The following is a 276,106-nucleotide window of genomic DNA, read 5'->3' on the forward strand; positions in this document are numbered from 1 at the left end:
GGAAAGAAGGCATTTTCCCAGCTTAGGCGTTAATTAAGACCAGTCAAAGAAAGCTGCTTCAAAAGGGAAAAGGAAGCCAGCAGTAAGCACGGCTGCAACTGCTTTTCATAGGGTTTAGCAATGACATGTGTGGCAGACAAAATCATAGCAGGCATTAACTCAACAATGTTAGTTCAAAGGGTACAGTGAAAAAGTTGGAGGCAAAACTGAAGTTACTGCATAATAGAATTGTTTCGCTAGCAGATTTGTCAGCAACAGCACAGGACAAAGAAACTTGCTTAGCAGAACATGATAGTCTTGAGAACTGTAATCACTGGTTTAAAGATAAAATCAAAGGCCTGGAGAGCAAAGCAGAAGAAGACGTAGAAATATGCATTGGTAACTCTCCTGAAGGTGAGAGGTTTGCATCCCTGTGAAGTGGTGCATAAAGAAGCTGCTGCACACCACAGGCTACTCGTGCCCCCTTATTTTCGCTGGCTGGAAGCCTGCAGGAGCATGCAGCAGCACTGATGGCTTTCCTGTGCATCCCATCAGCAGAGGAGTTCTGGGAACTGGGCAGTAGAGTTTATCCTTTACAGAAACAAAACCAAAAGAAGCTGAGCACAGTCTACCTCATACCTCTGTAAATATTTTAGACACTTTCAAAAACGGGTTTGTCTATCAGCTGAGGTGTCATAATAGGGCTGGTATTACATTCTTGACATGCATTTTTGGTCTCGCTGTTGTTCAGGCTGTCTCTGATCCAGCTGTCTGAGAAAGCAGCTGGTAATTTTCTGTTTCTTTGATGGGCAGTTCAAGCTCTCTCTTCAAAAATTTCTTAAATCCCTTAATCTGAGATAAGCAGCACGTATACATTTCTTCAAGACAATGGTGACTACAGGGAAGTTTCCTAAAACCAAGATAAATATCAGTCCTTGCTTGATTCCAAACCGTCATTTGACACAGTGAACGACAGAGTAAATGAGTGGTAACTTACTGCTATGAAATGCAGCCCTTGGAGAGCTGTGACTGGCACACATTCTCAGCAAGGCTTTAGTGTCAAAAATGTATGAGTAGGTAACACACAGAGTGCTGCTCACATTTTGGAGTGAAGGTGATGTTACCAGCACGCTGCTGCTTTCAGTTCATGCATGTTTGCTGGGTTACTGAAGTAAATGACATACACAGACCAGCAGGAGTTGCTGCGTGCCAGCAGGTAAATGCCCTGTGCTCAGTGCCCTCCTCTGCAAAGGGGAATTGATGTTTCTGCAGCATTCTGTGCAGTCAGTTTTAACACATCACATCATCGCGAAGAACTTCTTTACTGTTTTTGTGATTAACACAGGACTTGAAGCACTTAAAAGATCAATCTTTCTAAGGACACCAAAAGCATTTGTGGCTGTTGCAAGGATTTCGGGTTATCTGTCTCATTGTATCTGTATAGCAGGTACAGGCACTGGCTTAAAACTTGCTTCTGTACTGACTGTTAGTAGTAATGAAGGATCAGGTGAAAAGAATTATTATAGATGCACTGGATTTCTTGTATTACTGGCATACCTCCTAAGAAAAGAAGTGGCTTTCAGGGGCTGTCTGCATGGTGCTTTGTAGGTACATGCCTATTTGTTCTACCTGCAGCTGGCTGCACAGACCTGGCTTGTGTTCAGCATTTTCAACATTAAAGGCAGAGAACGGGTTACTGCTTTCTGTGAAGTGATGCTCTCTGTGCTGAGTGTGGTGGCAGGGACTGCTCTAGTGGGAAGGCCGTAAGAGCTGGGGCTGAGCACTGACTGCAGGGAGTCAGGCCAAAGACTTATGGGGATGGTGCCCATAGGCCCATGGATCGATCCTCTCATTCTCACACTCAAGCTGCCCCTTTAAGACACTGATCTACAAATGATGTGAGTCTGCAACAAGCTCCAAGAGCAGCAACCGGTTCTATATTTCAATCACCAGCATCTCATTTTAAGGCTTATTTATCACACTGCTGATCAAAGCACCACTGCCAAGTTAGCACTTAGGGGAGGGCACTTGGATGTGGTGGTGGTGGCACCACCTAAGCTCTAACTCATGTTACACTCACCCGAGCACACTGTTTATCCCAAGAACTATTTCCTATTGTGTTTTTTATTTTTGAGAAAACTGATGTCATTTTAAACTTTGTTAGTGATTATTTACTTATTTATTTATTTTAAGTTACTGAGAGTTCAGCCTGCCCTGATGGTCAAGCCCTGTTGTGTGCTGACTGTGTCTGAGCCCTGACAAAAACCACCAGTCCCAAGTGTAGAACATTCAGTTCATGTTCCTGCCGCGTGATCCGTCACCATGATAAAGCTTGTTCCAAATGCAGATTTAGGATCTGTGTAGCAGGACAAAATGCTGCTCAGAGATACTGAGCTGGTAACCCAGTTTTTGTGGTGCTACCCACACTGTAGAGGTATCCTGTGCTATGGGAAGCCACCAGCTGACCATATCTTGTGGGCCTTCAGGATTAGGCACATGATGCATTCAACACATGGGCCTCTGTGAAAGCATGCACGAATGGTCATGCTGCCTCAGGCTGCCGAGTCCTTAGCTGTCTCTGTACCTTCTTCTCTATGTATGCAACTGGACAGCAAAAAGGAGTTGCAATTTTGTGTTGTGAAAATTCTATATTGGAGAATAAGGCCCTGAATGTTATTTCACAGAATCATAGAAACATTTGAGTTGGAAAGGATGACTTTTAAGGGTCATCTAGTCAAATTTACACAGTGATAGGACAAGGGAGAATGGTCTTAAACTGTGACAGGGGAGGTCTAGGTTAGATATTAGGAGGAAGTTTTTCACCCAGAGGATGGTGACACACTGGAACAGGTTGCCCAAGGAGGCTGTGGATGCCCCATACCTGCAGGCATTCAAGGCCAGGCTGGATGTGGCTCTGGGCAGCCTGGTCTGGTGGTTGGCAACCCTGCACATAGCAGGGGGTTGAAACTGGATGAGCACTGTGGTCTTTTTCAACCCAGGCCATTCTGTGATTCTATGGTGATATGAATTCCTCCTTAATGAACAGGGACACCTACAGCTCCACCAGTGCTCAAAGCCCCATTCAGTCTGAGCTTGAATGTCTCCAAGGATGAGGCATCCACCACATCTGTGGGCAACCTTTGTCATTCTGCATTTCATAGAACTGCTTAACAAGAGGGACAAAAGGAGGCCCTTAAATGTCTCTCACAAAGTGGAACCCTTCAAAGTGGTCCTAAATGGTCCTAGTTAGGTTCAAACCTCTGATGAGAATGGCAGGAAGCATCACCCTACATCTGTCTCTGACATGAGAACAAATTGCAGCCACTGCACAGCCAAATTGTCACAGCTAGTGTCTGCACGTAGCTCAGACTCAAGGAAATTTGCAATTCCAACAGCAGATGGCACAATCCTAACACTTAAATCAGTCCACAAAGCAACCGTGGGGAAATATTTCCCAGGATACAAATCTGAAAGCTCCTGGAAGAGTCCTACGGAGTAAGTCTGCTGGTTTGGCAACACAAGTCGACTGCCTTTGGAAACATTACGTTTTCTCTTCATGGGAAATTATTTATAAAAGAAATGGCATTTCTGAAACAACTTGGTAGCAGTGGAGTTTATTTCAAGGCTCTCAGGTATGGCTGTCATTTTAAATGTAATTACTATAATTACTATTTTGTTTTATTTTCCTGCATCCATGTATCACAAGGCACTATTTGAATTGTCATTATACAAAGTAGAAACAATTTATAGTGGCCACAGGTATAAAGGAATTATGTTCAGTGAAAGGGAAGTGAAACTCTACAACTATTTGATTGAACATCAATCTGTTTCCACGCAGTTCTAACCCTTTTGTGTTTCTTAGTAAACATCCAGTATCTTACAGAATTAGGCACAAGCAAAATAGCAAAATGTTTCTAATGTTTGGAATGTTGTGACCCAAGCAAGATATATCAGCTCCCAAAGCCCCAGCCCCTGAACATGTGAGTGCCGCAAACGTAGCATTTGGATTCCATTATCATCAATGGGGTTGTTAAGCAAATGTTCTTGTTTTGGCACTCATTATACAAACACATAGAATATGACCTAGAGATTTTCCCTTAATGGGCAGTATGGGAAGTCTGGACATACAATTCAGGATGACCATTTCTTGAGGTTTAAGGATTTAAGAAGAAGCAAATCCATCTTTTTGATATGCTAAGAAATTGCTAGAGGAACTGTCTGGTGGTTGGATCAGGAAACTGTGAGTCAAGGCGTCTGTTCCCCACTTTGCCAATGAATCATTTCCTCTCCTTTGAATCCCGCAAAACACCCAGACAGAATCTGTCCCCAAGTAAAACAAACCCTTTACCAGCTTCAACCCTCATGCAACTCCCAGGCTCCTGTTTGTAGTAGAAACTCTAGTGTGTGTTAGAACTGGAAAGCTTTAAACATAACTGAGACGACTGCGTTGTGGTCCCATATGTGAATTCGCCCTCCAAGATTTCACTGAGTCCAGATCTGTGCTATCAGCCTCCCTGTGACAGCACACAGAAGCAGTCACCTCAGCATGGTCTGTGTTTCTGCAGGCTTTGCAAAAGTGCAGAGAAAAATACTTTTGCAATGCTAAGAAGCTGATCATTTATATTAGCAATGTGAAAGGACTGGAGTGTCCAACTCAGCTAAGAATCTGGGTGATTTTCTTGCAGTTAGAAGGGCTGCTGTATTCAGATAGCGATTCAAACCACATATGTGATGTCTTTTTATTGGGATAGGATGAATTGTTTTCTCGAGCAGTGTATCTTTCTCTGTTGTTCATAAAAGGAAATGTCAAGCCATTTTAATCTCAACATATTGCCCCAGATCAGTGCTTGAATGGGTGATATCAACCAATGCTGCAGTCCCACTATACTCCTCTATGTCCCTGTCTCATTCCCCAGGTATCAGACCACGTTAAGCACCAACTTGTCAAGTATAACTAAAGTGTATTTGCCACTGCATTGTACTGTCAAAAACTGCAATTGCTGCTGATGTGTTTGCAGCTGTTGCACATTCCCTGACTCCACCGTGGCTTTACCGAGGACCATACAGCTTCTCAGTTTGGTAATATTTGTTCTGGAACTAGCATTTTCCCAGAGGCAGAGAACCAGTGTGATGCTTTAGTATCCAGCTCGTCTATCATCCTGTCCCACTGCTAATCAACCAAACAAAAATATGCACACTCAGAGATAACGAGGACTAAGGGTCTTGCAGTTATTTTCCACAAGGATTCCAGGCATTCTTATATTTGCAGTAATTCCCAGAAGTTTACTTCCCATCTCCTTGCACAAGAAGAGCAGCTCTCTATAACAGTCAGAGAAAATACCAGTTCTGAGTTGAATGTCGCAGCACAAAATGTCTTGAACCCTTAGTAACCAGTGGAGGAAGAGAAACAATTTCAGACGAGGAAAAAAAGAAAGAAACAATGCTTTAAACATGGAACTCTTGATGGTCTATTCTTTCCTTCCATTGTTTGTCTTAAAAACAATTAAAACATGATCCTTTTCACAAAGAAAAGAATTTTCAGTTTCATTTGCCCATTTGACTGTAAGAATTCAGTCAGTGTTGGCCTGATGCGTTCCAACTCGTGCATTTTTTTTTTCTGCTTATCTGTCATCAGAGGTTGTTGTGGTTTGGGTATGTGGAGGTAGATACACAGGCTGTAGATGTTTACATCGGATCTAACTGTTTTCAGTTCTGCTTCCTAATGTTTCTGCTGCATGGTATTTCTTATCCTCATATAGAGTAGGCGTAATGAACAGCACCCTGGCAATACTTGTGTCACCCTGCTGATAACAAGTGGTCATCAGCTCTGGTGTAGATAAATGCTTTGCAAATGCCTAAAATCAGGTGGGGGTAAGTCTTGTGCTCCAAGCTTGATGCTATAAGCCCTGATTCAACAAAGCACTTCATGATAGCAGAAAACAAAACCTAAACTGAGACACTTCTCTTGGTTGCAGCCTCAGTTACTTAAGGAATGAGCAGTAATTGAAAATCAGAGCAGTTAGACTTTCACAAGGCTCATGTTGGATTTCCACCATGTGAACTTTCTACTCCATTACAACAAAAGTTTTCTTCCTTCAGTTTCACCCCCCAAGCAGATTTATTTCCAGCCCCTCCTGGCATTTGCTCTCTCTGTCCAAGTCACACATGCTGTGACCCAAAACTGGGGCCAGCCAAGCCTGAGGCCTACTGGGCCATGCGGACTTGTGGCTTTTTGCCACTACTCTAATCCTTTTGTTTCATTTCTGTTTAGCACGAAGGTCTTCCTAGATGAAAACTTTGCTTGAGAATGTCCAGACTGCATAAATACAGAGCAGTGGGATGACAACTTCACGTTATTGGGCTTTAGTCTGTAAACAGTGCAGGGGCCAGCAGCAGGCGTATCACTGTCTCTCCCCCCAAGAGCCTCTTCGAGCTGAGCAGAGAGAGTCTATCAACAAAACATCTGACTTTTGTTTTCTCCCTTTCATGTCTTTTTCATTTTTGAGGAAACCTCAACTCACAAATTAAAACAGTGCAAGACTGTGTTGTGGTACATGCAATTAAACCAGCTAAAATTGGTGAGCAGCACGGCACTAATTACTGTTGCATCCGTTTTCAGCAAAACTAAGTGATCTTTAATGTGTTCTTATTTTTTAATGAAAGATCAGCATAAGTAATTGTACAAATATGGAGGAGTAAACCTTGCAGTTAGACTAATTATTTTTCTTTAGTCATCTTGGACCTCTGAGGCAGAGACCTAATCAACCCTTTTACAAAGAAGGAAGTTACTACACTCACCTCCAGAATGTGGCCAATGCTTTTGCTGGAAATAATAAATGAGAATAGTGATCTTATTATTGATGTGCTTATGGTGTGAAGATGTCAGAGGAGATGTCAAATACTCAAATCAAATAGACGTGCCTTGTCTATACGTGTCCATTGAGAAGCAGAGAAATACGATTACTGAATTGAAAGCAAGAATTGCTGCAACCCTACAGGTGCTCAGTGCACAGATTAAGTGGAAATTGATAACACTGGCAATACAGGAACACAAACATGATGCTTTTTTTCCCTCTATTTCAACAATTCAGATTCTATTCCCTGCTGATCAATAAGATCAGTGGAGATGTAATACTTAGTGTTGCACAAAACAGGTACTGTTAGTTGGTAGAATCATAGAATCACAGACTCATCAAGGTTGGAAAAGAAAGGTCTCCAAGACTATCTATTGTAACCATCCACCTACCACCAGTGTTACCCACTAACCATGTCCCTAAGTACCACATCTACAAATTTCTTAAACTGTGGGTGCCTGAAACTATTCTTCGTTTCACACAACTAATTAACTAATAAAACAAATACACAAATTAAGCTCATTAGTAGCTACATGGCTGTAATTAAGAATTAAATTTAATTCCAGTGGCTGTGATTTCCATGGCCAAGGTGACTGTATTAAAGAACTGAGTAGGGTTGGGTCAGCATTACCAAAAATAATGCTCAGCGATTTTCTGGTATAAAATATATTATTTTCCATAACTCCAGGTCAGACTTTCATTTCCTTGTATCAAGTACTTAATGCTACATTCACAAGTGCATTTTCACTTGGTTGTACTCTGGTATTTTCTATAAAATGAATGGCTGCATATGTCCATGTACAAAAATTCACATCACCATTTCACCCCATTTGCACTCAGCAGCTCCACACATCACGTTTGATTAGTAGATTTTTATATAATTAGGAATTAATATTTTACTTTATTAATGTGACAGTTGCAGTAAATTGCAGGCTGGAAAACAGATGTGTTGTATCTCTGTGTTAACAACTTTCTGAAACGCTCAGTGGTAATGTAAATAAATGCTTTTTGGTTTCTCAGAATAGGAGGCTCTTTCAGCTGGAGGCAGAAGTGCTTCTATAGGGCTGCTGAGAAGTGTTCGTTTAAACTCTTTGACAATTTCTCAGTAAGAAATGAGAGAATTAGATGATCTATGTTTTCTTTATGTATTTTTTCTTCTATTAAGTTTTGTATAAATTAAAATAGCACTGTACAATTACCAGTCTTAGCCTGCTCTAACCTGAATAACTTTCCATTATTCTAAAGCCATATCAAGGTCAATTTGCCTGCAGTTCACGTTTCTGATTTTTAAGTAATCACAATATAATGAGTAATTAAGAACTACAAGCCTTGTGAAAAAAAGATCTACAAATTCCATACAAGTATTAAACACCCTGCTTGCATAATTCCCCAGGTTTCACAATTCTCGAGCATTTCTCCTTTATGTAAGACAACAACTGAGTCAGAGACCTCGACACATTCTGTTACAAGCTCGTTTGGTGCATAGTCCCTGTTTGCTTTCTGACCACAGTCGTAAGGCAATCTACATCCAATTAAATCTCTCAGCCTGCAGATCAGATATTCATTACACGCCCCTGATGACTGCATGCCGCGTAGTTGCAAAACGTCTTGGTAAATCTTATTTGAATGGATGAGTTGTTGAGTTAAAAAGTGATGTAAAGTGTAGTCCTGCCCTTCCATCTGCTATGCTTCATGGCACGCTTTGGAGAATTATCTGCTGGGGAGATGAGGCTCAGCTTTCCCCATAGCACCTAAGTGGTAGTGACTGAGAATTTGGGGTCACACTCAGACTCAGTAGTTATTGTACAAGCAAGGTGCCAGCTGAGGTAGCCAGAATTTAGGCAGTTTATACTGAAGCCAGTATTCCCTTGACATTCATTTCAGTTTTATTTATCTTGTGGGTAATAAGGCTTCTGCCCAGAGAAGGGAATGATTACAAAATCCCAGAATAAGGCCTTGTGCATGGCAGCGGCCATAGATACAGGGAAAGCATGGTTTTGTGTGAGTTTATGATGCATGCATTGGCTGTAAAACTTACATTTCCATGAGCATCGGTGCGCTGCAATGCCATTGATAACCGGTATGTCTGATGCAGAGATCATGTGAAACTTTTTGTTTCGATGATACTATAGAGGTGGGAGTGAGCTTTGAGTGAAGTAACCTTGCTTCTTCATGCAAGGTGAAATCACAGGGTCCGGTAAATTGCCTGCACCAGATTTCTGCATTACATAAAATCTCATCTCTGTCATTCTCAGTACATTTCCAATGGAAGTGAAGATCATGCTCACTGACCTGCCTTTGGGTGTGAACTGCGTTGAAAGCAATTGCAGCTGTTGATGATGATCCCTGAAAAACCTGTCCCTCACTTTTCACTTTTCACAAGAGCAAGCAGATAAAGGCAACGATTTGGGCTTCCCATCCAGAGTCTGCAGGAGTGCTGAACCAGCAAGTACCCATGATAGTGTAACTGATCTCCAGCTCAATTCATTAAAGACACGTTTACTGTTAAGTACATCCCCTCTTGGGTTTTTTTTTTACTGTTGTGGGTTTTTTTTTGTCTTTTTGTTTGTTTGTGTGGACAACAAGGGACTGAAATCCAGAGGGTAATTTCAGCTTTGTTTCTGCAGGAATTAGTCCACAAGAGACTGTGCCACACAGCTTAGATAATTCCTCTCTCAACGCATTCTCTTTCAGCATCCATGTGGGAAGCCAGAAAAATGGGAAGTGCTCATAGGTTTGCTGGTAGGGCTCCCCTTCATAAACTGCTCCTTCATTCTAGCAAGCTTAAAAGGAATGGGAAATCAGCTTTGCAATTGAGTTCACCCCTCCTCAGAGATGGGGCACAGAAAAACGGATCCCTCTTTCCACCACCGGAAAGAAAAACACAATTCTTAGCAATGAGAAAAATAATGAGGGAGAAGCCCCTTATCTACTCCAGCATAACTGAGTGGGTCAGATCCTTCAGTCAGGTGTTGCAACTAAAAACCTGCTTTGGAAACAGCGAATCTATTTGCAGATCTGGGTTGAGTCTGGACAAAAATGTTTACCTTCAAAGTGCAGGAATACTTCTTGAAAGTATTACTTTGCTGTTTCTTCTTGGTATTGGCCAACCATAACTCTTCACCTTTCGTTATAAAAAGCCATTTTGGATCTTGAAATTTACAAAATTTACCATAGAAAGCTTTTTTGAGGGCTAAGTTCCGACTCCCCCAAAAGTCTTGAAACATTTGGTTGTAGATTAAAAATATTTTAGATGATGACAAAAGTCATTTTGTTCTGCAGAAGGCCCCTTGTTACTCTTTTGTTGTTGTTGGTTTTGGTTCAACGCAAGCCAAGTCTTCCACTGTAGTCGTTTGTCCTACTTGTCAATAAACAGGAAACGTTTTCTTTTAATACTCATCAATATGAGACAGACGAAAAGTTGCAGAACACCCCCACAATTAAAAAGAGGAATGAATTGCCTCACAGTCAGAAAGGTTGAAGAAGACCTCACTTGTTTTCCTCTTACAAATAGTGTGAAGTGAAATCAGGAAATGAGAATCTGAGAGAGAAGCGGCTGAGGTCCTGATTTTATTTCCCTGAAGTTACTAACTTTAAGCAATGCAGGACCCATGTGTGTGAGTGAGCTCATTTATGAAAGGAAGGGGCATGGGATTTGTCCATAATGATGGTAAAGAAACAGATTTAAATAGGAGTTATTTAGTGAAGAGCCACATAGAGCTTCAATGAAACTCCCAGACAGATACTGCAGAGTCCCAAAACCTCACTCCCACCTGAGAGAGAGAAGGAGGCTGTGGCACCTGCGCACACAAAGTGGAAGTTTTACTTACTTGAATCTTTGGGTGTTGTGCTCTTCTGTGAGCTGCTGGTGGACATCCCTCGGCAGTCAGGAAGGCATTCACTGGATACAGTCCTGCCCACATTTAGACATCCACTTCATGCTGCATCACCTTTCCATCCCTTTCCATCACATTCATGTGCTCATCTGCTAATCCTTGCCAATGCTACCGACCTCGTTGTCCATTGCAAAGAAGTCAGTACTTCAGCAGTTCACTACCTGCTTGATGGCTAGCTTGGGGAATAGGGAGTACAAGGCACTATACAGCATGGAAATCAACACTGGCACAAATAAGAGTAGTAGTCTGATTGATTGTTTCTTTATAATACTCTTTAATAATACCAATATAGCACTTTCTAGGGATCCATTCTTTTTCTGCTCGCCTTTTTAAATTCACAACATTTTTGAAATGCAAATTTCAATTCAGGAAACACTTTTATTTCTTCAAGGACTTTTAACATGCTGTAACCTGTGGGAAAATGGTGGGGGTGGGGAGGTGGGAGGGTGGGGGGGGTGGAAGGAGAATCCATTTACATTTTGCTTGTAGAACTGAGAGGATAAAAACTGCAAACTGACCCAGGGCAGGAATGAGCGATGGCCAACCTGTGGGGCTCTGTACACTTTGCAAGTATAATTGCATCCTCTGTTAGTAGTGCTGCTGCTCAGTGTAACGTCTACACTGTAGATGTTCTGTATAGCAAAGGAAAAATCACAGCAGCCCCGGTGTTGCTTTGCTTAAACCAGAAGCTTTGCACTGATACCCTGCAAATGGCAATGCTGCTCTCCTAAAGCAAGCTTGCCAAGGCTGGGAGTGCCAGCTTTTCTGAGAGCTGAGTAAGTTTTGCCCTTTCATCCCACCTTGGCTGCATGTTGTAAAAATGCAGATGCCTTGGAAATTGCCTCCAGGTGTTGAGTGATCTGAATTTCACCAAAAAAACCCCTAAACCTTAATCTAAGATAGATGACCTTGTTTTCAGCAGAGGATCTTTCTGCATGTGGAAGAGGACTGGAAAGGGTCTTTCCTGCATTACCTTGTTGCAGCTGTAGTGCTTCTTTTGGTGGTCTCTGACAATCCTCAAGTCAAATGCACCTTAGAGCGCAAGGCTGGTTTGGGTGTTTTGAGGAGATACATGTAAATTAACAGAAAACTCTCCAGTCCCAGCACTTTTTGATGACTTAGTCCTGGCACCACAGTGCTCAGTGTGGAGGATAATAGCTGTTTTTGAGGAATGCAGAGTTCATAAAGTGATACGGTGTCTCCCCACAGCAAACAGCAACAGAGGCTTGCCCTTTGGCTCTCCGTTTTCTTTGTGAAGCAAAAGCACTTAGCTTTTCTGTCTCAATTTCTTCAACTAGAAAAATAAAAGACAGTGTTATTTAGTTTTCTCTTGGGAGCGCTGTGCTGGTTGATTTATTAACGCTGATGAAGTCTGGGTCTTTATGTAGAGGCTTGCTCAAATGCATGGGTTTCTAATCTTTTGGCTTGTCTGGGAGACATTGAGTGAAGTGAATTTTATATTTGGACCAAATGTAAAATATAGTTAATGTCTGTAAGTATCAAAACTTCTTTATATATATATGTATTATTAAAACATTAAAAAAGAGGGCAGCAAAAACCAGAAACTGGTGGGGTATTTGGCTGTGTTTTAGTGAAACTAATGTAGTAGTGCCTGCTTTGATAGAAGTGGATGTAGTTCTCAGTGAGTTGTTAGGGTGTTGGTCAGAGATATTTGATCTAATTTTACCCTTCCTGTGCTTCATCTTTGATAACAGTTGCTTACAAATGCCAAAAAGCACGAATAAGGCGTGATTGTGAAGCAAGGGATATTTGGGCCTCATGAAAATCTGGTTAAGAGACATTGTCAGATTTTTCTTTGAGTTGAATCTCTGACTGCAACCTGATGTGTTCCATTAGAAAATTCACGTGTAACGTATTTATGTCAACTGAAGATGGAGTCCCAAATATACCCCAAAATTCATCATTGTTTTTGCAGCCTTGAAACTTGTCCTCAGATTCTTATTATTGAAATGGAAAGCATGGCTGCATATTTTTCTCTGTTCACAGGACTGTGTTTAGTCAGTACATCACAGTGCGTGCAATCATTTGCCATCACTTCACCGTGACATAATTTTAGTTTCATTTTAAGCGCTGTCATGGTTTGGAACACAGCATAGATAAGTTGATTTTCACCTTGAAGATGCATGCTTGGCTCATTTGAATGAGCAGTCGAACCCACGAAAAATACTAAATCTGTGAGCTATTGCAAAACTAATTAAAAACACATTGCAAATCATTTTATGCTTTTGGTGAGCTTTTTGAGACACTGAAAATGACAAAATTTGCCAACAGTACGTGAGTATTCTGGATATTTCTTTTGCACTGAATGTATTAACTTATGAAATTTACTTCTCAGAAAAGGTGGTCAGGCACTGGAATGGACTGCCCAGGGAGGTAGTGGAGTCACCGACCCTGGGGGTGTTCAAGGAACGACTGGATGTTGTGTTGAGGGACATGGTTTAGTGGGTGCTATTGGTAATAGGTGAAGGGTTGGACTGGGTGATCCTTTAGGTCTTTTCCAACCATGGTGATTCTATGATTCTATGAAATAATTCCATGTAACAGCAGCCATGCAATACTTACTGTGGTCCCAGGTTCAGTAGTGCTGGAAACCACACACTGTAGATGTGGTTTCACTGTAGGTTTAGGGAATGGCAAAACTGTAGTCAGGCTATATGGGAATGTTTTTCCCCCAGTATAAAGTGCCCAAGGATTACTATCTGTTTAATATTTGGGAGGCAAGAAACACTTCCAGCATTTGGAAAGAACAAAGAACATCCTTTTGGGATAGCTGAGATGAGATGCTAAATCTTCCAACACACTTCCACTTCTTCTTCTCCTATTACAGCAGACACTGAGGGTAGCAGTTGGGTCCTTGTACATCACCACCATCAGGAACAAAACACATTAACTGGATGTTGCTAATGAGCAGTGAGTGAGCACTGGAATAGGAAGCTGTGTTGACATTTGAAAGATCCCAGTTACGAGGTTCCGTGTTGCCTAATTGCGAGGGCTGTGTGGGAAGCGCTACTTCGGTGTCTCTGTCTAGTATGGACATGACCGGCAGGAATACTCTACCCCTGTGGAATGTCAGTTACTGGAGGAAACAATTATCCTTTCTGAATATTCAGAATATGTCAGAACGTTCTTCCCTTTTCCCTTTTAGGGCTCATCAAAGCTGTTGAGTGTGTCAACATCATTCCACCTACTTGGAGGTGCTCTGGAATATCTGATTCACAGGTATTTTGCTTGTTTGGCATTGAGCCTTGTGCAGCCAGTGCTGTCTTGAGCCTTTGCAAGTAATTCAGGTGAAAATGGAGTTTGCCAACAAAGGGGTGAGCATCCAGGCCTGGCAGTGGAAAAAAGGAGCTGGGAGGTAGGAAGGGAAGAGGTGGGATGGGCAGACAGGAGTGGCAGGCAGGGAGCTGAGGGCATCAAGCTTGCTGCTTCCACCAAGACACAAGGTTGGAGGCAGCAATTGCTGATGTTGCTTTCAGAAGTGACCACACAAACTCACTTGTGATAGGAGCACCCTATCACACACACCCAGACCTCTGGCATAATCTAAGCAGGTAACATGGCCAAGGTTGTTTTACTGCCTTTAGCACCCTGCCAAGCATGGCACAGCATTCAGTGCCAGTGCTCCACTGACCGCGAGGAGAGAAATAAAGCATGTAGGCTGGTTTATCATATCCAAAGGCTGAAAGGGTACTTTACTTCTTAGACCAAAATAATGCAAGGTTCTATTTCTTGGGCCTTGAGGCCTTCTGGCACTGTCTAGTTGTCAAATACGTAACATTTCCTTCCTCTCCAAAACAGGCTGCCCATATCCAAATTGCCTGTAGCCCTGGACTATGCTCATTCCCAAAGAATGTGCCTGGGTGAAGGCTAGCTGGCCTAGGACAACAGCACGTGGGGGTCTTCTTTATGAATTTAACAATGCAGGCAATCAGGTTCTGGGCCTGGGTTCTGGCATTCATTTACTAGCAGAAGTATAGCCAGTGAGTAGTAACAAAAGGATCACCCAGTCAACTTGTCTGATTGCATATCGTGGGTTATTATGTCTCACCTTGCTTCTCTTTCATAGGGGTTTGCCTAGAGCATCTCTACTAGGAAGACATCCAATCTTGATCTGAAAACATCAAGAGACAGAGAATCCGACTCTTCTTTTGGTAAGTAGTTCCCAGGATTAATTGCTCTTACTATTAATAATGCATGCCTGGGTTTCTCTGTATGAATTTGTTTGGCTTCAGCTTCTAGCTGTTGATTCCTGCTATACTTTCTCCACTAGATGAAGGAGATCTTTTGCATATGCTATTATCTTCTTGTGGTGGTACCTGTACACTTTAATCAAGTCACGTCTCCATCTTTTTGATAAAATGAGCAGAGAGATCCCTTCCAGGCTTTCACTGGAGAGAGGCATTTTCTCTCATCCTCTCTCTTGTCTAATCTACAACTTTTCCCACTTTAAACACAGGCACCAGAACTTTTTACACTATGCCAGTATTAGGCTTACTAGAGCAGTGGAGAGAGATAAGATCAGCTCCCCACTCCTACTCAGTGCTTCCTTGTTTATACATCCATGAATCACATTATCTCCTTTTGCTTTACACTGAGAGCTCATGTTGCTGCTCTTAAATCCAGTCTGCAGTCCTTGATTTCCAGGTCTGCAAAGGGTAAAATCCACACTGCTCTAATTCTTTTCTCAAACACGAGATTCCCAGAGAGCTGGTGGATCCCCCATCCTTGGGGACACCAAAGGTCAGGCTGGATGGGGCTCTGAGCACTGATGGTGCTGTAGGTGTCCCTGTTCAGTGCAGGGGAGGGGGACCTGATGGCCTTGAAGGGTCCCTTCCAACTGAAACAATTCTATGATATCCTTACTGCTGTAACCAGTGAACGCGTTGCCTCCTCCCCACTGCTACTGACAGCGCTTTCTCATCTTTAAAAAAAAAAAAAGAAGAATAGATCAAGTCTAACCTGTCTTTCCAACAGAGATTTTATGCTCATTAAAATCTGAGAACTATGGCAAGGATTTCAGCTCGATAGGCAGAAAGTATCTCATTCATCCCAAAGGTAAGTGTAGTCTACATGTCTAAGCCAGCATTATGATTTTTCTTTTAAAACAAAATCACAGCTACTCTTTGAAGGGCTGTGATTGTGCAATCACCAGGGCAAGAAAAGACACAAAGCAAACTGATCTGACACATGGTTTGTTTTAAGAGATGTAGAATGAAATAACAGACCTGAAACATCTCTGTTTGTGATCCTTAACATCTTTGTTCTTGTTGATTCTGATCTTGTTGATCCTCTGCTCAGGAAAATGTTTTAGGATTTGTCATGTGCTGATATTTTGTGTTGGTGATTCTTTCCATGTAAAGGGGAGGTTGCATTGATGCCATAACACTTAGAAATCAGTACTGTGGGCTTTTTAACAGGGGACAAGCCTCTAAATATCTACAGGCATTTGTGGCTAGCCAAGAATTACAGTGTGAAACCACCTGTAATACATAGAGATGCATGAAAGAGGAAAGTACATTGAAGCTGATGTGAAGCTGCCGATTACTCTGAACAACGCACTTCATATTACAGCCCAAGAGCTCACAAGCTCTGCCATTAAACAGGCCTTGATCACTCTGAGCAATGATGACATTTGCCCCTGAAACGACTCTGAGAGACTGATCAAGGATGATGTAGTTGCTATTGTCAGATGTTTACCCCCCAGATTATACGGTTATTATTCCCAAGGAGTTGGGGGGGTACACCCCACAGCTCTCAGGAAGAGGGATGGCTTACCTGGACACGTACTCTTGGTGAGGGTTCAGCACAATGTGAGGATGCCCGTGGGAACCTGTACCTCTGCAATATGCATTTTAGCGTGGTTTATTTGTGCTGTCCCCATAACACACCCATTGCTGTGGGATGTGGATGCCTTTCAGTGATGTACTAAATGAATAATCTACTTGTCATGCGTGTTTCTGACTCAGTTTTGCAGTCGAAAAGGAAAAGTCATCCCTCCCTGATGGCACATTGCTGCGTGGACACTCTACACTCACTATAAAACAACCAAGTAACGTCAATTCTGGTTTAAACAAACATAATTAAACAGCATAGACATGAAAATCTCTGTTAATAATAATTTGGCCACAAGGTATACCATAAGCAAAGCGTGGATTTCTTCTGTCAGTGCAGTTGTAGCTGTCCTGGTGGCTGGGTGGCAGTGAGGTGTGTTGGCCGTGGGAAACCTCACCTGAGGTGTTCCCAGGCAGAAGAGTGAAATGAGCCTGAGGATCTGTTGGGACACTGGTCATAAACCTCACTGTGCCAGATGTTACCTTCTAAAGTGTTGGTGTCTGCTCAGGGTTTGGAAAACAGTTGGAAAACTTGGTCATATTCCTCAGTTGCTTAAAAAAATTGTTATTTTATAATTCCTCTACTGAAAGTGGCACCAAAACAGTCAGCGGCAAAATATCAGCTGCCAGTCCCAGACGTGGCCAGGGAGCTGGGGTGGGTTTTCTGTAAAGGGAGAGAATAGAAAAAAAGTGGCCAGCAGAGGTCAGATGCGGTTTTGAACTCTCTGAGAGCAGAAGGTATCCAGAGATATTCACAGGGCTTTGTACTGTCTATTAGCATTCAGGATGGAGTGTTGTTCGGTGTTTGTCTGCAGAGCAGGGCTGCCTGTCCCTGAGCCGTTTCGCTTTACTGACAGCTGTGATTATATTTCCACCATTATGGTGTTTTCTGTGTTTCACTTCTTAAGTACATTTTGTAATGTTAAATCTCATACTGTAGTTGAGAGATGACAAATAGGCTGTGTGGAAAGTCATAAATAATAAACAACTTATAGAAGGTTCCCTCTCTTATTCCCTCATTCTTTCTCTCTTTCTTTCATTCTCTTTCTTCTTTTCTTTCTTTCCTTCTGTATTATGAACTCGGGTACAGTGGATGACAGTTACACCCACAGATTCACCCTCCCTAAAACCATTCACAGTTAGACTTGCCACTGCATGTTGCTCTCCTTTCCGAAGCTGAACAAATTGCACAAAAAGAGCTGAAAAACTTATGCTTCCTTTCAAGAGTTCTCCATCTGGCCCTGTAGCCAAGGCTGAGTTATTCTCAATTTAGGCATTCTGCAGACAGGGAGAACAGCACACATTGCACAGAGGTGGGAAACTCAGGTGGGCTATTTGCAGGTGATAAATGATGCTGTGAGTGTCCTAACAGGAAAGATATTTGTTCAAACTGGCCTTCCCCACTAAACCATGTTCTGTTGGTGTTACACAGTTTCCTGATGGACCAACGCACGTGTCCTAAAGAACTAGAGGAATTAAGAGGAATTAATCTGGATTATTAGACTTCCTAGGACATGTTTTTCTGCTACAGGTTTCAAAGCAGCAGAGAAAGAGTATTCAGAGTTGAATGTCTCAGAAAGTAAGGTTCAGTATCTAGGAATTATGGAGCCCCTGCAAGGTCAAGGGGAGAGAGAAAGGAAAAGGCAAGACCAGTTAGTTCCCAGTGGACTAATTAGCAGCTCTTGTAGGGAGCTCAAAGAGGAAAAACAGGTCATTCTCGCTTGCAAAGGAATTGTCATTCCTCTGAAAATGTTATATATACACATGGAATAGAGTACCGTCCACAGGCCTCAAAATACTTTGGGAGTACTTAGTGAAAGTGAGCAGGAGACCAAACAGACATCATAGAACAAACAAACAAATACACTTGGTCACTGAAGATACCTTAGCATATTTTCTGTCAGAAGAGAGGCAATATTGTGGGGATGCAAAGTAAATTCAACTGTCTTTCTAGAATCCCTTTGCAGATGGAGGGTAATAAAAAGAATTCTCTCCTCTTCCTTGCATGGTTTAGGGTTGCTGCACACTGTTTGAACAGCTGCACTTGCAGCCACCTTCAGGGATGGGACAAGTCAGCGGAGCAGGAAGCAATCCAAGTATAGATCATTCAAAAGTGACGGAAGGGATGAGCTATTGGTTTTCCTGACTGATAAATCCTTGTTTCTGTTTGGGATCTTGAACTTGCTGTCGTGACTGAGGAGTTTCAGCAACTTACGACAGTGCTCAGCACATTTGTCATACAGCAAAAAAGCTCCTTCCTAGCCAGGTTCAAATTTCCTCTTATCCAAATCTCTGCCTTTAAGCTCCCAGTGGACATGTCTCATGGAGCAAACTCCACTGCTCTGTGGCTTGGGTGACTTGCTAGTTGCTGATTCCCTTCAGGTTCCTAACTGGGGAGTTCCTATTTCAGCGACGTTAGTGTGAATTCGTGTCTGCACAAATAGTGTCACAGAATGATAGAACAGAATCATATAAGTTGGAAAAGACTACTTAGATCATCTAGTCCAACCATCAACCCATCCCCACCATGCTCACAGAACCGTGTGGCATAACTTCTTGTACACAGCAAGGGGACATAGCATGTGAGTATTCTTCCCCTTGTTACCACTCAGTAAATGCACGACATACAGCCTTGGAGGACTTGCATAGGATAAAAGCTGAATATTTGTAATTTTCCCACATATTTAGCAGTCTTAAAGATGTAATGTTCAAAGTCATTATTTATTGCCTCAAGTGATTCAAGAAAGCAGGAATTCTTCCACAAGAGGGAAGCTGTTTCAGTCTACCATCATGTTGCTGCATGACTGAAGTCAGGGTAATTCCCCACACAGCAAGCACCCCCCACATCAAGTACTCTTGCAGAGGGAACTCCAAAACACACTGCTTATTCTCTGCAGGCAATCTTACTGATAGACTGCAAATATCTCTATGGAGCCGTGTTTTAATTAGATCTGTAACTGGCGCATGACAGCAAATTTTGGCATGTTGGGTTGGATCTGCTGTGGTGCTGCCCACATTGCCTCAAATGATTCTATGATTCTAAAGGTGAATGTTAAAATTAGATAAGAAGTTTATTGCCCAGAAAAGCAGCTGATATTTAGGTAGTAAATGTTACATATCTGAATTTAAGCAGAATGAGACCTGTCTCTGTCTCTTAGTCCTTCTTGGAAGCAGTGGCACAGCTCCCAGGGATGACTTAAATGCACTAAGAGCTCTCCAGGGCAGGTAGTGAGTTTTTGGAGCCACATAGATATCTATCTACAGGAGCACATGGCAAGTCCAGCACTTGAACACACCGACAGATTTTTCCCTGGGTTTCTGAGTTTTGGAGCATGTTTTATTCTCAGAGATTAAAAAATAAGAAAAGGAAATCCACATTGCTTAGAAAGGAGTATTTATGACTGTTGCAGTATTTCCTTCAGCTTACCTATTGAAGGCCAGCAGACAGAACAGTCCTAGATTGGAGCAGTCCTACTGGTTCTTCCCCTCTGCTTCTCCTCACTCATCTCCAGGAGTCAACCACAGACCTTCCCAGTTCCCCCAGTGCACATCTGAAAAGCTAGTTGCACCAGTCAGTAGACACCTCTTCTGTCAATGCCTGTTTTAAAACCAAAGTGTTCATCAATTCTCTCTGGCTGGTCCCTTGCCATTACATTTTCCTTCCTCCTAGAAATCTAACTCAAAATAGAGGCTAAAAAAACGGCAAAGGTTGTCCAACCCCTTCCTCTCACCCCCTGCATTTACATTTATAGAGTGAGTCACTGTGTTGAGAGTTTGTAGGCTCTAGGATAACCTCCAGGACCTGAGGGAACTGCACAGACCCCCCCCAGGAGAAAGGTAAGCTGGAGGACTGACATCACATCACCACGTTTGTTGTCTTTCCAGGGCAATATAGGCTATTGAATCCTGGTTTTAAAGCAGTCACCTAGAAACCTGGAGAAACATTTTTTTTTCTTTAAACACGTTGGTCAGGTATAAGTTGAATTTCCCACATATACAGTGAACATTCTTTCAGGATAAAGAAAATGAGAATGCTTAGCCTGCACAGGAAGATGTGCTGAGAAAGCTTTATCCCAAAACATTGTCTGAAGGCCACCTAAAAAAGAGCAAAGTTCTAGTTCCAAGAAAAGCGTTAGAATAACAGTACAGCTGTGCAGTCTGTTTTACTGCGTATTTCACATATATTCAAAGTCTGTGCCAACCTAACAAGTCTTCAAAGACTTCAAAGCCGTTTGCGGTGAGCTACATTGAGTACTGGCAATATAGATAGTATGGATATCTAGATTCTGGCACCATCATTTGGATACTAAATCTAAATGAAAGTTCTAAATCAAAATCCTTGAGTTGATCTTGGTCATATTTCAGAGATGTCTTAAAATCTGCATCTGGGTTCTGATCCGAAGTGTACCACCATGCTCCCATTGTAAACGCCACATGCACCAAGGTGTATGTCATGATTTAAACAGCAGTTGGGAAGGAAAGAAGAGGGTGTTTTTCAAATGGCTAACATAGATAAATACACACTTTCTATGTACAGGTAAATCCTTTTATCCTATTGAGCAATGTTATATTTATGTAACAACTAAAAGGTTATTTTGCATCATAAAAGAGGGCTAAAAAGGCAAAACCAAACAGAGCTGACCATAGCTGAAAAACAGGAAAGCCACTAGGAAAAGAGAAAAAAGGAATTCTGGTTGTTTTACATAACAGATGGCAGCATAACAGAAAGCAGCTGATGCTGGTCGCCTAAGGGAATTTTCCTGTGTCAGAAAAAAAATAACATTTAGGATATACAGAAACAACCCCCCCCATTAAATGAGTTTCATAAAAAGAGTGTTTTATTTACATATACATGTATGGGCATAGATATATAGCTGCACATGAACTTGTGCATAGTTATGTAGATATCTGTGTTTGGAAGGAAAAGGGGCTAAGAAAAATGACAGTGATAATTTTCTTACCTGCTTCACAGTGTTTACTGCTCCTTTCTTCAGAGCACCTCATTGCTTTTAGTGTCTCTAAAGATCAACCTGGGAACAAGGAAGAAGAGAGGAATAAGACAGAACATGAAGGCACGTGACTTGATTCACCTCTCCAGGAGGTTTCACAGGGCTAAGTATCATAGAAACTGGCTTGGATATCTGATCTACAGTGTACAAAGGAAGATACGTCACAGCAAGAAAGCCCGAAAAAGGACAGCACAGAAGAGAGAAAGACAAGAAAATATCTTTCAGCAGCATGTACTACTACTGCTTAGAGCCTGATGGGCTCAAGTCATTTGAGGATGCACACATACAAACGTTTGCCCCGTGTATGCAAGGGCTTCTTGTACTGCCCTTTGGAGTATAAAGGAGAAATAACTGCTGAGAAGTGCCTCTTGTCTCAGCCCAGAGCATACGTCTAGTAGGATGGTAAATAATGATGATTTCTCCTGAGTACATCGCAATTATTATTAACTGGATTTGTTATTCACTAAAAGCTACATGAAGGAATTTTTCAAGCATTGGCCTAAATCCACTGTTGATGAAATCAGTGTGATATTTTTTTCCTCCATGGATTTGGATGGTAGCATAGGATCATAGAATGTTTTGGGTTGGAAGGGACCTTTAAGATCATGTAGTTCCAACCCCCTGCTATAGGCAGGAACACCTCCCTCTAGACAAGGTTGCTCACAGCCCCATCCACCCTGGCCTTGAATGCTTCCAGGGAGGGGGCATCCACAGCCTCTCTGGACAACCTGTTCCAGTGTCTCACCACTCTCACAGGAAAGGAAAGGATTTCTTCCAGATATGCAGTCAAATTAAGCCCTAAAGCTTTTGGAGAAAATAAAAATAAAACAAAACCCACAAAAAACATCCAAAGAAGAATTTTTACCTTATTGAGAATTATATTTCTTTGAAGAAAGGTGATGTTTTAACAGCCTGAGAAGAAAACCAATGGGATCAGAATAAAAATCTTGATATCAGCACTCCTAAGTGGAAATTCCACCTGTCTCAAGAAGCAGCCTGTGGAACGCCCTACTCAAAACTGTTTAATTTACAGGAGAGTTTTCAGCTCAGTGACTTTCATCCCAGATCTTATCCATTGCCAAGATAAGGGAAGGACACAGGCGGGTGTTGTGGCTGGCTATTTCCAAGTAGAAAGGATGTAGCAGAGCAGAAAACAACTGTTTTGTGGTATTTCCCTCTCCCCCCTCCAACCCCCCCCCCCCCCCCCCCCCACACACACACACACACATTTGTTAATGTTTCCTTTCATTTTTCCCCCCTTTTAATTCACTTGTCTGCTCAGTTATTTTGTTGTTTGCTTTTATTGTTTGGTCGATTTTGTTTTGTCTTTTCAATTCAACCAATCTTAATGGAAAGCCACCTGGTAACAGCATTGTGGTTGGTTTTGAGTGCCATGGCTGACAACAGTGATGTTAGTTTTCTGAAAAGAAGGGGAAGAAAAGATTGTAGGATGGACAATTTCTGTTAAGGCTCTCAAAAAGCTGGTTAATTTACTTGCTTAAATATACTGACTATCAAATTGTCCTCTTAAGAGTTAATATAAATCACAACGGTGGTGCTGAGCACCGTGTGTGCTGCCATTGTCAATTGCAGCCATGAGCAGGGATGTTCTTTGCTCTTTAATTCGCTTTTTCTCATGAAAAGATGATTGACACAAACCATGCCATGTTTGCTCAGAGGGTGATGAGTCACTGGCACAAGTTGCACAGAGTGGCTGTGGGTGCCCCATCTCTGGAGGTACTCAAGGCCAGGTTAAGTGGGTCCTGGGCAGCCTGAGCTGGTGGGGGGCAACCAGCCCATGGCAGGGGGCTGGGGCTGGGTGGGCTTTGAGGTCCATTCCAGCCCAAGCCATTCTATGATTCTATGATCACAGTGAGTCAGGTCAGTGGAGCAAGTGTAGGCTGGCAAATGCTATTCATTGTAGATCCTAAAGAAAATCTTCACAGTATATTGAATGGCTGCAGAAATGAATGTTGCAGAGGCTGCCATCTGGACATAACAGTCAACAAGTGTACTCTGGTATTTGAGTGGATAGGATGTGATAAGAATGACTATTATTTTCCTGGGTTACTGCAGATGCTTTGGATAGAGTTTCAGTTCTCACATTGTATGCTCCAGCTGCCATTGTGGCTGTGGTGCAACATCTGTAGAACCATCAGCCACAAGGAATTGCAAGCATCCCCTGAAATGAGGAGCTCTATAAGGAAAAACAGCACTAGAAAGCATTCAGCACACAATAACTCTACATACTTTATGCAGATATTAAGGAGGTTACTTGAGTACGAGTTGGACAAAAGACTAAGAATACAAGGGAAGAAGAACCTTCTAGCTGGGAGGATGTCTGAGGGTGATAGCTTCAAAATCCACCAGCACATCACTGCGATTCTGTAGGACTACCGTAAGGTCATTCAAGCAAATGGTCTTGATTTTATTTCCAGTGAAAAACTTGATGGAAAGATGTTTGTGCAATGGCGATGGTTGACTCTTCTACATAAATGAAATCACTGTTCTTCTACATAGATGAAAGACTGTTTTGGGGGCAGTTCACTGAGAAATGCTCAGCCTTAATGAGTGACAATGAATTATTTCCACTTTGTCACATCTGTCACAGATGATGTTTTCCAGTTTGCTTTTCAGTTCCCTTTATGACACCCACCATTAGCACACACTACAAGGGCTACTCAGATAAATCTCTTGCCATCTTCGGTATGTCAGATAGTAAAATCCTTGCTTTTTAACCATGTTTAGACACATCCATGTCTCACATATATATCCATGTCACATATATTTTAGCTCTTTGCTGCTCGATCACACTCCAGCATTTTAATCTCCAAGAGAAACATCTGTTCTATCAGATAAAGCAAATAGAGAAAGCACTGAAAATGGAAGTCAATGAATTTGTCCTGCATGGAAAGTGGAGAAGGTGAGCCAGCAGTTCTTCACAATTCCTAACTCTAATGTACAGTCTGAATTCTCACAGTAAGAAGCTAACAACTCCATCTGTCAATTGTTCTGCTGTCATTTGGCATTACCTACTTGGTCATCTTGTGTTGGGCCTCTGCGAACACTGAAATCCCCAGATGTATAATTTAAGCGTGGCTTTCCACCTACATTTCAGTCACTTGAGATATCCTGTGGGGTTGAAGTCAGGATGACAAACTCAGATGTCTGTGCATCCTGTCTCTCCTTTGACACAGCAGCGATCAAACCGGCTCTGCTCTCAGAAGACATTGCCTGAGGCTTACACAGCCTGTGGACATCAGACCTGGCTTGCTAGCAGGGTGACTGTAGCTCCTTGGTTGTGAGTGGGGTTGAATCACATTTCCCTGTCCTCCACTGTTCAGGGGCAAGAAGCTGAACCCACACAGAGGGAATGTAGCTAGTCATAGTGAGATGACTTGTAGGGAAACAGTCTCTCCTTTCAGCTTCCACCAGAGAGGGCCAGATTACCAGAGTCATTCTTATTGGGCTTCTCCTTTCCCCTCTTCCCTGTTCTTCCTGCTTTTCTCTTAGCTGATCTTTTATTTCAAGGCCTTGTGTGTAGGATTGCTTTTGAGTGTTGCTGTTCATTACTGTTATTGTTGCGATACGATGCTATAGACATAGTCCTTGTCCAGGCACAAGGTCTGCTTACATACACTGCTTCAACAGCTTCTCATTTCTAGAATTTATTTGAGTACTTGGGGGCTGAATGATCTGTGGGTTTTCTGAAGGAAACACGACCATAACCCAGGATGACACCAGCCCTTTCCATACTTTGCACAAGCTTTGCAGAATCAGGAGAAATTATATACAGTCCTGGGCACTGCTCATTTTGGTTTGGATCCAGTCCCTCTAGTGTGCCCCTGCAATGAGGTTTGGTGGTTTAAGCACAGTTTAAGAACCGGAGATGTCTGATCCCAGCTATGCTAGCCCTTGTGTGGCCCTGGATGTAGCCATGAACCTCCATGTGTCAGCCTCCCCAGCTGAAAAATGGAGCTGTAGCTCCTGCTCACCTCCATGTAGGTGTTGGAAAGGTGGATTAGTTTGCATTTGTGAGGGACTTCTGGTATGTAGAGTACTTAATAAGTGCTGAATGTAGTTAGGATGACTATAACCTTCTACGGAGACAATGCATGGTCTTTTCACTGCAGTAGGCATTATTGCTGGTGTTCCTAGAGCAGCCAAGCAAAACCATAGTCCAGTATCTGATAGACATCCAGCAGAAGGCAACCAACCTCTGCTCCAAAAAGAGAGGAAGGGAAGGGAAGGGAAGGGAAGGGAAGGGAAGGGAAGGGAAGGGAAGGGAAGGGAAGGGAAGGGAAGGGAAGGGAAGGGAAGGGAAGGGAAGGGAAGGGAAGGGAAGGGAAGGGAAGGGAAGGGAAGGGAAGGGAAGGGAAGGGAAGGGAAGGGAAGGGAAGGGAAGGGAAGGGAAGGGAAGGGAAGGGAAGGGAAGGGAAGGGAAGGGAAACTGGCCCAGGAGGCATCCAGGCATACCTGGAAGAGCAGCCCTTGCCCATGGCAAAGCAGCAGACTCGGATTTCATGGAGGCTATAATTTTGCTTGCTGCTGCTGCTAGATCCTAATAACTGAGCTGAGAAGGGATTTTTTATGCCGTCCGAGGCATTCCTGATCCCCCTCCACATCTAGTGAAAACTTAATAGCGTGAGAAAATGCCTTCCTGTAGCGTCTTGTAAACCACATGGAGACCAGCAACAGATGGAGGGGCACGACCGAGGGGCTCTGCAAAGATGCTGCTGGTCCTCAGCATTCCCCATGGGGGATGGAAGCTCAAAGAAACAGCACCTTTGTAGGGTGAAGCCTTGAGTCAGCGAGGGTGAGAAAATGCAGAGGATGCTAAATGGGTGCTCCGAGGAACGTACATAAAGGGAGAGGGAGAGCTGCTCTTCCATAGCTGCTGCCTCGTACAGATGGTAGCAGTTAAGATTCCTGCAGGAGCCAGGAGCTGCAAAGTTAGCACATCTGGAAAGTTTCCCGATGCCTGAAGTCAGGCCGTGGCAAACAATGCTCGCTGGGCTGAGCTCCGCTCGGGTGCTTTTATTGCACTTGGACTGATTTCAAGCTCTGCTCCGTGATTAATTGTGCTTTTAAAAATAAAGTTCAAAACACTTCCCAGGAAGTCTGGGGAAGGCAGAGAGCTTCGGTAGCACCAGGAGCTCAGTGCTCAGTGCAGTTTTCATTAACTGCAGCTTGCATTAGCTGCAGCTTCATTTGAGATAGCATCATCTTTCAACCCCATTTCATCATGGAGAGACCAGTGTCAGGACTCAGAAAAGGAGGACAGAACAGTGGGTATTTTCCATCTGCATATTAAGATGGAAGAAGGTTAGGACTCTTTACTATATTAACAAGTATATGTTTGGGATAGAGGAGGTGCTGGTTCTAATGATGGAGGAACACAGATTGCATTGCCTGAGAAGAGCTGGTGGGGACTGAGCAGAGACTTGGAAAACAGGATCATGGTTATTCATGAACACATAACAAAAGAGTCTGTGAAGGGTGGTTGCACCTCATCCACTACCCACCCTTCTGGGACATCTGCATGAGACAGCATGGACTAGAACTCACATATCCATAGAAACACTCTACTGCAAGGATTGCACAGGATTGCACTGGCACCCAGAGGTGCTGCAGGTGTCTCTGAGGATCCTGGCTGGTGATGCTCTGAGCAAGCATCTTCTTCCCTGCAAAAGACAGTGGTCATTTTTTACACAAACAACAGAAGATGATGTGCAAAACCAGTGGAAAATACCACAGGAAGGCAGCAAGCAGGGGGCTGCAGAAGCCCTGTGCTTGTCTTGGCAGTATCCACACCAGGACAGCCCAGCACATGCAGCTCCCAGGGTAGGTTATAAAGATGCAACACAAAAAACCCCACGGGGCTTTGTTGCCACCAAGCATTCCTGTACATGTCACAGTGAAGTGCAAATGGGGTTCCAGATGCCTGAGAACCAGACAGTAGATTTGTTATCCTGTGGGCTTGTGGCGGGCTCTCAGCATCCTTGGGCTTCTGGCATTTACCTCCTCTATCTGGTATGTCTGAAATAACACCCAGATTGGTAACAGTTGAAGCAGGCACACTTACACTGCTGGCTGATTTTACAGAGCATTATTCCATCTCTTCCCACCCCTTCTGCTTCCTCCACTACACTTACTTTGCATCATGTCTCACTTTAGGACCTGGTTCTGCAAATAACTCTTTGCTTAACTCGAAAATGTTGCAAGTCACTGTGGTACAATCAGAAGTGCAGCTGGCTCCATGTAAATCTCATCAGACACAACAGGGATGTGCACCCCAAACTGCAGGACCTGGTCAGGATGCTCTCCTCTGAGCTCATACTCCCAAGGCTTTTTTTGGCTATCGTTAGTTTGAGGATGCTCTGTTTTCAACACTGCCGTATAAGGCAGCACCCCAGAGCTGATGTCCTGGGGTACCTGCAAGGACAATGCTTGGAACACCATCAGGAAAGCTCACCTCATTCCTCTGCTCCAATGGCATGGTGTGTATGGAGGGCTGGGATGACACTGCTGGCCAACAGCAGCTTCCTCTCTATGAAGCAGTGTATTTTTAGCTAGTTGTCCATCATGCACTCTTACCAAGGTGAGCTCTGCAGTGGCTGGACAACACTCCTTTGGAAATGTTTTTCTGCTTCAGATCCCTACTCTGAGCTTTTGTCTTTGTGCAGCAGTAATACCACCGTTGTGCTGACAGTCACAGCACAAATAACCCCAGTGACTGCCCAGAAGGAGGACACTCAGCTTTTCTCCTTCATCCCTCAGATACCTGCAGCCCCAAAAGCACAAGTCTCTGAGGATTGAGGCTACTTTACATTTACATCAAATAATGGATTAATAAGGAAGGGATTTTCCCAAAGCTCAAATCAAGCATCTTAACCAGAGGCATTATATCAGCGATCACCACACACATGTAAAATTGCAGGTGGAGCAAGCCTGCACATGGAAATACCACTCTTTGCAAGCAAGAATTTACCATGTTTCTTTTAGGGATTTTTTGTTTTGTTTTGTTTTTTTCTCATATTCCTTCTATCATTCTGCTGCTGTGCTGGGTCTTCCGACCAAATTTCATCATATGATGAGCAAGGAATACAGGTGGGAAAGTCTCCATGTTGCTGCCTTCCCACACAGAGTGGGAGCAGCACTGATGCCACCACTCACAGTGTCACACGTTCACCTGTGAGTCAGTGACATACCCAGCTGATCCTATTGTGGCCTGTGCGTGATCAGGGCTGGTTCAGATACTCTTTTTTTCCCTGCTCCTTCTGATTCAGTGCCTGATTTAGATGGCCGACAACTTCACGTTGCCATTAGTCACAGTCCGGCTGTTCATCAGCTTTCCAGGAGTGGGGAAAGGACAGACGGTTGGAGGCAGAAGACTTGTCCTCTTCTGGGTGACACAGAGCATTTGGTGGACAAGCCTGGGAAGAATCAATCACTGTGTGATTTCTTGGCACCTCAGAAGGGAGCCCAAGGCCTGCTGATAACATCTGCCTCTGTATTTCAAACAGGAGGTGTCCCCAAAGGGGTCTTCATAGAAACATAGAATTGTTTTAGTTGGAAGGGATCCTTAAAGGTCACCTGGTCCAACTTCCCTGCAATGAATAGAGACACCTACAGCTCCATCAGGGTGCTCAGAGCCCCACCCAGCCTGGCCTTGAGTGTCTCCAAGGATGGGTCATACACTGCATCTCTGGGCCTTCCAGTGCCTCGCTATTCTTATCATAGAAAACTTTTCCATATATCCAAAGTAATTTCTCCTCTTTTAGTTTGAAACCATTTCCCCTCATCTGCTCAAACCTATTTAACCAAATTTGAGAACCCCACCTGAGCAGCAGGAGCTGCCAGCCTGATAATGGGGCCCATTGGGCCTGTGTTGGTTCTCCGGCCTCAAGCAGCTTCTCGACATCTGGTGAAGATTTCCCCATTTTCAGGAAGTTCTGCTGCCTTCTTACCGACAGCAGCCAGCTGGCTCATCCACCGCAGCACACAGAAATGAGATATCCTAACCACACGCCCGCATTTCTTTCATGATGTTTACCTGGGATTTGAGCCAGATTGGCACTGAAAACTGGTTTCTGAGACCAGAGTTTGGGACAGTGATAATCTAATCTGACCTCCTGTGTAACCCAGGTCAGGGAGTTTAATATGATAATTCCTGCAAGGGAGAAATTAGCCTTCCTGGCTTCTCAGTGGACTCTTCTCAGCCTAGCAATTTGTGGTTGAATTAGATATATTCAGACTGAAGCAATGATGATTTTTCATCTCCCTTAGTGGATAAGGGTCTGGTTTGTTGCATTAGATTTTCTCCCCAGCTACTTTCAAGCAATGTTCAATAGCTAAATCGAATTACAGAAATTACACCCTACATAGTAGAGGTATAATTTGTGTATGGATCAAGATATTGCAGCACTAATAGTTTAACCATGCAAATTCTTGGGTAAAAGGGACAATGGTTACAAATGTGATGACTTCTTGCAGATGACTGTGAGCTATTTCTGCACACTGTGATTCAGAGGCAGTAGGAATTGGGTGCAGATAATATGGGGGAATTTTATGACTTCCTCCTCCACCTCACTGCCCTGACCCTGCTTCTCTCCTGCCTCCAATTCCGATATTATTTTGGTTATATACCTACTTGCGAGCATCCTGATACTTCTATCAGGATACTGGCCATGTTTGGCAGAATATCCACTTCTGACAATTAAGTAATATTCTCCCATAGTGAATATTTTTATCAGGGGATCTCATCTCTGGCATCATGTGAAAATGAAAGGCAAATAGGCTGGAGAAAGGAGAAGGCTGAACGTTCAAGTCCTCAGAGATCTCAATCTGATTCCACCTCTTGTTAAATGGCCAACAGATCACTCTTGGCCTTCCAGCTGAAAGTTGTTCCAGAGACTGCTCTGTGCAGTGGCTTGAGAGCAGTGAGTCCCTAAGGAAATATAACACCACAATTCTACAGCTGTATGTGCATGCTTTGTGTGTATCTCCATGCACATATATATATATATATATATATATATATATATATATATATATATGCATGGTGCACACAAACAGATCTCTGCATATATCTGAGCTGCTTCAATTTGAATTAAGTGCTTCCAGCAGGAGAAGGTGGAAAAATCTCTTACTAAGCAAATATACAGAGCCCAAAGCTACCCTTAATACATCCATGTCCTCCTCTTTTACTGTGTCACGGACAAAACTCCATTCCAGTCCATGAAACCACTGCTGTATCTTACCTGGCCAGAGAAAGAGCATGCATCAAAAGCCAGGCAAGGACAGAGCAGTGGGTGCCTTCTGCTTTTGCATTCACCTTTTTGCTCTTTCTCCTTGTTCTTCATCTCATTTCCCTTCCCATGGTCAAATGGGCTGAGTGGGTCTCAGGTCATCTGTGTCTAACAGAGTACAAGGAAATCCTGTTGCAATATATAGGACATATTTTGGTCCTGTAGGTTTTGTGACATTCACGGAAGGAAGTGTCATTTTACTTACAATTGAAACTACCTAAATAAAACCAGGCTGTGCTTTTCCCAGCAGTCACTGCCTGTGGCTCACTGAATAAGAAGCTCTCAATAAAACAACAGGCTCAGCCTGGAGAGCAACAGTCAGCTGGAATGAATGGGAATCAAAACCAGGCTGTTAGTATTTTGTTGCTTTTTTTTTCCTTGGCGGCAGATAAATTTGCCCCCATGCAGACTAAATCAGAGCCAAGATTTGTTCCGGAATTCTGAGATCACTTCTTTGCCTCTTCATACTTTTTCATTTCTTGACAGGGTTTTATTTTTCATAATATCAACCCAGTAAGCAAAGAGCCTGTGGAGACCTGCTCACATGGAGAACAGAGGGGAAAACCCAAACCCAAACCAGTATTGCTGCTTTGCTAATGGCACAGAGGCTCAGATAACAAGTATGGCTGCTGGATATTTAGGCTCTGCATGTAGCTCACCTTTCCTGGCTTCCCTTGCAACTTAAAATGACACACACTTTCTCTTTCCCAAGGCATTTTTGTTGTCTTTCCCCCCTTTCCCCCCTCACCATGTGTGGCTGAAGAAACTAAATATATATACATGTAAATGTATATCAAGATATATATATATATATATATCTTTAAAGATATATATATAATTATATAATATTATTTAAAAATATATATATATATCTTGAAGGAACCAATAGACACCAACACTCCACTGGATTTTAGGCAGGAATTACAAGGCCTTCCTATGGAGTTGTTCGACCTCTTACTAACAGAATGGGGAAGAAGGGAGGTTGGGGTATTTTGTTCTGCATGGTACAACTTTGAATCTGGAACTGGAGCTAATTTCTTTGCTGAAATCAGCACCCCAGCAGATGGGTCTGCATTGTTACCCCAGCTGTACATATGGATGTGTAGTAAAGCTGTGTATATAAAGATGTGTAGTATAGGAAAAGGAAGGACTTTGGAAATGGAAGAACTGTTATACTGTCTGAGGCCTGTACTTGCTTTTCCTGGTGTACTTGCTCATCCCCAAAGAGCAGCAGAGCTTGGACTGTCACAGTGGTTTCTTGGCTGTGGCTGCCTAGAGCTGCTGTGGATAGCCCGCCTTTGGGCTAGGTTGAATAGGGCTTTGGGTAACCTGATCTGCTGGAAGGTGTCCCTACCCATGGCAATGAGGAAGGATTAGATGATGTGTAAGGTCCCTTCCAACCAAAACCATTCTATGGTTCGGTGCCTCCTGTTTCTGTCCCTGGTGGCTGAGCCATTACTGTGCATAGTAATGCCACTACGGGGGGTTCCACTGTGGTCCTCACACCAGGCTGCATGGTTGTGTCACCCATGGCTGTTTTAAGAACAAATCTAGAAGAGAAAAATATTTAAGGATCATTACCTGGCACGTTTCCTTTGGCAGAAAACTGGGTGTAGAAGTTCCTGCCCTATCAATCACCCTCTGGCTCTTGTTTGTTCATCTTTGATGTCTTCTCAAGGGTGGCACTCGGCTGGCAGGCTGTGCTTATCCATGGTGTCATTGGAAGCATCCCTTGGAAAGAAAATTACATACTGAACATGAGGAAAAAGGAAGATATTTTGCATCTCATTGCATAGCAAGCTTTCTCCTTACTGATCTCCGAGGGGGAGCTGTAGACTGTTTGCACTGCGCTTGTTACCAGTCCCCAGGCAATACGTCCTGCAGAGGTCCTTCAATAAAATTAAGGGTTTTGCCTTCTTTACCAGAACTGCTGACAAGCATTTTGTATTGTCCTGCCTATCCAAGATTTTCACAGTTCTGTGTCCCATAGGCTCACAAATTAATGCGTGTATTGATCCTCATAGAAAAAAATGTTTTTAAGAAAACAAGAGTGGCTCTTTCTGCACTCAGTTTTGCCAGTTTTCAAACTGTACTGGGCTCTGAGTATCTTCTCTTTTGAAGATACATTCATTTGTGTATTTAGAACTGCTACAGACACACTGATGGCAGCCAGACTCGGGCCTGAAATCCTGTTTTGGGGGATGCAGCATCACTCCTCTGTGGAAATAACAGCAGCTCTGTGGGCATCTTGAAACCACGGAGTCCTAGAAGGCTTTTCCTTCTCTCTTTCCAGAAGATTGCAGCACTGCGTTACAACAGCTGCAGCCACTGACATTAGCTGGGGATAGGACTGCTGCCAGAGATCTGGTGATGATTTTCACTCCATGTTTCTGGAGTTTGTTACCTTATAAAAGAAGCAATCAGCTTTCTTGTAATAGGGCAGGGCTTTACATTACTGCAGCATTTTCTACTTCCAAATCACTTTACAAGCATTAAGTGGTGCATCGTCACAGCACACCTCCGGGGGACTGTGGATAGGTTTTATCTTAATGTTATAGTTGCATTTAGTCAAACAAACAGGAAACAATTTTCTCATCAACTCTTCATTTTCTGGCCCTCGGGTTAGACCCACAGGCACAGTCCCATCCTCTGTCTGGTCTGGGGCTTGTCTCTAATCAGCCTGAGATGGCACTGATGCAGAAAAACAGCCCAGGGAATAATCCAGGGGCAAGCCACAAATATCAACACCAGGCTGCAGAGTGGCCACATGTCATAGTTTACCTTCGTGTGTAAATGTTTAAGCCAGTGGCTCTTGAGCATTTGCAACCTTCTCTTTTCAGACCATCCTACGCTGTGCAGAGAATTTTGCAACCGCAGCTCGTCCTCTCTGACTGAAGAGCTTGTTTTAAAGGCACATCACTCATTCTAGTTTACAGACACACAGTAAAGCCAATAACAAGTGACTTGATGACAAAATGTCATAGTAATCTCTCCCAAAACATATTTTCGGGCTCTAATAACTACATGGCCAAGGGTGAAGAGCACAGCTCTTAATTTGTTTTCAGTGACCACGCTATGTATTCTTATTCACCTGACTGTGTCAACGTGCTCATATGCTCATGTGAGATACTGTTCTAGTTCTTTCAATTTTACTCAGAATGTCCGCATCCCAGAAGCTCCCAAAGAACCTTGTTCTTGACAAAGCACATTCACTGTTTACATTATTCTGCACTGTGAATTTTTGTGGTGGTTAGAAACCTTAATGAGTCACCAAGGCTACAGCTTTGAGTCCCACCCTGGTTTCTCATACTTGCTGGCCACATGCACTGCAGTAAAATACATTGGGTTCATTTTCACACTGCATTTCCCAGAGGCTTTGTGTAAATAGAAGGACATCAAATGCCCCCGACTCTCCCAATTGCTTTCATAAAGCTAAAATTCAGGAAGCTAGACTGCTTGTTCTCTATGCGTCTTATGTCAATAGCTTCTTAGTAAGAGATTTTTAAGAAGGCCTATGACTTACTTGAAAAGAAAACCCCACAATGGGATGGAAGTTTGTGATTGTCAGGGCCTCTCTAATCTGAAAATCATGGTGCATAGGCTGAAAGGTTAAATACATGAATACTGTCCAGCTTTTCATTTAACACGGGCCAAATGTCACGTCTGAAAACAGGACAGTGCTGTTGTCCTTGCTTCTTGGCCAGCCTACACCCGTATACCTGTAAAGCACATAAGGCAAAGACTGAATGTCCCAAACAGCAGCCACAGCAGTCAGTGAACTTACAAACATTGGTAGAAAACATCTCCACATCAGTGGATTTCTTGCTTATGAAAGGTCATTTATGTATCAGATTTCCTGCTGCTGTTAAGAATTATGATAGTAATCCTACATGAATTGTTTTTTAGTGTTTCAACTGCAGCTAACCATCAGGCAGGCAAGATAGTGCAAGCCACATGGATGGAGCTGGCCTGTGATCTCACTCCATTACACAACAGTTGGAGGGGCCCCAGCAGTGTAACGCTGCACAGAACAAGATCCAAGGAGTTTGGGGCTTATAGACAGTCACAAGGAATTATTTTAAGTCATGGGAGAGAGAATGGGAATGAACGGGATTTCAAAGTCTGGATTACCCATAAGGCCAGCAAAGTACATTCCTATAACCAGCAACTGTATGAAGGCATCATACTTGGCTCATTTCCTTTTATCTTGCCTCTAAGCAATCATAATCTCAGATCTGTTCTACCCATGTTTCAATAAAATGTGACTACGGGGCCTGATCCTTACTGAGGAGGCAGCTCCTATGAAACCAGCAGGTCTGTGAACACCAGCCAGGGCTCAGGCCGGCTCTGTCCTGGACCGTGAGCCACTATTTCCATTACATTATCTTTTTCTTCCACTGACTTTTTTTCCACCTTAAAGGCATTTATATTTCAGTCATAAAGCATGTTCACATTCCTACGTGTTCTAAAACAAGTCTCTTCCAAAAGGTTCGTATTTTAAGGTTCCATTCAGTTTTCTGATGAAATGAATATGCCTGTTCATAGGAAACCACTGTGGAGGGCAGGCTAGGCTTAACTCCACCAAATTCAGTCTGGGTTTATGTTGGCACTGAGCACTTGCTGTGGATGAGGCAATGGCAGAGTGAAGGCAGGGGGAAGTACCAAGGACCTGGAAGACACAGGAGGAGGAAAAGAGAAACAAGGGCTCTGTGAAATGAGATTCTCATCCTGGCCATAGAAAAGCAAAGAAGAAAATAGCATTGCTAGTCTCCTGCTTTCTGGGACTCTTACCCAAGACACGCAAAAGATATTTTCCTCTTTAAGCCTTTGCCAATCCTTATATTTCACTCATTCTAACAGCTCAGGTTTTAGAAAAGTACTAATGCAAGACTTGCTATCATGCCCAAAGCACTGGTAGGAAGACAAATTCAGCGTCTGAGGGAAAGGTCTTTGTAAACCAGTCAGGAGCCCACATATACTTTTCTCAACAAGACAGCCGCCCTGGCATTACAACCAGAATCCTTTAGGCCACAGCAGAGATCTATCTGTTGCTCAGTATCTGCATTTTTGTGCCGTTTGGCTGGATTTAGGATGAGGTCTCACTTTTTCTTACTGGCCTTTGGCCTTCACTATGACATGTACAGTCTCTGAAAGAGACTTCTTCCATCTGTGTTCTCAGTGCTCTGCAGGGCTTTCATATTTACTGAAATAGATCCTTGTACTCCTGCACTTCTCTCAGAGCCTGCACACAGCAGCCCCCTGGGGTTGTTTTGGTTATCTGTATACTTTTCTCCTTGAATTAGATGACTTCGCCTTTCCTAGACAGATTGCACAAGCTGTTTCTTACCCAGACACCATGAGTCTTTCCACCCCCAGAAATTGCCACACAGCTCCTTGCTGAGCATCTCTTTCCCATAAATAATACATTCTCAGATTTCTTAAATTCTCAGTCATTTTCCTTGATTCAGCTACGTCAGTGACCTCTGTTATGGTAGCAGTGTCTTTTCAAATCAGTGTATCTGCGGTATGAATCCCATTTCATATCTTTTTTCTTATTTTATAAATAAAAATATGTACTGTACTCCCTCACATGTGGAGCAGCAAAATTGCCATGATGTTTTTATGCCCTATTAAGAGCTTTGACCTACCTTAGCACCAGCCAGCTCCCATTGCCTCTTACTCAGCGGTTTCCATGGACAGGGTGCAGGCGAGCTCTGTCCCTGAAGCTCGTGAGTTTGTGTCATGTATGAGGGAATGGGAGAGGACAGGAGGAAACTCATCCCACCTAGCTGAAGTACTGCAGTTATAAACCCAATTACTCAGCCTTTTGTAACCACTGTTTAACATAATTCCTGTCTTGTGTCACTCCCGTGTCTCTGACACAAGACCAGGTTCACTGTGAATATGATGACTTGAGTGAAGTTACAGTATGTGCGGTCATAGAACCATAGAATCTTAAAATCAGTTGAGTTGGAAGTGACCCTTAAAGGCCATCTAGTCCAACTCCCCAGCAATGAACAGCGGCATGTACAGCTCCATCAAATGTTCAGATCCCCCATCCAGCCTGACCTTGGGTGTCACCAGGGATGGGGCATCCACCACTGCTCTGGGCAACCTGTGCCAATCATCCTCATGGTAGGGATCATCTTAATGGGAATGGTGGCAAATATAAGATTCCTATGCTCAGTCCAACAAAATCCAGTGGAAACAATGAGGGTAGGAGCAGATGCACATGATATCCAGCCAGGTTTTACCAGAAAAAACACTGGATGGTAAGTTATCAGAAAGATTAACCCTGTGTTCACTTTTTTTCCACAAAACAGAGTTGTCTACAGAAGATGATCTTCATATCTGCAATGCCATCCTTTCCACAACATCTTTTACCCTGTGCAAAGGCTGCCCTATCTCATGCTGGTCTGTACACTCAGTAACACCTTTGACTTACCTTAGCACCAGCCATAGAATGGCTTTCAATCTCCATTCTGTGGGCTGTTGCTGTTGCCTTCAATCATCTCAGGCTGCCCAGGGCCCCATCCAACCTAACCTTGAGCACCTCCAGGACATCCACAGCTTCTCTAGGCATCCTGTGTCAATGCCTCACCACCCTCTGAGTAAAAACTTTCCTAACATCTAACCTAAATTTCCCCTCTTTTAGTTTAAAGCCATTCACCTTTGTCCTGTTGCTATCCAGACCATGTAAGGAATTGCTCACCTTCCTGCTCACAAGCTCCCTTCAAGTACTGGAAGGCCACAATGAGGAATATTTGCTTTGCTCAACCGTTTTGCTCTTACTGGATCTGAGGACTGAAGTCACCTCCCTGTGTCACTCCGCTTGTTACAGCTGCAATGCGACATCACTGTGTTCATGATTAGAGGCCTCTATTTTCCCACATCTCTGCTTTCTGCCATCCCGTATCCCAACCTGCTCTGTCCCCACATGGATGAGCATCCTCCTGACCCCATCTCCTCCATGCTGGCAGCCCATGATCCTGCTGCACTCCAGCATTTGAGCCTTGCAATATTTGCAGCCCTGCAAAACACCATCTGAGTTCGCTGCTCCGCACACCTTTGCTCTTGGGTTCAAAGATCAAAATGAAAAGTAGTTGCAAGTGAAAGATTAAAACAAGACGCTCATACCCTCGTGTACTTCTACCCATGTCCTTGATACGAATCGATCTTTCCGTCCCTCTTGATACGCCGCCAGTTGGCCCTTTGTACTGTGTGGGATGCAGAGATCAAAACAGGCAGATTTAATGAGCTCACTTCTAACAGTATTTTGAAGTCGCCTTTTTGTAGTGTGTCTCCTAAGTTCTCTCTGGCTATACTTTGCATTTGTCTCATTAGAAACGTGCTTTTCCTGTCAGGCCGCTGACAATGCAGGGAAGCTACTCTTGGAAGCTGACTCCCAGTCTGTGTCTAAGCACACATTTGCACACACACAGATTCATACACGTTGATTCTTTAGCAAAATTTGGGATCTCATAGGTCATTTCAGTGACAGGAAGAAACTGAAGATGAGTTCGACTCTCTTTATACCTGCTGGTTTGCTACACGAAAGTGCAAAGTCTGCTTCGCTGAGCACAGGAGCAGTAAGGTACAGATTTATTTTGGTCTTAGTTCTCAAAATGTCTGAACACTTCCTAGGTCAGCTCCCTAGTGCCCATGGCACATGGCTATGGTTTCTCTGCTCTCCTTCCTTTCCCATGGGCTCCTGGCCTGGTCTGCTCCTCAGCCTAGGTTCTATCCCTTGCTCTATGTGCCCATACAGGATCAGAATGTTCCCCAAAAATCATACAATTACAGAATGTCTTAGATTGGAAGGGACCTTAAAGATCAATCAATTCCAACCACCTGCCATGGGGATGGGTGCCACTCACCAGCTCAGGCTGCCCAGGGCCCCATGCAACCTGGCCCTGAGCACATCCAGGGATGGAGCAACCACAGCTTCTCTGGGCATCCATTCCAGTGCCTCACCACTCCCCCCAAAAAAAAAATTTCTTCCTGACATCTAACCTAAATCTCTGTCTTTTAATTTAAAGTATCTTCACTGGGATCTGTCAACTTCCCATGTAATCATTGCCTCTTTCGGTGCTTACATTTGGCTTTTGAAGTTCCTGATTTCCTACAAGGCCCAGCTTTTTGGTGCTGAAAGGAGCTAGAGACCTCTCACCCAAGAGGCAGATTGGACACAAGCCTCCTGAAATGAAGCTGGGACAGGACAGCACCAAATCTCTGCATCCCTGTGTGGTGGCTAAGATGGATGTCCACAACCCCAAACCATCAGCGAGCTGAACATACCAGAATTTGGTCAGGTCTGAGCCACAGATTTAATAAGGATAATGGCCCATACTCTAAAGAGCTTGAATTTATCAACACTTGGAGTGTGCTGTGCTGTCAGACTCAATTATTACTGTTACGCATCATGCTGTTCTTTGCCGTCACTCACAAATTGTTTCATCCTATCCTGCAGTGAGCTGGGGCTGGAGATAAATTGTGTTTTGTGAGCACACAAAGGCTACATACTCAAAGGCACATTAGATATCACAGCCATGCACACCACAGCGTTTTACACTTTGGATTTTTTTGCATTGCAAATGTGTATGCTGTAACCAGACTTGTTTCATTCTTGTTTTCACAAAGACACTGAGCTTGTATTTCCAATTGGAAGTAGAACCTTCTCCAGTGATACATTTCTTGACTTCTCCAGTTTGGCAGCGTATTTTAAAATGCACACCAGATTTGTAGGATTATTTTTTTCCAGAATCAGTGTTAGGCCAACTAAAGAGGTAAAATGATTTCTTTCTTCCTACTAAATAACTTCCTTGCCTCGTACAGACAAAAATCAGTTTATCCTCTTCTGTCACCTTGAGAGCTCACGTGTGCCTTGCCAAACAGCACTCCTAAATCCTTTCAGAGTTCCTGCTTTTCAGAGACAGCCTTGCCCTGCAGATGGTCAGCTTCCTTTGCTGTGAATTCTGTAATTTTCCATCTCTCTAATTTAAAACGCTGGATGTTTGAATCATCTTGATTTATCTCTCTCTTCAAATGATTCTAGATGACAACCTTATCTTCATCATTATTTATCATTCTGTCAGTCTTGGTGTCATCTACAGTAAATTAACTCAGCAGTGTTTCTTATATTTGCTTCCAGAGAGCTGTAGAAAATGTTGAGCAGCACTATATAATGAAGCCAGCATTTCATCATTAAATGATTCCCCGGTGACAATCACTTTTTGAGACCTGTCAATTAGCATGTTTTGACCCAATTAACGTTCATTTTATTGACATGACATAGAGTTCTTTTTAATTACAATGCTGCTGGAGTACCAGTCTTTAAAAATCCCTGTTTGCCACTACCACTCAGCTCCGCAGTGCCTCTGGTAATGAAATCAAACTACTTTGAAAAAGACAGTGAACCATGTGTCTGACATAATTATCTGCTTATCATTTCTTACTTTGCTAATTGAATCTTGCTAATGGAAGCATTCCCATTATCTTGCCTGAGAGCAGCAGGGTAGCTGGCCTGTAGTTCCTCAAATAATCTTGACTGCCATGTGTGACTGCCTTCACACGGGCCCATTTCCAGCCCCCTGGAACTTCCCAGCTTTTCCAGTGCTTATCATTAGCATGCCAAGTTTCCTTCCCCAAACTTCTTTATGGCTCCTGAGTTCAAGTTGCCTGGACCTGCTGATTCTCAGCTGTGCTCACCAGCGTGCTGTTAACCAACTTAGAAGCTAAATAAACTGACCGTTCTCTTGCCAATACTGAAGTATTTGTTGAATGTTTTCACTTTCTTCCATGGAATTCCCAAAAACCAAGGCAGTTTTGGATTGCAGTTTTACAAGGAAGTTATGAAGTCTGGTCCCTGTGCCAAGTTCCCCATTCATGTAGGGTGTTTTTGTCTGGCTCAGCCCTATCTGGGTATAAGCCTGTTGGCAAGTAGAGCTGGCAGAGATGCGCTGTGATATAATCAGGTGGCTTTATGATACAATCCCTTTCACAAACTGCTCACGCTTAAAAGTGACTGGTTTGTTTGCTTCCATGGGAAAGACTCAGAGAACATCATTCCTCTGGAAGGATGGAACTTCCTTCCAATTTCCAGCCTAAACCTATTCATGACGAGTCTATAACTGTTTTGGCAGCACTAACATTTTCCTTTTCTTAAGTAGTCTTTTCCATCCCAGGCATGGACTCCATATTATACAATACAGGCTTCGATGTGAACAGTTAAAGACCCAGGGTGTTTTGGTTTCTCCACGTCTAACAGAATGCTTGTTCTTCCAACCATTGTTCCAGTCTGAATTCCTCTTTCTTGAACTTAAAGTGATCAAATGAGGTTTCATCAAATCTCTACATAACGGTACTGACATTTCCCTATTATTGCTGGAAATGTTTCATTTGGTATGTCCCACTTCTCTCTCAAATGCCCTATTATATGTGTTCTCGCTTCTTGTTACGGGGTGGAGATGGCAAGAGAATTCCAAAAACTTTATACGATACAACTGTAGGCTGCATTTTCTAAAAGCTCCACAGGATCTCTGACGACTGATCTCACTTGAAAGGGGATTTCAGCTCTAGTGAAGTTCTGCACAGCACTGAGGCACATGGCTTACATCGCTCCAAATTCAGATTCTGCTAAGTCTCTTCCTGCACCTTCAGGTGCCTAAAGCATCTCAACTTCAGTAGTTCTAAAAAAGGACTTTAGTCTGTAGGTTACTTAAACATTTTTGAACGTATTCCCTCAGAGGTCACGCAGTGGGCATGGTGTGCTGCCCTAAGAGCACTGTAAGCGGGATGCATCAGTAGTGACTAACTAGGATTGTATGGAAAGTCTTTAAAGTATTTGACTGGTAAAATCATCAGTAGAATTTTCCTTAAATAGTCTTATACCAGAAAAAAACAATCAGAAGATTGAAGTACAGTGAACTGGTGGTTAATGGAGCATGCGTAGAACCTTCAAACTTCTTGTCTACACCTTCTCTGGGATTTTACTGCCTGCTATTTTCATGATACTGACTTTGTTTTTTTTTAATGTCGTGCTTATCACCACACACCCAGCAGAAAATGCCCTTTGCTACATTTGTCAAGGATTTGGGTCCCTGTCCCAGAAAGGGAACAGCCAAAAATGCTGATAGGGATGAGTGTGAGGAGGGGGTGGTCACAACACGAGAATGGCTTACGTGTGACTGAGTTCACCTGCTGGGAGAAGCAGCTGAGGGCTTTGAGATGCACATCTGTAAAATTATGAAGAAAGAATGTGAGCAGAGAAGAAATTCCTGTACACTGGACAGTGTAAAGAAGTGATGTAGTGGATGGCAACCCTGCCCAAAACAGGGATGTTGGAACTAAATGATCTCTGAGGTTTCTTTCAACCCAAGCCATTCTACGATTCTATCATATGATTTTATTGCAATTACAGGATCGAAATGAAGCCAAGAGATGCAAACTCAAAACACACAGAATGAAATATTTCTTTACTTGGTGATTCCCAAAGCAATAGGCACATGTAGGCTGATAGAGTACTTGGGTGAAGCTATCACTGTGCACTTGTATTTTCCTTGTACTTTCCCTGGGTGTCCATTTTTAGTCCATATTAGAAACACGATTGTAAGCTAGCTGGGCCTTTGGTTGGAGCTGGCACCACCATTTTCTATTTGTGTGCAATGTGGGTGTGTCTTAGTTTCATCTGGGATGGAATTGTTTTCTTTAGAGTGTCTGGTATGATGCTATGCTTTTGGTTCTAAGAGAAAAACAATGCTGATAGCACACCAATGTTTATAGTTGCTGCTAAGAATTTTTTGTACAGAGCCAAGGCCATTCTCAGTGATGTAGGGATGGTTTTGAAAAAGTGATGGATCTTTTCCTGTGTTTTCAACTCAAACATTCATATTTTAGAAATAAAGACAACTGTTAGCTATGCTTGTGTTCAGGACATGGAGAAATCACATTATTTTTTACACAGGACTTTTAATGGCCCTAAGATAACTAACCAACCCATAATTAACTTTATGGCACTATTTTTCAAAGCAGACAATCAAACTTTAACTACACTTATATTAAAATGATGGTATGAAGCCTCTGCTCTAATAAGGTTAAATATCTATTAGCAATTTCAAGCATTTAATTAGACTAGTTGTTCAGGTTAATAGATCTGCTTGCATTTCTATAGTGTCCTCCATCAATTTATCTTTGCAAAGAGCAATTAATTAAGCCTTATGCTTCTCCTGAGGGTCAGCTAATAGTATTATATCACTAATATGCGGCTCAAAGTGGTTTGACAGTTTTATCATGCTTCCCTGAGGAAGTAAAAGTGGTTGTACACCAACCTTGTGCACCTCTGCCTGGTGCCAAAAGTTAGGTGACAATGATCTATCCAAAAGTAAGGTGCTCACAGTTATGATAAAATAATCAGTGATGTCAAGCTTAGTGTGGGGACTGTATATACGGGGAAATCTGGTCACCTGTGGGTGGGCATAACTGGGATGCAATGGTGTCAGGGAAAAACTTTCTATGGGATTATGGATATGGCTACCTAAATACTCTTGGCCTTGCAGATTGTGCTCCCCAGGAAGTCACGAGTTAGTGTTCCCCTTCAACTAGCTGTGAAGTCCAGAAATTTCTCACACAACAGTGCCTTCACCACTTGTGAGATGCAGCCATCTCTCACAGTACTGTCTCTAGCTTTCTGCAATTTCTTACACTGTTTGTTATCATCTTCAGCAGTTTCTTATGCCATGACCTGTGGTTTCCCTTGCCTTGCTTAGTTAGCCTCACCTCAAGCCACAGTCAACTCAAGGACCTGGTCATTTGCCTGCAGGCCTAACATAAGACATTAAGGAAGTCCAGAGAAACCACACCATGGCATCAGAGACTTCTTCAATACCTCAGCCAGTGCAAAACCACCACTGGTCAAGGAGCTGGCAGAATCCTTAGCAAAGAGAGAGAAAGGCTGAGTGTGACTTTGTCATCAATATGAACACATAAAAATTCAAGTCTTACTATGCAGCTTTAAGGCTCCAGTCTCCTCCATTTCTTCCAGCACCAATAAGTACTTGAATCTCTTCACTCTGATCTGCTAATGAGAATCTAAGGTGCATGGCGTGGGATGTAGGGAGTGCTTGCAAAGAGTGCAAAGATGATTTAATGGAGGGGTCTTGAGTACAAGGTGATACATAACCTGCAAAACAAGTTTAATGAAATGTTTAAATTGCTGTGAGTTATGTAACCACATTAAAACATTAGCATCAACACTAAAACAGTGAACAGAAGCAAGGATTTCTGTAGCTGAGACACCCAAACAATGCTAAAAATGCAACCTCCTCCATGACATTACTGCATATGCAAAAGACAAGAAAAATCCAGTAGAATTCTCAGTACAGTTGGGAAATTGAACTGTGCATTAGTATCTGGTTGAACAAAGAGTGCACGGTTCTCATCTTTTTCTGCATCACAGAAAGGAGGAATAGGATGGAGGAAGGAGCTGACCCCCACCTGACTGACCTGCCTGAGCCAGAGCTTCCCATAAAAGAGGGAATGAGACACCCAATGTCCCTTCACCAGTGCATGAGTGGCTCCTAACAGCTACCCAAGAAGACCACTTCTCCCCCAGTCAGAAGTTCTCCCATGTGGCCAAGGCCTTTTTGCAATCTGTCTGCCTCACTGGCATAAGTTTACTCCATTTGGATTGGATTGATTTGCACTGATGAGATGTGAGAGGATGGAGATCAAAGCCTTCGGGTTTTACAAATTTCATTTTGGAAAAAACATTTCCTGCACAGTTAGCAGCACATATTTCAGTCTCTTTGCCTAAATCTACATTCTTTTCCCTGCTCAGAGCTCAATGCTATGGCTTTTACTTGAACGTCCCCATACATGGGCTGCTGATTTACATCGCTGCTACAAAGGGGCAGTGGTCATGTAAGATCAATTTGCCATATGGAGACATACAGGGAGAGTCCTCGTGGGCTGAAGCTGCCATCAGAGATGAGCCCTTTCTGCCCTGTGAAAATCTAATTTCAAAGCAGGAAATTCTTTAGAATAATCAGCTCTGAGTCCCAACTGAGAGCTGACTAATAAATATTTAACTGTGCATAGTAGCAGAAGATTAAGAGCAGGTGTGATCTAGCAAAGCAGCTATACCTGGAGAGAACATATGACACCCACAGAGAACTGATGTTCTCCCTCTTCTCAGGAGCTGCCCCTACATCTCAACACCTGCCATACAAACACTCTCAGTGAAGTCACAGTACTTAGAGCACAGGGAGGTGACAGTACTTCAGGAGATGGTCAGACAGAGAAAGAGCATGTGCAGTATTGTTCCTTGATGTGAATATGAACTACCACCAAGTTTGGGATTGAAGCATCACTATGGGGTTGTTATGGGAACTGGGCAGAATGTTTTCATTAAGGTGCACAAATTCAGTGTCTTTTATTTGAGCGTTTCAAATAAGGACTTCAGGTCTGGAGTTTGAAATTTTATCCAGTCATAGTATTTATTATTTCCTTCTCCCTGACTTTCATTCCAAGGCCTTAATTTTTTGGACTCAGTTTGCTTACTTTCTAAGCAGACTAATCATTAATCTTTAATTTTGGTGATATTCAGCAGATATTTCTATAAGATTTTATTTAGTTATAACTATCAAGTGTTTTCACAATTAATTCAAGGAAAATCAGAACTCAGGAATTTAATTTCCTAGCACAAAAGTCATAGTTACTTGGGGAAACCTTTATGTCCTTACGACTTGCTGGCCAGGAACACGGGATGTTTGTGGTCGCGGCCCAGAGGTGGCTGTCTGGCTCCGTCTCACTGCAGTTTCACCTCCAGCCACCGAAATACTGAGTTACAGCAGCTGATAATGAGAGTCATGCAAAGGATATTACAACCAAGGAGGCACTTTAGGCACAGCTCCTGGTGGACAGCAGAAGCAGGACACGAGTATATCTGCATAATTCTTAATTAACTACAAAAAAGTGACTGGCTCCCTTTTCCCCCACCCCACCTTCCCTCTTATTTCCCAGACCATAAACCAAATCTTCAGCAGGTATAAACTGGCACAGGCCCTCTGACTTCAAAGGAGCTGCCTTGGTTTGAACCAGCAGAAATTCTGACGCCATATGGCCCTCATTATGTTAATGTGAGGCCCAAAGGATGCAATGCAATAATAAAAAGGAAATACTGTGTGATCCATCATAGCTTTGGCACTCAAGGCAAGACTTTCAAAGGTATTCAGGCACCAAGAGAAGCAGACAGGTGTGTAGGAGATTGTTCTGCCTTCCATTTCCCCATGACAAAAATCCACTTCCTTTCCATCCCAAACCAGGCTGGAGAGTCACTGCACATGGACAAGAGATTGCTCACTCCAAGTGACCATGGAGAGCCATTTTGTTGTCATCACTGTGGAAAGAAGTGATATTTTTTCTACATGGTTCAACAACTCAGCCTAGTGCTGCACCAGGGGCTGCCAGCAGCTGTGCGGGCATGGGCAGCACCAGAGCAAGGCTTGGGCAGCAGGTAAGGGCCCCAGCATGATGAATGACTCAAAGCAAGCTCCGACCATGCAGCCATACAGCATATGGAGCTGCAGGAGGAGATTCAGGAGGATGGGTGCTATGCTCTCAGAAGATGGAAACCTACTGCACCCAGTTCCCCCAGGCCTACTGGTATGGAAACCTTCAAGAGCATGGAAACTTCCTTTGAGTGTAAATCCAAACAACAAACCACTGTTATTCTTGGACATCGATGTTACATTTTCCTCATATTTTCCATCGCATGGATCATTAAAAACAAATTATTGCATTAAGGTGTTTGAAGTGTGGATGCTCCATGCAGCACGTGTTTGTTTCCTTGTCAGGAGTTTCCTGCTGATCTGGTTTTATGTTGTCTTTATGTAAAATTTTCACCAAGGACCAAAATAGGCTTCAAATAGTTTTAGAAGTGTTCTCCCATCTCAGGCTGTTGTTTTATTGGGTTTTTTTGTTCATTTGTTTTTTGTTTTTGCTTTTTAAAGCCCTGTAATCTTTGCCTTGCCAAGTAATGGAGGAAGATTGCTGAGAGAATACTCACATTGTCCTAAAGGAGTGGGAAACAGATTGCTCGTGCAGCTTGAGTTATAGCCCATGGAATAATTTTCACAGACATTTTTCATTGCTCTACTGCCTTTATATTGGTGATCTCTAGTAGTGTGCTCATAGAATCACCAAGATTGGAAAAGACCACAGAGCTCATCCAGTCTAACCATCCACCTACCACCGCTACTGCCCACTGCCCACGTCCCTCAGTGCCACATCTCCACATGTCTTGAACACCTCCAGGGATGGCGATTCCCCCACTATGAAACCATGGTCTGACTCATTTTAGTGATTGCAACTAATTTGACACATGCAAGCAATACTTGCCCTCTGGCATAAATATGTGCAAGATCAGAACGTTAACACCTAGCCAGTGTGATTTAGGAAAAATCTCACGTATGAGTCCCTGTAGTAGCTTATTATTTCTATAAAGTACCCAAAGTTCATTTACACTGTGCAGCAGGGAGCAACAAAAATCTGCCTTTAAAAATCCACAGAATGTAAGACTTATGTTCAACTGAAAAAGAATGTGGAAAGAAAATATTTTTATAGCAAATTCCTCAAATACTTATCAGGTGAGGCATCAAAACCAAGACCTTAAACAAGCTCTTAATTCCCCAGTGAGGTATTTAAACAGTGCTGGACAACAGCATTGCTTATTGGCATCCTTTCTGAAAGTCAAACCACAGAGATAGGTTCTTACAAAACCCTAAATTTAGGCATTCATTGGAAAGTTTTCACTGCTGCTTCCATTTTGTGATATGCCATCCTTATGTTTGGGTAGAGGATTCCCATCTAATTAGCACAAATCATAGAATGGCTTGGGTTGGAATGGACCTCAAAGATCATCTAGTTCAATTCCATTGCCATGGGCAGGTTTGCTGACCACCAGATCAGACTGACCAGGGCCCCATCCAACCCAACCTTGATCACCTTCAGGGATGGGGCACCCACAACCTCTCTGGGCAGCTGCTGCAATGTCCAGCTGTTGAGTCCTCATTAATTCTCTAACTTCCCTGGTTTTACAAAACACAGACTAACACTTCACTGACTATTTAAGGTGGGCCTGAACAATGACAGCTCACTTGCAAAGTGTAGGTGTATGAAAAAGACTTTTTTGCATTTCTCATCTTTTTGCTACCGCTTTCCTTCCCTCGTCTTATGTCACAGTCTCTGCAGAGAGCTCTGTGACGAAATCCTTAGTACAGCAACGTAAAGGACTCATGAAGAAAAGGGATAACCATGTGGCCTTACCAGAAGGTTTCTCCATAGCACAATCCTTCACCAAACATCAGACATTTCCTCCTGGCTTGCCTTGAGGCCCCTGAGATTTGTAAACTCTGTGGGTAAGGATGGGCTGAATTTTGGGCACTTGTAACCTCAGTGAGAGACTGTGGTTGGGTTCAGATCAGACACAGGAGCTTCACTTTTGGTTGGCATCAACCCTGGAGGAACTTGCCCCAGTAACTGCACAGAGGAAGATGAGACTTCTGAATGGGAAGCAACAGCAGAGCTTCTCAGATGGAGCAAATCAAAGGTTTGGTGGGGTCAGGAGGGGTTGTTTTATGCAGGAGGGTAATGTTGGGCTGAAGAATAATTGATTTCAGACTGCTTTTGTACTATTGCTTTTGGCTGCTGTAAAACCGTTGCTTTTAGGTTGACCTCTCAGGGTTCATCTGGTGCTGCCCTGCCTCTTTATTAGTCACTATTAGTAATTGTAGCCTGCAGCAATGGGGCAAAGGAGCATGGGGGAGAAATAAAACATAGGAGGAGGCAGGGAAAGAAGGGCTTTGCTCAGGAGGGTCTGCCATGACGTAGCCTCTGAGGGGGCCCATTGGGCTTCCCAAAAGGCTTCTCATCCTTTTCTGCAGAGTGGGAACATGGCAGAGGGATCTGGGATTGTGACCACCAGAATGGTGAGAATGTATCATGAGCCATTAAGAGGAGCTATTGTGGTAAAGGTTCCTTGTGGGAGCAGCAAATGGTAGCTTTGATAAGCTCAGAGGACTCAGAGCAGTGGGAGAAGCAGCTGAGAGCCTTCTGAGTTTGCTTCTGTGGGCATAGATGTAACGCCCTGGGGTTTACCCTGAAGCCAGGCAGTGGAGTGGATGTTCCTACAACAAATTCCAGATGTTTTTCAACCCTTCTAGTGTATTGTTTGCATAATGCTAAGTGCTGACTACCACCCTGATGGACACGTTGTTTGGTTTCCCTGACATATGCATGAAGAACTTGTAGGTGATAGCACCTACATCAGGGCCATAGCAGGAGGCTGGGGAAAAAGAGAGAACCACCAGTTTCTGTGTGTTTGCTTCCATTTAAAATGAAAGTTTGGGGTGCAACAGACGTGGGATGTGCGATACAACCCGTCAGTGCTATAGCTTTGCTTTCTTGGCTGGGAGATGATCCTGCTTTAAAGGCTCAGATCAAAGTCTGTTGCAAGCTTGGTTCTGGGCTGATGTCATGAGCTGATAGATCTGGTCTTGCCATAAAGGTGTCAGACAGCTCTCATCTGGGTCTCCAGGGAACAGCACGGCCCACAGGTTGTCCAATGGGACATGACCCTTAAGCAGCTCCTAATTTTTCATTACAGAGTGGAAGCTCTTGGTGGGGACCAGACTGGAGGCTGGTAAAGTCATGCACAGCAAGTGTGGCAGACAGGCTGATCACTTCCTTTGGTCACATTCCTCAGTGGTTGGTGCTCAGTGCATCCCAGCATGGTCCTTTATCCCTCACCAGAGGCATCAGGGGATGCTGTTTGCCTCCAGATGCAAAAAAAGAAATCTATGTAGTGCAATTCCCAGGGAGGACTTCAACAACTGCTTCTAACAAGAATGGTCTTTTTAAAGCAAGCTGCAAGCGCTGCCATTATAAATAAAAGTTGTACTACAGTAACAGCTTCTTTGCATTACACTGCTCCAGCATGCCATAAATAACACCCTGCTTAGCACATTGCCAAAGCAGAACTCTTAAGCGGAAAAGATTCTGCATTTTCTAAATGTTGCTTCCTATAGCTATGGCTGTACCAGCTTAATTACAACGTGCTCACACATGTGTTACTGTATGTTCACATACAAGTCTCTAAAATTTAATTTGGAAAATTTCTGTATGCAAGAAAATGTCATTCCTGCCTGGATGTGAGGAAAAAAAAAAAAAGGGTCATACATTTACTGAACTTGCAACTGCTCTATTTCTTCCTCCCAAATCTAATTGTTTAGCTTTTTCTTTTCATGCTTGCAAATTGCTCTGTGCAGCTGGTTTTATTTAAGAGGTTAGTATTTAAAAGTTGAAATAAGGACGTATTGCATGCATTACCCCACAGCTCACAGTCCTAGTCCTGTATATCATGCACAGCAGCTCAGACTGTTAATCATAGGTGAGGGTTAAAAGAAGACAAACTGCGTGCAACTGCAGTGAGATGAATGAGGATATGGCCAGACAGAGCAGCTTAGAGCTGTAGAAGTAGTTCCTGTCCCACTGGATGGGATGGCTATGTGCACATAGCAAAATAGGTTAGCTTGGAGCATCCCTTTGCACTGCAGTAAGTGAAAAGCACGTGTGGAAGCAATGTTGCAGGTAAGGAAACACTCAGACTCCATCAGATCATGTGCTTGGCTTCATTGCTCAGTATGAAACAGGATCTGGAGCGACCCTTTTGGGAGGTCACAGAATCACTGAATGGCTTGGGTTGGAAGGGACCCCAGGAGCGGCCTAGTTCCAGCCCTCCTGCTATGGGCAGCAGTTCAGGCTGCCCAGGGTCCATCCAACCTGGCAATGAATGCCTCCAGGGATGGGACATCCACAGCTTCCCCTCCTTTTCACCCACTCTCTGGAATTGTGCAAACATGTACGTAGACTGCAGGGTTAAAACAACGATAAACAATTTGTCCTTCATCAGGATCATGCATGTTGCAGATGATCTAGGCGTGGTGGTAAAAATGCTCCACAAGACAGCCTGTATCCAAAACAATCTCTCTCTCCAGTTTGTCCAGTTGTGCTCACTCATAGCGGGAGCACTTGCAAACAGGCTGCCTCGCCCTTGGCAGAACAGTTGGTCAGGAGGACTTGGGGTGTGCAGCCCCATCCCTGTTCTGTTTAGCACCATCCAAGGATCTGGTAATGGAAAAGGAATGAAAGGAATCGGTGTCTTCTGGCAGAATTAATCCCAGGAGGATTTGCAGTCTGTGAGCAAGGTCTGGTGAATGTGAGCACCCAGGGCACGCACAGAGCTCGGCTCACCCCAGCTTTCAGAAGGCAGCGAGAAGGACTCTCCTTAACAGCTGTGAGAGCTGAGGTTTGTCATTTAAAAATGCTCACAAACAGGAAGGAAGGAAGGTAGGAGGGTAGGAGGGTAGGAAGGAGGGAAGGAAGGAGGGAAGGAAGGAAGGAAGGAAGGAAGGAAGGAAGGAAGGAAGGAAGGAAGGAAGGAAGGTAGGAGGGTAGGAGGGTAGGAAGGAGGGAAGGAAGGAAGGAAGGAAGGAAGGAAGGAAGGAAGGAAGGAAGGAAGGAAGGAAGGAAGGAAGGAAGGAAGGAAGGAAGGAAGGAAGGAAGGAAGGAAGGAAGGAAGGAAGGAAGGAAGGAAGGAAGGAAGGAAGGAAGGAAGGAAGGAAGGAAGGAAGGAAGGAAGGAAGGAAGGAAGGAAGGAAGGAAGGAAGGAAGGAAGGAAGGAAGGAAGGAAGGAAGGAAGGAAGGAAGGAAGGAAGGAAGGAAGGAAGGAAGGAAGGAAGGAAGGAAGGAAGGAAGGAAGGAAGGAAGGAAGGAAGGAAGGAAGGAAGGAAGGAAGGAAGGAAGGAAGGAAGGAAGGAAGGAAGGAAGGAAGGAAGGAAGGAAGGAAGGAAGGAAGGAAGGAAGGAAGGAAGGAAGGAAGGAAGGAAGGAAGGAAGGAAGGAAGGAAGGAAGGAAGGAAGGAAGGAAGGAAGGAAGGAAGGAAGGAAGGAAGGAAGGAAGGAAGGAAGGAAGGAAGGAAGGAAGGAAGGAAGGAAGGAAGGAAGGAAGGAAGGAAGGAAGGAAGGGAGGGAGGGAGGGAGGGAGGGAGGGAGGGAGGGAGGGAGGGAGGGAGGGAGGGAGGGAGGGAGGGAGGGAGGGAGGCCTCCTATGTTTTCCTATGGTGGCCACTTTGCATAGGCCTGCAGAAGAGTCCCTGAGAGAGCTGTTGGCTTGAAAAGTCCTTCTGCCCTCTGGAGAAAATCAGATCAATACTAAACCTTGGATCCTGCCCTACTTCTCATTTTCCCACCCTGCTTCATGCCTCGCTGCTCTCTGGGATCCATTCCTAATGGGAGCTTTCCATGGACAAATGCCAGCTCTCAGTATGACCCGTGTGATGATTTGAGGTTACAGCCTAGAGGTTGGAGAGGGCGGCCAGTGAGGGTCAGGGTCACATCATCACTGGGGATGGGATCCATGCAACCCAGCCCAGTGGCTGGTAACACTGTCAGTAGCAGGGGGCTCAGAGCGAGGTGATCTTCCTAGTCCCTTCCAAACTAAGCCATTATATAATTCTATGATAATTTGTTCCTCCCTGGGCCACGTGCAGAATATGAGAGGCTGTTTCCGCCCTTCGCTTTCTTTCCTTTAGCACTCAACAATCACTCATGAACTACCTCTGTTCAGTGGCTCGTTCCAATGATATCTGCACAGTTGTTTCATTCCAGATATCCACAGATCCATTAATACTGCACCATATCTGGGATGCTGGCCTCAGACTCACATACATGAAATGATTCATGATCAGAAACACTAGAAGCAAAAAGACAACTGAGGCATTCGTGTTTTCTTTTCAGTAACCTGTCCGGGACTACAGCACTGCTAAATTAGCAGCGGGATCATCCTCAGCCTTCAGTGAACACACATTGCCAGTTACAGGTCAAACATTAATTCAAGAAATCAAATGCAAGTGTGAGCAGTTCAAACAAAGAAGCTTCCCGGTTCAAAGCCCAGCACAGACCTTGCTTTGTCAGCCCTACATTTTTTTACAGTTGGCTTTGCTCTGCTCCTTATAGCTGTACGTTACCGTAATAAAGTGGTGGTTAAATGTTCTGAATAATTGTTGGGCATTTCCAGGCTGTGAAATGCTGTTTCATTACAGTGCAATTCAATTTGTTAAAGATGGGAAAAGAATAATAATTAAAAAAACCAAACAAAAACAAAAAAAAAAAACCCACCTGAAAGCTACTAGAGAATATGGATCACCATACTCTACTGCTGGGTCCCCCATTGAAAACCTACTGCCAACACTCTTCTGACAGGGCTGCTCTTAAATTTGGACTGGTTCAACTGGAGACTGATGGACTGGAAAGTACATTTGAAGTAAATACACCCCTATGCTTTCCAGTAGCCCATATCTCTCAGTTACGCAAACTACCAGCAGCAGAGCATGGATGTGCAATTTTGGAACAGAGGGGAAAAAAAGGCAATTACATTAAAACAATAAAAAACAAACAGTGAGAGGGAGCTTAACTAGCGGGTAGGCTTGTGGCCTTAATGTTCCCCAGATCTACAGATAGAACCTCTGAACACCAGGCTCTGCGCGAGAAGCAAGGAGAATTTTCTATAATTATCCTCATTAGTACCTGTCTCTTCAAAACTCTTCCTTTTGTTTTTAGCAGAAAAATATGAGGCTTGAGCTGACTGGTGTATTCTCTATCACAGAATCTTCCCTAACAGCCTACCTCATCTGCTATTGTTTGCTGTTTATTGGGAGCGTTGTCTTAGCGTCTGTGGGAGGTCAAAATATGTGCAGCACTAATTTCAGGGGTCGGTAACAGGTTTTAATGGGGAAAAAAACCCACATCCAGTTAGAAAAGCAGACAGGCTGCCAAGCAAGAAGTGTGAGTTGAGTTTGTATGCCTGAAAGCCTCTCTGCTTTATCAGTCAGTCTAATAAAAGATTGCCAGCCCCCCAATTATTTACCAAACAAGTGCTCTGCATGGCTGAGAGCTTGCAGTTTATGTAGATGCTTAATAGACAATGGGATGAATATTATGACATCACTGACAGGATGAGAGGGAATGGCCCCAAGTTGCTCCAGGGGAGGTTCAGGTTGGTTATTAAGAATAACCTCACTGCAAGAGCAGTGAGGCATTGACACAGGCTGCCCGGCGGGTGGGGGAGTCACTGTCCCCGGAGGTGTTGAAGAAATGTGGAAATGTGGCAGTGAGGAATGTGGTTAGCAGGCAATAATGGTGGTAGCTGGACAGTTGGGTCAGATGATCTTAGTGGTCTTTTGCAATCTCAGTGATTCTATTGCCCAGAGAGGTTGTGAATACCCTCCTGCCTGCAAGCATTCCATGCCAGGTGGAATGGGGCTGTGAGCAACCTGGTCTAGAGAGAGGTGCCCCTGCCTATAGCAGGGGGTTGGAACTACATGATCTTAAAAGTCCCTTTCAACCCAAACCATTCTATGATTCTATGACCATAGTAGAGAAAAGAAATGAAAGAAAGGTGGATTTTCATGTCAGTAATGAAGCCCATTGCTACTGTGCTGGAATGAAGTGATTCCACAAGAAGGAGTAAGTTTGTGTCTCGTTTAATGGAAGAAGGGCAAACTGAAGCTCACTGTAAAAGTGGATGATGTGTTTTAAAGCAACTGATTGGTTTCATGAAAAAAAAAGAAGAAAGTGCAGTTCCTGCCTTGCTCTGGTCCAAACTTTGCAGCGGGTTGGTGCGTTAGAGCAACAGTAGAACTCTTTGTCTGGCTTGGTTGAGTCATGCAATTATAACAACAGTAAGTACCTAGCAACAGCCTCAATAAACACCCATTTATTTGATTAATCAGCCGTTTTGAAACAGGTTTGGTAAACATTACCCTTTCACTTCTGGATTACTTCATTAAGAAAGCTGCCCGCTGAGGCTGCTCCCTACACGATGAATAACCACCAATGTCCTGCCCACCTTGGGCAGGTGGGCTGAGCTTTCCCAGGTAGTTCCACAGTACAGAGAGCAGGTACAGGTCAGGGAAGCATTTACTGTGGGGTTTCTAGCTATGAGTTCATGATAAAACTGTTGATGATTATATGCACTCTCAGTAAGTGCATAAGAATCCAGTAACTATGAGAGCAAGGTAGAAAAAAAGAAGCAGCAGAAGCTTAGTTTCCATGAATGTAAACATTTGCACATGATATTTAAGGATAGCTTACAGTGGCTGATATGTACTTTAAGTACTGAAAGGTGCTCAGAGAGCTCACAGACTGCAAGAAGTGTTTACTGTGAACTGGAATCTGGGAACAAATGGAAAGTTTTGTTATCGTGAAAGATATCAAGATTATTTCCAAAGTAACCCTTGATGCAGCCCTGTGAAAGGGAGGCTGTGAAGTCTAGTTAAAAAGCATATATATGCATATATATAGAAAGAAAAATGCATGTAAAAACATTTCTATATATATGCATATAGGGACTGGAGGTGCCCACTTAATGAGAATGATGAGGATGAAGCTGTTTCCCATTATTTCCCAAGCTTTCTTGCATAGCAGTGAGAGAACTGAACCAAAGGGACGGGGAAACTTCATTTCACAGGAAAATGTCCCTGTTGAACTGAACCTCTGTCCTCTTGCCCTCAGGTAAATGCTCCATCTGGCTATATGGTTGAATGGCCTTTGCTCAGCCTTTCCAGCTGACACCGTTCTGTTCTGCATAAAATAATTAAACATAGATCTCTACTTGTTTCAGTCATGATAAAAAACTACAGAGCTGCTTTTGCATCCAGGTGTTCGGTGTTTGTTTTGTTTTGTTTTTCATTCTGCTGTCATAAAGCCACTTAAATATGCATTATTTATCATCAGTATAGTGAGATTATCTCCAGTATTAAATTACTGTACAGCAGCAGAGTTCACTTCTTTCCCTCTTGATTCTCAACATTCAAAGAAATAAACTCCTTTTATGACTACGTTCGCAGCCCAGGGATTGTGCCTGTCATTGAAGCAATACAGTCTGCTTTCAGATAAGATCTAGATCTAGCCTTGCTCAGCAGCGAGGAAAAGCAGACGTAGTCCTCTCTCCTGCAAAACATCATCGCCCGCCTGCTGCAGGGTGAGGCACTCAGGTGCCTCCTGATCTTCCCGCTTATCTCAGCCTGTCATCACACCTCCTTGTGTTTCCCATGCGTCACCTTTATGCAGCGTCAACAGAGAGCCATGCAGCGTGCTTCCGTGAAGGCACACCGAGAATAACGTAAAGGAAAAACCACACATTAAAACCCAAGCAGGGAGATGTTTTGGAGTCTCCATCCTTAAGGATTTTCCAAAAGCTGATGTGAAAGTGGGTAACTGGGGCAAGTTTTGTGGGGCATGCTGATCTTTTATTAGGCCAACTGATAAGGATGGAAGAACGCCTTGGACAACCTCACCTAACTTTGAAGCTGGTTCCGCTCTGAGCAGAGGTTGTGCTTGATGGTTCCAGAACTCCCTTCCAAATTATATGTGTTTTTTTTAATAATTTGATTAAAATTGGATTGCAAAACTGACACCCAAAATGCCACAGATGACAACATGCATTGCTGTGTTCTACCACAAAGACCAGTGATTTATAGGTTGGTTAGATGTGGCAGGGGCCTCTGCCTATTGGGCGTTAGGGATCCCAGCGAGCCCCACCTGGGGCTCCGTTTTTGGCACTGAACAGCACCATCTTATGACACATCCTAGCAGGCATGGTGAGGATGGACTGATGGTTGGATCTGATGATTTTAGATGTCTTTTCCAACCTTAATGATTCTGTGATTTTATGAGTGGGTACAGAAGTGATGGGTTTGATGGTAGGACTAGATGATACTGGAGGTTGTTTCCAACCCTAATAATTCCATGGTTCTAAAAGGAAAAGAAAAAAAGCCTTTTGGAACTTGTTCTGTGGTTATCACAGCTGTTTTCACAGCATACCACGACCTGAATAAACACACACATTACCACAGCACACGCAGGAAAACAAACACTCACAGGTACATTCTGGTTGGGACAAAGAACAAAAACCAAAATGAGGCTGTGCAGTGCAGGAATCTACTTGCTGCTACTGTTCCTCCCTGCAGAGGATGTTTGCAAAGGGACAGGCATAAAAACCTACGAAAGTAAAAAGAGGGGGATGGGTGTGTGATTGCTTTTCCTAAAAGAAGTCAGTTATAAAATATAAAATTTAAAAGATGAGGAAAGTCAATAGTAAATCAAAAGAAGCAAGAATTCTTTTAGCAAACATTGAAACACTCCTGTTTTAGTTGTTGACTAATGAGGAGTCATTAACGACTGTTGTTCAATGCATGGAGTGGCCTATGCATGTCAGGGCAGATGCCAAGTTCAGCGCGGCTTTGAGAAGTAATACCTGGGAGCTGCACTTCCATCACGTGATTTTTCAGTGGAAAAAAAGAAGTCTAAAAGCACATCACACTGAAATAAAAGCTCTTTCTTAGGAGATTATGATAGAATCCAGATAAAGTCAAACCTGAAATGAAATTCTCCCAGTTAGCTTCAAAGCACCAAAATCGGAGGGTGGAAAGTTCCTAAATCACAGGAACTAGCCGGAACTTGTTAGGTTCATGACTGATAGCCACAAAGTTCAGCTGATCTTCCATAGAACAAATAAAGCAAATTTCCCTTCAGGGGGTTCTATTTACCTGACCTTTCAGATTGCATTATTGCCTATTGTAATGTATTTAACTTCCATTCATGAGTCACTCTCAGACTTTACTGCTTTTCAGCTAAACAAACAACAAATATACCAAATTTCTGTCCACAAATAAAGAAGGGACTTTGAACAGAACACTTTTATCAATGAAACGTATTACACATGACTATATTGATGCCAGTCATGTTTCCACTGAAGCTGAAAGGAGTAAGAGCAGGCCAACATTTGATGATCGTTTTCCAAGGCTCAAACATCACCTGAACCTAACAGATTGTATCAATTGTAGCATCTTTACTAATTGGCTATGATACAACTTCCTTCATAAAATGTGTATACTAATAGATTAAAACATTTTAAAAGTAAGAAGAGTGTATAGAATATATGTGAAAGTAATATCTATTTCAGATAGCTCTGATGGGTCCTTTGCATGCAGCTCCAGTCTTCTGCAGGTACAGGTAAATTAGATATTGGTCACTTCTCCTGGACTGCTAGGAGCCTGATTGTACACTGCTGCTGTTTGACCTCTCATGTCAAGACTTGGCTGCAACTCAGCAATAGATGTTATTTCTTAATAGTATTTCTAATGGTATTTCAGTCTTTTGACACAGCTAGAAGCCATACAGCAGCAAGGTGGAGGCCTCCTGTTGTGAAAATGAGATGGGAGCCTGGAAGTCCTACAGCATCCTCCATAATCTGTTATGTGCTATATAAAATACTGCGGTATACGCACTGACATAATGCCATGAGCTATGCACCTAGCACTCTTTACTCTCTGAGGTCATAAAAATAAATAAATAAATCTCCGTGTAAACCTGTGCTAAGAGAAAATCACTGGGCAAATTCCTTAGTAGCTCATCCTGGTGCCGCAGACAAACAGTAGGCTGGCAATGGATGCAGTGTTCCTCACATAGCTCATTACTTCCCATTTTGACACCAGATGCCATTTCTGAATGGTGTTTGGTGCACCAGATGAAAGCAGGAGCAGGACTTGCTCTCTGCTCTGCCTTTGAGCACAGAGGTGAGGAGCCCTTGGGGAGCCGGAACACTGCTCCAGGCCATGACAGCATCTGGGCTGACTTGCCATAGCACCTCAATGCCCATAAAGCTTGGGTGTAGTCACTGTCAGACACTGCCATACCCTCAGTAAAAACTCTACAGTGACTTTAACAGGAGCAGACTAAGAGCTGGAGGTGAGTGGTTTGCAAAATCTCACATTATTCCACTCGTGGATTGCCTCCAAAAGCCTTTTAAGGAAGCTCCCGGGCTGACTGAGGCTCAGGTACCTACCCATCTCCTTTAGCAGGTTTTGCAGCTTCCCAGGAACAAAATGTTTCCAGGGCTGGATGGTTGTTGGCAGTCAGTCCCACCAACTGGAAGCAACTGGGCAAATGGCCTGGCAGCGACCACAGTGCCTGCTTCAAGTGGCTGCTGTGAAAGGCCAAAAACGTGAAAAAGTGAGGAAAGGACTTTCTTTCCTTCTCACTACCACAGTAAAATCGCCTGGGTTTATGCCTCATCCCTCAGGCTTTTTGTCACACCTTTTCTGATGTTCTCAGCCTTCCCACCTGCTAAACGCCTATCTGCTGGCACACGACAGACTGACAGCACATCTTTTTGTAGTTGCTCACACCGGGGAAAAAAAGCCTCCAGTTGCTGAAAGATGCTTTAATTGAATTTAGTGAAAGCAATCCTGAACAACCGTGCTGGAAAGATTGGGCTTGCATTTGTTGCAGAAGACAGAAAGGCAGAGGAGTAGGCCCAGAACGCAAGCCATGTCTAGTCAATGGAAATAATTCACACTTTATATTTTTTAAGTGCCTAATTTCACATTTTCAAATGACTTCAATTTTTAAATCACTTAACAGATTGCCTCCGGTTTTGGATTATCTCTTTAGTCTCTATTAATAAATAAACCAGGCCAGGGACCATGTGCTGGCCCTGAGGCACAGCGGGCAGCGCAGCTCCCATCCATATGGCTGAGCTGTGCTGCCTCTTTGTGAAAAGCACAGGGAACAGTCCCCAGCCTGTGGTGTTCACTGAGCAGAAACAACGTTCAGATGCTTGTAATATATGTTCTCAGGAGCACAGATGGAAAAAAAAGTTGAGATTTCTCATTTATTTACATGAAAAGTTAGCTCGTTAATTTTCCACTTGTGCACTTGAGGGGGTGGAGGTGCACACTCAGAGTACAAGGTCTAGGAAAACCCAACCAAGTATAAATAATCCTGAAATTTAACACCTGCACAGCCACTGATGCTTTTAGCCCACAAAACTGTTTTATGTATTTTAATCCTTCATGTGTGATTTTGTTAGCATCCTCCAATGGTCAAGGACCAGGACAGTTTCTCCCACAGGACAAGATGATCTCGATAAAACATTAGGAAGAAACAAAGCCTAGAGAGACCATTATTTTGCTGTTGATTCTCCACTAAAAACCACCATGAGTCAGACAGCTTCAGCCTTGATATGAATAGGGGTGTAGGCAGGTGACATTGGTTAGCTTTTGTAGGCAGGCTCACACAACCAAAGTTCATGGGCAGGTTCCTGATGTGTCTGGCTCTCAGGAGGCACTTAGAAAAGCAGAAATGATACACTGTTCTGCCCAAAATCTTTTCCACTGGATTTATCCATCTGTAGCCTGGAAAGCAATTAACAAGTTCCATTACTCCCAAAACAGGTAACAGGCACTTGGAGTGCTGAGCACACCTCAACACTTAGTTCTCAGCTATAACCACTCTTTGGGCTTCATAAGGGCTGACAGCTTGGAGATGCACTATCTATCATAGAATGGCTTGAAATCAAACTCTATGGACATGGCTGCCAACCACGAGATCACATAATCTGCTCTTGCTTTGCATAATTCACCCCAAAAAAGCCTTACTGAACATATATAATTATACTTAATGGATTACAATCTGGTTGCAGAAGCAGGTCTTAGAGAAATTCAATAGGGAAAAACAATAAAGAGCCAGATTACAGCTCATGTAATTGACAGTATATGGCATTGACTTCCAAGTGTTTAATATAGGGCTCTGCATGTGCAGAACAAAAATAGAGTTCTCTCCCACTTGGCCACACTAGCTTGAAGTGTAGAAAATCAGGACTTCAGCCCCAAAAAATCAGGTTTAGATATCTTATGTATTAGCTAGAATAGGAGCTATCACATCTGCCAAATGAGCTGAAAGAGAAGCTGCCCCTCATCTCCCCATGTGGGCTTGCCAAGAGTCCCAGTACGAGCATCCCCTGTGTTCCTCACCATGTGTGTGGTCAGAAAGCAGCCAGAGGCTTTGGGCTGAGCTCTGCAGGCTGCTGCAGCCTGCCACAAACAGCCATGCACCCTGCCCAGTGTGAGCAGAGACCGTGTCTCCATTGCAAACAGCACAGAAGCACAGCCCCTGTCCTGCAATGTGGTAGAGCTGTGAGACAAGCAGTACTGGTTGGAGACACTTGAATCTCATCAATCTGCTCTTTTTATCTCATCCTTACAAGATTCCTGTCTGTGTTAGAAGTATTCTGAGAGTTGACAGTGAGTTTAACTGGTCTTTTTCAACATACAAAGCTCTATCCCTATTCAGTCATCTAATAGGGGCTATACTAAGACTGCAGCCTTCCATCAGTATAGGTACGAACGGAGCCTGTTTACTTTTCCTATTGCTATGAAATTCATGGGAAATAGAGAACTTTGCAACTGCTACCCACAAATGTTTCTGAGCTGGCCATATGAATGCAAGGTTTTGTGTGGTTATGCTACCTGGCTCATCAACACAAGGTTACCATATCAGTCAGTATATATTTCCTAGGGCGGAAGTATTTCTCAATCATGTTCATTTAATCCACTTCACCGTATTTCTAATCTCTGTCAGCGTAGGAGGGCATCCTGAAGTGCTCCTGTACATAACAAGTATATGCAGTGACAATGTGACAGTGCTGTTAAACCATACTAGAATCATGGAAATGCTTGCAGTTGTCCTGCAAATCAATGCAGCTGGAATTTGTGTCAAAAAATAAACCAACCTATTTTGCACGGAGTCCAGCTTGCTCTTCCCCCAGATGCATTGTCCAGAAGAAGCAGTGAAGGTAGGCATACATGTGACTCCATCAGCCAAGCATGTTCCCAAAGACAGAGGACAGGACAAAGGCACAGGTTTTAGTGATTAAGACATTTGGAATTGGTATTACATTTCTCCAGAATTCTTGCTCCTTAAGGACTTAGGACAACCTTTTGGCCTTCCACATCCTTGGATAAGCAGAACCATGCAAGAATAACATGAACATGAGAACCTGTGTAGCACAGACTGACTCGGTCTGAACTCTCTGGACTTCAAAAGCCTCACACTGCACAACAACCGCAGGACAGACAGACGGGAAATGGTAGTGGGCACAGTGGCTGCTGGTGTGAGGTTGCTCTCCTGCCCCCTCAGCAGTTTTTGTTTTTTTCCCAGCCTTCCTCTGATTCATCAGAAAAAATAAAAGTCACAGAATGGTTGAGGTTGGAAGGAACCACTTGGGATCATCTAGGCTACATTCATAAGTGCCTCTCTCAGTCTTCTCCAGGCTGGACAAGCACAATTCTCCCAACCTCTCTTTGCATTACAGATGTTCCAGGCCCTTAATCATCTTCATAGTCCTTTGCTGGGCTCACTCGAGTCCCTTGTCTGCCTTTGTAAACAGCCATTCCCCCTCCTGCTTCTAGGCTGGCTTCAAGTACTGGAAGGCCACAATGAGGTCTCCACAGAGCCTTCTCTTCTCCAAGTTAAACAATCCCGATTCCTTCAACCTTCCCTCATAGTAGAGGTGCTCCAGCCCTCTGATCATCTTAGTGGCCCTCTTCTGAACCTGCTCCAAGAGCTCCACATCCTTCTTGGACAGGGGGCCCCAGGCTTGGATGCAGTACTGCAGATGGTACTCCTAGAAATATCAATAATCACATATAAGAAAAAATTTAACACACACAACTAGCTCTACAGGTCTCTAGCTATAACACACCCCTTCTCAGGAAGTGACCTTCACCCAATAAACATTCTCCTTCCAGAGGATAGCCCTTGAATGAGCCCAGGGAGGGATGGAGTTACATGGGAAGCAGAGGTGAACTGCTTGCACCTCTGCTTCCTGGGCTGGCCACCCCTTCACCAAGTGCTCAATCATCAGTTCAGGTTGTGCCATAACAGTTTCCCTACACCAAAACACCCAAGTCCTCTGCAGAGCTCCACTGCAGCAGGTCAGCTCCTTACCTGTACTGATGCATGCAATTATTCCTCCCCAGGTGCAAGTCTCTACACTTGCTCTTGTGGAACTTCATGATGTTATTTTCTGTCCAGTTCTCAGCCTGTCCAGATCTCTCTGAATGGCAGCACAGCCCTCCAGTTTATTTGCCACTCCACCCAATTTGGTATCATGAACAAACACCAAGGGTGCAATCTGTGCCATCACCATGAGATCTAGAATGGATTGGTCCCACTACTGCCTGATAGAGATATCTGTCTGAACCGTGTTAATGAACACCTTTACAGATCTCAGACTCCATTAAAATTGTTTAATGCCTTGAAGACTGCTATTAGTTAGACGACCTGTAAAAACTCCTGGTTAAATGAGCCCTAAGGCTCTTTCAAGATGCTCAATGATTAGGCTGTTGGATTGAATGCGTATTTAAATTAAATTGCATTTTAAGTTCTGGTCCATTTAAAATTTTACACATTTAAAGGGCTGTTCTTTTACTGTGTGGAGAAAATGGTGGCTGTACCTTAGGACAAATTCACTGTGCTTTGAACAGGCAGATGAGGCTGTGCTGGGAGGGAAGGCTGTGCTGTCATTATTCTCTGCTGGAAACCAATTAACAAACAAGTGGTCAGGGGCTTAAAATCTGTCTTTAAATCTTTAAATCTGCATTGAGTCGCTGTGTGTTTTCCTTCTGTTAGTTTTGTTTGTGAGCATTTCCAGACCTCAGGGTGTCGGACATGACTAATTTCATTTGACCAGGTGCCATAAGCAAACTGCCTGTTCTATTCAAACTTACTTCAGATCAGATTTGTTGTACTGCATACTTCCACACATGCTAGGGAAGATAATCTCAGTGCAACCATTTAAGCAATTTGCAAGGCAAGGGACAGGACCGCAGCAATCTGTTCTGTGAATTCCTCTTTCTGAGGAATTTCTGAAGGGCCTGAAAGTCAGCTCGTAACATGCTTGAAGTTCCTCCAAGAGAAAACAGGGCCGTGCACTTCTAGACATTTAAAGCACCAGCAAAATGCAGTATCCGATGTACAAAGGGTAATCTCACTGATTTATGATACTTCTCATGAAATCACACAGCTCTTCAGTTTCCTCTTTCTTTCTTGGAGCTGGCCACCAGCTGTGGCAGTGGTGCAGTGATTGAACATCAAGGATCAGTCTCACAACCCTCACTTGAGCATGGCTAGGCCCCACCCTCAGAATGTTAAGCCCAAGGCTTCAAATATCAGGCTGAAGGGTTAATGACTGATCCAACTATCCTTTGTTAATAAAGGGGGCAGTGGGCAGCTGGTTAATATTTCACCATCCATTGGACTTGCTGTTCAAAACAGCTGCTAAGTACATGAAAGCAACCTTGTTTTAGGGGAGTGAGATGGCCCAGGGCAAAACAACAGGGAGAAGATCTTCCTCCAAACTCAACTACTTTGTGCAGTAAGTTGAGGATGAGATGTGCAGAGGTGGTATACCTCATGGATAATAAAGAGCTGGTAACTAAATGTGTTGCTTTGTCTAATTAAAGGCACTCAGGTCACATAATATCTATCTCCTGCTAAGCATTTTTAACCAACCTACATGATAATTTTGTTTAGCCAGATTCTGTGGACTGAATGAAACCCTTTCAACCTGTGAAGTCAGCAGGACTTATTTGGTTCTTTTAATCTGATCGGTCTATCCAACAATTATTGTTACAGTGATAAAGGGAGTTTTCTCATGTGAACAAAGAATACATTGAGATATCTCTTAAATGCAAGGCACATCGCAAGGGACACTGCAAGACAAGGGACTTCACCTGACAGCCATGACTCTTCAAATAGGATGGAGAGCAGCTTGGCAGTGGCATCAGCCAGCTCCCTCAGGACCCTGGGATACATGACATCTGCCCCCATGGACTTGTACACATTCAGTCTCATGAGCTGATTTCTAATTTGCTCCACCCTTATATTGGTTGGGGAGTTTGCTCCCTCAGTTCCCACCCAGAAATTCAGGTTCAGAGATGTGGGAATCCTGGCTGCCAGTGAAGACTGAGGCAAAGACCTCACTGAGTACATCAGCCTTCTCCATATCTGTTGCAGCCAGTTCTCCTTTCTCATTTAGCAAAGGAGATACACTCTCTTTGGCCTGTCTTTTCTGACATATGTACCTGTACCTTCTTGTTTTTAACATCCTTCAAGTTCAGCTTCATCTGTGTCTTGTCTTTCCTAATCCCATCTCTGCAAGTCTGGACAGCATCCCTGTATTCTTCTGAGGTGACATGTCCTTACTTCCACTGCCTGTACCTGCCCTTCTTTTCCCTCAGTCTGACCAGCAGACCCTTGCCAGGCCATGCTGGTTTCCTGCTTCTCTTGCCTGCTTTCTTATTCTGAGGGATGGAGAACTCTTGCATTCTCATAAAAACATCCTTAAAGAGTAACGAGCTTTGTTCCACTCCTTCATCTCTAAGGACTTCGTCCCAGGAGATCCCGTCTGAAATTCCTCTTAATAGAGCAATACCACTTCCACCTTGAAGGTTCTAAAGATTGGACAAAGAGCTTTGGCTCAGAATTTCACTTCAAAATTGAACAGCGTCATGGCAAAAGGCTCCTTGACATCTGAAACGTATCTGCAGAGCAGAATACTGGAGCTGTTGCACACTGACATATGTGCACTCATAGATATGCATGTTTACATGTCCGCATGAGTATTTCTTTGTTTGAAATGACATTTCTCCCATTTTCACCCTCTAGATCTCAGGTTTCTTTTCCAACAAATTTTCAAGGACATGTTCTCCAAGCAATCCCCTGTCAAGGACTTGGCCAACTAGTTGGCTATTCAAAACAGTGCCTTGCTGCCAAGATTCCCAGATGTTTGCATGGTGTGCTCAATCTTTTAACAGTCCAAGTGCTTTGTACTAAGGGCTGAATGCTCCTCCTCAAAAAAACATGGTAAAAATGATCTGTGAAGAATAGGACAAGAGATGGAAGTAGTAAGAGAAGACTGGAAAGAAATGGATGTACAAAATTAAAATAGGGTACTACACTATACATAGGGCACTATGGTTAGGCTGTGGTTGGACTTGATGATCTTCAAGGTCTATTCCAACCTGGGTAATTCTATGATTCTATGATTAAAATATCAGATTTGAGAACAAAAAGATGTTTTACGTAACAAGAACATTTTAACCTTTTTGTTTACATATATATATGATCTTTCTTGCTACCCGAGGAAGACTTACAAGATTCTACAGAAAGCTGGATCAAATATGGTATAATTCTGAAGAATAATTGTACAATAAATTGGACTCTTTTGCTTAACAGATATGTTCAGCATATATTCAGAGCTAGGAAAAATTTTGGTTAGTGAAAACGTTAAGTCTTATCAAACTAATACAGCAAATGCAGAATGAAACCAATTCTATTCCATTTTTGTACACTACCAGATCAGTTAGGTGCTCGTGCAAAGCCCAAGTACCACCATATAGATACATCAGTAAGGCATCTATTAGTTCTTTATTACCTGCACTACCACTGAGCATCCAGCTAGGCAAAGAGGCGGCAGAGCTGAAGAACAGAGATAAGCAATGCCAGAGTGAGGTTCAGATCAAGAGTTCTTCTTCCTGAATTAGTTAGTAGCTTGATGAGGTTAACCCTCACCTTCGCACTTCCCCTTGTTGAACTTCTGAAACTTCCTTCCCCTCCACATCTCCAGCCTGTCCTCACTGGCAGCACAAACCCATGGTGTCTTAGCCACCCCTCCCAGCTTATATCATCAGCAGAACTTGCTGAGTGTGCAGCAAGTACTGTTTATTTAAGCGGAGACATCTCATCATTTTTGCTTTTCGAGTTAAAACATGGTCAATGACTTTCATGGTGTCCTTTCAGCATTAGAAAACTGGATTCTTGCATCTGTAATGCCACAGATTTTTTTCTAAATATTTGCAACTCCATTTTCAGTCAACATAAATACACTACCTGTGATTTTCCCAATGGAATACATAGAGCTGCAATCAGACATTCAGTGCAAAGGAAAATGTGACCATGTCTCTTTAGCAGATTTTTATAAGCCCTCTCTTACCAGATAAAGGTTTCTCCCATTTCACAATCATTATTCAGTATGCACATTTGTGAGCAACTGTTTTCAAGGGTGAAGTACAAGAAACACAGACCCAGCAAACAGCAGATTCCAGCCCAAATTGTTTCTCTGAGGAAGGAGTCAGGGTGTGACATGGCCTCAGAAGGTAGCCATGAAAGCTGGCTGAGGATTCCCATGTTCAGTCCCCATACACAAGGACTTTGCTTCCAGAAACACCAGCAAACTGCTCAACCTTGTCACCAAGGTCAGTTATCCCTGGCGTAGTCAACAAGCAGCTTGAGTCTGAGGGAGTCTTGCTTGTTTGTATGAAAGAGGCTTTGTTGGTTGCTGACTTGCAGTGGGCCATGTGATATGGGCCTGGAGCAAACTAGTAAATTCACAAGCCAAGCTACTGTATGAAGAGAGAATTTTCTCTTGAGAAGGTAAGGGTGGGGCAGAGGACATGGTAATTACATGCTCTTCATGAGCCCTGCTTTTCTTCCTTTGCCCAAAGCAACTTTGGAGAAAGCATTCCTGTTTGTGTATCTCGCATCAGCTCTGCCCTCCCCCCACACAAGAAAAATTCCCATTAAGAAACTCTGGTTTCTTTGAAGGGGATTCAACAGCAGTAGGGGGATAACATAATCCATGGTTGGTTTATGGAAATCTAGGATCCTCCACTGGAAGCCCTGGAGCATGGACTGCAGTACTCACTGTTGTCAGAGACAGCTTGATGCACAGAATGGCCATGCCAAGCCACAAGATCCTGTGCGGGGATGCAGTTCTCTTTCATGTTCCCCACTAAGATCTTCAGCTTTACTAGCTCTGGGAAGGTCTGGAGAGCAAGGACAGCAGTAATGGGTGATAGTTTTCTATGGAGTAAAAAATAAGAGAACTTGCTTCAGGCTTTAGTTGCCATCTTGGTTATGAGAAAGGGCGAATTTGCTCCTCACAGGCCTGAATTTGTTATAACCACAGAACCATAAGTCATCATTTGTCACCACCTGCTTTGCCTCAGGTAGCAAGACAACAGTGTGACTAACCAAGCACTTCAACTGTGAATGCCCACCCCAGACCTCCTGGCTTGGAAGTGTTGGCTGAGTCAGCTCCACCTGTAGGACCTCAACAGACCACAGTGTGTGGAAGTGGGGAAGGTAGATCTCTGGAGGAAAAACCATGATGCATCAGAACAGCAAAGTAAACAGCTCTGATGTATGTTGCACAACGCTGAAGAAAAATGATACAGAAACTCACCTTGTCAGTAATAAGCGGCAGACTGAAAGGCCCTCCATGTTTGGATGTGATTTTCCCATAGACGTGTTTTTACAGCTGTGGTTAATGTGTGACTAATCCTCACTCTGGAGTAACCACACAACCACTCCTTAGAGCTGCGTGAGCACACAGCGCTGCGCTTCATCAGGAGGGGTTTTGCTTGAAAGGAGAAATGGTGACATCTGAAAAGACTGCTTAAAGCCAGCAACGCTTCTGAACGGAGCTCTAATCATTTGCACCTTGCTCCAGAAACTCTCAGCTGGGTCCAGGTTTAGTTACGTAGCGAAGCAACAACAAAACAACAAACACATAATAAACAAATATAAACACCTCTCAAGAGCAATAAACAGCTCAAAGGCTTCTGGTGTTGGGCAGCCGCTATCAAACATTAACACGCTATTTCAGCAGGAAGAGCAGACTCAGTCAACATTTTGAAGAGCAGACGCACATTCGCTTTCCTTCCAGTAGCATATTAACAGCAGTAGCAATAGAGCCACAATTTCAGCCCCTCTAAATGCATGTAGCACAGCTGCAAACCCACTGTATTTCTCCTGTGCCATGCTGAGAGCAATAAACCTCCAACGAGACCTTGACCCATTCCTCTGGGTCATGACGATTTAACTCTCAACTGCTATTTAAGCTATTCCTATAATGACCTTCAGGCCCAGCTGCACTGAACAGGAAGGGACTGGTTCCTCCAGCAGCAGGGCTGTGTGCAGCATGCCCATGCTGCATTGCTCAGCTGTGTCCTCCCCGTGTCCTTGTCCCCCATCCTTGAGCTCCAAGCTCTGCATACAGGGGGGGATCTGGTTGGCTCCTGCTCATCTCAGCAAAAGGCTTACTAGTACTTTGTACAATGATACCCATCACGATGGGTTGGTCCCTTCCAACCCAAGCCATTCTATGATATCCATGATGCTGAAAATACTGACAAATGCTTTCCTGAAGTCCAGTTTCATTGGGTTGCCTGTGACTGGAGAAAACAAAAGCTATCAACTAGCAAGAGAAGTGATTAGCAGTGATCCGATTAGGCTGCTATCATCTACTTCTGGTGAACTTTATATTTCATCCCACGTGTCAGCACCCTACCTTTTAATTTTTCTGTTCTCTTGCAAGATCCTGCACGCTATCAAGGCCAGACCTTTGATTTCCTTAGCAGACACTGCGCTTCATATTCTGCAGTAAAATTGCTGTCCTCTGCTTTGACAAGCTTATGAAAAATGCTGCCCATCTGGCTTCCAGTTTCATGAGCTGAACACCAGCCCAGACGGCCAAGCAATTATTTGGGTTACAGCATCTTTCTCTCATCTCTGGCCATATTTAAAGTATCTTCTTTTGTCACTACCTCAGATGGAGCAACTTTCACACTGCATTTCTATTCCACTACTTGTTTTCAGCATTATACTTTATTTCTTAGTCACGATGGAGTCTCCGATAAAGCATTTATGTAGACCACAGATCACATCTGAAATAGTTTTTCTTCTCAGTACATCCAGAGTGGCCCTTTTTTTTTTGGTCCCTGATTTTCTATGTCAATTACAAGACTATACAGCCTCTTAGATTGGCTGAAATTCTCTTTAAAGGCCTTAATGCAGCCTGACAAAGTGAGAACTGTGCAAAGTCCTTCTGCTCTCATCGTTTGCCTTCCTTGACACTCGGCGCATTTACACCCTCCAGCTCATTTTTCCAGAACAAAGCAGGGGTCAGATTTTCTGCCAGCCACATTCTTTGCATCTCACTTGTGAACAAGATCAAACGTGATAATTGCTCCAGTATGGATGAAAAAGAGTCAGGAAGCACAGTGAATAGAAACATGACTCAGGAAAACCCAGGCTACCCTGTGCCAGAGCACAGAGGCAGCCTCTCCTTATTCTCTCTTAATACAACAAAGTTTCCCTTCAAGTGTTCTCTGAGGATCAAATAGTTTCATTAGTAAGGGTTTGGGTAGTGAATTTTTCCCCCCTTTCCTGACCTCTTTTCCCCTCCCTACCACACTAACCTCCCATATGATCACTGAATGGGGAAGTGGAAAGAGAGGTCTTGGGAATCCCCAAGGAAGGGAACTATCCTGTTAAGACATTTGCACAATACCTGTGCTCCTCCCCAGGTAGTTTTACTCAGTTTAAGGGACTGGTGAAGTTGGCATGCAGCTAGAAATGCATTATGGCTTTCTTTTGCTACAGCAGCAAGAATACAGTTCTGAATACAGTCCCACTGTCCTTCACCTTCATCTCAAAGCCTACTGACTACCAACACTCCTCCTGACATCTCCTGTTGTGAAACGCACGGCCCACATGGCTCCACTGTGAGCAAAGAGGGATTATAAATTAAAAATACAGTGGCCAGCTATGAACCAAAAGAGTAAAAGTCACTTTTTATACCTCAGCGCACTGGGAATGAAACGTATTGTGAATAGGCCAGGCATGGCCATCCCATGGCACAGCTCATGCTGCAAGGCCAAATATCCCACTTGTTTCACATTTTTGTTGCTTGCTTTCATATTTTAATTTATATATATATATATATGTAAAAAAGTTTTGTTACTTATGTATGTTAACATTATTACATAGTTTATATGCAGACCAAGACTATTCCTGTTCACTCAATGAGGCCCAGGCAAGCCAAAAGGTTGGACAGCCACAGTGTGGGCTCAGACCCACCCAGACAGGCAGGGGAACTTTTGACTTCTCCATTTCGTGAAGAACATTTTTTCTCTGCTTCTCTTTTCCTTCATCTCGCCCAACACCAGCTGCTGCACCCAGGAGTAATCGATGCTATACAAAACACAGAAGCCTGCTCTGTTCTCCCTTCCTGAAGGTACAGTCTCTGATCTGCCCTACAAAGTACACTGCAGAATCGCAGAATGATAGAATAGTTTGGGTTGGAAGGAACCTTTAAGATCATATAGTTCCAACACCCTACAATAGGCAGGGACACCTCCCTGTAGACACGGTTGCTCACAGCCCCATCCAGCCTGGCCTTGAATGCTTCCACAATGGGAAGGAGGCATTGGCACTGCCCATACTGGAGCCTTCCCTGCTCTCAAACTCCTACAGGCATAAGCCAGGCCCCAAGAGCAAGCCTTGCAGAAGACATACAGCCTTTTTCACCCCTTCAGGAAAGCACAGTATGAACTGCCAGAGGACTCTGATCTGCTTTCACACAAGTCCCTGCTCCAGCCTATACAGAGCAACATTCACAAGCTGGACACGTTCTTGCCAAAATGCCATTTATTGCAGTATACCTTTACATGGCATACAGATATCTGAATGTTGCATCTTTTGTTAGAACTTGTGTTTCATTTGTACCACTTAAATAACACAGAATGTCGTGTTTGTTTCACAAACTGTCAGTTTAGACTACCAAAATATACAGTTTTTCCTTTCCCCCCAGCAAGGTTCTGAGGTACAACTGAAGTTTACCACTTTATCTGCCCGTGCTTTACAAGAATCTTTTCATAGATAAACCTATCAAACAACATTTCTACATTCCTATACAAAGCAAAGAATTACAGCTGAAATTAACACCGTCTGGTTGTTGCATTAACCTATAAAAAAAAAATCATTCCGTTAAAAAAGACATAATGGACTTTGCAGCTTTACTTAAAAACAGCCAGCTACATGTACGCACAAGTGTTTCTTAGGCATCAAGAAGAGTTTTGAATCAAAAAGTGTTTTTTCTTGGGCTTGTAGAGAAGGCACTGATTTCAGCTGCATTGGCAGCTCAGGAGTGTTTTATACTTCATTTAAGTTATACAGGTTTTTAAGTTTTAGTGTTAATGTGCAACGTTTGTACCAGCTGTTGCAATACTCTCCAGTATTCTCCTCTGGCTCAACAGCACAAATCTGTACGTCAGCTGTAAGTGCTCCTCCACCCCCCCATGCCTTCTGTGCTGAGCGATGTCCAACTGACCTTGCGAGGAGCAGAAGCAGGAGTAAGGCTTGTGCACAACGCCACACTTCTCTTCCTGCTCGGTTTGAGATGCTCTGGAGAACTCCAAACCCTCAGTGAGGCTTCGGTGCCTTCCATCTGGCAATGCATTGACCACCAACAGCGTCAGGCATCCAGACTTTCCTCAGGAGGTGCTTCTTAGCCCTTGCTAGTCTGACATCCCAAGGGTTGCTTCTCTCCAAAGTGCAGGAACAGCCCCTGAAGAGAGGCGTTCCAGAGTCGTGAGAGCCAAGCACATCAACTTGTATATATTTAAGGCAATCTACACACTAAGCCTCCATTAGACTTGTGTCAGATGCTGCATTTCTCTACTCCTTAGCTGCAAAATTACAATAGGCTGCTTTCTACCTTTCACCCCTTGTGCCAAGGTTTCCTGTAGCGTAGGAGGCAGGCCACAATCTGAGACAACTTTGCAAGCAGTGCGCAGAGTGGTAGGTGCTACAATGTGCCATTGGTCATCTGGTGACCACACAGCACAGGTTGGAGTATTTACAGCAGGGCAGCCAAGAAGATTCAGCACCGAAGAAAAGGGAATATCTGAGATGAGATCGCTTAGAAAAATCCATTTCTTACCTAAACTTAGAATGAGCAAGTTGGTGGTAGGACAGACCAATGCTACCGGTAAAATGAACTCTCTACTTAGTTTTTGGGTCTTTGGGGTTGGTTTGGTTTTAGTGTACATGCCAGCTGCAGAGGAGCTGGTTTAGCATATGAGATAACGTTGTGAACTTTCCAAAATATAAGTTATTCTAAACCACTAAGTCATTTGCTTACCCTGCCCCTACACCTCCTTTCACTAGTGATCATGTTCAGCATGATGTCTCATAGGCATTAAATGCTCCAAGTACGGCAGCTAGAAAGAGCTAGAGTATTGCAGTGTACCAAACTTCTGCCCAGCGCAGCCATTTGGTACACTTAAAAACACATCCATGAGATAAATAGGAAGGATCCCTGCAATACAGAATTTGAGCACTGTTAATCATTTATTCTTGCCATCCCTTTCCCTAAATAACAAACGGTTGATGCACACAGTGCTCCTTAATCTTCTCCCCATCGCCTGCCCCGGCAGTCTTTAAGATAAACCAAAGCGAGTTTAGGAACTTGCAGTCCCACTTCTGTTAAAAAAATAACAATAAAAATGTTGTGCAAGAAAGCAGGGAACGTTCAGTGAATCCAGATCTACTTTGTAGTTACACAATTTCCAATGGCAAGGTGGTAAGGGCAAATAACCCAATGATCATATGGCTTAAGTTCAATGCAAAGCGCACTAGGAGGTCCACGTGCAGGGAGAGAAGAGTCCAAGAAAGATGTAACAAAGTGTCCTGAAAGTCAGTGTTTATGCATAGAACTCTTCTTGTTTGTGTGGTTTTTGGTATCCTCCGTTAGACTGTTTCGGTTCATCCAGTGAATAGCTTCCTTCGTCTTTTTTCTTCATTCTGTACAGCATAAATGCAACTAGAAACACTGCGAACACCAAGCCTACCAGTCCTCCAGCAATAACACCTACAAGGGGGGAAAAGACACATATTACTCTAGATGCCATGCCAGCGAACACTGGTTAAGACAGTGTTGCTGAACTCTACAAAATGGACTCAGGACAGTTTTAGAGTAATTTCTGAGTGAAGGAATAGGTTTAAGCTTATGATTCCAGAAAACTAGTGGTGACTGCTTTGCTATTATCAGATAAGCATATTGTCCCCATCAGGGTTTTCAGCAACACAAAATCATTAACCACCCTCATTTCAGAGAGGTGTAGCATAAAAGCTTCCCTCTCATGCTCTGAAACATAGTTGTAGAGCTGCAGCTTCTGCTGCCTGGGAAACTCCTATGAGAGCCAACTAGAAATCCAGAATATCAGGTACCTCCAAGAACTTCTTTCCTGTCCATAATTCCCGAGGCTCCCGCTGCTTTGGCATTCCTCCCAGAGTCAGCCGGCACTTCAGAGATCTGGGTAGGGACCAAATCCTCATCTTTAACCAAGATGAAGTCTCCCTGTTGGGACATACAAGGCAGGTTATTCATGTTCTTCATCACATCTGTTTTTATAGCTTTGCGTTGTTTTTTTTCTTATCTAAACCCAATACAAAGGATTAAACTACTTGTTTGCACAAATTATCAACCCTTCCTGCAAAACAGCTTTAATACAGAGAACTAGAGCGATCTCCCTTGGAAGGATACCAAAGTTACCAGTCCTCACCGGGTCTCCTGAGCCATCTTCAGAAACCTCCTCATGTGTAGGAGCTACATCGCCTGGAGCCGTTGTGGGAGCAGCAGCGATGTCCCCCTCTGGATGGGTGGTGGAGTTGGTCTCAGGCACATCTTTAGTGTCTGGCATCTCAGAGCCAGGTGTTTTAGGTTCGAGCTCATGGACTGTGCCTGGGGCTTCCGAAGGAATTACATGAAGCACTGAAGGGAAGCGAGTAGTGGGACTTCTTGCTGTTGTTACAATTGCATCGTCTGTTGGTTTCTCATCAGGTGAGCCCAACAAGGGTGTTTCATCCTTCACAGCTACCACTGGCTCCTCTGTCACTACACGACTAGTTGCAGGTGGAGTTGTTATCTTCTTTTCAGTTCGGCTCTCAGTCCCAGGAAACAGCTGTTCATTGAAAACCACTGGTGTTGCCAGTAAAGAGGAATTAGTCGGCTCTGCTGGCATTCTCCAGGTGAGGGACTGATCAGGCAGGGGACCTGCAAAACAAAACATATCCCCGACCAGCTTAGAGACCTGTCGATGATATCTGCAGGATGCTGGTGCAAAGGAGGAAGCCCAACCTACACAGCCAATTTCTGTAGTAAGAGTAGTTCATTTTCTAACTCCTCCTCTTTTTCAGTGCAGTAAAAAAGGCTCAGATCAATTTCACATAATTTAGAAGCACGTGGCTGGAGGGAAGCAAAAGGATACCATGGCTTAGTTTTAGTTTTGCTTGCTTTTTCCTCAGTGGCATCTCCTCAACCTCAGTCCAATACTGAACGTCAAAAGGTGCCTCTCATGCATTTCAGTAATCATTCTGACAAGACTTTTTCTCCACCCTAGAAACCTTTTATAATGTTAAAAAAAAACACAACTATGGCCCATAGGAAATTGCACATCTGATGATAAAGTATGCACTGGATGTATGCTGGCAAGTAGGTTCACACCCTCAAGTGGTACCTCCCTGCAGCCTGTGAGAGAGGCTGAACGCCTTCCTTATAGTCTCTGTGCCTCACAAGTGAAGAATCACTGCAGTTTCATAACTCTTCAAGCAATATACCAGCAGGAACATACAATATACCTGCTTCTGCTCCATTTCAAGTCTCCTACAACTCATTTTCTCCTAATTGTTCATCTCTGGAGCAATACAAGACAAACAGATCAGGCTCCTTTTCTATTCCAAAGTCATTATGCTGGAAAACACGTGTGATTATTATTCCCCCCTCCTTTTATCCAGGATGTTCAGGATCTTCATTCAGATCGTGACTGGCACACTCTGGAAGGATGAAGCACTAACAGTGCAAATCACTTACCTGCACCTGAACCTGAGAATCCATCATCGTCATCACCAGAAGAATCGAGATCTTCAGGAGGAAGGTTCAGATTTGTAGTTTGCTTTAAAGAGAAAAGGAAAAGCAGTTCTGATCAGTCTGTTCACTGTCAGGTCAGTCTTGCTGTCTCCCTTCTCTATGCTGCTTCCAGGCTGCACTAACTTTGGGAAAGTGGAAAGCAAGGAATGCATTCAGAAAGCTGCATCTTGGCAGCAGCTCAGTCCACACACAACATAACCACGCTGCTTCAAGTTCTGGCTGCTCACATCTTTGCTATCTACCAACCTGTTCATTTGTGGTTACCTGCATCACTTTTAAGGGGAAGACAGGAAGGGGAAATGAAGTACTTTGGTTTTTCTGCCTTTCTGAGCCCTTCCAATGCTGTTGTGCTATCTGAAACCACAGCATTTAATGAAGTGGAATGAGTTTCTCTTTTAACAAGAGTGGACGTTCATATCAAGTCCTGAGATAGAAGCCAGTCTTACGTGTAGGAGAACACAGCCCTGAACACTCTCCCTGTATTGTACACAGAGTACAATAACCAGCAGCCAAACTCAGCGCCAAAGCAAGAGGCCAACCCCCCGTTCTAATGCACTTGTTTGTCATAACACAACATTCAAAAGCTGTTCAGGATATCCAAAGAAGACAATACGAAACAAAGGAGTGAGATTACTTCATTTGTTTTGTTGGCTCCTGCTGTATACGCTTACTGTTTGTAACAGCAGACACGCAGGACTCACAGCTCGTGTCTAAAGGAATTTTCCCCTGTGCTCAGACAGGAACTTCTGTGTCCCAGTTAGTGCCCAGTGCCTCCTGTCCTGTCACTGGGCACCACTGAAAAGAATCTGACCTCATTGTCAACTTTATTACCTACATGGCTGTATTTATTCACTCCATTTCTTTTCAATGCACCGGGTTTGTACAGTTTTCTTTCCCTTCCTCTGTGCCTTACCCATTCCAGATGCTCCTATAGAACAATTCAGTCCCAAGGTGGTTAACTAGCCCATGAGATGTTTAAAAGGCTTGATGACTGTGGACATATAACGTATTCACATCCATGACCTCACCTCTTCAAAGCAATCACTATAGTTAGATAATTTAAGGACAAATAACAAACAGAAACACACACATTGAGCCTTTTTAGCATCCTTCTTTGGCTGCCACTTCACTACCAGTAAAAAACCTATCTTTTCTTTAGGCTTCCAGCATACTTCTAGAACAATTCCCAAGCTGCCTTTCAATCTTTTGTTTAGCGGCACATCATCAGGTGATCTGGATTTTCAGATCTGCCCCTGCTTGTTTGCTGTGTGCTTATGCACTCACCCATGGAAACTAGGTCAGAGGAGTACTTCCTCTATGTCTTCCTGCTCGTGTCCAAGGCCAATGACTCACCCAAGCTGATCTCACTGCAATTCAAGTACCGAGTGTGAACTAATGGTGCCAAAAGAACATGGAAAGACCGCCAGGCTTCCCAAATTTCACTCTCTTGATCTTTCTTCCTTTACAGTAGGTTCAGAAGCAAAGTCAGGCTTCATAAACCATGCCACTGGGGTGGACCGAGGCATTTTTCTGCAACTTTTGTCCCATCATCACCAGAAATCACAACCTTCGGTCTCTCACCCAGCTTAGCTTTGGGTGCAGAAAGGGGATATGTTCTCCTGGTGGGAAGATGTTAGCAGTCCCTCCAAGGTTTTAACTGAAGAATGGGACCACCAAGACAGGCTAAGGGCTTACACCACAGTCTTTATCTACGATCGAGATTAACTTCCCTCCCAATCTGAACCTACAGATGTAGCTCATACAGGACTTCTAAGAAGCCTCAGGAGACATTACAGAACCACTCACATGCTTTACCAGTAAGAATGCCCACAGAGTGATGTAATTCATGACACAAACATCAAGGAAAATTTATGTAACTGTTCACTTATACAAAGACTACCCTTCTTGCTGCATAATTTGTAGCTTCAGAAGGTGTGAAAGGCAACGTCCTTCCCTTCTGACACCACAGAATTTAAGCACTGCAGGAAGGTCCTGCTCCTGTAATGATTTGCTGCTGCTGAAGAACTTCAGACACAAGGCTAACGTAGGAGTCTGACTCAAAGCAGCACTGGAAGAGATCAAACTAATGCGGGTTTGGATTAAAAATAGAAGAGGCACTGTGCTGTTCACACAAACACACACCTCATGGTCAAGGCTTGTCCATGACCTTTCATTGCAAATGAGTTTCACCAACAGGAGAGGTCTGGGTTAGTCAAAGAGGATTAGGAGTGCAGAACAGATAGAACTGCCAGGCTGTGTTGTGTAAGTGCTGGAAACAAATCAAAGCTTCGCTCTGCTGAAAACTTTGGATCACATTAGCTGCTGTAGGTGTGCTTTTAGAAACCACTTCCATCATCACCCAGCTGAATCTTCAGACCTCTGGGACCACTCCCAGGCCATTCACATTATGTGAGAGCTGCTCTGAAAGTAATGCTTGCTGCTTTATTATGTCAGCCCATGAGGTCAGAGGTGGATGGTGGTGGTACAGCAGCAGAGGTTGAACCTTCCCACCAGTGTTCCATTACAGGCTGTTGCTGTGTGACGGAATGTGTTGAAAAACAGTGTTTTGAGGCCAAAAACTTCCTCAATCCAACAGTGCCATTGCACTCCTTGCACCTGTTGTAGTTTATGGAGAAGTAAAGAAAAGAGATTACTTTTGGAGCAGCCTACATCACTGATGAGGGGCTGTATGAACACAGTCAAGTTCACTTGGTGGAGTCACCGACCATGGGAGTGTTCAAGAAACGTTTGGATGTTGTGTTGAGGGATATGATTTAACTGGGAAGTATTGGTGATGGTTTGACTGGATGATCTTCCAGGTCTTTTGATAATTCTGTGATTCACATTGGGGATCATTTAAGGACAGAGCTCTGATGGCATTTCCTGTATTCCAGTCCAAAATCTGGTGATTTTGCTATTGCATTTACAACGTTTTTCACTTTAATAAGACTGATAGAATCCTAGAATCATGAAAGTCTGAGACCAATAAAATCAACTCATCCAACCATCAACCCCACGATACTAAACAAGCTTTTTTAGCCTTTTTAATTAATTATTTTTAAATGCATCTCATACAAATGACTACAAATACTTGCCTAGCGCAGCACAACACCCCTCGTGATTTGGTGTCACTGATCTCAGTTGCATAACACGAGGGATAAGCATTTTCTACCAGCACTTCTGATAGCGCTCAGCAGTGTTTGTGAAGCACTTCCCCAAGTCTCAAGCAGCCTGTCTAGAGGAAACCCTCGGGAAGCCGCTGTGTTCTGCTCTCACTGAGGGCTGTATTGTTACACAACAATAGCTATTCAGTTCTGCTGGGACAACCAGAAAGCTGCTCAGTGGCATCTCCAATTTAATCAAGGATTCTGACAATTCGTTAGCAATACGATTGGCTCCAGAAGTCTGACACACACCAGACTTGGAAAGAAAAAAAAATACATTTATAGCATAATTTCTACCCATTCTTCAGTCTTCATCCTGCTCCCAGTCTCAACCCAAGAGTCCTCCGGTGCTGCTCAAGCAGGGATCCATCTCAAGCACCGGCTCCCGATGGAGGGGAGATTTATAGTCTATTAGTTGATCTCACCCCACCCAAACTGGGAACCGTGTTTCTTTAATTTGAAGTCGGGGTGTATGTAAAAGGAAGCAGCACATTTCAAACTGCTCTTTGAGGTAAGCAAAACCACACTGGCTTTGCCACAAGCTGCTACAAGCCCTGAACTAGATTAGGGGTGATTTGTATCCCACTCTTATTAATCCCTGTTAGCGATCAGCCAATTACAGCAGCGTCAAAAACACCTGAAATCCTCCATTACCTGAATAATGCTGTTAAATTTGCACATTTGTTTCTCTGCGTCGTAAATCCTCATTGAGTTGAGAAGGAATGAGCTCATCCAGCTCAAACACCTCCCGGAGCACCCTGCAAGATCCTGCCAGCGTTATGGGAAGAAAAACCAACAACCTGCTACGCTGTTTGAAGAGATTTACACAAATAAGGCTTTGCTTTCTAATTTGCCTACCACATATTACGCTGCAGACTTGAACAAGGATTTGAGCAGCCCTAAAATAAACCCATGTGAAAAGGTTTCTTTGATCTTTTTCTATATATTGAAGGACAATTGTGTTAGGAGGGCTAGCTCTGCTATCTGAGGCAGGGCAGCCTGAAGAGCTTCTGGCCTCAAAATATTTATATTAGCGCGTGGGAAGATAAAAACTGCTGAAAGAAACTTTAGCTTTGTTAAACCTTGATATTCTGCAGTTAATAACCCACAAACGATTAACTCCAGTCCCAGCTCCCCAGGGTCTTCAGACAACCTCGACTGTCAAGCAAAAGGAAGGCAGAACCAGCAGAACCACCACCAACCCCACCTATACCCACCCTCCTGCAGCCTGCTGACCTCTAGCACTGTCAGCCTTGTGCATCTTTCATTTTAATGGGCAGACTTAAATTCTGGGGTAGCTGAAATAGAACTGACGCCCTTTATGTGACAAGTTGGAAGTGACGCTGGTGTGCATGTCTGACTCGTCAGAAGCCAAGAGCAGCATGGCACCATCTCAGCTGGCAGCTCTTCCAGATGTTCCTCCCGTGTTTGAGAGCAGTGTCCACAAGCTCCTTGAACTCTGGCAGCTCAAAGCCATGCCCACCAGCCCGGGGAGCCATCCCAGGGCCCACCCACTCTTCATACAGCTATTCCATATGCACTGCAGCTACAGTCCTGCTCGCTCCAGAGCCTCACCTGCTCACTAGCACACTGTTGCCCAACCACCATTGCATCTCCTTACGGTGACAGGGCAACTTTTGTAATTAAGCAGGTCCAAAATGCAGCAATCAACATGCCGAGAGTGAAAACAAGCCAGCTTGTCACCATCAGCTTGAGTTTCACCTTCTGCATCACAGCCCTTTCAACTGCAGCTCACCCCACTGCCTCCTGCAGAAGCGTGTCACTTCACACTCCCTGGACCATCCCCCGTATTCATGCAGTCTTGTGGTGACCCAGATCAGGGAACTGGTCTGCTTAAAGAAGAAAAAAAAAGCAACAAAGAAAACCAACGCTGTCATGCAAAGAATTTTCCAGCAAGACCAGTTCTGCACTCAGCGCATGAATGCACAAGTGTTTGTATTGGCACGGGGCACGGTGCGGCAGCCAGGGCTGCTGCAGTAGTTGCTACAGAATCACAGCCCGGGTTCCTGGGATGCTGACACACACTCAGCACCCCGCGGCACAGGGGCCATGAAATAGCCTGATGCAGCTGTGTATTATGGAAATGCACATCGCCACCCTCAGACTGCGGGCAACATGCAAAGCAGAGGCTGACTCAAAGGACCACACAGGTTTATATAATACGGAGCAAGCAAGAGAGGCTGCAGTGAGGCTTCTCTTCCAGCGAGTTCCTTTGTTCAGTATGGGTAAGGTTTGTTCTTAAGACTCAGCTCTGATGCAGCTGAGCTGCTCCCCAGCCATCTCTCAGCCTAGTTCTACCCAAATGTGGGCTGCCAGCCTCAGGAACCCTGAGCTAATAAAGGCTGAAAGACAAGCGTACGCTGCAGGTCACACTGTCTATGAACTACAGTCTCATTCAGTGAGGACCTTCAGTATCTCAAAACCCACGCACACAATGCAGATAAGTATAACCCTCCCAGTACAACCACTAAGAGTCACAAGAGCTACAGTTCGTGACACATTTTCAGCCCCTTGCAGCAGCATATATCCCATATATCCCAACACGACTAGCTGCTGCAAAGACCAGATAGACAATGTTGGCAGCCACTTAAATGGAGAGTGATCTTTGTAGTGTTACCCTCTAACACATACATGTTGACCTTCGGTCTCTAACAGCAGACCCAGCAAAACCCGTCCCTGTGCCCATCCCTGTGCTCACCTGTATATCCATAAACAGCCTGGCTTGCAGCTGGGCATAAACTCCTCTCCTTGCACCATCTCCAGCTGTCCACACTTCCTGTGTTACGGACCATCACTGGAGTTGAAATCCCAGCAAAGCCAATCAATTGGCTGGTGGAACTACTACCCATCTCAAATGAGCTCCATGTTCTTTTGCATCATCATGAGCAAGACTACAGCTGCACCAGTGCCCTGAGCTGAACAGGTGCATTCCCAGAAGACAGCGGTGACACCAACACCACAGTATATGATATTCTGAGGGGGAAATATGATCTGTTCACCTTATGAAGGGAAGTCAATGCACAATTCGGAATACCTTCTGCCTCCAGGAATTGTTATGAGTTAAGAATGAATTCAACAGCCTTCAGTATCTAGGCATATGGCCAGGAGAGGACCCAGGTTCTTATCTTTATCCTAGGAGTCTCTCTCTTCTCCTCTAGCAATTACCTAGAGTGAGATATACCAAGGAGCCAGAGCTATAAGATCTTCTTGGAGGACCACAGAAGCATTTTCACTGTATTAGTGATACACATGCAGGTTTCTAATTTGAGTGCTAGTTCGGTGAAATCCAAGATTCAGATAAAAATCCCTGGACATCACACTAAGAATTTACTGACAGTATTTCTGGATCTGCACATTCCATATGAACACATACATATTCCACATGAACCCAGACATCTGTTAGCTTTAAGCACTATTATTTCGTTATAAATCTCATACCCAGCTCCATAGCTGCGCCCCCACATCTCTCCTGGTACACCCCCCTCTGCAGAGCTCACTGATCAGAGAACTCAGGAGTCCTTCAGAAAGAGCCCCCTGGCCTGAACAGACACATCCCAATTTCTGTCTCACATGTGCACACCAGATGGCAAAGTAGGTCACACTCTGATTTGGTCATGCTCAAATGCATGGTCAACTGCAAATGTGCATTTACTTCTATGTCCCACCATTTCCAGCTTCAAGAAAACCAGCATGGATGTGAAGAAATTACATCTTCCCTTACATCATGAATCATACCACCAGGTCTGATTTATCCGCAGCATCTCACAGCACTGACTAAGCGCAGCCTGTTGATAATGCAGATGCTGTCCCTACCAAACAGATGCAGTTGCATTAGCATGACTAAGCCGTGCACAAAAGGACTGAACACTACCGGATGCAACAGCCACACCTCAGGTTGAGAAAACCTCAGCTCTCCCATCCCAAAAGTCCTCCTAAAGAGGCACTTTCAGCTCCACCCCTTCCCTCTATGTAGCATCAGTAGTTCCTGAGTGCTTCCCATGGCAAGGAAAAACAGTGCTGCCAGCATCTCGGGTACTATCATCCTCCTTGGAATCAGCAGCAGTAAGCTGGATGGTCTTTGGGCACAAGCTGGACTATTATTCTAATGCAGAACACTGGTCAAACTGGATAGGTTTCCTATGAGAAACAAGCACTCTCACAACCACTGGAACATATAAAAAGAGATAGGACCACATAAATGGTGCAGAGATCACGCTCCCAGCACCAGTGCTCCTTGCATTCAGGTTTACAGATGCATTGGCAATTGTGCTCGTTAACACCAAGGTCTGACAGCAGTTCCTACTGCCCCGTTTGCAGTTACATTATGTAACACCTAAATGAGATTACGGAAGCTGGAGAGTATACTTCCAAACTGAATCATGAGGGTGTTCAAGTATCATTTCAAAGCTGAAGCTTCGAATGAAATTCTCCCTGCAGAAATAGCTGTAAGAAACCCGCTGCTGCAGTTGTGCACCAATCGCCTCCACTTCTGCTCACTACAGAAAGGCGCATTAGGCATTTCTTGAGTAAACACCATGTGGATCACAATGAAACAAATCGACTCTGATCCACAGTAGCTCATTCCAACTGCTTGGTGTTGTATCTATAGAGTGGCCTGTTGCAAAGGAGAGCGTGCAACGTAAGGCAAGTGCCTCAGTATCAAGTTAGTCTTAGAACAAGAGCCCTTATGTCATACAAGCTTCTGACAAGCAATGCCTTCAGAACAGTTAGATGCTAAATAACAGGCCTGGTCTAGTGTTAGATACAGAGGTTGGTGGCCCTACCTGCAGCAGCGGGGTTGGAGCTTCATGATCCTCGAGGTCCCTTCCAACCCAAGCCATTCTATGATTCTACAAAGACACCGTTCAAACAGCAGGAACTTAAAGATGCTTCACAGAGGAATGCAGTTCTGAGTCTACCCAATGACTATGAACTCTAGTCAGCACACAATAGATCTCTAAAGAAAGCAGAGTATAAAAGACTCCAGGGCAACCTTATGGGATAACTCCAGAATTGCAGGCTGAGTACTACCAGCACCTTCACTACCACACTGAATGCTTCACCATTCTAGGTTCATATTATACACCTTATACACCTATATACACCTTGTGGGTCTCAAGACTGACTGCACAGAATTTCTCCAGCACCTTTTGTTGCTCATCCTGATACACCCCAAAAGGTTCAGTACTCCATAAGAGTCATCATATCCTACTAAGGGCTTTTACTTTCCTTTACTGTACACTGCAGTTTTCACAGTTTCCTAATATTCTGGGCCTGTTGCCATTGACCCACTGGCTACATCCACGCTCTCAAATTAAACAACATCAGTGAACATCCCCAGGCACTGGAACACAATCTATACCATCAAATTTTTAGGTGGGTCTCAGGCACAGCTTCAAGCCTTGCCAACTGGTGTGCCCCCAAATGATGCACGGCAGCACTCCCCAGCAGGCAACCCAGATGCAGAAGGGAACACAGGGGGGTTGTTATGGGATAGGTGAGAAAACAAATAAGGTTTGCTCTGTGATCTGGATGGGCTTATAGGATTGAGTAGTTTCTGGCCCATTTAACTTACAGGAACTACTGTAATATGGAGTCACTTCACCACCCCCCTCCCCCTTTGGGTGCATGCTGGAGGACGAGGGGGAGTACGGAGCATTCAGTACTTTCTAGCTATGATAGCTCCAACTGCATATAATTCATCATCACATCTCCCAGCTTCTGTACTAAGAAGCTCCCCATCCCCACCATTTCCCAGCTACAGAAGCAGGCTGAGAAACGTTTTACAAGTTATTTAAAGACGCTTCAGAGCGGAGCTGATGGCACTGGAGGATTAAGCTCGCAGCTTTCCTGTTTGGGGCCATGAGTCAGTTGATGTAAGAGCCAGATAGCAGAGCACTCCTTTGCCACTGCCCAGACATGCCAGAGTCAGCCTCCTTTGTTAGGTGCTTTGTTCGCTGATGGGAAAGTAGTCACAATCTAGATGATTCCTCCATTAGGACTGAAAGAGATTTAGAAGTCAAAGCTGTCTAGCTGCAGGCTGTTAGGCAAGTTTCGATGCAAGCCTCACTACCACTGCACGTAGGTGTCACCTGCAACCTGGCAGAGCCAGCAGGGTGGGCAAATCTCATTTGGCCATCAGATCTGCCAGGTGAGAGGCTCTACTGCAGTTCCATACGCACTGAGCACAGCTGAGCATGGGAAAAATATCACGTTACTGTTTGCGTCTGATATTAATTCAGGCAAACTTTGTGGTTCCTTTGGTTTGAACTTTTACTCCTCATACCCCACAGCCACAAGACCAAAGAAAGTCTGGGCTCTGTCACTAAAGAAAGTGCCTATTAGCTGGTCAGTGGGATAATAGGGCTTCTCTTCTGCTTGCCCCAGAGTGATGCTTTGCTAGGGACAGGATGTCACTGAGCTCCTGTAGGAGTGCAGAGCACAAGCCTCCCACATCACCCATCCTGTGGTCATGGCTACAGCATCCACATTCTGCTGTCAGCTGGTCAACAAACTGACCATGACAGAAGAACCTGTATGTGTATGTAATTCTTCCCTCTGTTAGTCTCAGTAGTGGACCAAAAGGCATCATTTCCTGTTTTGGGACAGGAAAGAGCCAGGTAATCTCTTTCTACAACACCGGAGCTGCTAACTCTGACCCCAGGGGACACACAAAGGCTCTCACCAACACAGCCACAGCAGTACTGCCAGGACACAGAGCTTCACAACAGCTCTCATCTGGAACCAGTTACACTAATCACTGCTTGCTCTCCAGATGGCAGCCTGACTCCACTTCCCTCTGCCCACCTCTGGCTTCAATATGCAGTCTGCTCCTCTAGTATCCCCTGGATGCAAATAGCTGGATGGAGCTGCTGACCATGTACCATCACCACCATTAGAAACTAATTATTAAAGCTTTTCTGTGTTCCACGTGGGACAACCATGGTCTGCAGTGCTGCCCAGGAAGCATGTGTTGCTCTCTCCTTACAACTGGAGCAGAGTTCAAGTTTCCTCCCAATTAAGAGGCAATCAGCTCCGGATCACATGGCACAGGAAGACAAAGGAGCAACCTGCTCTGTAGCATGGCACGTGTGAGCTCAGCTGATGGAGCCAGGGCACCCAGAGAAGCTGTTGTACGAGCCAGCTGTACCCTGCAGAAGGCTGCGTGGGTGACAGTGTGCCTGGCACTGCCTGCAGCCAAGCACCAAGAGATCAAGCTTTACTCCACCAGAGGCTGAGGGCACTGCCATTGCAGTACAGTAGCATGAGAAGAGCATGTAATGCACGAGTCGAAATCCAAGAAGGCGTCAAACTAGAAGTCTTGCAGGAACACCAGAGCTTACAAAATCTCTGTGACTCAGGTGTATCTGCAGCTCCAGTGACTCAAGAGGAGATTCTATTACCAGCTCCATCCAAACCCCACTAAACCTCTTGGTTCCCATCCAGTAAAGCAGGCCTCGCTGGTGAGACTGGTCTCAGCAGTGACACACAAACATTACAGTCGAGCATGGCAAGGAGCCCGAGCTAACAGACTCCACTGGACCCAGGCCGGTTCCACGAGACCTTGAACATCAGCTACAGCCAGGCAGGCACTGCTTGAGAAACTAGGGGTTGGGAAACCACTACATTAGCAGATATTGCTCCACAAGAGTTGCTTGTAGGAGGTCCAAATGTTATTTGGCCTTGAAGTGAGGCTTCACAGTGCAGTAACTTCTCCACAGCAGAAAGTGCACTATCACAGGTTTCAGCCAGGCCAGATAAGGCTCGTTGCTGCAGTACACCAGGAGCCCAGCAGAGCAGCATGGAGCAGTAATGGAGCGTGCTAAGTTGGCTGGCTCTAACTTAGGAACCAGTTAAGAATGCGGACCCTCAGTGCTCCGAAAGTGAAAGCCACATGACCTTGGCATTTCAGAGCATCTCCTCAGCACAGAGAAATGAATCTGTAAGACACAGCACAAGTCCTCGTGCTTCTGACCACAGTTTCCTCTTTGCACCTTCATGCTTACACTCGTGTTTCTCCCATCAGAACATCCAGGACCCAGCTGTACTCCCCAACTCCAGCCTCCAGCAGAGCAAGGCTGGGGCATTGTTTGGGGGCACTGACCCAGTTGCACCAGAACAGGAGTGAGCTGAAAGCTGATGTTTCCCACCACTTTGCTGGTTCTCTTGGCACAGCCACAGCACCTGCATGCCCTGTTTGTTTATGCAGAGGGAAACCAGGAAAGTAGAGCAGCACTTTCAGCTTATCACTCCCAGATACAAACATAAAGATGTCTGTGCTCCCTTATGACCAACATCAGATCTAGTCAACAGAACCCAGACAAGCCACTCACCCTGAAGCAGACACATGGGCTGGTCAAATAACCACTCTCTGATTACACCACTGTGACAGCAGTAAGAGCATCGGCACCTCGCACACACAGACTCACACTTAGGTGCCTGAGCATCATCAAGTGAATGCTGTTCTAAGGGCTTGTTCCACTCTGAGATACCCCATGTCTCAGCAGGCATGCGAGGGTCTGGCTGTGCTGGAGTTCTGCATTAATAGCTGAGTCAATGAAGAGATGTCCAAGATGACACTTTAAGGGAAATGTAATTAGATGTCAGAGGGCCATCTTTCATTGAAAGGGTGGCCAAGGTGCTGACACAGGCTGCTCAGTGAGGGTGTGGATGCCCCACCTCTGGAGGCGTTCAGGGCTGGGTTGGATGAGGCCCTGGGCAGCCTGATCTGATGCCCAATTTAAGTGGTTGGCAACACTGCCCACAGCAGGGGGTTGGAACCTGATGGTCTGTGAGGTCCCTTTGGACCCAAACTGTTCTGTGATTCCATGAACATAAGGAAGCTGCAGCGTCAAAGCTCTGTTACTTCATCACTGGCATCATCTCATTGGGAAAAAAGTCATCCCTCTCCCAAGAAAATTCCCCCTCTATCCACTCCTACAGCAGGCCCTGCTCAAATCCCAGCTCCTTCGCTGCAAGATGGCACACACAGTTGTGGCACATCCATCTCAGAGGCATTACTATGGTCCTTAGACACACAAGAGCCACATCAAACAAGATGCTACTACACAGGCCACCTGGAGACATCTGCACACTAGCAATGCAAAATACGTACTTCAAAATGGGCCAATTTTGCTGCTAAAACAGCAGCCTACACTTCAGGTTAGTGCACTCACTTAATTTTAGAAGGCTTACAGGTTCCCTGCACTTGCTGTAACACGTCTCAGGTTGTTAAAGAGGATTGTTTGGTTTCCAGAAGTTTCAGAGCGCTGCCATTACAAATGTTAGCTCTTCCATACAACTTAAAGCCGAGAGCAGCCTTGAACAAAAGGCAACCAATGCGCACTGGAGCCCCCTACCCCATACCAGCCATAGCTCACAGCTCTCTGCTTTGTCAGAGCTGAATCACTGTTTACTGGGAGGGAGCTACCAGCAAGCAGGCATTCACATGGAGAAGCACTGTGTACTGCACTTGATAAATTACATGACGCCGCTCTGCGTGTATTCCAGCAGAAGAAAGTGTTTCCTTCTCATCTGCTACCTACATGTTTAATAAGCAAGCTGGGCTGCCTCATTTCTTCTAATTAGCTTATGTTCAGGTAGGAATGACATCACCCTTGGGAAAAAAAAAGTCTGCTCTGCTAAGCTTGCAATAACCAACAATGCACACCTACACCCTCTGGGACAACCCAAACCCTGCTGTCCTCCAGACACAGGCTGAATTGCCCACTGTCCTGCAGCAGATTGGCTGGATTCCCAACAGGGCTATATCCTAGAAGAGGTTCCCACTGAGAGAATAACCAGATGAATCCATTAGGATGTGTCAGCCTTCTTATCCCAATAAAAGCAGTGCTCCTATCATTCCAAAGAGGGAACTGAATGTCATTACAGGATGTATGAACAAGGCAGGAACCCCCTTACTATTCCTGCATGTAAGAGCACTCAGAAAGAAAACTGCTGTTTCGTGGCTCCTTTCTTGTTCTGGCTGCTTAGCAAAGCAGCAGTAGCCAATGCCAAGTGATGTGCCAGAGGCAGACCACCAAGAGCCAGGCACCCCCATAACACTGCAACCAAGCAAAGGACCATCCCAGCTCACTATGTTCTCCATGCCCAACACTGAGTGCTTCTGCCACGACTCCAGACAGGTGGGAAAGGCAGATTCATACTGACATTTCAGCATGGGAAATTGGCCACGTGATCCTCAGGAGGGAAGCAGCAGAGCTGAGTCACTGCTGAGCACCCAGGGACTTCTGCTCCGTGCTCACATCGGACACCCCTCAACCTGAAGCATCATCCAGCATCTCCCACACACTGAAAACTCCGTATGGGTTGTGTTCGCCTCGTGCCTTTATCACATCTAATTAGAAACATTTATCACAGGGTACGTTTATCCAAACCCATTTCAGAGCCCACAAGCAAACCACAGCCTTTCCACTTGGTTTCTTAAGACGCTCACTCAGACGGGGTGAGCGGGGCCCTGTCCCCATGTCACAAGGCTGCCTGCACTCACACGGCTGTCATTTGCAGCCACCTCACCACCACGAGGGCCAGTAGTCCCGACCCACACACAGCCATTCAGGCAGGGTGGCACAGCAGAGCTGCAGGTATTGGGCTCAGCTCAGGTCCTGCTGTTCAGCCACACCTTTACCCAACCGCTGCTGGAAAGCATCTCCAGACCACTTCCAATCACAGTTTTGAGTTGGAAAGGACCCTTAGTGATCCCCAGAGGGCATCTAGCCCTCTGCAGCGAGCAGGGACACCTACAGCCTGGCTTTGAGTGTTCCCAGGGACGGGGCATCCACCACCTCTGGGCAACCCATGCCAGTGCTCACCCTCCCTTATTGCAAAGGCTTTCTCCTTGTATTCAGCCTAAACCTTCCCTGTTTTCGTTTGAAACCATTTCCCCTCGTCCTTCCCCCTCCCAACCCCTCAGAGGGGCAGCAGACCCCACAAGCGATGCCCCCACACGGAGCCCGGGAGCCGCAACAAGTGCCACGCTGCCGGGGCAAGGCAGATCCCGGCACTGCCATCCCCTGTTCGTGGATGACATCTGGCGGCTGCAGCCGCACGGAAGCCGCGCTGCCGGGGCTGACACGCTGCCCTCAGCCCTACGGCGGCACCGGGCCGCTCCCCGGGCGAGCTCCCGGAGCTGGGAGGAGCTCTCCGACATAGAGAAGGGGCTCAGGGGGCGGCATGGACGGAGCACGGCTCGGGAAAGCGCCGAGCCGATCTGCGGGAGCTGTATTTGAGGAGCAGGAGCCCCGTGCACACCACCCTGCCCCGCTCACAAAGGGCCGCGCTCCGGCTCTCCCAGCAGCGCGGCGTGCTCGCCGCCTCGCACCGGGGCGGGGCCGCCTGCAGGTCGCGAGCGGCAGCCGAGTCTGGTTTGAATTAAGGCTCCCGGAGCACAAAAGGCCACGGGACGGACCCGCTCCCCCCGCATTAACCCCCATCGACGCGTGGAGCCGAACCGGCGCGGATCCAAACTCGTGCCTCCCCGCCATCCACGTGCGCCGCTGCCCCCGCTCACCGTGACGGCGTGGTGCACGCAGAGCGCTGCCAGCAGCACGGACACCGCGCGGAGCATCGTCCACATCGTCCTGCTCCTCCTGGCCGGGCCTCGTCCCGCCGCTCCTGTCCCGCTGCTCGCACTGCGCTTTGAAGCAGCCGCCTCCTCCTTTCCTCGTGGAGCTTTACAATACACCGACTTATACCTTCGCTCGCTCTTATCTCCCCCTTCGCGCGCTGCCAAACGAACCTCTCAGCAGCTCCGCGAGGAGTTGAACTCTGTCTTTTAATGAACCCACGGCAACAACCTTCACCTTACGGCCACCCCCCTCCGGCCCCGCCCCGGCCCGCCCCGCTCCCCTCGGCCCGGCCCCGCCGCCCGCCCCCGCTTCCTGCCGCCCGTACCTGCGCGCCGCCCCGCTCCCCCCGCCCGGAGCCCGGTTCCCCTCTGCCTGCATTCCCCCGTTTCCTCTGCGGCGGCGTCGCTCCCGCCGAGCTTCCTTCCTTCCTTCCTTCCTCCTCGCTCAAAATAATGGGAACTTTACCGCACTCCCTTCCCTTTCCACGATGGGAACGTCCCGAGGGAGCCCCGCTCCGACCTCCCCACAAGGAAGGGGGGAGCGCGGTCCTTCTAACGGGGTGAAATGGGGCTAAGGCAGCTGCCTCTGCTGCCTTCAGAGCAGCCCCTTCCTGCATAACTTGCCCCTCTGGAGTTAAAGGCGACCCGAGTGCGATGGATGGGCTCCATGCACCCTGGTGATGGTTGAGGGGCAGCGGGGCCGTGCTGCCCTGTGTTGTGTTATGGGGCACCCAAAGAAGAGCCATAGTTGGTGTTCGCCATGAGGCGGCTTCAGGAGCGTGATGGCCGCCCTCCATCAGGCTGAGGCTCCTTTCCCACAAGGCTCAGTAGACCTAATGAGATATTCAGCGCTGCTCAATCTCATGACTTTATCACGTGGCTTTAATTAGCTCGCTTTCTCTCTTCAATTACTTACACAGCCTTCCTCCAAACAGCTCCCGCCGCTCTGGGGCCACCCCAGCACCTCACACCCAGTGCCATCTTGGCCGCGGGGCCGCCCAGCCGCCATGTTGCGTTCCCTGGTACTGGGACTGCTGAGGGGAAGATGGCAAGATATCTTGGAGACAAAATGCGTTCTTTCTGAGATAAAACGTGAAATTTAAGGGAGAAAATAAGTTAGGTTCGGGATAAAACACGGTGTTTTGGAGGGTAAACGTCTTATTTTGGAGTATATAGCGGTATTTTGGGAAGAGACTGTGGTCCCACAGTGAAGATGGCTCTGGGTGGGAGAGGTGGGGAGACAAGGCAGAATGGAGGAGAGTGGTGAAATGAAAGCTGTGGAGACGTTCAGGTGTGACGCAGTAACCAGGCAGGGCACTGAGGTGGCTTCGTGTGCAAGCAGTGATATCCAAGCAAGGAGACATCCCAGCCGCCATGGTGGCTGGCAGTCAGCACACAGGGCATCATCAGCCTTCCTGGCTAATTGCAGCCTGGCAGACGCCAGTTTGGCTATGCTGGAAGTGCATAGCCATGAGGGCTGCCTCTGGGAGCCGCATGGATGTGCTGGTGGGGCTCGGCGACATATGGATTTCATGCGAGTGTGTGTGTTCAGAAAGACGGCAGATCAAATGTTCCTGTGGTGCTGCTTGCTGGATTTGCTAGAAAACATTTAAAGCTTGCTCGGGATGTTCTGGTCAGGATCTGTGAATGGGGAATGGGGAAGAACAATGCTGTGTTTGGGAGCCAAGTGTTTGCTGTGACATTCCCGTGCCCTCTGCTTGATCATTGAAGCATGCTAAGTATTGTGGTTTCAGTCAAAAGAGCTCCATGCTGAAAAGCCAGATGAGACTTGTATGGAAAGGAGCTTCTTGGCAGCCCCGCGCTCGGGGGATGATGCGAGCTGGTTGCCTCTGCCCAGTACAGCGGGGCTGTGGGGATTTCCCAGCATTGGATCAAGGGCTTCCAACAGTGCAGCCCAATTGAACTTAGCCTCCCCAGGGACGTGGGGTTGGTTTGAACCGTGTCCTGCCATGGAAAGAGGGGGACGTGTCCAGCCCGCTGCTTCCGCCACCACCTCAGGCGTGGGGCGAGCAGGAATGGTGGCTGTTGCTGTTGGGCTGCCGCCACCATTCTTCACAGCGCTCTGCATCATCCCTTTTGCCCCGTGGATGTGTCAAACAGCAAGCAGAGCTGCCTGCCTGGCTCTCCAGGTGCCGGACCCTCCCACAGCGGCATGTGAGGCTGTGACTGCTGTCACCCTACGTCCTCTGCTCCCTCACATGTGCCCACCAGCAGCTGTGGGGCCTGCAGAGCAGATGGCTGCCTTCTCCTCAGCTGAAGTCTGCTGTTGTGTCTCTTTAGATGGGTTATGAATGGAGCGTGACCGCATGGATTTGGATTAGGAGAAGCTGAGTTCCACACCAAGGGCTGTGTCATACCTATGGCTTCAAGCTGGCAGACACAGATATCACGTCTCAGTGACTTCTGCCATAGACAAACTTGTCTGAGGATGTTACAGCCTTGGGATGAAGAAGGATAGTACCTTCCCTTGCTCACAGTGGGAGTTTAGAATGTATGCAAAGACTGGGGTTGTCCTCCGTGCACAGAGAGCTGCCTCTCCCCTGGGGTTGTGGAGCTGACAGCTCACCACTAATGGGTGCTGTCTCTGGTTGGCCTCCCTGCTGCTCATTGACAGTTTCTCTGTTGCTGCTTTTGTACCAGAGAAAAAACTCTTTTTTGTTTTTTATTTTTTTCCCACTCTTGGGTAGCTCAGTTAACCTCTTTAGGCTTTCCACTTCTCTCAGCTATAATGAATAGATGAGACCTTGAATGGAAGCCTTGAATGGAAGCCTTCAATCCATCGGTCACTGGACAGGAGGTAAGAGGGTGCCTTCAGACACGTGGCTCTTAGGGGATGCTGAGTGTTGGAGTGGGGTGGAAGATGGGTCTGAAACAAGTGGTGCTGGCTGGGAAGGGCATGGAGCGCTGTCACTGCAGTTCCCTTCTGTGTCTGGGCTTTTCCTGAGGATAGTTCCTCAGCACAGTGAGCTGGCAATGAGACATCAGGGGCCTGAAGTCTGGGGATGGAAGAGGAAGGATTTGTGTCCTGAAGGCACCAGGCGGAGGTTCGGGCAGTGTGGCTGATAGTCCTGCAGAGACCAGGAGGATCTGAGTTTTATTCCCACTACCCTGATGCTTCTCTACCCCTTCCGATTTAAGTCCGATTTAAGTCTGGCCAGCAGTGCTGTTACCCGTGGCTCACATCATCTTTTTAGCTCCCTCCAATAACAAAAGAACAATCCACCCATTCCTTAAATCAATTCAGAATGCAAGAAACAAGACTGCAGAGGAAGCAGCCTGGGCTTTCAACCTCGTGGTACCAAAACTTGACCCTGATGTGCAGCATTTTCACCCAGCTGCCACGCTGGCTGCTTTCTTGGAGCCCAGGCACTGCAGTCCCACTTCTCAAGCCTGTTGTTTGTTCCTCAGGATGGCAGTACCAGCTGTGCTTACCTCCTCTTCTGCCTCCTCTGATGTCCTGGTGAATTTTGTGTGGCTGTCAATTTGCTCTGACATAGAAATAACTGTTTGTGACCCTCTTAAGATGCCGGTGGTGGTTTGCAGCTGGATCACGTGAAGCCACGCAGCGCGTTTGCATGGTGATATCTGATTGTGCTTGTTCTGTCCGGCCTTCTTTGCAGTGAGTCAGACAGCTGTGAGCAGCTCCGTCTGCCTCCCACCTTTCACTGCCAGGAAGTGAGAGCAAAGCCATGTACCCCGAGGCAGGCAGCGCGGAGCTGTGCTGGGCTTCCTTCTCCTCCACGTGATGTTCTAACAGAAGGGAAGGGATGGCCTTGCTTATTTGGACAAGAAGCAGCCTTCTTGCAAAAACTCTTTTTTAATTTATGTTTTATTTTTTTTCCAGTTTGAACAATGCAGCGTGGAGTTGTCCAAGTGTCAGTGTAGCTGCAGTGCCGGCCTTATAGAAATCAGCTGAGTCCACTTGGCTGCCTCTCCCCAAAATGCGGAGGCTTCTTTTCTTCTCCTCCATCCCCTTTCCTTATATCCTGCTAACTACAACTTGTAGGTGGACACTGAAAACGATGTATTGGTGTGTCTGTGCCACCAGCCAAACACTTCTCACTCAACTGAGCAGAGCTTCCTTTGGCAAAATCCCAGCTGGCAGTTGTGTGCCACTTTTGTGAAGGCTTTCATAGGCAGCGGTAACAAAACCAGCTGCCTTTCTTTGATGCTGCGTGTGAGGGTCTGGACCCTGCGTGTTCAGTACTCAGAGTCTCAGGATGGGATTTTGGGGGCAGGTGCATGACAGTCTCCAGAGCAGTTTCCCATTGACTCCATGGGGTTTGGCTGAAGTTAGGTAGCTGCTGCCCACAAACAGGCTCTCCCCTTATGAGGCTCTTTAGGGACATGGTTCAGTGGGTAAGATGGGCTGATGGCTGGACTCCGTGATCTTAGAGGTCTTTTCCAACCTTAATGATTCTATGATGTGCTGTTCTACTGGCTGGTGCTTTTGCTGTTCAGCTGTCTTGGCACACCAGTCTCTGGGCTCTCAGCCTACACAGCCATTTCTCAGAGCACCCACCTGAATAACCACTTTTTAAAACTTACTATTCATTGCCCAGGAGCCTCCTTAGTCTCTCCTGCATTTCTGTGACTCACTCACCTCTGTGGTTATCTCAGGGTAACTCACCTGCAGTGACTAACGCTGGCCTGCCACGTGTGATCCCTCAGCCTCTGTGACCCCAAATAATTTGGGCACAGAATGGGGTTTGCTCTGGCACGGGAGCACGAGAAAGATGTGGAGCTGCTGGAGCGGGTCCAGGAGGGCCATGAAGAAGATCCGAGGGCTGGAGCACCTCCTCTGTGAATACAGGCTGGGGGAGCTGGGCTTGTTCAGCTTGGGGAAGGCTCTGGGGAGACCTCATTCATGCCTTCCAGGTCTTAAAGCTTATCAACAAGAGGAAGAGTGACTTTGCACACAGTATTATAGTGAAAGGAAAAGGGGGACTGGCTTTAAACTAAAAGAGAGGAAGTTTAGATTAGATTAGATGTTTGGGAGAAACTTTTAACTCAGATGGTGGTGAGGAACCACCCAGAGGTGTTCAAGGCCAGTTTGCATGGAGCCCTGGGCAGTCTGAGCTGGCAGCCCATAGCAGGGGTTGAAATGGGCTGGGCTTTGAGGTCCGTTCCAGGCCAGCCATTCTGTATTCTTTGAAAATGAACACAGAGACGAAGCTGTCACGTGCCATCCTGCAGAGGAGAGGCTGTGATTCTTAGTGCCTTTTTAGTGCCTTGATGACTGCTGTGAGAATACAAGAAATAAGTATGGCTGTAATCCTACAGCTGCTTCTGGCAGCACCACAGAGAGCCATTATCTGCCTGAGAGGTGTGGGTTTCAGGTGGAACGAGGTACTTAATCTCGTATCAAAGGACTCCTGTATTTCCTCTGTGTATTCCTTTTTACTGTCTTGGTTTGTCAAGAGGCTGCTGGGTGCTTGAGTAACTCACATAAAACATCAGTGCAGGTTTTCCCTGTGAGATGTTTCTGGCTGTAGCAATTGTACCACATACTGTGGAAGGGAGCAATCAGCATTCGCATAAACCAGCACTGTTCTGCTTATTAAACAGTTCGGTGTTTTTCATTTACTCCAGCTATCGGTGGTGACTATGCCGTGAATTTCAGGTGATGTAACGTACAGGTTTTCTTCCTGATTAGCTAAAAGGATGCATCTTGCTTTAATTATCACCCTTCATTTAGCATTTCAAGGCCACTCGCACATTTCCGCAGATTCTGGCTGTCCCGGGGCTGTGTGCACTCACTCCCACATCCCTCCAGGCAGTACCAGTGTCTCAGCCCTCACTGTCATAGCGTTGATTCACCCATCGATTCCCCACCCATCCTGTCTCTTCCTCCATCCTGGACCTTCTCACGCATTCAAAGAGGCAACGCCTTTGCCCAGCTTCTGTTGTAACCTCACCTGGGAGTGGGCTTGGGACTGTGGTACCCCCACACCTCTGGGCCCACCCCTACCTTTCTGCTCTCTCCCTCCCCTTTTTAACCACTGATGAATGTAAAATTGCTTATCGATTTCAGGTGCCTTCTAGCCGACAAGAACCTGTATGAAGTATGAGGGTTCACAGTGCTGCTCGCTAGGGATGCCTGCATGCCCTGTCCAGGTGTCTTGGATGCCTCAGGCTGTCTCAGATGGCACCAGACAGACGAGCAGGCAACAGGGCCTGTTCCCAATGCATGTGTCTGCAAGGAAGTGCCCACACCTAAACAAAAACAACTTAATTGGGATGGTGTCTCTCCCTGAGCCTTGCTGATAGTGCTGCTGTGTGAACCTTGTTCCTATGTAAGGGGACAGCAAGAGCTGTGCAGTGAGTGACCTTTAATGCCCCCATCAGATCTCGTGGCTTTCGGCTGCCCAAGTGTCCAAAGATGATGGGTAGGGCTGGATAAGAGCCCCTTTCCTAGCAGGACCCAAACTTGTGGTGCTTCCAAAGTGGGATGAATAATCAAACCCCACGTTCTCATAAGACACATGACATTTCAAGGAAATAGGAGATGTCATGTGAAACCTGCAGTACTTAAGATAGTCGCTTTTCAAACAAAAAGGCTTTTTAAGAGTTGAATGAGATCAGTGTGTAGCCTGGATCTGACAAGGGCTAACTCTGCTCCTTTCATCCCGGCCTTCCACGCAGGAGTGGGAAATTGGTTCTGTGGTTGGCACTGAGTTTGTCCTCAGCTCTTCAGCTCAGTTCAGCCCTCTGTAACCCTTGCTTACTGAGTGACTGCTCTGAATGCTCTGTCAGACTCTGGAAGCCAACTTGTATGCAAAGGGCTGTGACAGCCATATCAAAACTGAGCCCTACAGAGAGAAAACAGTGAATCCTTGCCCAGCACATGCTCTCCTGGACTGATCCTGTGCAAGGAGGCACTGAGTACGCTTCCTGATGCTGTACTGCAGCTCTGATAGAGGAAAGGGGATAAGGATTATCTGTGTGAACGTGCCCTGTGATCAGCAGCTAAGCAGCAAGCCCTCAACAGCCTCCACACCTGAGCTCTGCTGTGCCAGGGAAGGAGAATGGTCTCTTCTTGTCCCCCTTGGGCTTGGCTGGGAGAAGCATGGTAACCGAGCTGGGAAAGGGCTGCGGTACTGCCAGGAAATCTGAACCCTCTGGGCAGGTCTGGAGCTGAAATGAAGATGGTTGGGGCCTCCAGAACTACTAACATCGGTGAAAGTGAAACATTTTATATTTATATTGGCTCTTCCTCACAAACTGAAGATCTTTAGGGACTGGTCTCCTTCCTACATTTCAGCTGCAACGTAAAAAGCCCCAAGGAGCATTTCCAGTATGGTAATGATGGGAGCATGCCGCTCCCAAGATCTGTTTTACATTAACTGAGTCTGGGAGAATCAAGGTGGAGACAAGGATCTCAGGAGCAGAACCTGCCCACTCCCACCTGCGTGCTCGGGAGTCATGCTCTGTCTTGTGCTGCTCGTGATGCAATGAATGGCTCAAGCTGTGCTGCAAGCCCAGCCCAAGTTCAGGAGCAGAAAGTGAACCTGCCCAACTCCTTGTGGTTAGGACATACTCCTGTGAAATCAGAAAGGTGGGTTTGAAACCCTGAGGCTGATAAAAGGAAACTAATTCAGTCATCTTATTTGCAGGGTGAATTCCCTAACTGCAGAGCTAGAATGCAAAGGAGCATGCTGCATCCAAAGGGCTGGAGGAGGAAATGCTCCCTCCCACACTGCAGATCAGCCCCATCAGCATGCTGCCACGCAGCCAGTCACAAGGAAAACTGCCTGTTCTTTACAGTGGAGGTAAGAGAGACTGTAACTGCCTCTTAATTGCCATCAGCATTCAAGAACATCTATGCATTCTGGCCTCAGAAGCTTTGAGGATCCCTGTACTCCACTGAAATAATAGTTCCAGCGATGGAAGGAGTATTATGGCTGCTCTGTCCTTAATGGACCACTTCAGAGAACTGGTTTAATAGCAACAAGCAAACCTACCCTGCTGCAGTTAAGACACTTCACTCCTGAGCTTAAGACATGACTGGTCCTTGGAGAAAAATCCTGAGCAGTAACTGAAAATTGTGGATCCAATAATGACAGAGCAGCGAACAATCATGGTCTTCATAAATGCTCACAAATGCACTCACCGTGCTTTCAGTGGTGTAGGAGATACAACGAAGCTGTAGCCTTGTCCAACCCTCAGTAAACACTTTTTTATGTTGATATGAAGGTTTGCAGCTCAGAACTGACCTCTGGAAATGTAATGATCTCATACCGGGTTCTCACATAACTGGCTGACTCTCATCTGATCGCAGAAACAGAATGGGGCGCCTCTGCAAAGTTTGCAAGCAGACAAGTCACAAAGCTGAGAACAAAAAGAACGGCTGGTTTCCTAGAGGAAAAACACAAGACCAGATGTATTTCACACAGTGTTATTAACACATTTTCATTTTGATTTTTACAGTATATACATGTGAACATTACATTATTTAATATGAGCCACCTGGAGTCAAACCTAATCAAACTGGTCCATAAACAGTCTATATCAAAAAACGGTATTTTAGCCAAAAAAAAAAAAAAAAAAAAAAAAGAAGCCTAGTGGTTCTACCCAAAGCCTATAATAGCTGAAACCCAGTGATTTTCATGTTCCTGGATATAGTTTGTGCAAAATGGTAATTTAGGAGAGCAAGTGGAGGATTATTTTTGAGGTACTGAAAGCACTAAGGATGTAGTTACGGGACTGATTAAACTATGGCATGAGTGCTACAGGGACAACGTACTCAGACATCACCTGTTTGTGCCTGGACATTCCCCAAAGCCTAATTTAACGTCTCACATGTCAGAGAATGTCAGCTCTGCAGATAATAACAGACAGTGTTTGTACACAGGATAAAAATACTCACTGAGGAGAATTAATGCGTTCAAGTAAGTTGCTCAAGTGCCATCCTTTGTGTGGCTACGGGAAAGCCCTGGCTCCAATGGCAGGGCCTGTAACTCTTAAAAGGAACGTTGTGAACTGCCATTCAAAAACGACTTGGCAATCAAAGATGAGGTTATTAACGATACCTCAGCCACTACATCACTTGCTGCAGGCATTAAATGACATGCAGAAATGATGGTAGGCCAGAACATACTTCCCTGTTTGCCTATTTGTGACTTAAACACTATCACAAAAAAGAAAAAAAGGTAGCAATTCAGATGTATGCTTTAAAAAGACTCACGTAAATCTGATACTAGGAATAACAGAACTCCCTACACAAGTTTATACCACCACTATTTTCCTTCTTCAGAGCCCTACAGCTGCAGCCTTTTATTTATCAACGCTCAAAACTGCTTTCCATCCGTCCTGGTGATCACAACTTACGCTCACGCCCTCCAAATGAATGTTTTACACAAAATACTTACTTCAACAACATACAAAGCACTTTCTTTATCTTTCAGAAACTGAATATACAAAGTAAGCTTTTTTTTTTTTCTTTTCTTTTTTTTCCAAAATATTTCCATAGGCAAAGGATTAAAAAGGATTTTAATTATACACATATGGTCACAACTCTGCCTTAAAAAGATCATTGGGAAATGTACATAAGGCCGCTTGTAAATGTACATCATCTCATGTTACTGTTACAATGTCGTATGTCCAGAGAAAAAAATTGACAGTATCATACATATTTGCTTTACGCTGGGAGAAGGCTATTCAAAAATACAGTACTCTTCTGTACAAAAAAATCATGCCACATTTATTAAGATGGAAGAAGCATTGGTTTCTGCGATAACCAAAGGATTCAGTCCACTTCTTTCTCACCACGCTTATTATCCCGACTTAAAATTTGAACAGATTGATTTCCCAAGGTGTCCATATGAACGGAACCAACAGCTTACGTTGTAAACAAAACAGAATGTTTCTCACAATAGTTAAAAAAACAAAACAAAACAAAAAAGCTGGTTCGTATTTCTGAAACCATATAAAGATAGAATTTAAAAAAATCACTCTGAATTTGCTGAAATAAATTTACATTATACAACACTATATGCCAGGGGGAAGAAAGGGGGACAGGGATGTGAATATACACTAAAATGCAAATTTTCGTCCCAAAAAAGGGTAAAACAAATTACATTTACAGCATGAAGGTTTACAAATGTACATCTGTACAACCAAGGTAAGCGTCACTACTAAATTAGCAAGGCTTGTAATAAACATCGAAACAAGATTTGTTTTCAAACTGTAAACTTACACCTATTAACTACACGTATACAATGCATATATTTATAGGAAGCAAAAAAGCTATCAGGATATTTAATCAATCATGCTTAAATGTTGAGCTATCGAGTTTACTTTTCAGTGGCCCCTCTTCTCGTCATCAATATCTATTTTGTTTCTTTGCATCTACAGTGAGAAAGCAAAACAAACGCTCAACGCTTTCCAATCCTTACAATTCTATATGCAAAATAAAAAAATACAAATCTCTACTCTTCCTGCGTTGTAAAACTGACTGTAAAGTTAATACAGGGTTCACTCCTCTTCCAACGGCGTGCTTTACGCAGTGGATGTACCACCGCCATTCCACTCCTCTACCTTGTACAGCCATTAAATATAGAAGTATATACAGCACTGTTGTTTTTGATACATCGCTAGAGAAAACCTAAGGGCACTGATTAAAAAAGAAACAACTGTCCACAGCGAGTGGTGAAAATTGTCTTTTCAGGTTCCCGTTGTTTTGCTGTTCTCTGCTTTAGTTTGCTGTGCCCAGTTCCTTATTTGATAGGATGTTGTGAACCACCAAAATACAACTTAACTTTTCGACATGTTAAATAATGTTTATGCAGCTGATCGTTTTTAATCTGGTATAAAAGACTTCACACGAAAGGGAAAAATAAGGATCGATTCTATATACAGCTCTATAAATCTGTTGTGCTATGATGTTGGGTAGACCTACCAGATTGCAAGCCAGTGTATTAAAAGAATACTGTACTTTTTCCCTTTAAAAACTATTTCAGTGACTTTACAAGGTAAAAATTTACAAAATATGTGACAGCTATTTTGATACAATTACATCATATACAGGCGTTCTGTGCTTTGCCAGCCATCCAATCTGATAGGTCTCCTGATCAGGGCTGGAGGATTTTTTTTATTATTATTATTATTATTTTTTATAATTCACTCCCCAAAAATATACAAAAGAATAAAAATTTTACAAATGGATGAACAAAGTCAATAAATAGATTTAAAAAAATCAGAACATTTATAGTTAAGTTGTATGTTTTGATAATTCACAATAAAATTCTTCCATTTCCTTCCTTGTTTTTTTTTGCCTTTTACAGCATCCCATTTGGTGGTCCTCCAATCGGCCCCAGATCAGCACTGTTCTTCAGGTAATACTTTTCCAGCTTCGCCAGAATGTGTTTGCCGTAGGTATATTTACGCAGAGTTGTGATGTGGGGTCGAATCTGCAGGAAGAAACTTGTTATTTTTTTTCCTCCCTTACACACTGCAAGTGGAGTCGCTACGCCTGTGAGCAATCAAAACATCAAACAAGAAGCTGCCCATCGTTTCACGCCTATGGAAGCTACCAGAAATATGTAAAATGGGTGACACTGCACCACCAACCAACTGATGTACCTCATGTAAGTATTCAGCTAATGACTCCACTTTTGTTTTCACATTTCAGACCATGGATTTCTTCAACATCAACAAATGACTGACAAAGGAATATATAGCCTAGGGCTGTTTAACATTTTAGTTCCTCTCTGGACATTCCTAACTAGAAAACGTGCCCAAATATTAGCAATTATAAGGATGGTCTTTGGATATATATATTTTTTTGCCATGGGTAAAGAGAGGTGGGATAGGATGACAACTGCAGAGCTCTTTGTTACCAGCAATAAGAGAGACCCGTATTTCTTCTGTTATGTCAATAAGTGACAAATTGATTGTTTTCAGTTAAAAACAATTTTGACAGAAAAGCTGACATAAAGAGAGGATACGAAAATCATCTTTGAAGACTGTTCTACAGGTTCACATTTTTAGCTTGCAGAAAAGTGCTCAGAGGCCTAAACATGTTGTGCCTCATTAATATCCCATCTACGCACTAAGTTCTGGATTATGGATTTTAGTTTTAACTGCAAAAGGAAAAGAATTCTAACAAATAAAGTAGTGTAATTGCGGAGAAATTTTCAGAGTCAATGGAACTACACTAAAACGTACCTTGTGCATTATTATCTTCCGCTGAGCAGGTTCAGCCATATCAATCATCTTCTGCACAACATAGTTGGCATACTGGTCCTTCATCATGGTGTATAAGGCACTGTGAGGACCATCATTCTGGCAGCAGACCTCATCAATAAGTAAAGCTCTTTCAGCACGAGAAGCATGAGTTACACATTTTTCTACCACGTTGCTGAAAAACAAGACAAATGGATTCTGTTACTTCATACATAACATTCTCCGATGTAGCAATTTTAAGTTTATCTGAACACTTAAGTGCCTTAATACCACTGGGGAGTTCATTTCAAATACATGGCATTCCAGCTTCTAAATCTTTACTTCCTAATAGCTGAGGAAAGGATTATATCCAAAAGTCATCTTCTGAAACTTAAGAGGAATGACTGTATGAGGACTGCTCTGAAAGTAATGCCTCCTATTGTGTTACGTTGGCCATGACTGCAGAGGCAGATGTTAATGGAGGAGCAGATGCTGAACCTTCCCACCAGTATCTCATTACATGTTGTTGCTGGGTGACAAACGGCAGCAGAGGGGCAGTCTGACAGAATGGCGTCTGACATGGAAGTGCAGATGAAGCAAAGGTGCGTCACTGAATACCTCCTTGTGTAAAAAACAGCACCCACTGACACTCATTCGTACTTGCTGAACATTTATGGAGACCAAGCGGTGGATTTGAGCACACTGAGGTGATGGGTGGTGCGTTTCATCAGCGGTGACAGCAACGCAGAAGACAAGCCATGTTTCAGACAGCCATGCACAGGTTTCACACCACAAAAATAAGAGCATCTCAATCAGCTCATTCATAAGAATCAGCAGACTACAAACCAGGAACTGTGTATGGAGCTGATTATCAGCTTCAATGTGTTGGAAATTCTGGTGGCAAAGCTGGAACATCACAAAGTTTGCACCAGGTAGGCCCCATGACTGCACACAAAGGAACAGAAAGAATAACATATGCAGGTTTCTCAGGACTTCATACTGAACCAAAATGGGGCTGAAGGTGACAGTTTCCTGGATCACAACATTACTGGTGATGAGATGTATCACAACAGCAGTCTGTGGAGCAGCGACACATGAATAACCCACTGAAGAAAAACTTCAAGACGCACTCTCAGTAAGTAGAGATGAGTACTGTCTTTTGGGACAGGAAAGGGATGAACCTTCTGATATCATGGAAACAGACAGACCATCAACTCTAACCACTATGTGGCAATGCTGACTAGGCTGAATGCTTGAGCTTCCAAAGCAAGGCCAGAGAAGATGACAACCTTTCTATGGACACTATTCACTATCAAACAGTGTTATTTGCACTCTTTGTATTGGTTGTAGCTTACATGGAAATAAGTAGGAGGCATTACTTTCAGAGTGACCTATGCAGATACACTGGGTTTTAAGTTGTGTATGTATTCTAGTATATCCGTTTTTATCTATGGACCACTTTAGGATGTAACAGAGAATGGTAGATATGAAGCACACTACTTTTTGAATAAAGAATCTTTTCAGGATCATGCCTAGATCTGAGAAACTTTAAAATATTTACTTATGTAGATGAAGTCCATGACTTGCAGATATCTCAGAAGCCAAAAATACCATCAATGACTGTAAGCCAGCAACAAAGTGATTCTTATCCCAGGTCTGTACTTTATAAGTTAAGCAAGTTCAAAGAGAACATGAATAGTTCAAAGTAAGCAAAAAAAAAAAAAAAAAAAAAAAAAAAAGCCCAAGTAAAATAAAATCCAGACGAAGCTGCTACTTTGCATACAACTGGTTTTTAAAACAAATACTTCCCAAAAAACACTGGGCATTTCTACTTAATGCTGATGACAAAGTTAATCTCACTGTGTCATCCAGGATGAATTCTGAAGCATATTTTCCTTAGCAAAAGGCACATACATCAACATCCCGGTAAAAAACATTTAAGGATTATTCTTAAGCTCTAATTTTAGAGTAGTTCATAGTTTCTGAGTCTTCCTAGCACGTTAAATTCTCATCAGGCTTAAGCAGCACTTTTACAGCTAGCCTTTTTATGCTTGGAAATTGCTTGACTGGGTTGATAAAACAGCGAGGAAGTCCCAGCTCATCAGCAGTAGACTCTCACGCAGCTTTCAGGACAGCTTTTCAGCTGGCTCTGGTCATCCTTACATGCCTCTCCCTGGAGTCTGGGAGTCTCTTTCCTGGACTTAAAGAGGGTGAATAAAAGAGACACTCCAAAAACCCATGAAATCTGATTTATTTCACTTCAGAACAGCACTTCCCCTGTCCCCCAAATCTGGTATTTTGCAGGGGATAAAGCCCCACTACTGTCCACCCCTATACAACCACAAAATAGGAGAAAACACATTACACATGGGGTAAAATATCATATCCTTTTTGAAACATTATAAAAACAAATCCAACACTACAACTTAAAGGGGTTAGTGAACCTTTAATATAAGAAAGCTGTGCAATACCTGGCAAATTTGTGCTGACTGAGAGCTAGAACTTTTCCTCTGATTTCTGACACTATTTTACTCTTGTCTTCAGGCCGACCATGCTCCAGTACGTGTTGGATAACGTAATTTCCGTATTGATCCTGAAAATAAGATGACTTCAATTTTCTTTTGTGTTCAGACCAAGTCACACATACAAATTTTTGTTTATTTGTGTAAACTTTCAACTTGCTATTACGAATATATGGAAAAATGCAATCACATCATCATCATGGAAAGAACGGGATGCAAAATATACTGCATCAAGAATTACTCTATGGGTTACTAAATTGACATGGAAAACAGAAATGATCTGTAGAAATGGCATTTTGCTAGAGTATCTCATAGCCTCCCTAAGAAACAAGGCTTCAAAATTAATATCATCATTCTCTATCAGCTCTCATATCTCCCTGAACTTTGGTTCCCCACGACAATTACAGTTTAACAGAGATTTCACATACAAAAATCTACTGAGAAGTAAAGTAGGCTGTGAACACAAAGCAAAAGGCAGTTCTTGTCTTTTCTCGTGTGGGAATTCCTACCGAACAACATCAATCCCTTCAGGTATTTAAAACTGACTCAATTTCAAAGTCATTTATTTTGTTCATTTGAGACCAAGACAGGAACTCCTGTTGTATGAGGTCTTTGGCCCGGCCTTCTTTTAGAAAAGATGTTGTCCCAGCATCTATTTGTGCCTGAATGTGCAGAATTTGTACTTTTGACAACAGATTTGTGTTTAGGCATTATCAGAAGTTGTCTGAAGGACAGTGGAGTGAATCAAGATAAACTACAAATAGGAGAACTTTGCAATCCAAAAAATACAACCACAAACACAACAAACTAAATCTGTGCATTTACAATGTATACTTGAAGCTACAGCCAAAAGTGTAAGAAAAAGGCTTTTTATATCTTCTTTGCCTCCCAACTTCCAAATTGATTTTCATTAAAACTATGGAAGGAAAAAAAGACAAAAATCAATATCTACAACACTAAAAAGAGGCAAATTCATTTAAGCTATTTCATATAATATGACACAGGAATTAATTAGGATGATACAAATAAGCTCTACAAGGCATCAGCGAAAGGAATGTACACACTGACCTGCACTAGTTGTTCTGTGTGCTGATGTAGTTCTTCTAAGATTGGCAAGGTCTGCTCAGCAGTGCAGTGTTCCAGAATACGCTGAATTACTCGACAGCCATATGGATGAGTTGAAAGCACAAACACCTTAAAACAGAATGGCAAACTGAAGTCAAATCCAGCTGAAGCTCACAGATGCACCAACAACATTGTGTTCAAAATGGAACTGAACTTGCCAACTACTTTTATTAAAAATATACAAGCTTTCACTGCTAATATCAGAATTCCACCTCCTTTTTTCTTTTGTGCCAAGTGCAAACCATACAGCTACCCAAGCACACCAGTTTTCAATACATTCCTAGCCCACTTAGGTGCAAAGAAAATCTTGAAACTCTGATCCTTAATTACGCACTGTTCACCTCTCAAGTGCTCCTTGTAACTCTGGTTTTCATTTTCAAGTTAAAGATCTTGCTTTCTACAGAAAGGAGTTCAATTACTCAGCTAATATTTATGACTTTCACATCCCCCGTTACGTAGATAACATCCACAAAGCATTATAAACATACATTCACAATCCTACTTACTGCCTTTTCCTTACTTCTCTCCAAATCAGGTTTGTGTTTTCAGGATAAATTCAAAATATTTAAGGCTCTTGATTGGTCAGAGCTGAATAAAAAGAACCTTGTCTGATTAGACACAAGATTTAGACAGTGTAGGTGAGTGATAAAGGTATGTATTGTTATGTGACATGGCTACAGTGCAGTATGTTGCATTTGTCACTTGAGATTACCTACATTATATGTGTGTGTGTGTATCTATATCTATACATATATATGGGTTTGTGGACAGATGCCCCAAAAAGGAAGCAGTCACGTTTTTTGATACAGAAAGACCCAACCCTACACACTTTAGTGTGCCGCCTACCACCACGCACAACAGTGATTCTGGTTGTGTGGTGTGAGTGAATTTTAGCGCAGAGTTTGTTAAGGAACCCAAACGGTCAGCCATTGAAGTTGAATTTACTAACAACCAAGTCAGTACAATTTTTACAGTTATTTGGGACTACAGAAGTACACATTTGTCATAGTGTATTGAAATCTTCTTTAGCTGCAACGTGCTCTTTAGCCTGTGGCACAATACCCATCTTTTACGAGTATAATCTTGTTGGAAACAACAAACAAAAGAACCTTAGTTAACAAATACCTTCCTCCCCTTCACCAAACACTACCCAAATATATAGGGAAATGATTAATATTTTTTAAACCCTGGAAGACAGTTACAAGGTAAGTAAAAGGAGAAAAAAAAAAAAAAAAGGAAATTTTAATGAAAAGTGTATGCTGGAGATCAGATATGCCAATAACAGACACTGGAAGTTAGAAAGGAAACTTAAAAGTGGCACATCACAAAACCCAAACAGCTTGGCCGTAAGCCAAATACTTCTACTGGTTTTTACGGCACATCCAAAGAGGTTTTCTAGAGCTTCACCACCGACATTCATCTTCTTTAAAGCATCTTAACCAGCTGTTAACATCTTTTCCATCTTACCATTCTTTCTTTTGCTCCAGTTTAATATTAGCTGACTGTAAGTGAGCCAAGCGCTACCTGGTATATGCGAACAACACCAAAAGCAAATTGCAAATCAAAGCAAGTCTACAGAAAAGGAAGTGAACCATTAACACTACCTGTCCTTTGAATGCATCTATGATGAACTGCAGTGACTGCGGCTGAACGCACTCAATACACTTTTGCACAACGTGGTTCCCATTTTGATCTTTCACACATTTCAGAACGTGACCATCCAGCTCTTTCACCATTTCGTTCTGGAAAAAAAGATAAGCTTTGTCTTCACAGTGATTTTTTTTTTTCCCCTCAAAGGAGTATCTCTTCATAGTAATTGTTTGTTTTGCTATTTACCAGTCATCTACATGCGTATCTCAACACTTTAACTATTTTTGGTCTCCAGGCCTTTTTATAATGAATGATCAACAATTTAAGCACATAAAAAAGGAGGGTGAAATTAAACTGAAACAAAATTAAATATATATATATATAGTTCTAACTTACAATTACCTGCTGGTCAGGTGAGATAGACTCGAGTGCTTTCTGAATAACACGACAACCATACATCTGTAGGGCTAATGGCAGAACATGACCACGTATGCGTGTCGCCAGGGCTAACTTTTGATCCAGGCTTCCAAACTAGAAGAAAACAAATACGCCGTTAAAAAAAGAAGGCATGAAGCATGCTAGAATTCACATGACAGAGCAAGAATGTTCATGACATGTTAAAGATTTACCGTGTCTTGGGTGCTTTTCCCCTTTATTTCTGATGGGTATATTCACTAGAAGCATTTTCGTTATTATTATTTTCCCTAAAATTCAGTATTTTGTAGTATTCTTCATCCCGGTACAATGTCTGCTTACAAATGCATGACTTTAAGGGCAGCAGAACAAAATTAATTCGTTTGTACTTGACTAACTGTAGGGATAGAGATTAACATTTAGAATGAAACACCCCGCTTATCGAGACAAATGTTATCAGCCAAATTAATTACACCAGATTACTGTAACACAGTCATTCGAATCATGTTTTCTCCAGGACCTCAGACTTGTACTGTTCATTTTACCTTGCAGTAAGCTGTAAGAGGAGAAAGAGAAAACAGAAAAAAGCAGCATCTGTCCCTACAGCAGCTCCACACTTACTTCAGGTGTGCTGAAGGATCATCCCTAACAGGAGAACTTTGGATAACTAAGAAATAACACGGGTTTTGCTTTGGGCTTTATACACTGACTGTATAAGCGTATAATTCAACCAACATTTTTCAGCAGTACTTGATTCTCACCCATCTTATTCCCTCTACAACAGTGCGTTGCTGCTCCATGTTTAACAGAGAAGCCACCAATTTGGCTTCAGAATAATGTAAACTTGTTGGAAATGTTGTTTGCAGCCTGGTCAGTTCCCACAACCCTCTGGCCAAGCCACACAAACTGCTGTGCTGCCAGAGGCGAGACAGAGGCTGTGCTGCAAAAGGCCACACAGGAGTCATGGGCTGGGCTGCATCTCTGACTTTCATGCAGCACTGCTGAGATCTGTTAAACCCCACACCTGTAGTCACCTGAACCCCTGAAAACAGCTCAAACAACACCTACTTCCAACCTAAACAATCACACTACACTTAAGGGTTTATCTATTTTCTTCAGAACTCTTACGTAAAATTAAGATGAAAATAATTGCCAACGATTATCTATTTACTCATCCACCCAACCTGACATCAGGGAGAAACAAAAGCAGTAACTGGTAGCACACGGGCAATATTAAGGACCTGCATACTGGATGTCAGCCACGCTTTTTAAAAGTTATTCTGATTTTGCAAAAGGAACATTGAGCCAAAAGAACAAGCACGTTGTTTGGTAGATTACTCATTACTAATTAATCCCTATGCACAGTCTGCACCTTATTCTTACTGAACTATTTTTTTGTTATTAGACATCTCCCAGCTTTGCCACGTACTTGGCGTGGTCCTTGATGTAACATTCACTGTGCTATGTACCATTTCTACACGTAGTTCTTGTTCTACGAGCAGGCATCGCCTTTTCTTTTCTCCAAACGATGAATCTTGCAGCCTTTTGACAGCTTTTGTCTACCCCATCGTTCGCAATTTAAAAGAACCAAACAAGCCTATTTTAAATACTAGCTGAACTAATATTGGATGTATTTTCCTCAAAATCTGTCTCAATCCAAGTTCCTTCATACACAGCACTGGACAAAGTTCAACACAACTTCCTTTGGATACAAGAGCATTTTGCAGTCCTGCTCTAAGCCAGCAGGCAAGCATCCTTCAATACTGATACAAACTTTGTGTTCCCCACCATCTGCTTAAAGCCTCTGTAAATTAAGCTGAAAGACTTGCAAAGTCCAAGCATGCAGCCTACACTGTTCACTAACATGTGCATCACCAGGGCAGAGAGAAAAACACGCCTATAATCCTCAGGTCTGTTATGAATAAAGCATTGGGAACAGAAAACACATGTGACTCTCAGGTTCTGTATTGAGAGTCCAGTAGAAATCTGCTATAAGAAAAAAATAATTAAATTTAATCAGACTTCACAGTTTTTCATTCATGTTTTTGTTCATATACTCAAGTGTTATTCTTACCTCAAAGAACTTCTGTATCACGTAGTTTCCAAACACATCAGTCATCAATTGATACGCTGCTTGCAAGATCTCGTTAAACACCATCTGGCGCTCAGCTGGAGTAGCTCGCTCCAGCTTTTGCTGTATAAATCTAAGTGCAAAAAAATGTACATTATGCTTTACATGAACAACAGGAAAACCTCTCAAAACACCGCTTCAATGAGACACCTCAATGCTCCGGAGCAAGTATAAAACATTATAAAACTTATTAAAACGAAAGTAGTGCCTCTGCATATGAAAGAATGCAGTTTGGTATAATGATCCCTAAAAACTTTCATTTGAAAAGCATTAAAAGATGAAAAGAATAACGAAGTACCTGATGATGCATTGCTGAAAAAATGTTTTTTTACATTCCAGACGCCAGATATTTTGCTTTCTTAATCAACACCTTTTTGATACTTATATACTAGAGTTTACAAGTTGAGTTATAAGGCTACTTCTAACCTGAATAGTTCTACAAGCAGCTACATTTACACTACCTTTAAAATGAAATTCCCTCGAAAAGCAAAAGGTCAACGTAAGAGCACGCATTCCAATTAATGGCACACTTTGTATTAAGATGACTCCCAGCTCACTCATGTTTCACATTAACGCAACAACATCAAAGCAGTAAAACACTCTTAATTTGTTAACCTCACAATGGTAATTACCTAGAACCATGCTGATCTTGAGAAAATTCAACAATATGTCCAATAAGGTCTCTTAGTTGAAGATTAGGGAAACGATTATTTCGGAAATCTTCCAGCAATCGACTACGTCCAGAAGGCATAATGTCAGACCTACTGTAACGAAGGCGTGAAGGAGGGAAGAGCTGACTGGTGGAGCTAAAAAGACTGGAGGTACTTGCTGCACTGCGATACTTTGCTTCTGCTCCAGGTGCTGCAGAAATATAGCGACCACTACCATTTGTGAGTCCTCCTACAAGGAAGTGGTTTTGTCAGTAAAAGCCATAAGGAAAATAAACAACAACAAAACATCAAGTGTACTAGAACTACAGATACCCTGGAGCCAAAGGAAACAACAGTGCTGTCTCGTTACTTGTATTTACCTCATTTTGAACTGAGGAGTTGGATAGCTTTATCTTCCAAGAAATAAAGCCATTCTCCTCCTCGTTTTTGTGTGAGGGGCACCAGGAAAAGACATCTCATTAGCAAGGACATCTCATTAGAAGGTAATGAAGCAGGTCACATGACCGCCCGCTCAGGCCTACAGACACATTAGAACTGGGTGAGCCTTAGCTTAGTGGGCAGATTTCCACTTCACGAGCAACAGTGATTCATACTCTTGTTAGTAGCAGTAGCCAATTGTGTCAAAACAGACCATGAAATCTGAACTACCCTTCAGTCCCTACGGAGGTACCTTTCTGTCAGCTTATAGAGTGAAAGGGCGTTTTTGGGAAGGCACGTGATGCCTCTTGTCACGCTGTACCTGTTCTGCAGGAAATCTGATGACTTCAGCATCCCAGGCTTTCAATCTGGTACCTCTCTGTAAGCACTAAATACATCAAATTTCAAAGCAGGTAAACAAAGACGCCCTACTTAGTTCTAAAATAACCAAAGATACATTAAACTCAAGTTCCTTTTAAAACATCAGCTCCTTGCCTTGTTGTGAAAACACGCACCCCTCACTACGCCTCCACTTTCCTTACTAAGAACTGAACTTGCATAGGTCCCATTCCTTCACTTGCGGTCCCAACAACAGCTGCCATCTCACAGCCCTGAGCATTTCTTCTCACATTCTGCTCTCCCATCAGTAAATTAGCCACAGTGCCACTCTCCCTTCTAAAGCAAGCAGCAATCATCATCATAAACACAAAACAACTCTTCTATTGCAACTACACTATGATTTTTCAAAGGGATACTGCCACTATAACACACACACACACTATAACAACCCAACTCTCCTACTGCAAAAAAACCCACCAAACTAGAATTACTGTGTATGAATTGGAAAAAAAAAAACAGTTTCCCAACAAATTATCTACAAAGTACAGAATCTGAAAATCCTTTCAAAGTAAACAGAAGTGCCTGTACTTGAATTTCAAACAAATTGCAGTATGTGCTGTTTGAATGGTGCTCTAATACAAAATGCATTCAGAAAACCCTATCAGCTGACAGTGCCCTAGCCAAAGCCTTCTGTTGGCTCCAAGTATGCATAAGGCCAGGCTACAGTGGAGTTACAGTGCACTGCTAACAGATTAATGGCTAAAGTATCTTCTACTAAAGTATCAACTAGTTGGTTGGGTTTTGCTTTTTTTTTTTTTAATATAACAATTAAGGCCTCTTAATTCCTTATAGCCAGAAAAACCAGTTGTAACTATCATTTTTAGTTTCTGATAATCACTATTTCCAGAAGACATGACGGTGACATCCTAATGGACAAAACAGAAACCCAACATTCTGCAGATGAAGCAGGATGCAGAGTGATGCCCTACAGTGGATTTTCTAGGAAGTGCCTTCTAAACAACACAGAGATTATGCTGCTGAAAAAGTGGAAATTGGGATGCAGGATATAACATAGGTAAGAAATCTGTCTTCTTCGTACAAGCTGTGCAGTAACAGCACTTAGTGCCAGGAGAGGGCAGCAAAGCCCATTTCAAAGGAAGTCATAATAGGATGCTGCAATTTACCTATCGCTTTACTCATTGCATTCTGTGCCAGAAACTAACAGGACAGTAAGATTACAGACCGCATGGGTTCTAATTAGAATAAGCAATCAAACTGCAGAGGTGAATCAGGAATTGACTATTTTATGCACATATTAAAACAGAAGTTATGAAACTCACTGCCCTTTTAACAAATCTGTGTGCAGTAAAACTGCATGCATGCAGTACATTCCACATTCAAGACTTTCCTTGGTATAATTTGGGTAAATGTCCCTTTTAAAGGCTTAAGAAGGCTATGCTGCGATTGAGAGACTCTTGTCTACCTTGAGACACCACCTGAAATGATCACATACAGCAGATCGTAATACGGGTTGGATAAAAACGTATTCACCATTCCTAGATGTATGTCACACTCCAAAGACAAACAAGCTTAAGCTTGTAGAACCCCGGATGCTAATGTAAAAACCATGATCGAATAGGTAATTAGTTCTTCTCCTGTCATCTTTTATTACTGCAACACTGTTACAGCTCAGTGAAAACTTTGCAGCTTCAAAATACATTAAAACCTGCAGAACACAACCCCACTGTCCCAGGTACTGTAAGCAAATGCACTCTCGTACACAACAGACTCAACAGACTGATTTCTTTAACATTAATCCTTGTTACAATCTCAGCCCAAAAGCAGCAAAGCCACAGTGTGGTAACTGAGGACAACCGTCCTCCTCCTTCCTGAAACATTTACTGGGAAGGGCTTAGAAATGAGAAACTGAAATCTGAGTTCCTGTTACCCAGCCCCTCCTTATTAACCTACCACATTCCTGTGCTCTTCAGGAGCTCATACTGCTGTTTTACAGGCTCTGATTCCAGACCAGAAAGGTAACACAGGTTAAGTCTTACCAATTACATGTGAAAAAGTCATACTCTACTGGGTAAAACACCTGAGCTTCCCCCAAATGCTGACATTTTAACAGCCTGCTATCAGGAATCAGCATATCCACACAATCACAAACCACTGGGGAACAAAGCATGCAGTTTGTTCTTCACATAATCACTCAGCTATCACTTCTGATCTTGTAATAGGAAGACCTCAATGCAATGAATATTAAGTTGTTCTACAGCTTAATTGAACCTAAATCCCAGTGGCTAGTCCACTGGGAAGAAGAGGCACAGAGGCATAAAAGACACATAAACTGTCTAAGAAAAAAGCCTTACTAGAGCTTTAAGGAGACAAATCATTCCACATTATTAACTCCTCAACTTAGGTAACATTTAATATAAAAGACAACATTAAAAATATGAAAAACTGAATCTATGCAGGCTTCTTTTATAGCATTAGACTGTTAGTACTTATTACCAAAGCATTTTTCAACCATTCCTAACCAAGATGTACAACAGATTTATTGCACAGAAATACACACAGTTCAAATCCAGTCAGTGTTATTTGCTAGTAAAATACACTGAAGTATACAAACATTTTCAACTCGACTCCTACAAAACATTTTTAGACCCATAAAAAGAATCAGCTTCATCTCATCCTCTGCTAAAACGAGTGAGCATTTCCTTCTCACACTGGAAATAAGCAGAACCACATACACACAAGTGTACCTACAGATGTGCAGGCGCTTCAGGAAACAATGCCAGCACTTGCTGTGCCTGGCTGGCCCTAATCCTACAGAGTAGGTACAGAGCACAGGCAATGTGAGCTTCCCATTCTGCTATGCCAAGAGCCTCAAGCTCTCTCTTGGAGCGACCAGCTCTCCAAAACAGTGACCTGAACAACAGCACAAACTGAACATAACTAACTCCCAAAGTCCTGATTTTAAAATCCTGCTCTTAAGATGTGGCAATGTACCATCCAACAAAGCAAGCGCTACCAATCTAAGGGGATTTTTAGACCACTTCCATTTGTATCTTTGTCCCTGGGAGTGAAAGGGTAGTTCAAATTCATGACCTTGCTGCTCCAACCGATTACAGTAAGGAAGCAGTTACAAATAACTGATATATCCCTTCAGATAAAGGGAAACTGACACTAGACCAAGGTAATTAGTGCATTTCTAATTTAGGATGTTGGATAAGAATTGATGAGAAGAGATAAAAACAGCAAAATATAACAAGTTTCTTGTAAAAGGGAAGCCTTTTTTATTAAGCTACAAATTGCAGCAGTGTCTGACAAAGGGGTTATAAAACCATGCACCCTTCCCCAGTATTGTGCTCTAGTGTTTTGGTGACTGAAACAGGAGCAACCGAGTTTGATGCCCATCTTAAAACAGGAGTTAAACTTAGCTGAACCTGTTCATGTAAGCAGGCAGGACAAGTTTTGAAGGTGGAGGGAGAGCTGCGTTTGACAGGCATTATCAGAGTACCAATGGAAACTGCATGCAGACGTGAACTTACAACGTTGTTCTACTCTGAAAAGTGACTGTGATAATCGCACCCTTCTCAAAACACACTCCCTGTTTGATTGCAGGCGTTGCTTCTTATTGGGTGGAATAGCTTTGCCTTTTTTCTTTATTTTTTTTCCCCCACGTGAGAATAAAACAAGAAATCTTCCCAGAGTGGCTGATGAGCACAGCAGAATAAGCTGAGCAGGGCAGGCAGCAGCAGAGGCACTGACCGTTTTGCAGTGATGCCCCTTGGGGCTGCAACTGCACAACGAAGTAAAACACAAAGGGCAGAGCCCAGAAAATGCTACAAGAAAACGTATCACTGCATTTTGGGTGAAAGTAAAAATCCAAGAGAGCCTCAATTTCAGTGTTTCAGATGGGCTCAGTAAGGCAGCAAAAAAGCACACCCATCAATAAGGTCCACTTGGTGCGGAAAAGGCAGCAAGCACAGCAGCCAAAAACACTGTGTCAATTTTCAGAGTACAACTGTACATTGTGGCCTTTAAACACCGATCTGGCAGATGATTTCATCAAACTGTTACACTCGGCTCACACTGCCAAACAGTCTGAAATGGATTCACATCAGCATTTATCGACAATTTCTGCTGACAGAGGCAATCTTCTACAGTGATTGCAGCTCAGATGTGTTTATCAGATGTAAAGCAACACAACATTAAATGTTTTGAATTTTAGATAATGCCTTCCAAATTTTGTTCTGAGTATAGTTTTCAGTAACGTGAAAACTATTGTGAGAGTACTTTGAAAAGAAAGAAAGAGAAAGATTTCCATGATAACCCCATTGTCAGATGTTCAGAACTTTCTCAAAAGCCTCCATTTGGGCTGAAACTTTCCATGCTTGGTCTCAGCCCAAAGGTGCACTTTGTAGACCTGGAAAAGGAAAAAAGGTAAGTAAAAAAAAATAAAACGTGCTGAAACATCCCCTCGCCCACTTTTACTTTGGGTATTCAGCACATAACCATGAAGGGAATACTGAACTGCAAATGTAATAGATTTCAATCTATTTCAACTTTTGAAACTTTCAACATCGTTACAGAAATCACACATTTCTCACTTGAAGTGCATTTTGCTAGGTGGGCACTTTAATTATTTTCCCTGTTTCATTCGAAGTAAACTCAAGTACAGGGGTTCAGTTGCCTGCTGCGTGAACACAAGTGCACACTGGAGTACACTTTAATGGAGCAACGGGCAACTCAGCTCATCATTACATCCAGTACAATTTTAGCATCCCAATTAAATGACCACAACTGCAGTGAAAAAAAGGTCAAGTTTCATTAAGTTACCTCGGGGTCGAGGCACGCTCTTCTAAAAATACAGTAGGCCGTGGTGGAGTTTCTTAAGATTTTGGCTTTCTTATTTATTTTTAAGAGGTTGAGCTCCCACATCATCTGACTGGCTGACAAATGTCTAAGTTTACTGTCACCGTACCTTGAAAATATCTCTGATAACCAAAGAGCCACCTCTGACAAAGCCTTTGCTATTTCTCTCGTAAGTGCGTTTTCTTCCACCAGCTGGTGGGAAGCACTCATCTTCTTGGCACAGCGCGTGGGCTATAGAGCTCACCCGTTCCAAATTACCTTTTAATATACAGCATTGAGAACTTTTCCACATTGCCATGGTAAGGGGCAGCAGTGAAAGGCACTTCACCGTTCAACAAAAAGACTCATCTTAAAATGTTCTCGAAGCGGTAATACACTGAGATACAAGTAAAAACACGGCACCTTTGCCCATCGTATTTGCAGGAAGCAACAATACAAAAAAGGAGCTGTAAGTCTTAACTGGGCTCTCTATCAGACTTATGGAAGAAAAATCAGCTGTTGGCCCAATAATGCACAAAAGCTGAGTGCCCTCCACTGTCAAATCAATGACTGCGCTCCTCAACCCTCAGGAATGGGCCCTCTTCTTTACGAAACTGTTTTAACAGCAAAGGTAATGTGACATCTCTTATGCAACACATATTTTACACATAGAAATACATACACACATACAAACAAAACGTGTTTTGTTTTTTCGTTTTTGTTTTTGTTTTTTTTACCTAAATGCAAACTGGATGAGGATCCATGTGATGAAAGTGATGGCGGTGGCGTAAGTGAATGTCCTGGAGTTTGGCTTGGCAGAGGCATGCCTATTGGACTTGGAGAGGAGGAAAATCCCAGACTATTGTAAAATGGCTGCCCTATGGGTGCTAGGCTGCTACTAGATCTTTTGTACAAGTCAGAGCTAGTAGATAGAGAATCTCTCCTTGTGGCACTACTACTTGCAGAACTGCCAACTGAAGAAGAAATAAAAAGACCCTAATTACACAGTGTCAACTGAATAAAACCTAATCCCCAACTACAGCTGGGCAATAACAGATGCGATCACAATAATTACAGCAATCATTATGACAAAGACAATTACTGTGATAACCACACATGCTTTTAAGTAAATCTAAGTGGGTATAAACACACCACATTTCATTCTAGACTTCTCGCGGTAATGTTGTATTACTCCATTTTAATACCTTGGGCTTCAGGCTTTATGGGATTACAGAGCGATTGCATACAGCGAGCGGTTCTAGAGATATTTCCACTAAGCTCTTCAAGCATTTTTTTTCCATCAGAAATTAACAGACAGAGATACTCGAGTGCAGGCAAACAGCTAAAAGCTACTTATTTACTTATAAGGGTTCAGAAAATAATTTATGTTACTGTTCAGCTGTTTCTGAACCTCCTCGTTTGTGAATCCCTCACCTGTAGGAAAAAAAAATGACCACTAAAAATTCCCTGGGAGAATAATCATTCCTAAAAGAAGTATTTTATAAGGATATTATAAAGACAGAGCAGGCTAGGAAGAAGAGAAGCAGAGCAGAGATAGGAAAACTAAGGTGAGAAACTCAAAACGTAACTCTACTGCTAACACTACTTCTGAAACACAAATGAGACTAGAAGCTGTGGCTAACAGAGCATTAGCGAAGGACTGGTTATCCTGCACAGCATCATTCAGCAAGGCGATGAACAGTCTAGGACAAATTAGGAGAACAACAGAAAGTTTTTAGAAATGTTAAAGTCGATCTGTTGCATAGTTGTGTAATAGTTAACTACAGTGCCTATTTCGAACACTGGAACATTATTATATCAGTGAACCAAGATCATGGCTATCTGGGTAACATAAGCTGAATCAGGATTGTTTTATGCTTCAACTTAAAAAGCAAAATGCCAAACTTTATACTTCCATAATCTTTAACCCACATCGGGGTACCCTCATACTACAGCCAACAGCATGGTCCAACATAAAGGCCTCCTGATACTTCCCACTCGGAGACATTGTGATTTCTTTAAACATCAGCAACTTGGCTAATAATTTTCTTGGCAGCTTCAGCTTGGATCAAATTATTCAACAAAGTTCTGCCCATAAACACAGACATTTTAGGAAACTGGGAAAGATGCTTCACCTTCATGAAAATAATCCAGTCTCCTATTAATTGAGAAATTCATGCTTTCATGTACTCAGATAACATGCCAGCAACAGGAGACCTTTATTTGCACGCTCTCTTTGAGCTAGAAATCTTACTGAAATCACATTTCACAGAAGATCAGCAGAGATCTGGTACAGATTCACAGCTAAAAACTCTCCTGCCCATTCGCGGCATGTCTGAGATGGTCAATAATGGTTTTCTTGCAATTGTACTTCTAGGCTTGTGTACCATGCCAAAAATGGACTCCAATTGTTGTCCAAGATTCCAACTCGTTCTTGGAAGACTCATCAGATAGTGTGGAAAGCAAGTTATCTACTTCAAATGCAGAGGAGACAAGAAACCAGACAAGAAATAGACCAAGCAAAAGAAAAATAAAGAAAAAAACAAAGAAACCAGAACCAGAAAAAAAAAAGAAACCAGGAGGAGAAAAAGATCAGACAAAGGAGGCAACAGGGAGACGGCGAGAAAACTGGCAAGCAATTTCAAAAGTAGCAGATTGAGGATGAAAAAGAAAGCAGATCTGATGAAAAGTTAGGCTACAGAAGTTGTACGTGCCTGTGGGTCAAAGAGACTGGAACAGGAAGCTGGTAATGGGAACATCACACAGTACAAGCAGAAACACACATACTGAGGGCAGGAGGGGAGATAGATATTGCCTGAAAACTAGTAAGGCAGACATATTGGAGGAGAAGCAAGGAAGAAAAGATACTGGACTAACTAGGCAAGGAGATTAAGACATCAGAAGAGCAAATAAAGGTAACAGCTGAAAGAAATCTTAAGATTTGCAACTAGCCCTACAGGTTCTGTCTCAGTTGATGAACCATGTGAGTGTTAATCCAGTGCTACAGAATGGATTGTTGTTTTTCCAACTGGCTATGAAAAAAAAAGCTAAACCTTAGTGTTTCTTATTCAGCTGGAGTACTGCAGCTTAACATGTTACCATGAACCAGCTGAACTGCATCTCGACACACACACAGAGCTCAAAGAAACAAGATAAAGTGAATTAACTCCACGCCCTCCTTACCACTAAGCTAATGCAGTCCCATCTGTTACAAGCCAAAGGTAGACAGACATCTGGGAAGCTGCCTTAGTTGATCCGATTCTCAGTTACCTGTTAAGCTGCAGTACCTTATCATGCTCCTGAATCTTTAAACTGGAGCATGAATAACTTTATATAGAACAGAGGATGGCAAGATGCGTACAGCCATTTACATACACTTGCCTCTTCTCATATTCTCCTTTGTTCATCAGTCAGCCAGCTACAACGTGCTCCCCTTTGCCTTTTTTCCCCATCACAAGGCTATTTGTTTTTCCCTGTGCAGCAACTGAAAACTCATAGGGGGGCAGAAGGGCAAGATATGTACTGCCACCTGTCAGTCCACATGGACATCCTCTAACTGACATTCAACTCTTACAACTCACTTAGCAGTTACATTTAAGACAAGGCTTTGGCAAATGAAGACTGAAGTTTGTTTTTCATCTGCCTCAACATGCATTAAGATTTTTACTCAGTCTGTGCAATTCAATTCATAGATATGTTACAGCTCAAAAGCCTTTGTTGTTGTTATAAGAAAAACATTTTTAAGTGGCTGTTAATGCAAACACAGTTTATACTTAGCAAGAGGGCACTTTCAATATACTTTTACTGCATAAAAGTAGTTAGGGTTTAGATAGCACCTTTCATCAGCACTTCTCAACTGCAAAAGCACAAAGCTTCCTGCTTCTCTGTGGAAATTACCACGTGGAAATCACCTAAAACACTGCTGCAAGATTCCAGTATGTGCCATCTATGCTGAGGGCTTTGGACAAAGCTCTGGAACTGAACTTTGACACCAGATAACAGCATAATCTCTTGTGCCAGCAGTAAATAACTGTTCTATTTCTTCTAAGATAGATATACAACTAAAATCAGTATTGTATGGAGGTCTTAGCAATAATGCTGGATAAAGACTTCCGTGGCTTAAAAGTATTCTAACCCAGAGACCTGAAATGGGTGCACTGCATTAATGATGCAGATATTTTTATGACCACATCTATCAATGAAATAAAACTTTATCTAGAGCAAAATACAGCTGCCGTGAACTCAATGAAGCCTACAAGTAGCTCAGGAAAAAAATCTGTTATACAAAACACAGCACTTAGTGCCATTATTCTGGCAATAAACTTTACCTGCTGTGATACTATAGAAAATTATTAACCCTACACAGCTGAGCGGCTTTTGTCTTTAATTGAAAATGCGACTAATTTGAATTCAAGAGATTAGAGAGGACCAGCATAAAAAGTTCATTCTAGATTTGGCATCATGAGCTTTGTTAAAGCAAGAAAACGTTTGGATAATTTTGTGAAAAACAATACTGAGAAAATCTCAGTGCTGGAAAGCAACCATGTGACATCACCATGCTCCTCCACCTCGGTACCAAATGAAAGGTATCACATTTTAGCAATGAAGGGTGTGGTTTTCTTTCTGTATTTCCATGCACTAAGCTATCTCGTAATAACAATCACTACTTCTACACTGCAACATAATTTAATTTCCTCAGGGGCATTTTTGCTTTAAAAAATACTGCTCAAGAATTGTTTATTTCCTCCCAGTTTCCACCCATCTGCAAGATATGCAGGATTAAAAGTAGGGTTCACTTAACTCAAAATAATACCAGCAGTAAGCAATTCAGTTCTGTATTAGAACACAACACAAATAGCCAAAGGAAACATTTAGAAAGGATTACCTCATTGCTCTTACTAACACTGACTCATATATAGGAAAACCTACCTTGCGTATTTAAAAACTGTGAGAATAAATTGCTGCCATAGAGTACACAAAATGATGACACTCAAAAATTCTCTTTCAATACCACAAACGGGTTGATAATATTGAGGGGGGATACTTTGACAGAATGTAAGGCTCCAAACTCTGCTTAAATGTATCTAAGGTTTAATTACTGCAATTAAATGGACTACTCCTAGATATTAGGCTCTCCATGATCACAGCCTAAACCTAGGAGCACTCTAATACTACACCGAATTCAGAATATCACAAGCAGTTAATTAATAATTAAATGAATTAAAAGGAAATTTTCCTAACATGAGAAGTTTAACAAATGAATGCAGTTCTTAAAAAGTCATCAGTTGTTAATTTAAACACAAAACGAAGGCTTCATTTGCAAATAAAGAACAAAAATAACCCTACTGGATGAACAAAATTCCGGGGCAAAGCTCAATGCTCAGTAGGAAAAATTGTTTTAGAGATAACTACAAACTAGAAGGTATTTTTCAAAGATTATTCTTGTATAGTGAATTTAAGCCCCTTTCTTCCCCTAAAATTTGCTTTGAGTGTCCATACCCTTTTTTCAACATAAATGTATATCATGTATCTGGATACAAATACATTTTTTTATTCCCTTAACACACAAGTCTCACAATTTCCTCACTATATTACCAACCTACCTGATGAGCCAAATCCACCAAGTGCAGAGCCGATAGCTGCTCCTAAGGAGCTGCTACTTCCAAAGCCAAGAGATGTACTTCCTGGTTGGCCAGGACCATGTGAAAAAAGGGAACTGTTTGGGGAGTTATTGGTCAAAGAGTTACTGCCATAAAATGAATTGGACTGTAGGCTACTATTTGTTTGCTGTTGCTGTTGTTGTGGCTGGGCACCAAGTGGCCGAAATAGACCGTTCGTGGCTCCCGTGAGATTGTTTGCTGTTCCTCCAGCTGAAGCAGCTGCAGCTGTAAAACACACGTTTTCAATCATAATTACTCTCTCAAACATTTCTGACTGCAAATGGACTATTCAGGTCTAAATCTTATTTTTAAGAAACCCTCTTAAACAAACAGAAATTCACACATTAAAAAAAAAGAAAATCTATAATATCATACAGTCTTAATTACCAAAAGAAATAGGAAAATAAGACAGCATATGCCGGAAGCTAATCAAGGCTGCAGGATAAGTAATGTAATGGAGGGAATTTTCACTGTAAACCTATAAACATTACTGTTTAGTGAACTGCACTTTGATATTCAGATTCACAGTAGCAGAGTTACAGCTCACAATTAAAGACAACTAATGTCAGAAGAAGAAGCTTACAGATCAACTTAAAATCTAACTTTCTAAATAACTGAATTCATCTTGTGTTAATATTTTGGATTTTAATTTAACAAATACAATAAATACAGTTGTTTAATAAAGTGAGGCCAGGCTCTGCCCCTAATAAAAAGAAAAGGTAGAGACTTTCCATATAACTAATGCACCTCTTCTGCTTATCCATTCTGTACATTTTTCCTTGCCATACTTCTCATTAAAAAACAAAACAAAACAGAAAACCAACAACTTTCATAAGAAAAGCATAGCAAGACCCCAGAGTATTTCATCTTCTGCCAGGCCGAAGCAATGAAATGATGCTTCCTAGAGGACACCATTCTGAGGAGTGATGAGAAGTGCATGTTGTATGCATGGGGAGAGGAAAGGAGAAAATGATAAAACAGCAGACGTGACAATAAGAAACAGCATGTGGTATATCCTTCACAACTGGAAATCCTCACAGCGTGTGTACGAACCACATCAACGATATGAAATACCAGTCAACTAACACTGCTGCTAAGGTTCCATACAAACAAGGAAGAAATCTCCGAAGAAGATCAAATACTTACCTGCTTGTGCTGCTGCAGAACTGATTATAACAGGAGTAGAGGCCACCAATCTGACTGGTGCTCCAAGGCCAGTTCTTGCTCCAGGGCCTACTACTAAGGCACCAGTCTGATCATAATAGGCAGTGGGAGCTAGTACTTGATAGCCTACACAATGCAGAATACAAGAATTAGCAGCACGCACAGCTTTGAATAGTCAACATTTCTTCTCTCGTTGAAATATCTTGGCAACAAACCATAAGGGGAAAAACAGCATTTTTGCCATAGTCTCTCAGATCATCAATCAAACATGAAAAGAACAAAAACAATCAACATTGGAAAAAAGTGCCAAAACTCTTGTAAAATCTTAAGAACATTTTATAGCATTAAAAAAATAACCTAGCACCATCGCTAGATTTAGCAATTTCAGGTTGAAGGTTTATCTTCAAGGTTAGTAAGTCAAGTGTATTTATACTCTTCTGCTCACCTAAAACTAATACATAGCATTTCATATGACTTCAGGCCCAGATGATGTAAGCAAATCTATCTGCCAATGTGAAATGCTTGGGGGAAGGAAAAAAAAACATTCATCAAATTTACACTGCTTTATAGTAACTAAGTTTACTGGGATTGACACACAATTTAATATATTAGTTTTAGTTTGTCTGATGTAATTGCCTAGGATGACTGCTGAATTAAATAACATAAGCAACTTACACTTGCCCTTTGCATTACAAAATGGTTGACACTTGCCATTAACTTATACCAGCCATAAACATTTAAAATCAGTACATTAGGTCACCAGTATCTAGACAGTACACCATAGAAGACCCAAGCTATGGATGAGAACTGATGGGTGCTCCCCTACTTCTAATCTCTGAAGTGAATACAGTCCAGCACAGAACAGCAGACTTCTCATACTCAAATTGCTAGAGCAAATGTAGACACATTTAATAGTGTCTACATTTATAGTGAGTTATACTGAGAGTTATAGTGAGTTATAGTGAGTATAGTGAGAGTTAATAGTGGAGACTTTGCTAAGTGCATCTGGAACCTCAAAAATAGGCTATAAAATCATCCACTTTCTCATCACAAATATGATTTCAGAGATGTAATCTCAGTTAAATAACTGAAGAACAGAAGCTCTCTTAACAGAGTTTTAGACTTTTGCTTTCCTCTCCCTCATCACACAGTATTTCACAAACTCTGCACCCTACTCCAAACAGGTAAGCAAGCACAGATACAGACACTACTTCCCAGCTTTCTTGCTTATCATATGCACAATGGTGATTTGATAGGTCTTTTCCCTTCTAATTCCCTTTCTTCTCATGTTTCACTTTGTACTACCTCTCTGCCAAATCATCTCCTCACATGTTTTACCTCAGAACTCAACTGCTCTATCTTCATTTACTGTGTCAAGATCAGTGGGGAATACTAAAACAAACAGCTTTACCAGTGTTCTGTTTTACTGAAATGATTTCCAAAAGTCTCCAAAATCACACTTGAAAGACTTTCTGCATTCTTCTCACACAAACTTTAAATGCTTTTAAAGAATGAGAGAACAAGAGGAAATCTGTTCTCTCAGCTCTTGCAACCAATTCTGTGTAGCTCCTATCCATCCAGTAATTCCTTCAGTGTCTGCCATTGGAAAGCTCCTTCTCCTTCCTCTCACTGATGACTCAGCCTTAAGCCAAACATATGTGAAAGTTTTGTCACTTCTCTCTACTCAACAGATAAGACACTTCCTAACACCAACTCAATTATCTGCCCCTTTTAACACTGCCATCCTAATACTTCTCTCCCTACTCTGGATCATAACTTGCAAGTCACCATTGATTCCTTTCTCTCTGTGTAGACAATTTACAGCTTCTTCTTTCTGCATGTCCCTGCACATCCAGCTGTTCTCTGCACATGGATGTGAAAACTTGTTCAGCTCTTTGTCTTCCCTTAAATCTTACAGCCTTCACTTCACTCTCCCAAGCTCACCAATTGTACTGCTATAATAACCTTTATGCTGTCCCGACAGAGATTTCTCTCTGCACTTCCTCTCACAAAACAAATTCAGAACCTGTTTTCCTACCAGTAAATTATTTAGATATGCTATAACCTTTATGATTTTTGCCAACCTCTTAGCTCTCTGTATATCTGCCACAATTAAATTTGACTTCTATTTAATACTACCTGGAGGTACAAGAAAGTACAACCCGCTGTAGTGGCACACTTCAAATTCTGGGTAATAGAACATGCAGTGCCAACAAACAGAAACTGATGGTTTCAACGTTCCATGCACACAGTTCAGACAACTTAATATGCATGTTCAGCTTAACATGCGTAAGGAAAACAGCTTAATCTTAAGTTTGGTAATCAAGAAGAGCCAAATTATTTTTGCTCAGCTGACAGTACCCAGCATTTAAAAATGATGGACTTCAACCTGACACATCTATGATATGGTACTGAGACATGTAATACTACCTTGGTGTCAGAAGCCACACCCACTAAAAAAGAATCAGAGCCTCTCAGCTTTGGAGTTATTCCACTTTCAGCACATTATGATCTTTAGAGAAAACTAACCAATAATTTCCTTCTACATTTCCTAGTTTTTAATTCTGGTTTTTAGATTTTAAATATTATCACATTCATTGGTTAAAAAAAATTACTTCAGAAGGACCAATTATTACTTCATGGTGCATCAGACTATTTAGACAATTCATGACCTTTTAGCACAGTGAGCAGCTGAGTCATTATATGTGAAATTACCCTGTAAACTACCTGTGATACCCCTCATGCATACACTTATGAGCAGAGAAAACATGAGAGGAATTCCTTGGTGTTTGAAGAATCTGTGAGAATATACAAACAACGTGTAACCACATAACACTCAGTTCTAAGAAGCTTACCAAAAACATGGCACGATTCTGATAGTCAATCTGGTATCTAACACCACCAGTATTTTAACTTGCAGGTACTGTCTCAGCTCACTGATAAGCACACATACCTGGCATGCCTGTAGCAAGACCCTGACCAAAAGCCAAAGCTGGATTTGCTGCTGCAGCTGCTGCAAGTGACTCTGCCTGCTGCCCTTGCTGACCCTGACTGGGAGTTAGAGGGCGCTGAGTTGCTCCAGCACGCAGAACCTGAAAAAGACCAGTGAGATACCCTTTACTTCAGAGGTGAGAAAGCAAGTCTGCTATAAGCTCCAAAAGGCCTAGAAAAGTTTCCTTGCATACCAGATGATACTTGGCTCTGAATTTCCCATTTGAATATTACACTTTATCAGTTTCAAGAATATTTAAATACAAAGAATAAAAAGAATAAACTAATCTGCTAATGGTCATGACAATGTACGTGCCCGGTTCTGATCTCACTTATGTTCTGCCAATGGTATCAATGGATAAAGGAAGGAAGAAGATCTGGAAGGCTGATAACATTTATGATTCAGATTATCTAGTAACTGAACACTTGTCCTTCCCTTACCAATAATTTACACTAACAATAGCTTACACTACTGAGAACCAGTCAAACTGAGAAGCAATCTAAGTTCTTGCAACCACTTTGTTCCTATTGGCTTAAATAGCGTTTTCCAGGTCCAAAATAAAACTACTTGCAATATATCCCACTCAGTACGTTATATGCCATTTATTCCACATAGATATTAACCTTACAGAAGACCACTAGAGAGATAATACACATTAAACCATAACCATGATCAGCAGAAAGACAGCTCCACCTGGATAGTGTAACAGTGGTAACTCAAAGTCACTTAGATATCAAATTCCTAATAACAGTACTGAAGTTAACCACACTGCCAGCAATAATGTTCATTCAAGCATCTATCAAGCGTAACATTGTCGCGTATCCTGGGCTTTCATTTGTGGGGAGAAACACCGCTTGTCTCTACAACTACCTCACAAAGGCTTCAAAGCTGCACCTAGAATAACAGTGGAGAAGTAATATATACATTTCAAACTCATTTAAAGAGAACTGCTATAAATTCATGTAGCAACTGCTTAGTCACAATTACCAAGGCAAAACTGCCATGGCATAGCGATGCTGTAATAAAAATAACCACTCCATCTCTTTTCCTGCAATCATATCAGTTTCCTACATTAGTTTTACAATATGTTTTAAAATGTGAGCAAACACAGAATTACCTAGACAGGTAAAACCATAACAGCGCAGAAAAAAGGGCTACAATAACCAGCAACATAAGGACATCAAGAAATTCTAAGAAATTAAGCACTAAATTAATTAGTGATATATTAATATAGATACAGCAGAACAACACTTCGATTAAGTAATATCTTCTGGAATCTGATCTTTACAGACTGAAAATGCTGCAAGCAAGGCTTTAAAGGCATGTCTCCTCTACATGAAGAACGTACCGGCTGCTGTCCCTGTTGTGCCTGGGAGGCTGCTTGTTGATTTGCTGTAGTATTTGCTGCTGCAGCTTGCTGCTGAAATAAATTGGCTGGATACACCCCCCATGGAACACCATAATACTGAGGCGGAACCACAGCAGGACCTAAAACCAGAACACTTGATTATTCCATCTAATGCAGCCAATTAAAATAACTGTTTATGCTGTTTGTACCATTGATCTGTCTTCTAAATGTTAAAACAGAAATCAGTATTTGAAAAATTCAGATGTTAGTCAAAATGATACATTAACCTACGGGTTAATTTAAAGAATTCACATGAAGCCACACCTTCTTTGTGTGTATATTGTTGTTCTTTATTTGAACAAATAACCCTGTGAGATTCAGGTGATAAAATGAAAAACCTATGGTGATCAAAGCTTAATCAAAGCACGCTCAAAATTAGTTTCCATGGTTGGAAGGAGGACATCACAGAACATCCAGCAGCAACTTAGTAAGACGTGCTCACATACTGCCTCTGCCTCCCTGCCAGCTACATATAACACCCCTCAGAGTGCTCTATCCTGTACTTACCTTTTAACCTACTGATAAGCAGAACCCACAAAAGGATAATTTTATATCGCTGCGTTGCACACAATCAAAATAAAGGCAACACACTTTTTGTACTGCCTTCCCTGGGAAACGTTAACTGGGGATCTAGTATTTGTCAAACTGCTGGGCTCAGGTCTGAGCACCAAGCTAGGACTCGTTCCTCAGCAGCATCAACTTTAAAAGAGATTTTCATGGTCTCGGGGCTCATGTGTAGTCTGGGCCTTGTTAGCACACACTGGAGACCCGTTTTATTCTCATGCTCACTGGAAAGGAGAAAATGTGGAATTAGAAAGCTAATGCACCAAGTAAAAACATGCAAGGAAACACTAGCGGCCTCAGCTTCTGAAAATCAAACTCTCTACTAATGTCACTAACAGTCTTACTGACAGTAAGCTTTTTCAGAACAGAGAAACCTAACCGTTGCATGCAGAAGTCCAAAGGACATAAATGTTCAGAACACATATCTAAGAACTGAATTCCTTTTATAGAGTGAAAAGCATCAAATCTGTGAACGTCAATTTCTCTTTAAGTCCCTCCTTCCTAGAAATACATCTACAGAGAATATACACAATGGATCTGTTGGTTTTTTTTCTTGTTTTTTGTTTTTTTTTTCTGATTTCACTCAGAGAAATGATCAAGATAAACACAAGAAAGTGTTCAGTTACCTGCTAGAGTGGCTGCTGCAGCTAATCCAGCTGCAGTGTACGGGTCAGTACCTGGAGGAGCAGCACTGATGATGTATGGGTTTGGCACAAAAGCAGCTGGAGCCAAGCCTGCTGAGAATACACCTGCTATAGTAACAAACAAAGTTCAATTATAGCTGACTGACTTAGCAAGCACTATCATACACAAACCAATCAAACCACAAAGCATATCCACAAAAATCGGTACTGCTTATAGTTTGGAACTTTCTAAGAGCAGATACAGTATCAATCAATGCTTCTGTTTCTTGTCAGTACTTTCTTGCTGTACTCAAGAGCTTAAGAGCTTTGTGCTGCTGACCTACAGACTCTGAAGAAACTGATCTCATTTGTAGCAACCCATCCTTAACGTAGAAGCCTTCCAAACGGGAAGCTTGCTGTTAAATTTCTGCTAAAATGTGTACCAGAAGATGCTGTATTTCAGAGAAGAGGAATATGACAGACTGCTCAGTCAGCACTTTTATATGAAGAAGCTTCTTTGCAGTTTAGAAGTGAAAGTAAGGCACGAGACAGGACCTGCGGCCTCACACATATGTCTCCAGCTGAGTCGTTCACCTCCAAGACTGCATTAAGTTAGCTGGGTAATGCTAAAAAGCTGCTATTTACAGGTTGCCAATCCCTGTCTAGATCTGCCTGATCTGATCGCATCTAGGTGAATGAGCTGATGAGGGAAACTTTATCACTGCACCACACGAGAACAAAGACTTCACTCTGGAGATGCAGCTCCTTTTTGCTCTTCTGCACATGAGAACCCTTTATCCCCTCACAGCCATTGCACAAATGCATACACCTCGTCAACCTCGTGGTGAAGCAGGAAGGCCACAAACTTTTAAACCTGTCCTACCACTGTGTCACATCCAGATGTGCTCCCATCCTTAAGTAAGGAACTGCTCCCATGGAGGTGCCAATCGCTCTAACTACTCTCTCCCCAAAAGCACATGTTTGTCACAGTGGCTGTGAAACTGACACTGTGCTCACTGACACACAGCGTCCTGGTGAGCCGCCAACAGGCCTCATGGGAGAACTTGATGCATTTAGTTCATTCATTGAGTTATTTTAAAAAGACAGCCAACTTCTTGCTACAGAGTAACTCCAAAAACGTTTCTACCACTACTTTCAGGAGAAAAGCCTTTTCTGTCCCTCTTTTTTAACATTTAACCCCATGTGCTACATAAGCAAAAGCAACTTTCATTTCTTTGCTTGCAGTGGTTCCAAGCGAGTAAAAACTTACACAAAGGAGAACAGATCAGAAAACTGCATTTTCTAAAAGCTGGACAGTCATTCTGAGCCATTTTCAGGGGAACCACCAAAATGAGCCATGAGATCAATATCTATTTCACTTAGAATCTATTTAAATTAGGTGAAACAAAGCAGTACAGGAGAGCAACACACAGCTGTTTGCCATGAGTGTCTGCTGCATTTCACACAAAGCTCACCTATATGAGGCTGCTGAGCTGCAGCCAGGGCGTACTGCTGCTGCTGGGCTGCTGTTAACTGCTGCACAGTCAGAGCATTAGTCCTCTGGAAAAGCTATTAGAAAAACAGAACAGAAAAAGCAGCATTTCAGTTTTCAAGAGTCAGGACTACAATTCACTAGGGTTTACTTCATCAAAAGGAATTTCTGAGCCAAGCTTCTACCCTATGAAATTACTTAACTGGAAAAATACATGCCAGTAATTCTTCACAGATTAATTGTACATTTATCTGCCTCTGACTACGTCACAGATATTAAATAAAACAAAATATGTATGTTTAAATGACTACCAAAGAGAACAGCACTTAGAGGACTGATGTGGCATATTCTGAAATCCAACACTAACCTGCTGCTGAGAATTGTAGTCAAAAAGTCCTACAGTAGCTCCCGAAGAGTCCATTTGTACCTGATTGCCAGGATAATCAAATTGTAGAGAATCAAGACCAACTTGTTCCATGGCATCTAGATTCTGATTTTCTGGATTGGAAAATTCTTCTACCAAGGGCTTGTGGGCTGTAGGATTGGGAAGTGGACCCAATCCTTCTGTGGTGCTGGGATTGGGACCCAAGCGTTCAGCTACTTCTGTTGGGGAGGCTTGTCGACTTCCAGGGGTACGACTGTTCAGAAGAAATTCAAGACAGGCTCTTACAGTGTTAAATAACGCTGTCCATTGACAGAGTACAGCATTCCTATTTTAAAGGGATCTCTGAGTTCAGAGATGTTACAAAGAAGTTACAGAGGAGAATAAGAGCGATTTTAACCAGCATGCACTGATGGTTTGAGAAAAAGGACACATTTCATTTCAAAGCATGTATATATTTTTTATACTTTAGAATATACAACTTATATAAGCTACTTATGGTGAAATGAAATAAACTCTTAATCTGTAACTTTTGGGACAGCTTGTTATTGCATTTTGGGAAGGACAGAATTACTAAGAAACAGCTCAAAAAGAAATAATTAGAAAAAGAAACAGAAGGACACAGCTGTGTAATTGTGCCAAAGGAGAGAAAGCAACAACACAACTTCAACGGGAAAAGACACGCACAGTATAGCAAGAATCCTTCACATCTCAAAAGCAAACAATGCTTTTTGCTATGTCAAAGACTCGTAACTCCCTCACATTTAGCATGTGCCTAAAACATGTAATTTCCCTACACAAGTCATTTGACAGACTACACCAATGACTGATTATGGAAAAAAAAGTGTTCCTTATATAATCCCATCAGTTCCATCTTAATTTCCTTAAGAATAAACACAGCCCGTTGTCTGTAAGAAGATCTTTAGGATGGAGTAAAATGGGAGTGTCTGATTTCTTATGGCAGTACATCAGAGATATGTACCTGGAAATTGTTTACCATGCCAAAACCTTGAGGTTCGTCTTTCCATATGTAAAGAACTGGTGGTGGCTGATTTTTAGACAGCTACACTTGCACATCTCTAAGTTTACGCATCTTAAAATGCCATTAGGAGGATGGAAATTTAGCAAGTAGCAACTGACCAGTCACTGAGAATTGAATTTAGGGTAAAACCTGCATCATCCTCACATCTCCATAAGCTTGGGATATTCTATGACTCTACCTTAATCGAGACTTGCATCCTATGCTTTGTGCCATGCCATACTGTTTAGACTAGCGTTGGTTTTTTTTTTTCTGACAGAAATCTAAACTCAGTTTCTGGAGTGAGTTCTGTGAGGGAATTCGTAATCCCTTCACAGCATTAGTTGTGTTGGCAGAGAACTATGATTACACACATTTATAGTTTTTCAAGAAAAACACAAATTTCCATTAAGATCACTTTACTTGTGAAGATGGGTTTCACAACCACAAAAATCAATCTTGCAGGATTAACCTGTATCTATTCCAAGACTACCTTGCCAGAAGACTAATTCTATGACAGAGAGACAGGCTCTGCAGTACCTGCTCTCCTTCCTCTCCAGGTCTCCAAATGCTGTCCCCTCTTACTCATCAAGGCAAAGAAACCTGATAAAATTTATGTGTTTGCCAGCAACAACTCTCCAGATTTCAGAGCTAGAAATCACTTAGTAAGTTCAGTCAACAATACTTTATGATCTTTTTCCTTCAGGTGAAAGTATTGGTACACTGGGCTTTCTCTGAATGTAAGGAACAACCTGAGACAATCATCTATCTATAAGGTACTGCATATCATCTATGTATTCCAGGTTGTAACTATATTTTGCTCAATGAATAAAACCAAGTGTGAATCTGTTTAACACTCCTTATTCTTCCCAGGTGACGTACAGTATCAACAAAGCGAAGAACAAAAGGAAAAGAAGCAGTTATTTCAGAACATATTTTAGTTAAAAAAAATGTTCTAAGCACGATAAAAATACAAGGAGGAGCACAGGACAAAGTTTTGTTTTACTACGTATGTTTACTTAGTAAAGGATGCTCCTTATTATCAGTACTGTTCTGTTGCTATAGTTAAAGTTGTGTCAATACTTCAATTATAAACCTCTGTTTGGAGAGCTTTATACCATCGCCTCATACAGGCCATTTCATTTAGATGGCCTTATTTTTTGAGGGGTTTTCTGGCTTTGGATGCTTCTTTGCTCTCATTTTTAATAATTTCCTACTATAAATAATACAAAAGGTACTTTTGTAGTGGGCAGTCTGGTCTAGGGGTTGTCAACCCTGCCCACAGCAGGGGGGTTAAAACTAGATGGTTTCTGAGGTCCTTTTCAACCCAGGCCATTCTATGAGTCCATCATTCTGTGATCTGCAAACCATTATTTCAAAACTGAAATAGATCCTGGAGAAGCAGGACAAAAAAAATTATTCTACATTCGCTACTTATAATACTGCAAGTAACTTCATTTATTTCACATATTGCAGAATCCATCCGAACGGAGGTAATTAGTTTGAGCTCTCTAATATGTGTGATATTATATTATTATCAATAACATAACCTGAAAAATAGGCCTAAAGAATCCTTCCTTAGCCTTAGGTAATTACATTTTTAAGGGGTGGAAAATACATAAATATGAGATTCAAACTTGCATTTTAATATCCTTGCTTAATTATAAACTAATGAAAGCGCAACTATTAGGTCACGTTCATCACATTAATATGAATTTATAAGCAGCACTCTAGTTTTTTAATCCTGCTAATTCTTCTCTATGACAGTTAGAGATGCACTTGTCACCTAAAAACAAAGATTAGTCCTTTAAAAACATCCAATTTAAAATGCACTTTAGCATTATTAAAAAAGCAGGCTGGCTGTGCTATCATAAAGGAACGAATTGTTCAAAAACCTTGAGTTTGTTTCCTCCTTTTTTCCCCTAGGAAATGAATTAAACGGTAACACCACTCCAAACAGTGAATTACGACACTTAGCTGTGTGAACCCTCATCCATGTATGGAATTTCCACAACAACTTTTGTGGAGAAACAATTTTGTTAGGCTGAGGTACTGACCAGCGAAACTAGAAGGTATGTTATAATTCCATAGGGCTGTCTCTCTACAACAATCAGATGCAGAAGTTAGAAAGGATCAAAAGGAAGCAGAGAGAGAAAAGGACTGACTTTGCAATCAAAAGGGCGAAAGCTTTCACCCCCCTTTAATTCATCACATTGTGAAGGTACTCATTTGCTTTGAAAAAATACTTTATTAAAATGAATTTGTCTCATGAGAAGTGACACACACACTAATGACATCCTAAGAAACACGTGGCACAGTGGGAAAGGGAGGATGTGAGGCAGCAAGAATCAATCTGCAGCTGGATAATGTTTGAAGCTGACACACAAACCAGAACTGTAATAATGCCTTAAGAGACATATTCGCCTTCTTGAGAAACAGTTAAAAGCTTACTTAAAATCTTTGCAATCGGCATCCATTCCATTTGGCAAACCTCTGCCATTTATTTTAGTAACATCCTCATCATCTCCTTGTTTAAGATCTCTGTTTTTGTCCTCCTCAAATGGAGAAGCCTTGCCTTTCTGATCTCCTTTCTCAGGTCCATCTGTTTCAGCATCTCTAGTGCCCTGAGGAAAAAGAATCTGTTTGATTCTGAATATTGAACAGAACACAATAGGAGCACCACAAGGTGACCTAATTCTACACTACAGCGCACGTAAACAATACAAACAGTTTGTTTTCAATAGAATTGCATCTGGCGGGTAACTTGGTCACCAAGTTTTGACCACATGCAATTAAAAATTGCCAATATGTGAAAAGGAATGCCAGGATTTATAATGGAAGAGCTAACTCAACCTTAACTATAGCGGTGCTGTTGAAGCAATAACACTTTTAGTTCATACAGTTAAAACAACCAGTACATAAAACCCCCTTACTGAAACACAAAATAGGAAAATCTAGGGAAAAAAAAAGAAGTACAATATGTATTTTAACTTATCTGTGACCTTTTCCCTCCTCTCTCTAGAGGCATTAGGAAAGTACTGTTTATAATGCAGCTATTTAGTCAAGATTCCCAAACTACTTCCCTCTGTCCTCCTTAGCCCCCTCCAACTGAGGAAGACAGGCAGATAGCAACTACTTATTATATTTATTTCCTAAAGAGAAGAGGAAAAAAAAACCTGGACAAATCACATATAAAATATAGCCATGTAAATCACTATGACTACAGCACGTGACTACGTAAGCTTAGCATGCTGCATTACTTACAAAAGCTCCTTTCCTAAACCGGGAATCCAATTTATCAGCTGGAGAGGAACTTAACACATATTCTACCATGCTCACTCCAAGGCCACCACTTTCTGATCGTGGAGACAATACAGCATTTACTTCACTGTTTCCATGAAAACCCTGTCCAGGCTTTCTCTGTACCATAATAGGCTGGGACATAGAATGGTCTGTTAAAAGAAACAAAAATATCACAGATACAACTTGTAATACTTCTGCATTTCATTACAGGTGAGATATAAAACAAACTGAAAAAGAAATTAATTCAAAATCCCACTTTCCAAAAGTGTTATTAACATGCAACCACCAATGCTATATACATTTTTACAATGAAAACAAAAGTAAAACCAAATTCACCACACAACTAACATGCAGTATTCTGCTTTACTTTAATATCATGTACCAAGTCATCAATTTCTCAGTATGTATCTATTCATCACTTACGAGGAGTTCCCCATGCAGTCTCTCTCCACTCATCACCAAGGAATATCCCTTTTTGTCCATCTTTTGCTGAATCATCAGGTTCCCAAAACTTTTTGGCAGGTAAAAGCTGTGTAAGAACAGAAAATTATGTTTAACAATATGATCACAAATAGGCAAAAAATTAACAATACAGTTAAGATGATGGGCAACTTGTTTTATGGTCAGCTTTACATAAGAAAGCACATGTAGTCGAGGAATAATTAAAGCAGCCAAAGTTGTTACTGAAGCTGATGATGCACTAAAAATTTGCTCAAATGACTGCAACAAGGAGGATTCTGAAGTTACAAGGAAGAGATACAGAATACATAACCAGTTACGACAGAAAGCTCAACAGACAATCCTCTCAGAACCTCTGAACTATTCACTGCCTCCTCATTGTGGCTCAGAAGCTGGGCCTTTAACCAGCACCATTGTGAGAAACAGGAACAAAGGAGTTACGTTCCAAACCTCAGCAAGTAACTGACTGCACTGTGACAAGTCAGCTCCTTCAGACCACGTGGATCTCCTGATTATAAACTGGTGACCATCCAATTTGAAGTTTCAAGTACCAGTCATTTAATACAGCTCTACGATTCTATTCATGACTATTTCCAAAGCAAATTTTCAGGTCAAATCAGTATCAGAATAATTTCTTCTACTGCCTTCAAGACCAGAAGACATGGAAAGGCATGGAGGTACTGGAGCAGGTCCAGAGAAGGGCAACGAGGCTTGTGAAGGGCTTGGAGAATCAGTCCTACAAGGATAGACTGAGGAAGCTGGGACTGTTTAGTCTGGGGAAAAGGAGGCTGAGGGGAGACCTTATCGCCCTCTTCCAGTACCTGAAAGGTGCTTACAGTGAGAGTGGGGCAGGTCTCTTCTCACTAGTGAAAAGTGACAGGATGAGGGGAAATGGCCTCAAGTTGCGCCAGGGCAAGTTTAGGTTGGATATTAGGAAGAACTTCTTTACAGAAAGGGTACTTAGGTACTGGAATAGGCTCCCCAGGGAGGTGGTTGAATCACCATCCTTGGTTGTGTTTAAGAGCCGTTTGGGTGTGGTACTTAGGGATATGATTTAGTGTAGGGTTGTTAGAGTTAGGGTTTTGGTTAGGCTGCGGTTGGACTTGATGATCTTCAAGGTCTTTTCCAATCTGGGTAATTCTATGATTCTATGATACGTTTACCTTGAAATAGAGCTTTTATTTATTTAGTTAGTTTAATCGCACTATCAGACAGATGATCGGATGAAGCAGTGGTTAACAAAGTAAAGCTTCCAAATAAACATAATGCATCACCTACACCTCAGGAGGCTACAGTTAAAGCCGAACAGATTCATGGAGTCATTTTTGATTAAATTTTACACAACCAAGAAGTCCCTCAACTATCCAGAGAAACTGACGTTCTTAAAGATTATAATTTCTGCCTTCCTATGGAGGAGGGACCTGGATTTTTAGGCTTTTTGTCTTTTTTTAATTGTTTTTAAAGAGAGCGTTGATGGGTTGACATACTATACCCATTCAAAGGGATTGTTTAGCTATTGGATTGCCATATAAAGAAGCAGCTGTCAATTATTTCATTGTAGAACTCAAAAAATATGTTTAAAAAACAAACAAACCCAGCAGTAACTATAACCATCTTGCCCTCTGCTCACATGCCTGGTGCTCAATACTTTAATCTAGTAACCAGTAGTTCAAAAGAAGCTTTCCCCAAATGCATCCATTTTGAACTCAAAATAAGAGTGCCGTATTTCTCACTAAGCTCTTCCAACATTACGCTTGAGTGTCTTCTTCACTATCAGCCCTGCTCCCTTTTATGTCTCTGTTGGATAAACAGAGCTCCTTTCTACACACAGATAATAACCAATTATGTTAAAAATAACTCTTAACCAGCCCTAATGAGTTATTACACAGTCTCAATTACTGGGTCTTAACAACTTTTTTTCCCCAAGATCAGAAGTTATTACTATGTAGCTTACTACAAATTCTCCAAATTAAGTTTTGAGATCAGAAATCGTAGAATAATAGAATTACCCAGGTTGAAAAAGACCTCAAAGATTATCAAGTCCAACCACAGCCCAATCATAGTACCTCAACTCTAACAACTCTCTGCTAAATCATATCCCTGAGCACCACATCCAAACGGCTCTTAAACATATCGTCCCTACAACAAAATCTATATGAACTCTGATCTCCACTTCTCTAAGAACAGATGTCACCAAATATACTTATCTTACATTCTGTTTGACAATTAATTTTATGTATGGCTGTATGAGGTCAAAGGGTCCTGGAGCCCTGAATGCCAGCCCTGAAATAGGAAACAGCACATGCCCAAAGAGAAATAGCAACACGTGTCAGTATGTCTTCAGAATATCACCCTGACCATGAGAGTCGTGATTGTTGTTGAAAGTTGGAGCAAGAAGCAGCATCTGCATTTAACCATCTAAGATCTACAATCATAGGTGATCTTTTCAGAAAGATGCCTGCAGAACAGCAGATCTCCTGCTAACACAGCTCTGGTTCACTTCTTTACAGAATAAATTAGCAGAGAATTAAAAGATGGGAAGAGATCGAGGATCACTCCGTGGAACAACACATCGGGCTCATGTTCTGCAGTCCCAGAACTGGCTACTGATGCACAGCGGGCTCAGTTCAGACACAGGCCTCAACAAAAAGACTTCCAGTATGTATCCTTCCCCAAATACTTGCATCAGGATTCGTGTGCAATCTTCACTTCAGCAGTGATGTGAGAAATAAGGTCTAATAGCCTCTTGATGTCGAGAAATGTTGAATCCCAGTGGGGGAATGGGGGGAAACAGACCAAGAAGGGTAAAAGAATTACATGGACAAGGAATGAATTTCAGTTCAGAAAAAAAAAAATTAACAAAGAAAAATTGAGGAAGAAGACTATTTCCCAACAGCTGGAAGCACATCATTTAAAATGGTCCCTTCAAACCTTCTGAAGTAGGCAGATGGAAGCACTTAAGAATGCACAACTACCAGTTCTGTTTACATGGGTATTCATGAGGATATGGGAAGGCTACTAGTATATACAAAAAGAAGGTCAGAACAGTCTGCATTGAGTTTCATGCACTAAAGCACTGCTGTGAAACACTCAGTAACACAAAAATTACAATGTCAAGTAAGGTATCTGAACACACCTGAAATCAAGGTACTTGAAAGACAACAGGAAATGGTTTTAAGTTAAAGGAGAGAAGAACTGGGTTGGATGTCAGGGGGAAGTTCTTTATAGAGAGTGGGGAGGTGCTGAACAGCTGCCAGAGAGGCTGCGGATGTGTGGATGTCCCATCCCTGAAGGTGTTCAAGGCCAGGGTGGATGGGGCCCAGGGCAGCCTGGCCTAGTATTAAACATGGAGGTTGGTGGCCCTGCCTGTGGTGGGGAAGGAGCTTCGTGATCCTTGGGGTCTCTTCCAACCTGGGCCATTCATTCTGTAATTCTATGGAAGATGCTACTGAAAGGTGTATAACTGGGCTCATAACTTGGGGGGGCACAATACAGTGCCCATTCCTGATACAAGATTACCATAAAAGAACTCCTTTTTTCTTAAAAAACAAACCAAACCAAACTCAAAATTATTTAAAATATTTAAAATTATTTAAATAGAAGTCTTCACAGCTCTGCAGAATTCGTTAAATGCTTCATTTAAGTAAGAAAAGATCAAACACGAATAGCAACTTGTCAGCCAACAAGTGTTGAGCAACTAAACAACATTTGTTTTTTGTCAATAAGTTCCAGTTTCCCTTGAGCATGTAATCATGTAATCTTGTCATTATGCTTTAAAAATTAAGAAGAAATATTGTCAGCGGTTCCATTATAAAAAAGCTTTATTAACATCCAGCAAAACAAACGGCTCATTATTTGAAACCTTTAAGTCATGTGAATTTATCCCACTATTACGTCCTTCCAAGGCAAATAACACTAAGGGATGTTGATTACTTTTAAAACAGTTCAGGTCTTCCAAAGACAGCTCCCAAAGTCATCGTCTATGATGTCCAATCTTCAGAAGTACACTGACAATGGGAATGAATAACACAACTCCTCCCCATTGAGATAAGTTATGTAACAACCCTACTACTCCTGGTTATAATGCTATTTTAAGGAGTAATCAATATCTCTTTTCTGGAGCCCAAATCCTTAGCAGTTCCTAGCATCCTTGCTTTGTTAGGGGCGGCAGCTGTTGCACTCATTTAGACAGTGACCATGAAAACATGCTTCATTTCATAGAACTGCACAAGATTTTGAAGAAATTACATGGTTGCTTCCCCCAAGAGTATCAGTCATCTGACAAGAGTGTAGTAACAACATAGTGACCGAGCATCCCGTGTTCTCACAAGCCACTCAGATCCTCAGTGGCCTGACAAATCAATTTGCTCTTACAAGAAACTCTTTACTCAGCTTGGTATCATTTGTAACTCTAAAACTGCATCAACATTTCCACAACTCCAACTGGATTTTCAGTCCTCGGTAATTACCTCTCCCATTCCCCGAGATTCTAGGGCAAGAGCTTGAAACTCATGATTCATCTCATCCACAGATCGAACCTGCAGGAGGAAAAACAAAACAGTGATCAGCTACACAGTCCAATATATTTTCCACAAGTTTGTAATAATCCATATTTTAACAATTGAGCACATAAAGAAAACTGCTAATGAAAGTAGGTTGAACATGAGTTTGGGGAATGGACTCATTTGTTAACTACCGAGTTAATGAACCATTCTAATAACGTGAAGAAACCCCATGGAAAAAAATTAATGATCAACTTTGTATATCCAGGTAGAGGCCACCTGCCATGGAAACGATGACCAATGTTGTATTGTCAGTAAATACAAAGTGAAATACAAGAACTGAACATACACTTGAGAAAGGAGATGACTGACTGCTTACAGTGTTACTGAGTACACACAGCAGCAAGCCAAGGAAAGCTCACTGGAGAAGTCACAAAAGCTCCTCATAGCAGTAATGGGCTGCTATCACAACTTAGAGGCTGACTGCTACGTCACCATTTCTCTCACCTTCCACCAGGAAACATTTGTTTGAATACAGAAGTTATGTTACAAAAGCGAAGATTGCTGCAAAAAGCATCCTCCTTCCCCATGGCACGTATAATTAAGATGGGTACAAAGCCAATTCAGAACAGTTTCAATGAGAGTAAATTCAGTTTCACAGCAAATTACGACAAAAAATCAGCCTTGTGACCTTTTATCCAGTGATACTGCTATTGAAGTCAATTAAGGCGGATTTTATTCATTTAAGCACCGCAATCAGATTGTTGTGTATCTTCAATAAAGCCCAACACGTTTTTCATGTGAATCAAAAATCAGGTTGAAATCTATGTGAAACACTCTCTGCTTTCATTAACTCAGTGGGATAACCCCATCTTTGTGCAACCACACATTTGTCTGAATACAAATACTCCCAAATCTCTACAAAAAGACGATCCACGAAGCAGGGAATGGCACAGCTCACTCTTCTGCTCCCAACTTTTAGGGCAACTGCTGGAAATTGGAGCTCTTCTGAAACTATAAATGAATTTCAGTATGCTGAACTTTCATTTTGCTCACTCCCTCCTTTCTTACAAGCATGAAATTGAAGTTAGTGTTATCTACTGTTACCAGCAGCAGAAAACATAGTGGTCCTACAGCTGCAGCAAAGGGTCTCAGTTTTGTTTCCCATCAAACGCAGCAGCCCACAAAATACTCTCCTGGATCATGAATACAGGTTAGATGAGCTTATAGCCTGAAGAAAATACAGGCAGCACCAATAGGTGCAGAAGCCCTGCTTTGCTCTGGCTTACCCTGATCCCTACAACAGAAGCAAACACCTGTGGTGCTGGGAATCCAGCATGATGCTCCACATACAGACAGCCCCGTCCCCCACCATCACTCTGAAGGCTCTCTCTCCATTTTCCAGCTCCCTGCTTTTGGAATCAGCTGCTAGATGTGATCTGTTTTCAGAAGCTGAAAGCAAATAAGCATTTCCTACTATGGTTCCATTTTCAAGGCCAGGCTGGACAGGGCTGTGAGCAACCTGGTCTAGCCGAGGTGTCTTTGCCTATAGCAGAGGGCTGGAACTACATCCTCTTAAAGGTCCCTTCCAACCCAAACCCTTCCATGATCCTGTGATATTTCCGATAATGCACAAGCACATGAACTGGGAGGAATATCAGCTCTCATATGCTGCTGTTATAAGGTTACGTGCCAACACTGTGAAAGGGGGAAAAGTTCAGGGATACTCTTCAACAGCTCCTTTTCCCCTGCCACAGAAATCCGATACAACATACCAGCACACACTGGTCCATTATTCATCACAGTGTTAAGCGTGGGGTTCTGACAAAGACCAAAAATAGTAGTGTTTTTTGTTTTCTTTTTAATATAGACTTAATATTCCCTTTATCTCCCCCTCTCTACAATGTACAACATATTTTACACCTAAACATCCACACAAAAGCTTTCCTTTATATCAGGACTCCCAGAGCAGGTATCTCATTTCTACACTGTTCCTCTACTGCCCTGCATTGCACCCACCAGGCAGCCCTCAGTCCTGGAAGCCACTGGATTCAAGCAGTAAGTCGAGCTGATGCTGGAGGTAAAAAGGTCAGGAGAGCTCCTGCTGAAAGTAATTGCCACTTCTGGAATCCAGGTATGTGCTTATGGCAATCTTCACTTTGCTGGCAAATTAAACTGGTTTAAGAGCACGGCAATGGCTGTACTTTGAAACACAGTGTGCTGCAGTTCTGCCAGCCCTCCAGTTGGGTTCAACACAGCCCAGTTTTCTTGGGCAGACACTTGACTACGTACATAAAAGCTCATTTAACATTTCAGAGGGGCAGTAGGCTCGAAATTAATGAAGAAAAATATTTTACTAGAAATTAAAACTTTAGACAAATCTAGTAGAGATTTATAGCAAAGAATAAGGGAATAGTATGCAATAAGCCTAAACTGCAAGTCTAATGGCCTTTATTATCAAATCCTGTAGTTCAGAGCTGTATAGTTTTCTAATCCAGTATATTCTGCCAAATTTCCCAGCTTCCTTACTCAGACACCAGACAATCACGTGTCTGGATAACAAAAGCTCTTCAGCAGCCAAGTACACAACTCATGCAGTCAATAAGGGAACACTGCATATAGGTTAATTACAAATCACACTTTGAGAACACGTGGTGTTTGTTTGATTAAAGCAGCCTTTGGCTGGACGCATCTAAAAAGAAAACTATTTTCTATTATCTATTAGCTTTCATACTACACATTTCTTAACACACTCAGCTGCTCTGTCAGAAACAAACCTGTCAGCCCAGCTCAGCCACCGCTGGCTCATAGTGCTCCTCACAGTGCAAGTTTCAGACCTGATGAGAACAGCAGAGTGAATAAAAATGGAAGGCTTCAAAGCAGCACGTCTGTCTCATGTCGTAAAGTGACCAGTGCTGTTCAGCATCTTTACCAGTGACCCAGTGACCAGGGGCCTGGACAGGCTTGAAAAGCAGGTGCCCATGTGAACATAATGAGGTCTGACAAGGCCAAGTGCAAGGTGCTGCACTTGAATTGGAGTAATCCCATGTATGAATACACAGACTGGGAGAAAAGCTGAGAGGAGTCCTGCAGAGACTTGTGTGTTCTGGACAACCAGAATCTTGATGCAAGCCAACAGCGTGTGCCTGCATCCCAGAATGCCAACAGTACCCTGGGCTGCACCAGCAGAGGGGGCTGCAGTGGGGAGAGGGATGGGATTGTCCCACTGACCCTCTGCTCTGCCTCTGTGGAGCTCCATCAGCAGTAATGTGTCCAGGTCTGGGGCCCTCAGTACAGTAAGGATCAGAGCTGCTGAAGTGGGTCCAGGAGAGCCACAAGCACAATGGGCTTGAAGAAGGGCTGGAACATCACTCTTAAGGGCTTAACATACCACAGAAGGGCTGGAACATCTCTCTTAGAAAGAAAAGTTGAGAGAACTAGGCTTGTTCAGCTTGGAGTCGGTCCTGGGGAGACCTCACTGAGACCTTCTTGTACCTGAAGGGAACTTACCGACAGGAGGGAGAGCAATTCTTTACATGGTCCAACAGTGATAAGACAAAGAGCAATGCCCATAAAAGAGGAGATCTAGATGAAATACCAGGATGAATCTGTTAGTTGCACAAACCAAGTCTAACAGCACACCACCTCCCTGCAAGAGGCAGAGGAAACATCTTTCCACCCGCTTCAATCCCATCTGGTGGTTGCAGAGGTCAGCACCATTCAGAAACCTCGGGTTCTCTTCCTGGCTGCCAAGTGAAACATGCTCCAGGAAACACAGCATAGCACTCACTCCTCACAAATAACTCTCCTGCCACTGACAAGCTGCTCTCTTCCATGCAGACTTTAACACTCACCTTCCCATCCAACAAGCACAGCTCAGAGAGTGGCAGCTGGTACAAGCCTTCCTAAACTACTTTCAGATGTCCTAAAGCCCAGAACTTTAATCCCTACAGTCAAAAACAGGCAGAACTACCAGCCTAACCATGACTTATAACTATTTACTTACTGTTTGCTCCATTTGAAGCAGTATATTCCAACATATGCAAGCACATATAATAAACATCAAAATTTGAGCTCAATCTAACTCTGCTTACTATTCAATTGGTGTTGATTGCTTAATACATGCATGTCACAAGCTTAATTTTTTGCATTTTAAATATCAGCACTTTTCTTGGTAAGCTGGACAAGTAGCATCACCTTTCTGTAACACAGCAGCAAGTTCTACAAGTGATGCAACAGCAACTGCAGGGAACTCGTGAGATGTTTCCAACCATCAGTGTTTAATTCCATATTAACAAGCTCTGTTAGCAGAAATTAACACCATGCAGCTTAGGAAGCGTGATGCTATTACATCGCTGCACTGTTTATGACACCAGCCTTCATTATCTTGTAGTTATCTTTCATCTTGAAGAAGTTAAAAAATGAACTATATGCTACAGAAAACTTAAACTTTGCCTACTGTGAAAATGAAAACTAGACAGAAAATTCATCTGTGTAAGAACTAGAGACAACTTACATAATATAGTGCTATATTTCATTAACTGTTACTACTTCCTTCTAACAAAGAGACTATAACCTTTATTAAATGCAGTTGATAATCAAAGAATCACAGAACGGCTCAGGTTGGAAGGGACCTCAAAGATCATGAAGCTCCAACCCCCAACCTGCCACATGCAGGGCCACCAACCTCCATATCCAATACCAGCCCAGGGCCCCATCCAACCTGGCCTTGAACACCTCCAGGGATGGACGGGGCATCCACAACCTCCCTGGGCAGCTGTTCCAGCACCTCACCACTCTCTGTAAAGAACTTCTCCCCCTGACACCAAACCCAAATCTTCCCTCCTTCAACTTTAAACCATTTCCCCTTGTTCTGCCATTATCTACCCTTGTAAAGAGTCTGCTCCACTCCTGTTTGTAGGCTCCCTTTAGGTACCGGAAGGCTGCAATGAGGTCTATATAATGAGGCTTATATAAGGAGGTCAATAATGGATGAGAACAAATAAAACACACCTAGAATAAAGTAAAACTTTAGGGGCAGTGCAGGGTGGTGAGTGCTCTCACAGTCCTTACCCCAACCATGAGCCTTTTCTCATCACATTTCCTCCCCCTGTTTATTTGGGGAGGAGGATTGAGAGAACAGAGTGGAGTTTAATTGGTGTTAAACCACATGTTGTCCAGGAGGGTTCTGGTGCTAGAGATAAAGGGATCTGCCCAATTCTTAGGTGGGGACTTGAATCACACTGGACTATGAAGAGGAGGTTACGCAGACAACACAAAACCATGTTTGTTCCAACGCATTTTAAGAGTCACTATAGGCAAGAGCACGTTTTCTACTTTATCTGTCTCCAGCAGAGAAACGCACTTAAAGAAACTACCGTTATCAATCCTTTCAGCTGTTTTCTAAGGATGTTCTCTTTGGGCAACACACCTACTGAAACCAGCAATAGACTTCTACAGTCACAGGGTATTGGCAGGATACCCTGCATTGGAATGGACCCTCAGTGATCACTGAGCCCAACTCCTGGCTCTACCCAGGACCACCCAACATTCAAACCCTGTCTCTGAGTGCATTGCCCCAGTGTTAGTTGAAGGCTCACTGCTCTGCCCTGAGGAGCCTTCCAGCACTCAAACATTCCCTCCCTTACCTGAAGTCCAACCATAGGCTGCCCTGATGCAGCTCCATGCCATTCCCCTAGGTCCCTGCCATCGTAGTTAAGGTACCTATCCCACAGACTACATACTCCAAACTGCTCAAAATACAAGTCAGATATCTGCAAATTCAGCACTCTCATTTTCTTCTCTCTAGTTAAGGAAATACACAAAGGGTTTCTTTAATAGGATAGTGGTGAGGTCCTGGAACAGGCTGCCCAGGGAGGTTGGATGCCCCATCCCTGGAGGTGTTCAGGTTGGATGGGGCCCTGGGCAGCCTGGTCTAGTAAACATGGAAGTTTGGTGGCCCTGCCAGGCAGGGGGGTTGGAACTTCATGATCCTTGAGGTCCCTTCCAACCCGGGTCATTCTGTGATTGTGAGTTCTGAACGTCTTTCTATTAAATTTTGTGTCATAAAATAAAAACAATAAAACAAAAAGTCAATTTTAGCTATTTTCAATAAAAGAGATGGGAACAACAGTTACCTCTTTCCTACTGGGAAAGTTTCAAGGCAGAACTGTGGCAGTCACAAGCCACTAATCTGGTGAGGTCTCAACTGCAAGACATTGACATTCGGTTTCTCTTTCTTCTCTTTTTAGCGCACAAGAAATCAACACCTTAAAACTCACCCCCAAGAACCTCAGACTCGCTGCAGACTACAATTCTAATTATGTGGATCTAAGCGTTACCGTAGTATACACCTACTGAATAGAAACACTGCAAAATGCACAGAGACTGCACTTGTAATGAAGTTATCACAGGATCTGTTCACTGCAGAAACTGAAATCGATGATCTCCAGAGCAGCTTCATAGATTGATGTATTTTATGGGGAGAAGGCAGCATCGACGAGCTAACACCCAGCCAGGGCTCCAAACATGATGGTATTCATGTACTGTGCAGTTGTTTAGCACTCAAAGAATTCTTCAATATCTGTTCATGGAAGCCTTCTGAAACAGTATAGATACAGAATCACAGAATTATCAAGGTTGGAAAAGACCTAGAAGATCATCTAGTGCAACCATTACAAGTACTTCCCAGCTAAATCATATTCCTCAACACAACATCCAAACGTTTCTTGAACACTCCCATGGTCGGTGACTCCACCCCCTCCCTGGGCAGTGCATTCCAATGCCTGACTACCCTTTCCGAGAGGTAATACTTCCTAATGTCCAGCCTGAATCTCCCCAGGCGCAGCTTAAAACCATTCCCTCTAGTTCAACCATTGATTACACGAGAGAAGAGGCCAACCCCCAGCTCACTACAACCACCCTTCAGGAAGTTATAGAGAGATACATATTGAAAAATTCAACCTTTATTTTTAAAGTTAGGAAATGCAGGAATACGGTCTGCAAGATCACTTAGATTTCTAGGGATGGTTTCAAGTGCATTCTATAAATGGACCAACAAATGATTCAGGAAATGTGACTCCCACTCGAGGGTCAGGAAATAGATTATGTTGTTCCCAACTGGAACGATGAGATGATCTTCCAAGGGCTGTCTACATGACCATAAAGTCTCATATGGGAAAATTATTTCCCCATTTCCATTGCACAAACGTATCTTATTTGAACAACAGAAACAACTTTATTGTATAAAATCAAGGCAAAGTTTTTGCTAGCAATTGTCCGTTTTATACCAGAGGCAACAATGCTAAATATCTGCACATTTTATTCAATTAATAACACCCATGCACTTATTTTGTGGCTGCATGAATTCTAACAGATTCCCATACAAATAACAATGAATACTCACACAAACTGACCTATAGATTTTCTCCACTGTACCACACCAATGCTAAAAAGCCCCTGAACCCAGTGAACTTCTAAGCTCTCTGCATCCCTCTCCCCTAAGGACTTGTGTGTCAGCAGCTACTAAGTCCATACATTGCACCAGAAATGAGCTGCAGCATCTGAAGCCTGAATAGTTGGGTGAAAACCGTTTATGTTCCACTGTGCACAGCATCACTCTCCTCAATGTGTCAAAAGACTGTGACAGTCCCAGCATTTCTCAGAGACAAAGAGGATCCAGCAGACCAAGCTGCAGGATTTCAGGGTTCTCACCATCAGTTCTCACCTTCTTTCTCTCCTTTACTGGGGGGAGAGCAGGGATATATAACCTCATATTCACATTCCTAACACAATGTGACTAAGTTTAGGAACTGTTTATACACCCTTGCTATGAGGAATGGTAGTAGATCATAGAATCACAGAATGGCCTGGGATGAAAAGGACTACAATGTTCATCTAGTTTCAGCCCACCTGCTATATGCAGGGTCACCAACCTGCAGAGCAGGCTGCCCAGAGCCACATCCAGCCTGGCCTTGAATGCCTGCAGGGATGGGGCATCCACAGCCTCCTTGGGCAAGACAGGGCAGACAAAGAAGAAGATGGAACAAACATTATGGAGAGCATCTCCCTGTTGTTCCTCTTCACTTCAACATCTGCAGCCCCATAGGGATGTTAACAAAAGGATGATGCCACAGCAGCTAGTGGTCTTCCCAAATGCAGTGCAATCAAAGAGCCTGCAGGGCTTTTAGGGGGTTGAGAGAGAGAGAAAAAGAAGTGAAAAGCTTGAGTGAGTCAGTGTGAAGTCCAAATCAACATTCATTAAGCCTCAGGACTACCATGGGATTCCTGCACTACCCATTCCATCCTTCCCTGCGCTGTGAGCAGCCTCTAGCACACCCATTGCTGGCTCACTTCTCCATTAGCTCTTAACAAGGACTCTCAAACATCCAATCTAACGTTGCTTTGCCTTATGCTTACCAAGATGCTCAGCTCTTCTGCAGACATTTCAGACGGCTTTCAAGAGACCCAAATAACATTTCCCTTTCTTCCCAGGAATTACTCCCTTGGAACTAATCAAGTATATTTATTAGCTTATTATTCTGACTCGCTTAGAAAGGATTTCTCAACTTCTACCAACTAATAGGAAGATCATTCAAAATCCACCAGTAATTGCAAGCGAGCTGACATTCCTCTCACAAACAAACTGCACACAACCACACGATTCACTTCCCTGTGAGGAGAGACTTAGGGAATTGGGTGTTTAGCCTTGAGAAAAGAAGGCTGAGAGGGGACTGGATCCAGGTTTATAAATACCTGAGGTGTGGGAGCCATAGTGGTGAGGCTGGTCTCTTTTCAGTAGTGCGTGGGGATAGGACTAGGGGTAATGGGATGAAAGGACAGCATAGGAAGTTCCGCACGAATGTGCGAAAGAACTTCTTTACAGTGAGGGTGATGGAGCACTGGAACAGGCTTCCAAGGGGGGTGGTGGAGTCTCCTTCTCTGGAGATATTCAAGACCCGCCTGGACGCCTTCCTGTGCGACGTGGTGTAGGGAGCCTGCTTTGGCAGGGGGGTTGGACTTGATGATCTCTAGAGGTCCCTTCCAACCCCTGCAATTCTGTGATTCTGTGATTCCATGTACCACCCAATGAGGCAGAACTCACCAATCTCCTGCTACAGAAAGGAAAACGCGGCTCTTCCACACTCTGCATTTCCCTTAACCTCTTCCTGAAGTCCTCAGGCTTATGCCAGTTTCTCGCCACAAAAGCAGCAGGGTTTCACACGAGTTAATCCCCAAAGCAAGGAGTTGTCATTTGCTGGAGATAAGGATGGATTCAGCTATTTTTACATGTAAAATCCCTGCTGTGTTTGAAAACTTACACTTCTTATTTTATTTTCTACACAGATTCAGTTCCTAATGGAATTCCAAGTCATGGGTCACTCCTCCTATTTATATCTAAAATGCATTTTTAAGTTGTTTTGGTAGTCTCATATTATGTGACTTCGTTCCGTGTGTTAAAAAATAACACCAAATCCAGAATTTTAAGATATGCCTAGATGACATATTGTGAACAACATTTCAGCATCTTCATTTTCACTTCTTAAAGAACTTTTGTTCTTTGCCAAGAGAGTGGTGAGGTGCTGAACCAGAGAGGTTGTGGATGTGCCGTCCATGGAGAAGTTCAAGGCCAGGTTGGATGGGGCCCTGAGCAGCCTGGTATTAAATGTGGAGGTTGCTGGCCCTGCCTGTAGTGGGGGTTTGGAGTTTCATGATCCTTGAGGTCCATTCAAGCCCACACCATTCTATGATTCTATATTATTTCTATTAATGTTCTTTGCCATCTCTCTACATGCATAAAAAACTGCATACATTCATCTATAGAGATGTTGTCTATGCAATACTTAGTGAGCACAATAGCGAGTGGTTCAACTCCTACCACAACCTGCATAAATCACAGTGTGACAGAACATCCATCCAGTACTTCACAGAATCACAGAATTGTAGGGGTTGGAAGGGACCTCTAGAGATCATCGAGTCCAACCCCCCTGCCAAAGCAGGCTCCCTACACCACGTCACACAGGTAGGCGTCCAGGCAGATCCTGAATATCTCCAGAGAAGGAGACTCCACCACCTCCCTGGGCAGCCTGTTCCAGTGCTCCGTCACCCTCACCATAAAGAATTTCTTCCGCACATTCGTGCGGAACTTCCTATGCTGTCCTTTCATCCCATTACCCCTAGTCCTATCCCCACACACTACTGAAAAGAGACCAGACTCACCACTATGGCTCCCACACCTCAGCTATTTATAAACCTGGATCAAGTCCCCTCTCAGCCTTCTTTTCTCAAGGCTAAACAGACCCAGTTCCCGAAGTCTCTCCTCATAGGGGAGATGCTCCAGGCCCTTCACCATCTTAGTGGCCCTCCGCTGGACTCTTTCCAAGAGATCCCTGTCTTTTGTACTGGGGAGCCCAGAACTGGACACAATAATAATAATACTTCTAACACTGCAGAAACACTACAAGAAGACAAAGAGCGGTTCCCCTGCACTCCCTCCCCAAATTACTAGAAAACACACATTCCATTCACGATATTATCTGCTGGAGGAATGAAGCCATGCTTTGAAAGACCCAGGCAATAATGAAGCCAGGGCTCTGCTTACAATGTACCTCTGCCTCCCACTGGGGATGGGAAGCAGGTGGCAGAGAGAAGCGTGAGAACTCGTGCAGTTGCCTGGATGTGAGGAAGGGATGGTAAGGGCAAAAGGAAAAACACAGCAACACAATAACATTGTTTCTTTAAAGCTGCAAGTGTAACAAGCAAAACTGGGTGCAACCTATTCCTTAGAGTTCTGGTAATAAGCAAATCCCTGCTCAAAGCACAACTATTGCTTTGCATGAACTCAAACCCAAGTGTGTGACAGACTTCTGATGGAAACCAGGCACTTACAGAGCTACAAAATGCTCACATACATTACAAGTCCAAATGGAGAACTGTGAGGATACTGCACGGTTTGATTTCTAACTGCTTTAAGCAAAGGAATATTATCTGACTTTGGATTACTGCAGGCTGTTATAAAGTAGCTCAGCTTACATGTATCCTTCTTAAAGCCATGGAGTCAACACAAACAGTTAGTGTTTCCATGAAAAACAAACACACCAACTACCCGATCATCTACAAGAGCACTGTGTCCCATGGGGCCCATTGAAGTAAAATCCACCTGCATTGTGATCCTGAGGGGACATGGGCAGGATGGGCACTGCAGTGATGGGGGTGGTGTCAGCAGTGCTCCCACCTGCACCAGGCCCTGCTTTCTTTTGCTCTGCTGCTCAGCACAAGTGTAAAGCCACTGTCTGATCTTCTACATTTGTAGACTATGAAATGAAACAGCGCAGAAAAAGCATTATCTGAAATGCATCTCATTCTTGCACGTCAGCTTCAGTTCTTCTTACTAACTTGGTACGCTATGTAAGATCCTAACAAAGGAATGGACATTAAACTTCCGCAGATGGTGCTGATGCATGTTTGGGTTTTCACGAGACAAAGATTTCAGGCTGAGATTAAAATGAACTTTGCCAAGTCGTTTTCGAAGCATTTAACTCCTGGCTCATAACAAGTTACAGGTGACAACCAGAGAAACCTCTCTGTGATATTCACAACTTCTGCAGGTAAAAACTACTTCTCCTTGGATACATGGTGATCTCCACATATATCTATTGGAACCAAAGTGCTATCAGCCTTGTAGTACGATTGAGGAACTAGGGAACTACAAATATAAACCCCCAAATCTCCTTTATGTGCTTTCCGTGGCAACAAGCTGCACGGCTTCCAGATACCTGAAAACAGACCTCAAAATAAAGTGGGTGAAAACTAAGAGTGAAGTCCAAGAGGGCAGCCTGACATTGCCTTCATTTCCATTGGGACTTGTGTGCATGGAGACCTGCAGCAAAAAGACAACTTCAGGACGAGGGGAAATGGCCTCAAGTTGCACCAGGGCATATTTAGGTTGGATATTAGGAAGAACTTCTTTACAGAAAGGGTAGTTAAGTACTGGAATAGGCTCCCCAGGGAGATGGTTGAATCGCCATCCCTGGGTGTGTTTAAGAGCTGTTTGGATGTGGTACTCAGGGATATGATTTAGTGGAGGGTTGTTAGGGTTCTGGTTAGGCTGCGGTTGGACTTGATGATCATCAAAGTCTTTTCCAACCTGGGTGATTCTATGATTCTCTGACTAAGGTCTATCAGCTGTGACTGACAGCTTCGGCAGCAACTCTGTGATGCAAGAGTTGCAATACCTTAAAACTGGATGGTAACTTCAGACCAAACAAACAAACACTGGATTATTCACATCAGTGTAACACATTGTTACACAAAGATCCACCACAGTCCTACATAACGTTTAACACACGGTTCCTCAGTGCACAGATAACTTCTCATTGCAACATGGGCACGTCCAACTTTTCCAGCCAACAGCCTCGTGCGGGAGCAACCACGACATCAGATACGGTTACAGTGACCTCAGCTCTGTGTCAACACCACAAATGTTGGGGAAAAACATTAAGTAGCGAAACGATACTACAGAAGTTAATAAAAAAAAGCTATTCCCAACTAATGCCGGAAAAATACCAACAACCCTATTTGAATCCTATATGCTTCCCTTGGTTTAACATCCGTGTATTAAGGTGCTCACTATCAAGCAGCTTCTCACAGGCATTTGCCTGCTGACCGCTGTGCTGGGCCAAATTCCAGATCCTGAACTCTCTGAACACTTGGGAGAGCTGTCAGGTGATTCGGTGCCGTTCCTGCACACACAACCCAACGTACAGAGCCGAATTCCCACCTCTCTCCTGCTCCACGCCTCCTTCTCCCACCAACACAACACGTCTGTGCTCACATGGCGCACACTGAGCTGCGGGTCACAGGGAGGTGGCAAATAATTCTGCATGTCGGTACAGCCGTATATATTGGCAATGCTTTGGCCCCAGAGATGGCTGAACGTACCAAAACAGCACGTTCTATCAATGAAAATGGGAACGTGAGGTGGTAAGTAGACATAAAACATATCGGTATGGCACACATCCGCAGCACACAGCCTCACCTCAACCGGGTGGCAACAAAGAGAAGAAAAGAGAAACTAAAAGAGATCTTCGAGCGCTTTGTTCGACGACAAGGCGGACGGGAAAAGTTTCCCTCGTTGTGCAGTGACCGACACGGCTCACACAGCGCAGGGAGCGGCGGACAAAGCCCCGCACGGCACCGGCCGGCAGAACGGGCACGGGGGGGTTGGGGGAGCGCAGTATCGCATCCCCACACGACGACGGCCGCCCGGCCCAAGTTGTGTTAGCGCTGCCGGCTCCGAACACAATTACAGCCCGAGCCCCGGCGGCGCGGAAGCAGCGCCAATCCGCCTCGTCCCGCCCTCCTTCCCGCCGCTCTCTCCGCTCATCACAAAGCGCCTCGCTCCGGCTCTCCCCGAACAAAGCCCCCGCCCCGCTCCCACCCGCCGCCCCTCCCGCCGTCGCCGCCCGCTCCCACCTCGGCGCCGCGAGCACACAAAGGCGGCCAGCCCGCCGCGCAGGCCCCGCGCCGCCCCGCCACAACATGGCCCCCCTCCCGCCCTCTCTCCGTCTCTCCCCTCCCTCGCCGCAGACAAAAGGGGGCTGGAGGAACGGGGGAAGGGGGCCGGCCCGCTCCCTCCCGCGGCCCAACGCCCCGCGCGGTGCCGCCGCTACTCACGGGCTGTCTGGCTGGCGGCGCCGTTCGCCGCGACGGAGCCGGAGCGGGCCGTGGGACACCGCCGGCCGCCCGCCGCCCCCCGCCGCTCGCTCGTGTCGGCTCGTCTCCTTCCGGCCTCCCCTCCCCCCCCTCGGCCGCGAGGGGCTCACAACAACATGGCGGGAGGGCGCGCGCGGAGGGAGAGGGACAGCGACAGCGCGGCCAAGCTCCCCCCGCCGCCACCGCCGCCGCTCGCCCCGGCCGCCGCCACAGCGCATGCGCGCCCCGCGCCGGGAGGAGGCGGGGAGGCGGCCTCCGGCACCTTCCGCCGCTCAGCGCGCATGCGCCGCCCGCCGTGTCCCTCAGAATCACAGAATGACCCGGGTTGGAAGAGACCTCAAGGATCGTGTAGTTCCAACCCCCCTGCCCGGCCGGGCCACCAAACACACACAGTTACTAGATCAGGTTGCCCAGGGCCCTGTCCAACCTGGCCTTGAACACCTCCAAGGACGGGGCCTCCCTGGGCAGCCTGTTCCAGGGCCTAACCACTCTTCTAGTGAAGAACTTCCCCCTAACATCCAACCTAAATCTTCCCTCTTTTAACTTAAAACCATTTCCCCGTGTCCTGCTATTGTCAGCCCTTTCAAACCCTCCTCCCCTCAGAGCGGCCGCTGCCACCGGGCACTGCGACGCTGCTTGTGCCCTTGGGTGCTGCGGCCGTTGCTTGTCAAGGAATGTTTTCAGCGTTATGGGAAGGGCTCGTCATTCATACAATAAACTGTAAATGCGTGGCCGGAGTTAGTAACACCGACTGGCTGATGTGCCTGGAGGTGGTGGCTGTGGGAGGGTTGAGTTCTTGCCTTCCCAGAGAGCATGCACCAGTACAGGCTGGGGGAAGACCTGCTGGAGAGGAGCTCTGCTGAGAGGGACCTGGGCGTCCTGGTGGACGACAGATTGACCATGAGCCATCAGTGTGCCCTTGTAGCCAAAAAAGCCAATGGCATACTGGGGTGTATTAAAAAGAGCATGTCCAGCAGGTCGAAGGAGGTGATCCTCCCCCTCTACTCTGCCCTGGTGAGGCCTCATCTGGAATATTGTGTCCAGTTCTGGGCTGGACACCTACCACCTTCAGGCTGCACAGCACTGCAGGTCCCAATTGATGACAGCTATCTGTCCACATTCCAGAGCAGGGCCCTGGAGTGGCAGAACATCCCCTGAGCACATCCCTTGTTACCTTCACGTCCACGAGAAGTGCTGACTCAGATGAATGCTTTGTGCGTTCACAGGAGCAGGTCCTGGTTTGATGAAGTTATTAATTATACCACACGCTGCATCTGGCAGCTCGTGCACAGTTCTGGATACCACTTTGTCAACAGACATACCCGTAATTAATTAAAAATACTGAAATACCACCTCCACAAGATTCATTGCTAAATGCATGGCTGTGGGACTCCCTTGGTATTTCATGTTTTAGGCCAGCAGTGGCTGTGATATTTAGGAGCGTGTACTGAGATGAGAGCTGTAGCCCAGTGCCTCAGCATCCCCTTCAGGCAGCCTCTCCCTGGGGCCTCACGCATTACTTACACGTTGTAGATTTTGCACAGAGGGACTTTCCCACCCACACATCCTTTTTCCTCACCTTTGCTTTACAAACACAGACTTTCCATGGTCATTCACTGCACTGACTCAGAGTCGCTTTGGCCTACACAGCCTGTTCATGAATGCAACTCCTGCTGCAGCATCTCCTTGCACTAATTCTGCCTGAAGCTCCACAGGCAAGTATATCTCGTGGAAGGGCTTTGCTAACGCTGCCCAGGAGTCAACTGAACACTCGTTTCACCAGTAAGACAGCTTTTGTCCCTGAGTCATTCACCTCCTCCTAATTGGCTGGGGTATAAACAAGGCTCAGAAACATACCTCAGAGTTGCAACAACCAGAGACAGCCATTGTAACAGGAGTGACTAATGACATCATTTCATGTATATAAATGGGAATAGCTGTGGAGTGGCAAAGTCAGAGATAACGCCAGCTGGTTTTCAGTTCTATGTTCATCTCATCCACAGCAGAGTGGCTATTGGCCCGTATCTTAAGAAAAAAGCTTTCTTGTCTCAACAGAAGTACCTTTTTCTTTCCTTTGGAGAAATGAGTTCCAGAAACTCTGTGTGCTAAGTGCAGATTGTGGCTCTTAAAACTGAGGATCGCCTATTGTATTCAGTACAAAGAATTAAACCTCGGAGATAAGCATTACATTGATTCTCACTCATTTCATACATTACAACGTAATGAGTAAAAACACTCTTATTTCTAATAGAAGGTAAAGAAGTTCAAAGAACTGTCCCAAGCAATGAAGTAATCACAAGAGCTCTTGAAAAAGAAGACAGTAATAGTCATTTGTTTTGTGCAAATTGTAACTAGGTTGCATAAAGTTTCGCCAGTGCAAATGATCTAGAATCTGCATCCGAACAAATTAGGAGCTGTAGTACCAAGCATAAACTAGAACAGATATCTGCAGCAGCACTTTGTGCTTCTATTACTTCTCTCTTCTCAGGTTCATCAGTGCCCCCTGCACTTATTGCTGACTGCAATACTCATCCTGCCACCTGCAGCAGGTTCTTCTGATAGGGACCGAAAGAAGCAGCTCTGCACTAAGTGGAGCTTACATAACTTAACATCTGTGGACTCCTGTTCTCATCTTTGCTCTTGTGTTGTGATTACTGGATTATATATTCTTGTTCTTACTGTGTAAAGAGGGCTGACCACAAGCAACTCAATGTGTCTGCATGACTGAACACATCATTTGAATACCAAAATACAGCACAAGCATATCAGCTCAGAGCTGGTAAAGGCCACCCTTCTGGCTTGCTGTTTTGCTGTGAAGACACACCCACTGGTAAGAAAGCAAAATATATTCTATGTCAAATGTGCCTTCAGAGCAATAAGGCACGGCACGGTGAGTATACAATGACTGAAAGAGACTCGAGAAGGACAATAAACAAAATGGTTGAGTGCTGTAACACTAAAAAGTAGGTGTCAAAGTTATGCGTGTATTGCATAAAGTGTTGCATAAATAGTGGCAGCGTGCTCATGCATATGTGGGCTTACCTTTAACTACATCTGCAGGCTTTACAGACTTTTAAGGTACCTCTGCTGTTTCAAATGTATTCCTCTTCCTAGGCAGTAACTTAAACACACAGCAAAACAAAACAGAAAAGCCACTGAGATTAAATAATGCATTTTCTGACACTGCAAAATGCTGTTTTGGAATCAGCTCTTCCCCTCTTGCAGTAGAGGACTCCTGCCTTCAGCTAATCTCCTATCTGGGCCCAACAGCCGCTGCTGCATCCACACCCCAAGCACAGGGGTGGGAGCCCAAAGGGTGACTGTGTCTGTAGCAGAAGGAAAAGGCAGGGTGAGAAGGAAGAGCAGCTCTTTGTTTTTCTGTGAATGTGGGGAGAAGCCACCATCCAGCCGGCTGTGCCTTTGCTGTTCTGTAACACTGGGGGCAAAGAGCTTTGCAAGTGGGAAGCAGAGATTAGCTGTTCAAAGTGGTGTCATTAATTCCCTTTCCCCTGGCACAGGAAAAATAGGTACCAGCCCACACACCCCAGAGCCTGAAGCTCGCTGTGCCTACTGGCTTCAGCTGGATCTAGACAGGAATCCAGTTCAGCTGGAAAACTTCTTCCTCCCCTCCCAATACGTCCTATTCGTGGATTGCAAAACAGGAAGTTTGTATGCACGAATAAAAGTCCCTATCCACTCAGTTTGGCTAAGGGGTGAAAACTGGAAGGCAGCATCCGTGGATTTATTAAATGGCATCTAAGAGAGCAGTATTACTTCAGAGGGATTCTGGAATATCATCATTATGCCATGAATTTGTCAGCTGACTGCAGCACCAACAAGGGCGATTAGGAAGCTGCAATCTGGGACCAGAATGAATCCTGCAAACCTTTAAGCACAGTCCTTTTCTTCATACAATCTCAAATAAAAATACCAAATGGAATTATAAGCTGGTAGGATTCTTTTCCCCTCTCCCACACATGCTTCCCCTGTAAGGCCCAAGAAAAGATGTGGTAATTCATTTCATCCTTTTATTCATATCTATTTATAACTTTAACCAAAGCTACAGATGGGAGCAATTACAGTATCAACACATCACTATCTTCCCAAGATCATTAGTTTTTCTATTGGCAAAGCTGTACGAGATGAAACATTAACTGCAAAAGATGTTCGTTACAGTTTCATAAAGCATCAGTCAGAGATATATAGCACAGCATCATCACCTATGTGATTTTTCCAGGCAAATGTGTGTTGTTTTCTTTTTTTTTCTCTTGACATTTGCCAGAGTCAAAGTGAGGTTATAATTAAATAGGCTGTTAAAATTAAACCCTTATCTTGGCTCTTGGAGAAGGTAGGCAGTAACAGACATGGAGACAGGATGAGCCCCTCTTATCTCTGCCTAAGCTTTTCCTAGGAAATCACCTCCTTGGTGCCCGGGTCCAGCCTGGAGCCCCTGGCACACCCATGCCCACCCCACACATGAAATGCTCTGGGCACATGGGGACAAAGCCTGCCCTTGCACTGTGCTTGGCTCTATGGACACCCCGCTCAGTGCTGGGGAACTGCAGTATGGACCCGTCCCACGTGTTGATGGCAGTAAGTGTGATGTAGGGATAAGCCTACCCCGCCCCACCCTGCACTTACAGCACGACCAAAAGAAGGTAAACAGGCAGAGAGGCAGCCTACAGCATTGCCATGAGCTGCTGCAAGACACGTTACCCTACTTTCCTTCCTGGCTGTGTTTCTCTGAGTGTCTTTCCAGATGGTCAAGCAGCTCCTCAGCCACTTGGGCTGCCGGGAGGAAGATGCCTTCCCTGGCTGCAGCTGACCAGGAGGAGCGGGCACAAAGTGCAGGGGTTGCACTGAGTACAGGAATAGTCTTTATATGGGTGTAAAACACAAGGCTGTAATTCATTTAACAGGCTGCACTTCAACCGGTCCTCTGGGCTGTTTTCTAACAGCCGGTATAACCTGGAATGTCGCTTGTGATACAAGGTTGGTTTTGGGAAATTCTTTAAGATTTTGAGTTATATACACACAGTCACTATGTCCCCTTTGAATCTAAGAGAAGCTGGATTGATTTGGACCTGCAACATTATGGTATATTTAATAAGAATTGTAGAGATGACACTGTTTTATTACAGATTGATACCTAACACAGTGAATATACAGTTATAGTTGAAACTCCAAGTGAGTGCTGTAAAAGTTTGTTTTAGAAATAACAAACCATTTAGTATTAGGGAAAGTGCGACCTATTCATGAATGTAGGAATGCATTTTTGCCCGTGGAGGTGGTTGAGTCACCACATTAAATCAGGAAATGTGGATGCGAACAGGTGAAAGTAAATGCAGCAACACAACAGTATTGGTACAGTAAGTGTCTGCAGTGCCTACATGGGGAATCTTGGAGCCAGCATCGGTCTAAAGCTGTTGCTTTTTTCTCTTTGTTTTGTGTTGTTTTGTCAGCACTCCCCCGGGTTGGGGAACGAACACCTACACACAGACTCTCCTGTTGCTGTCTGGGTGTCTCTTGGGATCTTCTGTGGTTGTATTGCTTTCCAATGTATGCGGCGTCTACTGGCAAAAGCACATTCTTTATTTGCCTGTTTAGCTTCAGAATGCTACTCTAATCAGATTAGAAGCAGAATTCTCTTTTCTAATTTTATTATAAATCTTCTTAATTATATTGTCTATTTATATTTGATATTTATAACATAAACTTTAAATAACAAGTCCTGACCTTTGCATGCAGCAGTGGGACCAGTACTGATGAAAGGGATAATTATTTTCTTTTCAGCTATGATTCTTGCTTTGTGTTACTCCATTACTATTTTCTATATGAGTTCTTTCACTTAAGTCTACAACCACGCAACATGGAGGAGTCAGAGTGCTACTGCCCAGTGTACAGCTCCATTGGGCAGCACAGAACATACAGTACAACACCAACAGCTTCCTCCTGAACACAGTTAAGACAACGAAACAAAATGTTCAGTATCTGATTGGCAGAACGTGCAACACTTCATCGTGCAGAACGAAAGCCAGTATTTCAGTTTAGCAGTCGCAGAATGTGCTGAGGTCTTACTGAGTGGCAGCGGCAGCCTGGAGTTCACCATTCGGACCCTGACTGAGTGCAGGTCAGCTCTGATAGCTGGAAGCCAGCAGTACTGCTGGCTGGGCTCCTGGAAGGCACCCCCTCCCCAGGCAGACACTTCTGAGTGAGTCAACTTTTCCTTCTATTTCCACATAGCGCACATGTGACATGTTTTCTCTCTGCCCCATTTTTTCTTATGGGTTCAGAACCTATTTCAGAGCTCCACTTTCCTACCTTTTGTTGCCTCCCTCCTTTCAACAGATATCTTTGCTTATATCACAAGTACAGGTGATGCTGAGGCACTAGCACAGGCTGCCCAGAGAGGTGGCAGATGCCCTGCCCTGGAGAAATTCAAGGTCAGGCTGGATGGGGCTCTGAGCACCTGATGGAGATGTAGGTGTCCCTGCTCAGTTGCAGGGGAATTGGACTAGATGGTCGTCAAGTATCCCTTCTAACTCAAATGATCCTTTGATTCTATACCAAGACCTGCCTGCAAACACAACTAAAAGCCTACGTTTTGGAGAACAGGGCATACTTGGATTTCTGGCTTCCCACATTTTCAAGTAGAGAAGGCCATGAAACCCACATCTAAAGTGCTGGTTGAGTTCTCTATCCTGAATGAGTTCTCTGTTGCTGGGACAAAAACATCCCTATTGACATTAAGGACAGTTTTCATTCATGAGTCCAACATGCTTTCAATTTATGTTGCATTAATATTTAAGAACTAATATTTGCTGCAAGTTTCCTTTTCAAAAAGTAATGCAAGATATCAATCCCTGAAGTAGAGTAAGCTGCAATGCACTGGACAAAACTGCTTTATTGCTTAGAGACCAGTAGATGGCAACCAGCCACTGCAATGTCAAAGGTATGTGACTAGCAAGAGCAGCTTCGGTAGCAGGCGTATTACATGGCAGCTTGGATAACAAAGTTTTGCCATTCCCCAGGAGGGGAAAGCAGTACTTAATTTCTAATCCTGCTCATATACATGGAAGTGGAGCAGCGAGATACGTTTCTACATATCCAATCTTGAGAAATGTTTTGATAATGGTGCCAATACACTTTCTATGGCCGCCTACTCCCCACTGCCGATCCCAATCAAAAAAATTCAAAAAAAGAATGAAGTCAATTGAAGAAAAAATCCAGAGCAGTCAGACTGTCTTAGCTGCAACAGGAGTAGCCTCAGGTTCTTGTCTTATTAATTATAGTCTTTATTCCCTTGGGTAGGAGATAGAACTGAGTGACAGTGATCATAGGAATAGAAACAGACTCCCTTTAGGAGCTGGCTGAGGCTACTGACCTCCCCATTAATTTATGCTTGCTGTCTGAGCGCTCTGACAGAAATTTTTTTAGACATTATCAAGTTTGAAGAAATTCTGATTCTACAGCACTAGATTAGAAGTTCTTTATTTCCTAGAGTCATTGAATGGCTGAGGTTGGCAGGGACCTCAAAAATCATCTAGTTCTATTTCTGGGAGCCAGAACCATAAAGGTTTGAAAAGATCCTCTCAGCTCCTTCACATTTACACTTTAGAAGAGAAACTTTTTCATTACAACGGCACAGTTACTGAAATACTTCTTTAACCTGACCAGGATGCTCAACTATCTGTAGTCACAGTACATTTTATTTTAGTATTGATTTAGCTGTATTCTGTGAAGACATTTTCAAATATGATTAGTATGGATAAATACGTATGGTTGCACACATAAGTAGTCTGTGTAGTCTGTAGTGCAGAAAGAAACCCTCGGATCTTTAGACCTCTGAAGGATCCTAGAGTTGCCTAATTGTAAAACGACTGCGCTACAGATAGTTAAACCAGTTAACAAGACAAGCACTGTCACTCAGTAGCAGTAATCTGAAATATTCTGCATTACTGGGATGCCTGCTTTCAACTTTTCAAGCGCTTTGCAAACCATTAACTCAAAATGAATTAATTTGCACCCTTGCAGTACAAGGAGCGTGCGTTTATTCTTAGAACTCACACCTTTTCTAGGGAGACTTAAAGTCTTTGATACAGACAAAGTAACCTTTCATTTTTCTGAAAGCCATGCCTTGATCAGCTGAGAATGTTTATGAATGGCTTTGAGAATCAAGGTGGGATCAGTTTCCTTGTAAATTCGAGTGAGTTGGTACAGCAGACCAATGGAAAACACCTTATCTATGGTATGCCTGGAAATGCCTCAGACACTTGCAAGATAAGACCATCACAATGACAATAGGTGACCTGCTCAAGGATGTGGCGAGGGAGATAGGATGGCCTTGCTCTGGCTCAAACTCCCTGTTCAGTGATAATGCAGGTTTTCCTGTGGATGTGCTGGTTGTATGGAGCCCGCACACCTAGCAGGCACAAAAAGTGCTCAGGAGCAGCTCAGGTGGAACTTCTGGGTGAACACTTTCAGACCAGGGACCTTCACTGGATGGAGCAGTGCTGCAACCCAGACTGGTGATCTCTACTTCTGTCTGTCTCTCTCTCCTTTTCCTCCTGTTAAAGTTGCTAAGTAACACAAAGCTTATTTCGATTTCCTATAGAGTCACATAGGTTAGCAGCACAGCTTAGATGTAATTGTGAGAGTGCCGATACTCGTAATTGTGTTACAGGAATTCTCATTAAAATTGATCGCTGTGTTTGGACCTTGAACGTCATTTCACCTTAATCTAACTGAGGGGATTTGCGAATCTGGTCGTTGCTCTCTCTCTTAATGACTGGGACATGGCAGTTGGTGTCAGGAATGACTCCCAGCACACCTTATGAAAAGGAAAAGCTTTTCTAATGATCTTCTTTGTCTGGTAATAAGATTTATATTTTTAAATGGGAATTCTTTATTATTTCCACCCCTCCCTCCCCCTCCCCCCCCCCCCCCCATCTTTGAAGGAACTAAAACTTGATGTTAAAACTTGTTTTGCTTTATTTAACATGAGAAATTGGATGACTTGTTTACCTTCTTTTCCTTGTGGGTGCATGAATTTTGCTAAGAGCTTAAGACTCTCCCATAGAGAACTGCAAAGCTAAGAACATAACTTAATTATAAAACCCAAAATAAAACAGGGAAAGAGAAGAAATTCTTAGACAAACAATAAAAGTAATTGTTGATATTCGTGCTTTTTTTTTAAGCTCCAGTGGTTGAGGAGGATTAAAGAATCAAGGTCTGCCGTGTCTAGGAAGTGCTGAGGAAGGTCCCAACCCCGTTTTCTGGTATTCATCACAGCAGAAGGCTGGCAGAGACCACCCGGGACAGTAAGTCTCCTTCACAGCTGTAGTCGGTAAAGTTTACTTTATGTCAAAAGGAATCCGTACAGACACCTCCTCCTTCTCAGTACTTCACATGTCACAGATCACAAAATACACCCTCATGCTTTGTAACAATCCTGATTTCCAGCAGAGGCCTCCCCAGATCCTGACGTGTTGTTAGATCAGTAGGAGGTCGAGGCATTGCCAAAAGTGTGTGCCGCTGCACTTCTCCTGAGCGTGTGTGTTTCAGTGTATATGACGAGCAGTGACAGCATCCTCTGAACACTGTGGTCTGCTATGAATCTGCGTACCTCAGACATGCTGACAAAAAGGGCCCATATAAGAATGTATTCATTGCCTCTTCACTCTTCTCCTGTGCTTCCTGAAATCTGAAAAAGCCAGAATTTCCCACCACTGTTCTGCAAGAAAGCAGAGCCTGGGCTGGATTTAGCAGAATGCTTCTGTGTCTTTGGTGAAGGAACTGGAAATATTCCTTGCTGAGCTGGGCTGGGTGACAGGCTGGTTTGATCACTTTATAACGGGGAGCAAAAATATCATTCGGCACTAAAGCAGGTGCTTGATCCTTGACTTTAAGCCAAAGAATAAAGTACAGATTTGCATGAGGATTTTCCTTATCTTAGGTCTGCTTCAGGTGCCATTAGAAGTATAAATCAAAGATGTTACCAGAGGCACATTCTGGTAAGGTGCTGCATGACTCAGGTAGTGCCAAGCACAATCCATTGCCATTACTGCAATGATAGTCAAAGATAATCAAACTTGGCAGGATCTGTACGATTATAAAATGGTAAGATAAGACAGGGAATGGAAGAATGCAAAGTAGGGGAAGAGCACGTCCACTTCTTAACACTGTGACTCTCATAATTATTAACTTAACCTTCAAGACCTCAGGTAGTTCTTATTCAAATGATTCAGTCTTATTCCGTATTGCTTCTGAAGAAACATCTCCCAACAGGTCCACAATGAGGAGAAGACAAACGACAGATTCGTCTCATTCATCCACAGATCTGAGTGAAGGAGGGGAGAAATTAACACTGAAACAAGAGGTCGGCCTGATTAGCGGGGTGTCATTAATTGCAGGAACCATGATAGGCTCGGGGATCTTTATGTCCCCTGAGTGGGTGCTGCATCACATGGGGAGCCCTGCCAGCAGCCTGCTCATGTGGGCAGCATGTGGTCTGCTGGCCACGTTTGGAGCCCTGTCTTACGCTGAGCTTGGGACTGTGATCAAAGAGTCTGGAGGAGAATATATTTACATCTTGAGGATTTTTGGTTCCTTTCCTGCTTTTATTTTTGCCTACACTTCAATCATCCTGGTGAGACCAGCTGCGTTGGCAGCTGTCTGTCTGAGCTTTGCCGAATACGCCGTCGCGCCGTTCTACCCAGGATGCTCATCCCCACAGGTTGTCATCAAATGTACGGCTGCTGCCTGCATCCTGGTCCTAACTATCATCAACTGCCTCAATGTGAGGCTGGCCATGTCTGTTATGAATATTTTTACAGCTGCCAAACTCTTGGCGTTGCTGGTGATCGTGGTGGGCGGATTGGTGCTGCTTGCCAAGGGGCAGACTCAGAGCTTTCAGAATGCTTTTCAAGGCACAAATGCAGCCATCGGGACGATCGGAGTGGCATTTTATCAGGGGCTCTGGTCCTACGATGGCTGGAACAACCTGAACTACGTAACTGAGGAACTGAAGAACCCTGAGGTGAGTGAGCTGTGTTGTATTAGCCCAGTGGTTATGCAAATTTGCTGCTATGGGTAACTGAAGGATTAGGGCATCAAGGAAAACCTGCTGAGCTTTCCTCCTGTTTTGTTGTTGTTGCTGTGGGGCAGGACACCTATGGATGTCTCTGGAAATGGGACAGGACAAACAAAAATGAGGCTCAAAGGAAAAGAGCAGCCTACTCAGAAGAAAGCACTACCAGACCTCAGTGGCTGGAAAAAGAGCTTCTTAGATGATTGAGTGTTGAAGTTTCCTCAGAGTTCAGAGCATCTCACCCTGGATACCCAGATTTATGCAGAAAAGTGCTGCAGCCACCCTGCTGCTGAAGGTTTCCCAATACCACATATTCCTCAAAAGATCTCACCTGTAATGTGTTCTACAGGAAACACTTGGCATTCCTCATTGCATGGAGGGGAACTTCAGAGCAAGCCAAGACTCACTGATAAGGGAATCTAAGCCTCTGAACAACCCTTATCTTTAATCCTGTTCTTTCTAGGCATTGTTTAATCATGTACTTTCTAGGCATTGTTTGGTCCATGCTATAGGCACTGAAGTAGTTCACTTGCATCTCACATAAGCCCTCCCTGTGCCATACAGATTACAAATGGGACACCACAGCATTGTCAAGCTGTGTGAGCTCAGCAAGGATAGCTTGCACTTTCTACCAGTGCAGTGTGCAAGATTTTACAGTCTAAATGGAAATGCACAGTTGAATATTAATCTAAATGGAAGCAAAGATCCTAGAATCACGTGGCACTGTCTCCCACAGGACTGTGTGTACTGATATTCAGACCTGGACAGGGTGGAGGTAACAACAGAAGGAGTTGCCATATCTTATCCTACAGTAAGAGTGGAGAATATAAAAATGGATATCTCATGTTTTTTAGATATAAAATTGCTTGGATATCTCACGTTTTTTAGATATAAAATTGCTCTGAGATGACTACTAGGTGCTCTTATCTGGTGCTTTCAATTGCACAAAGCAGTGGCTGATGATTTTGGTGAGCCTTAAAGTAGCCTGTGAGGCTCAAAGGTAGTATCCCGTCATTGAGAAATAAGCAATTCCTTCCTGGAGCAGATTTCCCTTGTGTTTTTACATAGGATGCAGCACACACTGGTACTTCACTCATTTCACTCGGATGTTCATGCAGAGATGAAGCACATCAGGAGCCATAAGCAGCAAATAATCCAATATGAAAATAACCAGCAAGTGTGCAGCAGACTTCTTGGTCATCTATGAAGCACGATGTTTTGTATATGATTTGTTTTATTTTGAGGAACAGCTTTTGAAATGTACAACCTAATATGGGAGATGGGTGTAACAACTTCCTTCTCAATCAGGGTATAAGTTTTCTGTGAACGTATTCTGTGGAAATGTATTGTGAGCAAATATGTTTCAGTTCAGTGTGGGTGGTAGCAAAGAGAAAACAAAGGCATAAACATGCTGCATCTAACGCTCTTGTCATCCCTTTCCCAGGTGACCCTCCCCAGAGCGGTGATGATCGCTATTCCTTTGGTTACATGCCTGTATTTGCTGGTCAATGTCAGCTACTTCGCAGCCATGACTCCATCTGAGCTGCTGACTTCAGGAGCTGTGGCCGTCACTTGGGGGTGAGCTCTGCCTGTGGTAACACAGCCCGTGTGGTCTAGCAAAGCACAAGTTCTCTCCTGAATGTTGGGAGATTTAGGTGCTGTTCTCATGTAAGCCCAGTACAGATGTATGTCCAAGCATGGAGTGGAATTTGTCCCATGTTTTCCAGAGAAGTGGAGAGGACAGCGTGCTGCCCTACAAATGCAGTGGCAGTGATTCAGGGGTGAGACAAAAGCGTGTTGGTTCAGTTTCCCCATCTGCTTACAAACTACTTGCACCTTCCATCAGCCTGAACTGTTCCACAGGATCAGTTTGGTGGTATTGAACAGGCTCTGTGCACAACAAGGATTTTAGGATAGGAAGGAAAGGACCTTCGTGAGGCAGCAGTGACTTTGAGCCAGGTGCTCTTCCACCAGTACACCCAGCTTCAATCTTAAGTATTTCTAGGACACAGAATCTACAATCTCCCCAGTAAGTTGTCTGGCAGAAACCATGACACATTATATCCAGAGATTATGTTGCTGCTCATTCTCTCCCTAAAAAGTCAGCAGCAGCTTTGCCTCTGTGTGCATTCCACAATATCTTCAGTGTGAAGATCTAAATGAGCTCTTGCCAGATGTGTTTTCTAATAGCATGTCATGTCATTACAAACAAGGGCTTTTGAAGGTCCAGTGCTTTGTTTGCAGAGGTTACAAAGCCTGACTTAACTGCAGGCTCATGAACTTTCTCTACACTTCCTTTCTCACCACTCCCAATTAGCAACGAATTTGTGATCTCCCTCCTTTTTGACACATCTCTTTTTCCTTCCTGATTCACCTTTTCACCCCAAAAGCAAAACTAAGAAGTACAGGAAGCTCAGCAGCACCCTGAAGCCCTGAGGACACGGTGTGCTCCCTGTTGTTGGCGACAGGAGGTGCAGCCATTTGGGCCATTGAGGAAGGAGATGAGAGGCATAAAGAAGCCAGAGGAGGACGCATCACACTTAAGTGCATTTATTCCTCTGTAAGATTAATAGAATCCTTACAGTTGGAAGGACCCTTTAAAGGCCATCTAGTCCAACTCCCCTGCAATTAACAGGGACATCCACAGCTAGACCAGGTTGCTCAGAGGTTTGTCCAGTTTAACCTTGAACATCTCCAAGGATGGGGCATCAACCACATCTCTGGGCAACCCATTCCAGTGCCTCATCCCCCTTGCTGTAAAAGATTTTTTCCTTAAGTACAACATAAATCTACCTTCTTTAAGCTTGAAACCATTTCCCCCTGTCCTATGGCCACAGACCCTGCTAAAGAGCCTGTCTCCGTCTTCCTTGTAGCTCTCCTTTAGATAGTGAGGGAGCTCACAAGTTGGTTGTTAACTGGGAATAGTGAGAAAGAAAGTACAGAGGAAGTTAATGAGGTTGAAGGCTTTGTAACCAGTTCAAGCAAATTAGACTGCTAGGGAGAAACACTGTTGACTTGAAGTGATGGAGTCTTGCTATCCTAGGAGGTGCTCAGATTCTGATTCCTCTTGAGAAAAGGAGGTGGTTTTGGCAAATAGCTTAATAACCCAAATCCTGAAGGCCTGTAACCCAGATAGTGCACTTCTAAACTATGTTTGTAAACTATTAACTATAAAGTTGTAAACTGTGAAGTCATCGTGGCACGGGAGAAACTGCCATAATTTTGGGAAGCCCAGATGTTGATTGTTGAACTTTTGGGATGAGTGATTCTGGAAAGGGGTATGTATGGCTTAACGCCTTACAGTTCCAATGCTGATAACAGTCTTTCTGCATTCTCCATTCTTACTCAGTTGGCTCTAAATGCGGTACCTGTGGGAATCATGCGACACTGAGTTTTGTGTTGTGTGTTTGACAGCTTTGTCCACCCTTGAAGTGGTGTGGACAGATTTAAGTGGAAATATACCAGGCAGGAAGAAAAGCTGCCTGTTCTGAACAAGGCAAAGTTCCCAGCAACTAACTATGATGGGAGTGGGGAGAAGGCTTTCAATCAGTAGAAAAGCTTGGAAAAAAACATTCAATGAGAATAATGGAATGAAGAGACTCGTTGGGTTCTAGGATGAATATTTGGTATATTCACGAGCTGGATGTTATGTTATGCAATGAATTCTTTCCCACCTCAGGAACAAAGTCTTGGCTGGCTGGGCATGGCTCATCTCCCTGTCAGTGGCGCTGTCTACGTTTGGTTCATCCAATGGCACGTTCTTTAGCGGAGGCCGCGTGTGCTACATTGCTGCAAGGGAAGGTCATATGGTAAGGAATCAAAAAGGTCTGGTTTGCTTTCAGCAACTTTATATTCTTCAGAGCAATTGCAAGGTGACACTGATGCTTGAGACTTCCTTAGATGAGTTTTCTAATCAGTCTTGTTTGGCAGGGCTGGATCCAGTGGCCTAGCAGTGCCCAGGCTGCCACAGCCCCACAGCCCAGGTCCAACTGAAAGTAAGGTTGAGCATATGTTCCCACTAGGTTCACACATACACCAACACATGTATAAAACATATAAAGTACGCATACACACATCTGCATACTTCTGCTACATCTGGAAGCTGGCTCCACTTTTGGTGCTTGAGCTGCACTGCATTCAGCCTCCTCTGTTTTGAAGTGCTCCCTTGGAGCTTGCTGCTGCTTTGCTTCTTCCTCCCCACACCATCCAGCATTTCTTCAAAGGGGCAAAAGGTACCACTCTGCATCAGCTCTGCTCCTTTGGCACTGGAGGGGATATTTTACGTATATAAATGACCAGGTTGTTGGTGGTGACTGAACTGGTGTCTTCCCTTAGTGGTGATGATCTCTGGAATTGTTCAGTCTGGGGAATAGGAGGATCAAGGGAAACTTCATGGTTCTCCATAACTCGCTGAAAGGAGGCTGTGGTGAGGTGGGGCTTGGCCTCTCCTCACAGGTAACAGCTACAGAACAAGAGGGAATGGCCTCATGTTGTGCCAGGGGAGGTTCAGGTTGGGTATCAGGAAATATTTCTTCTTAGGAGGAGTGGTGATGCAGTGGCACAGGCTGCCCAGGGAGGTGGGGAGTCTCTGTCCCTGGAGATGTTCAAGAAACACACAGATGTGGTATTTAGGGACATGGTTTTGTGGGTCATACTGCTGCTGGATGATCTTTTTCTCAGAATGAGCCCTAGCAGAAAAACCTGCATGACAGTAAAAATAAAATAAGAATAAAAACTGAAAAAAATAAAAATAAAAAAAATCAACAAACTTTCTATTAGATATTCCCAATGAACCAAGAAGTAAAGAAGCCAATCATTCTCTCCATGTCCTGGAACCAATCTTCCTTTGCATTTGTTGAAAGTGTATTTTGGGAACAGTCATCTGCTTTTCCACTCAGAGCTGGAAAAGTCTCAGAGCGATGTGACAGAGGGCAGGAGAGTGGGACTGTGACAAGGCCAGGCTGGTTTCCCGGTGACAGTCAGGAAAGCTCTGATTTGACTCAGTCTTCATCTGTCACACTGGGAGCTTGAAAACCTCGTCTTGTCTGTCTAAACCCAGCAAATTTGTTGTGAAATCAGAGAGACACAAAATGTCCTTGCTGGGGGAGGGAGGGTTTTCATGTTTACATTCCTCGCAGCTGAACAGCTTTTATATCATGGTGCTTATTTGATGAGTAAGAGTGGATGTGGCTGCAGGCAGAACTGCCCCCATCAGCTGTAGGGATGAGCAATAATCCACAACATGACAACACAACGTTCTGCTTGGCTCGCAGCCTGACATCTTGTCCATGGCCCACGTGCGATGCCTCACGCCTTCCCCTGCGCTGCTGTTCACATCTGCGATGTCGTTTATAATGATAATCTCAGGAAACTTCACCAGCATTGTCACCTATTTCAGGTAGGTGCAGCCTTTCTCTCTGCTGGGTGTTGACATTCTGGAGAAGCATTTTCTTTCAATACTGTTTTGAACGTGAGTTATTGCTTCCTCACCAATGTTGATGAGGGAGGAGGAGAGAAGAACTTAAGAACCAGTATCTCTGCAATGCACGAATGCTTCTGAATGAGTACTTAACTGGATGTGATTCATCCTCATATTGAAACAAACCTGTCACATTCAGATCATTCTGAGTTTTTCATTATTTGTGCTGGAAAGGAAACGAATGCAAGAACTACTAAATTTATATCAATATTATCCTTTTTAATTGAAGATATGTGGACTTGGGACATGCAAAATGGGTCTGACGTTGTTGGCTGATCTCACCCCAAATGTAATGCCTTTTTTTTTTTTTCTTTCCAGTTTTATTACATGGTTTTTCTATGGCATGACTATTTCTGGTCTTCTGTATTTAAAAATCAAGAAACCAGACCTGCCAAGAGCTTACAAGGTAAGGTAATAACATAGAACCCCCAACCCTTTTCCTTGACCATCCAAAGGAATAAGATGGCATTCTGAGGAACGAGAAAAAACTGGGGTTTGTTGCTTACAGATTCTGTAACCATACTGAGCACTGGCTGCCCGGGGGAGCAGTGGAGGCACCATCCCTAGAGCTATTCAAGCAAATAGGTTGATGTGGCACTGAGGGACATGGTTAGTGGGCATGGTGGTGGTGGGCTAGATGGCCCAGATATGAGAGCCTTCCCTAAGAGAAAAAGACATGGCCAGAATGGCTCAAGTCTTCTGTCAGGGCTCCCCACTAATTAGCTCAGTGGAAAGACACGAGGAGTTAGTTATCTGCTTTTTCTCCTGACGTCATGAGTTGAGGCTTCCTCTTGGGTTTCCTGGCGTTCCTCCAGGCAGCAGGTGATTCTATAATGTTATTTAATAGTCTCTGAGGCTCCTTGTCCACCTGTCTGCAAACACGTGAAGAAACCTTTTGGCTCAAGGGTGTTAAGACTCGATTAGTGTACACCGATGCGGGTTTTGTGTGTAGCTCAGGTTTTGGATGCAAAGTGGTCTGAAGAGCAAGGGCAGATCTAGCACTAAAACAACTGTCTGCATGTTCAGGTCTGGGAGGGCAGGGAAGACCAGGGGTTAGGGCATGTAGCTCTTGAAGGGCTGTTCAGCCTCATGGGAGGAGTGATCTGGGAAACAGGATGCCTGGATTAACTGATTTCTGGATAATACCTCAGGATTTCATCTAAAAAGCTTTCTGCACAAGATTCAGGGCTGTCCAGAGCCACGCTGGCCAAGGATTACATGAGTCTTTACGTTCTGCTTTCACAGGTCCCGATCATCATTCCCATAATTGTGCTGATGGCAGCCGTGTACCTGGTGTTAGCTCCAATCATCGACCAACCCCAGATTGAGATTCTCTACGTAGTCCTGTTCGTTCTCAGCGGTATTGTCCTTTACTTCCCCCTGGTTCGCTTCAAGTGGCACCCCCGCTTCTTACAGAGGGTCACTTTGCATCTCCAGCTGTTCCTGGAAGTTGCTCCGACCTCTAGGGATGTGGATTGAGTTAATGTCCTCCCAGTGTATGGCTGCTGTCCTTCCTTGCTTATTCCAACTCTTAGCTTTTCAAGGTTCAGAAAGCAGTCTTCTGTAAGGGAGAATGAATAGAATTAAAGTGCCACCAAAACGTTTCAGCTGGAAGGGACTGGACCCATCATTTCTCATGATTCCTTAAAATCTGGGCAGTTGTTTTTCTCATTTTCAGCTTCAACTCAGCACATTTCCTACAGATTCCAAAGAAATGCGTGTTTTTCAGCTGTCCATCTTGAGCAGATCTAAATTGCAGCTCTCACATTTCAAGGCATTGGGCAGTAGGAGACTGGCTGGGAGGCATTAATCCTGCAGTATGACCTTAAGCCATTCTTGGCAGTGCCCGTAGCTATTTCCACCTAGCTCTGCCCACTGTGACCACGGTGCTTCTCCACTAAATAAAACATGGGCACACGTGCTCACAGCAAAACAACCCTGTCTGCTCAGGTATCCCCTCTGGGAGTGTGGTTTTCCCTTCTTCCTTCCAGCCTCAGGTGCAGTCACAACAGTCCATTCTCTGTCTCAGAACATACTTGTATGGATTTGGCCAGTTATCATTGCATACTTCAGTAAACTTCGGGTTGTCTTGTCTGCACGTAGTTCTTGTGGGAGAGGAGTTATCGCCACTGTTGCATCCTTTCTCTCTGTGCAAACAGATTCTGCACTTTGGATAGGCAGCCTTTATGTATTACCAGCTTATGTATGAATATAGGGAAGCTGAGAAGCTGCAGGTATTGTATTTTGCACCGACTTCATTTTCTGTAGATATTACTGTAACGAGATTTTATTTATGTTGCCTAGCGTTTACAGGCACGGGTGCTTGAAGTGCCAAAACAGGATGCTGAAAGCTCACAGATCGGCGAGGTGATTACAATAAAATGGACATTGAAATGCAGTGAGTCGATGTGCTTCTTTCCTTTTGCACACCAGAAAAAGAATTCCATAGAATTCGGACCAACCAACAACCAGCGCTGGGCTCATCTCTCCTTGGATGGGAGGTTTCAATACACGTGTGGGTGGTTATGCAGTGATACCAAAGGTAATGCAACATCCCCTCTGTTCTGAGGATACAGCAACCATGTCAAATTTGTCCTTTAAGCAGCAAAAGTACGGCTTGAGTGTGTGACAGATAAACGGCCATCTTTGTCTTCTAAAGGTCGGTCATCAATTCCTACTGTTTAATTTCATGGGCTGTGCTCTGGTCTTTGTACTGCGAGATGGCAGTCAATGAGTGAGCTGAGGAACAGGAGCATGAGAAGTAGATGGAAAGAAACTGTTGGAGAGGGCCCAGAGGATGGCCACAAGGATGAACAGAGTGCTGCAGCATCTCTCCTAGGAGGACAAGCTGGGCTTGTCTCCCAGGCAGCCTCCTTCAGCATCGAGATGTCTCTCCTCTGCCCTCAGCCTTCCTCCTCCTGCCCCCTCCCTCATCCAGCTTACTCTGTGCAGAAGAGCCCTGCCATGCAAAAGACAATGGAGCTCAGGTGTTGTTCTGGCAGATGGAAGTCATAGAGATGTATTTGTAGGAGTGCAATCCAGCAGATGGCAGTGGCAGACATTTGATGGAGTCCCTGGCAGCATCCACCTCTCCCCTGTGCCTGTGGCTGGATGTCAGTTTGGATGTCAGGGAGAAATTCTTTACAAAGAGAGTGGTGAGGTGCCAGAACAGCTGCCCAGAGGGGCTGTGGATACTCCATTCCTGGAGGTGTTCAAGATGAAGTTGGATGAGGCCCTGGGCAGCCTGGGTTAGTGCCAGATCTGGAGGTCGGTGGCCCTGCCTGTGGCAGGAGGGCTGGAATTTGATCATCTTCAGGGTCCCTTCCAACCCACACTGTCCTGTGATTCTGTGATACTATGATTCTATGAGAAGGTGGAGGACGCAGCCCTGTCTGGGTGCAGAGGAACAGCCACAGTCACAGAACAAGGAACCCTAACCCAGTGGTTATCTGCCACACTTGAAGCACAAAGCTTCAACTTGAGCAGGCTGAGGGGAGCAAATGGAATCCAGCTGTGACTTCCAGCACAAGACCTTGCCTTGAGATGGCCCAACTGTGGCCTGCTGCCCTCCTGCAGACCCTGCCCTCATCTCCCTCTTAAAACACCGAAGCCCTGGTGCATTTACCTACAGTGATGCTTCGCAGCCTACAGAAAGCAGGGGAAGGAGGTGAGAAAGAAACCTGTTTTCCTTACAGCCACTCTGCTTTATGCCAGAAATTATGATGAGATGTTTATTGATTGCAATGAAATACCGCTGCACTGAGAGCTGGAGCAGCAGCCTGTGTGGCTCAGCATTTAAAATCCTTCCCCTCCATCTCCTCTCCCAGGCAGGCAGCACAGTTAGAGGAGCCCGAGGGGCTCTTATAACTCGGGCCCATCCCCGGGAGCTGCACCAGAAGCTGTTTTAGGCTCATCAGGGCACTCCTGACAGCTGCATCCTGCTTTTCCAGACACTCCCCGGCAGGAGCACAGGGTGGGTTGCACCTCAATATCAGCACTGTGTCATCTGCCGTGTTTATTCAGAGAAATCTGATTTTCATACATTAGAGCAATAGGAAAATCCAGCTTGGGAATTCGTTTGGGGAAAAGAAATGTGCCAGGGACTCCAAGGCTGAGGAATTTAAATCAAAACCTCTTTCAATAAGTGCGGCCCATTAAGAGTCTCCCGATTACCTATTTGAATATTTCATATTAAAACGCTACTTAGAAAGTATAAATAACATTTTCTTCACTCCTGCGAATTAAATGTATCCTCAGCTAAAGTCCATAGAGAGCCATCCTGTGGGGGAATTTACCCCACGTCTCATTTCTGCTCTGGGGTGTTTTCACAGCAATCTGAGTCATCCAACGCTCTCAAGCTGAATTAATTCCTGCTGCTTTCTGAACCTCGCAGATGAGATCCCACAGACAGAGCCATGTCTGGGATTCAGGAAAGTGCTGATTAATATTGAGCAGGAACAAACTGGTCACTAGCGTTTGCTCACCAGGCGGCTCTTGGGAGCTGGTGTGGCTTTCTGAAGACCCCCAGCTGGGTTTGGGTCTGGATGAGACACAGAAGCCACAAGCAATGGCAGGAAGGTCCCTTCCCCAGGCCCAGCAGCCAGCTCCAGCCCATCAGGCCACGCTGGCCAGCACCAGCTGCTCCCCAATGCATCTCCAGGTCTTCAACCTCAGCTGTGCCCTCTGCCAACCCAGCCGCGCTCCCTGGCTTTGGCTGCAGGCTCCCCAGCCCACCCTTGCTCTGCAGGGAAGGTCCTCTCTGCGTTTTGCCCTCCTGCGGGCAGTGCTGTGGCTCCCCTGTTGTGCCTTGGCACATGGGCAGATGGTGCCTTCAGGATGATTAACAGCTCCCAACCCAGTTTGCCAAGAGCCCATTGATTTTCCAGAAGGGTAACAAATTTTCTCCTTATGTACCAGCACTAAGCCTGACATAATTTGCTGTATAGCAGGAGAGAAATCAGCTTTCAGCGTGATTTAGGGAGGGTTGTGTTGCAGCCAGATACATACCAATATGATCTTTCTCGAGTGCTGTTCCATACTGCCTTAATAATTAATTAGAAATAAATAACATTTATGTATGATGCTAATTTGTAGCTTAGTTAGCAGGGCAGGCTGAGTGCCAGGATCAGGTCCTGCACTGGGTAGAAGTTTCCTGGTGAGTGAGCAGGGGGTGACTGAGCTCTTCTAGCACACAGGGGTCCTTGTGATCAGGTGTATGGGCACACAGAGAAGCACCCATGGTGCTGGCACTGTGTTAACCTCTTCACTGATGGATTTGGGAAGAACTCCTGTTAGAAGAATTTACCACATCTGATTGCTTGCTTTGTGTCTTTAAGCATTCAGTCTGTGGACAGCCAGCAGTACAAGACCAAGAGCTTTTCACCATCAGTTTGTGTGGGGAGAAGCCAGAGTGCTCTTTCCTGTGGAACTGAGTTGAAAGAAAAGGTCTGAGCATCCTCTCTCATGTTTCATAGCACCATCAACTGCTGGCAGTTTAGTACTAATGCAGAATACACTGTGTTAACAGCAGGTCACTGGAAATGTACCTGGACCCATCATCATTTTTAATAGCCGAGGAGTGCTTCTGTGAGAGCCGTCCGAAAGATGCATTTTTATTAGCCAGCTCTTCTCCATATGGCTGCTGATAAATGTTTATGTAGACTCTTCCTGCCAAAAGCCTTAAACACAGCCACATTTCATTTCCTTCCAGGGGTAAGTGGTGGCAAGCACTTGACAGTGATGCGGCAGCAGGCAAACCCTGCAGTTTCCAAGACAGTGCTCAGCAAAATGGCCTTTCTCCAGTTTAACACCCCACATCAGAAGCACACGAGACACCTGCGTTCTTTAACCTACCTACAGACTAATCCTCCTCACCCACACATACATGTATAAAATGGAAATAACAATTCAAACCTATCTACTTAAATACAGCTCTTTAAAATGTACTAATGTATGTTATTACCTGAATCTGTAGAGCACTTATGCAAAGAACACACAGCCAAGGAGGAAGGGGAAAACAGTTTTAAACCTGCGTACAACATCAGGTTGCATAGAGGGGATTATTACAGAGAGGGGAAGAAACTGAGGTGAAAAATTGTCTCTGGAGGGAAACATGAAGAAAATGAGTAAAGGAAAAGAGGAACTCCACGCAGTAGATGGTTCACACTTACTTTAGGCAACAATTTAAGTTCCTCAATTTAGAAAATGGAAATAACACTTTTTTTAATCACCAAGAGGGAGATTCGTAATTCAAGTTGAAAAGCGCTCAGAGATTCCTTGGAAAGGAAAAGCATCATCCTTTGAACATTCATTACTAAAACCTACTACTAAAAAGTAGCAGCAACCCACTCAGTAATACCTGGCCAACTCTGGTATTTCTATCCGTGTTACCATCAACAGGCAAATGCTGATGGGAAGAATGGGCAAGAAAAGTATGAAGTGTGTATGTTACTAGGTCTGTCAGCTGGGAAATCTGGTTTGCTGGGGGTACAGCTGCAGGTTGCATAATCAGCGTAACGTTCTGTGTTTAGTCTCGCTTTGTTTTCCCCTGGGAAACCTTAGACAAGCTGCTGAGTGATGAAACCACCACTGGGTAAGTCAGCAAAAGAAAGTATTGCACTTCCACACTCTCCCAGATCACAACAGTTATGCTCAATTAGCCCTGTCCCTTTATCAGGATTTTGAACTATTTATGTTCATTTACTGTTATAGCATCTGTCTCCAAATCCCACAGTTACATTATTTTCTATCTCCCAGACTTGCACCTCTAATGTAAATCAGTTCCTTGGGCAGCAAACAGGATTTGGGAGAAGGAAAGAGTATGGAGATGTACCCAAAATCTTACCTCGTTTCTGTGCTTCCCTGAGATTCTCTGCTTGGGTTGACAGCATGTTTTAATCTCTTTCCAAACTGTCAATGACTTGCAAAGCAGAGAGCGTAACTGTCGGCATTCCCTTTACTTCATGTCTTCAGTCTGCAAGTGCTAAGGAGAGGTAGGAAGATTTAAGATATACTCAAACCGTGGAGACTTCTAAAGAATTTTAGACACCAAAGTCAGGTCTCTGCCTCTCTCATTTTAAGGTAAGAATTCTGTCAAGAAAGGGATTTAACTCAGAGCCAGGCTGCTTTATCCCAGCTCCTTGGGTAAACTGATTTACCTGTGCCTGAAGAAGTACACAGCACTGCCTTCATTGCACCCTATACCAAACTTTGCATCCCTAATGCATTTATGGAACCAAGCCAGGGCAGATCTATGAATGAATCCTGGGAGAAGTTAGACCTGTTCTTCCAGTCCGAAAGCCACTCCTATGAGCACAGCAGACTACTGGATATGTGTGTATGTGAGTGTCTGTGCAGTGACTCTGTTCCCTAAGGGCATCCTTCAAGGAAATGTATGGAAGGGAGTGCACATCCTTCAGTTCAACCATGGTAGCCACCAAAATAATAGGAACTGTGGGGCAGAACACTTTGATTTCTGTTCTGTTCTATCATCTCAAGCATTATTTATGGTCAATATTCAGTCCATAATGGATTTCATTTTCTACACTGAATGCCTTAATTTCGTAAATGAAATGGAACACACAACACTGAACACCTATGCAAACTGTCTACGTTTTTCCTGCCACTGTCTGCTAGTGGGACACTACCAATGGTGACAGCCATCCTGTGTAAGTCCATGCAGCTTTTGCTCATCCATCAGCTGTCATATGGGAGTTAAGAAAGTGTTCTCCCTCTTAACATGGACGTCTCTCTTCATGGACATTTTACATGAGACAAAAGTGTTAGACTTACAGCATAGTAATTTCCAGCATCAATCTTCTCAATCTTGATATTCTGTATGAGACCTGGTTTCTTCAAATGTTGTTGCCACATCACATTCCTTAGGTCACTGTTTCTGCCCTACAGAGAATACTGTCCAGTGCTGTCATGGTGAATGCTGTATTTAAAGGGATGGGTTGATGTTTCTTAATGTAGCCAACCAATCAACGAAGAGAACCCGATGACACTGTTTTTTAAAGAATCTTACTTTACTGGTAACAAAGTGGAAGTTACACAATTCACAAACACATCACAGCACGTTTGCTTGAGGAATTTCCTCATTCTCGTTGCAAAGGACTCATCCTGAGTGAGCATTCAAGCATTAAGTCTGCCAAACTGCTTTGAAGGGCTGGGGCTGATGGTACGAGAGAGTAAAAGAGAAGGAGATCTGTCAGCCAGACCCTCAGGACCCTCAGTTTTTCAGAGCTGCTGAGGCATGCCACAGAAATGAACTGCAGAATCAAGACAGGGGTGAGGTAAGGAGGGATTTCTGGAGATGATCTGGTCCATCGTTGTGCTCCGCTGGGGTTGAGTTTTGAATATTGACATGGAAGAAGAGACCACAGTCTCTCTGGGCAGCCATTTCCAGTGTTTTATCATCCCCAAAGCAGCAAGATGAGATATATCATCTGGATTGTCTAAAGAGAAAGAACTGTCTAGTGTTACAGATATTATCCTAAACCCTAGAGAGGAAACTGAACTTCCCGATAACTTGTCAGCTTTGGACAAGTCATTTCTCCTATATTCTCTGTTTTCCTGGTAGACAAAGGTGTTTGCATCCACCGAAAACTGAGGACAAAGGGAACCAGAGATGGATTAATTTGGTCTCTCAGCAGTTTGCAGAGGTATTAATGGTGATGCAGATACTTAACTACTGATGCACAGTTAGGTAGTCAGAGCATCTTTATCTTAGAGCAACAGACAAGTTCTTCAACTGAGGGTGTTATTTGCTTTATTATTTGAGAGAACAGAGACCAGAAGGCAATCAGTTTTCTATGGTGTACTTTTACTCTGCCAGGGGGTCCTGCAGAGTTCTTTTGGATAATAAAGGCATTTCCTGCGTGGGATGACACCCTTTCACTTGTGTTTCCCATTTACCCTAAGCAAAAATGCACAGGTCTTCACTTTCCCATTTTGTGCCTTGGCATACCAGTTTCTGGGTAGATCAGCCTGGCCTCCTGACTGACTGCACTGCTTACAGAAGAATCTGAGAGTTAAACACAGATTTTCAGCAGGGACATTAGAAAGCAATGAACTCACTTCGACTTGCAACAAGTCAAGTGCTAGACTGTGAACTGCTCGTATTTAAGAAGCTCTTACTGAGAAGCTTTGCAGGAGGACTGCAGGATGCTTGTTGCCAGTGTTACAGTACAAGGCAGCGTACAGGACTCGGTTTGCCATTATTGGCACATATGGCTCCCTCAGCATGTTATGCCACAGCAGGCAATGTACTTACTTGCCTGCTTACTGACAAAAAGGAGAAAGATCACCTTCCCCACTGAGCTTTCATGCTTTTGGTGCAGATTTATACTTGAACATAAATTATCTGAGTTACAGACCTGCCATTTAGAAAATCTGCTTTGCAAAAAGAGCAGGGGGGAGACATATAACGTGGAAACAATCTCCAGTAACCGGCTGAAATTGTCTTCTCAGCAATGAAAAAGCACCGATTGCTTCAGATCAAGTAAAAAATCCAAAAGGCTGAGTTTTAATCTCAAAACCACCACACAAGTTATGAAAGCAAAGATGCAGTGTCTTCTTTCTCCTGCTCATGCTTTCTTCATCAGTCATACAGATGTACGTGATGCAGCAGAACTAATAAACTCTCTGCTTAGAGACTGCACACTTGGGGATTGCTGGAAGTGAAGTTTCAGTTTGCTTAAAGTACAGCTTAGTGTATCAAGGAAATTTGGTGAGGAAACATAAAAATTACAACATAGAGTGATTACGCTTCTTGGAGCCTTCCAGACCAAGCTGTGCTTGAATGCAGAATTGGTCCTGTAAAGAAATCTCTCAGGTGAGAAGAAAGCCACCTAATCCCAGAACCTATTCTCACAGTTTGCTTTCCAGGTTTTCCATCTTTGTAAACACCTGAAGAAAGAAGCCTAAGTACTTGAACAGGTTATTGTCCTCTGTGTTGTCTGGATGAGGAGCTATGAGATATGGTTTAGCAGTGTGTGGTAGCAGCAGTAAGGGAGGGAGGTTGGACTAAATGATCTTGTAGGACCTTTCCAACCTTGTGATTCTGTGTGATTCTGTTCAGTCCCGGGATTGATGCCGTTCTGTTGCACTCACAGCACTGTAACTCTGTTTTGATTCCTATTTTCCCTGGTCTAAGCAGGGGAAAGGAAAGGATTCCTATGAACAGTTCTGCTTCTGATCACTGTTCTCAGAACTGACTCCTTTCATGCTTTTATGTGTGAGCTGAAAAGAGGATGCTCCAGAGAATGGAAGCATATATAACTGAAAAATATATAAACTAAAGGTCCTTGGTCGCACTTAGCTCAGTGCATGTACCACACAGTGCTGCAACTTCCGTGCAAAATCAGACTGGGGAAACTGGTGATGAGGCTTTCTGATATTTATGGCCCAAATCCACTGCAGTGGAAAGGTGTCGCAGCAAATTTACACTATGAAACCCAGGCTCTTATTAAGTAACAGGTATTAGGTATTTAAGTCTCAATTAGGGCCCACTACTTCAGTGCGGAAGACTTTACTACTGAATTAAGTAAGCAGTTGTGGCTCATGCCATAGCTGAGTACTGAAGCTGTGCCTGCAATTAGAAGAACCCCTTCTGTGGGTATGACCTGGGGTAGTCAGAGCTTTTCAGAGCATTTCCTGAGCACAGCTTTGAAGTTGGGGTGAGCAGACTGTTTGGATAGGGCCACCCTGTCTTGAAGTCTACAAGAGTTAAGGGGCACGCACGAGGGCTGCTTCAGTTTGCTTTCTGCACACTGGGGCACAAGGATAATTGCTAGCAGCACTCCAGGTGAACAACAGAGCCAGGTTCTTTGATATGAATAAGCTACATATTTCCCTACCTTTCATGGCGCAGCACAGATGAGATGATCAGCATAACTACTCATTCGGGTGGCTCTTTTCTTCTGTCTAATGAAGCGCTGTGCTGACGAAAGGACATCAAATATTCAGCCACGACTCCTCATGAACCCCAAAAGTCAAATCATAGATTCATCACGGCATCGTTTGAATCGGAAGGCAGCATTAAAGGTCGTCTGGTTCAACTTCCTTGCAGCGAACAGGGAATAAAAAGGAATAGAAATAAAACCGAATTCAAAAGCATCTTTAAGTAGCACCTCCCACGAGCTGTAAGGCACCCGGAGCTTCCCCCTGCAGCTGCCTTGGGAGCAGGCCGGGCATTGCCGGCTGCAGAGCGACCACCAGGGGGCACCGAACTCCGGCGAAAGGAACGACAGCCGCTTCCGAAGGGATCCGAGCAACTGGAAAACAGCACAACGCATCAAGATTTGCATTATGCAGCAAATGAGCTACAGCAGCCCATTAGAAGGGGTGCACACGCTTGTGATATTGTAGGGAAAATACCTATGTGATGAACATAGAATTGCTCTGGTTGGAAAAGACCTTAAAGATCACTGAGTCCAACCATAACCTTACCATACCACCCTCACTAACAACCCTCTGCTCAATCCTGTCCCTGAGTACCGCATCCAAACGGCAATTAAACACATCCAGGGATGGTGACCCAACCACCTCCATGGGGAGCCCATTCCAATGCTCGACAACCCTTTCTGTAAAGAAGTGCTTCCTAATATCCAACCTAAACTTGCCCTGGTGCAACTTGAGGCTATTTCCCTTCATCCTGTCACCTGTCACCCGCTCTCACTGTAAGCACCTTTCAGACACTGTTAGAGCAATAATGTCTCCCCTCAGCCTCCTTTTCCCCAGACTGAACAGCCCCAGCTCCTCAGTCACTCCCCATGACAAGGACATGCCAGCGTGGGAAGGAAGACTTCAACGCAGGTGACTTATTCAGGGTTATGGGAAGAGCCTGCAATTGTGAGCAGTGATAAATGTAAAGGGATGAAACGGAGCCTGCTGACAGTTCCAATGTAAGTGTAACACAGTTCCAAGGTAAGTGTAACACTTTCACAGTCTTTTGTCAGACCTGGCTTTGAATGTATTAGGTGTGAAAGGTGCAAAGTAAGATCAGACACACATCCAGCCATCTCCAGCAGTAGTTCCTCAGCCCTTTTCCGGCCAAAAGCCACAGGAGAGACTCTCAAGCGTGACGATCTGTTTCCACTGAGGAGGGGCAGCGGGGCTGAGCCGAGTGTCCGAAATCGAAGGCTTTTCTTGCATTAAACCGCCTCAGCTCTGCGGGTTCAGGAGGTGACTCCTGCCTTGCTCTGCTTCCATCCCCTCAGGAGCTGAGCTGCCCTCAGGAGGGGCCGCGTCGGGGGCTGCCTCTGCCGCAGAGCTCCCGTGGGGGCCCAGCACCCAGCATACAACCCCCAGCCCTGCTCCTCAGCTCCTCAGTCACACAGCCCAGCCCTGACCCCAGCCCTGACCCCATCCCAGCCCCACCAGCCCCATCCCCGGCCCTGCCCGCCCTCAGCCTCCCCCCATCGCGGCTCCCCTCAGCCCCGCCGCCCTCCCGCCCCCTCCTCCCTCGCTCCCCGCCTCCCGCCCGCAGGGCTCGACCAATCGTGACGCTCTCCGCCGGGGATGACCTCACTCCCTGCCTTCCCATTGGCTGGCTATATTAGGAAAGTCGGAGAGCCTTTAAATACCGGTGCCGGCGTTCAGCTTGCGGCATTGGCGGCGCGGAGCGGAGCGGGGCTGGTTCTTTCTGCTTCCTTTAGTGCTTTGCCGGCTGTTGCTGCCGTTCCCTTGCGAAGAGTTGGACTGAGCCGGGCGGGACCGGCGGCTGAATCGTATCCCCGGGGCAGGGGACGGAGACGCGGTGGCAGCTCGGGTAGCCCGCCTGCTCGCTGCCTACGTGAGCCCGGCTCGCCACGGTGCCCTGTGAGAAACGAGAAGAAGCGGGAGGCGGCGGCCGCGGGGAGGAGGGCGCTGCCATCGTCCTGCTGCACGGCAAGGCCAGCTTGGCGAGCCTGGCCATGGCCGCCATCCGCAAGAAGTTGGTGGTGGTGGGGGACGGAGCCTGCGGCAAGACCTGCCTCCTCATCGTCTTCAGCAAGGACGAGTTCCCCGAGGTTTACGTGCCCACCGTCTTTGAGAACTACGTGGCTGATATCGAGGTGGACGGCAAGCAGGTGGAGCTGGCGCTGTGGGACACGGCCGGCCAGGAGGACTACGACCGCCTGCGCCCTCTGTCCTACCCAGATACGGACGTGATCCTCATGTGCTTCTCTGTGGACAGCCCGGACTCTCTGGAGAACATCCCGGAGAAGTGGGTGCCCGAAGTCAAACACTTCTGCCCCAACGTCCCCATCATCCTGGTGGCCAACAAGAAAGACCTGCGCAACGATGAGCACGTTCGCAATGAGCTGGCCCGCATGAAGCAGGAGCCGGTGCGCACCGAGGATGGCCGCGCCATGGCCATCCGCATCCAGGCTTACGACTACCTGGAGTGCTCGGCCAAGACCAAGGAGGGTGTCCGGGAGGTCTTTGAAACAGCCACCCGGGCGGCTTTGCAGAAGCGTTACGGCACTCAGAACGGCTGCATCAATTGCTGCAAGGTCCTATAGGGTGAGGCTGGAGCTCGGTGCCGGGCACGGCGCCTGGGTCACCTGTTGGCAGGCGGAGAGGAGCTGGGGCACGCATGCACACGGCATCTGCCTGTCCCCTCAGCTGGGGGCTCGCAGGGAATGGGGGTGGGGACTAAGGGAGGGGCACGCTCCCTCAGCCGTAAAGGGTTGTGCTGGCTCAGCCGCGGGGACGGAGGGAGGGGGGGTGGGGATTGCATGCCCTGAGTCTTGGGAATCGGGTGGGGAGGAGCGTTCTCCCGTCACTGGCCCCTTCAAGTTGATAGACTCTAAACAAGAAGCTGCTGAGACTGGACTGAGCAAACATTGCACCCAGCTCTTTGCCTGCGCCCACCACCTGCGGCTCCCGGCTCCCAGGCGGCCTCCTCTCTTTTGCAAGAGGAGAGCGGTGGAGCTGAGATGCTGGAAGGGACTTCTGCCTCCTGCGTGCATGTGCCTCCCCTCAGGCGAGCTGGGGAGCAGGCTGCATCTTTTGGGCTGCTTGTGGCGTCCTGACGTCTCCTGCGGGTGTTCTGGCCTGAACCTGACATGATGTGCAAGTTGGCCTTGAAGACCTGGACTGGGAGGGGAGGCTCATCCCAAGCAAAGCCTGTATATATCTTACTTTTCTGTCTTGTGCAAACCGGGGTAGTGCAGGGGGTGCTTATTTCAAGTGAGGTGGGGAGGGGGTGCCCTGCTGGGACTTATAATTGTGCAAAGGAACGCTTTGCCCAGCACAACCGATGCCTGCTGCTGACATGAGCCTTGAATTGTCACTGGGCTGGGAAGTAAAGCTGGGCTGCTCCATCCTGGTGGTGGATGTGGCAAGGGAGCGAGGGGGACGGAGCTTATTGCCATATGATGATCTTGGTGCCTGCTCCTTCATTTCATGTTGTCTTCTGCGAATGCATTGATTTGGGTTTATTTAAACGTTTGTTTTGAAGTGAGTTTGCACAGTTTGGATTTCTGTTGGCTACTCAATGTGTTTGTGTCTTCATTCAGCACCGCAGTGTTGGAAACGTTCTTCCTCGGTAACCTCATCTGGGCCTTGTTGTACATTGTGACTTGGGCACGAGTAATGGAAATCACTGTATCTCTTTTTGCCTTGGAAAAAGATGAAAGCACTGTTCCTTACGCATCGAGTACATCAGATTTTTAATATTAAAGGGCAGATTAAAGAGTTTAGGTTTATTTAAAACTTATTTTCGCTGGGTAGCAGACCCAGGTGAAAATAATGCAGCGTTTCTCTGGGTCAGAGAACAGATTTACCTGTTTGTTTGTTTCCTTCCTCTCTGTCCTTCCCTTAACAGTGGTACTGAGACTGTTTGTTGTTTTTAAGAACTTGCCATGGCGACAACTGAGATGTATATGATGTTTACATAAATCTATGAACTGTGTATGCAGGTTTTTTTTTAATGTAAAGTATTAAAAGATTCTATGCTGAATTAAGGTGGTGTTGTGATTTCCAGGGCTGCCCTCATTGGAGCTGGAGCCCAGTGCTGGTGAGCTCTGTAAGTTTGCCCTGTGCTATTATGGTACCTCCTCCTCTGGCTGACGATACCTGTCAGGCAGCTTGCAGGGCTATGGGGGTTTTATTTCCCTTTGGGAAATCCTACAGTCAGTTTTTTGGTCCTAAAACAAACATCTTTTACCAAAAGCAGAACTCAAACCCTCAGTTTGTTATGTTTAAAGGGGCCGCTGTCACAGTATCATAGAATATCCTGCGTTGGAAGGGACCCAAAGGGATCATAGAGCACCCATCCTTGCAGAGAGCTCTGAAGCCACATCTTACACATCCTACTGTTCCACACAATGCCAACATGGGATATTAAAATCAGCACGGGGAACCTTTGCCTTAAACCAACTGCCTACAAGCTCATTAGGCTGCAACGATAAGTCATAATCTCAACATCCCCAAAGAGAAAACATTAATATTTGTATTTTAAACACTAGGAAATGACTTAGCATCGCGTCTCTGTATAATTAGCTCGACCAATATTTTCCACTGAGGTGCTTACAGGGTAATTGCATTCATTATTTCAAATTGGACTTTTGCCCAAGTTAAGGCTACAGTGTCTTGCCTGGAGGGGAGAAAACTAAGCACATTTCAGCTGTTACTGAGCACGAGCTCAGTGTGCTGCTTGTGGAGCTGTAAGTAGAGGAGGTGGGCCTGCAGGAGTCCACACCTTGCTGTCATCAGGTCCTTTACCTGGTGTTGCTCTGGTCATCCAATGCAGAAAATAAACTAAACAAAAAAAACCTGGATTCATCTTTCAGATTAATGTGAGCTGTAAAACCAACGCAGCCTGTTCCTTCTTGGTTGTGCTGCTGGTTTGGTGCTAGCAAAGATAAAACCTGCACTAAATGAGCGGGGTGGAGGATCAGGCACGAGTGGGACTTAATATAACCGGGCCGACAGCTCCGGATCAGGGTGAGGATGTTTGTGAGGATGCACCCACCGCATCACAAGCCCAGCTGCAGCGTGTGTAAAATGCCTGTTCCCATTAAAGGAGACCAAGCGGGTGGGATTTTACCATAAACGCTCCAATCCCTTGCTTTCAGGCCATTCATCCTCATCCGCATTCAAAGGCTGGAGGGAGGAATTTGGAAACAAAAGTGGGTTTCCCGGTGGGCTCATTTGCACCATAATGTCTCTTCCCCTGGGAGGGGGAGGGCGGTGGCAGCCTGGGGACCCCCGGGGGCCCTGGGTGAGTCTTTTCTCCTGCTCCCAAGCTGTTGTGCTGTGGGGATTTTTTAGCTTCTATATCCAAGGAGCTTTGATCGTGCAGTTCTTGCTGCGTGGGGTTCTTCCTGCTGCACGGTTTGGTGTGGCAGAGCAGGTCCTGCTGCACGGCTTTCTCTGGGGCAGCCTGAGCTGCCCGGTGGCAGCTGCTCATCTCCTCCCATGGAAAGAGAGGTTCAGACCAGGACTTTTCATGATGTAATGAACAGCTAAGATTAGAATCATAGAGACGTGGAATTATTTGAGTTGGAAGGGGCCCTTAAAGGCATCTAGTCCAAACCCCCTGCAATGAGCAGGGGCACCTACAGCTCCATCAGTGCTCAGAGTCCCATCCAGCCTGATTCAGAGTGTCTGCAGAGATGGAGCATCACCACCTCTCTAGGCAACCTGTGCCAGTGCCTCACTGCCCTTACTGTAAAAATCCTCTTCCTTAGATCCAGTCTAAATCTCCCCTCTTTTAGTTTCCAACCATTTCCCCTTGTCCCATCACAACACACCTCGCTGAAGAGTCTGTTTTCTTCTTTCTTACAGCCCCTTTCCATACTGAAAGACCACTATCAGTCTCCCCAGAGCCTTCTTTTCACCAGGCTGGGCAGCCCCAGCTCTCAGCCTGTGCTCACAGGGGAAATGGAAGGGACCTCAAAGACCATCTGGTTAGGACTAAATGAAGGTATGGAGGAACATCACTGCTTGGTGTGCACATCTAAGAGCATCGACAGTGGAAGCTGTACAGCCACTCTGAAAGATGAACACACACACACATATCTGTGCTTAATCCCAGAAGGAAAATTGGCATGTTTGGGGTTTAAATCGGTCATGGCCCCACGAACATCAGTGCAATGGCATTGAACATTTCACACTGCCCCTGACTGCAGGTTTCCCTGGAAGCATTCCCAGGGATTAACTACAACGAGGGGCTGGCAAGACAAAGACACGCATATACAAGTAAAAAGGTGAGAAAGGAAGCAAGCTCTGTTAATTGCCTCGCAGCTCGGAATTTTGCAGTGGTCTGCCTAATGCCGGCTATGTGCTGACAGCTTGCAGGGCTCCCACACCCGGCAGCGCCTCCTCTTGGGTGGGCCCAGCGATTCACACTGCCGTGTTAAATTCGGAGTTAAATGCCAGCATTTCAGACTCGAAGTGGGGCTTTGATGCCTGGGGGCTTCTCTGCCTTTTCCAGCGGAGCCAATGGATTTAATGAAAAGCCGTTCTTCCTCCGCACATTCTTCACTTGGGGATCTTCTTAGTCCTTCATCATGCCAGGGAAGCAGCCATAGGCAGGAGGGTATTTCGAGTGCATGCTCATTTTATCAGCAGTTTTAAAATTAGGGATTCCCAGGTGGCTGCCTTACAAACTACAGGGCTGCTCCGAAAGTAATGCCTCCTATTTCATTATGTTAGCCCATGATGTCAGAGGTGGATATTGGTGATATGGCAGCAGAGGTCAAACCTTCCTACGAATAGCCCATTACATGTTGTTCTGTGTGACAGATGGCAGCAGAGGGGCAGTCTGACAGAATGATACCTGATATGGAAGTATGGATGGAGCAAAAGTGTGTAACTGAATTCCTGCATGTGGAAAAAATGGCACCCGCTGGCATTCATTGACACTTGCTGAACATTTCTGGAGACCAAACAGTGGCTGTGAGCACAGTGAGGTGGTCGGCAGTGAGTTTCAGCAGTGGCAGCCATGCATCATCTCCTTTCGTGAAGATTTTTATGAGCAGAGCATGCAAAATCTTGTTCACAGCTGGTGAAAATACACAGCTAACGATGTTGAGAAACAGTGCTTTGTAGCTGAGAACATGCTCTATCAAATCAGGTTACTGCACTCCTTGTATCCATTTTAGTTTCCACAGAAATAAACAGGAGGCATTACTTTTGGAGCAGCCATTGGAAGTAGATAATATTTGTCAGGACCAAGGACAGGTCTGCAAAATCATATGCAAGTAGCTGTGCTGGTGGTGCTGTTTCACCCATAATAGCTGGGGGAGCTGGGAATGTTCAGCCTGGAGAAGAGGAGGCTGAGGGGAGACATTATTGCTCTCTATAACTTCCTGAAGGGAGGTTGTAGTGAGCTGGGGATCAGCCTCTTCTCTTGTGTAACTGATGATAGAAATAGAGGGAATGGCTTCAAGCTGTGCCAGGGGAGGTTCAGGCTGAATGTTAGGAAATACTACTCTGAAAGATGGTCAGGCAATGGAATGGGCTGCCCAGGAAAAGCATGTTGCTAAATTACTGGATGTGAATTTTTCCTGCCTGTACGAACTGAAAGGAGCTATCGGATCAAATCAGCTCTGAAGTGGGAGGCATTCAAATCCCACACCTTGTGCTGAGAAAAGTGTGTTTGTCACTGACATTCACACTCTTCTCGTGCACCTCCCAGCCATTCCTGTCTGACTGTCCTCCTTTTTATTCTCAGAAAGAAGATAAATGTTACTTGTCCTGGCAAGCACTTGCATCCTTAACCTTTCCTAAATGTTCCTGGAGGAACTGTACACCATGGATGCTCCAGTCTGTGAATCAGCCTTAACGGATGGAAAATTTCCAGCTGGACTTCAAGGGAGATGTTTCAGTCCCTGCTTTTTTCTTGAGTGTCTCTAGAGGAGATCCATCATCGCTGTGGTGCAGTGTAAGCACAAGCAGACAAGCTTTCGGATTATTAATCTTGACTATTAATCCTGTCTGACCCTCTCACCTATGTTTAATAATGCTTTTGTCGAGGAACAATATGGCTACAAATATAACATGCTCCTCCCAACCAGGGAAGGAAACGAGGATGATTTGGGCATCTGCACCCCAGGGCATGTGTGGGGAGGATGCAGTCAGGGATACGGGGCCATGCTTAACACCTGAGCCCAGCTCACTGCCTGCACCTTGCCATTGCCTTCTGCCAGCAGAGAGGCAAAATCAAGGGAGGGAAGGAGAGAGGGAGCTGAGTCACTGCTGGTGCTCACACAGGGCCTGTTTTTGTGTCCTAAACAGCTGGTTTTATTTTCCATAGCTGTCAGTCGTGGAAGGCAGCTTTGTTTTTCTGTTCTAAATGAGGAGCTGAAAACAGCACTGAAAGTCTGCAAACGCCTATTAGTGATCGGGACTGATGGAGCTAGACTGTGCTGGTAAAACATTTATTCCTCCTACATCTTCAGCAACTCAGCTGTGCTCTGAGATCAACAAATCACTCATGGGGAAGCATGCTGCCCTCCGAGGTGTGTGCTTCCTTCCTTGCTCCAGCTGCAGGCAGCAGTGTAAGGGTGGGATGGTTCCTAGGTGAACTAATGATCAAGTGTGTGCAGAGGATTGCAGCACTGTGGCAAACTGATCTTCTTGCTTTGCCTTCAGGCCAGTTCCTCTCCTTTCCTTGAATCAGGAGAAGAACCCCATTAATCCACCTTGGGCTTATGTACAAGGGCTATCAGAGGAAGAAAAGCAGTCCCTCCAGAGCCATCGGTGTGGAAGGGGAGGATGGTCAGCTGGGCACTGCTGGGTCTGCAGCCCAGTGAGCTGTGAAACCAGTGGCCCACTTGCCATGATCCCAGTCAGCCCTGGATAAAACATGGCACCATTAATTGCATCTCTGCACTGCTCTTATCTGGCCACGGGCACTGCTAGCACTGGATTTGCCCTGCACTCATATAATTTCTGTGCAGCTGAGCAAACTCCCAGCTCTTCCTGTTCATGTTTTTCCCTTGTAGATAAGAAGCAAATGAGGTTAAGGAGATCCCAGGTCTCCTTCCTCTTCTCCTGCTCCTTTGTAGATGTCTCACAAGGGATTTTTTTCTCCCTCTAAACATTTCTTCTCTTTTTGATGAGTGAGTTAATGTTAAAATGCGAGGCAAAGGAGATACAACCATGGAATCAGGCAAGCAGCTGGAACGGAACTGGATTTGCATCCTTCTTTACCTTACTACATACTGCTATTCCTACAGCATTTCTTGGAATCACAGAATCACTTGGATTAGAAAGGGCTTTCAAGGTAAAGTCAACCATCAAACTGACCCGAGTCCCATCATGTAGAATCACAGAATCACTGATGTTGGAAAGGAAACACTGGAAAGGTTTTTCCTTTCTGGGGGCAAGGAGATCATGTAGAAATTGCTCAGAGTGTGATGATGCCATCCCATCCATCAGCTTGTTTCCTTCCCGTGTGGGTCCAGCTACTACACATTTTCCTTTGCATCACTGCTTCTCCATTACAGGATTTGTATTTCTATTGCAGTGCCACTTTTTGGCTGCAGGCTGAGGGCTGCCAGCAGCAGCACCCAGGCTTGTTCTTACCTCCCAGCTCCATGATGCTGCCTGGGACCCACAGGTCTCTCCCTTTCCCTGCTTTTCCTTTTCTTGCTTTTCCTTTTCCTGAAGGCAAAATTCAGTTGTGCCACCCTGGCTGCAGCTCCTGCATGAGTCCCCGTTTCTTCTTAGCAGGGCTGTGGCAGCTCAATGACACTTTTAAAGGCACTGCAGAAAGCAGCCATGCTCACTGATGCTGGAAGAGGAGCAGCGCTGTGCTGTGAGAAAGTTTGGACTCGAGAAACTTGCACAGAGATATTTATAGTGTGGCTTCTTCCTGGGAGGGAGTGAGGCTTATTTCTGAATGCCAGAGAGCAGAAATAGGCCGGCTCTGAAGGTGAAAAGGTATGGACTTCTATTTGGGGAACACTGCATGATTGGAGTTGCAAGAGCAGGGAAGGCACATTGAGCAGAGCCAGTGCAGCCTCTTCTGCCACAGCCTGTGTTTTCTTTGGGACCTTGAGGACACATTCTGTCCTTTTGCTCTGTGCTGTTAATCTGACCTGAGTAGGGAAGGTGAATCTGGCCACTCATTTAGGATTTCCCCCCACTGTGTGTATTGAACCAGATATGTGCTGAGCCCTGAGTGCTCCTTGAGAGAAAGCAGGACACTCAATGCCAGGTGTTGATGCCAAGGGCTGACCTGCAGCTTGCCGTGGGCAGGAATCTCAAAGTGTTACACAAGGCAATCCCAGGTACCCAGCACAAGAAGATGTTAGAGCAGGTCCAGAGGAGATCCATGAAAATCATCAAAGGGCTGGAATACCTCTCCTGTGAAGACAGGTTGTGGGAGTTGGGCTTGTTTAGCTTGGAGAAGAACTGGGTGGTCTTTAAGATCCCCTCCAACCTAAGCCATTCTATGATTCTATAATCTCAGGGTCTGTGATGGGGTTTCACCCTGTATGTGCGATAGCTGATGGAATTATGCATGGGATACTTGCTGCCTCTCCATTACTGTTGTTATTGACTGGGACCAAAGTAGCCGTTTAAGCATGGGCTGCTACCCATTTATTCCAATTTTGGATTTTAGTCATCTCCAGCTTATAAATTCCTTCTTCAGAGGCTGAACCTGCTGAAAAGCTTTCCAAGCAGCTGACAGAAGTGTTTTATAGAAGCAGCCCCTCTTTTCTCATGGGGAATTACAACCCTATAAGTCTTCATTTTCCTTGACATTCCAATTTGCAGCTTGGATGCCACAAGAAATGCCTCGGTTTTCAGTTTAGCGATGGAGCCAGTGATAGGGCAAGCGTAACAGAAAAATGAAGATCTGTAAAGCCTCAGTTAAGCTTTTCTTTGCTAATGTACATAGCCAGGCAGACAGGAAGGAAAACCTCTCTTCAGCTGGGATGTGTTTGTTTTCTAACCTGGGAGCCATGCAAACATGACTGTGGTGTCTGGTTGCAAATATTGCAGTGAGCCTCGTGCCTGAGACAGACCAGCCACCACTGCAGGCTGATCTACAAACCCTCATCTCTTTTCCACCAGCCGTGGCTGCTGTAAAGCCAGCTGGAAGGCAGGGACATCTTACTGGGATTCTGTATTATTTTCTTCACAGCCACTGGCAATGTTCAGCCTCATAAGGGCTGACTTTCTCATCAGAGCGGTGCCTGGGAGGCAACTGTGCTCTGCATAAATGTTGTGAAGGGAGATTTATCTTCCCCCTTTCAATCACGTAATGGGGAGAACCTGATGTGTACAAGCATCCTAGATCTTCCACCTCTTTAATCCCTTCTTGAAGGCTTTTGAGGGACTCCTTGCTCTTGGCAGTGGGTCATTTGGACTGTGTATAGGGACAGCAATTTTCTCTTGGTGCTCACTTTGGTCTTTATTTCAGGGCTGCTCAACCCCCTGCAGGCATGATTGAAGAGTTGCCTCTTCCATCAGGCAAAGGGAGGGGTAATGCTACTCTGAGTGATAACCTCAGGGTTGGATGAAGGCAAGTGTAATTCTGTACAGATCTCCCTCACCCTGCCATCCTCACCCCTGTCAAGCTTCTGAATGGTAAAGATATCTGCTACACAGCTGTCACCTTCATTTCTCCAGACCATACTTGCTTTTTGCTATGCAATAGGAATATCCTTAGTAATTAAATGCCAAATGAACCAAGAGTGAAAATTCATAAAGACCTTCTCAACATGAGTTCCAGCAGTGTCCCGCTTGGTTTGGGGACTGGGCTACTGCTACCAAATTAGTGCCACCAGCATTTCAGTTGAGCTCTGGGGCATTTCTGAGCAGATGTGACAAAAGAATCCTGAAGAGTCACTTGTGCTGAGGTAAGTTACCTCTCACTCAGCACAGAAAACCACATGACCTCTGCCAACAGGAATTTCCAGCCTTACACAGTGGCAAAATACATCCCTTAGTGGGTCTGAAATCACACCGAAAAGTTTGTGTTCAAACAAAATTGACTTATCTGCTTCTGTGGGTCTGATGGCTGCAAACAGATTAAATTAGTCCTCCGTTGTCATGGGAATGTGTGAGAAGTGGCTAAGGAAACTGCAATTGTTTGTCTGGAGAAGGAGGAGACCTCATTGCTTTCTATAAGTCCCTGAAAGGAGGCTGTAGTGAGGTGGCGGTCAACCTCTTCTTCCAGGTAACATCAACGTGATGAGAGGGAATGGTATCAAGGTGTGCCAGGGGAGGTTCAGGTTGGATATTAGGAAACATTTATTCTCAGAAAGAGTGATTGGGCACAGCACAGGCTGCCCAGGGAGGTGCAGGAGTCTCTGTCCCTGGAGGTGTTCAGCAGACATGTAGGTGGTATTTAGGGACATAGCTTAGTGGGACATATTGGTGCGAGGTGGGCAGTTGGACTGGGTGATCTCTGAGGTCTTTTCCAACCTTAGTGGATCTATGAGACTTTAATTGTAGAAGATGGGCAGAGTTTGTTCCTGACGTGGTCGAAGCCCACAGGAGCCCAGGGAAGCTCTGTGCCACAGGGCAGCCCCTCAGGAACAATTTAGCATTACAGATCTCTGTCTGCCTTAAATAGCAAGTTGCATAATGCTTCATCAGGCACGGAATACCTGGATTGTGAGTTTGCGCAGAGAAAAAAGCAAGTGGGTGAATTGGAAAAAAAAGAAAAAAAGGAATTCTATAATTAAATCCATTCTGTGTCACACATTATGGTTTGACACAGCGCACTGAACACGTGCCTAATTTCACTGTGCTTTTTTCGGTCTCTCCTACCTTTTTCTGTATATTAGTCTTTTCTGTATATTAGTCACTAATGGGCAGATGCATAGATCCGTGTAGCAGAGGAGATGCATGGGGAAGTGCCTGTGAGAAAAACGCCTGTGTGTTAGGAGGCTCAATGGCAGCACCATATGAGCCTCAGGCAGGCTGAGAAAGGAGCATGGCCATACCTGGAGGCATGGACCTGTCCACTCCACATCAAGGATCTCTTTGCCCTTCTTCCTCCTGTGTCACACAGTCATGCCTTTTTCCTGATGCTGGCTGCAATTAAGGGACAGGAAAACCAGTAAGGGGGGAAGAAAAAAATGAACAACCCAACACACAGGAGACTTGTGTGCTCTGTCCTTCCCACTGTGTGTCTGTATCCCAACATCACCGCTTAACCTTAAGTGCTTCTGAAGCTTAGAAGCGGTCAGATAGCATTTGAATTTCTGCATCTTTTTCCTTTGTACTGCTGGCTCAAGCTGCGAGCAGGGCTGCCAAGTTCTCAGAAGAGTGGTTTCACTCATGGTGTGTCTGGCCAGGAACACACACAGCAGTGCCAGGGACTTGCAAGAAAGCCCAGCTGTGTGAGGCTGCCAGCCTTCATTTGCAAAGGTAAGGTTCAGGTTGATGTCCAGATCCCTTGTGATTTTCCTAATCATGATGCTAGATATTCTGAAAATTATCCACCACTAGACAGATCTTGCAGGCACAGGAAGCCAATTAGGTTAACCTTATATAGGTCTTCTGTGAATAATCCTCATTTTCATGTGTATTTAGGATGTGCAAATTCTCACCCTTCTTTGAAGTACCCTAAAGCTCATTCAGATGCTAAACAACTTGAGTTGTGATTAACTGCTGTTGAAGTTGCCCCCAAGTCTCCTGCTTTGAACAGGAGCTCTTCCAAAGGCAGACTGTGTTCAGACCTTATTACTAACTCCTTCCAATCATTACAATGCCCCTAATTCTGTGATTCTATGATCTCTGCTGGTTGTAATAATCCATGGGCTGCACCCAGAGCCACACAATGCTTCAGGAGGGCGCTGGAGCAAAAACAAGTGCTCATCTCCATCTCAGCAGCTCTGCGAGGTGCTTCACCCTGTCCAGGAGCTGCTCCCCATAGCAGTGATGGTAGCAAGGCATCAGGAAGGGTACTGAGACAAAAGCAAGGTGCAGGGCCATGAAGGTGTTCTGCTGTGGGTGGATAATCACAGCTTTCACAGTCACAAGGCAGAGCACAACAAAGCCAGGCAGCATGATGAGAACTATTTAAAACCAAAAGGCTGTGTTTTGGATTTATATGTGAAAGACCTAGTTATCAGGACTTAGAAGTCCTCTCAGTGCAGCTACTTGGGATGATTAAGTGTTGGGATGCTCAAAGCATGAAAGAACATTCCCAGGTCATTCCAAATTAAGCATTTAAGGACCTGTTTCCTGATCTATTCTCACATGGCCAAACCTTTCTAATGCCAACAGCTCGTGGAGACCAAGGCCGCTCTACTGGAAATGCCTACTTGGCAGGACCTGAGCACTCCATTTGGTTCCAAAGCTTTGCTGTCTTATACTGTGGCAGGGGAGCAGGTGGCACAGGACAAGGACAGCTGTCCCACGGGGCTTCTGGCAGGGCAGAGCAGCCAGCAGTGTCTCTACTCCTTCCTGGCCACCCTTGGCTGCCTGGCACTTGCTCTGACTGCTGTGCTCAATGCAGGCTCCAAAGACATCCCTGGTTGTGTTTAAGAGCCGTTTGGATGTGGTACTCGGGGATATGATTTAGTGTAGCGTTTTTAGAGTTAGGGTTCTGGTTAGGCTGCGGTTGGACTTGATGATCTTCAAGGTCTTTTCCAACCTGGGTAATTCCATTTCTAAGCAAATCAAGGTGGGCACAACCCAAGTGGTGCAACTGCCTGTGAACACATTTCATCCCAATGTGGTTTAAGCACTCCTAGTTTTCCTGAAATCTCCTTTTCATGTCAAGGAACCCACACAAGTTTTCTAATAACCAGTCCATCTTCCTCCTGCTACAAAGATGATTTTGCTTTATGTTACCTCCACTTTACCTGGGGAATAACTGGTTATTGACCTTTCTGCAGAAAGGAAAGCTTCAATTATTTACCCTTTGAGCTTCCCCCTTGCTAGACAAAGCAAACCACAGTTGTTCAGCCTCTGTCTGTAGGTCATACTTGGGAATCCTTTCACATGCTGGTTGCTGCACATTAGTCTCTCCAGTTGTGGCTTCCTCAGAGCAGACCAGAACAGAGTAATTGCCTCCTGTCTCACACGGAGCCTCATATTATTGATGTATATTTGTTTTCTGATCCATTATAACTCCAGGCCTTCTTCTGCTGCACTGATGCCAGCCTGCTCATTCCTTGCTTGTGTTTGTGCCTTTGGCACATCCTTCAGTAGTTCACTACTTTGTATGTTTATTTATCAAGTTAAATCCTGCAAAGTTTGGTTCATTCCTCTTCTTCTTTTCTTAGGCTTTTTGAGCTCCGAACTTATCTGCCTCAATGATACTGATGCCTGCCAAGTTTGGAAGTATACCATTTGATTCATCCCAGTCATTTACAGAAATAGTGTTAATGGGGTCTTCAATTATATATTTGTAACTCAAGGTGCTTGTTGGCTTAGATCCTGCAGTGTTCAGAGCCACTGGTCCCTGCTGTCCAGAGCAACACCTTTCTGTCTCAAAGCTGAGCTCACCGACTTGCCTCAATGTAGTAACTTGATATTCTTATGTAAATTTTAAGGAGATCATCAATTTTGGCTTCAATTATGACCCCCAATTGGATAAAATGAGTATTATAAAGAACATTAAAAGAAAATAGTAGGCAGGAGATTCCCTCCCCCCCCCACCCCTGATACGAAATAGGACATCCCTGTCCTTCATCTTGTGAAACCTGAGTTGCGGCCTAGTCCCCAGAGCATGAGATCCTATGGGTAGGACATGCACCAGTCATTTACCAGAGCCAAAAAAAGGTCCAAAAAAGTAGATTTATTATTTATCATTTATTTGAAATGCACACTGCTATGTCTTGAAAAATGTGCTAGAATATCTCAATGCAGAAGGAGCCACGTGAAATGTTCTGTCAGAATTAAATGTTCCAGGAAATTAGATGGTGAAGAAGGCTGGTGAAGTCATTGGGCTGTTTTATTTTCCCCCAAAAGCCAATAACAACTCCCAGTGGTCAGATTAGTGCCTGTTCCAGAAGTTCAGCCATATCCTTCTCTTAAACTGAGTCCTTGGGGAACAATTTTAGCTCCACTGGAAAGGCGAGGAAAATTTGGCTTCTTGCCTTCTGTCCACTTCCACATGGCAAATGAACCATTTGTGGGGTTTGTTTCAAAGTCCTTTGCAGCTTCAAAGATCTGGATACGTTATGTGTAGCCCTCTGCTTTTGTCATGTGCACCTTGGTGCATCACGACTCTGCTGCTCTACTGCAGATCCCAGATCCTGTTTCCATCCTGTCCCAGTATGGTCTTTGGGAAGAAACAAAATTTTTATGCTGGCTCCACAGGGCTCTTCCCACAGTTTGCTTTCAGGGTCCTGGTGGACAGTTTGTTGAGTCAGAGCTTCACAAGCAGGGCTGGTTCAGAAGCTCACTGAAATCAACAGAGGGACATAATTGCCTGCTGAGTGATTTCTAGTTAAAGATGCAAAATAAATATTTTCCCCAACCCACCTTCTTAGAACTATTCTAGATCTAGGCAGCTCCTTTTAGAAAAAAAGAGACCTTTGAGCTTACTAGCCAACTCCTCTGCTATCACAGTGATCTTTTAAAAGATTTTGAAAGAGTTCAGCTTGAAAGTCTGTCTTCAAAGGAATGTTATTTTGTGCCTTTGGAAGAGAACCTGATCACTTTTTAGAGACAAGCAGCCTTTTGATTTTCAGCCTAAATATATTTGTGGACAGTATGTATGTATTTGTTCTCCTGCCAACACCGTGCTTTAGGTTAAATGAATCCTTTCCTCTCCCTTGTTTGCTTCCTCCTCGCTATATTTATTGAAAACAGTTTCAGACCTTTTCAGCTTCTGGTTTCTTACGCTAAGAAAACCAGATTTGTTCAGACAAACTTGCTACCAGGACTAATTTCCTGTACACTTTGCATACCAGCAATATTTGGGATTGGGGTCATTCAGTTCTTGGTTCAAGTGCCTCAGACTCTCAGCTTCCCCACAGACACTGCTCAGAGTGAAGGGATTGGAGCATCTCTCTTACAAGGAGATGCTGAGATAGCTAGCACTGTTCAGTCCAGGGAAGGCTTGAGGGGATGTTATTAATGTCTGTCAGAATCTGAAGGGAGGGTGCAAAGAGGATGAAGCCAGGTTCTTTTTCGTTGGTGCCCAAAGAGATAATGGGTACAAACTAGAAAACAGGAATTTCTGTCAGAACATTGGGAAACATTTTGTGTGAGTGTGACTAAGCTCTGGCACAGGTTGCCAGAGAGGCAGTGGACTTTCCTTCCATGGAGATCTTCAAAAGCAATCTGCCTGAGCAGAGCAGGGTTGGATGAGATGAGCTCCAGAGGTTCCTTCCAGCTTCAAACAGTTGGTGACTATGTGACTCAATTTGGGGAATTAAACTGAATTTTAAAAATTCAGTTATTGATTTGGGAACTGGGAAATGGATAAACATGTAATGGGACCTACAAGAGTTCTTCACTGCCAGTCATCTCTGCCAGCTGTCAATGTTCCCTCCTTCCCTTTTAGCATTCCAGCTCATATCCTCCCTTTGGTTTTTTTCTTGTCCCAGTGTACTTGGTCAAATAGAGCCCCTAATGAGCATCAGAGATGGCTGTCCACTCAAGGATGCAAGGAAGGCTGAGTAGTGAGCATAGAATCATAGAATTACCTTGATGGAAACGGCCTTGAAGATCAAGTCCAACCGCAACCTAACCAGTACCCTAACTCTAAAAACCCTACACTAAATCATATCCCTGAGTACCACACCCAAACAGCTCTTAAACACAACCAGGGATGGTGATTCAACCACCTCCCTGGGGAGCCTATTCCAGTACCTAACTACCCTTTCTGTAAAGAAGTGCTTCCTAATATCCAACCTAAACTTGCCCTGGCACAACTTGAGGCCATTTCCCCTCGTCCTGTCACCTGTCACCAGTGAGAAGAGACCTGCCCCCACTCTCACTGTAAGCACCTTTCAGATACTGGAAGAGGGTGATAAGGTCTCCCCTCATCCTCCTCTTCCCCAGACTAAACAGCCCCAGCTTCCTCAGCCTCTCCTCATGCGGCTGATTCTCCAAGCCCTTCACAAGCCTTGTTGCCCTTCTCTGGACCTGCTCCAGTACCTCCATGTCTTTCCTGTGCTGATGTGCCCAAAACTGAACACAGTACTTGAGGTGAGGCCTCACCAATGCCGAGTACAGGGGCAGGATGACTTCCCTAGTTCTGCTCACCACACCATTCTTGATACAAGCTAGGATATCATTGGCCATCTTGGCCACCTGGGCACACTGCTGGCTCATATTCAGCCAACTGTCCATCAGCACACCAAGGTCCCTTTCCATATGGGAGCTTTCCAGACGCACCTCCCCAAGCCTGTAGGGTTGCCTGGGGTTGTTGTGACCAAAATGCAGAACCTGACACTTGGCCCTATTGAAACTCATGCCATTAACCTTGGCCCATCAATCGAGTCTATCCAGGTCCCTCTGTAGTGCCCTTCTCCCCTCATGCAGATCAACACTCCCTCCCAACTTAGTGTCGTCTGCGAATTTGCTGAGGGTGCACTCAATCCCCTCATCCAGATCATCAATGAAGATGTTAAACAGAAGTGGCCCAAGCACCGAGCCCTGGGGGACGTCGCTCATGACCAGCCACCAACTGGATTCCACTCCTTTGACCACAACTCTCTGGGCCCAGCCATCCAGCTAGCTCTTCACCCAGTGGAGCGTGCGCCCATCCAAACCATGGGCAGCCAGCTTCTCTACCAGAATGTTATGGGGGACAGTGTCAAAGGCCTTAGTGAAGTCCAGGTAGACCACATTGACAGCCTTACCTTCATCTACCAAGCGGGTCACCTTATCATAGAATGAAATCAGGTTAGTCAGGCAGGATCTACCGTTCATAAACCCATGCTGACTAGGCCTGATCCCCAGGCTAACATTTAGTTGTTCCATGATGATACCTGAGATTATCCTTTCCATGACCTTCCCAGGCACTGAGGTGAGACTGATGGACCTGTAGCTGCCAGGATCATCTTTCCATCCCTTTTTGAAGACAGGCGTCACATTTGCCAGCCTCCAATCCACTGGGACATCCCCAGTCAGCCAAGACTGCCAAAAAATAATGGAGAGTGGTTTGGCAACCACATCTGCCAACTCCCTCAGCACTCTAGGGTGCAAACCATACAGCCCCATGGACTTATAAACATTCAGCTTTTGAAGCAGGTCCAGAACCATCTCATCGCAGATCACGCAGGGTTCATTTTGTTCCCCCTTCCTACCTACCAGCACAGGGGGCTGTGTTCCCAGGGAGTTACAAGCATTACTATTGAAGACTGCCTCAAAGAAGGTACTAAGTACCTCAGCCTTGTCCCGATCCACAGGGACCAAGTTGCCCTCAGAATCCAACAAGGGATGGAGATTTTCCTTAGCTTTCCTCTTGCCGTTGATGTGTTTATAAAAATATTTACTATTCTCCTTAACCTTAGCAGCCAAGCTCAGTTCTAGCTGCACCTTGGCTTTCCTAATTTTCTCCCTGCACAACCTCACTACATGCCTGTAATCCTCATAAGTAGCTTGCCCACTCTTCCAGAGACCATAAACTCTCTATTTGTTCTTGAGATCAGGCCAAAGATCTCTGGTCAGCCAACCCGGCCTCCTTGCCCGTTGGCTCGTCTTTCTTTGGGACAGTAAGCTCCTGCACCTTTAGGACAGTTTCCTTAAAGTATTCCCAGCCTTCCTGGGCTCCCACACTCTCCAAAGTTACCCCCAAGGGGAACCTCTCAGCGACGGTCCGAAGGACGTTGAAGTCTGCCCTCTGGAAGTCCAAGGTGTCACTTCTCCTGACTCCCCTCCGCGATTCAACAAGGATCGAGAAATCTATCGTTTCATGATCACGTTGTCCAAGACGGCCTCAAACATTTACATCCCACACCAGATCTTCGCTGTTAACAAACAGCAGGCCCAGGATTTTGCTTCCCCTCATCGGCTCCTTCACCAGCTGTGTCAGGAAGTTATGATGGAGGCATCTTTCCCAGGGTCGCTGTCTGACCTACAGAAGAGGTGCTGGGGCCTCTGTTCCCACTGTGGACACCCAACCTCATTGATTTCTGCCCTTTGCATTCCTGGCCTGGAATGCCAGGCCCAGGTCCCTGACCTGAAGGACCAGGACAGCCACTGTGTTCACTCTGGTAACAGAGCTGTTTCAAGGATGGCTGAGTACTGAGCAGGGAAAGAGGAGTTCGGCCGATTCCTGGTTCGGTCCGATTCCTAATGGGGCAAGGAGAGCCATGGAACCACAAGGGTACAGCAGCAGCAATGTGGGGAGAAATTATTTTATTTTATTTTGAAATAATTAAAGTTAAAGAAATAATAATAATAAAAAATTAAAATAATAAAGTCAAATAAAATGACAGAGAATCCAAAAATCCTGGCTAGATTTCTCACCTTAGAAGTGGCATTAGAGTGAGGCTAATGCCACTTCTAAGGTGAGAAGTCTAGCCAGGGCAAGAAGAAAGGAAAAGAGAGAATGTCTTGTGATATGTGAACAGTTTTATCTTTGCTTCAGAATGAAAGATGGAAACAGAATAACGCAAAGTCCTACAAACTACATATCCCAGTGGACTTTGCATTATTCTGTATGTATATGTATGTATATGTAGTGCTATTGACTGGAGCAATAGCACTACATGTTGTCATGATGGGGAATATCAATAAGGAAAAATCATAAAAACAATTCAGGTATCTGCTGCTCTCTGACTGTGTGTACTGGTGGGCTTCCTCCTGCAATGATAGGGATTGATGTCCTTAGGCACAGGAGGCCCTCAGGCTGATGATCTGCAGGAGCATTTTTCAGGCCTGCTGCCTCTTGTCCCCGTCGTCATGGAAGGATTCTTCTCTCTCCGTCTCTTTGTGCACCTGGGGCTGCAGTTGCAGTTGCAGCCAATCTCTGGGAGCTTACAGCTCCTGGCTGGCTGCAGTGGGGGGCTTTGCTGCATGCAGGGCAGAGTGTCCCAGGGTCAGATCTGTTCTGGCTGCACCCTTCGCCCTTCTCTTCCAGTCTGTGTCCTGACCCCAGGTTCCTCTGCTGCCACATCCGTTCTCCGTTACTTGACGTTGTTTGTGGGCTATTTTGAAAAGGAAGCCAGCACCTGCTTTTGCAGCTCCTTAGCAGTTTGCCTGGCTTTGTTCAAATCTCTAAGAGCTGTGAAGAGCTCCTGCACGAGGGAGACTGGAATATTGGTCCCAGTGAGATTTGGAGGCTGTGGCTGATCTGAGGGTCTCTGCTCGGTGGAGGAGTGCTTTTTCTGTGGGGCAGTTCTTCTTGGAGGATCTGGCCTGTCCTGGGTGCGTCCCCTGCCGTTCTGCTCTTGCCCTCTGGTCGCATCTGGTGGCAATTCTCTGCTTGCTGCAGGTGTGCCTGCCTGAACACCTGATGGATGAACAGGCTGAGCTGGAGAAGGAGCTTGGGGCTCCAAAAGCAACCCACTGCTAGGTAGCAGCGTGTGGGCTGTCACTCTACAGGCAACAGGCTCCAGTACATCCAGGTGCCTGTGGCTGCTGCCATCCTGGCTTGATCCCTTACTGGCACCCTGTGATCTCACTGACACCACTGGAAGTCTTGTCTTCAGATGCCACCAAGTCCTTCATTGCCTCCAGAGGTGGACCTGAGCTTCTCCTTTTGGCCAGAGGTGTCAGTGATTGTCTGCTCCCATGATGACTTGCGTCCAGCCTTGTCGGCTCTGAGGATCTGTTTTTCCTGAAGAGCTTTCTTCCCTTCCTGGAGAGCTTCTCGCTTCCCTTTCTGATCTTGGAACAGAGGGCCTTGCTGGCTGCTTTGAGCTTGGCCCAGACACGCTGAACGCTGCAGCACAGAAAGGGTGGCACACAGCAGCCTCTGCACAGCTGAGATGGAGTCTGTGACCTATGTGTCCTGCTTGATGCAACTGCAGATCTACTTCCCTCTGGCTCTTGAGCAGCAGGGTCAGATGGAGACACACCCTTGTATCCTTCATTGCTAGGCAGGACGCGGTGTGGTGTGAAATAGTTTTGCTTATTCCTCTCAATGTGTTCATACTGCTCCAGCCACAGATACATCAACTTGTTCGCCTGGTTGTCAGGGTGTTCACAGAGTCTGTAGCACTCAGCATGGACTGTACGCATTGTTTCTTGTTTGCGTATGTCCATCAGGGAGGCAGATTTTCGCCGTTGACCAAAGGCCTGTGCTGATGACCTCCATGCCTGAGCCTGCATGTGCCTGCGCTGGAAGGGCAAGCGAGGGTACCTCCTTGTTTGCCACAGTGGATGTGGAAGCTGGGAGTCTTTGTGCCCCAGATTAGGCTCTGAGAGGCTCTTCTGCAGGTGCACTGGTGCCTGCATTTTCATGGCAGCACGCTCCAGGAGACTTCTCATAGCCTCATCCACCAAGGACAGGTCCCGCTTCTGGGACTTTGGTTGTGGGCAAGGTGTCGTCATATCCCCACAACAGGTGATGGTGCCCTCGTTGCCGCCCTCGTTGCCGCCCTCGTTGCCGCCCTTGTTGCCGCCCTCGTTGCTGCCTTCGTTGCTGCCTTCGTTGCCGCCCTCGTTGCTGCCTTCGTTGCCACTCTCGTTGCTGCTCCACTCATTGCTGCCCTCATTGCTGCCCTCTTTGCTGCCCTCATTGCTGCCCTCATTGCTGCCCTCTTTGCTGCCCTCATTGCTGCCCTCATTGCAGCCCTCAGGCATTTGCAACATGAGCCTGTGTGAGATGGAGAAAGAGAAGGAAGATGAAGGCAGTTCTGAGCCAAACACTCCTGAGGCCCCCAGGGCACTTCTGTCGCCTTAAAGCTGTTGGCAGGCTTTGTTATTTTCACTTGTTGGGGTCCCAACAAGTGTGTGCCCAAGGTTCCATTCCTGCTTACAGAGCACAAAGCAAGGACGACACTTTCGTGTCTGTGCCTCAGTGGTAAACCCTTCTACAAGGGCACTGCCTCTCAGATTTCAAGTCTCTGGATATCCCTCTGCCATCCCTGAGTCATTGCTGATTTCCATTTCACCAAGCCCTGCCCCTGTCCCCATCCCCTATCAGTAGTCTCACCTGTCCAAGCATCTGTTGGAGTCTTGAACAGTTCTGTACAAACATTGGATGGCTTCATAGGTGTCATCCGTCTGACTGGACACTGAGGAGCTGCAGCAGAGCAGAGAGCAGTGTTAGTGGGATTTCAGCTGGTGGGAGGTGACAGGAGAGGAACAGTGTTACTTACTGCATCCTCGCGTGCTGTGAAGACGTGCAGAAGTCCCAAACTGTTGGCAAAGAAGGCAGAGTGAGTGGATAGGGAGAACGTGATGGGGTGGTGGGCAAGTGGGGCCAGGGGTTGTCTTTGCAGGCACCTCCCTTGCCCAGGGCTGCTCACCTCTAGAATTTGCCTGGTTAGCTCCGTGTTGGCACTTCCTCTGTTTGGGACGTTTGGACCTTTCCTTCTGTATGGGCACAGAAAGCAGCGAGTGAGAGGGGAGCATCCCTAGCAGCCTCAGCGGCTCCCACTAACCCAGGGCACAGCCAGGCTCGGCCCGTGACTGCCCTGGGACTCCTTGCCGAGCCTGGCCAGGCCCTGCTGGGACACGGCCTCTCCTCCCAGGCAGTCCTCCCCAGCCCAGCCCTGGGGATGGCCCTGGCCCCCTCCAACCCCCCTCCCTGTGTTGCAGTGCCTGCCTCAGCACCAGCCCTGACTCCTACCATCCACTGCCTGAAGGCTGGAATAAGTACAGTCAGTAATGAGACTGTCGTGATCCAGAGGATACGGTAGAAGGTATCGTCCTCCATGCTGAGGAAGAAGCTCTTTCCCCAGAAATCAGCGCTGCCTGCGATGTGCTGAAAGAGCTAAGCAGTCAAGCTCCTCTCTTCAGTCCGCTCACAAGCAAAGTGGCTCCCAGCCCGACTCTGCCCCGAATTCTGGGCTGTCCCCTTTGTGATGTGAGTTACCCCGTCAGCAGCTTTGCTCTATGGCAACGTTTGTGATGCAAGAACAGCGAGCGGGGTGTGGCACAGCCCGGCCGGCTCAGCACAGCGGGGCCATGGCCAGCCCGGCCCGGCACCGAGAGCCGGCCCTGTGCAGGGCCACGCAAAGCCTGTGCCTCTCACCAGGAAGGACTGAATCCCGGCCCTGTGCCGTGCTCCCACTTTGGAGAGCCCATGAAGCACTTGTCGGCCCTGGCGAGTCCAGCAAGGCGATGGTGGCCGTGCTGCTGCTGCTGCTGCCGCCTGCCCTTCCCCAGCATTTTCAGGGAGGAGCTCGATCAGATCAGCTCGGAGCAGAGGCTCACCAGGCAGACCCCTCAGGGAGAAGTAAAACTGGCAAAGCCCCAGCTCTCCCAGGGGGGAAGAGCACAGCTCCTGGGGAGCAATGTGGCTCTTGGTACAGGGTGTGTGAGCAGGGAGGGTGCAGACCTCCTCCCCACTGAAGAGACCAGTCCTCTTAACGCTCTTAGAATAGGTTTCAGGACCTAGAACCTGAGGGAGAGGTGAGCAAGGATGCAGTGGGAGATCACTGAATCATAGAACGGCCTGGTTTGAAAAGGACCGTAATGATCATCTAATTCCAACCTCCCCGCCATATGCAGGGCCACCAACCACCAGACCAGGCTGCCCAGAGCTGCATCCAGCCTGGTCTTGAATGCCTTCAAGGTGGGGAATCCACTACCTCCCTGTATAAGCTATTCCAGTGTGCCACCACTCTCTGTGTGAAAACCTTTCTCCTAATCTGTAACATCAACCTCCTCTGTCTCTGTTTAAAACCATTCCCCCTTGTCCTATTACTATGTACTCTCGCAAATAGGCTTTCCCCCTCCTGTTTAAACTCTCCCTTCAAGTCATGCAAGACCGCAATTGAGGTCTCCCTGGAGCTTTCTCCAAGCTAAACAAGCCCAGTTCCCTCAGCCTTTCCTCACAGGAGAGGTGCTCCAGCCCTCTGATCATCTTAGTGGCCCTCCTCTTGACCCGCTCTAAGCGCTCCACGTCCTTGCTGTATTGGGGAAGTATTGAGATCTACCTGTGAGCTTGTCTAGGGTGAGATGGTCAACTCCACACCTCCAGACTGCCTCCAGCAGGAAGGGTGATTGCGGTAAGCAACTCCCTGCTGAGAGGAACAGAGGGCCCTATATGTTGGCCTGACCCTATCCGTAGGGTCACTCAGTAAGTCATCCTCACCAAATTGCCTGGGGGTAGCGAGGCCCAGCAGAGGGATCTGGACAGACTGGATCACTGTGCTGAAGCCAGTGGGAGGTTCATCAAGCAGCTGAGGGAACTGGGATTGTTCAGTCTGGAGAAGCTGAGGCTCAGGGGAGACCTTGTTGCTCTCTGCAGCTCCCTGAAAGGAGGTTGTAGTGGGGATGGGAGTTGCTCTCTTCTCACAGATAACAGCAACAGGACAAGAGGTAATGGCTTTAAGTTGTGCCAGGGGAGATTCAGATCGGATATTAGGAAAAATCACTGAAAGAGTGTTAATGCACTGAAACAGGTTGTCCAGAAAAGTGGTAGAGTCCTCGTCCCTGGAGATATTCAAGAAATCATACTTAGATATCATACTTAGGGACATGGTTAGTGGACATGGTGGAGATGGGTTGATTATGATGATCTTAATCGTCTTTTCCAACCTTAATGATTCTGTGAGTCCTGGAAGATATAGTATATCAAGCACAAGGTTCTAGTCCTTGTGTGTGACTGGATGACTTATGTGTAAAAGTCTGGGATATTTCAAAGCAAGAATGCGTGGGATAAAAAAGTCATTATCTTGCTAATGAGTGAAAAAGCTCAGCAGTAACTTGAGCCAGACATAAAGACACACAAGGCGCCTGGCTCCTACATGTGACCAGTTGTTGTCATGCAGGTATAAAAGGTTGTAAGCACCTACAATAAACGTCTTCTGCACCATGAAGGGAGTCTTGGTAGTTTTTGACATTAAATTTGGTGTGTAGTCAGAGGTGAGCCTATCTACCATTATTTATGACCTCTGGGCAAATGATCCAGAAGTATAACGGTGTATAATAACAAAGAGCTTTTACCTGTGAAGGTCAGATCAATCTGCAACCTGTGCTGCATCAGGTTTCAGTTCTAACCTGCTTTTACTTTGGGCCAACCCTTTCTCCTTTCTTCCTGCTGCACTTATTCTTACACAAGGAAGATGAAGATACCACTGGTTAACAGAAGGAAGCCTTCCAAGAACATGCCGCTTGTGGGTTTCATAGTCAATATTTTTAGAAAGAAGGGCTGAGAGATCTTTAAGATGTGATACTGCAACATGAGTGAAGTTCCAGGCAAGGGATGTGATTGCGCAGATAATCAAAAAGTTGTATGCTGTTCTCAGTTCTAGTTGGTATGTTCACAGAATCCTGGTGATGCTGGTTGTCGGGACCTCCAAAGGTCTCTGATCCAAATTCAAGCCAGCATTAAACCATGGCTCATCTGATCTAACACCTTTAGGGGTGAAAACTCTTACCACCTCTGAGCGGGAGAAATGTATTATTTCAGGACTATCTTCAGGTCCATTCTGATCCTCCCAGGCTGCAAATTTACCATCTTGAACCACAGCAAACTGTAGGTTCCTTTTTGACTTTGAGATAATTTTTTTTTTAATTTATTTTTTATATTTTTAGCTAATAAAGTAATTTTGCATTGCTTTACAGTGGACAGCAGCATGAAGTTTATTCTTTTTAATATAAATCTTGACATTAAATCATATTATACTTGAATTTCTATCTGTTCTGCCCATACCAACGGACAAAATAGTATCTGCTTGTGCACGCTGATTAGAGGAACTGGGTCCCTTCAGAAAAAGCATGGAGCTAAATCACATCTGTCTGACCATGGCAGTAGTTAAGATGATCGCGTCAGATGTGACAAACACTATTGGTGGGTCTGCAGCCATATAGCAGATGTGGCACAGGGGGAAGGTGGGACTTCTCTGTGTATAGGACTCAGGCTCAGTAGAGTTCTGCTAATGGAGGATTTGAGATTCCTGCTTCGGATTTTAATCTCCTGTGAGCATGGTGAAATTTAATCTGTTCTGTGGAGGTTGAGAAGGAATAGAGGTAGGAGGAAACAAGAAACAGCCCCAGTCTTTCTTAAAGACCATCATATGCCTAATTACGTTTAGCATCTGTATCTGATGGGTGTAAGAAAGGGGCTTGTCACGGGGTTACCCCTAGATGTAAGTCTGTCACGGGGGCACAGGCCCCGGGAAAAGAAAAAGGAGAGACAAGGGAGTGAAGGAAAAAAGGAAGGGATTGCCACGACCTGGCCGGCCCCGGGGAGAGGGGGAAGGGCAGAGAGGGAGCAGATCGTTTTAGCACAGAGAAAACACAACGGCAATGATCTGAGGAAGAATGGGAATGATCTGAGGAGGAATGGGAAACCAAATAAAGCAAAATGGAGTACCCAAAGTAGGAGTCAAACTACAACAGCTCAAAGGGAAGACGGCCAGAGGCAGAGAGCGGCTGGGGTCTGGACTGGTGAGGCTTCCTCTTTACATACACCAAGTCCTCCCAAAATTGCCCAAATGGCATTAACACGGAACCAGGACACGAACTGCCACTGTTGTGCATGACAGAAACCCCAAACCACAACTGGGCTGATCCACACAACAAACCTTCTCACCCACTGCGCAGCTTGTAGTAGGTAACAGATTTGCAGTGGGGGTCCCACCCGGGGCCCCAGCCCCGCTACGACAGCCCACAGCGCCTCTGCTGGCTTCAGAAGAGCCCTACAAAGAGCTTTTTCATTGGTCCTTTTTGCTTTATTGCTTTTTTGCTTTTTTGCTCAACACAGTCTTACCCGCCCTGAGGCTCATCTCTTCATCAACAACCTACAAGAGTTCTTAATGGCCAGTTGTCTCTGTCAGCTGTCACTGTTCTGTCCTTCCCTTTTAGTGTTCCTGCTCATGTCCTCCCCTTGGCCTTTTTCTTGTCCCAGTGTACTTGGTCAAGTACAGAGGTAAGCCTCAGAGCTCAGGACTGGGATCCTACCACCCTCCAGGGGCTATTGGTTTACCAGAAGGGTTTTGAAGGAGACTGATACATACCATGCCCCAGCAAGGAGAGGTGATTCCCACGGAGGCATCTTTCTGCCAATCCCAGGGTCGCTGTCTGTCCTACAGAAGAGGTGCTGGGGCCTCTGTTCCCACTGTGGACACCCAACCTCATTGCTTTCTGCCCTTTGCATTCCTGGCCTGGAATGCCAGGCCCACGTCCCTGCCCTGAGGGACCATTACAGCCACTGTGTTCCCAGGTAATTATAGGCTAGTCAGCCTCACCTCTGTCCCAGGGAAGGTGATGGAACAGCTTGTGCTGGATGCCATCTCCAGACAACTGGGAGAAAAGGAGGTTATGGGGAGAACTCAGCATGGGTTCACCAAGGGGAGGTCATGCTCGACCAACCTGGTGGCCTTTTATGAAGATGTCACTAGCTGGGTGGACAGGGGGAGGGCGGTAGTTGTTGTCTACCTTGATTTCAGTAAGGCTTTTGATACTGTCCCCCATGACATCTTTATAAGAAATCTGAGGAAGTATGGGATCGATGAGTGGACAGTGAAGTGGGTCTAGAATTGGCTGACTGGCAGAGTGCAGAGGGTTGTTGTTGGCGGTGCGGTGTCTGGCTGGAGGCCTCTAACTAGCAGCGTCCCCCAGGGGTCTGTACTGGGTCTGGTCTTGTTCAGCATCTTCATCAACGACCTTGATGAGGGGATAGTGACCACCCTCATCAAGTTTGCTGATGACACGAAGTCGGGAGGATTGACTGACAGGCCTGAAGGCTGTGCTGCCATTCAGCGAGACCTGGACAGGCTGGAGAGCTGGGCAGTAAGAAACCGGATGAGGTTTAACAAAAGCAAGTGTAGAGTCTTTCACCTGGGTAGAAATAATTGCATGCACCAGTACAGGCTGGGGGAAGACCTGCTGGAGAGGAGCTCTGCAGAGAGGGACCTGGGCGTCCTGGTGGACGACAGATTGACCATGAGCCATCAGTGTACCCTTGTAGCCAAAAAAGGCAATGGCATACTGGGGTGTATAAAAAAGAGCGTGTCCAGCAGGTCAAAGGAGGTGATCCTCCCCCTCTACTCTGCCCTGGTGAGGCCTCATCTGGAATATTGTGTCCAGTTCTGGGCTCCCCAGTACAAAAAAGACAGGGATCTCTTGGAAAGAGTCCAGCGGAGGGCCACTAAGATGGTGAAGGGCCTGGAGCATCTCCCCTATGAGGAGAGACTTAGGGTCCTGGGTCTGTTTAGCCTTGAGAAAAGAAGGCTGAGAGGGGACTTGATCCAGGTTTATAAATTGCTGAGGTGTGGGAGCCGTAGTGGTGAGGCTGGTCTCTTTTCAGTAGTGCGTGGGGATAGGTTTAGGGGTAATGGGATGAAAGGACAGCATAGGAAGTTCCGCACAAATGTGCGGAAGAAATTCTCTACAGTGAGGGTGACGGAGCACTGGAACAGGCTTCCAAGGGGGGTGGTGGAGTCTCCTTCTCAGGAGATATTCAAGACCTGTCTGGACGCCTACCTGTGCGACGTGGTGTAGGGAGCCTGCTTTGGCAGGGGGGTTGGACTCGATGATCTCTAGAGGTCCCTTCCAACCCCTACAATTTTGTGATTATGTTATTCTGTGATTCTGTTGCAAGCATGGCTGAGTACTGAGCAGGGAAAGAGGAGTTCGGCCGATTCCTGGTTCGGCCCGATTCCTAATGGGGCGAGGAGAGCCATGGAACCACAAGGGTACAGCAGCAACAATGTGAGGAGAAATTATTTTATTTTATTTTGAAATAATTAAAGTTAAAGAAATTAAAAAAAATAAAATAAAATAAAATAAAATAAAATAAAATAAAATAAAATAAAATAAAATAAAATAAAATAAAATAATTAAGTCAAATAAAAAGACAGAGAATCCAAAAATCCTGGCTAGACTTCTCACCTTAGAAGTGGCATTAGAGTGAGGCTAATGCCACTTCTAAGGTGAGAAGTCTAGCCAGGGCAAGAAGAAAGGAAAAGAGAGAATGTCTTGTGATATGTGAACAGTTTTATCTTTGCTTCAGAATGAAAGATGGAAACAGAATAACGCAAAGTCCTACAAACTACATATCCCAGTGGACTTTGCATTATTCTGTATGTATATGTATGTATATGTAGTGCTATTGACTGGAGCAATAGCACTACATGTTGTCATGATGGGGAATACAATAAGGAAAAATCATAAAAACAATTCAGGTATCTGCTGCTCTCTGACTGTGTGTCCTGGTGGGCTTCCTCCTGCAATGACAGGGATTGATGTCCTTAGGCACAGGAGGCCCTCAGGCTGATGATCTGCAGGAGCATTTTTCAGGCCTGCTGCCTCTTGTCCCCGTCGTCATGGAAGGATTCTTCTCTCTCCGTCTCTTTGTGCACCTGGGGCTGCAGTTGCGGGTGCAGCCAATCTCTGGGAGCTTACAGCTCCTGGCTGGCTGCAGTGGGGGGCTTTGCTGCATGCAGGGCAGAGTGTCCCAGGGTCAGATCTGTTCTGGCTGCACCCTTCGCCCTTCTCTTCCAGTCTGTGTCCTGACCCCAGGTTCCTCTGCTGCCACATCCGTTCTCCGTTACTTGACGTTGTTTGTGGGCTATTTTGAAAAGGAAGCCAGCACCTGCTTTTGCAGCTCCTTAGCAGTTTGCCTGGCTTTGTTCAAATCTCTAAGAGCTGTGAAGAGCTCCTGCACGAGGGAGACTGGAATATTGGTCCCAGTGAGATTTGGAGGCTGTGGCTGATCTGAGGGTCTCTGCTCGGTGGAGGAGTGCTTTTTCTGTGGGGCAGTTCTTCTTGGAGGATCTGGCCTGTCCTGGGTGCGTCCCCTGCCGTTCTGCTCTTGCCCTCTAGTCGCATCTGGTGGCAATTCTCTGCTTGCTGCAGGTGTGCCTGCCTGAACACCTGATGGATGAACAGACTGAGCTGGAGAAGGAGCTTGGGGCTCCAAAAGCAACCCACTGCTAGGTAGCAGCGTGTGGGCTGTCACTCTACAGGCAACAGGCTCCAGTACATCCAGGTGCCTGTGGCTGCTGCCATCCTGGCTTGATCCCTTACTGGCACCCTGTGATCTCACTGACACCACTGAAAGTCTTGTCTTCAGATGCCACCAAGTCCTTCATTGCCTCCAGAGGTGGACCTGAGCTTCTCCTTTTGGCCAGAGGTGTCAGTGATTGTCTGCTCCCATGATGACTTGCGTCCAGCCTTGTCGGCTCTGAGGATCTGTTTTTCCTGAAGAGCTTTCTTCCCTTCCTGGAGAGCTTCTCGCTTCCCTTTCTGATCTTGGAACAGAGGGCCTTGCTGGCTGCTTTGAGCTTGGCCCAGACACGCTGAATGCAGTGGCACAGAAAGGGTGGCACACAGCAGCCTGTACACAGCTGAGATGGAGTCTCTGACCTTTGTGTCCTGTGTTGTTCTGCCACATGCTTGGGCCTCGACTCTGGCTTTGCTGACTGGGGCCTGAATGGCTCATTATTTGTCAGAATCCTGCTTGACGGAACTGAAGATCTACTTCCCGCAAGGGTATGTCCAGGGAGCCCCTTTGGCTGTTGAGGAGCAGTGGTGTTTTTCTTGCCCTGCTGCTTACTGGCCCTGTCCTCAGGTGGATACCTCTAATCCAGTTTTGCTCTTCCTGCATCAACCAGGGCTACAGGGTCAGATGGAGACACAGCCTTGGATCCTTCATTGCTAGGCAGGATGCGGTGTGGTGTGAAAAATATCCGCTTATTCCTCTCAACGTATGTATACTGCTCCAGCCATTCATACATCAGCCTGTTCTCCTGGTTGTCAGGGTGTTCACTGAACCTGTAGCAGTCAGCATGGACTGTACGCTTTGTTTCTTGTTTGCATGGGTCCATGAGGGAGGTAGATCTTCACCGTTGCCCAAAGGCCTGTGTTGATGACCTCCATTTCCAAGCTTGCATGTGCCTGCGCTGGAAGGGCAAGGGAGGGGACCTCATTGTTTGCCTCAGTGGACGTGGAAGCTGTCTTTGTGCCCCAGATTAGGCTCTGAGAGGCTGTTCTGCAGGAGCTCTGGTGCCTGCATTTTCATGTCAGCATGCTCCAGAAGACTTTTATCTTTGCATCTGAATGAAAGATGGAAACAGAATAATGCAAAGTCCTACAAACTACATATCCCAGTGGACTTTGCATTATTCTGTATGTATATGTAAGTATGTGTATTGCTATTGACTGGAGCAATAGCACTGCATGTTGTCATGACAAGACTCTGTGTCCTGGTGGGCTTCCTCCTGCAATGACAGGGATTGATGTCCTTAGGGACATCAGTGCACAGGAGCCCCTCGAGCTGATGATCTGCAGGAGAACTCTAAGAGATGTGAAGAGGAGGGAGAATATTCCAGTCTCCCTCCTGCAGTGCCTCCAAATCTCTCTGGGACCAATATTCCAATCTCCCTGATGCAGGTCCCAGAGAGATTTGGGAGTGAGATTGGTCCCAGAGAGATTTGGGATGGAGATTGGTCCCAGAGAGATTTTGGGAGTGAGATTGGTCCCAGAGAGATTTTGGAGTGAGATTGGTCCCAGAGAGATTTGGGAGGGAGATTGGAATATTGGTTCCAGAGAGATTTTGGAGGGAGATTAGTCCCAGAGAGATCTGGGGGGAGATTGGTCCCAGAGAGATTTTGGAGTGAGATTGGTCCCAGAGAGATCTGGGGGGAGATTGGTCCCAGAGAGATTTTGTAGGCTCTGGCAAACCTGAGGTTCTCCGCTCAATGGAGGAGTGCTTTTTCTATAGGGATGTTTATCTTGGAGGACACCGGGACACGACTGTGTGTCCTGGTGGGCTTCTTCCTGCAATGACAGGGGTTGATGTACTTATGGACATCAGTGCACAGGAGCCCCTCGGGCTGATGATCTGCAGGAGAGCTGTGAAGAGCTGTGAAGTGGAGGGAGAACATTCCAATCTCCCTCATGTAGACCCTCCAAATCTCTCTGGGACCAATATTGCAGTCTGCCTCCAAAATCTCTCTGGGACCAATATTCCAATCTCCCTCCGAAATCTCTCTGGGACCAATATTCCAATCTCCCTGCTGCAGGTCCCAGAGAGATTTGGGATGGAGATTGGTCCCAGAGAGATTTTGGGAGGGAGATTGGTCCCAGGGAGATTTGGAGGCTCTGGCAAACCTGAGGTTCTCCGCTCGGTGGGGGACTGCTTTTTCTGTGGGGAAGTACTTCTTGGAGCATCTGGCCTGTCCTGGGTGTATCCCCTGCTGCTCTGCTCCTGCCCTCTGGTAGCAATTCTGTGCTCCCTGCAGGTGTGCCGACCAAGCAGGGCAGGAGCCTGGGGTTCCAAGAGCAACCAAATCTTATGTAGCAGCATGTCCAGGGAGCTCCTTTGGCTCTTGAGCAGCAGTGGTATTTTTCTGGCCCTGTTGCTTACTGGCCATGTCCGCAGGTGGATTCCTCTCTCCCACATTTGCTCTTCCTGCATCAAGCTGGGCTACAGGGTCAGATGGAGACACAGCCTTGGATCCTTCATTGTTAGGCAGGACGTGGTGTGGTGTGAAAAATTCCGCTTATTCCTCTCAACGTATGTATACTGCTCCAGCCATTCATACATCAACCTGTTCTCCTGGTTGTCAGGCTGTTCACACAGTCTGTAGCAGTCAGCATGGACTGTACGCTTTGTTTCTTGTTTGCATGTGTCCATCAGGGAGACAGATTTTCGCCATTGACCAAAGGCCTGTGCTGATGACCTCCATTCCTGAGCCTGCATGTGCCTGCGCTGGAAGGGCAAGCGAGGGTACCTCCTTGTTTGCCACAGTGGATGTGGAAGCTGGGAGTCTTTGTGCCCCAGATTAGGCTCTGAGAGGCTCTTCTGCAGGTGCTCTGGTGCCTGCATTTTCATGTCAGGATGCTCCAGGAGACTTCTCATAGCCTCATCCACCAAGGGCAGGTCCCGCTCCTGGGACTTTGGTTGTGGGCAAGGTGTCTTCATATCCCCACAACAGGTGATGGTGGAATTATCGCTGCCCTCGTTGCTGCCCTCATTGCATTTGCAAGATGAGCCTGTGTGAGATGGAGAAAGAGAAGGAAGATGAAGGCAGTTCTGAGCCAAACACTTCTGAGGGCCCCAGGGCACTTCTGTCGCCTCAAAGCTGTTGGCAGGCTTTGTTATTTTCACGGGGTCCCAACAAGGGCTGTGCGTGAGCAGGTTCAAGTGGGCTTCCGGGTCAACCCCTTGTAATCTTTGTGCACAAAGGCTGAAGACCCACGCGGTGGGTAAGTATAGGCTGGCGAAGCCATTTGGTTGGGGTTGGGTTTCCCAGAGCACAACAACTGAGACGTCCAATTGCGGGCGAAGCGAGTGCGGACCCCTCGGTAGTGCGGTTCCCATATCCCGCGAGGGACTGGGCCACGAAAAGGGGGAAGCGGTGTATGTGTGCATGAAGGTGCTGCCGGAAGATGGGACAGAAGAACAGTAAGCCTTCTGGTCCCATGGGTGGGGGAACTAGTGGTGAGGGTATAGCTATACCCTGTATTCCCCCAGACAGTCCATTAGGACTCATGATTAAGAATCTGAATGATTCCCATTCTAGGCGGGGAAAAAGTAAAGTTAAAATGATTCATTATTGTGTAGAAGTATGGGGCAATAAGCCCATAAAAGGGGAGAGTGTATTTTGGCCCTTTTTTGGCTCCTCTGAGGACTGGGTATGTCAGGCCCTTAACCTCTATGTAAATGCTAGGAGCCTTTTAGTTCAGAGCAAAGTGAGTATGCCCACCTCTGGATAGCCTCAGAGACGAGGAGGCATATCTCAGAAAAAGGAGGGCGGGAGAAGAAGAGAAGGGATTTAGAAGTCCCAGTGTCACCACCGCCCTACATACCCACACCCGCACTCGCGGCCCCGTCTTCCAGGGGGCCGGGAGCACCGACCCGCCCTCTCGCTACGCCTCCCCTCCCCGACCTTCCCCTCTCTCCTCTCACCGCTCTCCCCGCGGCGCCGGTCCCGTCCGCTTCCGAGTCCGGGCCGTCCGATCGGTTGCCGGGCGGTTTGGGTCCCGTGCGGGCGGGGCGGTCCGAGCCGCGTTTATTCTCCCGAGCGCAGCGGCCACCAGGCGCCGGGTTACGGAGGGAAACCCCGGGGCCCCACTGGGGGACGCTCCCCCGAGGGTCGCCGGGGCCGGCTGGCAGGTGCCGGGTTTCCCCTCGACGCGCCAGGGCGGGCGGGCGAAGGCACCCCCGCGGAGCCATCGGGTTGTTTCCCTCACCCCAGGGCCAGGTACCTAGTGTCCGTAGTGTCCGCCCCTCCGCACGTCCGTCGGCCGCGGAGCCGGGTGGAGGTTTAAAAACCAAAAAAAGAAAAATCGCTCCGCGCCCCTGACTGCGAGAGAGAAGGGGTGTGTCAGGGGCTCTGTTCGCTGGGGACCCGAGGAGAGAATGGGCCCTTGATAAAATTAAAAGTGGGCCCCCCAACGCAAGGAAATAGAATTCCTTTTAGATTCAGGGGCTGAAAGATCGACAATCTAAACAGTACCCTTAGGATGTAAAGCCTCTGCAAAAAAGTACAGGTGATCAGGCAAAAAGGGGGAACCATTTGGGGTCCCTGTTATAAAAAGGGTGTTGATTGAATCAGATCTGAGGCCAAATACAATCTATTAGGTAGAGACTTCATAGTAGAATTAGGAATAAGCTTAGAAGTAGTAGATAGAAGATTAGGGATTCGGTTATGTCCTCTAAGAGTAGAAGATGGGATAGTACACAGTTTTGGGAAAATATGAGAGGAGAAAGGACTTATAAATTCACAGGGAAAGGGGTTAATTCATCAAGAATTGATCCTTCAGATTTTAAAAGCTATCAGAGAACCAAGGGAGATTGCAGTAGTACATGTAAGGGGTCACCAATGAGGACTGGATCCTCGAATTAAAGATAATTACCTAGCTGACCAAGAGGCCAAAAAGGCTGCTCTTATGTGTGTGTATGAGGTGACCGAAAGGGAGGACTGCCCAGCTATGTTTGCAGAGGGTGGGTCAGATCTTCTTCCCCTATTTTGTTTTATGACTATGGAGAAAGAAAAGATGATACAAATGGGGATTTGGGAAAATGAAATGGAAAAATGGACACTACCTGATGGATGGGTGGTTTTACCAAAATCAGTAGCTTTGAGGGTTTTACGGAGGTTCCATGAACAAACACACTGGGGTACTCAGGCCTTAGTGGATCAGTTTGCCAATAATTATATGTGTATTGGGGTATATAACATAGCAAAGGGGATTGTTAATGGATGTGTGACTTGCCGGAGGGTTTATGCAAAGAATATGAGAAAAAGAATCCCAGGAGGGCGAGAATTGGCTTATCGACCCTTTGCAAGGAGCCAGTGGACTTTACTGAACTCCCTAAAACTGGGAGATATAAATACTTATTAGTGATTGTAGACCATCTTACAATCTATGTTGAGGCATTCCCTACGGCAAAGGCTACAGCACCAACGGTAGTAAAGATACTATTAGTAAATATAATTCCTCGATATGGAATTATAGAAGCAATAGATTCTGACAGGGGACCTCATTTGTGTCAAAGGTTACACGTGACACAATGAGAATTCTAGGGATTAAATGGGAATATCATACTCCTTGGCACCCTCAGAGCTCATGTAAGGTAGAACAAATGAATGGGGAAATTAAAAAACAACTTACGAAATTAACGACAGAAACTAAGACATCTTGGATAAAATGCTTGCCGTTAGCTCTGTTAAATATATGTGTGAAACCCAGAACTGATCTGGGAATTTCACCTTTTGAAATGCTGTATGGTATGCCCTATAATCTTGAAATACCTCTTAATCACCCCCATTTACAAGATGATCAATTAAAACCTTACCTTATACAATTAATGAATGGGTGCAAGGAACTACAAGAGAAGGATCTGATTGCACAGCGGTCCCCATTGGAGATAGCAATCCATAGGATACAGCCAGGGGATGGGGTCCTAATAAAAACTTGGAAAGAAGCTACACTAACACCACAAGGGGAAGGTCCCTATGTTGTTTTATCTACTGCAGAAACAGCTATTCGAACCGCAGAGAGAGGATGGACTCATGCCAGCCGTGTTAAAGGACCCATCGGTGACGAGAAGTGGGAGGTAGCCCCCGGGTGACGACCTGAAACTTATACTGCGACGAGCCCAATGGGTAATCCAGGTAAAGGCTCCCCATGAAGAACACTACTGCTGCCGAGAAGAACTAAAAAACCTCGTAGCTGGTTGCAACCCAGTTGACGAGTGAGGCAGAGGAGTGAATTGTGGGGAAAGATGGGCCGTAGGGGTATCCATTGGTACTTGGGGATTCTCGCAGTGATCACATTTTGTATAGCAGCAAACCACCATCCACACCAAGCTTCCTTACATCCCTGTGTGACCTGGTACCTATACAGCCCTGTCTAAATCAAAAGGGTTACTATTTTTGCCCAAGCTCAAACCCAGGGAGGGGATTCTGTAATCACCCAGGCTCGTATTTCTGTGCCTATTGGAGATGTGAAACTATTGCCTCAGATTGGGCACCTGGGGCTGGGCAGGATAAATATCTACAAGTAAGGGTAGTGCACACCTCCTAACTGGAATCCCCAGTTGGGAAGACGGGCTGTGTGGGGATTAAAGATAGAGAGAAACATCTGCCAGCAACTATGGATAAATGTGACAAATCCAGATAACCCAGTGTGGCTGTTGTCATCAATTTATAAGCAATGAGCCAATAATGTTCCAATTATAAACTTTTATTTATTGTAGCGGGTAAAACAAAAAGGCAATTCAGCGCTGGGCGACAGGGGGATTATCGTTCCTCCAACTGCCGCGCCGTCCCGTCCCTTGCAACTTCTTTTGTAAAGTCCATCCCGAGCGTATTGTCCTTTAATTGGTCGGTCGTGATCGTGCGACTTGGTGTGTCGTTCCTTGGTTGGTCCTTCCGTGGAACTTTGTATCCATCGGGGCGCGCTTTGCCTGTAACTATGCAGAGTACACAATCTACCCATAAAATTAGAGTGTTCTGCAATCCTTGTGGCCTCCATATTCCACCATCACATCCCGGTCCTAATGAACAAGCACTCCACCACAATGCTACCACATCCCGGTCTTAATGAGCAAACATTTTATCACAGTCCCCCCTTTTCTTTTATTGTACTATTTTGTTTTGCTCATTAAACCGTTTTAGTTCTTGTCGACTCCATTCTAAGACGTCTTCTTCTAGTTCCCCATCAAGGGGTTCATATCTTTCTCTAATTACCATTAGGTGGGCTGCCTCTAGCCTGTTCTTAACGATAACGATTAGTCTATTTAAAATACAGGGTCCAAAGGTCAAACCTAATATTATCATAATAACTGGTCCCATTATTGTGGATAATAATGTAGTGAACCAGGAGGAACCATTAAACCAACTCTCATACCAACTTCTTTGAGACTCCTGGGCTCTTTTTCTTTGTTCTAACTGTTTTCTTAGTTCAGCCATTGTATCTATTGCTACCCCCGTTTGATCAACGTAGGTGCAACATTGTTCTTTAAGAGCCACACATAGTCCCCCTTGCTGCAATAGGAGAAGATCCAACCCCCTTCTATTTTGTAACACTACTTCTGATGGGACCACTTAAATGGCTCATGTGTCTGTACCTCTGTACCCCAACCCTCATTAATGAGACTTAATATTATTATCAATTGAGCTAGTTTTAGATAGGCAGTTTTTCCACTGCAGTAGTGAGTCTTTAATTGTTCGGGGGAGTTATTTCCAGTCTTGGGGTATCTTCTGGATCCTAAATCTTTGGATTCGTTCATAATGGAGCAGACCCCTCCACATGTTTTATCTCCTCTGCCTCGCCCATCGACTCGGTTGCCTCGAGCCATGGGGTGTATAATCTTCTCGGCAGCAAGAATATTCTTCAGGAGGGGCTGGTTTTGCTTCCCTTTTAAGTGGGTCTTTGGGGTACTGCACCCTATTCTTTTTCCCACTGGTTATACACTTAAGTGATGCTGTTAAGGATCCAAATTCACCCCCAGGTTTACCCCCTTCTATTAAAATTTCCACGGCCACTCTGAAGGCTAATAACCAATTTGTGTATCCCTGTTTTCGCAGTGGGTCCACTACCTTTCTAAAACATATCCCAACAGTTGCATTCACAATAGTCAAAATATTCCCTTCTACATTAAATTCTATACTGATACGTTTATACAATCATTGTTAATTCATGTTCTCATTTTCCTTGACGGAGGGTTTCGTGACAGTTTTACTTTCAAATCACCCGCTGGACTAGTGACTCTCCATTCGTGATTTTGTACTGGACCCTTAACACGACTAGCATGTGTCCATCCTTTTTCAGCAGTTCTGATGGCAGTATTGGTAGTCAATAATACCAGATAGGGACCTTCCCAGCGAGGCTGCAGTGTGGTTTCTCTCCAGGTCTTTATCAGAACCCAATCTCCAGGCTTTATTCGATGGAGGGTAATGTCCAGAGGGGGTCTTTGAGTCAATTGTCCCTTTTTCCACAATTCCTGTTTATACTTCATTAATTCCGTGATATAAGCTTGAATGTTCTTATCTAACACCCCCGGGTGATCTTTAGGGGTTCCCGCATCATATGGCATTCCGTATAACATTTCGAAGGGAGATATTCCTATGTCAGCCCGGGGCTGGGCCCTAAGGTTTTATCCATGAGAGCTTAGTTTCTAGTGTTAATTTGGCCAATTGCTTTTTTAGTTCCCCATTCATTCTCTCTACTCGCCCTGAACTCTGTGGGTGCCAGGGAGTATGTTCTTCCCATTTTATTCCCAAGGCTTCAGCTATATTTCTAGTGATTCTTGATGTAAAGTGTGGTCCTTGATCTGAATCTATTACTTCTGTTACCCCATACCTAGGGATGATTTGTTCGAGTAATATTTTTGTTACTACCTGAGCTGTTGCTTTAGTTCTGGGGAATGCCTCTACATAATGTGTGAGGTGGTCTATTATGACTAATACATATTTATATCTTCCTACTTTAGGAAATTCGGTAAAGTCAATTTGGACTCTAGAAAACGGCCTAGTGGCCAAGGGTCTTCCCCCCATAGGCAGTTTTCTTTGTACGGCTCTGTTTATCTTTAAGCACGTAATACATCCTTGAGTAATATGTCTAGCTAAATTATGTAGGCCTATACACATGTACTTAGTGGCAAAATGATCTATTAAAGCTTGGCTTCCCCAGTGGGTCCGTTCGTGCAACTGGGTCAGCACCTGAGATGCTATTGACTTAGGCAGTACCTCTCTCCCGTCAGCTAAATACCACCTCCCTTCTGTGTTTTTAGTTATTCCCATTTGATTCAGCTTTTGTTCTTCCTTCGGTGTAAACGAAGGGGCCTCATCATGTGTCAATTCTTCCTGCCTCTCCTGCCTCAGGACCAATTCCCTGAGGGCAGCTTGCTTAGCTTCTAGGTCTGCTGCATTATTTCCTCTAGTCTTGTAATCGGTCCCCTGTTGGTGTCCTCTAAGGTGTACCACCGCTATCTTCTTTGGTCTTCGTAGGACCACTAAGAGTTGCTTTATTAATTCTTGATGTATTAAGTCCTTTCCTTGGGAATTTATCAATCCCCTTTCTTCCCAAATCTTCCCAAAGGTATGTATTACCCCATAACTATATTTGGAATTGGTATAGATAGTGCCCTCTTTTCCCTGTAATCTTTTTAGTGCCTGTAAAACAGCATACAGCTCGCAAGCTTGAGCTGACCAAGTGTTACTCAAGGGTCCTGATTCCAATACCCGGAGGGTCTTTCCATCTACTACTGCATAACCTGATCTTCTCTTTCCCTCCACTACTCTAGAGGATCCATCCACAAATAATTTTTCCCCTTCTCTTAATTCTTCTTCTTCTAAATCTGGTCTGATTTTTGTTTGTTCTTCTATCGTATGTAAACAGTTATGAATGAGTCCCACATTTTCGGGTTTTCCATATAAGAATTCTGCAGGATTCTGGAGACTTGTGGTCTCCAGGGTTAAGTTAGGGGCTTCCAGTAAGATACCCTCATACTTTAGAAGACGAGAATCAGATATCCATTTTTCAGCTTTTTGTTGGAGCACATTTCTAATATTGTGGGGAGATAGTACCTTTATATTGCTGTTAAAAGTAATTTTCCTGGCTTCTTCTACCAATAACGCACACCCAACAATTGCTTGTAAGCAAGTGGGCCATCCTCGGCTCACAGGGTCTAATAATTTTGACAAATATCCAACGGGTTTCTTCTTCCCTGCCCAATCCTGTGTTAAAACCCCATACGCTGTACCACTGTCTATGTTAACGAATAAATAAAAGGGTCTTTTTAAGTCAGGCAGGCTCAAGACAGGGGCATTGATGAGATCCTCCTTCAGCTTTTGTAGATTCTCTTCATCTTGTCTATCCCACTTTATTAATCCATCAGTACTGAGCTTTTGATATAGGAACTTTACTTTACTGCTATAATTTTCAATCCATTGTCTACAATATCCCACTAATCCCAGCAATTGTCTTATTTGTCTCTTATTGCTTGGCGACGTCAGGGACAATATTCCTTGTATCCTTTCAGGATCTATCTTCTTTTCTCCTTTACTTAGGTAATGCCCTAGATATCTAACCTCCTCTTCCACAAATTGCAATTTCCTTTTTGATACTTTAAGTCCTTTCAGTCCCAAAAAGTTCAGCAATTTAATACTTTCTTTCCGAACCTTTCCCTCATCCTCTCCAGCAATTAATAGATCATCTACATACTGTATTAATTTGGTATCAGGATCTAGCTGATACTCTTGCAGGATCTGTTCTAGGGCTTGCCCAAACAAATTAGGGGATTCTGTGAAGCCTTGGGGGAGTACAGTCCATCTTAATTGCTGTTTTCTGTTAGTATCTGGGTCTTCCCACTCAAATGCAAAATAATCGCGGCATGTCTCATCTAAAGGGCAAGCCCAAAAAGCATCTTTTAAGTCTATGACACTATACCACAAGTTGTCGGGCCCTAATTTACTTAGCAACGTATAGGGATTAGCTACAACTGGGAACCTAGATACAGTGCGCTTGTTAATTTCCCTCAGATCATGAACCAACCGATATGTTCCATCAGGTTTCTTTACCGGTAATATAGGGGTATTAAATGGGGACATACAGGGTTCCAGTAATCCTTTGCTCACTAATCTATCTATTTCTGGTTTGAGACCCCTCCTTCCTTCCAGGGAAATAGGATATTGTTTTATTTTTACTGGGATTTCAGGATTCTTGATTTTTACCGTGAAAGGGGGTATTTTTAGTTGTCCCACACTCTCGGGGGTATACCAGACATCAGAATTGATCTCTTGTTCATCCTCTACCCTAAGAGGGCAGAGTTTGATTCTCAATTCTTTATTCTCTACTTCTAGTCCTATGCCTAATGCAATAATCAGATCCCGTCCTAACAAATTGAACTCCGCTTCAGGCAGTATCAAGAAATCACCCAACCCCACTTTGAACTCTGCTTCTATCATAACATTTTTAACTATTCCTACTGTGAAAGGTTCTCCCTTTGCTCCTATTACTTTGGTAGTTTCCCGGGAAGGTTTGCATCCGAGGGGGATCTGTTGTATAGTAGACCTTTCTGCTCCTGAATCTACTAGAAACTCTACCTCCTCAGCTTGGGGACCAATTTTCAATTTTATCAAGGGCTCCTGTTGTTTCTGGGTCCCCAATATATAGAGCCCCTGACACCCCTAGTCTTCTTGGAAGGACTTTTCGTCTCTCATTCTAACCCTGCAGTCCCTCTTCAGGTGTCCCTTTTTCCTGCAATAATAGCATATTCTCTCCTCCTCCCTGTTTTCAGGCTTCCTAAATTTTTGCTGTCCTGGAATTCGATTTTGCGTCCATCCCCCCATTTTCCTTTCCAATTCCCTACTTTCTCTGACCGCTGCTACCATCATCCTAACCTGCCTATTATGTCTTTCTTCCTCCCTTCTTACATATACCTTCTGAGCTTCCCTCAAAAGTTCATCAAGCCCCCGATCCTGCCAGTTTTCCATCTTTTCCAGCTTCTTCCGGATATCCTCCCAAGCCTTAGCTACAAACTGGGTTTTGAGCAAAGCCTGTCCTATCGGTGTATCGGGATCCAACCCTGAATATAGTTGTAAATTTTTACGCAACCTTTCCAACCATTCAGTGGGTGTCTCTTCCTTCTTTTGTCTTTCATTAAAAGCTTTATTTATATTCTGACCTCTTGGGACTGCCTCCCTAATGCCCTGGATAATGATAGTTCGCAGGTCCTGCATGTGAGTCCTATGATGTTGATTTTGATGGTCCCATTGCGGATTCTGTAAGGGCCATTTAATATCTGCAGCGGGCCCGTGGGCATGTTGAGCATCCCAAATGCGCATCCCTGCACGCCTAATCATACCTCTCTCTTCTGCTGTGAACAGTATACTTAGAATAGATTGTAGTTCCTCCCAGGTATAAACATTTGGCCCTAAGAACTGATCTACTCTGTCTGCCACCCCCAGGGGATCTTCTAGTATATTACCCATTTCCTTCTTAAAATCTCTAACATCCCCTGAACTTAAGGGCACTGATATAAACCCCATCTGAGGTTGTGGACCTCCCATGGGCATTTCTCTTAAAGGGTAGAGGTTATTTTGTCGTGCCTTTGCCCGTGTCACAGGCCCTCCCCCTTCTATCTTTTGTACTTCTCCCTCTCTCGAATCCATCTGCCCATGATCCAACTGAGGAGGAGAAGGTAGGGGAATTGCTGGTGGTAAAGCATATGGTGGGGGTCCCACTAAGGCCTCCTCTTCCCTTCGAGGCTTACGTTTTTCGACATCTTTTTCTGTTCGTGTCAAATTAAAAATGGGGACTCCTAAACCCTCCGGGCGAGTGACCCATACTGCTGCATAGTCACTTTCTTCTTGATTGAAAGGGGTTTTGGAGTTTACCCCAAAATTTAATTGCTGTTGTACCCAATCTTCATTAGAACCATACTTAGGCCACCATACTGCCGGGCCAATTTGTTGTCCGCTCCAAATTTCTACACAATAATAAATCATCTTTGCCTTATCTTTATTTCTTGTTCCTGGATAGTGCGTCCAGGCACTTAGCATGAACCCTAGAGGTGAGTCCTTAGGAATGGATGGTCGTTTAGAAGGGGCGGATGGTTTAGTTTTACACTGCCTCATCTCGTTCTTTACTTCTTGCTCTCTTGTTTTATTCAACGTCTGTAGCTCCCCCTAGTGCCCGTAGCTCTAGGGGTACGATCTTATACTATCCCTCCCTAGTGCCCGTAGCTCTAGGGGTACGATCTTATACTATCCCTCCCTAGTGCCCGTAGCTCTAGGGGTACGATCTTATACTATCCCTCCCTAGTGCCCGTAGCTCTAGGGGTACGATCTTATACTATCCCTCCCTAGTGCCCGTAGCTCTAGGGGAATACCTAAGAATAACCCTCCCTAGTGCCCGTAGCTCTAGTGGGAACATCTAATAGTAATCCTCCCTAGTGCCCGTAGCTCTAGGGGAACACCTAACAGTAATCCTCCCTAGTGCCCGTAGCTCTAGGGGAACACCTAATAGTAATCCTCCCTAGTGCCCGTAGCTCTAGGGGAACACCTAATAGTAATCCTCCCTAGTGCCCGTAGCTCTAGGGGTTGTGGTGGTGAAAGGGTCCCGCTTATACCCTGTACCCACCCTTCGGCGTGCCCTCACTCAGTGTTGCGTTCACTCACTTCCCCCAGGTCGTGGCCCACGCCCTCGCGGGCAATGGGAACCGCACTACTGTGGGGTCCGCACTCACTTGGGTTGATGCCGGCTACCGGCTCCCCTCTCACTCACACACAACACTCGTCACACGCCGGATTCCCGACCCAGACCGGACTATACTCACCTGTCCTGCGTCTTCGTCCGGACTTTCGTGCACGAAATTTAAAGGGTTAACCGGTTTTTCCTTGCCTTTGTGTTTTAAATTTCGGATCGTCGGCGGGAGTAGGGCGGGAGGATAGGAGCCGAGGCCGCCTATTTAGGCGGGGCGCCCCCTCAGGCTCCTTATACCTACGCCAGTATTCCCATCCGAGTCACGGCACCAAATTGTCATCAATTTATAAGCAACGAGCCAATAATGTTCCAATTATAAACTTTTATTAATTGTAGCAGGTAAAACAAAAAGGCAATTCAGCGCTGGGCGACAGGGGGATTATCGTTCCTCCAACTGCCGCGCCTTCCCGTCCCTTGCAACTTCTTTTGTAAAGTCCATCCCGAGCGTATTGTCCTTTAATTGGTCGGTCGTGATCGTGCGACTTGGTGTGTCGTTCCTTGGTTGGTCCTTCCGTGGAACTTTGTATCCATCGGGGCGCGCTTTGCCTGTAACTATGCAGAGTACACAATCTACCCATAAAATTAGAGTGTTCTGCAACCCTTGTGGCCTCCATATTCCACCATCACATCCCGGTCCTAATGAACAAGCACTCCACCACAATGCTACCACATCCCGGTCTTAATGAGCAAACATTTTATCACAGCTGTTAGGGAAAATATGGGGTGTAAGATACTGGGAGCTTGGGACTGATGGGGAGGGTTCATACAAATAAAGAAAGAAATATCTGAAATTTCTTTGGGCAGTTGGGTCCAACAAAGTAATATCAGAAGAAAATTCGAGAATTCAAATCCCAGGGTTACTTGGGATGGTCCAGCCCACAGTAACAAAGGGAACTTTGACTCCTGTCAGGACAACAGAGCCATCCCCCATGGATACTACAAAAAAGCAGTGAAGCAGTCTTGAGAGCGACGCCTGGAAAGTCCTAAGTTCCAGCTTCCAGGTACTGAACCGGACTAACCCTAATGTAACCAAACATTGTTGGTTATGTGTAAGCATAAAGCCTCCTTATTATGAGGCAATAGGGGATCCGGAAAGCCCAAGGTATTCAAATGAAAGTAGCCCTTCTCAATGTAATTGGGGACAAGAGAAAGGAATAACCTTAACCCAGGTATCCGGGAAGGGTAGATGTGTGGGGACTGTTCCAAAAGGGAAAAGTGACTACCACAGAAAAGGATTTATATTCACATAAATGGTTAATCCCTGCCAGTAATATTAGATGGATGTGTTCATTATTAGGTGTTACTCCTTGTTTATCTTTAAAGTTGTGTAATGTGTCACATGATATTTTTTGTACAGGTAATGATTATACCAAGGCTTTTGTACCACACTGAGGACTACATGGACACTCACCACACAGTGGCTGAGTACCATTTGGCAAAAAGGGAACCTATTACAGTTGTCACCTTTACCTTAATGATTTTGGGAGGTGCAGGAGCTGGTACAGGAATAGCATCATTAGTTAGGCAGAGCCAAGAGTTCACAGCTCTGCGCATTGCTGTAGATGAGGACTTGGCTAAAATTGAACAATCCATCTCAGCTTTATAAAAATCAATAAGGTCCCTTTCAGAAGTAGTTCTCCAAAATCGAAGGAGATTGGATCTGGTTTTCCTACAAGAAGGAGGACTTTGTGTAGCCCTCCGGGAGGAATGTTGTGTGTATACAGACCACACTGGGGTGGTAAGAGACACAATGACTAAATTAAGGGAAGTATTGGAAAAACATAAAAAAGAAAATGAGGCTCACCAGAGCTGGTATGAATCCTGCTTTAGTTATTCACCTTGGCATACTACATTATTATCAACTATAACTGGACCTCTGTTGTTATTAATTATAGTATTGTAAAAAGTTTGTTAATGTTTGTTCATTGTGTTGGGTGTAAAAAGTTTGTAAATGTTTGGGGGGGGGGATGTTGCTGGAGGGGGCTGTGCGGGGGCGGGGTCGAGCGGGCAGCCGGGTTTTCCAACCGCCCCTGCGGCTCCTGCTTTCATCGCTTTTTCTCCGCAGCTCCTGCCCTCGCCGCTCCTGTTTACGCCGCTTCCCCCCGCCCCCCTCGCTCCGGATTGGACGGACTCGGGACGGGGCGCGGAGGCTCCTAGCAACGGGGAACGGGGCGGCAAGAAGCAACAGCTCCCAGCAACAAAAAAGCAACAGCCCCGAGCAACAAGAGTAAAGCCTGGTAACAGAGAAGGCGCAGTCGCAGAAGCACGACACCCCGGCGACTCAGAGGAGATAAGAGACTATAAAAGCAAGTGGCCAGTCGGTTGGGGCTGCGTGCCGCGAGAGGAGCTGTTGACTCCCCGGGCTGCCCAGCGCTGTGGTGTTGCTTGTGACAGCTTACTCAAATTAAATACATTATTTATGATTTGGAAACGGATTTGGTCCAATTCATGACAATCCACACAACAAACCTTCTCACCCACTGCGCAGCTTGTAGTAGGTAAAAGACTTAGTTCTTAATTGCCAGGTGTCTCTGTCAGCTTTCACTGTTCTGTCCTTCCCTTTTAGTGTTCCTGCTCATGTCCTCCCCTTGGCCTTTTTCTTGTCCCAGTGGACTTGGTCAAGTACAGAGGTAAGCCTCAGAGCTCAGGACTGGGATCCTACCACCCTCCAGGGGCTATTGGGTCACCAGCAGGGTTTTGAAGGAGACTGATACATACCATGCCACAGCAAGGAGAGGTGATGCCCATGGAGGCATCTTTCTGCCAATACCAGTGTCGCTGTCTGTCCTACAGAAGAGGTGCTGGGGCTTCTGTTCCCACTGTGGACACCCAACCTCATTGCTTTCTGCCCTTTGCATTCCTGGCCTGGAATGCCAGGCCCAGGTCCCTGCCCTGAGAGACCAGGACAGCCACTGTGTTCACTCTGGCAACAGAGCTGTTGCAAGGATGGCTGAGTACTGAGCAGGGAAAGAGGAGTTCGGCTGATTCCTGGTTCGGCCCGATTCCTAATGGGGCGAGGAGAGCCATGGAACCACAAGGGTACAGCAGCAACAATGTGAGGAGAAATTATTTTATTTTATATAATTATAAAATAATTAAGTCAAATAAAATGACAGAGAATCCAAAAATCCTGGCTAGACTTCTCAACATAGAAGTGGCATTAGAGTGAGGCTGTGTGTCCTGGTGGGCTTCCTCCTGCAATGACAGGGATTGATGTCCTTAGGCACAGGAGGGAGATTGTTCCCAGAGAGATTTGGGAGGGAGATTGTTCCCAGGGAGATTTGGGAGGGAGATTGGTCCCAGGGAGATTTGGGAGGGAGATTGGTCCCAGGGAGATTTGGGAGGGAGATTGGTCCCAGAGAGATTTGGAACTTCTGGCAAACCTGAGGTTCTCCGCTCGGTGGAGGAGTGCTTTTTCTGTGGGGAAGTTCTTCTTGGAGGACACCAGGACATGTCTGTTTGTGCTGGTGGGCTTCTTCCTGCAATGACAGGGGTTGATGTCCTTAGGGACATCAGTGCACAGGAGCCCCTCGGGCTGATGATCTGCAGGAGAGCTCTAAGAGCTGTGAAGAGGAGGGAGAATATTCCAATCTCACATCTGCAGAGCCTCCAAATCTCTCTGGGACCAATATTCCAATCTTCCTCCCAAATCTCTCTGGGACCTACAGGAGGGAGATTGGAATACTGGTCCCAGAGAGATTTGGGAGGGAGATTGGTCCCAGAGAGATTTGGAGGCTCTGGCAAACCTGAGGTTCTCCACTTGGTGGAGGAGTGCTTTTTCTGTGGGGAATTTCTTCTTGGAGGATCTGGCCTGTCTTGGGTGTGTCCCCTGCTGCTCTTCTCCTGCCCGCTGGTATCAATTCTCTGCTCACTGCAGGTGTGCAGACCAAGCAGGGCAGGAGGCTGGGGTTCCAAGTGCAACCCAATCTTATGTAGCAGCATGTCCAGGGAGCCCCTTTGGCTCTTGAGCAGCAGTGGTATTTTCCTGGCCCTGTTGCTTACTGGCCCTGTTCTCAGGTGGATTCCTCTCATCCACTTTTGCTCTTCCTGCATCAACCAGGGCTACAGGGTCAGGTGGAGACAAACCCTTGGATCCTTCATTGCTAGGCAGGACGTGGTGTGGTGTGAAAAAGTTCCGCTGACTCCTCTCAACTTATTCATACTGCTCCAGCCATTGATACTTCAACCTGCTCTCCTGGTTGTCAGGGTGTTCACCGAATCTGTTGATGTCAGCATGGACTGTACGCTTTGCTTCTTGTTTGTGTGTGTCCATCCGGGAGGCAGATTTTCGCCGTTGGCCAAAGGCCTGTGCTGATGACCTCCATTCCCGAGCTTGCATGTGCCTGCGCTGGAAGGGCAAGCGAGGGGACCTCCTTGGGTGACTCAGTGGATGTAGAAGCTGGGAGTCTTTGTGCTCCAGATTAGGTTTTGAAGGGGTCTTCTGCAGGCGCCCTGGTGCCTGCATTTTCATGTCAGGATGATCCAGTAGACTTTTATCTTTGCTTCAGAATGAAAGATGGAAACAGAATAATGCAAAGTCCTACAAACTACATATCCCAGTGGACTTTGCATTATTCTGTATGTATATGTATGTATATGTAGTGCTATTGACTGGAGCAGTAGCACTACATGTTGTCACGACACGACTGTGTGTCCTGGTGGGCTTCCTCCTGCAATGACAGGGGTTGATGTCCTTAGGGACATCAGTGCACAGGAGCCCCTCGAGCTGATGATCTGCAGGAGAGCTCTAAGAGATGTGAAGAGGGAGAATATTCCAGTCTCCCTCCTGCAGAGCCTCCAAATCTCTCTGGGACCAATATTCCAATCTCCCTCCCAAATCTCTCTGGGACCAATATTCCAATCTCCCTGCTGCAGGTCCCAGAGAGATTTTGGAGGGAGATTGTTCCCAGAGAGATTTGGGAGGGAGATTGGTCCCAGAGAGATTTGGAACTTCTGGCAAACCTGAGGTTCTTTGCTCGGTGGGGGACTGCTTTTTCTGTGGGGAAGTTCTTCTTGGAGGACACCAGGACATGTCTGTTTGTGCTGGTGGGCTTCTTCCTGCAATGACAGGGGTTGATGTCCTTAGGGACATCAGTGCACAGGAGCTCCTCTCTGTAATGATCTGCAGGAGAGGTCTAAGAGCTGTGAAGAGGAGGGAGAATATTCCAATCTCCCTCCTGCAGAGCCTCCAAATCTCTCTGGGACCAATATTCCAATCTCCCTCCCAGATCTCTCTGGGAGCAATATTCCAATCTCCCTCCTGCAGAGCCTCCAAATCTCTCTGGGACCAATATTCCAATCTCCCTCCCAGATCTCTCTGGGAGCAATATTCCAATCTCCCTCCCAGATCTCTCTGGGAGCAATATTCCAATCTTCCTCCTGCAGGTCTCAGAGAGATTTGGGAGGGAGATTGGTCCCAGAGAGATTTGGAGGCTCTGGCAAACCTGAGGTTCTCCACTTGGTGGAGGAGTGTTTTTTCTGTGGGGAAGTTCTTCTTGGAGGACACCAGGACACGAGTGTGTGTCCTGGTGGGCTTCCTCCTGTAATGACAGGGGTTCATGTCCTTAGCGACATCAGTGCACAGGAGCCCCTCGGGCTTATGATGAGCAGGAGAGTGCTAAGAGCTTTGAAGAGGAGGGAGAATATTCCAATCTCCCTCCTGCAGAGCCTCCAAATCTCTCTGGGACCAATATTCCAAACTCCCTCCCAAATCTCTCTGGGGCCAATATTCCAATCTTCCTCCTGCAGGTCCCAAAGAGATTTGGGAGGGAGATTGGTCCCAGAGAGATTTGGAGGCTCTGGTAAACCTGAGGTTCTATGCTCGGTGGAGGAGTGCTTTTTATGTGGGGAATTCCTTCTTGGAGGCTCATCTCTTCAGCAACAACCTACAAGAGTTCTTATCTGCCAGTTGCCTCTGTCAGCTGTCACTGTTCTGTCCTTCCCTTTTAGTGTTCCAGCTCATGTCCTCCCCTTGGCCTGTTTCTTGTTCCAGTTTACTTGGTCAAGTACGGAGGTAAGCCTCAGAGCTGATGACTGGGATCCTACCACCCTCCCAGGGCTATTGGGTGTCCAGCGGGGTTTTGAAGGAGACTGATACATACCATGCCACAGCACGGAGAGGTGATGCCCACGGAGGCATCTTTTTGCCATTCCCAGGGTCGCTGTCTGTCCTAGAAGAGGTGCTGGGGCCTCTGTTCCCACTGTGGACACCCAACCTCATTGCTTTCTGCCCTTTGCATTCCTGGCCTGGAATGCCAGGCCCAGGTCCCTGCCCTGAGAGACCAGGACAGCCACAGGTCCCAGTGGGATTTGGAAGCTCTGGCAGACCTGAGGTTCTCTGCTCGGTGGAGGAGTGCTTTCTCTGTGGGGAAGTTCTTGGAGAATCTGGCCTGTCCTGGGTGCGTGCCCTGCCGCTCTGCTTCTGCCCTCTGGTAGCATCTTATGTAGCAGCATGTGGTCTGTCTCTCTACAGGCAGCAGGTCTTGATCCCTTATTGGCACTTCTGGCCTCACTGGTACTACTGAAAGTCATAAGATGCTACCAGTCCTTCTGCGTTGCCTCCAGAGGTGGACGTGGGCAGCCTGTGGGCAGTCCCAGTGATCGCCTGCTCCCACGTTGATCTGACTGCCTCAGTGATAAACCCTTCTACAAGGGCACTGCTTTTTTGTATAGAGCTCATGTCTCTTGCTCTGTAGAGCTTTGCTCCTGGAGGATTTGACAATATTATCTCCTGTGAGCACAGTGAAATGTAATCTATTACAGAATCACAATTGCTCAGCTTGGAAAAGACCTTAAAGATCATTGAGTCCAACCACTACCTAACCATGTTACCCTCATGTTATGGTTTTGTAATTTGGTTGGTGTTGCTATTCCACATCAGAACATGTGGGATAATGGGAGTTAAGGGGACAAGTTTTTTTTCTTTTCTGTGGACTGCCCTAACTGGGCATGTGGGGAGGGGGCACCGGAGGGGAGGTCAAGAAGGGGATGGAGTTTTTTTCTACCTGGATCCCTGCAATGAGACAGTGTGGATGGAACTTCCCACCTCCCACAGCCTGTCGATAAGACTGGGACTTGGTTTTCTCCTTGTTGAAACTCTCTTGTTGTTGTTTAGTGTTATTGTGTTTATTAAACTGCCATCCATTCTCAGATCTTTCTTTCTTCATTTTTTTTTTTTTTCCTCCTAGACCCATCTGCAATCTCTCTTCCCTTCCCCTCTCCCAGAGCACACATGGCTGGGCCGCACTGCGCCGCACCGTGCCACACCGCACTGTTAGAGAAGGGAGGTACTTTTGTTCCTTCTCTTCCCGGGTTTCTTCCCGCTGTCACAGAGTGAGCTCTAGAGAGAACTCCGTGACATTTTTGGTGGAGGATGCAGGCAACGTTCTGGGCAATGTTTTGGGCAGTGATGAAGTGGCTTATTTCAGCAGCCCTGTACTTAGGATCGTTATGTTCCTATGGTCCTGGCTTCAGAGCATCATGATGTGGGGGACACTTGTACAATTATTTTGCCCATGGAAGCCAGTGATAGGGATACCTGCCTGGCTCCCTTTCAGCCTAACGAACATTACAGACACTGTTCTCGGACTGGCTTACAAAGGATCTGAGTTCCTTACGTATGACTGGGGTGTCAGATTGGATATTGTGTTGTTAGTCTCTCTGATCATAATAATTGTAGTAACTTAGAATAAAACACAGAGACTGGCAAAGAATAGTGAGAGACTTAGGAAAAGTACCCCCTGTGTCAGAACAAGCCTGAACACCAGAGGGATCTTGAGAAATAAAATGAATATTTGAGTGAGGGATGGTTCAGCAGAGGGGAACTCAGAATGAACGGCTTGTTTGTGACTTGATTCGAGTCGTACAAAATAGTATGATGGAGGCAGTCTCAAAAATGTGATCCGAACCCTAAGGGAAAACCCCCAAGTCAATCCACCAGCATCAGTGTCAGTTGCCCCAGTGGATGGCCAGAGATGGGAACGTGTGTCTTCATGTCTGGAACGGAAGGAGGAAGTAGAGAAAGACCCCGGCGAGGGGCCCAACCCTACCTATACCTACCTACCTACAAAGGAAGGCAACTCAGAAGACTAATAAACATGGAGAGGATAGTGATGATGAGGGGGAAGTCATCATTTCCTCTATTTGTTGACCTCTGCAGCCTGCACACAACATCTCTAAAGACATGGATGGACCGGCCACTCAAACTTTCCTCCAAGAATGGGGGGATAACATATTACAGGCATTGCTCAATCTCCCATCTCCACTGATGGGAGCACATTTATCTCAATCTCCCATTCCACTGAGCGCATTTATCAAACACTGAAATCCATTCTTGTTATTATTAAACAAATAAGGGGGAATATGGGAGACACAGGTTTTACTTGTGCTGAATTTTTTGAATCGTGTTCATACAGATACAGCTCATGTGGTTTGTCATTTTGGGGCCTCCCCAGTGCTTAAGGAACAGCCTATGGTTAATGTTTGGAATATGGCCACAGGACTTTGGGACTGTCCCTTACCACTGGTAACTTGGGGTCGTGAATATGCTCATATTTCCACAGGGACTGGCCCTACGTGCGTTCCAGCATGATATGTTCGGTCTCATCTCAAGGCAGAAAATAGCATCCAGCCTTTATAGTAACTAGAATTGTGTGCTTTTTACCTAGTGGTATTGCTTTGTAACTTGTTGTGTTCTAGATAATATTAGTAATGGTTTGACTTAGTGTGTGATTTTTCCATGTTACCAATGCAGTCTCAAGAATTAGAATTTTACACATTATCTAGGTTGTTGTATGCTTCTTTTATTATAGTAATAGATCAAACGTGTATTAAACAGGGCTTGATGTAATCAGTGCTAGAATCTACAGGAATGTCTCTTTTAATGTTTTAGTACTGCTTGGAAATAGGTAAATAGGTAAACTTTCAGGTAAATAGGGAACTTTCATGAAGATTAAGCATCCTAGGCTTTGGGTATCTGGGTGATACAGACGATATTGAGAGGCCATGAGAAGCATGAGCCTATTTGTCTGCCAAAGCCACGCCGGATCACTAATGTAAAACGAACGGTATAGACTCCCAGGCGGGCAAGAGGAAATAACAAAAACGGTGCAGGAATTGGAAAGAGTGGGTATTATAAGACCTGCACATAGCCCATACAATTCCCCAGTATGGCCAGTGCGAAAGTCGGATGGAACATAGGGAATGATGGTAGATTATAGGGAATTGAATAAGGTCACACCACATATTCATGCGGCCTTACCCAATATTGCCTCCCTAATGGACACATTAAGTAGAGAAATTAAGACATACCATTGTGTCCTAGATTTAGCAAATGCATTTTTCAGTATTCCAGTAAGTGAAGAATCACAAGATCAATTTGCATTTACATGGGAGGGCAGGCAGTGGACTTTTCAGGTCCTACCACAAGGGTACGTGCACTCTCCCACCTATTGTCATAATTTGGTGGCACGTGACCTGGCTAATTGGGAGAAACCGGAAAACGTCAATTTATATCATTATACTGACGATCTCCTGTTACCATCCGACTCACTAGAGCCAGTGGGACAAGCAGCAGATTTGTTAACAGCTTATTTGCAGAAAAGGGGGTGGGCTATAAACCCACAGAAGCTGCAAGGTCCAGGTTTATCTGTAAAATTCCTGGGAGTAGTCTGGTCTGGGAAAACCAAAGTACTACCCAGTACAGTGAGTTTTCCTTTACAAATAACCTTTAGTATTAGCTTTGCTACCATCTTCATATTATTCAACCTTACATGCATGTTAGCTACTGTTCTGTTAGTATGTTGATAAAAGTTAAGCACGATGTAGTGATGTGGAATAAGGGGTAGAATGTTATTGCTTTGTAATTTGGTTGGTTTTGCTATTCCACATCAGAATATCATGTAGGATAATGGGAGTGAAGGGGACAAGTTTTTTTTGTTTGTTTTGTTTGTTTGTTTGTTTGTTTTTCCTGTGGGCTGCCCTAAATGGGCATGGGGGGAGGGGGCATCGGAGGGAAGGTCGGGAAGGGTATGGGGTTTTTTCTGCCTGGTTCCCTGTGAGGAGACAGCGTGGTTGGAACTTCCTGCCTCCCACAGCCTGTTGGTGAGATTGGGAGTTGGTATTCTCCTTGTTGGAAAGGAGCGTTGTCCACTCCTAAGTAGCAGCATGTGGGTTGTCTCTCTACAGGCAAAAGGTGCCAGCACATTCAGGTGCCTGAGGCTGCTGCCGCCCTGGCTTGATCCCTTATTGGCATTTCTGGCCTCGCTCGTACTACGGAAAGTCATGAGATGCTACCAGCATTGCCTCCAGAGGTGGCAGAAGAGCTGCAGACTACAAAAGAAAGAGGAGTTGATCACCTGTGAGGTCACTTAACAGGGAGAGCTCCTGCTCTTTGGAAGGTTGTGACAGGTATCTGCTACTCACTGTGTGTCCTAGTGGGCTTCCTCCTGCAATGACAGGCGTTGATGTCCGTAGGCACAGGAGCCCCTCTGGCTGATGATCTGCAGGAGCATTTTTCGGGCCTGCTGCCTCTTGTCCCTGTCCTCCCCACTGAAGAGACTAGTGTGAGTTAACCTGCTCAGGTTTCTGGCCGTTTCCCCCTGTCCTGTCTCCACATACTGCTGAAAAGAGTCTGGCCTCCCCACTCTGCCCCGCACACCTCAGATATTTGCAGACTTGCATCAGGTCCCCTCTCAGGCTTCTTTTCTCAAGGCTAAACAGAACACATCCATGGATGTTGACCCAACCACCTCCCTGGGGAGCCTATTCTAGTGCTAAACAACCCTTTCTGTAAATATGGTTTTTTTCCAGATATCCGACCTGAACTTACCCTGATGCAGCTTGAGGCCATTTCCCCCTGTCCTGTCACCAGTGAGAAGAGACCAGCCCCACTCTTGCTGTAAGCACCTTTCAGATACTGGAAGAGAGCAATAAGGTCTCCCCTCAGACTCCTTTTCTGCAGAATAAACAGTCCCAGTTCCCTCAGTCTGTCCTTGTAGGGCATATTCTCTGCTCTGGACTGAGATCCTACCACCCTGCAAGGGCTATTGGGTCACCAGCATGCCATGGCCCTGATTCTCCTTGAAAGAGAAGCAGGGCTTTGAAGGAGACTGATACTTACTATGCCACAGCAAGGAGAGCAGGTGCCCACGGAGGCATCTCTCTGCCATTCCCAGGGTCGCTGCCTGTCCTACTGCAGCCAGAAGAACAGGCGCTGGGGCCTCTATCCTCTCAGTCCCACTGCGGACACCCAACTTCATTGCTTTCTGCCCTTTGCTGCCTTGAAGGACTGGCACCGCTTCCAGCCCATGATGAAAGCCTGGGGGAAGGCCAGGCCCAAGTCCCTGCAATGAGGGACCAGGACAGCCATTGTGTCCTCTCTGTAGAAGATGGCAACAGATGGCTGTCCACTCAAGGGTGCATGGAAGGCTGAGTAGTGAGCAGAAGAGCTTCAGACTACAAAAGAAAGAGGAGATGATCGCCTGTGAGGTCAATTAACAGGGAGAACTCCTGCTCTTTGGAAGGTTGTGACAGGTATCTGCTACCCACTGTGTGTCCTGGTGGGCTTCCTCCTGCAATGACAGGGGTTGATGTCCGTAGGCACAGGAGCCCCTCTGGCTGATGATCTGCAGGAGCATTTTTCAGGCTTGCTGCCTCTTGTCCCTGTCGTCATGGAAGGATTCTTCTCTCTGAGTCTCCTTGTGCACCTGGGGCTGCAGTTGCAGGTGCAGCCAATCTCTGGGAGCTTACAGCTCCTGGCTGGCTGCAGTGCAGAGTGTCCCAGGGTCAGATCTGTTCTGGCTGCACCCTTCGCCCTTCTCTTCCAGTCTGTGTCCTGACCCCAGGTTCCTCTGCTGCCATATCTGTCCTCTGTTACTTGTCATTGTTTGTGGGCTGTTCTGAAAAGTAAGACAGCCACAGCTTTTCCTGCTCCTCAGCCATTTTTCTTTCTCTCATTTTTCTCGCTGCTTTGAAGAGGTGCTTCATGACGACTCTTGAAGACTTGATCTCAGTGGGACGTGGAAGCTCTGGCAGACCTGAGGTTCCCTGCTCGGTGGAGGAGTGCTCTCTCTGTGGGGAAGTTCTTCTTGGACAATCTGGCCTGTCCTGGGTGCATGCCCTGCCGCGCTGCTTCTGCCCTTTGGTAGCACCTGGTGTTGATTCTCTGCTCACTGAAGGTGTGCCTGCCTGAACACCTGATGGATGAGCAGACTGAGCAGGGACAGAAGCATGATGTTCCAAGAACATCCCAATATTATGTAGCAGCTTGTCGGCTTTGCTTCTATGGATAACAGGCGACTGCATGCCCGAGTGCCTGTGGCTGCTGCCACCATGGCTTGATCCTTTGCTGGCGCCCGTGACCTTGCTGGCGCCCATGACCTTCCTGGCGCCCGTGACCTTGCTGGCGCCTGTGACCTTGCTGGCAGCTGAGACCTTGCTGGCAGCTGAGACCTTGCTGGCAGCTGTGAGCTTACTGGCAGCTGTGACCATACTGGCATCTGAGAACTTACTGGCAGCTGTGAGCTTACTGGCAGCTGTGACCATACTGGCATCTGTGTCGTCACTGTCACCACTGAAAGACTTGTCTTCGGATGCCACCAAGTCCTTCTTTGTTCCCTCCAGAAATGGACTTGCGGTTTTCATTTTGGCCAGAGGTGTCAGTGATTGTCTGCTCCCATGATGACTCGCGTCCAGCCTTGTTGGCTCTGAGGATCTGTTGTTTGTGAAGGGCTTATTTCCCTTCCTGGAGAGCTTCTCGCTTCCCTTTCTGATCTTGGAACAGAGGGCCTTGCTGGCTGCTTTGAGCTTGTCCCAGGCACGCTGAATGCAGTGGCACAAAAAGGGTGGCACACAGCAGCCTGTACACAGCTGAGATAGAGTCTGTGACTTTTGTGTCCTGTGTTGTTCTGCCACGTTCTTGGGCCTCGCCTCTGGCTTTGCTGACTGGGGCCTGAATGGCTCATCCTTTGGCAGAATCCTGCTTGATGCAACTGAAGATCTACTTCCTGCAAGGGTATGTCCAGGGAGCCCCTTTGGCTCTTGAGCAGCAGTGGTATTTTTCTGGCCCTGCTGCTTACTGGCCCTGTCCGCAGGTCGATTTCTCTCTCCTACTTTTGCTCTTCCTGCATCAAGCTGGGCTACAGGGTCAGATGGAGACACACCCTTGGATCCTTCATTGCTAGGCAGGACGCGGTGTGGTGTGAAAAAGTCCCGCTTCTTCCTCTCAACATATGCATACTGCTCCAGATATTGATACATCAACCTGTTCTCCTGGTTGTCAGGCTGTTCACACAGTCTGTAGCAGTCAGCATGGACTGTACGCATTGTTTCTTGTTTGCGTGTGTCCATCAGGGAGGCAGATTTTTGCCGTTGGCCAAAGGCTTCTGCTGATGACCTCCATGCCTGAGCCTGCATGTGCCTGCGCTGGAAGGTCAAGCGAGGGGACCTCCTTGTTTGCCTCAGTGGATGTGGAAGCTGGGAGTCTTTGTGCCCCAGATTAGGCTCTGAGAGGCTCTTCTGCAGGCGCTCTGGTGCCTGCATTTTCATGTCAGGATGCTCCAGGAGACTTCTCATAGCCTCATCCACAGAGGGCAGGTCCCGCTCCTGGGACTTTGGTTGTGGGCAAGGTGTCTTCACATCCCCACAGCAGGTGATGGTGCCCTCGTTGCTGCCCTCGTTGCTGCCCTCGTTGCCGCCCTCTTTGCTGCCCTCATTGCTGCCCTCATTGCTGCCCTCAGGCATTTGCAACATGAGCCTGTGTGAGATGGAGAAAGAGAAGGAAGATGAAGGCAGTTCTGAGCCAAACACTCCTGAGGGCCCCAGGGCACTTCTGTCACCTCAAAGCTGTTGGCAGGCTTTGTTATTTTCACTTGTTGGGGTCCCGACAAGTGTGTGCCCAAGGTTCCATTCCTGCTTACAGAGAACAAAGCAAGGACGACACTCGTGTCCGTGCCTCAGTGGTAAACACTTCTACAAGGGCACTGCCTCTCAGATTTCAAGTCTCTGGATTATCCCTGTGCCCTCCCTGAGTCATTGCAGATTTCCATTTCAGCAAGCCCTGCCCCTGTCCCCATCCCCTATCAGTAGTCTCACCTGTCCAAGCATCTGTTGGAGTCTTGAACAGTTCTGTAAACACATTGGATGGCTTCATAGGTGTCATCCGTCTGACTGGGCACTGAGGAGCTGCAGCAGAGCAGAGAGCAGTGTTAGTGGGATTTCAGCTGGTGGGAGGTGACAGGAGAGGAACAGTGTTACTTACTGCATCCTCGCGTGCTGTGAAGACGTGCACAAGTCCCAAACTGTTGGCAAAGAAGGCAGAGTGAGTGGATAGGGAGAACGTGATGGGGTGGTGGGCAAGTGGGGCCAGGGGTTGTCTTTGCAGGCACCTCCCTTGCCCAGGGCTGCTCACCTCTAGAATTTGCCTGGTTAGCTCTGTGTTGGCACTTCCTCTGTTTGGGACGTTTGGACCTTTCCTTCTGTATGGGCACAGAAAGCAGCGAGTGAGAGGGGAGCATCCCTAGCAGCCTCAGCGGCTCCCACCAACCCAGGGCACAGCCAGGCTCGGCCCGTGACTGCCCTGGGACTCCTTGCCGAGCCTGGCCAGGCCCTGCTGGGACACGGCCTCTCCTCCCAGGCAGTCCTCCCCAGCCCAGCCCTGGGGATGGCCCTGGCCCCCTCCAACCCCCCTCCTGTGTTGCAGTGTCTGCCTCAGCACCAGCCCTGACTCCTACCATCCACTTCCTGAAGGCTGGAATAAGTACAGTCAGTAATGAGACTGTCGTGATCCAGAGGATACCATAGAAGGTATCGTCCTCCATGCTGAGGAAGAAGCTCTTTCCCCAGAAATCAGCGCTGCCTGCGATGTGCTGAAAGAGCTAAGCAGTCAAGCTCCTCTCTTCAGTCCGCTCACAAGCAAAGTGGCTCCCAGCCCGACTCTGCCCCGAATTCTGGGCTGTCCCCTTTGTGATGTGAGTTACCCCGTCAGCAGCTTTGCTCTATGGCAACGTTTGTGATGCAAGAACAGCGAGCGGGGTGTGGCACAGCCCGGGCGGCTCAGCACAGCGGGGCCATGGCCAGCCCGGCCCGGCACCGAGAGCCGGCCCTATGCAGGGCCACGCAAAGCCTGTGCCTCTCACCAGGAAGGACTGAATCCCGGCCCTGTGCCGTGCTCCCACTTTGGAGAGCCCATGAAGCACTTGTCGGCCCTGGCGAGTCCAGCAAGGCGATGGTGGCCGTGCTGCTGCTGCTGCTGCCGCCTGCCCTTCCCCAGCATTTTCAGGGAGGAGCTCGATCAGATCAGCTCGGAGCAGAGGCTCACCAGGCAGACCCCTCAGGGAGAAGTAAAACTGGCAAAGCCCCAGCTCCCCCAGCTGGGAAGAGCACAGCTCCTGGGGAGCAATGTGGCTCTTGGTACAGGGTGTGTGAGCAGGGAGGGTGCAGACCTCCTCCCCACTGAAGAGACTAGTGAGAGTTATCCTAATCAATGTAGTTTTATGAAATATTAGGGATCTGATCACATACGAGGAAAAGACAAAATCATGTCTTTGAAATTTTGAAGACGTTTACCCTGATAGACACTTTGATTAGTGCTTGTTCCCCACAGGTGTCTTTCCAGGAATTACCCAACAGGAGTGTTTGCTCAAAGAGCAATCTCTAGCGCTTTGCTTTCAGAACTGTCAGGGACGTTGATATGTGAGTTAGACACATCAGCAAGCGTAGTTCTGTGCATTAGGTCAGTGGCATTGATAGCATATAGCAGATCCCAAACTGGGAAACCTGCACACACATTGTTTTCTGCTTGGGAAGGCTGTAAGGTTGCAGAATACAACTCAAATAAAATTGAATTGTGGAAGATAACAAACTCATTGAACATAGCGGAAAGAAAAAAAAAATTAAGGTGTAAAGCTGCTGATTATTCTCATCCAAATTGTAATCAAATTCCACTTTGCTGAGTGTGTACCCTCTGCCAATCTTTTATGAGCTTGACTGTCTGTGTGTCTTAAAAAAAGCCTGGCAATCAGGCATCCACTAGTTGGGCTTCATTAAGGAATCTTAGTGGAGAATCCAGTTCTTCAGCCACTGCCACATAGGGAAGTTTCTTCTTGGCTGGACTGGCATCATTGCTAGTTTGAGCCTGGCCTGGGGTGGTTTGTACAATATGCAGGTGAGGGAAATGCTGTAAATGGACTAATTGTGTTTCACTGTGTTCTAGCACGTAGAGCACAAGCACCTGGAAAGCAAAAGCAAACAGCACTAGGTCTTCCCACAGATTCCAGACAAACCTAAGCAAAGCCCTCCACTCCCCTCAGCCTCCCAGACAAGTTGGCAGGCATGAAATGCATGTTTGTGTAGCGAGATGTGCCTGGCAGTGCTCTGTGACAGTTGGGTGAGGTCTCAAGGTCTCGCCCCCTTGTTCTTGTGGGGGACTTCAACTTCCCAGACATCTGCTGGATTTACAGTTCAGAAGATAGGGAACAGTCCTGGAGGTTCCTAGAGTGTGTGGGAGATAACTTCCAGACACAGCAGGTAAGGGAGCCAACAAAGGGAAGCCCAATCCTGGACCAGCTATTTGTTAACAGAGAAGATCTCGTGGTGGATGGAAAGGTTGGAGGCTGTCTGGGACAAAGTGATCCCGAGATGCTAGATTTCTCAGTCCTTGCTGAACCACAGAGGGGAGTCAGAACTGCCACCTTGGACTTCCAGAGGGAAGACTTTAACTTCTTTAGGACCGGGACTGAGAGGGTCCCTTGGAGGGCATGGGAGCCCAGGAAGGCTGGGGATACATTAAGTAATTTTAAAGGTGCGTGAGCTGACCATCCCCACGTCACAGAAGATGAGCCAATGGGCAAGGAGGCTGGACTGGCTGAACAGAGACCTTTGGCTGGATCTCAAGAGCAAAAGGAAAGTTTGTGGTCTCTGGAAGAGTGGGCAAGTGACTTATGATTACAGGTACATAGGGAAGCTGTGTGAAAATTAGAAAAGCCAAAGCCCGTCCAAAACTGAACTTGGCCACTAAGGTAAAGGACATCAATAAATATTTCTATAAATGTATGAACAGCAAGAGGAGGGCTGGGGAGAATCTCCATCCCTTGTTGGATGCTGAGGGCAACTTGGCGACCGAGGATCAGGATTAGGCTGAGGTGCTTAATGCCTCCTTTGCCTCAGTTTTAATGGAAAGACTTGTTACTGCCAGGGAATGCAGCCTCCTGCGCTAGTAGATGGGGTTGGGGGACCAAATAGGCGTTTCATGATCCACAATGAGATGGTTTTGAACCTGCTCTGAAATCTTGATGCTCACAAGTCCATGGGGCCGGATGGATTGCACCATAGAGTGCTGAGGGAGTTGGCAGATGTGGTTGCCAAGCCACTCTCCATCATTCATCAGCAGTCCTGGCTAACTGGGGATGTCCCAGCAGACTGTGGGCTGGCAAATAAGATGCCCATCTTCAAAAAGGGCCAGAAAGATGATCCTGGTAGCTACAGACCTGTCAGTCTCACCTCAGTGCTGGGGAAGGTTATGGAACAGATAATGTTAGGAGCCGTCAAGGACCAGTTAAAGGCCAAGCAGGGGATCAGGCCTAAGTCAGCATGGGTTTACAAACTGTAGCTCCTGTCTGACAAACCTGATTTCATTCTATGGCAAGGTGACCCGCTTAGTGGATGAGGGTAAAGTTCTCAATGTGGTCTACCTGGACTTCATTAAAGCCTCTGACATTGTCCCCCACAACATCCTTGTGGAGAAGCTGGCTGCCAGTGGTTTGGATGGGTGTGTGCTCTGCTGGGTGAACACTGGCTGGATGGCTGGGCCTAAAGAGTTGTGGTCAGTGGAGTTAAATCCAGTTGGTGGCTGGTCACAAGCAGTGTCCCCCAGGGCTCAGTAATGGGGCTGCTTCTATTCAACATCCTTATTAAGGATCCTGATGTGGGGGATTGAGTGTACCCACAGTAAGTTTGCAGAGGACACCAAGCTGGGAGAGAGTGTTGATCTGCCAGGGGGGAGAAAGACATTACAGAGGGACTTGGATAGACTGGATTGATGGGCCAAGGCAAACTGTGAGTTTTAGTTGGGCCAAGTGTCGGGTCCTGAATTTTGGTCACAGCAACCCCAGGCAACCCTACAGGCTTGGGGAGGTGTGGCTGGAAAGTTCCCAGATGGAAAGGGACCTTGGTGTGCTGATGGACAGTCGGCTGAATATGAGCCAGCAGTGTGCCCAGGTGGCCAAGAAGGCCAATGGCATCCTGGCTTGTATCAGGAGCGGTGTGGTGTGCAGGACTAGGGAAGTCGCCCTGCCCCTGGACTTGGCATTTGTAAGGCCTCAATCTCCTTGTCCTCGTGAAGGAATTCAACTTCCTTGATCTATGCTGGAAATACAATACAGTGCAGAGGAAGCAGTCTAATCTTTAAGGTCTTTTAAAACCTGAGCGATTCTATGATTCAGTCTTGGAGGGTAGAGGGGTTGAGGAAGGCTGGTTGATCCTTAAAAAAGAAGTCTTAAAGGCAGACGAGCAGGCTGCCCTCATGAGCTACAAGATGAGACAGTGGGGGAGAAGACCGGAGTGGCTGAATAGGAGATTTTCCTGAGGCTCCAAGAGAAAGAGAGAATCTACCTCCTGTGAAAGAAGGCACAAGGCGCCTGGCTCCTACATGAGACCAGTTGTTGTCATGCAGGTATAAAAGGTTGTAAGCACCTACAATAAGCGTCTCCTGTTCTGCACCAGCAAGGGAGTCTGCAGCTCTCTTGCCACAAAAATGAAATGTTGCAAAAGTAGTTTTTGACATTAAATTTGGTGTGTAGTCAGCGGTGAGCCTATCTACCAATATTTATGTCCTCTGGGCAAATGGTACAGAAGTAGAACAGTGTATCATTTACCCGTGTATATATAACAGTGTGTAAGTACCGGTGTAGAGCTCTGGGCTAATGGTACAGAAGTAGAACAGTGTATAATATAACCGTGTTTATATAACAGCGTATAATAACATAGAGCTTTTACCTGTGAAGGTCAGATCAATCTGCAACCTGTGCTGCATCAGGTTTCAGTTCTAACCTGCTTTTACGTGGGGCTAACCCTTTTTCCTTTCTTCCTGCTGCACTTATTCTTACACAAGGAAGATGAAGATACCGCTGGTTAACAGAAGGAAGCCTTCAAAGAACGTGCCGCTTGTGGGTTCCATAGTCAATATTTTTAGAAAGAAGAGCTGAGAGATCTTTAAGATGTACTCCAAAGTAGGAGTCAAACTACAATAGCTCAAGGGAAGACGGCCAGAGGCAGAGAGCGCCTTTGTCCAGACCAGTGGGGCTTCCTCTTCGCACCAAGTCCTCCGGGGATGCCGCCCCTCCCTCTGGGAACCCAAAATGCCCCAAATGGCAGTAACACGGAACCAGAACACGAACTGCCACTGTTCTGCATGATGTTGTGATGTGGAGTACCGAGAACAGAAACCCCAAACCACAACTGGGCTGATCCACACAACAAACCTCCTTACCCACCGCGCAGCTTGTAGTAGGCCAACCGGCGTCTATTGGTGTGGTAAAAGACTTGCAGTGGGGGCTCCAATCCCGCTATGACAGCCCACAGCGCTTTTGTTGGCTTCAGAAAAGCCCTACAAAGAGCTATTTTGTTGGTCCTTTTTGCTTTAGAGTCCTTGCCCAACACAGTCTTACCTGCCCTGAGGCTCATCTCTTCAGCAACAACCTACAAGAGTTCTTAATTGCCAGTTGTCTCTGTCAGCTGTAACGGTTCTGTGCTCCCCTTGGCCATTTACTTGTCCCGGTGTACTTGATCAAGTAGAGCTCCTAATGAGGCTCAGAGCTCAGGACTGGGATCCTACCTCCCTCCCAGGGCTATTGGGTCACCAGCAGGGTTTTGAAGGAGACTGATACATACCATGCCACAGCAAGGAGAGGTGATGCCCACGGAGGCATCTTTCTGCCATTCCCAGGGTCGCTTTCTGTCCTACAGAACAGGTGCTGGAGCCTCTGTTCGCACTGTGGACACCCAACCTCATTGCTTTCTGCCCTTTGCTGAATGCCTCTGGGGCCCCTGGAAGTTGCACCTTACATGCATGTTAATTACTGTTCTGTTTATATGTTGATAAAAGTTAAGCAGGATGTAGTGATGTGGAATAAGGGGTAGAATGTTATTGCTTTGTAATTTGGTTGGTTTTGCTATTCCACATCAGAATATCATGTAGGATAATGGGAGTTAAGGGGACAAGTTTTTTTTGTTTGTTTGTTTTTCCTGTGGACTGCCCTAAATGGGCATGGGGGCAGGGGCACCGGAGGGAAGGTCGGGAAGGGGACGGGGTGTTTTTCTGCCTGGTTCTCTGTGAGGCCCTTTTGATCGCCGAAGTCTCCTGACTCGGAGCCGTCCCGGACCGATCAGCAGCGACTGACCGCGCGGTTCAAGGGGGATCTCGGGCGGTTCCTTCAAGCAGGGACCCCCGGCCAGAGGAGCAACCGGCAGCTCTCGAGGGAGCGGCTACGTGACTGACGTGACTGACGTGACTGACGTTACGTGGCGTTGGCGTTGCCTGGCAACGGCGGGAGATTGAAACGGGCACAGGGAGCGACTAGTCGGTGCCCACCAGAGACAGACAGGAGGGGTCCGGGTTCTTGCAGCTCGTGACTTCCCGTTTCAGTGCTGCTACGTCTTCTGCTTTGACGTGGTTGCTCCCCGGCGGAAGGCTGCTGCCAGAAATACTGAGGAGGCCCAGACAAGGGTCCCAAGCTCTCAGAAACGAGGCAGCAACCAAGAAGACTGCAGAGACCCAGACTGAGGTCCTGCACATGCCTTATAGGAAGGCTGCTGCCAAAATGTCTGAGGAGACTCAGACTGAGCTCCCAACCTGAGATGCTGGTGTGCAGGTCTCTGGCTGTACTGAGTGCCAGAGCCTGGCCCTTGCAGTGCTGGGTGAGGGAGGCAGTGATTGTGTTCACTGCGCCCAGGTGAACTACTTGCTCAGCCTCGTAGTTGACCTGAAGGAGGAAGTGGAGAGGCTGAGGACTATAAAAGAGTGTGAGAGGGAGACTGACTGGTGGTGTCAGTCCCTCTCAGCCTCAGGTTCTCAGCACACAGCCGAGGCTCCTAATGGAGCATGTCAGCCCCTGCCACCTTACACCTTACGAACAGGAGGTAAAGGGGAACCAGCCAGCTGACTGTGGTGCAGCGAGCCCCCTGTCCTCTCTTCCCCCTAGCAGCAATTTGAGAAGGGAGGAGGAGTGGAAACGGGTACTGGCTCGGTGGTGGGGGCATCCCCCATCCCAACCATCCCCGGCTCCCCAGGTGCCTCTGTGTAACAGGTTTGAGGCCCTGGAATTTGAGGGGGGGACGAGTGAGAGTGTGGAGACAGGTTCACCCATGAGGTTGCCTCAGGCGAAGCGGTCGCCCCCAAGCCTCAAGACTGCTTCTACCCATAAGGACTGAAGGGTGATTGTTGTAGGTGACTCCGTTCTGCAAGGAACAGAGGGCCCTATATGCCGGCCCGACCCTACCCGCAGAGAGGTGTGCTGCCTTCCTGGTGCACGGGTCAGAGACATTTCAAAGATAATTTCTAGGTTGATTCAGCCTTCAGATTACTACCCACTTTTAATAATTCAGGCTGGTGGCAAGGAAGTTGAGAAGGAAAGCATGAGGTCTATCAAGAAAGACTTCAGGGGAATGGGGCGAATACTTGAAGGAGCTGGGGTGCAGGTGGTCTTTTCTTCTACACCCGTGGTGAAAGGGAAAGGTACAGGGAGCATCCAAAAAACCCAACTCTTAAATAGATGGCTTAAGAGCTGGTGCAGATGCAAGAACTTTGGCTTTTTTGACCATGGGGCAATCTACACTGCACCTGGCATGATGACTGCTGATGCAAGCAGCCTGTCCCTGAGGGGTAAGAGGATATTAGCTGAAGAATTAGCGGGACTCATTGACAGGTCTTTAAACTAGGAACGAAGGGGGAAGTGGGCAAAATAAGGGCTACTGGGGTTGAACGGGTCATTCGAGGGATTGTACCAAACTCCGTGGGCAATGATGGCAGAGTGCAAAGGGAGGGAGTAGGGCAGGGGGGATGCTGGGGATGCTACTGTTCTAGTGGATCCTGGATCCCTTATAAAGGTGGCGAGATGGATAGCCCAGCTGAAGTGCCCGTATACTAATGTACGCAGCCTGAGTAACAGGCAGGAGGAACTGGAAACTGTGATGCATTCGGAAAGTTATGACATTGTTGCTATCACAGAAACATGGTGGGATGACTCCTACAATTGGGATACTGCCATCAAAGGCTCTAGACTATTTAGGAGAGATAGGCGAGGTAGGACGGGTGGGGGAGTTGCTCTTGATGTCAGAGATTGGGGTGAGGAGAACCATGGAACCACAAGGGTACAGCAGCAACAATGTGAGGAGAAATTAGTTTATTTTTATTTGTATCAGAATACAAGATAACACACTATAATACAATAAGTCCAATAAAATGACAGAGTATCCAAAAATCAGACGCCTCACTCTAATGCCACTTCTCAGGTAAGAAGTCTAGCCAGGGCAAGAAGAAAGGAAAAGAGAGAATGTCTTGTGATATGTGAGCATTCTGAAAGAATAATGCAAAGTCCTCTGGGATATGTAGTTTGTAGTTTTCTTCTGAGAAACCGGAGCAATAGCACTACATATTGTTATGATGTGGAATATCAGTAACCAAAAATCATAAAATCATTTCCGGTATCTGCTGCTCACAGGGGTTGATGTCCGTAGGCAGAGGAGCCCCTCTGGCTGATGATCTGCAGGAGCATTTTTCAGGCCTGCTGCCTCTTGTCCCCGTCGTCATGGAAGGATTCTTCTCTCTGAGTCTCCTTGTGCACCTGGGGCTGAAGTTGCAGGTGCACCCAATCTCTGGGAGCTTACAGTAAAACAGTATAGACTCCCAGGCGGGCAAGAGGAAATAACAAAAACGGTGTAGGAATTGGAAAGAGTGGGTATTATAAGACCTGCACATAGCCCATACAATTCCCCAGTATGGCCAGTGCGAAAGTCGGATGGAACATAGGGAATGATGGTAGATTATAGGGAATTGAATAAGGTCACACCACATATTCATGCGGCCTTACCCAATATTGCCTCCCTAATGGACACATTAAGTAGAGAAATTAAGACATACCATTGTGTCCTAGATTTAGCAAATGCATTTTTCAGTATTCCAGTAAGTGAAGAATCACAAGATCAATTTGCATTTACATGGGAGGGCAGGCAGTGGACTTTTCAGGTCCTACCACAAGGGTACGTGCACTCTCCCACCTATTGTCATAATTTGGTGGCACGTGACCTGGCTAATTGGGAGAAACCGGAAAACGTCAATTTATATCATTATACTGACGATCTCCTGTTACCATCCGACTCACTAGAGCCAGTGGGACAAGCAGCAGATTTGTTAACAGCTTATTTGCAGAAAAGGGGGTGGGCTATAAACCCACAGAAGCTGCAAGGTCCAGGTTTATCTGTAAAATTCCTGGGAGTAGTCTGGTCTGGGAAAACCAAAGTACTACCCAGTACAGTGAGTTTTCCTTTACAAATAACCTTTAGTATTAGCTTTGCTACCATCTTCATATTATTCAACCTTACATGCATGTTAGCTACTGTTCTGTTAGTATGTTGATAAAAGTTAAGCACGATGTAGTGATGTGGAATAAGGGGTAGAATGTTATTGCTTTGTAATTTGGTTGGTTTTGCTATTCCACATCAGAATATCATGTAGGATAATGGGAGTTAAGGGGACAAGTTTTTTTTGTTGTTGTTTTGTTTGTTTGTTTGTTTGTTTTTCCTGTGGGCTGCCCTAAATGGGCATGGGGGGAGGGGGCATCGGAGGGAAGGTCGGGAAGGGTATGGGGTTTTTTCTGCCTGGTTCCCTGTGAGGAGACAGCGTGGTTGGAACTTCCTGCCTCCCACAGCCTGTTGGTGAGATTGGGAGTTGGTATTCTCCTTGTTGGAAAGGAGCGTTGTCCACTCCTAAGTAGCAGCATGTGGGTTGTCTCTCTACAGGCAAAAGGTGCCAGCACATTCAGGTGCCTGAGGCTGCTGCCGCCCTGGCTTGATCCCTTATTGGCATTTCTGGCCTCGCTCGTACTACGGAAAGTCATGAGATGCTACCAGCATTGCCTCCAGAGGTGGCAGAAGAGCTGCAGACTACAAAAGAAAGAGGAGTTGATCACCTGTGAGGTCACTTAACAGGGAGAGCTCCTGCTCTTTGGAAGGTTGTAACAGGTATCTGCTACTCACTGTGTGTCCTAGTGGGCTTCCTCCTGCAATGACAGGCGTTGATGTCCGTAGGCACAGGAGCCCCTCTGGCTGATGATCTGCAGGAGCATTTTTCGGGCCTGCTGCCTCTTGTCCCTGTCCTCCCCACTGAAGAGACTAGTGTGAGTTAACCTGCTCAGGTTTCTGGCCGTTTCCCCCTGTCCTGTCTCCACAAACTGCTGAAAAGAGTCTGGCCTCCCCACTCTGCCCCGCACACCTCAGATATTTGCAGACTTGCATCAGGTCCCCTCTCAGGCTTCTTTTCTCAAGGCTAAACAGAACACATCCATGGATGTTGCCCCAACCACCTCCCTGGGGAGCCTATTCTAGTGCTTAACAACCCTTTCTGTAAATATGGTTTTTTTCCAGATATCCGACCTGAACTTACCCTGATGCAGCTTGAGGCCATTTCCCCCCGTCCTGTCACCAGTGAGTAGAGACCAGCCCCACTCTTGCTGTAAGCACCTTTCAGATACTGGAAGAGAACAATAAGGTCTCCCCTCAGACTCCTTTTCTGCAGAATAAACAGTCCCAGTTCCCTCAGTGTGTCCTTGTAGGGCATATTCTCCAAGCCCTTCACAAGCCCCGTTGTCCTCCTTTGGGTCTGCCCCAGCACCTCCATGTCGTTAGGCGGAGCTTGAGAAGGAGCAGAGGCAGGAGGAGACAAGAAAGAGCCCCAGTCTTTCCTGTGTGAAACTTTACACTGGCTGCAACCTTTAAAGACCATCACATGCCAAATTACGTTTAGTGACTGTATCTGACTGGTGTAAGAAAGGGGCTCTTCCACACAACAAAGCTTCTCACCCAGCGTGCAGCTTGTGGTAGGCCAACCAGCACATGTCGGTGTGGTAAGAGAATTGGAGCTGGTTCTCTTCACAGACTTATCACCGTTTATATTTCTGCATGCTACATGGCCGCACACCAAGCTGCTGAGTCTTGTAAGGTAGCGTAGTGTGGATGAGTAGTAAGGGAAAGCGGGGATATAAAATTAGATGGTGAAAATGGCTGGCAAGGAACAGGGAGCAAAGTCACCGGACTGTTTTATTTTCCCCCAGATGCCAGTAACAAATCCTAGTGGTCAGACTAGTTTTTGTGTCAGAAGTTCAGCTGTGTCCACCTCTTAAACTGATGCTCTGGACTGGGATCCTACCACCCTCCCAGGGCTATTGGGTCACCAGCATGCCATGGCCCTGATTCTCCTTGAAAGAGAAGCAGGGCTTTGAAGGAGACTGATACTTACTATGCCACAGCAAGGAGAGCAGGTGCCCACGGAGGCATCTCTCTGCCATTCCCAGGGTCGCTGCCTGTCCTACTGCAGCCAGAAGAACAGGCGCTGAGGCCTCTATCCTCTCAGTCCCACTGCGGACACCCAACTTCATTGCTTTCTGCCCTTTGCTGCCTTGAAGGACTGGCACCGCTTCCAGCCCATGCTGAAAGCCTGGGGGAAGGCCAGGCCCAAGTCCCTGCAATGAGGGACCAGGACAGCCATTGTGTCCTCTCTGTAGAAGATGGCAACAGATGGCTGTCCGCTCAAGGGTGCAAGGAAGGCTGAGTAGTGAGCAGAAGAGCTTCAGACTACAAAAGAAAGAGGAGATGATCGCCTGTGAGGTCACTTAACAGGGAGAGCTTCTGCTTTTTGGAAGGTTGTGACAGGCATCTGCTACCCACTGTGTGTCCTGGTGGGCTTCCTCCTGCAATGACAGGGGTTGATGTCCGTAGGCACAGGAGCCCCTCTGGCTGATGATCTGCAGGAGCATTTTTCAGGCCTGCTGCCTCTTGTCCCCGTCGTCATGGAAGGATTCTTCTCTCTGAGTCTCCTTGTGCACCTGGGGCTGCAGTTGCAGGTGCACCCAATCTCTGGGAGCTTACAGCTCCTGGCTGGCTGCAGTGCAGAGTGTCCCAGGGTCAGATCTGTTCTGGCTGCACCCTTCGCCCTTCTCTTCCAGTCTATGTCCTGACCCCAGGTTCCTCTGCTGCCGTATCTGTCCTCTGTTACTTGTAATTGTCTGTGGGCTGTTCTGAAAAGTAAGACAGCCACAGCCTTTCCTGCTCCGAAGCCATTTGTCTGGCTTTCAGTCTTCTCACTGCGTCGAAGAGGGGCTTCATGACGACTTTTGAAGACTTGATCTCAGTGGGACGTGAAAGCCCGGACTGAGCAGGGTGAGAAGCATGATGTTCGAAGAACATCCCAATCTTGTCTAGCAGTGTGTCGGCTCTCCTATGGGTAACGGGCGACTGCATGCCCGAGTGCCTGTGGCTGCTGCCACCATGGCTTGATCCCTTGCTGGCGCCCGTGACCTTGCTGGCGCCCATGACCTTGCTGGCGCCCGTGACCTTGCTGGCGCCTGTGACCTTGCTGGCACCCGTGACCTTGCTGGCAGCTGAGAGCTTACTGACAGCAGTGACCATACTGGCATCTGAGACAATACTGGCAGCTGTGAGCTTACTGGCAGCTGTAACCATACTGGCATCTGTGTCGTCACTGTCACCACTGAAAGACTTGTCTTCGGATGCCACCAAGTCCTTCTTTGTTCCCTCCAGAAATGGACTTGCGGTTTTCATTTTGGCCAGAGGTGTCAGTGATTGTCTGCTCCCATGATGACTTGCGTCCAGCCTTGTTGGCTCTGAGGATCTGTTGTTTGTGAAGGGCTTATTTCCCTTCCTGGAGAGCTTCTCGCTTCCCTTTCTGATCTTGGAACAGAGGGCCTTGCTGGCTGCTTTGAGCTTGGCCCAGTCACGCTGAATGCAGCGGCACAGAAAGCGTGGCACACAGCAGCCTGTACACAGCTGAGATGGAGTCTCTGACCTTTGTGTCCTGTGTTGTTCTGCCACGTGCTTGGGCCTCGCCTCTGGCTTTGCTGACTGGGGCCTGAATGGCTCATCCTTTGGCACAATCCTGCTTGACGCAACTGAAGATCTACTTCCCGCAAGGGTATGTCCAGGGAGCCCCTTTGGCTCTTGAGCAGCAGTGGTATTTTTCTGGCCCTGCTGCTTACTGGCCCTGTCCGCAGGTGGATTTCTCTCTCCTACTTTTGCTCTTCCTGCATAAAGTTGGGCTACAGGGTCAGATGGAGACACACCCTTGGATCCTTCATTGCTAGGCAGGACGCAGTGTGGTGTGAAAAAGTCCCGCATCTTCCTCTGAACATATTCATACTGCTCCAGCCATAGATACATCACCCTGTTCTCCTGGTCGTCAGGGTGTTCACAGAGTCTGTAGCAGTCAGCACCTTGTTTGGACCTCCTTGTTTGCCTCAGTGGATGTGGAAGCTGGGAGTCTTTGTGCCCCAGATTAGGCTCTGAGAGGCTCTTCTGCAGGTGCTCTGGTGCCTGCATTTTCATGTCAGGATGCTCCAGGAGACTTCTCATAGCCTCATCAACCAAGGGCAGGTCCCGCTCCTGGGACTTTGGTTGTGGGCAAGGTGTCTTCATATCCCCACAACATGTGATGGTGCCCTCGTTGCCGCCCTCGTTGCTGCCCTCGTTACCGCCCACTTTGCTGCCCTCCTTGCTGCCCCACTCATTGCTGCCCTCATTGCTGCCCTCTTTGCTGCCCTCATTGCTGCCCTCATTGCTGCCCTCAGGCATTTGCAACATGAGCCTGTGTGAGATGGAGAAAGAGAAGGAAGATGAAGGCAGTTCTGAGCCAAACACTCCTGAGGGCCCCAGGGCACTTCTGTCGCCTCAAAGCTGTTGGCAGGCTTTGTTATTTTCACTTGTTGGGGTCCCGACAAGTGTGTGCCCAAGGTTCCATTCCTGCTTACAGAGAACAAAGCAAGGACGACACTCGTGTCCGTGCCTCAGTGGTAAACCCTTCTACAAGGGCACTGCCTCTCAGATTTCAAGTCTCTGGATATCCCTCTGCCATCCCTGAGTCATTGCAGATTTTCATTTCAGCAAGCCCTGCCCCTGTCCCCATCCCCTATCAGTAGTCTCACCTGTCCAAGCATCTGCTGGAGTCTTGAACAGTTCGGTAAAAACATCGGATGGCTTCATAGGTGTCATCCGTCTGACTGGGCACTGAGGAGCTGCAGCAGAGCAGAGAGCAGTGTTAGTGGGATTTCAGCTGGTGGGAGGTGACAGGAGAGGAACAGTGTTACTTACTGCATCCTCGCATGCTGTGAAGATGTGCAGAAGTCCCAAACTGTTGGCAAAGAAGGCAGAGTGAGTGGATAGGGAGAACGTGATGGGGTGGTGGGCAAGTGGGGCCAGGGGTTGTCTTTGCAGGCACCTCCCTTGCCCAGGGCTGCTCACCTCTAGAATTTGCCTGGTTAGCTCTGTGTTGGCACTTCCTCTGTTTGGGACGTTTGGACCTTTCCTTCTGTATGGGCACAGAAAGCAGCGAGTGAGAGGGGAGCATCCCTAGCAGCCTCAGCGGCTCCCACCAACCCAGGGCACAGCCAGGCTCGGCCCGTGACTGCCCTGGGACTCCTTGCCGAGCCTGGCCAGGCCCTGCTGGGACACGGCCTCTCCTCCCAGGCAGTCCTCCCCAGCCAAGCCCTGGGGATGGCCATGGCCCCCACCGAACCCCCTCCCTGTGTTGCAGTGCCTGGCTCAGCACCAGCCCTGACTCCTACCATCCACTTCCTGAAGGCTGGAATAAGTACAGTCAGTAATGAGACTGTCGTGATCCAGAGGATACGGTAGAAGGTATCGTCCTCCATGCTGAGGAAGAAGCTCTTTCCCCAGAAATCAGCGCCGCCTGCGATGTGCTGAAAGAGCTAAGCAGTCAAGCTCCTCTCTTCAGTCCGCTCACAAGCAAAGTGGCTCCCAGCCTGACTCTGCCCCGAATTCTGGGCTGTCTCCTTTGTGATGTGAGTTACCCCGTCAGCAGCTTTGCTCTATGGCAACGTTTGTGATGCAAGAACAGCGAGCGGGGTGTGGCACAGCCCGGCCGGCTCAGCACAGCGGGGCCATGGCCAGCCCGGCCCGGCACCGAGAGCCGGCCCTGTGCAGGGCCACGCAAAGCCTGTGCCTCTCACCAGGAAGGACTGAATCCCGGCCCTGTGCCGTGCTCCCACTTTGGAGAGCCCATGAAGCACTTGTCGGCCCTGGCGAGTCCAGCAAGGCGATGGTGGCCGTGCTGCTGCTGCTGCTGCCGCCTGCCCTTCCCCAGCATTTTCAGGGAGGAGCTCGATCAGATCAGCTCGGAGCAGAGGCTCACCAGGCAGACCCCTGAGGGAGAAGTAAAACTGGAAAAGCACCACCAGAAGTTCTCCACCGGGAGAACAAGGGAGCCCCAGCTCCCCCAGCTGGGAAGAGCACAGCTCCTGGGGAGCAATGTGGCTCTTGGTACAGGGTGTGTGAGCAGGGAGGGTGCAGAACTCCTCCCCACTGAAGAGACTAGTGAGAGTTATCCTAATCAATGTAGTTTTATGAAATATTAGGGATCTGATCACATACCAGGAAAAGACAAAATCATGTCTTTGAAATTTTGAAGACGTTTACCCTGATAGACACTTTGATTAGTGCTTGTTCCCCACAGGTGTCTTTCCAGGAATTACCCAACAGGAGTGTTTGCTCAAAGAGCAATCTCTAGCGCTTTGCTTTCAGAACTGTCAGGGAAGTTGATATGTGAGTTAGGCACATCAGCAAGCGTAGTTCTCTGCATTAGGTCAGTGGCATTGATAGCATATAGCAGATCCCAAACTGGGAAACCTGCACACACATTGTTTTCTTCTTGGGAAGGCTGTAAGGTTGCAGAATACAACTCAAATAAAATTGAATTGTGGAAGATAATAAACTCATTGCTCATAGCGGAAAGAAAAAAAAAATTAAGGTGTAAAGCTGCTGATTATTCTCATCCAAATTGTAATCAAATTCCACTTTGCTGAGTGTGTACCCTCTGCCAATCTTTTATGAGCTTGACTGTCTGTGTGTCTTAAAAAAAGCCTGGCAATCAGGCATCCACTAGTTGGGCTTCATTAAGGAATCTTAGTGGAGAATCCTGTTCTTCAGCCACTGCCACATAGGGAAGTTTCTTCTTGGTTGACTGGCATCATTGCTAGTTTGAGCCTGGCCTGGGGTGGTTTGTACAATATGCAGGTGAGGGAAATGCTGTAAATGGACTAATTGTGTTTCACTGTGTTCTAGCACGTATTGCACAAGCACCTGGAAAGCAAAAGCAAACAGCACTAGGTCTTCCCACAGATTCCAGACAAACCTAAGCAAAGCCCTCCACTCCCCTCAGCCTCCCAGACAAGTTGGCAGGCATGAAATGCATGTTTGTGTAGCGAGATGTGCCTGGCAGTGCTCTGTGATGACTTCTTTGAGGAGAGACAGCCATTTTGCTAGAGAAGCTCCTTGATAAAAGCCTCGAGCAGATAAACTCCTGCAGAAAGGTGTGTTGCAGGGAAAACAGGCACATCTGAGGGAATTTATACTAACTCGATTTCCACACGGTACACTTTTCTGATGTCCTATTAGGATACTGGCTGGTAAAAACAAAAAAGACAAAAACCTTTCCTCCACCTTTATCCAGGCCCCACATTAAAGCCAAATGCCTATTACACCCCTTCCTAGTCTCAGCTTCCCTGACTTGCTACATGTTATAGAAAGCCTACTCCAATTTGCAGACCTCCTCCCCACTGAAGAGACCAGTCCACCTAACACTCTTACAATAGGTTTGAGGACCTAGAACCTCAGGGTGAGGTGAGCAAAGTTGCGGTGGGAGATCACTGAATCATAGAACGGCCTGGCTTGAAAAGGACCGTAATAGTTCCAACCTCCCCGCCATATGCAGGGCCACCAACCACCAGACCAGGCTGCCCAGAGCTGTATCCAGCCTGGTCTTGAATGCCTTCCAGGTGGGGAATCCACTACCTCCCCGTGTAAGCTATTCCAGTGTGCCACCACTCTCTGTGTGAAAACCTTCTTCCTAATCTGTAACATCAACCTCCCCTGTCTCTGTTTAAAACCATTCCCCCTTGTCCTATCACTATGTACTCTCGCAAACAGGCTTTCCCCCTCCTGTTTAAACGCTCCCTTCAAGTCCTGCAGGACCGCAATTGAGGTCTCCCTGGAGCTTTCTCCAAGCTAAACAAGCCCAGTTCCCTCAGCCTTTCCTCACAGGAGAGGTGCTCCAGCCCTCTGATCATCTTAGTGGCCCTCCTCTGGACCCGCTCTAAGCGCTCCACGTCCTTGCTGTATTGGGGAAGTATTGAGATCTACCTGTGAGCTTGTCTAGGGTGAGATGGTCAACTCCACACCTCCAGACTGCCTCCAGCAGGAAGGGTGATTGCGGTAAGCAACTCCCTGCTGAGAGGAACAGAGGGCCCTATATGTTGGCCTGACCCTATCCGTAGGGAAGTGTGCTGCCTCCTTGGGGCCCGGGATATTTCTAGAAAACCCCTCAGTCTGATGATCCACCCCTCTATTGTCCTTTATTAATAGTTCAGGCTGGCAGTAATGAGGTCGCTGACAGAAGCCTGAGGATTATAAAAAATGATTTCAGGTGGCTGGTGTGGTTAGTTGATGGAGCGGGCATACAGCTAGTATTTTCCTCTCTTCTGTGAGTGGCAGAGAAGGACACTGAGAGGAGCAGGAAAATTCATCTTATGAACACATGGCAGGGAGGCTGGTGCAAATGTAAGAATTTTGGGTTCTTTGGTCCATATGGGGTGGTTTACTTGGCACCTGGCCTGAGATCTGCTGATGGGTCTCACCTGTCTGAAAGGGAGCAATGGATCCTTGCCCAGGAGCTGGTAGGGCTTGTTGAGAGAGCCTTAAAGTAGACACGAAGGGCGGAGGGAATAATAAACTGATGCACACAGCACGGGCAACAAACAGGAGGATCTGGAGGCCGTTGTGTGGCAGGTGATCTTTGACTTGGTTGCTGTTACAGAAGCATGGTGGGATCGCTCCAATGATTGGAGTACTGCAGTGGATGGCCACAAGCTCTTCAGAAAGGATAGGGTTGAGAGCTTATGGGCCAGAATAAAAGTGAAGGCCAATCAGACTGACATTATTGTGGGAATCTGCTACAGTCCACCCAGTCAGCTTGAAGAGGTGGACAAGACACTTTACAGACAGTTGGGTGAGGTCTCAAGGTCTCTCCCCCTTGTTCTTGTGGGGGACATTAATAGTAAGACTTGTTACTGCCAGGGAATGCAGCCTCCTGCACTAGTTGATGGGGTTGGGGAACCAAATAGGTGTTTCATGATCCACAATGAGATGGTTTTGAACCTCCTTTGAAATCTGGATGCTCACAAGTCCATGGGGCCGGATGGATTGCACCATAGAGTGCTGAGGGAGTTGGCAGATGTGGTTGCCAAGCCACTCTCCATCATTCATCAGCAGTCCTGGCTAACTGGGGATGTCCCAGCAGACTGTGGGCTGGCAAATAAGATGCCCATCTTCAAAAAGGGCCAGAAAGATGATCCTGGTAGCTACAGACCTGTCAGTCTCACCTCAGTGCTGGGGAAGGTTATGGAACAGATAATGTTAGGAGCCATCGTGGACCAGTTAAAGGCCAAGCAGGGGATCAGGCCTAAGTCAGCATGGGTTTACAAACTGTAGCTCCTGTCTGACAAACCTGATTTCATTCTATGGCAAGGTGACCCGCTTAGTGGATGAGGGTAAAGCTGTCGATGTGGTCTACCTGGACTTCATTAAAGCCTCTGACATTGTCCCCCACAACATCCTTGTGGAGAAGCTGGCTGCCGGTGGTTTGGATGGGTGTGTGCTCTGCTGGGTGAACACTGGCTGGACGGCTGGGCCTAAAGAGTTGTGGTCAGTGGAGTTAAATCCAGTTGGTGGCTGGTCACAAGCAGTGTCCCCCAGGGCTCAGTAATGGGGCTGCTTCTATTCAACATCCTTATTAAGGATCCTGATGTGGGGGATTGAGTGTACCCACAGTAAGTTTGCAGAGGACACCAAGCTGGGAGAGAGTGTTGATCTGCCAGGGGGTAGAAAGACATTACAGAGGGACTTGGATAGACTGGATTGATGGGCCAAGGCAAACTGTGAGTTTTTGTTGGGCCAAGTGTCGGGTCCTGAACTTTGGTCACAACAACCCCAGGCAACCCTACAGGCTTGGGGAGATGTGGCTGGAAAGTTCCCAGATGGAAAGGGACCTTGGTGTGCTGATGGACAGTCGGCTGAATATGAGCCAGCAGTGTGCCCAGGTGGCCAAGAAGGCCAATGGCATCCTGGCTTGTATCAGGAGCGGTGTGGTGAGCAGGACTAGGGAAGTCATCCTGCCCCTGGACTTGGCATTTGTAAGGCCTCAATCTCCTTGTCCTCGTGAAGGAATTCAACTTCCCTGATCTATGCTGGAAATACAATACAGTGCAGAGGAAGCAGTCTAATCTTTAAGGTCTTTTAAAACCTGAGCGATTCTATGATTCAGTCTTGGAGGGTAGAGGGGTTGAGGAAGGCTGGTTGATCCTTAAAAAAGAAGTCTTAAAGGCAGACGAGCAGGCTGCCCTCATGAGCTACAAGATGAGACAGTGGGGGAGAAGACCGGAGTGGCTGAATTGGAGATTTTCCTGAGGTTCCAAGAGAAAAGAGAATCTACCTCCTGTGAAAGAAGGCACAAGGCGCCTGGCTCCTACATGTGACCAGTTGTTGTCAAGCAGGTATAAAAGGTTGTAAGCACCTAAAAGAAACGTCTCCTGTTCTGCATCAGCAAGGGAGTCTGCAGGTGTACTTGTGTACTTGGTCAAGTAAGCTCCTAATGAGACTCAGAGCTCAGGACTGGGATCCTACCACCCTCTAGTAGTAGGTTCCACCATGGAACTACATGATCCTTGAGGTCCCTTCCAAGCCAGGTCACTCTGTGATTCTGTGAGGAGAATTTCCTGCCTCCCACAGCCTGTTGGTGAGATTGGGAGTTGGTATTCTCCTTGTTGAAAAGGAGTGTTGCCCACTCCCAAGTAGCAGCATGTGGGTTGTCTCTCTACAGGCAAAGGGTGCCAGCACATTCAGGTGCCTGAGGCTGCTGCTGCCCTGGCTTGATCCCTTATTGGCATTTCTGGCCTCACTTGTACTACTGAAAGTCATGAGATGCTACCAGCATTGCCTCCAGAGGTGGCAGAAGAGCTGCAGACTACAAAAGAAAGAGGAGTTGATCATCATCTCTTCAGCAACAACCTACAAGAGTTCATAATTGCCAGTTGTCTCTGTCAGCTGTCACTGTTCTGTCCTTCCCTTTTAGTGTTCCTGCTCATGTCCTTCCCTTGGCTCTAAGCTCCTAATGAGGCTCAGAGCTCAGGACTGGGATCCTACCACCCTCCCAGAGCTATTGGGTCACCAGCAGGGTTTTGAAGGAGACTGATATATACCATGCCACAGCAAGGAGAGGTGATGCCCACGGAGGCATCTTTCTGCCATTCCCAGGGTCACTGTCTGTCCTACAGAACAGGTTCTGGGGCCTCTGTTCCCACTGTGGACACCCAACCTCATTGCTTTCTGCCCTTTGCATTCCTAGCCTGGAATGCCAGGCCCAGGTCCCTGCCCTGGGAGACCAGGACAGCCACTGTGTTCACTCTGGCAACAGAGCTGTTGCAAGGATGGCTGAGTAGCGAGCAGAGGAGCTGCAGCTGCTGCATACACAGAAAAGAGGAGATGAAAACCTGTGAGCTTGTTTCCAGATATAAATTTCTTTGGAGAGTTCCTGCACTGTCAAATGGTTTATGGGCTGGTTCGGCCCGATTCCTAATGGGGCGAAGAGAGCCATGGAACCACAAGGATACAGCAGCAACAATGTGAGGAGAAATTAGTTTATTTTTATTTGTATCAGAATACAAGATAACACACTATAATACAATAAGTCCAATAAAATGACAGAGTTTCCAAAAATCAGAGGCCTCACTCTAATGCCACTTCTCAGGTAAGAAGTCTAGCCAGGGCAAGAAGAAAGGAAAAGAGAGAATGTCTTGTGATATGTGAGCATTCTGAAAAAATAATGCAAAGTCCTCTGGGATATGTAGTTTGTAGTTTTCTTCTGAGAAACCGGAGCAATAGCACTACATATTGTTATGATGTGGAATATGAGTAACCAAAAATCATAAAAACATTTCAGGTATCTGCTGCTCACAGGGGTTGATGTCCGTAGGCAGAGGAGCCCCTCTGGCTGATGATCTGCAGGAGCATTTTTCAGGCCTGCTGCCTCTTGTTCCCGTCGTCATGGAAGGATTCTTCTCTCTGAGTCTCCTTGTGCACCTGGGGCTGCAGTTGCAGGTGCACCCAATCTCTGGGAGCTTACAGCTCCTGGCTGGCTGCAGTGCAGAGTGTCCCAGGGTCAGATCTGTTCTGGCTGCACCCTTCGCCCTTCTCTTCCAGTCTGTGTCCTGACCCCAGGTTCCTCTGCTGCCATATCTGTCCTCTGTTACTTGTCATTGTTTGTGGGCTGTTCTGAAAAGTAAGACAGCCACAGCTTTTCCTGCTCCTCAGCCATTTTTCTTTCTCTCATTTTTCTCGCTGCTTTGAAGAGGTGCTTCATGACAACTCTTGAAGAATTGATCTCAGTGGGATGTGGAAGCTCTGGCAGACCTGAGGTTCTCTGCTCGGTGGAGGAGTGCTCTCTCTGTGGGGAAGTTCTTCTTGGAGAATCTGGCCTGGGTGCGAGCCCTGGGTGCGTGCCCTGCCACGCTGCTTCTGCCCTCTGGTAGCACCTGGTGTCGATTCTCTGCTCACTGAAGGTGTGCCTGCCTGAACACCTGATAGATGAGCAGACTGAGCAGGGGCAGGAGCTTGGGGTTCAGAGGGCAACCCAATCTTATGTAGCAGCATGTGGACTGTCTCTCTACAGGCAGCAGGTGCCAGCACGACCAGGTGCCTGAGGCTGCTTCCATCCTGGCTTGATCCCTTATTGGCACTTCTGGCCTCACTGGTACTACTGAAAGTCACAAGATGCTACCAGTCCTTCTGCGTTGCCTCCAGAGGTGGACGTGGGCATCCTGTGGGCAATCTCAGTGATCGCCTGCTCCCACGTTGATCTGACTGCCTCAGTGATAAACCCTTCTACAAGGGCACTGCTTTTTTGTATAGAGCTCAGGTCTCTTGCTCTGTAGAGCTTTGCTGGAGGATTTGACAATATTATCTCCTGTGAGCACAGTGAAATGTAATCTATTACAGAATCACAATTGCTCAGCTTGGAAAAGACCTTAAAGATCATTGAGTCCAACCACTACCTAACCATGTTACCCTCATGTTATGGTTTTGTAATTTGGTTGGTGTTGCTATTCCACATCAGAACATGTGGGATAATGGGAGTTAAGGGGACAAGTTTTTTTTCTTTTCTGTGGACTGCCCTAACTGGGCCTGTGGGGAGGGGGCACCGGAGGGGAGATCGGGAAGGGGACGGAGTTTTTTCTGCCTGGTTCCCTGCAAGGAGACAGTGTGGATGGAACTTCCCACCTCCCACAGCCCGTTGATAAGACTGGGACTTGGTTTTCTCCTTGTTGAAACTCCCTCGTTGTTGTTTAGTGTTATTGTGTTTATTAAACTTCCGTTCATTCTCAGATCTTTCTTTCTTCATTTTTTTTTTTTTTTCCTCCTAGACCCATCTGCAATCTCTCTTCCCTTCCCCTCTCCCAGAGCACACATGGCTGGGCCGCACTGCGCCGCACCGTGCCACACCATGCTGTTAGAGAAGGGAGGTACTTTTGTTCCTTCTCTTCCTGGGTTTGTGCCCGCTGTCAGAGACTGACATTTTGGACATTTTGGACATTTTTGGTGGAGGATGCAGGCAACGTTCTGGGCAATGTTTTGGGCAGTGATGAAGTGGCTTATTTCAGCAGCCCTGTACTTAGGATCGTTATGTTCCTATGGTCCTGGCTTCAGAGCATCATGATGTGGGGGACACTTGTACAATTATTTTGCCCATGGAAGCCAGTGATAGGGATACCTGCCTGGCTCCCTTTCAGCCTAACGAACATTACAGACACTGTTCTCGGACTGGCTTACAAAGGATCTGAGTTCCTTACGTATGACTGGGGTGTCAGATTGGATATTGTGTTGTTAGTCTCTCTGATCATAATAATTGTAGTAACTTAGAATAAAACACCGAAAGACTGGCAAAGAATAGTGAGAGACTTAGGAAAAGTACCCCCTGTGTCAGAACAAGCCTGAACACCAGAGGGATCTTGAGAAATAAAATGAATATTTGAGTGAGGGATGGTTCAGCTGAGGGGAACTCAGAATGAACGGCTTGTTTGCGACTTGATTCGAGTCGTACAAAATAGTATGAGGGAGGCAGTCTCAAAAATGTGATCCGAACCCTAAGGGAAAACCCCCAAGTCAATCCACCAGCATCAGTGTCAGTTGACCCAGTGGAAGGCCAGAGATGGGAACGTGTGTCTTCATGTCTGGAACGGAAGGAGGAAGTAGAGAAAGACCCCGGCGAGGGGCCCAACCCTACCTATACCTACCTACCTACCAAGGAAGGCAACTCAGAAGACTAATAGACATGGAGAGGATAGTGATGATGAGGGGGAAGTCACCATTTCCTCTATTTGTTGACCTCTGCAGCCTGCACATAACTTCTCTAAAGACATGGATGGACCGGCCACTCAAACTTTCCTCCAAGAATGGGGGGATAACATATTACAGGCATTGCTCAATCTCCCATCTCCACTGATGGGAGCACATTTATCTCAATCTCCCATCTCCACTGAGCGCATTTATCAAACACTGAAATCCATTCTTGTTATTATTAAACAAATAAGGGGGAATATGGGAGACACAGGTTTACTTGTGCTGAATTTTTTGAATCGTGTTCATACAGATACAGCTCATGTGGTTTGTCATTTTGGGGCCTCCCCAGTGCTTAAGGAACAGCCTATGGTTAATGTTTGGAATATGGCCACAGGACTTTGGGACTGTCCCTTACCACTGGTAACTTGGGGTCGTGAATATGCTCATATTTCCACAGGGACTGGCCCTACGTGCGTTCCAGCATGATATGTTCGGTCTCATCTCAAGGCAGAAAATAGCATCCAGCCTTTATAGTAACTAGAATTGTGTGCTTTTTACCTAGTGGTATTGCTTTGTAACTTGTTGTGTTCTAGATAATATTAGTAATGGTTTGACTTAGTGTGTGATTTTTCCATGTTACCAATGCAGTCTCAAGAATTAGAATTTTACACATTATCTAGGTTGTTGTATGCTTCTTTTATTATAGTAATAGATCAAACGTGTATTAAACAGGGCTTGATGTAATCAGTGCTAGAATCTACAGGAATGTCTCTTTTAATGTTTTAGTACTGCTTGGAAATAGGTAAATAGGTAAACTTTCAGGTAAATAGGGAACTTTCATGAAGATTAAGCATCCTAGGCTTTGGGTATCTGGGTGATACAGACGATATTGAGAGGCCATGCGAAGCATGAGCCTATTTGTCTGCCAAAGCCACGCCGGATCACTAATGTAAAACGAACGGTATAGACTCCCAGGCGGGCAAGAGGAAATAACAAAAACGGTGCAGGAATTGGAAAGAGTGGGTATTATAAGACCTGCACATAGCCCATACAATTCCCCAGTATGGCCAGTGCGAAAGTCGGATGGAACATAGGGAATGATGGTAGATTATAGGGAATTGAATAAGGTCACACCACATATTCATGCGGCCTTACCCAATATTGCCTCCCTAATGGACACATTAAGTAGAGAAATTAAGACATACCATTGTGTCCTAGATTTAGCAAATGCATTTTTCAGTATTCCAGTAAGTGAAGAATCACAAGATCAATTTGCATTTACATGGGAGGGCAGGCAGTGGACTTTTCAGGTCCTACCACAAGGGTACGTGCACTCTCCCACCTATTGTCATAATTTGGTGGCACGTGACCTGGCTAATTGGGAGAAACCGGAAAACGTCAATTTATATCATTATACTGACGATCTCCTGTTACCATCCGACTCACTAGAGCCAGTGGGACAAGCAGCAGATTTGTTAACAGCTTATTTGCAGAAAAGGGGGTGGGCTATAAACCCACAGAAGCTGCAAGGTCCAGGTTTATCTGTAAAATTCCTGGGAGTAGTCTGGTCTGGGAAAACCAAAGTACTACCCAGTACAGTGAGTTTTCCTTTACAAATAACCTTTAGTATTAGCTTTGCTACCATCTTCATATTATTCAACCTTACATGCATGTTAGCTACTGTTCTGTTAGTATGTTGATAAAAGTTAAGCACGATGTAGTGATGTGGAATAAGGGGTAGAATGTTATTGCTTTGTAATTTGGTTGGTTTTGCTATTCCACATCAGAATATCATGTAGGATAATGGGAGTTAAGGGGACAAGTTTTTTTTGTTTGTTTTGTTTGTTTGTTTGTTTGTTTTTCCTGTGGGCTGCCCTAAATGGGCATGGGGGGAGGGGGCACCGGAGGGAAGGTCGGGAAGGGTATGGGGTTTTTTCTGCCTGGTTCCCTGTGAGGAGACAGCGTGGTTGGAACTTCCTGCCTCCCACAGCCTGTTGGTGAGATTGGGAGTTGGTATTCTCCTTGTTGAAAAGGAGCGTTGTCCACTCCTAAGTAGCAGCATGTGGGTTGTCTCTCTACAGGCAAAAGGTGCCAGCACATTCAGGTGCCTGAGGCTGCTGCCGCCCTGGCTTGATCCCTTATTGGCATTTCTGGCCTTGCTCGTACTACGGAAAGTCATGAGATGCTACCAGCATTGCCTCCAGAGGTGGCAGAAGAGCTGCAGACTACAAAAGAAAGAGGAGTTGATCACCTGTGAGGTCACTTAACAGGGAGAGCTCCTGCTCTTTGGAAGGTTGTGACAGGTATCTGCTACTCACTGTGTGTCCTAGTGGGCTTCCTCCTGCAATGACAGGCGTTGATGTCCGTAGGCACAGGAGCCCCTCTGGCTGATGATCTGCAGGAGCATTTTTCGGGCCTGCTGCCTCTTGTCCCTGTCCTCCCCACTGAAGAGACTAGTGTGAGTTAACCTGCTCAGGTTTCTGGCCGTTTCCCCCTGTCCTGTCTCCACATACTGCTGAAAAGAGTCTGGCCTCCACACTCTGCCCAGCACACCTCAGATATTTGCAGACTTGCATCAGGTCCCCTCTCAGGCTTCTTTTCTCAAGGCTAAACAGAACACATCCATGGATGTTGACCCAACCACCTCCCTGGGGAGCCTATTCTAGTGCTAAACAACCCTTTCTGTAAATATGTTTTTTTTCCAGATATCCGACCTGAACTTACCCTGATGCAGCTTGAGGCCATTTCCCCCCGTCCTGTCACCAGTGAGAAGAGACCAGCCCCACTCTTGCTGTAAGCACCTTTCAGATACTGGAAGAGAGCAATAAGGTCTCCCCTCAGACTCCTTTTCTGCAGAATAAACAGTCCCAGTTCCCTCAGTCTGTCCTTGTAGGGCATATTCTCTGCTCTGGACTGAGATCCTACCACCCTGCAAGGGCTATTGGGTCACCAGCATGCCATGGCCCTGATTCTCCTTGAAAGAGAAGCAGGGCTTTGAAGGAGACTGATACTTACTATGCCACAGCAAGGAGAGCAGGTGCCCACGGAGGCATCTCTCTGCCATTCCCAGGGTCGCTGCCTGTCCTACTGCAGCCAGAAGAACAGGCGCTGGGGCCTCTATCCTCTCAGTCCCACTGCGGACACCCAACTTCATTGCTTTCTGCCCTTTGCTGCCTTGAAGGACTGGCACCGCTTCCAGCCCATGCTGAAAGCCTGGGGGAAGGCCAGGCCCAAGTCCCTGCAATGAGGGACCAGGACAGCCATTGTGTCCTCTCTGTAGAAGATGGCAACAGATGGCTGTCCACTCAAGGGTGCATGGAAGGCTGAGTAGTGAGCAGAAGAGCTTCAGACTACAAAAGAAAGAGGAGATGATCGCCTGTGAGGTCACTTAACAGGGAGAACTCCTGCTCTTTGGAAGGTTGTGACAGGTATCTGCTACCCACTGTGTGTCCTGGTGGGCTTCCTCCTGCAATGACAGGGGTTGATGTCCGTAGGCACAGGAGCCCCTCTGGCTGATGATCTGCAGGAGCATTTTTCAGGCCTGCTGCCTCTTGTCCCTGTCGTCATGGAAGGATTCTTCTCTCTGAGTCTCCTTGTGCACCTGGGGCTGCAGTTGCAGGTGCAGCCAATCTCTGGGAGCTTACAGCTCCTGGCTGGCTGCAGTGCAGAGTGTCCCAGGGTCAGATCTGTTCTGGCTGCACCCTTCGCCCTTCTCTTCCAGTCTGTGTCCTGACCCCAGGTTCCTCTGCTGCCATATCTGTCCTCTGTTACTTGTCATTGTTTGTGGGCTGTTCTGAAAAGTAAGACAGCCACAGCTTTTCCTGCTCCTCAGCCATTTTTTTTTCTCTCATTTTTCTCGCTGCTTTGAAGAGGTGCTTCATGACGACTCTTGAAGACTTGATCTCAGTGGGACGTGGAAGCTCTGGCAGACCTGAGGTTCCCTGCTCGGTGGAGGAGTGCTCTCTCTGTGGGGAAGTTCTTCTTGGACAATCTGGCCTGTCCTGGGTGCATGCCCTGCCGCGCTGCTTCTGCCCTTTGGTAGCACCTGGTGTTGATTCTCTGCTCACTGAAGGTGTGCCTGCCTGAACACCTGATGGATGAGCAGACTGAGCAGGGACAGAAGCATGATGTTCCAAGAACATCCCAATATTATGTAGCAGCTTGTCGGCTTTGCTTCTATGGATAACAGGCGACTGCATGCCCGAGTGCCTGTGGCTGCTGCCACCATGGCTTGATCCTTTGCTGGCGCCCGTGACCTTGCTGGCGCCCATGACCTTCCTGGCGCCCGTGACCTTGCTGGCGCCTGTGACCTTGCTGGCAGCTGAGACCTTGCTGGCAGCTGAGACCTTGCTGGCAGCTGTGAGCTTACTGGCAGCTGTGACCATACTGGCATCTGAGAACTTACTGGCAGCTGTGAGCTTACTGGCAGCTGTAACCATACTGGCATCTGTGTCGTCACTGTCACCACTGAAAGACTTGTCTTCGGATGCCACCAAGTCCTTCTTTGTTCCCTCCAGAAATGGACTTGCGGTTTTCATTTTGGCCAGAGGTGTCAGTGATTGTCTGCTCCCATGATGACTCGCGTCCAGCCTTGTTGGCTCTGAGGATCTGTTGTTTGTGAAGGGCTTATTTCCCTTCCTGGAGAGCTTCTCGCTTCCCTTTCTGATCTTGGAACAGAGGGCCTTGCTGGCTGCTTTGAGCTTGTCCCAGGCACGCTGAATGCAGCGGCACAAAAAGGGTGGCACACAGCAGCCTGTACACAGCTGAGATAGAGTCTGTGACTTTAGTGTCCTGTGTTGTTCTGCCACGTTCTTGGGCCTCGCCTCTGGCTTTGCTGACTGGGGCCTGAATGGCTCATCCTTTGGCAGAATCCTGCTTGATGCAAATGAAGATCTACTTCCTGCAAGGGTATGTCCAGGGAGCCCCTTTGGCTCTTGAGCAGCAGTGGTATTTTTCTGGCCCTGCTGCTTACTGGCCCTGTCCGCAGGTGGATTTCTCTCTCCTACTTTTGCTCTTCCTGCATCAAGCTGGGCTACAGGGTCAGATGGAGACACAGCCTTGGATCCTTCATTGCTAGGCAGGACGCGGTGTGGTGTGAAAAAGTCCCGCTTCTTCCTCTCAACGTATGCATACTGCTCCAGATATTGATACATCAACCTGTTCTCCTGGTTGTCAGGCTGTTCACACAGTCTGTAGCAGTCAGCATGGACTGTACGCATTGTTTCTTGTTTGCGTGTGTCCATCAGGGAGGCAGATTTTTGCCGTTGGCCAAAGGCCTCTGCTGATGACCTCCATGCCTGAGCCTGCATGTGCCTGCGCTGGAAGGGCAAGCGAGCGGACCTCCTTGTTTGCCTCAGTGGATGTGGAAGCTGGGAGTCTTTGTGCCCCAGATTAGGCTCTGAGAGGCTCTTCTGCAGGTGCTCTGGTGCCTGCATTTTCATGTCAGGATGCTCCAGGAGACTTCTCATAGCCTCATCCACCAAGGGCAGGTCCCGCTCCTGGGACTTTGGTTGTGGGCAAGGTGTCTTCACATCCCCACAGCAGGTGATGGTGCCCTCGTTGCTGCCCTCGTTGCTGCCCTCGTTGCCGCCCTCTTTGCTGCCCTCATTGCTGCCCTCATTGCTGCCCTCAGGCATTTGCAACATGAGCCTGTGTGAGATGGAGAAAGAGAAGGAAGATGAAGGCAGTTCTGAGCCAAACACTCCTGAGGGCCCCAGGGCACTTCTGTCGCCTCAGAGCTGTTGGCAGGCTTTGTTATTTTCACTTGTTGGGGTCCCGACAAGTGTGTGCCCAAGGTTCCATTCCTGCTTACAGAGAACAAAGCAAGGACGACACTCGTGTCCGTGCCTCAGTGGTAAACACTTCTACAAGGGCACTGCCTCTCAGATTTCAAGTCTCTGGATATCCCTCTGCCATCCCTGAGTCATTGCAGATTTCCATTTCAGCAAGCCCTGCCCCTGTCCCCATCCCCTATCAGTAGTCTCACCTGTCCAAGCATCTGTTGGAGTCTTGAACAGTTCTGTAAACACATTGGATGGCTTCATAGGTGTCATCCGTCTGACTGGGCACTGAGGAGCTGCAGCAGAGCAGAGAGCAGTGTTAGTGGGATTTCAGCTGGTGGGAGGTGACAGGAGAGGAACAGTGTTACTTACTGCATCCTCGCGTGCTGTGAAGACGTGCACAAGTCCCAAACTGTTGGCAAAGAAAGCAGAGTGAGTGGATAGGGAGAACGTGATGGGGTGGTGGGCAAGTGGGGCCAGGGGTTGTCTTTGCAGGCACCTCCCTTGCCCAGGGCTGCTCACCTCTAGAATTTGCCTGGTTAGCTCCGTGTTGGCACTTCCTCTGTTTGGGACGTTTGGACCTTTCCTTCTGTATGGGCACAGAAAGCAGCGAGTGAGAGGGGAGCATCCCTAGCAGCCTCAGCGGCTCCCACTAACCCAGGGCACAGCCAGGCTCGGCCCGTGACTGCCCTGGGACTCCTTGCCGAGCCTGGCCAGGCCCTGCTGGGACACGGCCTCTCCTCCCAGGCAGTCCTCCCCAGCCCAGCCCTGGGGATGGCCCTGGCCCCCTCCAACCCCCCTCCTGTGTTGCAGTGTCTGCCTCAGCACCAGCCCTGACTCCTACCATCCACTTCCTGAAGGCTGGAATAAGTACAGTCAGTAATGAGACTGTCGTGATCCAGAGGATACGGTAGAAGGTATCGTCCTCCATGCTGAGGAAGAAGCTCTTTCCCCAGAAATCAGCGCTGCCTGCGATGTGCTGAAAGAGCTAAGCAGTCAAGCTCCTCTCTTCAGTCCGCTCACAAGCAAAGTGGCTCCCAGCCCGACTGTGCCCCGAATTCTGGGCTGTCCCCTTTGTGATGTGAGTTACCCCGTCAGCAGCTTTGCTCTATGGCAACGTTCGTGATGCAAGAACAGCGAGCGGGGTGTGGCACAGCCCGGCCGGCTCAGCACAGCGGGGCCATGGCCAGCCCGGCCCGGCACCGAGAGCCGGCCCTGTGCAGGGCCACGCAAAGCCTGTGCCTCTCACCAGGAAGGACTGAATCCCGGCCCTGTGCCGTGCTCCCACTTTGGAGAGCCCATGAAGCACTTGTCGGCCCTGGCGAGTCCAGCAAGGCGATGGTGGCCGTGCTGCTGCTGCTGCTGCCGCCTGCCCTTCCCCAGCATTTTCAGGGAGGAGCTCGATCAGATCAGCTCGGAGCAGAGGCTCACCAGGCAGACCCCTCAGGGAGAAGTAAAACTGGCAAAGCCCCAGCTCCCCCAGGTGGGAAGAGCACAGCTCCTGGGGAGCAATGTGGCTCTTGGTACAGGGTGTGTGAGCAGGGAGGGTGCAGACCTCCTCCCCACTGAAGAGACTAGTGAGAGTTATCCTAATCAATGTAGTTTTATGAAATATTAGGGATCTGATCACATACCAGGAAAAGACAAAATCATGTCTTTGAAATTTTGAAGACGTTTACCCTGATAGACACTTTGCTTAGTGCTTGTTCCCCACAGGTGTCTTTCCAGGAATTACCCAACAGGAGTGTTTGCTCAAAGAGCAATCTCTAGCGCTTTGCTTTCAGAACTGTCAGGGACGTTGATATGTGAGTTAGGCACATCAGCAAGCATAGTTCTCTGCATTAGGTCAGTGGCATTGATAGCATATAGCAGATCCCAAACTGGGAAACCTGCACACACATTGTTTTCTTCTTGGGAAGGCTGTAAGGTTGCAGAATACAACTCAAATAAAATTGAATTGTGGAAGATAACAAACTCATTCATCATAGCGGAAAGAAAAAAAAAATTAAGGTGTAAAGCTGCTGATTATTCTCATCCAAATTGTAATCAAATTCCACTTTGCTGAGTGTGTACCCTCTGCCAATCTTTTATGAGCTTGATTGTCTGTGTGTCTTAAAAAAAGCCTGGCAATCAGGCATCCACTAGTTGGGCTTCATTAAGGAATCTTAGTGGAGAATCCTGTTCTTCAGCCACTGCCACATAGGGAAGTTTCTTCTTGGCTGGACTGGCATCATTGCTAGTTTGAGCCTGGCCTGGGGTGGTTTGTACAATATGCAGGTGAGGGAAATGCTGTAAATGGACTAATTGTGTTTCACTGTGTTCTAGCACGTAGAGCACAAGCACCTGGAAAGCAAAAGCAAACAGCACTAGGTCTTCCCACAGATTCCAGACAAACCTAAGCAAAGCCCTCCACTCCCCTCAGCCTCCCAGACAAGTTGGCAGGCATGAAATGCATGTTTGTGTAGCGAGATGTGCCTGGCAGTGCTCTGTGACAGTTGGGTGAGGTCTCAAGGTCTCGCCCCCTTGTTCTTGTGGGGGACTTCAACTTCCCAGACATCTGCTGGATTTACAGTTCAGAAGATAGGGAACAGTCCTGGAGGTTCCTAGAGTGTGTGGGAGATAACTTCCAGACACAGCAGGTAAGGGAGCCAACAAAGGGAAGCCCAATCCTGGACCAGCTATTTGTTAACAGAGAAGATCTCGTGGTGGATGGAAAGGTTGGAGGCTGTCTGGGACAAAGTGATCCCGAGATGCTAGATTTCTCAGTCCTTGCTGAACCACAGAGGGGAGTCAGAACTGCCACCTTGGACTTCCAGAGGGAAGACTTTAACTTCTTTAGGACCGGGACTGAGAGGGTCCCTTGGAGGGCATGGGAGCCCAGGAAGGCTGGGGATACATTAAGTAATTTTAAAGGTGCGTGAGCTGACCATCCCCACGTCACAGAAGATGAGCCAATGGGCAAGGAGGCTGGACTGGCTGAACAGAGACCTTTGGCTGGATCTCAAGAGCAAAAGGAAAGTTAGTGGTCTCTGGAAGAGTGGGCAAGTGACTTATGATTACAGGTACATAGGGAAGCTGTGTGAAAATTAGAAAAGCCAAAGCCCGTCCAAAACTGAACTTGGCCACTAAGGTAAAGGACATCAATAAATATTTCTATAAATGTATGAACAGCAAGAGGAGGGCTGGGGAGAATCTCCATCCCTTGTTGGATGCTGAGGGCAACTTGGCGACCGAGGATCAGGATTAGGCTGAGGTGCTTAATGCCTCCTTTGCCTCAGTTTTAATGGAAAGACTTGTTACTGCCAGGGAATGCAGCCTCCTGCGCTAGTAGATGGGGTTGGGGAACCAAATAGGCATTTCATGATCCACAATGAGATGGTTTTGAACCTGCTCTGAAATCTTGATGCTCACAAGTCCATGGGGCCGGATGGATTGCACCATAGAGTGCTGAGGGAGTTGGCAGATGTGGTTGCCAAGCCACTCTCCATCATTCATCAGCAGTCCTGGCTAACTGGGGATGTCCCAGCAGACTGTGGACTGGCAAATAAGATGCCCATCTTCAAAAAGGGCCAGAAAGATGATCCTGGTAGCTACAGACCTGTCAGTCTCACCTCAGTGCTGGGGAAGGTTATGGAACAGATAATGTTAGGAGCCGTCAAGGACCAGTTAAAGGCCAAGCAGGGGATCAGGCCTAAGTCAGCATGGGTTTACAAACTGTAGCTCCTGTCTGACAAACCTGATTTCATTCTATGGCAAGGTGACCCGCTTAGTGGATGAGGGTAAAGTTCTCAATGTGGTCTACCTGGACTTCATTAAAGCCTCTGACATTGTCCCCCACAACATCCTTGTGGAGAAGCTGGCTGCCAGTGGTTTGGATGGGTGTGTGCTCTGCTGGGTGAACACTGGCTGGATGGCTGGGCCTAAAGAGTTGTGGTCAGTGGAGTTAAATCCAGTTGGTGGCTGGTCACAAGCAGTGTCCCCCAGGGCTCAGTAATGGGGCTGCTTCTATTCAACATCCTTATTAAGGATCCTGATGTGGGGGATTGAGTGTACCCACAGTAAGTTTGCAGAGGACACCAAGCTGGGAGAGAGTGTTGATCTGCCAGGGGGGAGAAAGACATTACAGAGGGACTTGGATAGACTGGATTGATGGGCCAAGGCAAACTGTGAGTTTTAGTTGGGCCAAGTGTCGGGTCCTGAATTTTGGTCACAGCAACCCCAGGCAACCCTACAGGCTTGGGGAGGTGTGGCTGGAAAGTTCCCAGATGGAAAGGGACCTTGGTGTGCTGATGGACAGTCGGCTGAATATGAGCCAGCAGTGTGCCCAGGTGGCCAAGAAGGCCAATGGCATCCTGGCTTGTATCAGGAGCGGTGTGGTGAGCAGGACTAGGGAAGTCATCCTGCCCCTGGACTTGGCATTTGTAAGGCCTCAATCTCCTTGTCCTCGTGAAGGAATTCAACTTCCCTGATCTATGCTGGAAATACAATACAGTGCAGAGGAAGCAGTCTAATCTTTAAGGTCTTTTAAAACCTGAGCGATTCTATGATTCAGTCTTGGAGGGTAGAGGGGTTGAGGAAGGCTGGTTGATCCTTAAAAAAGAAGTCTTAAAGGCAGACGAGCAGGCTGCCCTCATGAGCTACAAGATGAGACAGTGGGGGAGAAGACCGGAGTGGCTGAATAGGAGATTTTCCTGAGGCTCCAAGAGAAAGAGAGAATCTACCTCCTGTGAAAGAAGGCACAAGGCGCCTGGCTCCTACATGAGACCAGTTGTTGTCATGCAGGTATAAAAGGTTGTAAGCACCTACAATAAGCGTCTCCTGTTCTGCACCAGCAAGGGAGTCTGCAGCTCTCTTGCCACAAAAATGAAATGTTGCAAAAGTAGTTTTTGACATTAAATTTGGTGTGTAGTCAGCGGTGAGCCTATCTACCAATATTTATGTCCTCTGGGCAAATGGTACAGAAGTAGAACAGTGTATCATTTACCCGTGTATATATAACAGTGTGTAAGTACCGGTGTAGAGCTCTGGGCAAATGGTACAGAAGTAGAACAGTGTATAATATAACCGTGTTTATATAACAGCGTATAATAACATAGAGCTTTTACCTGTGAAGGTCAGATCAATCTGCAACCTGTGCTGCATCAGGTTTCAGTTCTAACCTGCTTTTACGTGGGGCTAACCCTTTTTCCTTTCTTCCTGCTGCACTTATTCTTACACAAGGAAGATGAAGATACCGCTGGTTAACAGAAGGAAGCCTTCAAAGAACGTGCCGCTTGTGGGTTCCATAGTCAATATTTTTAGAAAGAAGAGCTGAGAGATCTTTAAGATGTACTCCAAAGTAGGAGTCAAACTACAATAGCTCAAGGGAAGACGGCCAGAGGCAGAGAGCGCCTTTGTCCAGACCAGTGGGGCTTCCTGTTCGCACCAAGTCCTCCGGGGATGCCGCCCCTCCCTCTGGGAACCCAAAATGCCCCAAATGGCAGTAACACGGAACCAGAACACGAACTGCCACTGTTCTGCATGATGTTGTGATGTGGAGTACCGAGAACAGAAACCCCAAACCACAACTGGGCTGATCCACACAACAAACCTCCTTACCCACCGCGCAGCTTGTAGTAGGCCAACCGGCGTCTATTGGTGTGGTAAAAGACTTGCAGTGGGGGCTCCACTCCCACTATGACAGCCCACAGCGCTTTTGTTGGCTTCAGAAAAGCCCTACAAAGAGCTATTTTGTTGGTCCTTTTTGCTTTAGAGTCCTTGCCCAACACAGTCTTACCCGCCCTGAGGCTCATCTCTTCAGCAACAACCTACAAGAGTTCTTAATTGCCAGTTGTCTCTGTCAGCTGTCACTGTTCTGTGCTCCCCTTGGCCATTTACTTGTCCCGGTGTACTTGGTCAAGTAGGGCTCCTAATGAGGCTCAGAGCTCAGGACTGGGATCCTACCACCCTCCCAGGGCTATTGGTCACCAGCAGGGTTTTGAAGGAGACTGATACATACCATGCCACAGCAAGGAGAGGTGATGTCCACGGAGGCATCTTTCTGCCATTCCCAGGGTCACTGTCTGTCCTACAGAACAGGTTCTGGGGCCTCTGTTCCCACTGTGGACACCCAACCTCATTGCTTTCTGCCCTTTGCTGAATGCCTCTGGGGCCCCTGGAAGTTGCACCTTACATGCATGTTAATTACTGTTCTGTTTATATGTTGATAAAAGTTAAGCAGGATGTAGTGATGTGGAATAAGGGGTGGAATGTTATTGTTTTGTAATTTGGTTGGTTTTGCTATTCCACATCAGAATATCATGTAGGATAATGGGAGTTAAGGGGACAAGTTTTTTTTGTTTGTTTGTTTTGCCTGTGGACTGCCCTAAATGGGCATGGGGGCAGGGGGCACCGGAGGGAAGGTCGGGAAGGGGACGGGGTTTTTTCTGCCTGGTTCTCTGTGAGGCCCTTTTGATCGCCGAAGTCTCCTGACTCG

The 276,106-nt window shown here is 45.7% G+C and overlaps 7 protein-coding genes, 3 long non-coding RNA genes and 1 pseudogene across 48 annotated transcripts; 3 read left to right on the forward strand and 8 right to left on the reverse strand.

Annotated features, from left to right (window-relative positions):
* The first annotated feature begins 3,419 nt into the window (after positions 1-3,419).
* On the forward strand, positions 3,420-75,640 carry LOC107312254 (uncharacterized). Of its 6 annotated transcripts, none has more exons than XR_014944284.1 (6): positions 3,428-3,611; positions 9,089-9,337; positions 13,896-13,969; positions 14,817-14,901; positions 46,222-51,263; positions 52,753-57,937. It is a non-coding gene; the product is annotated as an uncharacterized LOC107312254 (long non-coding RNA). The 6 variants fall into 6 exon arrangements; XR_014944285.1 differs by lacking the exon at positions 9,089-9,337 and adding an exon at positions 38,397-38,495; XR_014944283.1 differs by lacking the exon at positions 9,089-9,337 and having other exon boundaries at positions 3,420-3,611.
* Positions 59,676-69,179, reverse strand: LOC146761580 (uncharacterized). Its single transcript, XR_014944282.1, has 3 exons — positions 68,105-69,179; positions 67,565-67,722; positions 59,676-62,482 (listed from the first exon to the last, which is right to left on the reverse strand). It is a non-coding gene; the product is annotated as an uncharacterized LOC146761580 (long non-coding RNA).
* On the reverse strand, positions 71,335-98,674 carry SDC1 (syndecan 1). Of its 2 annotated transcripts, none has more exons than XM_085542259.1 (5): positions 98,541-98,674; positions 75,578-75,659; positions 74,271-74,761; positions 73,936-74,065; positions 71,335-73,576 (listed from the first exon to the last, which is right to left on the reverse strand). In XM_085542259.1, the coding sequence occupies exons 1-5, from the start codon at positions 98,664-98,666 to the stop codon at positions 73,410-73,412; spliced, it is 996 nt and encodes a 331-aa protein (XP_085398385.1). In that variant the 5' UTR covers positions 98,667-98,674; the 3' UTR covers positions 71,335-73,409. The 2 variants fall into 2 exon arrangements, with proteins under 2 accessions (XP_085398385.1, XP_015714984.2); XM_015859498.3 differs by lacking the exon at positions 98,541-98,674 and adding an exon at positions 90,350-90,666.
* Positions 94,239-154,043, reverse strand: PUM2 (pumilio RNA binding family member 2). 29 transcript variants are annotated; one of them, XR_014944278.1, is made up of 22 exons: positions 153,903-154,037; positions 140,196-140,264; positions 135,691-135,796; positions 135,229-135,416; positions 134,416-134,588; positions 130,932-131,202; positions 130,548-130,641; positions 129,076-129,201; positions 127,826-127,965; positions 126,439-126,577; positions 123,468-123,611; positions 122,265-122,546; positions 117,399-117,635; positions 111,007-111,274; positions 110,318-110,447; positions 108,226-108,360; positions 107,844-107,981; positions 106,183-106,308; positions 105,064-105,185; positions 102,596-102,788; positions 98,541-98,785; positions 94,239-95,385 (listed from the first exon to the last, which is right to left on the reverse strand). XR_014944278.1 is itself a non-coding variant. In XM_085542246.1 (22 exons), the coding sequence occupies exons 2-21, from the start codon at positions 140,244-140,246 to the stop codon at positions 98,663-98,665; spliced, it is 3,186 nt and encodes a 1,061-aa protein (XP_085398372.1). In that variant the 5' UTR covers positions 140,247-140,264; positions 153,903-154,037; the 3' UTR covers positions 94,239-95,669; positions 98,644-98,662. The 29 variants fall into 29 exon arrangements, 23 of the variants coding, with proteins under 23 accessions (XP_085398372.1, XP_085398371.1, XP_015714978.1 ...); XR_014944277.1 differs by having other exon boundaries at positions 94,239-95,669; XR_014944276.1 differs by having other exon boundaries at positions 94,239-97,969.
* A 4,816-nt stretch (positions 154,044-158,859) lies between these two features.
* LOC107312297 (b(0,+)-type amino acid transporter 1-like) lies at positions 158,860-172,907 on the forward strand. 5 transcript variants are annotated; one of them, XM_085542261.1, is made up of 8 exons: positions 158,860-158,933; positions 163,139-163,261; positions 164,229-164,979; positions 166,475-166,608; positions 168,710-168,839; positions 170,304-170,428; positions 170,828-170,915; positions 171,755-172,907. In XM_085542261.1, exons 3-8 carry the CDS (start codon positions 164,236-164,238, stop codon positions 171,986-171,988), a joined length of 1,455 nt encoding a protein of 484 aa, XP_085398387.1. In that variant the 5' UTR covers positions 158,860-158,933; positions 163,139-163,261; positions 164,229-164,235; the 3' UTR covers positions 171,989-172,907. The 5 variants fall into 5 exon arrangements, with proteins under 5 accessions (XP_085398387.1, XP_085398389.1, XP_085398386.1 ...); XM_085542260.1 differs by lacking the exon at positions 158,860-158,933 and adding an exon at positions 159,670-160,152; XM_085542263.1 differs by lacking the exons at positions 158,860-158,933; positions 170,304-170,428 and adding an exon at positions 159,662-160,152 and having other exon boundaries at positions 171,755-171,978.
* Positions 172,908-183,100: 10,193 nt separating this feature from the next.
* RHOB (ras homolog family member B) lies at positions 183,101-185,459 on the forward strand. The gene has a single exon (XM_015859589.2). It carries the CDS (start codon positions 183,427-183,429, stop codon positions 184,015-184,017), a length of 591 nt encoding a protein of 196 aa, XP_015715075.1. The 5' UTR covers positions 183,101-183,426; the 3' UTR covers positions 184,018-185,459.
* Positions 185,460-201,914: 16,455 nt separating this feature from the next.
* Positions 201,915-205,208, reverse strand: LOC107312242 (uncharacterized; annotated as a pseudogene).
* Positions 205,209-237,846: 32,638 nt separating this feature from the next.
* Positions 237,847-239,917, reverse strand: LOC146761581 (uncharacterized). The gene has a single exon (XM_085542622.1). The coding sequence runs from the start codon at positions 239,915-239,917 to the stop codon at positions 238,040-238,042; it is 1,878 nt and encodes a 625-aa protein (XP_085398748.1). The 3' UTR covers positions 237,847-238,039.
* Positions 239,882-241,123, reverse strand: LOC146761582 (uncharacterized). The gene is made up of 4 exons (XR_014945007.1): positions 240,898-241,123; positions 240,576-240,642; positions 240,426-240,465; positions 239,882-240,349 (listed from the first exon to the last, which is right to left on the reverse strand). It is a non-coding gene; the product is annotated as an uncharacterized LOC146761582 (long non-coding RNA).
* Positions 241,124-251,595: 10,472 nt separating this feature from the next.
* On the reverse strand, positions 251,596-254,572 carry LOC146761583 (uncharacterized). The gene is made up of 3 exons (XM_085542623.1): positions 254,371-254,572; positions 252,518-254,033; positions 251,596-251,931 (listed from the first exon to the last, which is right to left on the reverse strand). Exons 2-3 carry the CDS (start codon positions 254,027-254,029, stop codon positions 251,596-251,598), a joined length of 1,848 nt encoding a protein of 615 aa, XP_085398749.1. The 5' UTR covers positions 254,030-254,033; positions 254,371-254,572.
* An 11,454-nt stretch (positions 254,573-266,026) lies between these two features.
* LOC146761584 (uncharacterized) lies at positions 266,027-270,779 on the reverse strand. The gene is made up of 5 exons (XM_085542624.1): positions 270,476-270,779; positions 270,154-270,220; positions 270,004-270,043; positions 269,838-269,927; positions 266,027-269,500 (listed from the first exon to the last, which is right to left on the reverse strand). The coding sequence occupies exons 1-5, from the start codon at positions 270,560-270,562 to the stop codon at positions 267,619-267,621; spliced, it is 2,166 nt and encodes a 721-aa protein (XP_085398750.1). The 5' UTR covers positions 270,563-270,779; the 3' UTR covers positions 266,027-267,618.
* Positions 270,780-276,106: the final 5,327 nt, after the last annotated feature.

Source organism: Coturnix japonica, chromosome 3, assembly GCF_054131305.1.
Source record: "Coturnix japonica strain WE chromosome 3, WE-NBRP24, whole genome shotgun sequence".
In the NCBI taxonomy this organism is placed as follows: domain Eukaryota; kingdom Metazoa; phylum Chordata; class Aves; order Galliformes; family Phasianidae; genus Coturnix; species Coturnix japonica.

Excerpts from the sequence above, each read along its gene's own strand:
- RHOB (XM_015859589.2), top strand. The coding sequence starts at position 183,427 with ATGGCCGCCATCCGCAAGAAGTTGGTGGTGGTGGGGGACGGAGCCTGC.
- LOC146761583 (XM_085542623.1), bottom strand. The coding sequence starts at position 254,029 with ATGTTGCAAATGCCTGAGGGCAGCAATGAGGGCAGCAATGAGGGCAGC. Across the intron at positions 251,932-252,517 it reads TGAAGCCCCTCTTCGACGCA|AGAGGACACAATGGCTGTCC; the intron begins GTGAGAAGACTG and ends CATCTTCTACAG.
- PUM2 (XM_015859495.3), bottom strand. The coding sequence starts at position 140,246 with ATGAATCATGAGTTTCAAGCTCTTGCCCTAGAATCTCGGGGAATGGGA. Across the intron at positions 122,547-123,467 it reads TTCTGCAGCAGCACAAGCAG|CTGCAGCTGCTTCAGCTGGA; the intron begins GTAAGTATTTGA and ends TGTGTTTTACAG. Across the intron at positions 117,636-122,264 it reads TGGTGGATTTGGCTCATCAG|TTGGCAGTTCTGCAAGTAGT; the intron begins GTAGGTTGGTAA and ends TTTCTTCTTCAG.
- LOC146761584 (XM_085542624.1), bottom strand. The coding sequence starts at position 270,562 with ATGGAGGACGATACCTTCTACCGTATCCTCTGGATCACGACAGTCTCA. Across the intron at positions 270,221-270,475 it reads CAGCCTTCAGGAAGTGGATG|AAGGAAAGGTCCAAACGTCC; the intron begins GTAGGAGTCAGG and ends GTGCCCATACAG. Across the intron at positions 269,501-269,837 it reads TCCAACAGATGCTTGGACAG|GCTCATGTTGCAAATGCCTG; the intron begins GTGAGACTACTG and ends CATCTCACACAG.
- SDC1 (XM_085542259.1), bottom strand. The coding sequence starts at position 98,666 with ATGAGATCATTACATTTCCAGAGGTCAGTTCTGAGCTGCAAACCTTCA. Across the intron at positions 75,660-98,540 it reads CCTACACCACTGAAAGCACG|CAAACTACAAATCTGAACCT; the intron begins GTGAGTGCATTT and ends TTCTCTTTAAAG. Across the intron at positions 74,066-74,270 it reads AAGATGGCTCAGGAGACCCG|GGAGACTTCATCTTGGTTAA; the intron begins GTGAGGACTGGT and ends ATGTCCCAACAG.
- LOC107312297 (XM_015859596.3), top strand. The coding sequence starts at position 164,086 with ATGCAAAGTAGGGGAAGAGCACGTCCACTTCTTAACACTGTGACTCTC. Across the intron at positions 166,609-168,709 it reads GCTGTGGCCGTCACTTGGGG|GAACAAAGTCTTGGCTGGCT; the intron begins GTGAGCTCTGCC and ends TTCCCACCTCAG. Across the intron at positions 168,840-170,303 it reads CTGCAAGGGAAGGTCATATG|CCTGACATCTTGTCCATGGC; the intron begins GTAAGGAATCAA and ends CTTGGCTCGCAG.
- LOC146761581 (XM_085542622.1), bottom strand. The coding sequence starts at position 239,917 with ATGTTGCAAATGCCTGAGGGCAGCAATGAGGGCAGCAATGAGGGCAGC.